At 42.3% G+C, this 288,358-nt stretch overlaps 1 protein-coding gene across 3 annotated transcripts; it reads right to left on the reverse strand.

The window, feature by feature from the left end:
* Positions 1–66,650: 66,650 nt before the first annotated feature.
* Positions 66,651–208,905, reverse strand: UNC5B (unc-5 netrin receptor B). 3 transcript variants are annotated; one of them, XM_069980628.1, is made up of 17 exons: positions 208,392–208,905; positions 96,892–97,113; positions 96,638–96,781; positions 95,667–95,770; positions 93,308–93,488; positions 86,196–86,363; positions 85,860–86,024; positions 84,829–84,843; positions 80,907–81,101; positions 79,996–80,367; positions 78,667–78,754; positions 77,366–77,534; positions 76,393–76,626; positions 72,746–72,895; positions 72,043–72,207; positions 68,974–69,152; positions 66,651–68,046 (listed from the first exon to the last, which is right to left on the reverse strand). In XM_069980628.1, the coding sequence occupies exons 1-17, from the start codon at positions 208,483–208,485 to the stop codon at positions 67,881–67,883; spliced, it is 2,811 nt and encodes a 936-aa protein (XP_069836729.1). In that variant the 5' UTR covers positions 208,486–208,905; the 3' UTR covers positions 66,651–67,880. The 3 variants fall into 3 exon arrangements, with proteins under 3 accessions (XP_069836729.1, XP_069836728.1, XP_069836731.1); XM_069980627.1 differs by having other exon boundaries at positions 84,811–84,843; XM_069980630.1 differs by lacking the exon at positions 84,829–84,843.
* Positions 208,906–288,358: the final 79,453 nt, after the last annotated feature.

The following is a 288,358-nucleotide window of genomic DNA, read 5'->3' on the forward strand; positions in this document are numbered from 1 at the left end:
TGTGTGTGTGTGGGGTCTGTATACAGGGGAGAGGACTGGTGTGTGTGTGGGGGGTCTGTATACAGGGGAGAGGACTGGTGTGTGTGTGGGGGGTCTGTATACAGGGGAGAGGACTGGTGTGTGGGGTCTGTATACAGGGGAGAGGACTGGTGTGTGGGGTCTGTATACAGGGGAGAGGACTGGTGTGTGGGGTCTGTATACAGGGGAGAGGACTGGTGTGTGGGGTCTGTATACAGGGGAGAGGACTGGTGTGTGGGGTCTGTATACAGGGGAGAGGACTGGTGTGTGGGGTCTGTATACTGGGGTAGAGGACAGGTGTGTTGGGTCTGTATACAGGGGGAGAGGACAGGTGTGTGTGGGGTCTGTATATAGGGAAGAGGACTGGTGTGTGTGTGTGGGGTCTGTATATAGGGGAGAAGACTGGTGTGTGTGTGTGGGGTCTGTATATAGGGGAGAGGACAGGTGTGTGTGGGGTCTGTATATAGGGGAGAGGACAGGTGTGTGTGGGGTGTGTATACAGGGGGAGGACTGGTGTGTGTGGGGTCTGTATACAGGGGGAGGACTGGTGTGTGGTGTCTGTATACAGGGGAGAGGACTGGTGTGTGGGGTCTGTATACAGGGGAGAGGATTGGTGCGTGAGGTCTGTATACAGGGAAAAGGACTGGTATGTGGGGTCTATACAGGGGATGGGACTGGTGTGTGTGTGGGGTCTGTATATAGGGGAGAGGACTGGTGTGTGGTGGTGGTGGGGTCTGTATTGTGGGAAAGAGGACTGGTGTCCCCTGAAAACAGGCGCACACATACTTTAGTCCTTTCCCCCTGTATACAGACCCCACACACCAGTCCTCTCCCCCTGTATACAGACCCCACACACCCCAGTCCTCTCCCCCTGTATACAGACCCCACGCGCCAGTCCTTTCCCCCTGTATACAGACCCCACACACCAGTCCTCTCCCCCTGTATACAGACCCCACACACCCCAGTCCTCTCCCCCTGTATACAGACCCCACACGCCAGTCCTCTCCCCCTGTATACAGACCCCACACGCCAGTCCTCTCCCCCTGTATACAGACCCCACACGCCAGTCCTCTCCCCCTGTATACAGCCCCACACGCCAGTCCTCTTCCCCTGTATACAGACCCCACGCGCCAGTCCTCTTCCCCTGTATACAGACCCCACGCGCCAGTCCTCTCCCCCTGTATACAGACCCCACGCGCCAGTCCTCTCCCCCTGTATACAGACCCCACGCGCCAGTCCTCTCCCCCTGTATACAGACCCCACGCGCCAGTCCTCTCCCCCTGTATACAGACCCCACGCGCCAGTCCTCTCCCCCTGTATACAGACCCCACGCGCCAGTCCTCTCCCCCTGTATACAGACCCCACGCGCCAGTCCTCTCCCCCTGTATACAGACCCCACGCGCCAGTCCTCTCCCCCTGTATACAGACCCCACGCGCCAGTCCTCTCCCCCTGTATACAGACCCCACGCGCCAGTCCTCTCCCCCTGTATACAGACCCCACGCGCCAGTCCTCTCCCCCTGTATACAGACCCCACGCGCCAGTCCTCTCCCCCTGTATACAGATCCCACGCGCCAGTCCTCTCCCCCTGTATACAGACCCCACGCGCCAGTCCTCTCCCCCTGTATACAGACTAGTGATGTCACAATACCAGAATTTTGAGTTCAATACCGATACCAGCTTTTTTTTTATTTTGATACTCAATACCAGTTCGATACTTAAAGTTTGGAAAAAAAATGCTCAAAAATACAAATATAATGCCCCCCTAGTTGCTGCTGTAGAACAGCAACTCCCAGCATACCTCCTTGTGCACTACAACTCCTAACATATTTTCTTTTACACTACAACTCCCAGCATACTTCTGTGTGCACTAGATCTCCCAGCATACCTCCTTATGCACTACAAGGAATTGTAGTACACAAGTAGGTATGCCTGAAATTTTAGTGCAAAAGAAGTCATGTTAGGAGTTGTAGTACACAAGGCGGTATGATAGGAGTTGTAGTGCACAAGGAGGTATGCTGGGAGTTGTGTTCGGAGGCTACTGTGGCAGAACTGCAACTCCCAGCATACCTCCTGATGCGCTACAACTCCCAGCATACCTTTTTTGCACTACAACTCCCAGCATACCTCCTTGTGAACAATAATGTATGCTGGGAGTTGTGGTGCACAAGAAGGTATGCTGGGAGTTGATATATTGAAAGGCTGCTGCTGCTGCACATCTGCTACTAATATATTCGAGCCCCCCTACAACCCCCCCACGTCCTGGACCAGGTCCACTGCCACTGTACCGGCGGGCGATGAAGGACTGCTGCACTGGTGGGTCCCGGGAGAGAGGGGTGGGCAGGGGGTTGCAATGGAGGATCACTGCGCCAGCGGGTCTCGGGGGGGAAGGGGCTATTGAGATGCAGGACTGCCGACCACCGGACGGGAGGGGGTGGTCATGAGATGCCCGGAGGGGCAATGGTCAAATGACTGCTGCCCACTGTATTGCAGGCTGCATTTATTAGCAGTGGGGGCCGCTTCATATGCAGCAGTCCCCTACTGCATATAGAGTGGCCCCGGAGGGGTTAAAGGCTGCTGTCAGTCGTGACAGCGGCATCTACACAATAAAATAGCCGACACAAGCGATTGCTAAGTGTTGGCTATTTGTATTTGGTGCCGCTGGCAGTGGAGGGAGCGCAGGCTGACCGGTGGGAGCAGGGGACGTCACACAGAGAACATGCCCAGCGCTCAGCTTGCTGCCGGCCGTGTTCTCTGCACTATACTTTATACTAAACGGCAAAATTCTGCAGCTTAACGTAAAGTATCGACTACCAGAAAATCGTGGTATTGAACAGTTTTTTGGCCCAGTAGTAGTATCGATATTCCAGTGCATCGTGTATCTCTAATACAGACCACGGACACACCAGTCCTCTCCCTTGTATACAGACCACAGACACACCAGTCCTCTCCCCTTTATACAGACTCCACACCAGTCCTCCCCCTGTATACAGACTCCACACACCAGTCCTGTCCCCTGTACAGCTAAGGGTGCTATTACACCAGAGGATTATTGACTGTACTCTGTCGAGTACTGGCCATTCCGGGTAATAATCGTTTGATGTAATAATGCGTGTTAAAGACCACAGTCAGATCACATACACAATGTCAGCTAATTGTAGTCTTTAAACAAGTTGAGAAAGCTCAGGAGAAAGGATACACTCTAGACATGTTTATACTTTGAACATGCTAGAATGTATACCCTCCTGTGGTATGTGCACACTGAGTAAATAGGACGGAAAGTCCGTGGCGTAATCCGACCCTTGAACTTGACCATTCTTTGGGCGAAGAAAGGAATCCGGCCATGCATAGAATGAAGTCTATGGCACGGGCGGAGACGCGCGCGTGGCGCTGTTCGCAAGCGGGTGCGAGCGTCGGGTTACGCGACGGACTTTCCGTCCTATTTACATGACGTGCAGGAAGCGGTGAGAGAAAATGGACCATATATATATATATATATATATATATATATATATATATATATATTATACAGTGGCAGTCGCTGGCACCAAGCACCCCAAGCGATCGCTTGGGGCCCCCAACATCCAAGGGGGCCCCCACGCCCCGCTCTTGTGCTCAAGACGGCTTGACAGGGCCGCTGCCCCGCTCGCTGCTGCCATCTGAACTGTAACTGAGCACTCGTAATGAGCGCTCATAGTTACATGCAGCAGCACTGACAGGGCGGGAGCCATTGGCTCCCTTCCTGTCAGTCACTCTTGTGGCTGCAGAAATTGTTTTCCCTGCGGTCACAAGTGGCCGCTTTGTCCTTGTGGTGTCGGTGCTCCAGTGACATCACTGGAGCATCGGCGCCAGGACAAGGGGAGTGTGGCCTCTTGTGATGGCAGGGAAAACCCTTCCTATGGCCACAAGAGTGAAGAGAAGAGGAGACGCCCGGACCCAGGTGAGTATAAGTGTTTGTTTTATTAGGTTATATACTATATGGGAGGGGGAGCACACAGGGGTCTGTTTAACAGGGGAAGTGCACATAGGGGGTCTATATAAACGGGGGGAAAACACAGGGGGGCTATATAACAGGTGGAGCAGACAGGGGGGGCTATATATAACTGGGGGAGCACACGGGGGCTATAGACTACTGGGGCTTCAAAGAGGGGTCTATATACTACTGGGGGCAGCACACAGGGGTCTATATACTACTTGGGGCAGCAGAATGGGGTCTATATACAACTTAGAGAGCACACAGGAAGTCTAAATCCAAGTGGGGGAGCACACGTGGGGCTATATACTACTGGTGGAGCACACAGTGGGTCTATATACTACTGGTGGAGCACAAAGGGGTCTATATACTACTGGTGGGGCACACAGGGGGTCTATATACTACTGGGGGAACATACAGGGGGTCTATATACTACTGGTGAGGCACACAGGTGGTCTACATACTACTGGTGAGGCACACAGGTGGTCTATATACTGCTGGGGGCAGCACACAGGGGGTCTATATATAACTGGGGGAGCACACAGGGGGTCTATATATAACTTGGGGAGCACACAGGGGTCTGTATACTACTGGTGCAGCACACAAGGGGTCTATATAATACTGGTGGGGCACACAGGGGGTCTATATACTACTGGGGGAACCACACAGAGGGTTTATATACAACTGGAGGAGCACAAAGGGGTCTATATCCAAGTAGGGGAGCACACATGAGGTCTATTTCCAAGTGGGGGAGCACACAGGGGAGCTAAATACCCTTGAGGGAGCACACAATGGGGCTATATACTAGTGGGGGAGCACACAGGGGGTATATACAACTGGGGGCAGCACACAGTGGGTATATATGACTGGGGGCAGCACACAGGGGGTCTATATACAACTGGGGCAGCACACAGGGGGTATATATACTTCTGGGGGAGCACATGGGGGGCTATATATAACTAGGGGAACACACAGGGGTCTATATACTACTGGGGGAAGCACAAGGGGTATATACTACTGGGGGGCAGGACACAAGGGGTATATACTATTGGGGGCAGCACACGAGGAGTATATATTACTGGCGATAGTGCACAAGGTGTATATACTATTGGGGGCAGCACACAGTGGTCTATTGTGGAGCGCGTGTTTCAGGGGGGGGGGCAGACATAACTTCGCTTGGGGCCCCAGAAATGCCAAGACCACCCCTGTATATATATATATATATATATATATATATATATATATATATATATATATAGTGGTGCCTTGGATTATGAGCATATTTCGTTCTGGGACCGTGCTTGTAATCCAAATCCAGTCTTGAACCAAGGCAAATTTTTCCATTAGAAATCATTAAAATGCAGACAATTGGTTCCTCACCCCAAAAATAATTATTTTTTATTCTAAATAACATGTAAGGCTGGGTTCACACTGCGTTTTTGCAATCCGTTTTTTTCTTCCGCTTTTTTTTTTTTAAAATGGATTGCAAAAGCGGATGCATTTGTGTGCATCCGTTTTGATCTGTTTTTCCATTGACCTCCATTATAAAAAATATGGATCAAAACGGAGACAGCTGAATATGTCATATTATAGTAGTATAGCAATAGTATAGCAATCAGCATGTGCAGTATAATGTATACTAAGGGCATAAACCTGAAAAAAACAGCAGCAGTTTCTAGATACAGGGTGGAACTGCAGATCCCCATAATGCACTAGCGTAGTACAACAGGCTGCTGTCTGAGGTCTGTGAGATCACATGACAGCAATGGGGAAGGGGTGTCTGTCAGGGCCGCACTGGGACTTAAAAGCAGCCCTGGCACATAAACCCCTCCAGCCCACATAACATAATGTATAACAGGTGATGTTTTCTCTTGACCGAGTGATTCTCTTTCCTCACTTTTGCAGCACATCCCTTTCTCTCTATATAATAGACACACTGTTTTAGAGGCACATACTGTACCCCATGTATATCATACTGCCACACACTGTGCCCCCAGGACATGATAGCACCACACACTGTATCACCAGGACATAATACCACCACACACTGTATCACCAGGACATAATACCACCACACACTGTATCACCAGGACATAATACCACCACACACTGTATCACCAGGACATAATACCACCACCACACTGTATCACCAGGACATAATACCACCACACACTGTATCACCAGGACATAATACCACCACACACTGTATCACCAGGACATAATACCACAACACTCTGTATCACCAGGACATAATACCACCACACACTGTATCACCAGGACATAATACCACCACACTCTGTATCACCAGGACATAATACCAACACACACTGTATCACCAGGACATAATACCACCACACACTGTATCACCAGGACATAATACCACAACACTCTGTATCACCAGGACATAATACCACCACACACTGTATCACCAGAACATAATACCACAACACTCTGTATCACCAGGACATAATACCACCACACACTGTATCACCAGGACATAATACCACAACACTCTGTATCACCAGGACATAATACCACCACACACTGTATCACCAGGACATAATACCACAACACTCTGTATCACCAGGACATAATACCACCACACACTGTATCACCAGGACATAATACCACCACACAGTGAATAACCAGGACATAATACCACCACACACTGTATCACCAGGACATAATACCACCACACACTGTATCACCAGGACATAATACCACCACACAGTGAATAACCAGGACATAATACCACCACACACTGTATCACCAGGACATAATACCACCACACACTGTATCACCAGGACATAATAGTGCCACACACACTGTTCCCCCGAGCCTGCACTTTTGAGGATAGTGTGAATAAAGGTGCTCAGCATCAGAACAACCTAAAAGGGGGAGGCCATACAGATTCCACAATCACCTCTCTTCATCTTCTCTACACTCTTATGAAGATAACATCCCTCCATTTATCAGTCAGCTGTAAGGAACATCTCTCTCAATATACAGTGCCAGGTATATAACCTCCCTCTGTTCAGCATACAGTCCCATGTAAATGGGTAGAAGCTAAATACTATCACTCACTCCACTCAGACCCAGATATACCCTGATATCTCTCCCTTCAGCATACAGTCCCATGTAAATACCTCCCTCCCTTCTCTTCAGCATACAGTCCCAAAACCCCAGCCACACACACACCCTTCACCTTCCAGTAACCTGCTTGCACTTAGATGGTCACAGCCGAGGAATAACAAAGTTTATGCGGTTGGGAGGAGGAGGATGCAGCCAGGTCGGCACAGGAGAGACAGCAGCACTACAGCAGCTAACAGAACATGTGGGTGCGATGTGCTGCAGTGCTGCCTGCTCTCTGCAGACTGGTCCTGGGAGCTCCCGCTCACACTGTGGTGCTGTTAGTATTACTGTGTAAGCAGGAGGACTGTGTGTGCTGCACTGGACACTGGTAATGTAATACTATGTAGGACAACCCCAGCAGTGCTGTCTTCTGGCCTCTGCTCACTGTCTGTCCGCGGTGGGTGGGCAGCGCTATACAGGGCTCAGAGAGGAAAGGGGTCAAGTTATTGAACCTTTCACTGCTGGGCCAAGTGCAGTGCTGCCCACCTGTTGTGCTGAGCACACTGCACCCAGTCGGGTAAGTCATTGAACCCCTTCCTTGCTGGGCTGGGCACAGTGCACTCAGCACAGCAGGTCTCTCAGGCGCAAAAGGGGTTAATTAGAGATGCACTGCATCCCAACTTAATCCCTTTCTAGTAACTTGCTTAGCTTGAGTAAGGTCTCCCCTCCCCCATACCAGTTGGGCATGAGACGCTCCTCTTGTCTGGGTGGGCGTCCCTCATCCTCTTCTGGTGGGCGGAATAAGGAGCTGTTCCCCTTCCTCATTGGAGGCTGCCTGCTCCTCTAGTGGGAATGGAGACTGTCAGTGTGAAGTCAGTGTAGCCTCTGAAGTGTCAGAGTGCAGGGGACCTCCGCACCTCAGCAGGGAAAGCTGCTCTGTGAGAGTGACGGATCACTGATAATCACACAGTATCTGGCAGCGGAAGGCCCCCTCAGTCCAGTGGCGGCCTTCAGCCTCTGATTATTAGCATGTCAGCGGGTGGCCGTGGTGCTGCCTGTTAGTTATGAGTCTGTGTGACTATCCGGCGGCCCCGTCAGTCAGACAGCGGCCCTCAGCCTACGATTAGCAGTGTTGTGGCAGGCGGCCACTGCGCTGCCTGTTGCTTTTTATCAACACAACATTTAATTTTGCAGCCTGGGTGGCCCCCCACGTCAGTCAGCCAGGGCAGCCCACCGGGCATTTGCCAGGCCTGACAGATTGTCAGTCCAGCCCTGGTGTCTGTTCAGCATGGACCAATGAGGAAATGAGCTGTGCAGGAGAACAGTGACAGAAACTTTATATACAGCGGTATATATAGCTGAGCGTGAGTGTCGCCATTAAGTCCCATTGGGGAAGGCCCCACTTGTCCATATTTTATATTCAACTCCCATTCTCGGGGGTGCAATGTCTGTCGACTTGACAGTTAAAAGTGCCTATGATGTGCACTGCCGACAGTGTCGTTACCACTGGTTCTGCCCACTGCATGATCTTTGCACAAAGTGTACTGCCTTGTTTGTTTATATAGTATTTCGCGGTTACATTGTCTGTCTGAATGAGGACTGACTTGTTCTTCAACATAGGCTGGAAATGCAGCAATGCCAGGTAGATGGCTAACATTTCCCTGTAGTTCGACGACATCCTGGTAATGGTCTTCGGCCAAACCCCTTGCGTCCAGTGTCCCAGAAGATGGGCGCCCCAGCCGCTCTGGGAGCCATCCGTGGTCAGGACAAGCTGTTTTTGCCAGACAAAGCTCCTGCCGGTCAACAGGATTCTGTCCACAGTCCACCATAGAAGGTCCTTGTGAGCAGCAGCTGATATCTGGATCCTGTGATTCAGGGCAGACAGATCCTTGTTCCAGAACTGCAGGATCTCTTTTTGTAGACTCCTCATATAGCTTTTGGCCCAGGGGACTGCCTCTATAGAAGCCGTCAGAAGGCCCAGAACGCTCATAGCTGTTCTCACGGTAACCCAGGGAGACCGGACCAGATGGAGAATGGCCGCCTTGATGCGTTGCATCTTCCCCTGGGGAAGATAAATCTTCATTTCCAGCAAATCCACCATCAAACCCAGAAAATGAATCCTGTTTGCTGGAACAAGCTCTGATTTTTGGAAATTTATTATAAACCCCACTTTCTGCAGAAGAGTGATGGCAAGCTGGAGATGCGCCCGAAGAGACTGAGACGATGCGGCTATCAGAAGCCAGTCGTCCAGATATTGTACCAGCTTGATGCCCTGGAGCCTCAGAGCTGCTACCAAAACGACAGTCTCTTTCGTGAAGATTCTCGGTGATGGGGATAACCCGAATGGTAGGGCTTTGAATTGATAATGCAGAATGCGGTCGCCAACTGCCAACGCCAGCCTGAGAAATCTTCTGGACTTCATCTGAATAGGGATATGGAGGTACGCATCTTTCAGGTCGAGCAATGCCATTAATTCCCCCTCCTGAGCCAGACTGTAGACTGACCTGATAGTGTCCATTCTGAACTTTGTTTTGACCAGGTGCTTGTTCAGATACCTTAGGTCTATAATGAGACGCCAAGTGCCGTCCACCTTCGGGACTGGGAATACCCGAGAGTAGACCCCCTGGAATTCTTCTCCCACTGGAACAGGCTCGATGGCGTCTTTTAGCACAAATTCCTGAAGAAGTAACGAGATTCGGGCTTCCTGAGAGTTGCAGATGAATCTCTCCCTGGGCAGGTGTTGAAATTCTATGGCATAGCCCTGCTTTATGATGTTGAGGACCCAGGGATCGCTGGTAACAGCCTGCCAGGCTGGAAAGTAATCCATAAGCCTTGCCCCAACAGCCACAGGAGGCCTGGTGTCAGAACTCCAGCTTGGTATTATCGGGCTGCTTTCTCCGGGATTTATCCTGGAATCCTCAAAATCTCTGATTCGATCTGTCCTGCCCCTGGCGCCTCTGAAAGGAACCTCGACCTCTTTGATAGCGGTAATTACGATATCTTCTATATCTGAAGGATGTAGGCAGAGACAGAGAATTATCTTTCTTATTTCGCTGCATCACCTTGTTGAGCTTAGACCCAAACAGTTTTCTGGGTTCAAAGGGCAGCGCACAGAAGTTCGACTTGGAGGCCAAATCTCCCGTTCAGGGCTTGATCCAGATCGCCCTTCTTGCCGCATTGGCCAGAGCCATATTCTTGGCAGCAATCTTGACAGCATCTAGGGAGAAATCGCATAAATATTCGGCTGCCATTTTTAATGTAGCTACCTGCTCGGAAAGATCCTCCCGGTGAACTCCATCACTGATATCCGTAGCCAGGTGACTCAGCCATACTCTCACGGCTCTTGCAACAGGGACAGAGGCTAGTGAGGCTTTACTTAGGGAGGCCAGGTTGACATGGGACCTCTTTAGAAACGTGTCCGCCTTTCTGTCCATCGCATCCTTTAACATGGAGGAGTCATCACTGGGAAAATAAGACCTTTTAGACAGGTAGCAATGGCGTCATCAACACTACTATGCCCCTCCCAGGCCTCAGACATGGCTGGATCAAGTTTATACACCGCCTTGAATCTAGAACCAATGTCCAAGCGCTTATCTGGCTTTTGCCATTGTTTCTCCGTAATAGTATTCAGCAGCTGGTGACCTGGCAACACAGAGGAGTGTTTTTTAAGAAAGTAAAACAGTTTATTATTGTCTTGCTCCTGCCCTTCAGACTGCTTGGACTCCATACAACCTTTAACATGGTTAATCAACTTATCTGCATTTTCTTTTCTGAAAAGATAATAATCTTCTGGGATTTTGTCAGAGCCTGAACTGACATCAGACTCATAGCTGTCAGCCGACTCAGCGGCATACTGTCTGGATTGTATTCTGGGTCTCTTAGGGGAAGAGGGCCCTGCTTCCTCCATGTGAGACTTGAACCAGTCGAAAAACTTTCTGGTCTCAGACACAAGATCAGAAGACTCTTTAGGCGGAGCACAGTTCTTACAGACATTGTCAGAATAATTATCAGGTAACGTACGGAGACACAGTATACACTTGTGACTGGCATGATAATGATCTGTATGTCTAGATGAATGTCTGGAGGAGTGCCTGGAATTAGCAGACTCCGCATACTGGGCAGTACATGGCTCACAGATATTGCTTGGTAAATCATCTGGCAGGGGTTGTTTGCATATGGAACAAATCCTGTGCCTGGCCTTAGAGGCTCTCTTCCTACTAGAATGGTTTGACATCTGCATAAAAAACACATACAAGAACAAGCTAACTATGCTGCCCAACAAGATTGGAATGAAGGAAAAAAAGACCATATGGTTACCTTACTGGCAGAAGAACCCGGCTGCCTAGCACATCAGAGACCAGTGAGATACAAACCAGCCATACTAAATACTTTCCTAATGAGAAAAGGATACTCCTCCCAGCGAAAAACGGCGAGCTCCCGACCGGAAGCTGTAACCATGTCGGCCTGACCCTGCCGAGCCGGCATCATTTCCGGTGCTGGTGGACCGGAAGCGACATCCGCAGCCGGACCGGAAGTGTGTCATTACGCGGAGGACGCCGGCCGGAACCGCGTCATCCCGCGGAGAACGTCGGACCGGAAGTGTGTCACCACGCGGAGGACGCCGGCCGGAACCGCGTCACCACGCAGAGAACACCGGACCGGAAGTGCGTCAACACGTGGCGACACGCGCCGATACGCAGTGCCACAGGACCGAACAGAATCACGTGACGAACGGAGAGCAGAGCAGAAGACACGAGGGACACGACTGACACCTAAAGCTAAGTACAGTGGTACCTCGGTTCTCGAACTTAATTGGTTCCGGAAGGCAGTTTGAGAACCAAGCAGTTTGAAAACCGAGCAGTGTCTTCCCATAGGAAATAATGTAAATGTGATTAATTGGTTCCAGCAGCCACCAATAATTACCTACAATACTCATTTATTACACTGATAAGTGCTCAGTATAATCACTACAGTACAGTACAGAACAGCACTATACTGTACAGGACATTAAACATAAGAAATGTTCATCAGAACCAGCAATTATAGTACAGTAGTCACCAACTCCTCACCCATCCTTTACTGTATAGCGTCCCCCCCATCCAAGCACTGTAATGTATGGGAGATGGTGGTGCACTGCCTGTACTACTACTGCACTGTATGTGCACTCCAGCAGTCTTATACAGCACTGTACTGTATGTGAAGCCTCACCACAGCTTAACTTGCCAGGTACAACCCACCATCCACGCTCGCAAAAACGTTTTCGTTCGAATACCAAGCAGTTTGAGTTCCAAAGCGTTCGAAAACCGAGGTATTACTGTATACAATAGGCTTAAACAAGTATAAAACTAATCACAGTGGCAGAATGTAATTGAACACCAGGACCTAGCACCGGTACACAGGCTAGCATCAGTAGCTGTTAGATATATTTTGTCTGGGCATACAACCATAAGTATTTCATCTCCCTGCAGCGGTCCATATAGTAACAGCGGCTGAAAATAGCAAAAAAAAAACAGGACCCCGCACCGGTATCAGCATCGCTTCAGCAATTGGCAATAATGCATGACCGGGACCCCGCACCTGTATTAGTATGGCATCAGTCACTGGAAGGCATAACTGGGACACCGCACTGGTATTTAGCATAGCATCAGTAGCTGGCAACATATGCATAACCGGGACCCCTCACCAATAAACAGCATAGCATTAATGGCAGGCCCAAAATGCAAAACCGGGACCCCACTCCAGTATACCACATAGAATAATTGCTGGAAGATAATGTCTAACCAGGCATCCGCACCGGTACAGAGGGTCAGCCATAGTAAAGTGGAAAACATAATCACTGGTATAAGCAAGCATAATAACATTTGGTGAAGTTATGCCCCGCATAACTTAAAAACACTTGTACCTGAAAGAGACAAATATACCTTACCTAAAGGTGGAGAGGTGGGCCGCCTGGAGGTGCGTAGCACCAAAAAGATCAGAGGACTGAAAAAAACACAATTGTTGTTCCTTAGGTGTGGATACTTAAGGGTAATCATACTGTCTCCAGCCTATAGGAGGTGTTCTAACCTTTTTTTATGCTAATCTAAGGGTGGTCCTGGAGTGGGGTCAGTGGGTACTGAAGACCCATATGTGCTGCCGTAGCTGAAGAGGAAAGAAATATTATAACACTGTGTCTTATTTTTGGAGAAACACATTATAAGGGGTCAGGAACAGAGAGGACCTAACTACTATATATAGGGGCACAATTATGTATGGGGGCTGCACAGGGAGACTGTGATATGGAGGCTACGCAAAATGGTCTAACTACTGTATATGGAGACACAGGGTGCCGTAACTACTGTATAGTAGTTAGGTAACCATTAGGTCTAGGAGACACGTATTGCCTTTATATTTTCATCTTTGCCTCAATAACCTACACAGATGCTTTTATTCTCTAGTGTGAAGCTATTCACGAGTTCCTGAGGTGCAGCAAGTTGGAATGCCTCCTCACTTCATCTCCCATCACTATACCTGCTCCTTGAGGAGGTGTTACAGCCCTATTTGACACTTTGCGCTCGAGAATGAAAGCATCTTTTTTCAGCACAACAAAGAGTAGCCGACACTACAGCTTGGAGCTAAACCTTCAGGCAAACAGGTAGCAATTGGGGATGTGTCTGGCGGTGCTAGTTTGTAAACAGTCTCTGTAGTAAACAATCGGTAATAAGAAGATGAAAAAACTCATCGACAATCGTGACAACTTCTTTTATTTCTAATGTGCGGACATCATGGAGCAAACGCCAGCTGGGTGCGGGCAACAGGCTTGTTTCGCGCGGAGCGCTTCAACGGACCCTCCCCATTCGCTACGTCACCCCGTCTAAATATGCTAAACATAGTGACGTATGTGAACATGTGATTACATATAAAAAAAACAAATAAAAACAATCGGACACACAATTCATATCAAAAAGCTACGGTCTAGTCTATCATTGAGGCCACCCGGACCTTCAGCTTCAGTACGCAGGATCCATTTAGTCTCGGCTCTCATCAGGAGGCGGTGACTATCTTTTCCTGCTTGTGACTTAACCCTTTCTATCCCTGCGAATTTTATAGCTGCCAGGTTACCTCCATGCGCTTCATTCATATGACTAATGAATCTCGGAGCACCAGAGCCAGTTCTCAATGAGTAGAAGTGTTCCCTAATACGGGTATGGAGCGCTCTCTTAGTTTTGCCTATGTAAAATCTTCCGCAATCGCAGAAGATTACATAGACAACTGAAGTGGTTTTACAGCAAATGAAGTCATTGACATATCCGCTGTCCATTGATGTTCAAACTTGTTCTTTTATACATGTGAGTACACCAGTTACAAGAGCCACATCTATGATTACCTTTTAAAGGACAACTCCGGCGAAATTTTTTTTTGGCTTATTTAACACACATTACAAAGTTATATAACTTTGTAATGTGGTTAACCCCTTAGCGACCCATGACGTATCTGATACGTCATGGTGCCGCTCTGAACGGCGCTGATCCCGGCTGACACGTGCAGCCGGGCAGTGCCTCTATTAGCCGGCGCGGGTCCCGTTGCCGCGCCGGCTAATTAAGCCTCTAAGTGCAGCTGTCAAACCTGACAGCTGCACTTAGAGGCACTGCGCCGCACGTCCCTGGTGTCTAGTGGGATGCGATCGCGGGGGGGAGATCCGTTCTTCTGCCCGTGCCGGGCCTCAGCGTCGGAATGACGCTGATCCCAGCTCGGCAATAGATTGCTATGGCCTGCAGCAGGCCATAGTAATCTATGACCGATTTAATCGATCTTTGCTGTGTATATACACAGCATTGATCTCTATGAGAGATCAGTGCCGTCTATATACAAGTCCCCCAGGGGGGCTTCTAGTTACAGTAAAAAAAAAGTAAAAAAGTGTTTTTATTAATAAAAAATCCCCTCCCCTAATAAAAGTCCAAATCACCCCCCTTTTCCCATTTTATAAATATAAATTAATAAATAAATAAATAAACATATTTAGTATCGCCGCGCGCGTAATCGCCCGAACTATTAATTAATCACATTCCTGATCTCGCACGGTAAACGGCGTCAGCACAAAAAAATTCCAAAGTGCAAAATTGCGCATTTTTGGTCGCATCAAATCCAGAAAAAATGTAATAAAAAACGATCAAAAAGTCGTATATGCGCAATCAAGGTACAGATAGAAAGAACACATCATGGCGCAAAAACTGACACCTCACACAGCCTCATAGACCAAAGGATAAAAGCGCTATAAGCCTGGGAATGGAGCGATTTTAAGGAACGTATATTTGTTAACAATGGTTTGAATTTTTTACAGGCCATCCGATACAATATAAGTTATACATGTTATATATCATAGTAATCGTAATGACTTGAGGAACATGCATAACAAGTCAGTTTTACCATAGGACGGACGGCGTAAATGCAAAACTCCCCGAAATCAAAACAAATTCGTTTTTTTTTCAATTTGACAGCGCAAATGATTTTTTTCCGGTTTCGCAGCATATGTTATGGAAAAGTAATGCCTGTCATCGCAAAGTACAATTGGTTTCGCAAAAAATAAGCGCTCATATACGTCTCTAGGTGAAAAAATGCAAGCGCTATGGACTTTTAAACTTAAAATGGAATAAGCAAAAGCGCAAAAACGAAAATAGGCTTTGACCTTAAGGGGTTAAATACCCGGTCTGGCCCCCTTCCCCCACTTTCCGACCCCCGACCCCCCACCCCGGAAGTTAAAGCATGTATACATTACCTATTACGGTCGTCACAGTCCTCTTCTCCCGGGCGGCATCTGGTGACGGGTGACGTCAGAGCTGGGGGGCGGTCCGGGTCTTCTTCCTCTTCGGCGTCTTCATTGAGAGTGAATGTGAGAGAAAAGGCTGCTGGTGCGCACATGCGCACCAGCAGCCTTTTCATTGGCTGGAGCGCATCACATGGCTTCCAGCTTGCTCAGCCCTGATTGGCTGAGCTTGCTGGAAGCCATGTGATGCGCTCCAGCCAATGAAAAGGCTGCCGGTGCGCAAGCGGAAGCAAGAGACATCGCTGGACGGCGGACGCAGGTGATGGTGAGGCGGACGGCGGGCGAATGGAGTGGCGATCGTCACCGGAGGGATGGTGAGTATGGTGTCTGTGTGTGTCTGTGTGTCATGTTCATTCTTCAGCGCGTACAGAGCAGGAGCGCGCGCCTCCCATAGACTCCCATTATGAGCGGGAGGCTAACGGCATTCCGCAGCGGCCAAATCCGTCGCGGAATTCCGCTAGCTTTGCTCAGTGGGAACGGGGCCTAAGTGTACACCTGATCAGACAAGGAGTGACAGAAGCAGCTGCTGCAACTCCACTGATTGTGCAAAAGTCTGCAGTGAAATTAGGGCTATGTTCACACATGCTGGAGTTTCATTGCAGTACTGCAGCATGTGCACAAAAATAATGCAGTAACACAATTAAATGATGCTAAATGGCATAGAGGATCAAAGCCGGCACTGCCAATCCCACCAGGACAAAAAAACAAAGCATAAACAGTATATCCCATGTAAGATAATATCGGATAAAGTCTTTATTGTGGGGCTCAACCTCAAAGATAAAAGATGCTCAATCATAATACATGCGTGGAGATGGGGAAAAAAATCACAGTTACAGGTAGTAACAGTGTGCTGTGTGGGTGAAACTACAATGAAATGATAAAGTACTGCAATTAATTCAGTAACGCAATGAAACTGCAATGTGTGAACACAGATGTTTTGCAACAGGGAATGGGCAGGGTGGGGGACTGTGATAAACAGCTGAGGGAAAGGATTGCACTCTGGAACCTGTAGTACTGTGTACAACTGCTTAACCAGGAAGTACAGCCAATACACAACACAACACAACACAATACACAACACAATACAGAACAAGCCCCCCCCCCAAAAAAAAAAAATAAAAAAAAAATGGATTTTTGGTAGTTTCAAAACTGGGTTAGACAGGTAAGCAAGGCTATATGCTTCTGCAGCAGGGTTTTTTTTTTTTTTTTTTATCTCTACCAGATTTCCCTTTAATATGGTGCAGTCGTTCTCCCCCCTTTTACCCCAAAATATGATGTTTCCACTCCCATGCTTCAGGGTTGGGACTGTGTTCTTGGGGTTGTACTAATACTTCTTCTTCTTCCAAACACAGCAAGTGCAGTTGATACCAAAAAGTTCCTGTCAAAGTTCAAACAGGCCAGGACATGTGCTGGCGCAAGCAGTCCTAGCTTCCTTCTAGTCCTGGACTGATTTATGATCTTCAGAATCATCCTTAGGCCGTACCTTCACACGTACCGTATTCACAGCAGATTTCACGTCAGTCCCCATCACACAGCACAGGCAGCACTGATTGGCTGATGGGGACTGACGGGAGCCGGAAGCCTCACATGCAGCCGTGGTGCCGAGCAGGTAATGTATGCTCCGGGCACAGGCTGCGGGGGGTTAAAGGGGCCAGCTCGCATACTGGCAGCGGAATGAAAATTCTGCTGCAGGTATGTGACCTATTCAACTTCACTGTACCAGGATTCACAGCGGATTTTGCTGCAAACTCGCAGCTCGCAACTTGTGTGAAGCTACCCTTATGGTGTGTACTGCAGAGCAGCCATCTTTGGGGGAGCAGAGCTGACATGTACAGTGAGGTGATGTGTGGTGTTTATATTGTCCCACATTATCATCTTTACACACACCCTTAAAGGGGTTGTCCGGCGATAAAAAATTATTCACAGAATAACACACATTACAAAGTTATACAACTTTGTAATGTATGTTATGTCTGTGAATGGCCCCCTTCCCCGTGTCCCACCACCCCCACCCGTGGACCCGGAAGTGTGGTGCGCTATACATTACCTGTCACGTGCCGACCACGGTCTCCGATCCTCAGCAGTGACGTCTTCTTCGGGAGGCCAGCGGATCTTCCCGAGGGCCGGCCGCCCTCTGCAGCGTCATCCGAAGCTCAGCCGCTATTGGCTGAGCATAACTGTGCTCAGCCAATCGCGGCTGAGCGGCTGATGACGCGGCCACGTCATCAGCTGCTCAGCCGCGATTGGCTGAGCACAGTTATGCTCAGCCAATCGCGGCTGAGCTTCGGATGACGCTGCAGAGGGCGGCCCGCACTCGGGAAGATCCGCCGGACTCACGAAGAAGACGGCACTGCTGACGATCGGAGACCGTGGACGACACGAGATGCGGTGAGTATAATGCACCACACTTCCGGGTCTAGCGTGGGTGGGGGGAAACACGGGGAAGGGGGCCATTCACAGACATAACATACATTACAAAGTTGTATAACTTTGTAATGTGTGTTATTCTGTGAATAATTTTTTATCGCCGGACAACCCCTTTAAGACACCTTACTCTAATGTATGGTGACATATACAATTTCTGGTCTGTAATTAATTCTTCCAATGTCTATTTTTTTTATAACAAGAAGTACACATTTTTGACAAATAAATCTGTAGAGTTGCCCTTACAGCGTGGTTTGGTGGTGGTGGCGGGAAAGCCACTGAGCACTTCCTTAGAGATGGTAGAGATGCATCTTATCAGCTCCTCCGTGCTGGTGAAGCATCTTTGGAGCGGTCTGTAGGAAGCAGATCAGCATCCTGCTGGTGGTGTTGATCCAGGTCACACATGTCAAACTCAGGCCTCCAACTGTTGCAAAACTTCAATTCCCATCATGCATTGGCAGCCTTGGCTGTCCAGGCATGATGAGAATTGTAGTTTTGTAACAGCTGGAGGACCTGAGTTTGAACATGTGATCCAGGTTAATGTCTCACGCACCGTTATTAGGCAGCAGCACCTGTTGCAGAGGCTGGTCACTCAGATGAGTAGCTGAATGGTCCATTTTAGCAGCTCACTGGTGGTAGTGATGATGATCCAGTTGGTTGCAGTTGTCCAGATCTGCAGGAAGCTGCTGAGCATGATGCTCCAGATGATCAGGTCACTGGTGATGCTGATCCAGGTCAGTAAATCACTGGTGGTGGTGATAAAATTCAGCAGCTAAGATCCAGTTTAGCAGGTTGCTATTAGTAAAAATGCCGCTTAGCAGGCCGCTGGTGGTAGACATCTCGCTGAGCACATCACTAATAGTGCTAAGCCAGCTAAGCAGGACAATGAAGGCATTTGCCATGCTCTGCAGATGGCTTATGATGGAGATTATGCAGATCTGGTCACCGGTGGTGACATTCTACTTAAGCAGGTCTCCAATTGTGGTGTTTGGACTCATTTTGAAGGTGCTGGAGTAGCTACACTGCAGGTTGCTGGCGGTGGTATTGGGCCTCTGCATGTTGGTGGTGGTAATGTTCCAGCTGGGCTGGTCTCTGATGGTAGTGTTCAGCTTCTGCAGGCCCCTAGCAATGGCCCAGCTGAGTGGGTTGCCAAAGGTTTCAATTGAGGTGAGTGGGTGTCTGTTGCAGAGACAGCCCACCAGGATTGTAACTGCATAGCACAGGAGGTTGCCAAAAATGGCAAGATCCCTGTCAATCCTGTCCTCTCTGTCCATGTTTTGACAAAAATCAGAAGCGCTAGAAACAAACTGGCAGTATACACAGGCAGTATGCACGGGCAGTACAGTATACACAGGCAGTATGCACGGGCAGTACAGACAGTGTGGTCACTAGTGTGAAGCCCCTCAGCACAGGGAGTCTGGGGCTCTGCACCTTCTTTTCTATGTCACCTACTTCTTGTCACTGCTTGTTGTATTCTGATGTCATGAGCATGCCATAGACACCATTCTATGGCGTGGCCGATTCCGCTTTCCGCAAAAAGAATAGACATGTCAGTACTTTTCGGTGGAAAGCGGAATCTGCCCAGCCATAGAATGGTGTCTATGGCACAGGCGGATAGGCACACTGCCGTGAGCAGGTACTAGCAACCCAATGAAACTTATTTGTGCGGGTTCCGTAGTGTGAACCTACCCTAAGAGAGAAGAGGAGCAAGGGAGGCAATGGCCCAGGCTGGCACTTCTGTGTAATGGGATTAGCCCCTCTCGCATTAGGAGCAGCCAGCACTCAATCAGCAGCCAGACTTGACCAGAGTAGGCCAGAGCAGAAGCCTAGAGAGGTGAGATTACCCCCTAGAACTATTACCCCCAACATGTCCTGCTAACAGTTCATGATGGGAGTTGTAGTTTTGCAGTCTGTGGCCATCCAGTTTGCAGAATTACAACACCCATCATGCCCTGCTGACAGTTCATGATGGGAGTTGTAGTTTTTGTGTGTGGTAATATGCAGGACTACATTTCTTAGCATGGTGTGTGTGGTAATATACAGGACTACATCTCCCTGCATGATGTGTGTGGTAATATACAGGACTCCGCCGCTCTCGGCTGCTATGTGCAGCCAGGGACTGTGGCTATTAGCAGGCGTTGGCTGATTGTCGCACCCTTTAATTTAAGCCCCTATTACACTAGGCGACGGAGAGAAGCAAACATGCGCTGTCAGTGTTCGCTTACTTCTTGTTTCCTATTACACGTGTTGACAGCGAGCGGGTGAGTACAGGGGGGGCCGTGGGTAGCTGCGAGGGGGGGGCTGCTCGGTGATCGCAGATAGCAGTGGTCTGCTGCCAACGCTGCTCCTATTCCACAGGGTGACAACAGCAGATCACTGCTATATGCAACATGTTGAAAGACAAATGACAACAGTGTAATAGGGCCTTAAGACAGTTAAATGCAGCTGTCATAACTGACAGCTGCATTTAAATGTCTTCTATAGCTCATCCCTGGTGTCTAGTGGGGGAAGGATTTTTCCATTGCTGTGCAATCGCGGAGGGGGGATCCCTTCTTCTAATCTCTATTATGTATACTATTATGATCTTATGAGAGATTAGTGCAGTTGTATTAGAAGTCTCCCAGGGGGGACTTTTAATTAATATATGTGAAAAAAATCCCCTCACCTAATAAAATTTTGAATAACCCCCCCTTTTCACATTTTATAAATAAATAAATATATTTGGTATCGCCGCATGCGTAATCGTCCGAACTATTAAATTGCTGATTCTTTATTGCATCAAATCCAGAAAAATTGTAATAAAAAGCAATAAAAAATTTGCATATATGCAAGCAAGGTACTGATAGAAAGCATAGATCATGGCACAAAATATGACAACTCATACAGCCCCATAGACGAAAGGATAAAAACATTATAAGGATGGTTAAAGAGCAATTTAAAGAACATTTAGGGGGAGATGTATCAAACTGGTGTAAAAGCTTTCAAATAACATAAACGTTATACAAGTTACATATCATTGTAATCGTACAGATTTGAGGACCATAGATAACAAGTCAGTTTTATCATAGGGCAAATATTTTTTTTCTGGTTTTGCAGTATATTTCATGGAAAAATTAAGTCTGTTATTGCAAAGTACAATTAGTGGCGCAAAAATATAAGGGCTCATGTGAGAGGGGATTTTTTTATTCATTTTTTTTTTACATACAGTAATTAGAAGTCCCTCTGGGGGACTTCTATATACACAGCACTTATCTCCCATTGAGATAAATGCTGTGTATACTGTATAATAGGGCACTCGGGCCATCAGATCAGTACTCTATTATTCTGATCTGCAGCAGATCAGATACACTAATTGCCGAGCCAGGAGCAGCTTCATTGCGACACTAAGCCTCGGCCGGCTCAGTAGAAGGGATCTACTGATCCCCCACTAGACACCAGGGACAAGGGGACGCAGGTGAATTAAATGTAGCTGTCAGCTTTGACAGTTCTTTGTTTGAGTTATATCCAAGGATTTGTTTAAGTTATATCCAAGGATATCCAAGTATTAACTTACAACTTCTAATTTGGATCTGGATCTCTGTTTATACATAGAATTCTTTATTAATCACAAATAGAAATGATTAAAACATCCTAAAATTCATGGGATAGATGTAACGCCTGGAGTCGTGGAACCACTGTACCGTCACTAGCGATTGATTGATGAGTGATTAGTGCAACTTCCAATTAGGGGCGGACTGGCCCTTCAAATGAGACAGCCGGCGCGTGCGCGCCCTAGGAGGCGGGGACACGCACCAGCACAGACGGAGACAGGAGCGGGGCGAGGTAAGGCGCCCCCCCTGGGGCCGAACAGGTAGCAGCGGCGGGTCCCTGCACATGGACCCCGGTGGCTGCAAGGGGCAGAGAGAGGTTGCGGCGGCGGCCCGGAGCGCGGGACGCCGCCGTGGCCTTGGCAGTACCCCCCCTTTGGCCTCCCCCTCTTTCTTGCCTGCAGGAACCTCTTGATGAGATCTTGGTCCAGGATGTTAGTCTCGGGTTCCCAGGACCTCTCCTCAGGACCAAATCCTCTCCAGTCCACTAGGAAGAACTGTCTTCCTCTGACAGTGTTCATGGCCAGAATGTCTTTAACAATGTAGACGTCGTCCGAGACGGCTTGTGGAGCAGCGAACAAAGACTCATCGGAAAATCGGTTGAGGACCACTGGCTTTAAGAGGGTAACATGGAAGGCGTTCGGAATCCGCATAGTAGGGGGTAGACGGAGTTTGTAGGTGACTGGGTTGATGCGTTTTATCACCAAGAAAGGGCCGAGGAATCGAGGACCCAACTTGTAGCTGGGAATCTTGAGTCGGACATATTTGGTCGAGAGCCAGACTTTGTCACCTGGGAGAAAGTTTGTGGCAGGTCTTCTTCTCTTATCCGCCTGGTCCTTCATGCGGTCAGATGCCTTGAGCAAAGATTGTCGAATGTGTTCCCAGATTGACTGCAGGTCAGACAACAATTCCTCCACGGCTGGGACCTCGGAGGATGGAGAGAGAGGCAGAGGAGGACGAGGGTGACGCCCATAGACCACATAGAAGGGTGACTTGCCTGTGGAACTTGAGTCCAGATGGTTGTAGGAGAACTCTGCCCATGGAAGCAGACTGGACCAGTTGTCCTGGCGAGCAGAGACGAAGTGTCGTAGATAATTGCCAAGGACTTGATTGACCCTTTCCACTTGCCCGTTGGTCTGGGGATGATAGGCTGACGAGAAGTCCAGCTTCACTTGGAGTTGTGAGCAGAGAGCACGCCAGAATCTGGAGACGAATTGTGAGCCTCTGTCTGACACAATATGAAGAGGAAGGCCATGTAGGCGGAAGATATGCTGAAAGAACAACTGGGCCAGGCGTGGAGTGGATGGTAGTCCAGGAAGAGCCACGAAGTGAGACATTTTGGAGAAGCGGTCTGTAACAACCCAAATGACAGTGTTACCCGCAGATGGAGGCAAGTCTGTGACAAAGTCCATGCCTATATGGCAACAGGGACGGTCTGGAACCCGCAAGGGCTGAAGTAGGCCGGCAGGTCTTAGACGGGAGGACTTGTTCCTGGCACAGATGGTACAGGAAGCCACAAAGTCCTTGACATCTTGGAGTAGGCTGGGCCACCAGTAGTGGCGGGAGATCAGTTGCCTGGTCTTTTGAGCTCCCGGCCACCACAGAGGAATGACCCCACTTCAAAATTTGTCTTCGTAGTGCAGGGCGCACATAGGTCTTTCCGGGTGGCGACTGGCACTAGGCGATCGGGAGGTATAATGTGGCGAGGGGATTCCTCTTGCCCCATAACATCAGATGCTCGGGAAAGTGCGGAAAGTGGCGGAAATGAATGACAAAGTTGAATCGCGAGAAGAGCGACCACCTGGCCTGCCGGGGATTGAGGCGTTGGGCCAATTGGAGGTAGAGAAGGTTCTTGTGGTCCGCGTAGATGTTGACCGGATGCCTAGCCCCTCTAGGAGAGGACGTCACTCCTCCAGTGCCAATTTAATCGCCAAGAGTTCTCGGTCACCAATAGTATAGTTCCTCTCAGCAGGGGAGAAAGTCTTTGAGAAGAACCCACAGGTTCTGGTCTTGCCTGATGCGTCCCTTTGCGAGAGGGAAACATGCGTCGACCTTAAGTGAAAACGGCTTGGTGGCATCCGGGCGGACTAGAGCAGGAGCAGAGACAAAGGCAGACTTTAGGCTAGTGAAGGCTTGCTCGGCCTCAGGTGGCCAATGCCTGGGATCCGCCTTCAATGCCTGGGATCCGCCTTCAATGCCTGGGATCCACCTTCTTCTTAGTGAGAGCCACGATGGGTGCGACTAGGGTAGAGAAATGTGGGATGAACTGCCGATAGTAGTTGGCAAATCCTAGGAGGCGTTGGATAGCTCTGAGTCCCACAGGACGTGGCCACTGGAGAACAGATGAGAGTTTGGCTGGATCCATTTGTAGACCCCGATTGGAGACAATATACCCAAGAAACGGAAGGCTGGGCTGATGGAAAACGCACTTCTCCAGCTTGTCGTACAAATGATTGGCCCATAGTCTTCGTAGGACCTGACGTACTTGTGTCACATGAGTCTGCTGGTCAGGGGAGAAGACCAGAATATCGTCAAGATAGACGATGACGCAGACATAGAGGAGGTCAAGGAATATGTTGTTGACGAATTCCTGGAAGACCGCTGGGGCATTGCATAGGCCGAATGGCATGACCCGGTATTCGTAGTGCCCATCTCTGGTGTTAAAAGCGGTCTTCGATTCGTCCCCTTCACGAATACGGATTAAATTGTACACTCCCCTGAGGTCCAGTTTAGAGAAGATCTTGGCTCCACGGAGACGGTCGAATAGTTCGGGGATAAGCGGAAGAGGATATCAGTTCTTGACAGTCACCTTATTTAGGCCCCGGTAGTCTATGCATGAGCAGAGAGAACTGTCCTTCTTCTGCACAAAGATGAATCCTGCGCCAGCAGGGGACGTGGATTTGCGGATGAAACCCTTCTGTAGGTTCTCCCGGATGTAGGAGGACATGGCCTCAGTCATAGAGCACTTGGGCTGAGGAGGCTTCAGACATCGGTTAGGACAGTCCAGACCCCAACTGAGAATCTCCCGGTTCTCCAGTCTAGCTTAGGGGTATGTAATCGCAGCCAAGGGAGGCCCAGCAGGATGTCGGAAGAGGAATGGCGGAAGACGTAGAAGGAGATCTCCTGATGTAAGGCGCCCACCTGGAGGACTAGAGGTGCAGTCTGGTAGTGTACAGCTTCGGTAAGAGTCTCGCCCATGACCGAGGAGATAAACAGGGATCGGGCTAGCTGGGTCACGGGTAGCTGCCATCTTTGGACCAATGTGGCTGCAGTGAAACTGCCTGCAGACCCAGAGTCGATGAAGGCAGTAGTCTGGTGAGTTTGTCCTGAGGGTGTCTGGATGGACACTTGCATAGACAACCTTGGAGAGGTAGCATTCACACCTAGGGAGGCCTCTCCTACCGGACCTAGATGCGAGCGTTTCCCAGACGCTGAGGACGTTGGGGACACCTCTGCCGGAAATGATCAGAGCCACCGCAATAGAGGCAGAGATTCAGCTCCAGTCGACGAGCTCTCTCATCTGACGTCAGGCGAGCTCGTTCTACCTGCATGGGAACTTCAGGAGTTGACTGGGGTACTGGAGCAACGGGATTCTGGAAAACCGGTGCCAGCCGGTTTTCGACTCTGGTAGCCAGTAGAATGAGATCGTTCAAGGAGGTAGGAAGGTCTGGGGCGGAAAGCACGTCTTTCACCTGACTGGACAGGCCCTTCTTGAAGGTGGCTATTAGAGCGGCCTCATTCCAGTCTAATTCTGCTGCCAGGGTGCGGAACTGGATGGCGTAGTCGCCAACGGTGGAACTCCCTTGAGAGAGATTGAGGAGAGCTGTCTCAGCCGAAGACGCACGGGCAGGTTCCTCAAAGACGGAGCGAAACTCGGCCAGGAAGGTTCGGAGATTGGCAGCCACAGGATCATCTCGGTCCCAGAGAGGCATGGCCCAAGCCAAAGCTCTACCCTCCAGTAGGCTGATGATGAAAGCCACTTTAGAGCGCTCAGTGGAAAACTGACTACTTAAAAGTTCAATATGCATGGTGCATTGAGTCAGGAATCCTCTGCACAACTTGGGATTGCCTCCGTATTTACTCGGGAGAGCCAGTCGAAGTCTCGAAGGAGCTGCAGGAGGTGGTGAGCGCTGGGCTGTAGTATGCTGCTGTAAGGCGGCAGTCAGTTGCTGAATCTGCTGCGACTGTTGCTGGATCTGTTGCGCGACCACTCGAGCTAAGTCACGGTTATCAGGCACCTCGCCGGGATCCATGGTTGGAGCCTACTGTAACGCCTGGAGTCGTGGAACCACTGTACCTTTACTAGCGATGGCACTAACCTCACCAGGGAGCCGAGTTTTCACCAGAGCCCACCACAAGGCGGGACGGACTTGCTGCGGCAGGCGACCCCTAGGTCGCTACCCCTTTTGGAGGCTCTCCGTGCGCCAGCTTTGCACTTTGTGTCCACATGTGGGGTACTCCTGTAATCCGGGGGAAGTGCTCTACATGATTAGTCCATTATTTTTTCTTTTAACCCCTTGTGAACATGAAAAATTCTAAGTTACACCAATGTTTTAGTGTAAAAAATTAAATTTTTCATTTTCATAGCACATTGTTATACATTTGTGCCTGTCACCAGTGGGGTCCATATGCCCACTTAACCCCTTGTTAGATTCCTTGAGAGGTGTAGTTTCCATAATGGGGTCACTTATGGGGGTTTCCACTGTTTTGGCAGCACGGGGGCTCTGCAAACCCAACATGGCCTTCGTCCTCCATTCTGGCCAAATCCAGCTTCCAAAAGCCAAATGGTGCTCCTTCATTTTGGAGGCGTGTCCTGCACCCATATGATACATTATTTCCCCATGTGGGGTATTTTTGTACTCGGGGGAAATCTCTCTACAAGTTTCATGTTTTTTTTTTCTTTTAACCCCTTGTCAACCTAAAAAATTGAAGGCTAGACCAAGTTTTAGTGTAAAAAAAAATAATTTTTCAATTTCACGGCACTTTGTCTGTCACCAGTGGAATCCATATGCCCACTGTACCCCTTGTTACATTCCTTGAGGGGTGTAGTTTCCTAAATGGTGTCCCTTTAGGGGTTTTTGGTTTTGGCACCCCTGAGCCTCTGCCATCCAGAAGTGGTACTTTGAAAATTGGCCAATTGTAAGGAGGCTTCAAAATTCACTAGGCACTCCTTTGTATTTGAGGCTTGTGGTTGTGTCAAATAGCGCAATAGGGCCACATATCATATATTTCTATAAACTGCAGAAATGGGGCAATAAATATTGGGGTGCATTTCTCTGGAAATAGGTTTTCTATTATGAGAGGTATTAGATCACAATACAATTTCAGCATTTTCAATTTTCTCACACACTTAGCTTTTATTTCTGTGACTCACCTAAAGGGTTAAAAAACTTTCTGGAATTGATTTTGAACAGTTTGGGGGGTGCAGTTTCTGAAATGGGTGCTTTGTGGGGCTTCATAATATACAGCCCCCTCAAATACAATACAAACGTGAACTGTTCCCTTGAAAAATCAGATTTTGAAATTCTTGTGAAAATTTGGAAAAATGCTGCTAAACTTTGAAGCTTTCTATTGTCTTAAACAATTTAAAGAAAGTTTAATAAATGTTGCCAACATAAAGTAAACATATTGCTAATGCTATTTAACCCCTTAACGACATCGGGCGTACCTATACGCCCCCGCAGGGTGGGCTTTAACGCAAACGGGCGTATAGGTACGCCCGATGTTTCCCCGATCTCTGTGTGTTCACACACAGCGGTCGGGGAAGATGGCCTGCTATAAATCATAGCAGGCCATCTTAGCTTCACGGCACGGGGGGTGGTTAACACCCCCCGTGCTTACAATCGCCATTACTGTAAAAAGTAATGGTGGTCGCGATCAGAGTCCCACAAAATAGTAAATACCTGCCCTGGACCCCTCAGCTAGGTAGCCGAGGGGTCCAGAGCAGGTATTTGTACATTACTCACCTGTCCCGGGCTCCTGATCGGCGTCTTCCGGGTTCGCGGCGTCCTCGTGTTCGTTCGGGTCTTCGGCTTCCTCCGTGACGTCACGTTTGGCTTCTCTCGGCTATTTTCGGCTCCAGCGTCGGCTTTTTCCGTATTTTGCGCTTTGCTGCCCTCTAGCGGCTGATATGTGTAATACACTTATCAGCAGCTACAGGGATGTTGAGAATGTAGAAAAAGTTTTTTTTTTTTTTTCTATTTTTCTTTTCTATTTTCCGCACCCTATCGCCGCTGAGTGTTGATGAGCATCGCACGAAAGTGCGCTGCTAATCAGCAACTCCTCCTTTATGGCGTAGGGTGTTTTTTTTCTATATTCTACTGCCACGGTCTGCTTATAAGTGCCGCACATAAGTGCGGCATTTATCAGCAACTCCTTTGTTGGCGTAGGTTTTTTTTTATATACTTACTGTAAAAAACATGTAAAAAACACTACATTACACCACACTACATTGAATAAAGTTTGACACTACACAACTACATACCCCATATACTAGTCCCCATATAAAGATGGCCCCCAGGGTGTTTTCGGTGTCGGACGCATACGTTATTGCCTCCGACACCGAAACAGCCAGTAAGGATGAATGGGGGGATCCTTCTTTCCTCCATTCATCCTCATCATCCAGTGACGTGTCTGGGGGTAGCGTAGCGTACGCTGCCCCCCAGACACGTCTTTTCCGCCAGTACCGTCCCAATAACAGATGACGGTATGGAGTGAAATTCTACAAACTGTGTGAGTGTACCTCAGGGTACACTTTTAGATTTAGGGTACGTGCACACTGCAGAATGGCGAAGGATAACCCTTTGTGCATTCCGCAGCTGGCACCCGCCGGCGGACTGATGCGGGCGCATGTCTCCACCCGTGTCATAGACTCCATGTTATGCATGGGCGGATTCCATCGTCCGTCCAAAGAATGAAAACGTTGGACGGAGAGCGGAATCCGCCCGTGCATAGAATGGAGTCTATGACACGGACGGAGACGTGCGCCTTCATCAGTCCGCCGGTGGGTGCCAACTGCGGAATGCACGAAGTGTTATCTGTCGCGATTCCGCAGTGTGCACGTACCCTTAGAGTGTATGTAGGAAGGGACACCCGAATCCTGCCCCCAGATGCCCCATCCTCGGAACAAGTGGGAAGATCGTCCGGGAACTGATCTTCCCACTGCTGGATAAAGGTTACCACCTGTACGGTGATAACTTTTATACCAGCACCCCCTCTTCTGGTCCCTCCCTGCCCGAGCTACTGTAGCTTGCGGCACAATCCAAAAATATCAGAAGTAGTAATAGAGCCCTAATATTTAGCAGCCATGGAGTGGACCCAGCGCTTCTGGATATGAAGGACCCCGTATCGCACCAGGGCAACATTTTCCAGGTGACGTCCCCCACACTGGAGAAAGGGAGACCCCAGAAGAAGTGCAGAGTGTGGCGTAACAGGGGGATCAGGAAGGACACCATTTTCCAGTGTGACACTTGTCCTGATCACCCCGGCCTCTGCATACTGGATCGCTTCAAGGCGCACTACACGTCATTGGGGTTCTACATTATCTAAATTCTGTCCCTTATTCCTATTTCAGGGGTCACGTTGATCCAGGGATTATTCTGATCGCCATTATGGAGTCGGGAAGGAATTTTTCCCCTGTGATGAGGCTACTGTCGTCTGCCTCACGAGGGGTTTTTGCCTTCCTCTGGATCAACACAGGTTGAATTTGATGGACACCTGTCATTTTCAACCTTATAAACTAATAATTGGCCTAATACCCCCAAATAAATTAGAATTGTCCCTTTTCCCCAGCTAAGTAGGTATGGCCGCCATTCCCATTAGAGGATGCCATGATGCAATTACAAAGCCTCTGTGCGGCCAGGACAGTAGAAACCCCCCACAAGTGACCCCATTCTGGAAACTACACCCGATAAGGAATCTAACAAGGGGGGCAGCGGGGATATGGCCCCCTGGTGACGGCCACATTTGGAAATTCACACACGTGAAAATGAAAAAAATTGTATTTTTTATTTTCTCGGCACATGTTCTACGTAAGTGCCCGTCACCAGTGGGGTCCATATCCTCACTGCACCCCTTGTTAGATTCCTTATGGGGTGTAGTTCCCAGAATGGAGTCACTTGTCGGGGGTTTCTACTGTCCTGGCAGCACAGGAGCTTTGTAATTGCGACATGGCCTCTATTCTCCATTCCAGCCTCTAAATGGCGCTCTGTCCCTTTGGTGACTTGCCCTGTGCCCATATGGCACATTATGCCCACATGTGGGGTATTTTCGTACTCAGGGGAAACTACCCTACATGTTTTGTGTTCATTTTCTTTTTTAACCCCTTGTGAAAAAAAATCAAGGCTAGACCAACATTTAGTGTAATTTTTGTAAAATTTTTACTCTAAATCATTAATCTTGTCATGATTTTTTCATTTTCACAAGGGGTTAAAAGATAAAAAAAAAACATTTATTGTGTAGCGCAATTTCCCCTGAGTACTGAAATACCCCACATGTGTACATAAAGCGCCATTCGGGTGCAGGGTAAGCCTCCGAAGGGACGGAGCGTCATTTGGTTTTTGAAGGCTGGATTTGGATGGAATGGATTTCGAGGGGCCATTTGCATTCAAAAGGCCCCTGTGTTGCCAAGACAGTTGAAACCCCCCACAAGTGACCCCATTATGGAAACTGCACCCCTCAGGCAATGTAACAAGGGGTGTAGTGGGCATATGTACCCCACTGGTGACGGGCACAAATGTGGAACAATGTGGCATGAAAATGAAATATTACATTTTTTACACTATAATGTTGGTTTAGCCTTGAATTTATCATTTTCACAAGGGGTTAAAAGAGGAAAAAAAAACAAAATGTGTAGAGCAATTTCCCCCGAGTCCGTAAATACCCCATATGTGGACATAAAGCGCCATGTGGGCGCAGGGCAAGCCTCCCAAGGGAAGGAGCGCCATTTGGATTTTGGAGGTTGGATTTGGCTAGAATGGATGATGAACGCCATGTCGCATTTACAGAGCCCTTGTGCTGCCAAAACACTGGAAACCCCCCACAAGTGACCCCATTCTGGAAACTGCAGCCCTCAGGGAATCTAACAAGGGGTGCAGTGAGGATATGGACCCCTTGATGACGGGCACATTTGTGCCATGAAAGTGAAAAAATTAAATTTTTTACTTTTACGTCACATTGTTCCACATTTTTGCCCGTCACCAGTGGGGTCCATATGCTCACTGCCCCCCTTGTTAGATTCCTTGAGGGGTGTAGTTTCCAGAATGGGGTCACTTGTGGGGGGTTTTCAGTGTCTTGGCAGCACAGGGGCTCTGTAAATGCGACATGGCGCTTGAAATCCTTTTCAGTGAAATTCAGCTTCCAAAAGCCAATTGGCGCTCCTTCCCTTTGGAGGCTCGTCCTGCGCCCCCTTGGCACTTTATGTCCACATGTGGGGTATTTACGTACTCGGGAGAAACTGCGCTACACATTTTGTGTCTTTTTTTGCCTCTTATCCCTTTAAGAAAATGAAAAATTGAAGGCTAGAACGTTTTAGTGTAAAAAAAAAATAATTATTTTTTCACGCCATATTGTTCGGAAAATCTGTGAAGCACCTATGAGGTCCAGATGCTCACCGCATTCCTTGAGGGGTGCAGTTTTCTAAATGGTGTCCCTGTAGGGGTGTTTTTTAGGTTTTGGCACCCCAGAGCCTCTGCCAACCTGAAGTGGTACAGTCAAAAATGACCAAATATAACGGAGGCGTTGAAATTCACTAGGCGCTCCCTTATATCTGAGGCTTGTGGTTGCGTCAAATAGCGCAATAGGGTCACATATGGGGTATTTCTATAAACTGCAGAAACGGGACAATAATTATAGGGGGTGCATTTCTCTGGTAATAGGTTTATAATTATGAAAAATATTGGATTACAATAAAATCTCTGCACAGAAAATTAAAATTTTCAAATTCCTTACACACTTAGCTTTTATTTCTGTGACTCCCCTAAAGGGTTAAAACACTTTCTGGATATGCTTTTGCAGAGTTTGGGGGGTGCAGTTTCTGAAATGGGGTGCTTTGTGGGGCTTTCTAACATACAGGCCCCTCAAATACACTTTAAAACCTGAACAGGTCCCTAAAAATATCTGATTTTGAAATTTTACTGAAAATTTGGAAATTTGCTGCTAATGTTTTAAGCTCCCTATTGTCTAAAAAAATGAAAGATCGTTTAATAAATGCCGCCAACATAAAGTAGACATGTTGCTAATGCTATTTAATATATAATTTATGTGGTATAACCACTTTCTGTATACGCAAAAAAGTTTCAAAGTTGGAAAAATGCATTTTTTCACATTATTTGGGGTTTTTTCATAAAGATTTGTTATGAGTATCGACTCCAATTTACCAGAAATGTAAAGTACAATATGTCACGAGAAAACAATCTCAGAATCAGCCGGATAGGTAAAAGCATCCGGAAGTTATTAATGACTAAAGTGACACAGGTCATATTCATAAAATTTGTCTCTGTCATTAAGGCCATTTCAGGCTCTGTCCTTAAGGGGTTAATATCTAATTCATGTGGCATAACCATTTTCCTTACAAGCACAACATTTCAAAGCTAGAAAAATGCAATTTTTCTAAATTTTTCACGTTATTTTTTTTTTTCATAAACATAGGCTGTAAGTATCAAATCAATTTTACCAGAAATATAAAGTACATTCTAAAAATGCCCCCCCCCCCTCTTTTTGGCTCAGATAACAGATTACTTAGCTTCTTTTCCTTTATCCACTCTTCCCCTGAAGAATCGTGATGCTCTAAACCGTCCAATAACCTCTGAGGAGCTCACAGCAGTCTAAAACTGGTTAAGGGTGCGTTCACACCTACAGGATCTGCAGCTGATTTTCTGCAGCAGATCTCAGTTAAATAACTGAACACAGCATCAAATCTGATGCTGTGTTCTGTTATTTAACTGAAATCTGCTGCAGAAAATCAGCTGCAGATCCTGTAGGTGTGAACGCACCATAAAGCTCCCAGACCAGACGGCTTTGCAGCACTTTAAACCTCTTCATTCTTTTTATAATGTTCTTCCTTGTCTCCCCACGGTCCCAAAAGAATATATGGATGGCCTTATAACTGTAATTCTGAACAAGGATCCTTCCCTCTTAGACTTATTTTATGGCCATAGTTTGCTTTTATTTTACTGTGTGTGAACCACGACTTTATCCTAGCTAAATGACAATAGCTCACACATTTCTGAATTCTTTGTATACAGTGCAGCTCCATTGCTCTAACCTTTCCTTATGCAGCAAACTTAGAATCTTAACAAACCTATGAACTTATAAACTGGCTGACCTTTTTTCTTAAATATATTAACTCTGATCATGGGAAATATTTTACAGTAAATGTTATTCTGGATGGGCACACCTGTTCTGGTCTACAGCCCGAAATGAACCTTAATGTTTTGGATCAGGGACCCTTGGAATGAAAGTTTTCCTCCACTAAGCATGATAAATGTTTGGATCATTGAGTCTGATGAGAAGTAAGCGAGTTGCGTAACAGCCTTGGAATGACCCTGGATTTTAAAGGAGAAATGTCAGTAAGTTTGCATTATGTGTAGACAATATTTTATAGTATATTTAAAGAGGTTGTACAGAATTAGAAAAACACAGCTGCTTTCTTTCATGTACTGCACCACTTCTGTCCACAGAATGCTCGTGGATTTCATCCTATTGGCAGTGAATATATTGGAACTAAGGTGCAATACCAGACACAACCCATAGAAGGTTGTGGAGCTGTTTTCTGGAAAAAGCAGCCATGATTTTCTAATCTTATCCAAACTCTTTAAAGGGACTATGTCACACCTGGCACACTCACCAATCAGCTGCTCTGCACAACTGCAGCCCCTGTGTATACACACCGAACAGAGGAAGATGCTACACACATTGGGGTTGATTTAATAAGACCAGTGTAGCAGGCCAGATTGACACCTGTACAGATTATGGCTATGTTCACACTACGTATATTTGAGGCTGTATGGCAACCAAAACAAGGAGTGGATTGAAAACACAGAAAGGCTCTGTTCACATAATGTTGAAATTGAGTGGATGGCCGTCATTTAATGGCAAATATGTGCTGTTATTTTAAAACAACGGCTGTTGTATTGAAATAATGGAAGTTATTTACCGTTATATGGCGGCCATCCACTCAATTACAACATTATGTGAACAGAGCCTTTCTGTGTTTTCAATCCACTCCTGGTTTTGGTTGCTATGAGGACCTGACATGAGGACCAAATACAGCCTCAAATATACATAGTGTGAACCCAGCCTAAACCTAGGTATAGTTTGGCCCAGGCCAGAGTATACCCGGGGTATAAAATAGCCTAGGCCAGAATATACCCCTTGGTATAAAATATCCTAAGCCAAACTATGCCCCTCCAGGCCAGGATATACCCCGGGGTATAAAAGGGCAGCCCAGCCTGGTGAAGGGGAGTCTGATTTTAGCTCTATGACGTACACAGGGAGCTGCTATCAGTATATACATTGAGCACACTTACTAATACATTGTACTATAAAGTGGCCAACCCCTTTACATTTTTTATAATAAAAAATGGGAAAGCCAGCTGGCACTGGGGCCTTACCGGCTGCAATAGAAGAAAGAATGCGAGAGGCTTCCGACTCTGTTATTGGAGATAATAGGTCTTGAGCTTGTTCCTCCGTAAGGGAGGGGAGCTGTAAGGAGGCAAGGAAGTTTTGTACTGCTTGTAAATACTGCTAGGGCGGAGGAGGTTAAATTTGCTTGTATATTATACAATTTATGATAGAAAAGACTGAATTCTTTAGCTATTTCCCCAGTAGAAGAGAGGGTTTGGCCAGAATCAGTAGTGATATAACTTAGCAGCCTTCTTATTCAGTAGAGTGGATAACTGAGAACGTCGGTCCGAGAGGTCCTCCAAGGCCTGTGTTGCTTTAGATTTCTTATAAAGAGTCTCCAGGGCTGATATCTCAGTATATCGTGCATCTATTTTACCAGCTAACTTCTTTTTATGTGCCGACCCAATGGCTATGAACTCCTTTTACTTTATTAGTTTTCTTACCCCTGACACAGGCCACAGTATACCCCAGGGCATATATTTTAGTTTCCAGGGGTGTATTATAGCCTAGGCCATACTATAAACCTGGGTATAGTTTAGCCCAGGCCACAGTATATCCCGAGGGATAAACTCTATATTTGGGGGTGTAAAACAGTCTAGGCTAGACTATATCCCTCAAAGTAATCATGTCACTGGTTTTCTCAGTTCTGGCCGAGGCTTTAGTATACTCCAGCTTAGGCCAGAGTATATCCTTCCAGGTAATAATGTTATCACTTAACTGGTTTTCTCACTTCATATCTAATCATCTGCACAGTTTTTTTGAGCAGGAAGAGTTTTTTATGGGCTGCGTAAAATGTTACAGTTGTTGCGCAAAAATCATCATTAGATGAAAGTGCCTTGATACACAGGGCCAGATCCAGGTTTTTGTGGGCCCATGGTGTCATGTGCAGTAAAGTAAGGAGGTATGTGGATCCCGTATGTAGGATCCGGTGCTGTGCCCCCCCCCCCCATATAGTAATAATGTCCCCATGCTGTGCCCTCCATATAGTATAAATGCACTCTGTCCCCATAGTCATGCCCCCTGCCATGCCCCCATAGTAATGTCCCCTGCTCTGCCCCCATAGTAGATGCCCCCTGCTCAGCCCCCATAGCAGTGTTTCTTGCCCCCATAGTAATGCCCCCTGCTCTGTGCCTATAGTAATGTCCCCTGCTCTGCCCCATAGTAATGTTCCCTGCTCTGTCCCCATAGTAATGTCCCCTGCCCTGCCCCCATATTAATGTCCCCTGCTCTGTCCCCATAAGAATGCCCCCCTGCTCTGCCACATAGTAGATGCCCCCTGCTCTCCCTCAACACAAAAAATAAATAAAATAAAGTCATACTCACCTAATCTGGCCAAGGGACGGGTCCTCTTCTCCCTCCTGTCTTCTCCCTTGTGTGCGCCATGGGGGCGGATCATCCAGCAGGAGCGATGTCATCTCTCTACGCCTGCTGGGGTGATCACATCCATGCAGCGCTGCGGAGGCCCAGCCACATCCATTTTGCAAAAAACAGATGGAAAACAAAACGGACTGCATAAACACAGGGTGAACCCAGCCTAAAACAGCTTGGCTACAAAGCTAAGCTAGGGTAGGAATTTGAGCAAGAAACAAAAATTTACATAAATCTAATAAAACCTGGTTAATAGAACAACAACCCCCCCCCCCCCCCCCCTCTCTCTGCAAACATTGAAAAAGGTGCAGGCACTGGAAACTGATGTAAAATAGTGCAAAACCCTTAATAAATCTTGCACAGATATTTATGAAGTCAGAAAATCTCCCTATTAGCACAAAAAAAAAATGTGCAAACGCAATGATGAATGTCCCCTATGTGTTTAGATTTTTAAGTAAGCTTTTCATTTTTCTCAGCAGACAAAGCTGAATCACAAATAAAATGTTGAAAAATTAAGTAATTTTTGTGTATATCACTCAATGCTACTGATTTCATGGGGGTATAAAATGGCCTGAGGGGGTATGAATTGGCTTAGGCCAAAATATACCCCGGGGTATAATCTAGCTTAGGCCAAAATATACCCCGGGGTATAATCTAGCTTAGGTCAAAATATACCCAGGGTATAATATAGCCTAGTAGGGTATAGGGTATAGTGTAGGGTCCACCCCAAGCATGAGGCTACCTTATCGTTGGTGGGTTGGTTTACACTGTTTGCAAATGGTAACCAAGAGCCTCATTAGTTTTGTGGGAATATTTTTTTTTAGCAGTTGGGGGGGCTGCTTTTAACTATTTTCTTGTCTGTAGTGGATCTCGCCATTGCCGTGAGCTGTTGCATTTTTCTGTGTTTGCAATTTCAGCCATAGCAATGTGCTCCTGCCTAGTGTGAATGGTGTTCTAGGAGCACTTACCAAATTTGTCTTTTTTTCTATAATCTAACGTAGGCCATTTTAACCCTGGGTATAGTCTGGTCTGGGGGTATACTCTGGCCTGTCACACCGGCATACTCTTACGGCAATTTTAAATAAAGCCCCATTCCTATCTACCCAGACAGATTTATAAGGAACCACATGCCTCTTAGTAAATCAGGCGGAACCTGTACCTCCCTTAGGGTGCCTTTACACAGAGAGATTTATCTGACTTTTGAAGCCAAAGCCAGGAACAGACTCTAAACAGAGAACATGTCATTAAGGAAAGATTGAGGTTTCTCCTCTTTGCAAATCCATTGCTGGCTTTGGCTTCAAAAATCTGCCAGATAAATCTCTGTGTAAAGGTACCCTAAGAGTTTGAGGTGGAGGCCTCAGTGGGTATCGGTCCCTTAGGAGCTTCATTATATATGTAACATGTACTGCTTGGCCTGGTTTGGTATTGTTAAGCACATTGCACTTTACTTTTATTCCACCAGAGGGTCAATTTACATGTATTGTGTATGTGAAATTACCTTATAAAATATAATGCACCTTATATATTCGTTTTATGTATCTCATGCCTCTCTGACATTGGGCCTCCATGGTCATTGTTTTAATTTTTTTGTGTTGACTTGCTTTCAATAAAGTGTGCTTAAAGGAGAACTCCAGCCAAAACGTTTCCGAGTAATGACATGTCCTATTTCTTTACGGAACGGATCACGGATCCGTGAAATCACGGAACATCTGAATAGCCCAATAGAAAGCGATGGGCTGTAAAAATGTCCGTGCTCATGGATCCGTGAGCACGGACAACTTCCCGGAACGTGTGAATGCAGCCTAAGTCTATAGAGCATGTCTTGTGCAACGATATGGGGAGTGAAGCATATGAACGTGCACTGCTCCTGGCTCATTATAGAGATCAATAGGGTTCAGACTTTCATACCATTTCTTGCATTTTTGACATGACTTTATGTGTGAATGATCTTTTTTTGTGGTTTAGGTGTTTATTTTTTTACGCTGTCATCATGTGATCACTAAAGGGGGTCCAGCAGCTAGAATTACTGTATTACTAGAATTACTGTACTAAAATAAATCAAGATTAATATTACAAATATGTGTTTCTTCAATAGCACTCTGGATTTTATATTTGGTGGTGTCTGTTCCCGTTCAGGTAACATTTATCAGAGCTAACAATACCAACTTCCTACATCCTAAGGCTCCACAGTGATATAGGAAAAACCATACTAATATTTATGGCACAGAAAATATTCCTACAAGACCATAATTAAATTAACATTTAGTTTATTAGTAGCCTTGAAATATTTGCCTAACACTGAACAAATGACTCCTAAAAAGATAGGAAATAGTAAAGCAGTATATAAATTCATGGAGCAATGCTGCCTTCTAGTGGCATATTGGTAATACAGCATTCTTATCGAAGGTACATAAAATTTTATTATACCTTGCTAAATAAGATTTAACCTCAGACTATGCTGTACTATGTAAAATTAACCTAGAATAGGGCAGACCACTCTCCTACCAAGCATGATAGCAAGCAATAATTCTTTATTTTTATTTTTAAAAAGTAATAACAAAAGTATACACTAGGGTATAGAGAAGTGATCAATAATACACCTCTACCACACTATACAGTATATGGAAAAGGAAAATTGAACAACAGATAACAAGACGCCCTGAAATGGCGCTCCATACAGTGGATAAAAAGAGTTTACACACCCAGGAAAATAATTTTTTGTCATGTTTAAAAAGTTTAAAAAAAAAAAAAAAAACACACAGACCAAGACAATTTCTTATACACTCACCGGCCACTTTATTAGGTACACCTGTCCAACTGCATGTTACCACTTAATTTCTAAACAGCCAATTACATGGCGGCAACTTTATGCATTTAGGCATGTAGACATGGTCAAGACAATCTCCTGCAGTTCAAACCGAGCATCAGTATGGGGAAGAAAGGTGATTTGAGTGCCTTTGAACGTGGCATGGTTGTTGGTGCCAGAAGGGCTGGTCTGAGTATTTCAGAAACTGCTGATCTACTGGGATTTTCACGCACAACCATCTCTAAGGTTTACAGAGAATGGTCCGAAAAAGAAAAAACATCCAGTGAGCGGCAGTTCTGTGGGCAGAAATGCCTTGTTGATGCCAGAGGTCAGAGGAGAATGGGCAGACTGGTTTGAGCTGATAGAAAGGCAACAGTGACTTAAATAGCCAACCATTACAACCATTATTAATGATATTGAGAATGGAATTAACAGCAATGTTTCTATCTTTGCAGATGACACCAAGCTTTGTAGTACAGTACAGTCTATGGAGGATGTGCAGATGTTACAGGATGACTTAGACACACTGAGTGTTTGGGCGTCCACTTGGCAAATGAGGTTCAATGTGGATAAATGTAAAGTTATGCACCTGGGTACTAATAACCCGCATGCATCATATGTCCTGGGGGGAGTTACACTGGGAGAGTCGCTGATGGAGAAGGATCTGGGTGTACTTGTAGATAATAGACTACAGAACAGTACACAATGTCAGTCAGCTGCTTCTAAGGCCAGTAGGATATTGTCATGCATTAAAACAGGCATGGACTCTCGGGACAGGGATATAATATTACCGCTTTATAAAGCTTTGGTGCGGCCTCATCTGGAGTATGCGGTCCAGTTTTGGAACCCGATTCATAAAAAGGATGTTCTAGAGCTGGAGAGGGTACAAAGACGGGCAACTAAACTAATAAGGGGAATGGAGCATCTTAGTTATGAGGAGAGATTAAAAGAATTACATTTGTTTAGTCTGGAGAAGAGACGTTTAAGGGGAGATATGATTAACTTATTTAAATATATAAATGGCCCCTACAAGAGATATGGGGAAAAGATGTTCCAGGTAAAACCCCCTCAAAGGACAAGAGGGCATTGCCTCCGCCTGGAGAAAAAAAGGTTCAATCTCCGGAGGCGACAAGCGTTCTTTACCATGAGAACTGTGAATCTGTGGAACAGTCTACCACAGGATCTGGTCACAGCAAAAACAGTAGAGGGCTTCAAAACAGGGCTAGACAGGTTCTTAGACCAAAATAATATAAATGCATATGTATAGAACCTATCACCCCTCCCCCTTCCCTGTATCCATCCCCTCCTTGGTTGAACTTGATGGACATGTCTTTTTTCAACCGTATTAACTATGTAACTATGTAACTATGTAACTATGTAACCAAGGTAGGCAGAAGAGCATCTCTGAACGCACAGTACGTCCAACTTTGAGGCAGATGGGCTACAGCAGCAGACCACACCGGGTGCCACTCCGCTCAGCTAAGAACAGGAAACTGAGGCTACAATTTGCACAAGCTCATCGAAATTGGACAGTAGAAGATTGGAAAAACGTTGCCTGGTCTGATGAGTCTCGATTTCTGCTGCGACATTCGGATGGTAGGGTCAGAATTTGTCGTCAACAACATGAAAGCATGGATCCATCCTGCCTTGTATGAACGGTTCAGGCTGGTGGTGGTGGTGTCATGGTGTGGGGAATATTTTCTTGGCACTCTTTGGGCCCCTTGGTACCAATTGAGCATCGTTGCAACGCCACAGCCTACCTGAGTATTGTTGCTGACCATGTCCATCCCTTTATGACCACAATGTACCCAACATCTGATGGCTACTTTCAGCAGGATAATGCGCCATGTCATAAAGCTAGAATCATCTCAGACTGGTTTCTTGAACATGACAATGAGTTCACTGTACTCAAATGGCCTCCACAGTCACCAGATCTCAATCCAATAGAGCATCTTTGGGATGTGGTGGAACGGGAGATTCGCATCATGGATGTGCAGCCGACAAATCTGCGGCAACTGTGTGATGCCATCATGTCAATATGGACCAAAATCTCTGAGGAATGCTTCCAGCACCTTGTTGAATCTATGCCACCAAGAATTGAGGCAGTTCTGAAGGCAAAAGGGGGTCCAACCCGTTACTAGCATGGTGTACCTAATAAAGTGGCCGCTGAGTGTATATTTCCACATTTATTGTGACCCATAATCTGTATGGTTTCATTGAAAAACAAACTGAAATCATAAAGAGGGGAAAACAAAAATGACTAAACTAAAATAAAGTTTTGCCTAAGGCCGTGTTCCCACATGCTGATGAATGTATGCTGCTGAAACCACACCCCGATTTCTTGGCAACATCGCACTGCCATTGGAGAACGCAACAGGTGTGATTTCAGACATGTGTTGCATCCATGTGGAAACATGGCCTACGGACTGTATTACAGGTTACGTTGATCTGAGTAATGGTGTGTTCACACATAGCATTTTGCGTGTTGCGTGTTTATGGGCGTTAATTAGTGCTATCTTGTCTCAAATTTACAATTTTGCTGTAAAATAGCATTATTTTTGCATCGACTTTGGTGGGGAACTAAATCATGGTTGGCCAAACCATAGTAACCAAGTAACGGGTGTAATTTTTTCTTTCAATAAACGGATTGAAACATTGTAGGAACATGAACATACAATAGAACACAGTGAAGACTAGTGGATAAAATTGTACAACAGTGATATTACCAAGAATTAAATGTCCCTGAAAAACTGATGAAAAGATAGGGTATGTGCACACTGAGGAATAGGCAAGGAATAAGGGTGGGTTCACATTAAGGAATCCATGTGGAGAAGTTCCGGTGGATTCCGTCATTTATCCCTGCACGCGACCGCTCACATCTCCGCCCGTCCCATAGACTCAATTCTATGGGCGGGCGAATTCCGCCTGTGTATAGAATCGAGTCTATTGCACAGGGAGAAATGCGCGCATCTGTGAGCGGGGACGAGTGCAGGAATCTTCTGGAACTTCTCTGCGCGGATTCCTCAATGTATGTGCACACTGAGCAATTCTTGCTGATTCCGGGGCAAAAGGTATGCAGAATCTGCAGAATTTGCAGCTAACACCCATGAGTAATGACCGACATCTGACATCACTTCGATGGCAGTCATTTAACTGTCACAATTAATAGAAATTGCAGCATCTAAATAGTCTGAACATCATTGGTCATTGGTTCTCAAATGTACCATATATTGCTGTTTGGTTGTCACAGCAATTTAGGCGCTCTGCTAGGCATTAGTGTCTGCTGTGACTGCTTTGTTGATGCAGTCAGCCTAGACTGGCAAAGAAGTGATGTAGAGACAGCATCAAAAATGGTGTAAAAAAACGTGGTAACTTTATTTAACAAGTCATGCAACGTTTCGGCTGTTCATCAGTCTTTCTCAAGCATGAGTGATTAGTGCCAAAAGCAGTCTTTATATACAAGAGTAATTCATACAGTGTAATTCAGTCATCAGCATATCATAATAGTGCAGTGTCGGACTGGGGTACCTGGAGTCCACCAGAGGAAATTATCCTTGGGGCCCGCCAAAGAAAAATCGGTAAAAAGCGACATACTGAATATCCTGGATTCATCTGGATCTGCGACAACTCCCTTGTGAATGACATGTTTTCAGTCGAACTATAACTCTCAGAAAACCCTACAATTATGAAGCTTTAATGAAGGGTATGTTGGGAGTTGTAGTTTCAGTGGGAACAAACTTTTAATAAGTGATTGTTGTGTAGAGGCTTCTGGTGGCCGTAATCTGCTACAACCATCAGCCCTGAAGTTCCAGCACTATATCTTTCTACAGCGGTAGCTCATATGTACTACAACTCCCATCATATCCTAAGGGATGCAAACTATCGGTAAATGCTGGGAGTTGTAGTGCCTAAAGCTGTTGTAGTTGGAGGGTCTTAGGTACATTATACATTGGATGCTTTGTGGGAGATCAGAATACATAGTTATGTGGGGGCTCAGTGTGTGGAAGTGACCCCAGAACAGCACTGACGTGTATATGTATGTGTATATATATATATATATATATATATATATATATATATATACTCACCATACTGTACCTCTCAACATACCATCACACTGTTACTGACCAAATCATCCATCATCATTCTACTACCTCCTTCATCCACCTCCATCATCATACTACTACCTCCTTCATCCTCATGCACCTCCATCATCATACTACTACCTCCTTCATCCTCATGCCCTTCCATCATCATCATACTACTACCTCCTTCATCCTCATGCCCTTCCATCATCATCATACTACTACCTCCTTCATCCTCCTGCACCTCCAACATCATACTACTACCCCTTCATCATCATACTACTATCCATTCATCCTTCTGCCCCTCCATCATAATACTATGCCCTTTATCATCATACTACCCTCCTGCCCCTCCATCATATTACTACCCCTCCATCATCCTCCTACCCCATCATACTACTTCTCCCTTCATTCTCCGGTCCCTCCCTCATATTACTACCCCTCCATCATCCTCCTACCCCATCATACTACTACCTTCATCCTCCTGCCCCTCCATCATATTACTACCCCTCCATCATCCTCCTACCCCATCATACTACTACCTTCATCCTCCTGCCCCTCCATCATATTACTACCCCTCCATCATCCTCCTACCCCATCATACTACTTCTCCCTTCATCCTCCTGCCCCTCCATTATATTACTACCCCTCCATCATTCTCCTACCCCATCATACTACTTCTCCCTTCATCCTTCTGCCCCTCCATCATATTACTACCCCTCCATCATCCTCCTTCCCCCTTCATCCTCCTGCCCTTCCATCATCATACATCATCATAGTAGTACTTCTCTCATTCTTTTGCCCCACGTCACCATACTACAGCCTCCTTCATCATTCTCCAGCCCCTCTATCTGTATTTAAAACAAAAAATTCTATACTTACCTCACCTGTATGGTTCCTCAATTCCCCCAGGGACTCCTTGCCCTGCTCTGCTTCAGTGAGATCGCTAATGCCAGAAGGGGTGGGGCTTCCCGCGGCGGGCGGCGGAGCTTCCCGGGACATACCCGGGACACTGTTTTGCTGGGGCTGTCTGCTCAGAATCGGGCCGTCCCGGCAAAACCAACTATGTATCCTGCTGTAGCATGTCCGATGCTGGGGCCCACTGAGGACAGGCAGCATCACTCTATAGCTGTCTTCTATAGCCTATAGACTTCTATAGCTCTGTTTTATAGAGCAATATAACAATAAATAAAAAAAAAACTGTGGCGTGCACCTGTGATGCCTTACGTACAGAGGTATTCTCATTATAAAAGCAACACTCTGGCCTTTATAGTTTTGTACTAAGAGGTCATCATATAAGGAAAGCCATTGGTAGGATTTGTAAAAATTGCATGCTTGACTCTGATGAGCATATTTAAACCTCTGTTTTATAGTATTCATAGTATTCCTGTGGAAATACAACAATGAAAATCCTTATGGGTGTTCCTGATTTTCATTGTTGTATTTCCACAGGAATACTATGAATACTATAAAACAGAGGTTTAAATATTTTGTTGTATGACAAAGAATAAACTTAGATCTTAGGGAATATTCTTGATATGTTCTTATTTCACTAATGGCAATTGCATTTGAAAGTGGCACCCTGTAACCATGGCTTTAGAATTTTTTTTTTTAGGCTGTGTTCCCACACAGTATTTTTGCAACCAAAACCAGGAGTGGATTAAAAAGACACAAAAAGGCTATTTTCCCAGACTGATAAAATCGAGTGGATGGCCGTTAGTTAATGGCAAATAACAGCTGTTATTTCAAAACAATGGTCGTTGTTTTAAAATAACTGTAATTGTCATTAAATGACAGCCCTTCACTCAATTTCATCAGTGTGAGAACATAGCCTTTCTGTGTCTTTTCAATCCACTCCTTGTTTTGGTTGCAAAATACCGAGCAAAAACAATGTGTGGGAACATAGCCTCAAACTTAATTAAATAAATTTGGTATTTTTTATTTAACACTGTATTAATGTATAAACGAGGACAATGAATATATCTTTATCTGGAAACACTATATGGTTACAAATTGTTTCATGCCTGATGTTCAATGTGTTGTTAAGCACTTTGAGAGGAGAGTATTAAAGCTGCACCTGGGACACACTGGCAAAGAGTTACAAATATGTGTGCAACCCACCCAATCTGCGCCCTGCTTACCTGATGGGCATGACAAAGCATGGAAGGGACATGGCCTTCATGGCATCTCCAAACTGGTGCAGATTTCTGAGGCTGTTACACACTACAGGACACAGGGGGTTGGATTTAGACAAATCTTGTATGTTAAACAACAACAAAAAACATTTTTCCTTTACAAGAAAATTGTACGGCATTCCAACAAAAGGTAACACTAGTAGATAGCAAAGACAATAGCAGCTCAGCCTTGCTGGTGCAGAGGTCACAGAGCATGCTTATCAACCTGCTTCATACAAGGAATAGGGTCTGAATAAGTTTATTGCTCTGATATCCATAGTGCTTGCTGTAAAGCATATCACTAAATGTTGTTAAAAACAGCTCAGAAAAGATGGTTGTCCCATAATAACGCCTTAAAATTAAACAATTATAAGGATATCAGTAGCTCCCCCACTATCACAACGACAGTGTCCACCTCCCTCGATGTGTAATGTCACAGTGTCAATAGGTAACATACAAGAGAAGCTTCAAAGATATTTGCAAAACTACTTATGTCTTTCTAGGTGTTAACCCCTTCATGTCAGCCATACGGCTATATACATTCCTGCTGCACATAGCCTGTGCAGCAGGAACGTTTATAAATGTCCCTGACTGTGAAGGGGTTTTAATGTGTGCAGGGCCGCTTTAATGCAATCAGTCCTGCATACATAGCTGTCCCCAGACATGTGCATAATAACAGACAGCCGTGGTCCCGCAGCTGCCTGTCATTAACCCCCTTAAACGCCGCAATGCACAGGCGTTTAAGTTAGTCGGTAGCAGCACCTGTCACTGACTGATTGGTCCCGATCACTTATACCGGCAGGCAGGGGTAAGCCACTTACCTCCGTCCTGTCAGATCTTTGATCTGTGGATCTGTGCTCTCAGGCAGACTCTATGCACAGATCGCCGATAATACTGATGAATGCTATGGCAAAGCATTTATTAGTATATCTAATCAGCATTTCATTGCATATATATGTTTCCTATGGGACATGCAATACAAAATGTAAAGACAAATAAAGTTTTTAAACATTTTTAAAAAGACCCATAAAAATTAAAACTCTTACACTCTCTTACACCAATATGATACCAATAAAAACTAGAGACCGTGGTGTAAAAAATAAAACCCCAATCAGCCCTGTAGGTGGAAAACTAAAAGCGCTATGGCTTTTAGAAGACAAAGCGGAATGTTCCTTTAATTTGACCTGGACATCCGGGCATCAATGACCTCAGTCATGAAGGGGTTAAGAAACCTGTCCTTCCATTTATACTACTCTCTCTGAAGGCAGCATAAAAATGTGACAGAAATGCTAATTTTAGTAATCTGGTGTGTAAATTAGTGGTGCTATTTGCATACATTTACAATTTTCAGCAGAGGTTCATGAGATGTGAGCTCATTCAGTTCTTCTAAGGGTGCCTTCACACGCAATGTATCCGCAGCGAATATGTCAAACTCAGCGCTGATAATCCCCGCAGCCCCAGGGCATAAATTACCTACTCCATGCTCCAAGCAGGATTGTCAACTGATCTGCTTCACACCACAAATCTAAGAAAAGCCCAAAGAAAAAAAACATTGTGGGAACATAGCCCATAAGTGTCAGTGATCAGTGATTGAAAACACTTGCTCATCAGCAGATCCCATCTTTTATGCAGCCCTATCAACCTTTGTAAACAGGAGATGTGAGGTAGGGATGAGCGAACCAGCCAAGGTTCGGGTTCTTATGAACCTGAAATATCGGCTTCTGATTCCCGCTGTCTGCCCGCTCCATGGAGAGGGTGGATACAACCTTGAGGACCGCCTGGAAAACTGGGATACAGCCATAGCCATAGGCTGTATCCCAGTTTTGTAGGTGGTCCTCAGGCTGTATCCACCCTCTGCACGGAGCGGGGAGTCAGCGGGAATCAGAAGCCGATAGTTCAGGTTCATAAGAACCCGAACCTCGGCCGGTTTGCTCATCCCTAATGTGAGGCCATTTGCAATGTATGTAAATGGTCTCACAAACGGTACAGGAATTGTGCAGTCCGGTCGCTTGATTGTTTGTGCCATGTAAATGTGCCTATAGGTGCGCAGCTGCAGCCACAGATGGCTTAAGATTGTTTAATGTAAAATGATTCTTAGTTGTAAAATAATTAAATAGATTTATTCATGTCATAAAGAAAATGCACAGGATGTTTGAGCCTTTCCTAAACATGTGTATGTACTGATTGAATATTTATTGATGCCTTTTTTTCCTCAGTTCTTGAATATGGTATTTTTGTGGATGCCATTTTAGAAAAAAAAATAATAAAAAACAATTTTCTATTTTAAAAAAGTTCAAATAGGAGGATAGGAAAAAACACTTAAAAAGTTTGAAAATAAACTAAGCATAAAAATGCTAAAATGAACATGTAATTTTTAGAATTAAAAGAACATTTTAACATTTTTTATGGAGTTATTTCCATAAAATTAGTAGGTCATAGACTGTTGCCAATTGTTCTTAGTTGTTCCTGCTGCTAGTAGTTTTTGCCATTATCATACATTGCCCATTAGTTAGACAGCTGCATTATGCTGTGCTGTGATTATTTGACCGCAGTGGAAAACTACTCCCCCCCAAGGGTGAAAAGGTCACTGTGGTGGTTGTCACCATGCAGCAATGCTATTGTGATCTGCTGTCATTGTAGACTACACAGAATATGCATGTGATGAGAAAATATAATTTACTGGGGGGGTAAGTATTTTATCTTAGGACCTTATTTTTTTTTTACTTAAAAGATCCTTGAGGTCTATTACACACATAGTATTTTAATCACTATAATTAACTAACTACATTTACATCATGGTTCAGGTGAGGGAGTATGGCATGGCCTCAGGAGATTATTCCATCGCCAGTCATTTACCTGTTTAGATACAGTGATCAAAAGTGACCAGCGCATCCAAACTATTTTGACAGCTGTCATTAGTGGTCCAAATCATCATCCAAATCAGTTGTCACAACAATCAGGGCCCTTTGCAAGCCTTGGTGACTGCTATGACGGCTCTTACAAAAAAAATAAAATAAAAAATTGCTCTCATACAGCTCTATAGCTCCATAGGCGAAGGAATATCTATCTATCTATCTATCTATCTATCTATCTATCTATCTATCTATGGAGGAGGAAGGAGTGGAGATGTGTGGCACAACTCTTTTTTGACACTTCCTTAAAGTAGGATTGTGCATAATCCACTGCACTGACAAATTACCAAAAGGCCCCATGCTCACTAGAGGACTGCCAGCTATAGCACACTGTCAGCACCTCAGATAGGGCCTGAGAGCTGACAGATTCCCTTTAACCTTGGTTCAGACTGGTCTAACCAAACATGCCTTAATGGTGCGTTCACACCTACAGGATCTGCAGCTGATTTTCTGCAGCAGATTTCATTTAAATAACTGAACACAGCATCAAATCTGCTGCAGATCTGCTGCAGATCCTGTAGGTGTGAACGCACCCTAACAGTAGTAATTTCACTGTAGATGTATTATTACACAGGCCGGTGCTTAGGAGCAAGTGACAGGTTAGCACTCACTCGCCCTTCGTTTCTCACTTGCTGCCAGCGCTATTACGCTCATCGACATTGAGCGGGTAAGAGCAGATGAGTGACATGATTCAGACCAAGCCATTTTATCAAATTAACAAAAAGTCCAGCTTGCAGGAAAAAATGAATTCAATGAAATTTATTCATATCCACTCTACAGTGCACACACCACAATACTACACCCAGAAAAACTCCAACGCATTTCAGAGGCTGTAAGCACCCTAAGCTTACAGCTTCTGAAATGCGTTGGAGTTTTTCTGGGTGTAGTATTGTGGTGTGTGCACTGTAGAATGGATATGAATAAATTTCATTGAATTCATTGTTTCCTGCAAGCTGGACTTTTTGTTAATTTGTTCAAGTTTCCTGCACGTGTTGGAGTGTGAGCCCGTGCTAGCAGTGCAATGTCTCAGGGTAAGCTGGCATTTTTTTCTGTTTTTAAGCCATCTTATCCCATTGCTCCATGGTCCATTTCTGATGCTTGGTTGCCCATTGTATGTGCTTTTGGCAGTGGGAAAGGGTCAGCTTGGGCACTCTAATTCATCTACAGCTATGGGCCCCATACATAGCTACAATGTACTATTTAGTATCAACTTTAATATCTGACTGTTCACTTGCTGCTTGGAATATTCCACCCCTCGACAGATGCCATTGTCACAAAATATATATATATTTTTTACTTTACTTTACCTGCTTGTAATATCTTGGCGGTCCTAAGAAAGTCCATGCATAAATGGGTCATAGCATATTTCATAGCAGAGGGGGAAATACACAATATTAGGTGGCCGGTTTTAATGTTATGTGGATAGTGTTATAGTTTTCATGATTCTTGTAATGCAATTTGGATAGCAAGTTAATCAGAATAGGGCTCATACAAGGAACTCCGCCCTGATCTTCTGGTGTCAGCTTTGGCTGCATGCCGATCTGCACTGGAAAGGTACCCTTTAACACACACAGACTAAATGTGTTACATCTTTTATGTATTGTCTAAAAAGATGATCAACTTTAATCATAAAATGTCAAATCAAGTCAGGAACACCACATTTTTAGTGCATTGCTGTAAAGAAAAGACAAAAGTAGCCAACTGTGTAGTCAAGCAATAGGATAAACTAGTCGAAATTTTGGCTGCATAGCCAGGGGTGCAACCCGAAGCACTTACAGAACTTGATTTTTATATCCTTGAGGAAAGAAGAGAAAGGTGGTAAATGATCAAAACCTCTTTATATATAATAGACTAAACACAAGAAACTGATTTAAAATCAATTGTAAGTGAATGTAAGCCTGCCTGGGGTAAGCAGATATTCATGCAATGTTAAAAATAAAAAAAACAAATATAAGGGCAGACTAGAGGGACCATGTGGTCTTCTGCTTTCCCTGTTTCTATGATAAAGCAAAAAGCTCTTAAAGTGGCACTGTCAGCAGGTTCTGCCCAATGAACCTGCTGATATGCCCCATAAGTTCTTTACCTTATAAAAGCAGAGCTGTTAATGATTCTTCTCCTCCACATTCTGTAGTTATTTGCTAATTGCCCCTATGGTAATCAGGGGTTTAGGAGCATTTGGGGCGTTGACCAACGGCCTGGAGCACCAGTTCAGCCCGCCCCCCTGCCGTGCTGCTCACTATGCATATATGAATAAGCATAGTGGGCAGCCCGGAGCAACCCCCTCAGCCTGCCCCCTCTCGCCCCCTCACTAGCGGCATGGGAGGGGCATGCTGGGCGGGCCTAGGAGGTTGCTCCGGGCCACCCACTATGCATATTCATATATGCATAGTGAGTGGCACGGGAGGGGGCTGACTGGGCGGGACAAGCTCGTGCTCTGGGCCGTCGGGTGACGCCTCAAATACTCCTAAGCCCCTGATTATCATAGGGGCAATTAGCAAATAACTACAGAATGTGGAAGAGAAGAATCATTAATAGCCCTGCTGTTATAAGGTAAAGAGTTTTTGGGGCATATCAACAGGTTCATTGGGCAGAAACTGCTGATAGTGCTGCTTTAACATTCTAACTTGCTTTATTAAATAAAATTGTTAAATTAAAAACACAAAATATAAACCTGAAATGATAAAATTTATCAAAACGGCACAAAGGCCAATCAAATGAACCTGAGAAAAAAAATGACTCAAAAATTTGTATACAGTGGTACCTTGGTTTAAGAGTAACTTGGTTTAAGAGCGTTTTGGTTTAAGAGGTCACAGTTTTTCAAAATTGTGACTTGGTTTAAGAGCATTGCTTTGGTTTAAGAGCTCCCTGTACTGGGTGGGAGCGCGAGTGGAGGAGGGACATGGTCTGCATAGCGGGGTCTACAGCCCTGTACTCTGACCATGGAAGTCTCCCTCACCTTCCAAATCATAGCAAATCCACTTTACGCTGGGGCTTGCATCAGGGGACAGGACTGTGGAGGTAATCTCTCCATAGCTGTAACACCTCTCTGCCTGGACAGAGAGTGCTGCATGTATGTGCCCACATCTGCCTTGCTCATTCCTTCATGCTCCCCGCAGTCTCTGTCAGCCCTTGTGTTTCCTTTGTTTTACATGTTATTCAAAATAATAAATCATTATTTTTTTGGGGGGGAGGGGGGGGTGGAACCAATTGTCTGCATTTCTATGATTTCTTATGGGAACATTTGCTTTGGTTTAAGAGTGGATTTGGATTACAAGCGCGGTCCCGGAACAAATTATGCTCATAATCCAAGGCACCACTGTACTTTGTTTTATGTAAGAAAGATGAATATCCCCTGAAAAATCAGACCAGAAAAATGTTTAATCACTTATTCCAAAAGGCAGCTAGTTTGCTAGTTAAAAATCTTTTATCATGCCTTAGGCCATGTTCACACAACGTAAGTAAAATATTGATCACAGCCGTTGTTGCCAATTTGCAACAAGGCTGTGATTAAAACTTTACTTTCATTGTGCTGCAGCTGAGGAAATCCCGGTCGGAGTGTATACACATAGGGGAAGATTCATGAAAGTGTGTGAATATACACCTGGTGTAAACTGTCTACAGCAACCAATCACAGCTCAGCTTTCAGCTCTGGTAAAATAGAAGAGGAGCTGTGATTGGTTGCTGTGGGCAGTTTACACCAGGTGTATATTTACACCCTTTCATAAATCTTCCCCATAGTATACACTCTGGCCGGGATCACTAGTGGCGCCGCAAAAAACTGACACATCAGTTTTCTGTGGCCACTATTCATTGAATAACGGCTGAGGAGAACCTGTCAGTTCACACAATGTAGCGAGCGCCCGGAGCCACATGCTCCATTGTATGAACTGACAGGTTCTCAGCAGCCACTATTCAATTGGGATGCGGGCACACACGGATGCGCCCGCATACCAATTCATAAGAAATGAAGATCATCTGGCCTGGACTGCAGTACCGGCCAGGATGATCTTCTCTGACACCGGCCATTTTGTGACCTGGCCGGGTCACAGAACGGCCGGTGTCTTACGCCATGTGAACATGGCTTTAAATTGAATGTGAGTTATTAAACTAATGTTTTATTAGGATAATGGTTTTATCCTAAATTCTGTGCTAATTTATTTTTATTGGCTTTTTTGGAAGTACATATTTGTAATTCAGAGCTCTAAATTGACTACATAAATCTAAAGTTAAAGAAAATGAGTAGCTCCGATTTATCAGCCTGTTTGAAACCAAAACGCTCTCATTTTGCCCATAAGACCCAGCCAAAGCTCAGCTTTCATTTTACTAGACCTTGTAAAGATATTAAAGCTGAGCTGTGATTGGCGAAACCAGTTTTGGTGTTAGCCACATTGACACAAGTAGGCTATTGCAAGACGAAATTCAGATGCTTAGCGCATAACACTCTATACAGTAAGCAGAGCCGGCTCCAGGTTTTTGTGGGCCCTTGGGCGACAGAGCCTCGGCGGGCCCCTTGGAGGAGCAAATCATGGAGATACAGGCGAGGAAAGATATGCAGCAGAAGAAACATGCGGCTGCTGCATATTTTTCTCCTCCTGTATATCCTGATCTCTGTGGTAGTCAGGACTCTGAAGGAGTCAGACCCAGTGACAGGATGGGAGGTAACTATCACTGCTGAGTAAGGGTACCTTCACACATACCGACTTGCAGCAGAAAACTTGCTGCGAGTTTCTGCTACGATGCGAGGTCCTGGAAGGCCCCTAGTGTGTTGCCCAGCCGCAGCCACTGATTGGCTGGGCGGCAGAGCAGGACCCGTGCAGCCAGAGCCAGGTAATGTATGGAGACAGCGGTGCGGGACCGGTGTGGAAGCCAAAGGGGTTAAGGGAGCGGCTGCATTACATACACGCATTCGTCTTTCAGACCACTGCGAGTATGTAGTGATAGGGGCCTTCCAGGACCTCGCATCGTAGCAGAAACTCGCAGCAAGTTTTCTGCTGCGAGTCGGTATGTGTGAAGGTACCCTAAGGGTAAATTCACAAGGGTGGATCCACAGCAGATTTAAAGCTGCAAATTTGCAGCTAAAACCGCTGCGGATCCTTCCTCTGTGAATTCCAATGTGATTACATACTCGCAGCAGGATTGTCATCTTGCTGCCAGTATGTAAGTGCCGGCCCCATTAACCCCCGCCGCTGCCGGGTGATACATTACTGGCAGCACGATCCGGCCGCGTCTGACTCTCCCAGCTCCTGGAGGTCCCGCACAGCCAATCAGTGCATGGCCCCGCCACAGTCACTGATTGGCTGCGGGGGACCTCGGGGAGCCTCAGATGCGGCCAGATAGCGGTGCAGGTAATGTAACACCCGGGGCGGTGGGGGTTAAAGGGGTAGTGCGACGCTAAAAAATAATTCACAGAATAACACACATTACAAAGTTATACAACTTTGTAATGTATGTTATGTCTGTGAATGGCCCCCTTCCCCGTGTCCCACCACCCCCACCCGTGTACCCGGAAGTGTGTGGTGCATTATACATTACCTGATCCGTGTCGAGGGCCGTCCGCCATTTTGTGCCAAACGTCATCTTCGGCCGCGTCATCAGCTGCTCAGCCGCGATTGGCTGAGCATAAGTTGTGACGCGGCAGAGGGGGGGCGGCTGCAGGGATTCGGTCGTGCGTCCGAAGATGACGTTTGGCACAAAATGGCGGACGGCCTCGACACGGATCAGGTAATGTATAATGCACCACACTTCCGGGTACACGGGCAGGGGGGGTGGGACACGGGGAAGGGGGCCATTCACAGACATAAAATACATTACAAAGTTGTATAACTTTGTAATGTGTGTTATTCTGTGAATATTTTTTTAGCGCCGCACTACCTCTTTAATGGGGCTGGGACTTATATACTGGCAGCGGGATGACAATCCTGCTGCGAGTATGTAATCACATTGAAATTCACAGGGGAAGGATCCGCAGCGGTTTAAGTGGCGAATTTGCAGCGTTAAGTCCGCTGCGGCTCCTCCCTTCTGAATTTACCCTAAGGTCCAGCTTGCACAATGCTTAAAATGGCCCTGGAACTACAAGCCCCAGCTGTTCATATTATATACATATATAACACATGAACAGCTGAGACCTCTAGTTCTCCTTAATACAGGTCCTGCAGTGATATATATATATACTGTATATCTAGATAGATAAATATCTCACTGCAGGACCTGTATACCCAAAACAACTAGAACACTATTAGGTTATAGAGCCTACCTTTTTGCCCTCTATCAGGTGTCCGATCACATGACCTGTGACATCATCACAGGTCCTTCTCCTTGCCCCATAGAAATCCCAGCAGAGGAAGATAGCCTATCCCAAACAAGAGACTGGTCACATGGGCATGACCTCATCAAAGGTCCTTTACACCTCCAGCCGGCCCTGGAAGGAAGACGTGATGTGCCCAGGGACCCCAGTATGTATCGGCGGGCCCCTAACTGTCATATGCGGCCTCTGGGGGCCCAGTCCCCTCTGTTACTACACTTTTTTTTTGTTTTACTAACAGAAAAAAAATGTAGTAACAGACGGAAGTGGGCCCCCAGAGGAGCTGTGGGCCCCGGCACTTGCCCTAGTCAGACGGGTGCTGACGCCGGCCCTGACAGTAAGCCAGGTTTCCTTTAGTGGCAGCTGCAAATGGCCAAAATGGTCTTGTAACTCTAGGCCTATCTATAGATATTTAAAGCTTTGTATTACCTAAACAGAGCTTTGACAGCTGGGGGTTATGCCGTTTATGGTAAGGCTTCATTGACACTTTCAGTAGTTTTGTCCTTGATTGCAGATTCTCAATTGTGGACAAATTTAAGGCCCATTGATTTCAGTTGGGTTGTTCACACTGTGCATATATTTACAGACCCACAAAAATTGCATCAGCAAAAATTACTGACAAGCTCAAATTTGGACCGTGATTGTAACACAGATTGTCCTATAGAAGTCTATGGGAGAGTCTGTAATTTCTACAGATCAAACTTCCATAAAGACCACAAATCCGTAAAAAACAAAAACAATAAAAAAAGATATATATATATCATAAAAATGAAAGTCTGTCTGTCTGTCTGTCCCGTATAGACTTCCAAACGCCTGAACCGTTTGACCCCAAATTTGGCCCACAGATACATTGGGTGCCCGGGAAGGTTTCAGCGAAGGTCCCGTCCCCGCCAGATGTACAGGAGGGGAGGGGGAGGGGGAAGAGCGGCGTCCCATAGAGATGAATTGGAAAATATCCACACTGCACACACAGGTGATATAATTAGCTGCATCTTTGCCCAGAGAAAACAGCAGTTGAGAGCCTTAGCAACCAATAGGATTACTGCTTTCATTTTCACAGGGAGTTGTGGTTGCTAGGAAAGCTGCCTCACAATGGATCCACAGAAATAAGTGGTAGACCCCCTACTCTAACTATACAGTACATGTATACAGGACCCCCTACTCCATCTATACAGTACATGTTTACAGGACCCCCTACTCCATCTATACAGTACATGTACAGTATACAGGACATTACAGGTATACAGGACCCCCTACTCCTACTATAAAGTACATGTATACAGGGCAGTATTACCAGCTGCTGCTGCCCTAAGCACTGAACCTAAGGATGCCCCATCCTCACTCACCAATTAGCAGCAGGATAGGTAGGTAATAGCTCCAGACATCACATTTAACACCGCCACACCAGACCTGACCAATACCGCCACATTGTGACTGGATAACACTGTCATATCAGACCTGAACAATACCGCCATACTGTGATTGGATAACACTGCTATACCAGACCTTACCAATACCGCCATACTGTGACTGGATGAATCTGCCATACCAGACCTGACCAATACCACCATACTGTGACTGGATAACACTGCCATACCATACCAGACCAATACCACCATAATGTGACTGGATAACACTGCCATACCAGACCTGACTAATACTGCCACACTGTGACTGGATAACACCGCCATACCAGACCTGACCAATACCACCATACCGTGAATGGTTATCAACTAGGGATCCCACCTTACGGGAGGTATTGGTTTAAGTTTCAACTGTTTGCCCGAGGGCGGTATACCTGTAGCTTGCCCGAAGGTAAAACTTAACCTTTATTTGTAATCAATTAATAAAATAGTTATGGGTCCGTGATAATGTGTATTTACAGTGCTATATAAAAGTAGACAGGTGTTGTGTTGGGTACTGCATCCATTCAACTTTTATTATGGGCCAATTTTGATAGGTATATTACAGATAAGGGGTGCATCCACCTCCTAATGTAGTAATCTGCGAGTACCAACCGATATACAGGGGGTGAATCACCACTTCTGTATTGGATAGCGATCGCTATAACACTTATATGTGTTGAGAGACCGTAGCGTCTCACTGCATGATATGCAGAAGAGGCGTCGGCGGTCACTGAATAGTATCTTACACATACACTGCTGCATCCGTACAGGATCGCAACAGGACCTGCAGCAGTCACTGTCGAGGATTTAACTGTGTAAGTACTGTGGCCAATAGTATACAAATATAGGAGTCAATCTGCAGCTAGTTCTAGATCAATATTTTGCGCTCATTACCGCACAATCGGAAACTCTTATAACTAACAGCAACGGCTACAGTCGCCGCTCTGTTACTGCCGCGATAGGGTTTCAATACATTCTGCGAGCTCTCCTAGTTGTTGTAAGACATTGGAAATAGCGTATATTACACAACACACTGACTACATTAAAATTGCCATAGCCTTCTCCTGACTAGTTTCGTCGGCTATCCCGACTTTATCAAAGTTGGCGATGGCGGGCGGGTCTCCTGTGGGTCATTTATAGACCGAGGGAGTATGTCACCCGTGACTCAGGACCATAAGCCAATGATGCAGGACTTGGGCTGGGTTCGGGGCGGTTCGTGCATATTCAGACCTTTAATAGGTTGGAGTGATGCCCTTGAATACGAAATTCGCGGGTAAATTGACAAATATACGCCCCTTTGTCCGTTAGATCTTTGCGCATGCGTGAATACTTAGCGGGCTAGAATAATGTGGTATAGTTACTGCGCATGCGCTGGCACTTAGAAGAATGTCTCGTAAGGGAAAGGCATTGCGCATGTGAGCACACTTAGTCTTAGTTTTAATGTCCATAGTGCGCATGTGCGTGTACTTAGGCACATGAGACTCCTATCCCCTTTGTGCGTACGTGTGTACTTAGTTTTCAAACATCCCTTTCTCACTCCTCTGCGCATGTCCAAGGACTTAAAATCTGTACGTTGGGCTGCTTATGCGCATGTCGAGGGACTTAGTTTTGGACGTCTGTTTATGCTGATTGACTAAATGTATATACATACGTAGACTATCAGAGAGCCTTTTACCGGCTAATCAACCGATTATTTTTCTATAATTGGAAATCCTGAATAGACAAGGTCTAAATTTCTGGATTAATTCTACCACTATTTCATTCCTGTCCGAATTAGGTGGCCAAGGTAAAGTATAATATAGATATAATATGATAGATGACAAAGTCTTATTCTCTCACGCTTCTCAATATTGCGCAGATAGTTTATGGTTTATATTCACCATTGTGCTATGTATATCAAAGTCTGTTGCTGAGAGATTGGTCCTAAGTCTAAAAATAGCAGTGTATTGACAACACGGCCGTATTCTACAGAAATGGAGTAAAAGTAAAACCTTCGTTGAGTCCCTGTGGGGAGAGCGTCTGCAACCGATGGATCCATCTCGCCTCCGCTTAGAGTAATTTTACATCAAGGTTCCCTTTGCGGGGTCCAAGACGTATCTGTTCGATGCCCCAAAACGTTAAACCTGTGGGGTTACCCTTGAGGTATTCATTAATATGTCTCGCTATACTTGTGTCCGTTTTAGTTTTGATGTTACTGAGGTGTGAACCTATGTGGTTCCGAAATTGACACTGCCCATTATAAAATTAGACAAACCATCCAGCAATACTGGCCGGTCTTACAAGCAGACCCCGACGAAGGAGGTCCTCCAAAGTACACCTAGCATCACATATAGACGCGGTAGAAACCTTAGAGACCACCTGGTCCATAGCCATTTTTCTAACCCATCCGTAGAAAACCAACCCACCACATGGCTAAAATCAGATATCAAAGGCTCATATCCATGTGGCACGTGCAGTTACTGCAAATACTTACCCAAAGTTAAAACATTCACAAATCAGAAGGACAATAAAACATATACTATAAGATAATTTATGAATTGTCAGAGTAAGGGGATTGTATACACAGCAAGATGTGTGTGCGGTTTACTATACATCGGTAAAACAATCCAGCAATTTCGGAACCGCATAGGTTCACACCTTAGTAACATCAAAACTAAAACGGACACAAGTATAGCGAGACATATTAATGAATACCTCAAGGGTAACCCCACAGGTTTAACGTTTTGGGGCATCGAACAGATACGTCTTGGACCCCGCAAAGGGAACCTTGATGTAAAATTACTCTAAGCGGAGGCGAGATGGTTCCATCGGTTGCAGACGCTCTCCCCACAGGGACTCAACAAAGGTTTTACTTTTACTCCATTTCTGTAGAATATGGCCGTGTTGTGAATACACTGCTATTTTTAGACTTAGGACCAATCTCTCAACAACAGACTTTGATATACATAGCACAATGGTGAATATAAACCATAAACTATCTGCGCAATATTGAGACGCGTGAGAGAATAAGACTTTGTCATCTATCATATTCTATCTATATTATACTTTACCTTGGCCACCTAATTCGGACAGGAATGAAATAGTGGTAGAATTAATCCAGAAATCTAGAACTTGTCTATTCAGGACTTCCAATTATAGAAAACTAATCGGTTGATTAGCCTGTTAAAGGCTCTCTGATATTCTACGTATGTATATACATACAGTCAATCAGCATGAACAGACGTCCAAAACTAAGTCCCTCAACATGCGCAGAAGCAGCCCAACGTACAGATTTTATGTCCTTGGACATGCACAGAGGAGTGAGAAAGGGATGTTTGAAAACTAAGTACACACGTACGCACAAAGGGGATAGGAGTCTCATGTGCCTAAGTACACGCACATGCGCACTATGGACATTAAAACTAAGACTAAGTGCGCTCACATGCGCAATGCCTTTCCCTTACGAGACATTCTTCTAAGTGCCAGCGCATGCACAGTAACTATACCGCATCATTGTAGCCGGCTAAGTATTCACGCATGCGCAAAGATCTAACGGACAAAGAGGCGTATATTTGTCAATTTACCAGCAAATTTCGTATTTAAGGGCATCACTCCAACCTATTAAAGGTCTGAATATGCACGAACCGCCCCGAACCCAGCCCAAGTCCTGCATCATTTGCTTATGGTCCTGAGTCACGGACGACGTACTCCCTCGGCCTATAAATGATCCACAGGAGCCCCGCCCGCCATCGCCAACTTTGATAAAGTCGGGATAGCCGACGAAACTAGTCAGGAGAAGGCTATGGCAATTTTAATGTAGTCAGTGTGTTGTGTAATATACGCTATTTCCAATGTCTTACAACAACTAGGGGAGCTTGCAGAATGTATTGAAACCCTATCGCGGCAGTAACAGAGCAGCGACTGTAGCCGTTGCCGTTAGTTATAAGAGTTTCCGATTGTGCGGTAATGAGTGCAAAATATTGATCTAGAACTAGCTGCAGATTGACTCCTATATTTGTATACTATTGGCCACAGTACTTTCACAGTTAAATCCTCGACAGTGGCTGCTGCAGGTTCTGCTGCGATCCTGTACGGATGCAGCAGTGTATGTGTAAGGCTAGGTTCACACTGCGTTTTCAGCATCCGTTTAACGGATCCGTTTTTTGCAAAAAACGGATTGCAAAAAACGGATGCATTTGTGTGCATCCGTTTTTGATCCGTTTTTCCATTGACTTCCATTATAAAAAAAATGGATCAAAACGGATGCGTTTTTTTTACGCACAATAAAGTACTGTTGACACTACTTTTTGACCGCTAAAAAAACCGGATCCGTTAAACGGATGCTAAAAACGCAGTGTGAACCTAGCCTAAGATACTATTCAGTGACCGCCGAGACGCCTTTTCTGCATATCCTGCAGTGAGACGCTACGGTCTCTCAACACATATAAGTGTTATAGCGATCGCTATCCAATACAGAAGTGGTGATTCACCCCCTGTATATCGGTTGGTACCCGCAGATTACTACATTAGGAGGTGGACGCACCCCTTATCTGTAATATACCTATCAAAATTGGCCCATAATAAAAGTTGAATGGATGCAGTACCCAACACAACACCTGTCTACTTTTATATAGCACTGTAAATACACATTATCATGGACCTATAACTATTTTATTAATTGATTACAAATAAAAGTTAAGTTTTACCTTCGGGCAAGCTACAGGTATACTGCCCTCGGGCAAACAGTTGATACTGTGAATGGATAACACCGCCATACCAGACTTGACCAATACCGCCATACTGTGAATGGATAACACTGCCACACCAGACCTGACCAATACCGCCATACTGTGACTGGATAACACCACCACACCAGACCTGACCAATGCCACCATACTGTGACTGGATAACACCGCCATACCAGACCTGACCAATACCGACACACTGTGACTGGATAACACCGCCATACCAGACCTGACCAATACCGCCATACTGTGACTGGATAACACCGCCATACCAGACCTGACCAATACCGCCATACTGTGACTGGATAACACTGCCATACCAGACCTGACCAATACCACCATACTGTGACTGGATAACACCACCATACCAGACCTGACCAATACTGCCATACTGTGACTGGATAACACAGCCATACCAGACCTGACCAATACCACCATACTGTGACTGGATAACACTGCCACAGCACCTCCACCAACTCTATACTACAGGTATACAGAACCCCAAACTATACACTACAGGTATACAGGACCCCAAAACTATACACTACAGGTATACAGGAACTCCACCAACTATATACTACAGGTATACAGGACCCTCAAACTATACACTACAGGTATACAGGACCCCCCCGAAATATATACTTGTGGTATACAGCACCTCCACCAACTCTATACTACAGGTATACAGGACCCTCTATACACACTGACACTTTATACCCGGCCAGCGCCGGGTGCATTTTCTAATTATATATATATATATATATATATATATATATATATATATATATACACACACATAGCAATCATTTTGAACCATTTCCACTTATATAGCCATCACCTTCCCCTTTTTTGCACATCCACAAAAAAATAGATTACAGATGCTGTCATGAATGTGCCTGGGATGAACTCCGTGCGCCCCTCAGCTCATGCTGCGCGGCTGAGATGGCGCTGATATTCAGTGTTTTGTATGTCTTGAGCAGTAACCTGAACCTTGTCTGAACACTGCTCTATTTCCTTCTGTGTGTTCAGCCACACCCGCTTTGCCTGAGATACTCCTGGCCACTCCGGAGTTAACTCTGATGCTGGTTAGCTAGTCTGACAGACTGTTCTCCCTGCCAGTCAGGTTGCTCTTGCCCCAGGTGTTCTGAGGAGATTAGGGGTCTGGTCCAATCAGCTCCTGCACTGGACCTCTGGTCTCCTATATAGTGTCTGCCAGCCTGCCTCTCACTGCCGGATATTGAGCTTGTCTCTGCCTGGTTCTGTATTTGCTATTCTTGCTCTGTGTATTCTGACTCTGCTTAGTATTTTTGACCTCCCTTGTTTGCCGCCTGCCCCTGACCTTATTGCCTGTTTTCTGACTACTCTTTTGGATCCTGATTTTGTACCTTTGCTGCCAGACTGTTGTGACTCGGATTGCTGACCATTCTTTGTGTTTTGTCTGTCTGTCTTGTCTTTGTGTCCCACCTAGCCAGTGCAGGGACTGACGCCCAGTTGCTCGCCGCCATCTTAGGGCGGATTGTGGCAAATAGGTAGAGGACAGTGGGCGGGGCTGAGCTTAGGGCTCACTGTGTTGTGTTGTCTTGCAGTCCGGTTCCTGACAGATGCATTATAGAGGAATTTCTTTTGCGTATTGCGGATGATTGTAGACTTCATATATGGTCCCGGAAAAATACTGAAAGTGTGAATGTAGCCTAACTTTAATGTCAGTGGGTTCAGCTATTTTTGGCCAAGGGCTCTCAATCTCAATATGGGTGGGATTCATATCTATCAATACAAATACAATACATAACATTTTTTTTAAAGCCATTTGATAAGAATATACTTTGTGATTTTCATACGTTTGCTGGCATATTTGTATCTGAAAACCTTTTTCTGAGCTCTTTATACATAAGCATGTGGTTGCAATATGCATGTATATTCCAATTGCTTGTACTCTGATTTAGGTCATTAACCCCATTATAACCGAAGTTATTGGTGCCCGGGTCAAATTAATGCGATGTTCCTTCGCGCCTTATAAGAGCCATAGCGCTTTTATTTTCCCACCCACAAGGCTGGTAGTGGTGTCATGTTTTGCCCCATGATCTCTAATTTTTATTAACCCCTTAACGACATTGGGCGTAAATTTACGCCCTGATGGCGGTAAGGGAGTTCAGAGCGGGGCCGCGCGGCGACCCCGCTCTGAACCGCGGCGGTCCCGGGTGCCGCTTGTAGCCCGGGACCGTAGGTATTAGCGGGCACGGTCCGATCGCCGTGCCCGCTAATACAATAATCAGATGCAGCTGTCAAACATGACAGCTGCATCCGATTACCGGATTCAGCCGTTCCCTGGTGTCTAGTGGAGGAGATCGCTCCTCCGGGATGTTATCCCGGAGGAGCGATCTCCGTTTCTGAAGCCGGCCGGGGACCGCTCCAAGATGGCGCCGTCCCCGGCTCGGCACTCGTTTACTTCCGGCTGCAGCAGCCGAAAGCAAACGAGTGCCGATCTCATGGATCTCTGCAGCATATCTATGCTGCAGAGATCTCTATGAGAGATCAAAGCACTTATACTAGAAGTCCCCCAGGGGGGCTTCTAGTATAAGTGTTAAAGTAAAAAAAAAAAGTGTTGTTAATAGTAAAAAGCCCCCTCCCCTAATAAAAGTCTGAATCACCCCCCTTTTCCCAGGTTATAAATAAAAGTAAATAAATAAACAAACATGTTTGCCATCGCCGCGTGCGTAATCGCCCAAACTTTTAATTAATCACATTCCTGATCTCGCACGGTAAACGGCGTCAGCGCAAAAAAATCCCAAAGTGCAAAATTGCGCATTTTTGGTCGCATCAAATCCAGAAAAATTGTAATAAAAAGTGATCAAAAAGTCGTATATGCGCAATCAAGGTACCGATAGAAAGATCACATCATGGCGCAAAAAATGACAACTCACACAGCCCCATAGACCAAAGGATAAAAGCGCTATAACCCTGGGAATGGAGCGATTTTAAGTGACGTATATTTGTTGACAATGGTTTACATTTTTTACAGGCCATCAGATACAATATAAGTTATACATGTTACATATCGTTTTAATCATAACGACTTGAGGAACATATATAAACAAGTCAGTTTTACCCCAGGGCGAATGGCGTAAAAACACATTTCCCCCAAATAAACAAAATGCTTTTTTTTTTTCAATTTCACCACACTGAATTTTTTTCTGGTTTCGCAGTGTACTTTATGCAAAAATTCAGCATGTCATTGCAAAGTACAATTAGTGACGCAAAAAATAAGGGCTCATGTGGGTTTCTAGGTGGAAAAATGCAAGTGCTATGGCCTTTTAAGCACAAGGAGGAAAAAACTAAAACGCAAAAATCGAAATTGGCTCTGTCCTTAAAGGGTTAATATCATATTGGTGTAAAAGAAATTTTGATCACTTTTTATTATTTTTTTTCTAACTTTAAAAAAAAAAAATCAGCAATCCTGGTGTTCCGCTTGCTATGATATGTAATATGTTTATTTATTTTTTTCTACACATTTTTTTTTTTTTTAATGAGCAAGGAGGTATTTTACACTTTTTTTTTTTTTGGGGGGGGGGGGGTATACACTTTTTTTTTTACACTTAATTTGCTGTAAAACATGCGATGATTAGATTACATAAACTGATCAATGTTATGCAATAGCATAGCATAGATCAGTGTTATTGGCGATCTGCGCATAGAGACTGCCTAAGAGCAGACTCTATGCACAGATCACCCATCAGACAGGACGGAGGTAAGTGGCATGGCTTCCAGGGATTCCAATCAGTCAGTGACAGGTGCTTAACCTGTCATTGACTTCCTTAAACGCTGCGATCGCTATAGATTGCAGTGTTTAATGGGTTAATGACAGGCAGCTGTGGGATCGCAGCTGCCTGTCATTATCTCCTGCCCTGGATACACTAATGTGTGTGGGACCACTCACACTGCAGCGGTCCTGCACACATCTCAAGTCTCTAAAGTCAGGAACATTTATATTCATTTCTGCTGCACAGGGCATTGGCAGCAGGAACATATATAAATGTATTGCTGATGTGAAGGGGTTAAATTACAGGCAATAGAATTTATGATAATGTTAATTTAATTCTAACATTGGTTGACACGTACTATGTACTTGTTTGAAATGGCCTTCTACTCAATTTAAAAAATATTATATGTTAAAATAAGCAACACATTTAATGGAAGTTTTTGGAACCAAGAAGTTGAGCAAGATTTCTTCTCCAAAACCTCAACAACTGTCCATAGGGTGTCTGTGTATATTGTAGCTGAACCTCCTATTTATTTCAAAGACCTTAGCTACCAGAAGCAACCCATAGGTGTGTGAAGAAAAATATGCTCTTTTTTTAATACTATAAAACAATTTCAATGCAAGTGCCCCCCAAAGGTTGTTCCTGAACTCTGTGACAACAGCACAAGCAAAATGAACAGGATCGTAAACATCCTCGTAAATGATTCTATATTGCTAGAAGACCCACACATGCATTTCATTTCAGCTACAACAGAGGCCATGTCTGGCCAGATATTTTATTTGAAAGCATTTTGGTGTCATATCGTTGAGTCCCAGGCAACTGAACCATCCGCTTTCCCATCTGTCCCTCTTAACATTTACACTAGACTCTCTTGACTGGAACTACATGTTACATAAATGTTTCTGTTAACAAGCCACTGATTTTAATTAGGTTTTTAAAATTATTGATAAAGGCCGGTTCATTAAGCTTCCTGTTTCTAAAAAAAAAAAAAAAAAAAAAAAGTCTTGTCGCTTATCTGGGCAATAGTCAGTGTTCTTATAATATGGATACCTGTGCTTTGTAGAAAATTTAAATCTTTATGGTTTGGGACCGAAAAAGTTAGCCGACGAAGACTAAGTTCACAATGCATTTTTGTTGTCCATTTAATGTATACGTTAAAGGGGAAAAAACAGATGCTGTTGTTTGCCATACTGCAGGATCTGATTTCAATTGACTTATGGTGTGGAGAGATTTATCTTTTGAAGCCAAAGCCAGGAATAGATTTGAAAAGAGGAGAAAACTCTGTCTTTCCTTTATGGTCTGTCAGATAAATCTCTGTGTAAACACATCATAACACTATAAAATAAAAATAAATACTTCAGAGTGATATGTAATCTGTAATTAATGCCACAAGATAGTAGATAAGGTTATCTGTACACACAAAAGTGTTCAGTCGGGAATTTAAAGAGATTAGGAAAAAATTGTACATTTTTATTTTACACTGGCTCCTCAAAGAGCCCCCCCCCCCCAAGTTACTTTCATTTATTTATACTGGTACCCTGACTTTTGTATGTGATTAGACCATTGCAGGGACTTTATATCATGTGCAATATCATGTGAAATTATTATACATATTGGGGGAGATTTATCAAACATAGTGTAAAGTGAAACTGGCTCAGTTGCCCCTAGCAACCAGATTCCACCTTTCATTTTCCAAAGAGTCTGTGAGGAATGAAAGGTGGAATCTGATTGGTTGCTAGGGGCAACTGAGCCAGTTTCATTTTACACCAGTTTGATAAATCTCCCCCATTGTTTGGACCTTTCTTGGACAAGGATGCATATGACTTTCGTGATGGCCAAATAATAGTTCCTTACCAAAACTCTTCAGAATCCAGACTGTAGTCAAATTACCCCCATTAAGCATAGAAATAGAAAACAAAACTCTAGGAGTCAAGAAAAGCAGTACAAAAAGTATACAAGGTGAACGAGAAATCCAACTTGAAGTATAAAAATAACACTTTTAATCCAATTCTCTTTACATTTTGTAGTGGTACATAAATGAGCATTTGCTACTTGAAAAATAGATTTCAAATGCAATAATGACATTAGGTATGTGTTTTTTTTAAATAAAAAAAATTAAAACCAGTGAGAAATACACAGAAGAAAATAAAATGTGTATTAAAATCCACAATTAAATTAAATAAAAAAGGATAATTGCTGCCCATAGGAGGTTGTTTCCTTAGCAGGTTTATCCACGATTAGAAAAAGGTCTGTTTTTTTTAAGAGACACAGCGCCACTCTTGTACATGGGCTGTAGTTGGTATTGCAACTCCACACCATGCAATTATATGCAATTAAGGAAGAAAACCAGATACAACCCATATCCCAAATGTAGCACTGTTTTTGGAAATAAAGCCAGTCTATTTTTCTAATTCTGGACAACCCTTTAGATATTAGGTTTTCTAGGTGTAGAACAGAATGTCCTCTTATACAGGAAAACAGGTTAACAATATTTTGACGGACATATTTTAAACTACTTGGTATCTTGCCAAGACTGAAGTTTTGCCATTAAACATGCAGCATAGAAAGAGGGGGGGGGGGGGGGGGGGGGGGGGGGGGTAAAGAAAAAGGGAAAAAAAAAAAAAAAAAAAGCTTACATTCACTTCCTGAGCTCGAGGAATGGGAATAGTTACTATTGCTGTCCATATTTTTTTTTCTATTCTTACTGTACCTAGATTTTTGAAATGCCTGTATAGAAACAGATAAGATAGCATATTCCCAGGCCATACTATGCAGAGTTATTGATCCAATTCTGTCAGTGTTGTATTATTTAATAAAGTAAATGATAGATAAGAAGGAACCCAAACAAAGAAACATGGGAATACTTAAATTTCATGATCAGGTGGCTGGGCCCCCCCTAAAAAACTGATCTTTACTACTTAAAATAAACTTTAATACAACTGAAAAAAGCAAGTTTTAAATTGGCAGCCTTGGTCGTAGCATGTCATAGGCCACAACTTCTCTGTATAGTTCCAACATTTCTGTAAAGTGGAACTTCAGGATCCATTTTGTCATCTCCAGTGGCCCCATATTTCCCTGAGCTGTGTAGGGTTTCTATTCAGGTATCTAAAAAATTCATTATGGGACAACAATGACTAGCAAGAAGTGGATGCAGAATAGTTCCCAATGACGTGTCACATATTGAATAATATCATACTGACAGTAGGCCCCATAGGTTTAAATAAGTACTTTTTTTGTCTACAGTGAGAAACTTCTACCAGAGCAAGATGTTGAGCCAGCCTCAATCATACCCGTGGGTGCATACACTCAGATAGTTCACTCATTAACATATAAAACAAAGACTCATCCAAAGATCTGGATAATAAATAAACTTGCGTTTCCTAAGAAACCTTTTGCCTCAGTAGTAAGGCTGTTCCAAGCTTGGACAGGATAGAAGCAGTTTGATCAGATTGTACATGATCTTTCAAGAAATACATATCATGTTAAAAGATGGAGGAAATGAAAGAGCTTAAAACTACAAAGTCTTAAATGCTTAAAAAGGGAACATGAAAGATGTCTGCCAGCAGTTGTTATGGGAACGAAGATGCTTTCCTTGTGTCTGGCATTTTGTGGGTGGCGTGTGAAGGTATTTCATTAGACACTTGGATGGCTTGTAAACAGTATGTAAGGATTTCTAAGGCTGGTTGTGATTAGACCATAAGAGTATTTAATCTCCCCACTACACTGCTGCTGAGTCTTCCAGGATAAACAAGGAAAGAAAATGTCCCTTGTTTCTGGATCAAAGACCTTTCTGTTGTTAACATCTCCTACAAATTCACTGACGCAAGTCAACCACGTCAAGAAGTCATCAGCAGTCTCCCTCTGTTGTCATGACAAGCATCATTTCACTCTTGCCCATTTCTTCCAAGGCACTGGCAAGAGTGTTGAGATCACCATCGTCCTGGTGTAAGGCTTCCCATAAGTCCAAGATAACTCCTGTTGGACTGGCTTTGGTGGCAAAATAGTTCAGATATCTGAGGAGAAAAAAATAAATAACCATGACAGAATAACGTTGGGGAACCTGTTTGTATGTATGTGAAAAGATTAGAAGCTTTAGCCTTCCTTACATTTACAGAGTCTGACATTCTTTATTATTCCATAGGTTTCAAGCCTCTTTCACACAATTTAGATCTCCATTAGTGTTGCTTTTTCTTTTGGACATACTGTGCACTTTAAGGCCATGTTCAGACGCTGTATAACAGCAGCCATTCTGTAACTCAGCCATGTCACAGAACGGCCGCTGACTGTGAAGCTCACCCCGGCCGCTACTGCAGTACCATGTCAGTTTTCTGTGCAGCTCATGGAATCTCAGCCGGAGTGTATACACAATGTGAATTCGCCCTTTCAATAATTAGCGCCTGGTGTTGCAATCTGCAACAACGACCGTTATTTATTGAAACTATAAAGCGTGTGAACAAGGCCTGAAGGAGTTATCCCATGAATATTTTCACATAAAAAGCCCTAAAATGCCATTAATGGTTATTCTAAATACAATCTGCTGTGTTTCTAGCATAAAATATATATATTTTTTTTCTTTTTGCTTCCCATGTCACCTAGGTGCTACAAGCTAAGTTGTGCTGCCCTAAACAGAATCAACCTCCTTCCACCTCTGACAGCTGATCGTAAAGCCTGTTTTTAGCCACAAAAGGAGTCATCTTAATACTTCAATGTGAATTCAGAAGCTCAGATTGCAGAAAGCTTTTTCTCTGAACATTGTAAAGCTCACTATGCAGAGACCTGGCTGTGAGGAGTGTGAATAAGCATGTGTGTCCACTACCACTAAGCTCATTAGATGGACATGCACACTGTTATACAATATGTTTAAAGTGTATGTCAAAGTTAACGTCATAACACTTCAATAGATGATTTAAATCTAAAAGAGTATAAAACAAATCACTTACCGATCCACGCTGAGTTTTTGTGCCAAAAGCCTCCAGTCATTTCCTCTAGAGTTTGGAGCATCCAAACTGTTGCAAATTTTTTGTCTAATTGACATTGGGATTTTAAAGGCATATGGTCCTAGCTGGGTTGTTATATTACTTCCAGGATGTGAAAAAAAGGGATCAAATGATTTGGCATTCTGGTAAAATACAAGCATAAAAATAGAATAATAAGTATACAATTTTGTAAAAGATGTAAAAAGATGCTACTAATCAGTTAATTCCCAAAGTGCTTAAAAGTGTATTCCAACCTCAAGTGATAGCATATTCCTAGGATACCAATTTTGAAAGCAGTGTTGCATCCCTTTTACTGTTTTTTTTTCTTGCACAGTGGGCCCTAGCCATTCAGTTATGTAGAGAACTGCTGCAAGGCTCCAGAACTGCGCTCCTTCAGTCTCAATGATTGGTGGAGGTTTAATACGTCAGATCCTCAACCAATAATACAGTGATTACATATTTTAGTGGTATGCCAGCACTTTATGAGATGGGAATACTCTAATATTCCTTTTACTAACTATTGGCATGTTTGAATAATTAGTAAATTATGGAAATAGCAATGGTTATGTATCTGTCGCTGTTGATGATCTTCTCTTTCTGTGCATGAAGAGGCTAAAACTTCTGCCAGCAATGTAAATCGGTAATACTGTACCTTTGGGAAAGGATATGACTTGCCTAAACGGGTTATCCAGTGCTACAAAAATATGGCCACTTTCTTTCAGAGACATCACCGCTCTTGTCTCCGGGTTGGGTGCAGGTTCTGTTACTCAGCTCCATTGAACTGAGACAAGAGTGCTGCTGTCTCTGGAAGAAAGTGACCATGTTTTTGTAGCACTGTATAACCCTGTTAAAGTCGCCATACACTTTAATCAAAAGTCTGCTGAACCTGTCAACTTTGGTGGTAACAATTGACTGTCTGAAGTGTAGAGTGGAGGCTTCCTGACTCTCCCCTCCCCTGACAAATGATGTTGGGTTGAGAAAACAGTCAGGCATGTTAGATTTGTTAGATTACAACAAAGCAGTCTGTTAGCAGCTTACCCCTCCTCTCTCCAGAAGAATACAAAAATGTTTGGCTATGCCAAACATGAATGTGTATGAGAAAATGGGGGGGGGGGGGGGGTAACTATACTGAATGTGTACTAAAAATATATGGCCACTTTTACACAAAAAATATATTTTAAACTACTTAAGCAGGTCTAAGAATTACAGAAATAAGATAAGTTCACATAAACTAAGCTCTACGTGTGTAGTATATTGACATGTCAAAAAGCAGGCAACAATTTTAAACCCTACAAATTAACAGTAGGAGGCTCATTTATGAAGACTGGCGTACTTAGGGGGTAATTAGGCCCCGCTTCCAATTACCCCGCCAAATTCACTAAGAAGCACACGCCTCTTCGTGAACCGGCCTGACCAGCGCCTGCCATACAGTGGGCACAGAAATCTACACCTGAGCAGGTGTAGATGTCTGACAAGATTTACAATAAATCTGACGCAGGAGGAGGCTACGTCCCCACAGCATAACATTCTATTTACCTTCACAGGTAAAAGATACATTATTCAACATGTGGTAACAACAAGAACAGCTATACTTTGACCCTTCTTCTCAGTATGAGAGGTGCAATGAGGTGTGCCAAAAATTATATTCAGAAATAAAATTAGATGCTTTGCTTTGGCTAAAGTTTTAGCCAACCATTGTCTACAACCATTGTCTTTCCTAAGTAATGTGTCATATAAAGCCCCAATGTTCAATATGTTCGGCATTTTATGTAAAGTTTTATTACAGTATTTATTCCAAAAACACGGGTCCCTTTGTCTGCAGTGTGCTCGGTGTAATGATAGACGCTCTATATTCACAGACAACATAATTGCTAGTCATTCAGAAACTTTACAACGCTAATCTAAACCTGAATAATTAATGCTTTCTACAAATCACCAGATTCAAAAAGACACTAAAAACTTATGGATAAAATTAGCCTAAAGGAACAACAGCTTAAAGCTGAGTGTACAGTCCAAGTAAATAAGCACATGCATAAATGAATAACTCCATAAAGATACCAAAACTAACATTTCTGTACAAAGCTTACTTATGGCTATTGCTGTAGGCCTATATGGTCACAATTTCTGTCATTGACTATATGGTAAACTTTAATTTAAATAAAAATAATTCTAATTCCACTAATTCCATTTATAAAACTTCAGATTTAAAAAGGTGTATTTTTTTGTTATTTTTTTTTCATCATACCTAAGACATGGTTACATTTTATTATCCAGTGCACTTCCCAGCCCAAACATTGCCTACTATTCAGACCCAGAAGCAGCAAGGACAAAAGCTCCAAAGGAAGAGTGAGGAAGATAAGTGTAGTGTTTTTTTTTTATTTACTAATTTCCTGATACTCATACTTCTAGAAAGAAACTATTTCCCAGATACCACTTTAATGGTCCTGATACTTCTTTCCCAGTGTCACCCAGTCTCGACTAGCGCACTCTGTCTTCATGGTGGGGGAGGGATGCAGCCAAACTCTCTATATAAATAGTGTCTGGCAGCTCATTCAGTGGTTTCCACTGCAGACACTGAAAAGTCTCAGTCCGAAATCAAGCCACATCATTTGCTGCCCCTGCCAATGCAGATTTCTTCTCTTATAGTGTACAAGGCAGAAGAATATCCCTCTATCAAACATGTGAACTCCAATGGTACACCTGTTTTATAGGCCAGTGAGTAGCCGCATAGCAGCAAACCATTTTTTCTGTACTATTGAGTCCTAAACTGTACACAGTATACTATCCTTCTGCATAAATATCTTCCACCTTAGAGTACCCCTCTCAGAACCTCTTTGTGTGGTTGGTGTTCAGGTGAAGGAGGGACTCAGCACTTTGTAGATGGTTTGTTATTTTTTGGTTATTGGGGTCTTATAATAAATAAATAAAAAGTTATGTTTTAGAGACATTTCTAGTCTGATTGGTATCTAAAGCATGGCACACACCAAGCTCAATCTATAAAGTTATATACTGACAGAAGTAACATTTCCTCACCTCTTCCAGGTTAGTATGCAACTGGAATATCTGGCCTTCTCCTTCCACTTGCCTCACACAGATTTTGCATGTTAGCTCTGTGGAAGCCAAGCTGTACCTTTCCAACGTGAATGTACAATGCAACGACCGCTGACTTCCACTCCAGATGTGATAAAAAGGTATCTCCTGAAATAAGGAAACCACATTGTAACTTCAGTTTATAGAATAACCAATTATTTTCAAATAGGATCTTTATGGAGGACTTTAGTCGGGATAGTGTTGAAACCAGCACTTTTTAAACAAACAAATACACTTTTCTGGAAATCTATTTTATTCTCAGTCTTATGGGAATCATAATATTCATATAAAGAGGAATAGAAGAAACTGCTGTTCAAGACCTTGATCTCTAAACCACAGTGGAGAGTGGGTATGTAGACTGCCCTGTCTTCTATTACACGCAATCTACTGATTTGAATGGGAAATGTGTAATACTTTATTTTCCCTGTGGTGGCGCTGCATAAAAATTTACCCCTTATTGCCAGGTTTACCCACAGATTATTGGTAATAGTTGGAAGTCCCAACAGGGGGATACTTACTGAATATTTTAGTGTCAAATGATCCTTCACTGAGTATTTCCAGAAAAGAGAATCCCTTTAAGTAAAGCACTACCTTATCAGAATACAGTTACTAGAGCTGTAGCAGTTTGGGACATACATCCACTAACCTGAAATTTTGCTAGTAATTTGCTTCTCCACAGTGAATGAGGAATATCATGAATGGATAAACGCAGGTTGTGGTAACTGTCTTTGAACATCAGTGGCTTTGGTTCTTCTACTAGATATCCTCCTAAGGTCCTCTCCAACTCTAGAACTTCCTGTAAAAAAGGATGAAAATAAATGGCACTGTAAATATAACTAACTGTACGTTACACCAAGAACAATAAAATTGAGGCATGGCAATAGAAAAGACCCTGATGTCTATCCAGTCTGTACTTTTAGTTGGAATTGCACAGCAACAAAATTCATTATTAGTCAGGCATGAATGTTCCCATGTAAACAGAAGATGGTCAAAAATGGAAGCATCCTGCGATTTATCACGCTGCCTTGTGCTGACAATACTTGAGCTGGGTAAAGGCATGGACCTAATACATCAGCACTCTTTATCGGCAGCAGTCTACATATCCAAAAAGTGCCTTGGTTTTTATCCTGATACAGGATAAAGATATTGTTTATATATCAATAAAATCACATACTAAAACGTGTTCTTTTTTCAAATCTGTTTTTATTTTATGATTGTAGAAACATTTTTTATGAGCCTTTTTGCCCAAGTGGCTGTTAACAGCATTCAGAGGTAAACATTACAGCAGCCACATAGACTATAGGAGCCTTTAATGTGTAGCATACTCATTTTCTTCAAAGAAAAAGTATTCTGGACATGGGTAAAATTACAGAATCACTACCTAGGCTGGTCATACATGTGATAGCTGTTAAGCAAACATTTGGTTAGCAGCTATCATTCCTGTTGACTCCATACCCATGAATGTTCAGCTTGGCCGAGCCTTTATATATTCTGAATCGAGAGGAGAGTTAAGCTGCTCCCAGGCTTTTCCAATAGCAGCTAGTTTCTCCAAATACATAAAAAATTGGGCAATTAAAACCCAACATGAATTTTTAGGTGGAGACTAGGGAGGACCCCCATACACAGTAGAAAGACATCTGTTTCCACCAAAAGTCCAGCTGACTTTATCCTAATGTGTCTGGGGGCACTAAAAGAATCTTTACCAAGCATTGTTACTTCATAACAAATATACAAAGGATAAATATGGCACAAAAATCACTGAACATCCTGAAATTTGCAAGATTTCAAGATTTTATTTAACACAGTAACATGGAGAAAAAAAAATAAAAAAAATTTAACGTTTAACATAAAAACTGGATCTAACACAATAGGTGCTTTTCTCATGCCGCCTTCCCTTTAAGGCAACTTTATCATTTGCTGCCCTGTGATTTGGCGACTAGGCAGCAGGGAGTGAAATGTTATTTCTAATTATGTAATCAAGGTAAATCAGAACCCCACTTCACATAAAAATAAATGACATAATATGAATAATTAAATATCATTTTCCTAACAAATATTAATTTAAAAGATAATTTGAAAAACATTTTATTCCCCTAAAACAGGAATTACAGAATATCATTAATCATCATCTTAATTAGAAAGCCTCAGAAGTAGCAGGCTCTACAGAGATGTCCTAGAATATTTAAAGAACAGGAGGCAGAAAACGCGAGTCGGCGCTTACTTATTTATTCAAGTAATCTCTTTGTTAGTTTGTTTGCTTAAATTATCTGGTGAGATAATTAGGTCATTAGGAAGAGATTCGCTCACTTGTATGCAAAACTTGAGAAGTAGTAAAAATAATTACTTTTTTGCCCTTTAAACACTAAGGAAGGTAACTAAGAACATTAATTACCGAGAAGCTACAAGGTTAGACATCTATATGTTGCCTTAATACCAGTCATTTGAATATTGCAAATGGTGAAATAAGAAAGCGTTTGGGAGTTTTTAATTACCGTGCTCTTTTTATTACTGAAAATAGTGTTTTAGCGCAGCATTTCAAAAAGGTCTGTTCATTCATGGCTCAGTATCAGCCCATTTCTGAGACTGATTTATGCACTTACTAACCCATTTTTGAGGCTACCTGAGTTTAATCCAACTGCTATAAAAACATAAATGGTTTACATTATTAACCAGAATTCGCACAGAGCTGGCTTTAGCTAATGTCACCTATTCATTTTCTAACTCATTCCACATTAAACCGTTAGTACCTTGTTCACAATTGAAGAAACTGCTGTAAACATTGATAAAAAAAACCCAAAAAACTTTTAATCAAGTTTATGCTGACTCTGATTAAGTGCAGTGTCTGTCCTAAAACAGCTGGTCCCTCTACCCTCCCACCACTGAATGACAGTTTTGGCTCATAGGTCATAAGGAGAGGAGCTATCCTATAAGGCTCCTCTTTTACATATTTGGTTCAGAACACCATTCAATAAAATGCTAATTTAGAAGACACCTAAAGTGTCTCCTGCTCTGGTATACCCAGCATGTCTGTTTAGTACATAGACTGTCTATTAGTGATGAGCGAATACTGTTCGATCGAATAGATATTCGATCGAATAGTAAGGTATTCGATCTATTGAATATTATCGAATAGTTTGCAGAATATTCGATAAGCGTTCAAATCCCCCAGCTTCCGTTTTTTACCTCCAAGTGGTCGAATAGATGTTTTTAAATAATCGAATACTTGTTCCCATAGCCTTTAATGGGATCGAATATTCGGGAGATATTCGTATGAATATCAAATATTTGAATATTTCACTATTGGCTCATCACTACTGTCTATAGAGCTGCATTTGTCCATCTCTGGCAGCTCTATAAAGAATGAATGGACCAGCAGAGTGCATGTGCAGTCTACACAAGGTACCTCAGAGGTTGGGCCCCCAGGATCTCTTATTTATGCCCTATCCTGTGTATACAGCATTACATGTACAGATGGAAATACTCTTTTACATGCCAGCTGCCAGTTTACAACTACTGAATAAAGGGAACTAAAACTTATACAACTTTTTAAGGGCCCTATTACACGGGACGAATATTGTGCAAAAAATAGTTAAATCGTTTGAATTTAAACGATAATCATTCTGGGTAATTACAGGCAATGATCGAAAAATCGTTCTTATGTCGTTAATTGTTGATTTAGATCTGAACCTAGAATTATCGCTAATTGTTCGCTGTTATTCCACGTTCGTTCGCTCAAGTTCCGGATTTTTTCACTAATCGTTCAGTGTAATTGCACATTGTTCATTGTTTTGGTGGGATCAGAAGGAATAAACGATCTTAGTAACGATCACAATAACGATCATAGTAACGATCGTAACTAACGATTATCGTTCTGTGTAATATGGTGATCGATTTCAGGTTAACGATAAACAATCTCGTTTGCAATTGTTTATTGTTATGGTGCGTTTACACAGACAGATTTATCTGACAGATTTTGGAAGCCAAAGCCAGGAATGGATTTGAAAAGAGGATAGATCCCAGTCTTTCCTTTATGACCTGATCCCTGTTTATAGTCTGTTCCTGGTTTTGGCTTCAAAGATCTGTCACATAAATCTGTCTGTGTAAACGCAGCATTAGTTAATAATTGTTAAAAATCGTTTAGTGTAATAGGACCCTAAAGGCTTCTAGGTCACTATGGGATCAGAATGTAGAATAAGCTAAAGCACTATGTACAGCCAAAGAAAATATTCATATATCTTAAAGAATTCCTTCTGAGTAAAAAACAAACACACACACACACACACACACAAATACCTTTAATGCATCAGGCGTGTCTTCTAAGCAGTAGACCTTGAGGTTGTATTCAAGAGATGTGGAAAGAATTGGTGCAAATATTGCCAGCTGCAGCCTCTTTATTGCTGATCTGGAATAAGATTCTCCCACAAAGGCATAGGTTCCCAACTGGTCAAGTAAAATGTGACAGGTCTGGCTCTCGAGCTGGCAGTAACATGGTGTGTTGAGTGTCTCTTCATTTAACGTCACAACTTCCTGGAAATGGCAATCATACATTACTTATGTGCACGGAAAATTCATTCTAAGAAATCATTAGTTCAGCTGGTACATATAAGCATGTCATACTCCTAAAAATGTACATCTACTGCCGTTTCTTAAAATGTACCACTAGAGGGAGCTGTAGGATACTATAATGAATGCAGAAATACAACCTTGTTCCTTTATTTTGTTATAATGTTATTATTGTATATCACAATCTCTCTGTGTTACTACCAGCTCCACTAGATGTTACAGACTATTTTTTTTTTTCTTTTTATGAAGGCAAGTTGATCTGCTAGTAAGTTTGACTAGAAGTATATAGGATTATTATTCAGAATCTCGCATAAACTTGTACAGAACAGGAACCCTAAATAGAATGACAATGCTATAGAAGCACTTCTTGGAATGCAGCTTTACATACAGGGTTAAAACACAGTTGGTAATAGGTTACAAGCTGGATACACCAATGGCGCTGCATGTTTCTATGTGGACTGAATTCACAGCATTCAAAAGGTCTAAAGGGATTTCTCAGAAATTATTAGATGTAATTCATCCACAAAGTCGGCTGGTCTCCAATTGGGGTCTCCAATCTGTAGCTTCTGCAAATCTGATCAGGACCCATGTGTGAGACCCCTGCCCTTAACACAGCACCACCCAGTGTCTAACAGCATCTCTACACACCACTTGTAACCAGAGGAAACCTATCTTGAGACATTATCTAGAGATCCATTCATACCTCCCAGTTTCCTTGGTGAGACTGAGTCTTCAGTTGTAAAATCCAGTCTGATGTGGCTATATCTGCACAATGAGGGATGGTCAGAATGACAGGTCTACACAGCAGAAGTCCAGTGGGCCCGCAAGTCACTATAGGACTTAAAATTGTTTGTGTCCCTTCTGAAGGTAGACTGCAAATAAGGGAGAGTAACCACAGAGATAAGTAACACAGAATATTATCTTGCTGGAAGAAAACTGTAGCCCAAAATAAAAAGACGAGTACATGCATCATTGACAAAAATCAAATCTTTACAGACCCCTACAAAAAGCCATCAGCCCCCAAGACTACAACAGCACTACTTTGTTGAGGGAACTTTTTTCTTTTCTGGCCGAGCTTGTGCTTGATATCACCCCCACCCCCCTGCCATCATCATCATCAGTTAGAAGAGTCATGAGGCCAACATACATTTGGACGGTAATCTATATATATGGTCAGCTTTAGTATTAAAGGGTCCCTTATTTGCATAGGTCTTTGACATGTCACTGAGACATCTCAACAGTTTAGATTGGTTGAGGTCTGGTTGTTCAGATGCCCACCAATCATTGGAATGAGCCAGGAGAATAACATGGCTGTCCGCTTCACTCCCTGTCAGCGATCTCCATCTCACAGCAGGAGGCAGGCTCCATAGACAAACAGCCCTATTCCACCAACAGATCTGACGACAGATTATCTGCCAAAGATTTGAAGCCAAACCCAGGAGTGGATGTGAAAAGAGGAGAAATCCAGTCTCTCCTTTATGACCTGTTCTCTGATTATAGTCTGTTCCTGGGTTTGGCCTCAAATCTTTGGCAGATAATCTGGCGTCAGATCTGTTGGTGGAATAGGGCCTTTAGAAGGCAGCCATAACCTGCAGCAAGATGCAAAATGCACTGAGCTGACTGAAGAGTTAAACGCTCAGCCCCTAGCTTCTCCCTACTCAATCTAATGATCATTGGTGGTCCAAACACTCAGACCCTGACTGATAAAATATTGTGACATGTCTCTGTCCCTGTCCCACACCATGTTAAATAGCTAGATCCATTACATCCTATTGTTAGGGTGCTGAGCGTAAGGCTAGGGTTAGAGGACATTTGCTAAACAATGAAAGCAATGACTGTCAACTTTTAGAATATACAGGGGTAAATAATATATAAGACAACTAAACTTAATGCGTTAATATGCAGTTGTGAGCAAAGCGAAAAAAAGTTCCCTCAAGGAAATAAGTGGAAATTAGGATATTATGTCCATTTATTTATAAGGAATAAATATAAAACAATACTTACACTGTGTTTTCTCTCTTATTAATCATTAAGTACATTTCATAGTATTTTCCCTGTGGAATAGCTCCATGCGGTATCAGCAAACTGACTCCTGTCAAACAAGACATGTATTTATACAAAAATATCCATGAGGACCAAGTAATGAGATCATAAAGAGGATCCTAAAGGGTCCCCCCCTCATTATAAAGAAATTAACTTCCATCTGTACACTGCATGTCATGTAGACCCGCTAAGGCCACCATATGCCAATAACACTAACATTTTCTTGTACTGATGTAATTCTTTAGGAGAGATACACAGAGATTACTTACACAATGTAGAATTACTTCTAAAAAAGCTTTGATTGACTAATAAGATATTACCAAATAGTAAAGCATAGATAAATAGATAGATAGATAGATAGATAGATAGATAGATAGAGGAAAAGGTCCCTTGCTCTTTTCAAAAGACACAGACTAGAAGCACATCATCTGTCTGTAACATTGTGGCTTATGAACATGCCACTTTAAGGAGCAATAATTGCACAGAGTTCTTCTCAGTGCCAATTACGTTGAAGTACAATTTATATTAATGCCAACATGCTGACATTTCCATAGCTTTTAACAACTTTAATAGCACATACATAAACAAGAAAAAAAAAATAAATCCAGGATTGAGTTGAACTTGACAGGTGCCTATTAGAAAACTAGTTATTTTAAACAGGTGCTCTGCATGAGATGCATAAGAGGTAATGCCACAGACAAATTCCTTCAAACTCCTGGGTTTTCAGCCAAGGAAAGAGCTTAAAAGGAATGTGTTATTAGAAAATGACCCGTTGCTTAAATCTTGTTTTTATGTTAGACATATTTAACAAGACATTTTGAAAATGTTTTTCTAACTTTCCATTAAACTATGTACATTTTAAAATAAGCCTAAAAGCTTGCAGTTTTCACTCTGGCCACTAAGCCTAATAATAAGCCAAGACTTCCTTTTCTGTACAGAGAACTTTTTAGCAGTATTCCACTTTTTAGCAGTCCTCCTGTGACCACAGATAGGATTGAAGGCAAAAAAAAAGAAAAACACGTTACGGGAACATAGCCAAAAGGTGACATCGCTATATAGATAAGAAAAGTAAGACCATTCTATTCTATTCTAAATCAATGAGGTGAGCTGCAGTTAATAGAAAAAAAATTGAAACACATTACAAAAAATGGACATGGCTTTGATCAGTTAAAAAAAAAAAATCCTTGGCAATATTACATTAACATAACAAGCACCATCCCAACAATTATTAGTGGCACATGGGAAGACTGTTACATCTGGCTATAAATATGGCTGAAACCACCAACTTACCTGTGTTTGGGAAAGTCAGTCTACCCCCAAGGCTCCCGAATGTCCCAGTTACACTGTTACTAGAGTCACGGGGCAATGTCAGGAGATGCTGGCTACTTATAGTCTTATTCCTTGCATTTATAATGTTGGTATCAGATGGGTATGTCCCTAGGGGTTTTGGACCAAGTAAGTCATCATGTATCCCAGGAGATGACCCAACTGGAGAGGAATTGAAGACTTTTATCTTTAGGTTCGGTAAAGGATCTAACAATGGAGAGTTGGTCATGGGAATTTTGTCAGCCGAGTCTTGTAAAGCATACATATGACCACGATATATATTGGCATTGGCAGTTAAATCTGGCTGCATTGATGGATGTAATAAATGGGAGTTGTCTGCAATAAGAAATATTAAAAAGGTCAGAATTGTGACAATTTCTCAGCATAAAATATTACACTTTCTGAATACTTTCATTCTCACTGGCTTATTATGAGGAGGAGTTTGGACATAGTATAAGATCATCCTTGCAATTCTTCATTCAGACCCCTCCACCATAGACATACAATGTTTGTTGGCAGTGCGCTCCTTGTTACATAAATGATTACTTTATTGTTCACATGAATATCATCACAGCCTTTAAGAAACTGTGAGGAACTAAGCCTCAGTAGCTCACTGTTTACCATGAAAATTAGTACATGACATGGACAATCACAAACACACACACATATACATATTTAAATGGCATGTCTCAGGGAGGTGCAGACAGTAATTACAAAAACATACAGTCAGTAATTACAATTCCCAGAATAGAATATTGCAGTTTTGGGCTTCATCTGTTTTGTTATTAAGACCATCTGCCAGTACCTCAGAATATGACAGTTAATGAGCATTCACAGTAGTAGATAGGTAATGGGGTCAAATGTATTAGCCATACCGTGCCTAGAAGTCTTGAAGTTCACAGGATGAAATCCGCCTGTAAGGGCAGCTGATGAATCTGTGATATCTGTGTCAAAATCACGGCAGTTACGTCTGTACACTACTATCCCGACAGCCATGAGGATGATAATGAAGATGAAAATGGCAACGACCAGACCAGCATAGAGAGCAACATCTCCAGTGGAATCCAACACTAGCGAAGAAAAAAACATTACTAAGTAACCTCTTGACCACAACTTCTACAACTACAAGATGTAGAAGTGGATTTCTGAAAAAAAAAAAAAAAAAATACAAGTATACATAAGCACAGAGGTCACTTCCTAACACTAAATAGTCTACAAATGTTCTCTTGGAAAGTTTTCGTGCAGGCAAATGCTGGTTGGGTGAGAAAGACTTGGAATGATCAGTATGTGTGTGTAGACACTGAATAGGAATTTTTGAGTTACATAGGTTGCCGGCCAAATGTCAGTATAGGGAATGCTTTTTTTTTTTTCTCTTCAAATTTTTATTGCGCTTTGAAGGTATTGGGGGGGGGGGGGGGGGGGGGGGGGTCATGCTTTTATAGCAGGAATGCGTGCATTTTTACCAAGAAGGATAACAAAGGGATTCATGGTTATTGTAATTTCAATAGGTGTGTACCACACTTGTGAAATATTTCACCTCTTATAACTATACTGTCAATCTCTGCCTCACAAAGTTTTAAAGCTGTAAAAACACAATGGCCCAAATTTTACTAAAACTCTCAAACTTATTACAAATTTACTAAAGTACAAACTAAGGATGCATTCAAACGTCCTGTAGGCACATGATCTGTGCTGCCACCTGCACTGCGGAAAAATAGGACATGTCCTAGTGCAGATCACGGCACATAATCCCCCCTACCCGCGCCTGGCAGCAGAGATGAGAGGAGAGCATGGTGTGCGCTCCTATCATCGCATCTACTAATCACCTACTCCTCTGTGCTTGGGCGGCGAGAGGGGGTTGGGCTCCGGCTAGGTGATCCGTGCCGCGATCCTCCTCCGGATTGCGGCACAGATCATGTGGATAAGGCCTTAAACTAGACAGACAACCTTTAAAAGGTTCCACATTTATCAGGCCGTTCAAAAAATCTGTCGCACTGGAGATTAATAAATCTTGGCCTTTACCTTCCTCTACCTTCAAAATGTAATTAAAAAAAAAACTAAATCTGATCCCAACCTAAAAAAGGTTTAAGATAAAGATCACAATCAAAGCAAACACTATAATAACCTACACCACAATAACCAAAAGAAATTCTTAGTACACAAAAAAATAGAAAAGAAAATTGTTGGCAGAAATAACCACTTGGTCCATCTAGTCTCCCCATGTATTATTTCCTGTCTTACCATCTTAGATATATACAGATAAAGACATATCTGTATCCCAGACAGGTTTAACTTCAGTAACTGTAGATTTACTAATCACATCAACTACTCTTTCAGTAAATAAAGGTTCTGTTCCTTACCACAATACTGACCGAAATATACGTAGTGTGAACCCAGCCTTAGGCTGGGTTCACACTACGTATATTCCAGTCAGTATTGTGGTCCTCATATTGCAACCAAAACCAGGAGTGGATTAAAAACACAGAAAGGATCTGTTCACACAATGTTAAAATTGAGTGGATGGCCGCCATTTAATGGCAAATATTTGCTGTTATTTTAAAACAACGGCTGTTGTATTGAAATAATGGCCGTTATTGACTGTTATATGGCGGCCATCCACTCAATTTCAACATTGTGTGAACAGATCCTTTCTGTGTTTTTAATCCACTCCTGGTTTTGGTTGCAATATGAGGACCACAATACTGACTGAAATATACGTAGTGTGAACCCAGACTGAAGCTGTAAAATAGCCAATAGCAAAAACCCTGACTTTGCCCTGAGAGTAAATGGAAAAAAGCTGTTAAGGCAAAACACCTCCAGTTTATAAATTATGTATGTTGATTTTGTATATCACCCATATTTCACAACAACACACAATGGACATTCTTAATTTCCAAATCATCATCTAGTGTCTTTGAAGTTATCCCCCGCTGTATGTATTGTGGCTGTGGGCCGTTTACTCTGTATGGACAGCCTCAGCGTACTGCATTCCCATTAGAAGTTCACAAGAAACCACTGTGTTTTATAAGACAACCTTCCTTTAAGAATATGTTAAGGACAATCTGTCCTTCAGTGGATTTTACTGACACATCATCTGACTCATGCCTTATGTTCTATGGTGAAACACACGAGTGACTATTTTAAACAGATGACAGCAACCACTTATAATCTTTCGCTTAATGCAGGTGAATTTTTTTTTTTTTTTTAATAAATGTTTATTGTACTATTTCCAAAGCTTCCTTTCCTAAAGCGATGTAGAATTGTTTTAAATAATTTATACAAGTTATTTAAATATTTTATGAAGTACTTTAATTAATTGTTCCTCCACAGACCCTGTTTATACAGCAGTTTCATATAATGTTTGTAATAAACGATCTATCGCCTCAAAGATGAAGGGAATTTTACATCTTCCCTACAATGCAGTAACTAGTTTTATACCCAAAAAAAGTTATTTGCTGATGCTGCCATACTTAACATGGACACTGCACTTCTGATCATTAAACATAATGAAAGAGCAATAGGTTAATGGGATTTAAATTACACTTGGCCCTTTACAGTGGTGGAGATAACCATTGTTGTTAGCTAATACAATATCTTTAAGGGAAAGTTTACAATGATTTTTATTATTCATTAGAGAGTCCTTAAAGTGATATTGACTCCCTCCATCAATATGTGCAGTTCTCAGCAACATTTAGAAGATTCCATGCTGCACATATTTACTTGTACTTACAATTGTACTTTTTATCATTGATGGACAGTGTCATTTGGGCAGGGCTTCACTGTTGATGTGGCCCGTCTCTCCGCCTATGTCAGCGACGTAGGCCTGGCCACTAAGTTACGTCATTGGAATGGGCCGCTCCTACTGCAGTGGGGGGGTGGGATCCATCTTCTGTGTCAAAGGCACAGTCAGGCAGTGACATTACTGTATCCTTATCGGTTCTTACTGCTTCCCGGCCAGAAGAGGCCAATTCTGATAATGTCACAGAGGGGCGGGGACTATGAGGTTAACATAGGCAGGAGGAGGGAACATCGGAAGTGAAGCCCCACCCAGATGACATTGTCCATTAATGATAAAAAGCATTTTTGGCCAGAAAGACAACAAAGACATGTTTTATACATGCAAATATGAACTGTGCAGTATGGAAAATTCTAAACGGTGCTGAGAACTCCACATATCAATAGGGGGTGACAACATCACTTTAAGGTGAACCTGTTATGTTGAAAATGCTGCTCTATGTCCAGGAAGCATGTTACAGAAAAGAAGTGAGCAGACTAAAAGTTTTGTTAAAAAGATTCTTTTTAATTTTTTTTAAAAAGGTCAACTCTGGGCATACAAGTCCTATGGGTGTAGTGTGCATGCAGTTGTAGCAGGTTGGTTTAGGGATGGCAGCTGGTCACTAGTGCAAAATGACTCGAAATAGACTCCATTTGCTGCTTCTCATAATTGTAGCCCAGTGTGTTATGGGTGGTTCTACAAAGGACTGCTAGAAAGCTAATATGGGCTTGCATCACCATGCACCAGCTACAGTATGCAGAATTGGATGGATTATTCTATTATACTACATCTTTATTCCTGGAGTGCACTGCGATGAGTACTGGTTCTTTTCTCTTTTTCCACTGTGCATGTGGTGTTGTGACAGATGCCCCAAACTGAGCAAAGCGTAAAATCATATGACCCCGTGTTACTGATTCAATGAAGCCAAAATGATCAATCATGCAAAATAAGCAAACGGAAACAAATAGGATGAGCAAAAATGAAAGAGATGAAATAAAACTTACAATGGCTTTTTGGCTCACCTAACACTCTCTTGTCTGTTAGAAACAAAAACCAAAATGACATTAATGACATGATAAAAAAGATGGAGGGATTACAATGATGTCAATGACAAATGACAATTAGAATAAAAATGTACATGGTGATGGAATGTGAAAAAAATCTGATTATTGTTAAAATCTGAAATATGATGTAAAACTCAAAGCATATGGAGACAATAGAAATTATATATAACTGGAATGGTAACCAAATACAAATATAATCAATAGTCTGATATCTTCCTGGGTGGAGAATGGTTCTGCAGGTATTTTGCTAACTAAGGGTATGTTCACACGTACAGAATCCGCAGCAGATTTGATACTGTGTTCAATTATTTAGTTACATTGACCACAGTTACAAATCTGCTGTGGATCTGCAATATCAAATCTGCTGCGGATCCAGTACGTGTGAACGCACCTTTATGGTGCATTCACACCTACAGGATCTGCAGCAGATCTGCAGCAGATTTGATGCTGTGTTCAGTTATTTAAATGAAATCTACTGCAGAAAATCAGCTGCAGATTCTGTAGGTGTGAACACACCATTAAGATGGTTTATAGGACTAAATTGTGTCAACTAATAAAGTTTGAGACTAAAGACATGCTAAGAAGCTCTCTGACACCACCTTTTGGAGGTAACTTTTCTTTCGATACAGTGTTTGAGTTTTAAGAAACCTTAGAATATGACATTTAATAAACCAATATACTGGCTATGAAGAGGACAGCTGGTCTGGGACCAAAAAGCTAATGTTTTTCCTAAGGAGAGCAAGAAAGATATGTGGAGACTCACAGGCCATTCATGCTCCACTGGGGATTCTGGAAAGAAGGATATGCACTTAAAGATGGCACCAGAGGGCTGCTTTACATATGTTTTATCCCAGAATTCCCAGTGGAGCATTAATGGCCTATACGTCTTCACATGCCTTTATAGGAGAATAATTGAGACTTATACAGAAGAAGAGGAAAAAAACAACAACAACAACGGCTACCATGAAGATTTTTACTGGAGCACTTACTCTGCATACACAAGCCATCTGTGCAGTTTTTGGAGTCGAGCAGCATTCCACTGCAATCTTTACCACCGTTTTTTGGAGTCGGTGCATTACATTCTCTGCTTCTCCAATGGGTACATTCAGTGCTGCAGGCTGACCATTTGCTCCACTCAGTCCATCCTCCATCAACTGCAAACCATGTTATAAACAGGAATAGAACATAAGTCTACAAGACCATATATATAATATATATATATATACCGTATATACATATATATATATATATATATATATATATATATATACACACACACACAGTGTCATGTTGCTATTACTCTAAATATGTGCATGCACAAATACCTGGGCACATAGTGGTGCAAGCTAGTTTCTGGAATGGTTGACCATCACAAAAAGCACCACCATTTAAAGGTGTTGGATTTGTACACATTCTTGTCCTCTTCTGTATACCTCGCCCACAGGGGTTGTTACATGGAGACCATTCAGACCAGGATGACCATCCTCCATTCACTAAACACAAGAGAAATGCAGATCGGTTTTATCAGCAGACATTCGTACATCCAGTTCATAAGAAACAGAGGGCTACAGAATACACTGAACGCTTGTGAAACATATCAGTGCTGATAATACGCAGAGGAAAAATCAGCAGAGAAAAATAATAGTTATCTTAACTAATGACTTGAAAATATTTATAACCATCTGGTAAGCCAAGGTCCAGTCTGGAAAAATCTATGCCACCCACCGTTGACTGGGTAGAGTTGGCACACAAACCCTAATAACAGGTGCTATGGTTATTTAATTATAAGCAGATGTAATTAATTTACTAGTCTGAGAGATGCAAAGCGCTCTTTAGTTCTGTTTCCGCAGACATCTGCCACTTGAATTGTGAGCTTTTCTGTGCAGAAAAATTAACCATCAGTCAAATTATTATGATTTCCTTGGATTAAAAGTATGCATATTTTCCCTAATGAACACTATTTATTTCTGCATTGTCTCATGTATCCTTCTGATTAATTTAACCATTACGGTTTTTAAGTCTACAGCTCTAATGCTTTCAATAAGCAGTCAGTACATAGCTTCCATTGATGATTGCAGCTGACCAACAGGGGGAGGGGGTTAGACCCGGGATAACCTGGTCACTTTACTATCTGAAGATCTCTTAAAGGCCATTATCACACACATTGTTACAAATGTATATGTAAATGAGAAACTCTTAACACACATGGCCTGAATTAGGAACTATGGCACAAAAAACGCATAAAGCACCATATATTTAATGTATTTATTTTTTTTGCATGTGTTTATAGGTGGCCTAAAGGCCCTATTACACGGAACAATTATCGGCCGTATTAGTCCGATGATCGTCCTGTGTAATAGAAGGCAACGATCAGCCAACATGAACGATGTCGGCTGACCATTGCAGTCATTTGTCTTTCAACGCTGTGATAGCAGTAATCTGCTACTGTCGCTCTGTGGATCCTCTATGGGCTGCATGAACGATCTAGCAACCACCCGGGAAGCCCCCCGATCCTCCCCTGCACTTACTTGCTTGCTGCCGACGCGGGTAAAAGCAGCTGCAGCCAGCAGGGAACGAGTGGCAAACGAGCGCTGACTGCTCGTTTGCTCCTCTGTCGCCCCATGTAATAGGGGCTTAAGACCTTGACATATTTTTGTAGATTTTTTTCCCCCTAATTTTCCATTTTATTGTTTACTAGAAAATGTACCCGGCGCTGCCCGGGTATAACATGTCAGTGTGTTAATTTGATTTGTTCTAAGGTGCCCAGGAGGCCAAGCTAAAGGTATTGTTTCATCTGAGTTAATCAGTGGAATTAGTGTATACCTGTAGTGCATAGTTGGAGGGGTTCTGTATACCCACAATGTATAGTTTTTAGGGGTCTCACATTTATGTGTGCATAGTTGGGGGGGCTGTATACCTATAGTGTATAGTTGAGGGAGGTCCTGTATACCTGCAGTGTACAGTTGGTGAAGGTCCTGTATACCTGTACTGTATAGTTCGGGGGTCCTGTATACCTGTAGTATATAGTTGGTGCTGTATACCTGTAATGTATAGTTGGTGGAGGTCTTGTATACCTGTAGTTTATAGTTTGAGGGTCCTGGATACCTGTAGTGTATAATTGGTGGAGGTCTTGTATACCTGTAGTATATAGTTTGGGGGTCCTGTATACCTGTAGTAAATAGTTTGAGGGTCCTGTATAACTATAGTATAGAGTTGGTGGAGGTCCTGTATACCTGTAGTGTATAGTTTGGGGTCCTATATACCTGTAGTATATAGCTGGTGGAGTTCCTGTATACCTATAGTATATTTGGGGTCCTGTATACTTGTAGTATAGAGTTGGTGAAGGTGCTGTATACCTGTATTATAGAGTTGGTGTAGGTCCTGTATACCTGTAGTGTATGGTTTTGATGTCCTGTATACCTGTAGTGTATAGTTTGGGGTCCTATATACCTGTAGTATATAGTTGGTGGAGTTCCTGTATACCTGTAGTGTATAGTTTTGGGGTCCTGTATACCTGTAGTGTATAGTTTGGGGTCCTGTATACCTGTAGTATATAGTTGGTGGAGGTCCTGTATACCTGAAGTATATAGTTGGTGGAGGTCCTGTATACCTGTAGTATATAGTTTTGGGGTCCTGTATACCTGTAGTGTAAAGTTTGGGGTCTTGTATACCTGTAGTATATAGTTTTGTGGAGGTCCCGTGCACTTGTAGTGTATAGTTTTGGGGTCCTGTATACCTGTAGTGTCCTGTATACCTGCAGGGTTGTATTTACCCGTATGGCAGTGTTATTCAGTCACAGTGTGTCGGTATTGGTCATGTCTGGTATGGGGGTGTTATCCAGTCACAGTATGGCGGTATTGGTCAGGTCTGGTATAGCGGTGTTATCCAGTCACAGTATGGCAGTATTGGTCAGGTCTGATATGATGGTGTTATCCAGTCACAGTATGGTGGTATTGGTCAGGACTGGTGTGGCGGTGTTACCCAGTCACAGTTTGCCGGTATTGGTCAGGTCTGGTATGGCAGTGTTATCCAGTCACAGTATGGCGGTATTGGTCAGGTCTGGTATGACAGTGTTATCCAGCACAGTATGGCGGTATTGGTCAGGTCTGGTATGGCAGTGTTATCCAGTCACAGTATGGCGGTATTGGTCAGGTCTGGTGTGGCGGTGTTATCCAGTCATGGTATGGTGGTATTGGTCAGGTCTGGTATAGCGGTGTTATCCAGTCACAGTATGGCAGTATTGGTCAGGTCTGATATGATGGTGTTATCCAGTCACAGTATGGTGGTATTGGTCAGGACTGGTGTGGCGGTGTTACCCAGTCACAGTTTGCCGGTATTGGTCAGGTCTGGTATGGCAGTGTTATCTAGTCACAGTATGGCGGTATTGGTCAGGTCTGGTATGACAGTGTTATCCAGCACAGTATGGCGGTATTGGTCAGGTCTGGTATGACAGTGTTATCCAGCACAGTATAGCGGTATTGGTCAGGTCTGGTGTGGCAGTGTTATCCAGTCACAGTATGGCGGTATTGGTCACGTCTGGTGTGGCAGTGTTATCCAGTCACAGTATGGCGGTATTGGTCAGGTCTGGCGGTGTTACCCAGTCACAGTATGGCGGTATTGGTCAGGTCTGGTATGGAGGTGTTATCCAGTCACAGTATGGCGGTATTGGTCAGGTCTGGTATGGAGGTGTTATCCAGTCACAGTATGGCGGTATTGGTCAGGTCTGGTGTGGCAGTGTCATCCAGTCACAGTATGGCGGTATTGGTCAGGTCTGGTATGACAGTGTTATCCAGCACAGTATGGCGGTATTGGTCAGGTCTGGTGTGGCAGTGTTATCCAGTCACAGTTTTGTATACCTGTAGTGCCCTGTATATACATGTACTGTATAGATGGAGTAGGGGGTCCTGTGTATATATATATATATATATATATATATATATATATATATATATACCGTATTTTTCGCTTTATAAGACGCACTTTTTTTCCTCCCAAAGTGGGAGGAAAATCTAAGTGCGTCTTATAAAGCGAAGACGGCTCCCAAGCAGTGCAGAGCACCGCATGGAAGCCTTCCCGCCCACCCCCTGTATTGCCGCTCACTATGCATATGCATAGTGAGCGGCTCTGAGCGATCCCCTCCGCCCGCCCAGCCTGCCCCTCCATCGCCACTCAGCTGAGCTGATCATAAGCCCGGGAAAGTGCAATGAGCAGCACTTTCCTGGGCTCCTGATCGGCTGTCAGCTGAGCGAGCGGGCGGAGGTGGTCCCGGAACTCACCTGTCCGGCGGCCCCAGCAGCTCCTGTCTCCCGTCGGCAGCGCGCACTTCCGACATCCTCCGGGCACAGGCAGCGGGGTACAGAGACTGCCTGTGTCCTGGATGTGTTCTGCAGCCTCTATCATTCATGATAGAGGTTGCAGGACACTTCCGGCACAGGCAGCGTCTCTGTACCCCGCTGCCTGTGCCCGGAGGATGTCGGAAGTGCGCGCTGCCGACGGAAGACAGGAGCTGCTGGGGCCGCCGGACAGGTGAGTTACTGGTTTGTTGTTTTAGGGGGGGGAAATGGCTGCTATGGGGGGCACAGGGTACTAAGGGGGTCACTGGCTACTATGGGGGCACTGGCTACTATGGGGGTCACTGTCTACTATGGGGGTCACTGTCTACTATGGGGGTCACTGGCTACTATGGGGGTCACTGGCTACTATGGGGGTCACTGGCTACTATGGGGGCACTGGCTACTATGGGGGGATTGGCTACTATGGGGGGATTGGCTACTATGGGGGGATTGGCTACTATGAGGGGCACTGGCTACTATGAGGGGCACTGGCTACTATGGGGGGCACTGGCTACTATGGGGGGATTGGCTACTATGAGGGGATTGGCTACTATGGGGGGATTGGCTACTATCGGGGGCACTGGCTACTATGGGGGGCACTGGCTACTATGTGGGGCACTTTATGGGGGATTGGCTACTATGTGGGCACTATATGCTATCTCCAAACTGTGACAATGAGCAAAATATTTTTTTTTCTATTTTTCTCCCTTAAAATCAGGGGTGCGTCTTATCAAAAGGTGCGTCCTATAAAGCGAAAAATACGGTATATATATATGTACTGTATAGATGGAGTAGGGGGTCTACCAGTTATTACTGTGGATGTTGTGAGGCAGCTTCCCTAGCAACCATTGCTCCCTGTGAAAATGAAAGCAGTAATCCTATTGGTTGCTAAGGCTCCAACTGCCGTGTCTGCTGCAGCTAATTATATCACCTGTGTTTGCAGTGAGGAGATTTTCCCATTGATCTCTGTGGGGCGCCTCTCTTTCCCCTCCCCCTCCCCTCCTGTACATCTGGCGGGGACGGGACCTTCGCAATAACCTTCCCGGGCACCCAATGTATCTGTGTGCCAAATTTGGGGTCAAACGGTTCAGGCGTTTGGAAGTCTATAGAGGACAGACAGACAGAAGGACAGACAGACAGACAGACTTTGATTTTTATGATATAGATATTTTCAAATGATCCTGAAGCAATTTCCACTTTCACCGCTAGTCTTAAAGCTAAGCAGAGTCTTTCTGAGATAAGGTGGAGGCTGCTGAAATGTGATTTACTATACAGCATTACAGTAAAAGGGGGACACTAGTAGAGTGGTTCAAAACAATAAATGGGTCTTACTGCTAAGCCTCTACTCTTCTGTAGAATGACCTCTGTACAAGTGACAGAACACCTGTACAAAAAATAGGGTCTGAAGATGTTCATTGTGTCAATGCGGCTTGCCGTAACGCATATCATTAAATGCTGTTTAAAACAGCTTGGGAAAAATGGCTGCCCCCATAACTGATTAGTTATGATAACTGATAATTTAAGAAAAATTATCACACACACACACACACACACACACAGTATATATTGTCCACCAATAAGGTCAATTTTTCCCCCTCTGTTAAATTCACCTGAAGCACTGCGGACAATTATCTGCTGAGGAAATAGCCCAGCCATGGCAGGCTGCTGTAGGTAATTGTTATATAGAATGAAACTGACTGCAGTTATCTAGATTGCAGACAAAGTATATTTCTGTGCCAGACATTTACAGATATTCATTAAGACACGCACATAAGTCAAAAGAAAATTTGCTAAAAATGTCCCCTTGACTTAATGCCTTAAAGTGTACCTGCAATTATATATATATATAAAATAATAATAATAATAAATAATAATAATAATAATAACCTCTCTCCTGAAATTACAGATAAAAACAAAAGATAAGAACTGTATTTTACTTCATTATGGAAAAATGCCTCTCTCTCAACTTGTCAGGATCTTCTGCTCACCACTGCATCCTGCAACTACTTAATGATAAAACCATACGTATGAATAAGGCAGATTCAGCTTCACTAAGGGAGTAGGATACAGCAGCTACCCATAGAGCCCTGTGAAAAGGGGAAAGGGAGGCAGAAGCAGCTGCAGAAAGAGAGGCAGACATTGTCACTGCTCACAAACCAGAAGCAGCAGCATGGAGAACATTACAGCGCAATAAGGAGAGTAAAGTCAGCTCTGGGGTGAGAAAGTGGAACACATGTATCTGTGTCTCTCTGCAACTGTTCTCTACTCCCATCACCATACACTTTTATGATCCCTCACTTTTTGGAAGACATGTTTCTTCAGTGAATTAACAGTGAGTGATCCGTGCAGGAGGCACGGGTGAGGAGAAGAGGAGTCTGATAAAAAACGCTTCTTTCTGAAACAAATACTGTATATTGCAGAGTTTCTTTGTTTTATTTATGTAAAGTTGTTTATACTTTGAGGTAACACCTTACGTTAGTTGTCTCACCTTACCAATCCCCTGCTGCTCCTGTGCTGATGTTTTTCTAGTAGCCTGCTGGTATTTACCTACCAGTCTACAACAATGAAATAGCAGGTCTACACATAATAAGGGTTAAGTGTGGGTACTTTAGCAAGTACCACTACTTCCAGTGTTAAGCGGCAATAGTCATGTTGGTATGACTATGCTGGAGCCAGGTGACCATCAGGGGATCGGTAAGGCTAGTTTTTTTTTAATTATTTTTACAATCATCAATTTTGTTTTAAAGAATAATCAAGCAAACAATTGCTTAGTCAACCCCTTTAAACACATGCATAGAGTCAGAAGAGAGGAAGTTTGGTGTCCTGTAGAAAAGAATTGCTGTTGAGGCATCTCACCAGCTAAGATATCTGCTTGTGCATGGTTACCTAACACCTTATATCTTATATTACAGCAGCCAATGGAAATGTTCTTTACATTTCAAGAAATATCAGTGCAAAATATTTACAGTACAAAAGGTAAAGACTATTGAAATCACATGTACATAAAAATAATACCATAACTAATGACATCATGTAACTATGCTGTTACACTCCGTCATGGAGAAGCCACTGATTGAAGCAATGGGATTTTTCCCAATACATACCATAAACTATAACCGTTGCCGTGGTACTTCGGCGCTTGGCAACAATATTCTTAGCAACGCAGGTATAATTGGCAGTATCCGAAAGCCGAGCTTGCTTAATTATGAGGTTGTGGTCAATTGTTATAAGGAAATTAGTGTCTTGTGTAGGGTCAATGATATCTTCATTTCTCAACCACTCCACCTGAGAGGACGGGAGATAAGAGAGGCATCCCAACAACATATCATTAAAAAATGAATAGACGTCTGACCTCAGAATCAACAACAATTAGTCTTCTCTGAACAAGAATAGCTGGAAGATTATTGCAAATGGCTGAAAAGGTTACATGTCACCAAGCAATCCACATTTCATCTGCTTTAGTAGCGCCTCTTATTAAATAAGCTGAAAGCCATGATGATTTGTATAATAACATTTCATATATAAAGCTGACATGGTCATGGATATTCATGGGGATGATGCACAGATTAATCAGATAGTTTGGACTTACTGGTCTGAGGAATGGCTCTGAAGGTATCTGGCAACCTTTACCCTTATAGTCTTTATACAAATTAAAAGGATTGGTCACACAGACGCATGTCATCCAGCAGGTATCTAATGTCTATAGCAGGGCCGAGTAACCTTAGGCCCTCCAGCTGTTGCAAAACTACAATTCCCATCATGCCTGAACAGCCAAAGCTTTGCTGGAGGGCCGAAGGTTCCCCATCCCTGGTCTATAGGGGCTTTCCTACTGCAAGGATTGAATTTACAATCTTCGGGTCAAAAGCCGTTTGAAATTCCCGGCTCACCTCTTCAGCCAATCAATGCACTGAAGAGGGGAGCCGGGGATTTCGAAGACCTGCTACGCGGAGCAGGTAACGTATGCTTGTGGCTGGGGCGATCGGAGCGGCGGCGGCGGGGGGGTGGCGGTCAGAGCGTCAGGGGTGGCGAACGGGGCAGTGCAGGGGGCTGCGGTTGACCGTGGGGCCGGGCTGCGGATGAGCGGGGAGCCGCGCTGTGAGTGGGGGGCCGGGCTGCGGGCGCGTGATCGCAAAACGATCGCAAAACGATTTTTCTATACAATATATCGTACCGTCTAAACGCTGATAGTTATGAAAAAAAAATCGGCACTCCGACATTGTTAATCGTACAATTGGGCCAATTATTGTTTCGTGTAGACCCAGCATGAGGGTCCATTTACACAGAAAGATTATCTGACAGATTATCTGCAAAAGATTTGAAGCCAAAACCAGGAACAGACTATAAACAGAGATTTGGTCATAAAGGAAAGCCTGAGATTTCTCCTCTTTGCAAATCCATTCCTGGCTTTGGCTTTAAATCTTTGGCAGATAATCTTTCTGTGTAAATGGACCCTAACTCTGGTAGTCCTAACTGTAGCTTGGAGAGGCCAGGAGAAATGTGATACTACGTGTTGGCCAGTCAATTGAATAGATAGATGGGGTAGATCAACAAGAGCAGCTTCCCATTCTAGCACATAGAGATCCTGTGCTGTACTTTCCCTTCTATGATGTCCTCACCATAGAAGATATTCAAATTCTCACACTACTATGGGCCTTCAATCTTATCCATTTAGAAGGTAATCAGTATTTTGCCTAGAGCCAACACAGGACTGTGTATGGCCTTGTAAGTCAAGATACCTAAAGATCGGGTATACTAAGAGCTACTTGATCAGTAAATACCAAAGTCATTTCTAACAATACACATGAGACATTTAGTCTAATGCTAGGGTGTGGAAAGCCATCCATTATTTTGTTCACTACTGAATGGTGAAGGTTTGGCATCACAGCCAAAGATTGTCAAATATTAGGAAATGAACAGGTGTGGAGGTTAAGTGCGTTATTAGATGTCACATTAACAAATCCGAGCCCTCATATAAACAAATCTGCTAAAAAATAAAAGCTGGCTTCCTTAATGTGGCCGCATCCATCACAGCACTAATGCATCCGCGAGGACGGGGCTAATTTATCTCCTTCCTTCTCTGCACTGAAATCTACCTGCCAAAGCTTTGTAGGAGTTAGCCCCTGCTGGATATTAAAGCTGTCGCAACTGTTTCTGCGACGGCTGCTTTCGTTTCGACAGCTGAACATATTTTTCCTCTGGGAGATAATCAATTTTAACTGTAAGCAAATTACCCACCACTAGATTTAGCGATAACTGCAGCCTTAGATTTAGTCCGTAGTCAGGTCTGTCCTCCTGTTTGTTACTAGCCCAGACCTGAGGCCATGCTGTATCAAGGGCTTATGTGAATGATATTCTAAAGTGATTTCTTACTCCAGGTTATTTACATGTAGCAGTTATGGCTTGATGTGGTCACCATTATTCATACACAAAACATAATCCAAACCTAGATCTACCCAGACCTACCTCAGCAGGTGGAATACCCTCCGGAGGACGGCACTGAAGTAACAACTCTTGTTCTAAAGGTACTTCTTTACCTAGAGGCTCTTGGTCAAAATTCTTCCTCAAATCTGTAAGCATAAAAATTAAAAATAAATAAATACTGAGTAGCAATAAAATGAACTACATATATTATATATAGTATATAATGTATGTGTATTCCTGTACTGTACACACTAGAAATGAGCACAACTCGAGCATGCTTGATTCCGATCAACTGGTGGGTGAAGTTGTTGGATGACATGGAAGCCTATGACATCTTCAGTAGTTTGTACTATAAATAATCGGATCAGACAGTCTAGCCTTTATTGACCACTTAAAATCCTTCCTTGGCCACTTTTGGTATGTGCTAACCAGTGCAAATCAGGAACACTCCACAAGACTGGCCATTCTGGAAACGCTATGATCCTGTTGTCCTGCTATCACAATTTGACCCTTCACAGAGTTCTTTTTACATGGTCTGACAAGAAGCCAGCAGTAAGCCAATCTCACTGATCAGTGTTTTTTTGCTGATCTTTCACAAGGCTCAGTGAATAATGAAGCTGGGCCACATTAACAATCACTAGATTATTTGTGCAGTCCATTAAATTCATTTCTGTCGGCTGCACGTCCCTTGTTTGCACAGAGTGATATGAGGCCAATAGCGACATATTTTAGTAATTTTTTACCTGATCCCTGGGTATTTAACATGCCCTGATTATCATGAATACTTGTTCCAAAGAATGCCTGATAATCAAACTGTGCAAGGGTCTTCACTCTTGGCCATTTTTTTCTGATCCAACACATCGATTTCAATGACTGATCACTACTGACTGAACTAATGAAATGTACTTTTCACAAAGCAACACTAGATGGGGATGTTGGCGATATAAACCACCTGCTTTACAACAGTAAAAGCACTCAACACTTCTATAAATCAATAAATGGATGACACTTACAGGCTATTCTGACGTAGGCTCTACGACTCTTGGTAGTGCCTGCCGAACTCCATGCCACACACTGGCACCAGTAATCCTCCAAACCGAACAGTTCTTCTACTTGCTGCCTGGAAACCTCAATCTGGACCTCTCGTACTACAAGTCCTGATTATTAGAGAAAAGGAAGAAAACAGGATAATATAGATTTTTGTTTTTTTAAATATACATAGTCATTGTGACTACACATTCTGAAATTCTGTCCCATCCTTCATTACCTGTTAACTCATCGACCCTTTCTTTAGTGATATGGTCATTCTGGTTCACCCACTCTCCGTTGCATTTGAAGTAGATCTGTATGGCTGGGTTAGCTTTGCAGATGAGCTCTACTGGCTTGTTTTTTACAATGTAGGCATCTTCTGGTTCCAAAAGAAAATGTGGTAAAGACTCTGCAGGTGCTGACGGGAATGAGTCTGGAAGTACATCACTATACTCGACCCCTGAGAATAAAGAAAACTTTGATTAAAAAAAATATATACTTTCACAATAAACCACTATTTTGTTTTGTTCTGACAAAGGCAAGATTGTCTTTAGACAATAACCTCCTTATATTAGTTTTGGGAAATCAAGCAAACAAACAACTAATAGTGTTGGATCAGGCAGAAGACATACTGCATACATAGACAACAAAAATAACCTTTTAACGTCTTTCTAATAGCTCTCCCCAACACAAACAATGTTTTCAGGGTCTAAAATGTTATCAAGTCTGTCCACTCCCTGCAGACATAAAGAAGTTCTAACATTTTTTGTAGAAGTCTTAATTAAATGGGGTTGAGCTGAAAATTGCTGATGCTATTCCTGCAACCAAAAAAGCAGATTGTTTTCTAGTCGCTTTTGTTGGTGTACTGTACATATGTACAGTAAAACGATGTGATCTGTGCAGGTTTCATTATGTGCATCTTGGCCAGCTCTATGCACTGGAGACGGGCCCGGAGCCCCCAGTGTACCAATATTCCCTCCCCTGGGGTGACGCAGCCAGACTTGATTCTGATGGAGGTGCATCGACGAAGGGATAACAGTTCACTGGCCACCTTCAGTGCATAGAGTGGGCCGAAGTGCACATAAACCATTGGTGACGACCAGCTGGTATAAACAGACATTTCCTGTTGGGCATTTTACTACCATTTTTACATCCCAAATCATGTGCTAAAATAAGGCTGGACACTTTATTTTACAACCTTATTGATTATGGCCATTAAACTACATTGTTTTCCCATTGGATGCAATAGAGTACAATGGAAAAATATTGCTGCTATTTGGGCCATAAAACAAATGTTTTTTTGGCTGTTTTATGGCGCTAACACAGTGTAAAATCCTGGTCGGAATGTCACAACTAAGAATTTTAGGTGTACAAGTATATCTGTATTGAAGGGACAGTTATTTTTCTGAAAATCTGCACAGACTTACAGTGAAATTGTAATATTCTGTCTGCCACTATTGGAACACACTGTGTTATTATTAAACTCAAACTAAATATAGTAAACTCCCCCCCCCCCCCTCTAGTGGTTCCTGCAAGCGGGCAGAATTGTTTTATTTTTCTGTCTATGAAGTGGTTTTGTAGCTGTAGAAAAGCAAGAAAAAAAGAGCTTCAACCACTATAAAAATATATTAGGAATTAAATCGACAAATAATTTGTAACCTATATAGGTCAAGAAAAAAGTTTTGTTAAAAGGGGTATACCACTGCACTGTCCCATCTCTGGCAATATTTGGCTGAGCAGTCTGTCACTGCCAGATCAGCCTGTCTTAAAAGTGGAAGCTGGATTGTTCGGCTGGAGAGAGAAGAGGACGCAGAATACCCCTTTAAGGGTTGATATTTGCTTCAACCCAATCCGGTACTATGCCCTTTTTTGAGGAATCAGAGACTATTTTCATGTGTTACAGACTTGGCTCTCCTAAAGAACAGGTTGGAAAAGCCTTTTGTAGCATTATGGTTCAGAGCCACATGAACTGCAGTATAGTGTTCTGGCTATGACAGCTCTTAAATATAACATTCTAATATTTATGTTTAACTCTTTATATAATTAGTCATATATTACTTATGTGTTACAATCATTATTATACAAAGCAACTCAAAGATAATGCTCTCCCTTGAATTCTTTGAAGGAAACGTTACAACAGACAATAACTGACTAAAGGAAATCCAAACAACATAAAATGGAAAATAGCAGTGGCACTTGTGTATGATGTTCTGCTTTTATTATTATGTGATTTTTTTTTTTTTTTCAGCAGAATAGCAGAGGGATGAGTGAGGGGAGGCTTGCTGGCTCGTTTAAAATCCATTTAGGGAAAATTGACTTTTCATTTCCAGTTTTAACACAGCACTAAGAAAAAGCGGCAGGACATTTGTCATAATCCATTAACTGCTCTTTTGGAAACGATGAATTAAACTCCAGGCTAATTAATTCATCTATCTGTGTCTTTCCTTCACTTGATGTCACCATATCTTGTACCAATGACTGACACTGAATTTTCTTTCTGACTACATTACAAAGACTATAATTTTCTCAGCAACCTCCCAATTGCACCAGGTCCCAAAGTAATTAGAACACAAATCCCAATCCCACTGCCCTGGCTTAAGGAGTCGAAAATGGAAGATGTCCCGCAGCGAAGCAATACAAGTAAGGTGGGTTCGAGAAAAAGAGGAGGGGAACAGATTATTAGTGGAAAATCAGCTTATACATGTGCCAAGTTGCTCTTGGAAGCTGGCAAGAAATTGCAGCAAATTAATTGCCACATCTTGGGAAATGTATGTGGAAAATAAAGCTTAATTTTTTCCCCCGTACTAAACTGTACGTTACATTGCTGGCAGAGAATAAATCAGAGGCCATTATATATAACATGAATGATACATTATTTATAAAGTACACATCTAACATGCTGAAACGCTAAGATAACTACTATTCTAACATAGTACTATAAAAACTTCCCACACTGGGAATGCATTTGCAATGTCTGAGTCTGATTATACAGCTCCTGTGCAGCCAAGGCAGCCATCTAGTATACATTGTGGCTGCAATACACCCTTCCAAATTATGGTCTGGTGAGCCTATTACATTGGCAGGAAAGACAACCCATCAATTAAAATATAATAAAAAAAAATGTTTTAATAGATCATACACTTACTACATCTATACAGCTTATTACATAGAGTTGGATGGAGCACTTGTTTTTCTGCTTCCTGCACTACTGTAGCCTTGGGGTCCGCAGTGAATAAGCGCTTGTTATCCAATGGACATTTAAGTACATTTTCCTCTCATACAGAGATAATTTGTTTGCCTGATTTGAACACGCAGGGACTGTTAAACAGATGGCAGCAATGCATTTGAAAATCTATTTAAGGCCCTAAGTAGGGTCTGCGTGCCTTTGAGACACACTTGGGCTTATTTAAACATTGGTTTTCTAGTCACAATGCTGTAGACACAAGTTCAAAACTATTATATTGTGATTTTTACTTCTCTAACCATTAATGAAAATGACTTCTAGTTAAGAAAAACAACTTTTCATATTTAGATAATGGTCAGAGCTAGTCCCCAGCACCAATGGAGTCACTGGAAAGATCAGGCCAAATCCAACCAAGAACACCTGTATGCAGTCAGTAGGTTCTATTAGTGTTTGAAGTACTGATACTGAAGGTCAAAGTGTTATATGTGGTCAGGCTGGGGTAAAAAGCAAAAACAATACTCGCTTGCCCTAATCCTCTGCTGCAACTGTAGCCACTTCCTTGTCTCTAGACTAGGACCATGATATGCAGCACAGCAGGACCAAGCAATGTCAGAATGGTGACGGCACTGGATCAGGACATGCACCTTCTTTATTCTTTTTACCCAAGCCTGAGCAAATATAGCGTTAAAATCAATTCCCCAGACAACCACATTAATTTGTTTTCTGTGTGTATATATGTGCATGAGATAAGAAAATTATGATTAAGCTCATATTGTACAGCTCCTCTGTATTAAAGGACAAGTGCCATGAAAAACTTTTTCCCAGTAATTGAAGCACATTACAAAGTTATATAACTCTGTAATATGCTTCAATCACCTATCTGCCTCCCTTCCCTGTCTTTTCCCCCCTCCACCCCCCACCAGGAAGTGTCCTAACTCACACAGACCTAATTACTGTCGTCACAGTCACCAAGCTCTTCTCTCAGCTCCTTCTCCTGTTACAGCAGCCCCCCTCCCCTGCCTTGTCAGGTGACTCAGCTTGCTCAGCTCCCATTGGCTGAACAACTGCAAGCCATCACTTGGACTGGGCAGGGGGGGCTGCTGTAACAGGACCTGGACCAGCCCTCCTGCTGATGACTCATCCTCACAAGAAGGAGCTGCCTGGTAACGGTGACGGCAGTCATTAGGTCTGTGTGAGTTAGGACACTTCCTGGTGGGGGGTGGTGGGGGGAAAAGACAGGGAAGGGAGGCAGATAGGTGATTGAAGCATATCACAGAGTTATATAACTTTGTAATGTGCTTCAATTACTGGGAAAAAGTTTTTCATGGCACTTGTCCTTTAATGGTATATAAGCAAGAATAAATAACATTATTTCTCTATGATCTTCTATTTAACCTACATTTAAAAAAAAAAAAAAAAAAAGTAAAAAAGGTAGAAATTGGTGTAGAACAAGTACCCTACCTTAGTTCCTAGATAATTACTACAGTAATGAGAGAGAAATGGGCTCATCAGAGTACACTATCCCACTATGTAATTTAAAAACATTTCCTCTCAGGCTAAGGGTTGTATAAAGAAACACCTACCCATCTCCTCCTGTTCCCCCATTACTGCTGTACCAACGTTCTCTGTCAACCTCTAGTCTCTGCTTCTTCTAAGTTCTATGTCATCTTAACCCCACAGGTAAAGGGGCATAGCTTTAAGGCCCTATTCCACCAACAGATCTGACGACAGATTATCTGCCAAAGATTTGAAGCCAAACCCAGGAACAGACTATAATCAGAGAACAGGTCATAAGGTAAAGACTGGGATTTCTCCTCTTTTCAAATCCACTCCTGGGTTTGGCTTCAAATCTTTGGCAGATAATCTGTCGTCAGATCTGTTGGTGGAATAGGGCCTTTAAGTGCTAAAACATTCATCACTTTTTGGCGCAAAACTATGTCAGCTAAAAGATGGAGCAGGCTTAGGCCACATGTTCTAAAGAGGCACCAAATGTAAAAACATGAATTTACTGTTAAAAATATTAGATTGTCTAAAGATTAGACATTTTTTTACTATGGTAAATGTTTTTTTTTAAACTTAGGAACATCAAAGACCTTCTACATTTTCAAATATTGACTAGTGGGCAAGGCTTCATTCAATCTCCAGTAAAGGTGTGCATACACCTTATACAGAAGGCAGCAGAACCTGCCATAAGGTATAAGATGGTAGCCTCCTAACTCTTTCCCAACAGCCGATATCACGTTGGTAGAAACTGTGGCTTACTCCTACCCTTCCTATAGAAAAAACATGATTTTCTAGCTGTGTATGGGGAGGAAAGGTGTTATTGAAGGTGTATGGCCTTATTTTATGGAGAAGTCTGTCAAAACAATAAATACAGTGCAGGCAGTGGTATGGAAACATAATAAACAATCAATACTTACCTGTACCCCTGCAGCGTCCCATCACAGGCTCAGCCAGTCAGTGACTGCAGAGGTGTTCCGCAGGAGGCCACCAGGAGGTCCAGGAGAGGTAATGCAGTGCTGCGGGAGCACGGGGACATGGGAGTATTTATTCTTTATTATGTTCCCACAACCCCCTGCCTGCACTGTACTTTATGTTTTGGCCAGACTTCTCCTTTAAGCACAGCAAACAGTTTTGTCACAGACCCATGGACTGATATCTTCCCATTTTACTTCATACAGGGCAACAATACAATATGGTATACTTAATACATGTTAGGATGTCCTTACACCAGCAAGAAAGATATTTAGCCCTATTTTTCAGGTGGCATAACATATCCATGATTTGGCCACCAAAGTGTGCTGCCATGTAGCAGATGTGTGCTGAACAGTAGAATTTAGTTCATCTATCAGAACATAGCTCTATGTAACTGAACTAACCCCTAAACTATGTAGATATATACTGCAGCTATTCATACAAAGCCAGCCGTTAAACAAATAAACCTTGGTAAAGCCCTTGCGGGGTCATGAAGCACTGTGTACTTGTGTTCTATCTGTACTGTGCGTTCTCTATTCGACACTAATTAGTTCCATCCTTTAGCAAAAGGAGGAAGGTACCGGATGGAAAATTTATGAAATCATCTCTATAATAAACAAAAAAATCTGCTTATCTACACTTGAAAAGATCTCAAGCTATAAATCTGCTTACAGGCCGTGGAACATACAAAACAGTGGCTTAACTAGCCTCTGAATTCAGTCCAAACTGGCAATATTTGTGTCCTTCACCACTCAGCTTACAGTCATTTTTGTTTTTCTAAGCTTACCAATGGTATGCCGGCTATGTACAGCCAGACTCTGTGGTTGGCTTCAATGGCTGAGAAAAAAATAAATACTTAAGGTTGGTCATTATCACTTTTGCACATCCAACTTGGCCTTTCAGCTCCTTGGCTGACTTTCCAGAAGACAACCATGTAATGCAGTCATAGAAAAGGCTGGACAATATTAAACAGGGTTGTCGGAGATGCTAAAGTAGAATCAAGAAGCAGCGTGAAGACTGAACAGACTAACATTACTAAAAAGGACTGTAGATCTATCAATGTATTGGCAATATTGGAAAAATATTGATGCATCTATAGTCACCTTTACAATACCGACTCCAGCTTTATGTTCTATTGTTTGATCGGGAGTGATTCCTTAGACAGATTTAGTGTACCACTTCTTATTGACTAAAGTGGTGTAAAGAGCTGACATTTACTAAAGCTCCCTTTTGGCTGGAGACTCCACTTGACTTTGCTTATAGTTTTTGGAGCATTTCAGCAGTTTCTTTCTTCACTATATTGGTTTTTTAGCAATTTCGTCTGTGCTGATGCTTTTAACACACCTTGATATTTCAGGAGTCACTAAATTCATCCATCTATTTATCCAGTGTAACCGGATTTCAATATCATAATGTTTAGACTATGTATCCTCTACCATTCAACACTTTTATCTCCATGAGGATATATGGTATTTATTGCCCCTTCGAGATAAAAGCAATCCAGCCGGGCCCGCACCTGCTGAGCTTACAAGTACTGATCTACTCACAGATGCTGATGTGAATCCAATAAACAGCAATTCTCTATTCTGATAACTGGCTAATACCTACAGTGGACTCCCTTCCACAGCCCAACAGTACTCTCTGCTGCCAGAAACGATATCACTCTTCCAAGTTAACTGTTACAACTTATCAACAGTTACTTGGCAACAAAACTACCTCATTATATTTTGTTTTTCTAAACATATATTATACATTCTGATTTCTACTTTAAAACCATGCACTGGGAAGAAAGCCGATATCGATAGAAGAAAAGCAAAGCAAACGTACAAGGATAAATATGCAAAGCAAACGTGTTTATAATTAAAGAAAAAGTATTATCTACAGACATGACCAACCCCTCAAAACATTCGGTATTAGGCATATCAAACGTGACCATCTTACTGCAATGGTAATTTATACACTCTTAGGCTCCCTGTTCGCATTCAGGTTTTCTTTAATGAGAAACTTTAAGCATCTAACCTGCAAACAAGGCACAGGGAGCTGAGGATGAAGGCAAGTTTCTTACCTTCATTCTTGGCACTATTTTTGGGATGTTAGCAGTTTATCTAATATGCTATTAAGGTGTTTCATTAGGAGGGGCAGCCCAGCCGAAGCAGATCGAGCAGCACAGAGGATGAAGGTAAGAAAGGTACCTTCATCCTCAGCACCCCGTGCCCTATAGGAGCAGGTTAGATGCTTCTAACTGGCGGATAGTTTCCATTTAAGCATTTTTATTTATTTGTTTGATTAAAAAATGAGGGGAGATTATCTTTTGGGTTTTTTTTTTAGGCGTCTCTCCCTTTATGTCTTTATAATCCCTGAATGCCAATCTAAACCTGCACATAGACATGTGTATGGAGGACTCCTAACCCCTCTTCTGGGGGATGTTGTAGTTCACACACTAATCCTTTTAATCTAAGGAGGATAATCTACCCCCACAAGTGTCTGGAAGCAGTTTTTTCACCTTTCTCCATTCAGAATACATATATTCTTTGCCGAGCTGAACGTGCCAATGTGTATGTAGGGATATTAATCAAAAAATAAATTCACTGCAAGTAAAAACTAACACTGCCCACTGAAAAAAACAGTCCCGCCATTATCATTATGCTGAGCTGACACACATTTAATGTATGAGGCCAGATTTATTGACCGACTGGCCTTGCTGAACCATGAACCTAAATGCACCACTTTGTGGATCCATAATAAAGTGACTCTGTACCCACAATCTGACACCCCCCCCCCCAAACCGCTTGTACCTCCAGATAGCCGCTTTTAATCCAAGATCTGTCTAGGGGTCTGTTCGGGAGGAGATGCAGTTATTGTCCAAAAAAAGAAAACGTTTAAACTGGCAGCCCCGTGCCCAATGGGCATGGCCTAGATTGTGTATACATTAGGCTGGCACACCCTCTCTGTCCCTCCTCCCTGCTCTCCTCATCATTAGGAATGCTCCAAGCAGATTGCCTCCTATTCCCCACCTGTGTCAGCATGGCACAAGGGCTGGATCGTTAAGGCATCTGTGCAATGTTCAGACAGGAGAAAATGTTCCAGTGGCTTTCCTAATGATAAGGAGTGTGGGGAGGCGGGACGGAGGGGTGGTGCAGAGTTAGGGCACAGATATTCTAAGCCACGCCCGTTGGGCACGGGGCTGCAAGTCTAAAAGTTGTTTTTTAGGACAATAACTGCATCACCTGCCGAACGGACCCCAGGACAGATCTTGGATTAAAAGCAGCTATCCGAAGGTACAAGTGGTTTGGAGAGGGGGGCAGATTGTGGATACAGAGTCGCTTTAAGGCCTTATTTACACATACAATATTGCGGCGAATTTCACATTGAAATCTGCTGCAAATCTGATTACGATGTCTATAGCACTCCAGTCTTCATTCCAGTTTTTTCATTTCACTGTGAGAATGGTTTACATGTGAACGAGGCCTAAAAGTCCAAACATTTTTTAACAAACAATAGAAATATCTTAAGGTTCTTGCACACAACTGCCTAATACAGAATTGTGCCATGTAGTTCCAGTACATTGTAAATGTTTCTGTAGAGGTACTTAGTCCAACATATGACATCCAATGTGCATGCTGAGAATTTATTTTTACATAAACTCCACAGGAAAATTAGTATTTATATATAGCAGTGTGCATAGACCAATTAAAATGCATTGCCACATAATATGGATCCCAAATATCCCTGAATGCATGAGGCCTTGACGCTACTATATAACTTCTTCTTTGGTTTAAACACAGCGTAGGGGACAGGGTGTTCTAATATTTTGATATAGTACTGTAATTAGTTGGGAGTGGAAAAGAGCCCATTTCTTGATAAACCGTTATGGTGCAGAAAACTATTCGATCAACACAATTGATAAATAAGACCTGCTGCCCACACGAACAAGCCATTTTTCATCTTCTTCGTTCTTTCCATAAATAAATACAGAGAAAAAAAAAATCGACCTCCTTGAATTACACCTAACTTTGCTTGACAAGACAGAACTGTTTAGATAAAATAGTGTGAGCTTTACTATTTTTTCCCCACTATGGATTTTTATTCTTCTTCTACATAAAGTGACAGAATAGCCTAGTTAGAAAAAGGCCCATAATGATTTTCCTTTGGCTCTAGGCCGAGGACGAATGTTCCACCAAATTAGTGTCAAGGTGAAGTAGCTGCAGCAGTTACTCCTCACTGAGGACAACACGGCTACAACTCTAGACAAAATGGCATAAGGAGATTTGAGGCTAGACGACAGTACACAATGATAGGCATCCTGCACACCTTTGTGCACCCCTACAGCAATGAATCGGAGAAAGTGCTGAGCTAGGTAGTAAACACCATATGTTTCTCCTGACTATTTTTAGAGAATGGTGGTGAGACTCTGACCAAACAAAACTTTTGACATGGTTGCATGTCCCAGGATAATTGTTTATTTATTCAGGTAAATCTCACAGATCTGTGTTTATCCACACTTAGGGCCCTATTCCACCGGACGATTATCGTTCAGATTATCGTTAAATCGTTCGAATCTAATCGATAATCGTTCGGTTGAAATGCAGTTAACGATTAACGACCGAACGAGAAATCGTTGATCGCTTTATAAGAACTGGACCTATTTTTATCGTTGCTCGTTCGCAAATCGTTCGCATTGAATAAGACATCGTTCGGTCGTTCGCAATAGATACGAACGCAATAGCGAATACATAGCGAAGACAAACGATCGCAATTACGATCATAAGTAACGATTATCGTTCCATGGAAATGAGTGAACGTTTTCAGGTCTTTCGCAATAGCGGTCGTTTGAGATCGTTAATCGTTAACGATTATGCAAACGATAATCGTCCGGTGGAATAGGGCCCTTAGGGCCCTATTACATGGAAAGATTATTGGGCAAAAAATTGTCATATCGTTCAAATTTAAATGAGAAGGTTTCTGTGTGTATGCAGGCAGGCAACAACATATGTCATTGATCGCATCTTTTGAGCGGACCATAAAATCTTTGTTAAACTTTCACAAATAGAATATACGAACTATCGTAATAATGATTGTAACTAACCACTGTACTTCCGTGTGTTATGGTGAATCATTTCAGGTCGTTCACAAAAGCGCTTGTTTCCAATCGTTTATCTGAGAAAACCAAAAACCACTTTGTCTAATAGGACTCTTACACACAGAGCGCTGTCGATTGCTTGCAGGAGCGTCCACATTACTAATCAGCCAAGAATGATTAAAGATTGACATAAATAAATGACCAGTTATCCTGGATATCAGTCTGCTCAGCTACTCCTGCTCTATAACATGCTGTGATGATACCTAACTTACAGTTATATCCTAATAAATAGACTTTTTTTTCAGCCAGCAGAAATTGACCGCAGGTATTGTCAGTTTATCTATACACATATCTGTACTAACTTATAAGCATAGCTACTAAAGGGGCACCCTTTAATAAAATGTATATGGCAGCGGTTCCCAACCAGGGTGCTGCGGGCCCCGTGGGAATTGTGACACTATCACTTCAAGAATCCCTAGAAGCTGTGCAGCCACAGCTTCTAGGGATGCAACGTTCATTTTGGGGGGCACAATATGGGAAGCAATTTTACTATGGAGTCAACAGCAGGGGGGAATTATTACTATGAAGGGGGCAGTAAGGGTTACACTATTATTATTATGGAGGCCACAGCAAGGGGAGCATTATTACCATGGAGGCCTTAACAGTGGGCATTTTTTATGAGGGGCACAACAGGGGCATTAATACTATATGAAGGACACATCATCACATAATTACAATATGGGGGCACAGCAGGAGGCATAATTGTATAGGGTACACAGTAGGCGGCATTAGTATATGGGGGCACAACAGGGGGTATTATTCCTATATCGAGGGCTCAGCAGAGCGTATTATTATTGTATGCGAGGACTGGCAGGGGGCATTATACATATTATACAATGGGCAACCCACACACCTACTCACTTTACTGCACAAAACACCAAACAGCACATTTTCTACAGTTTGAGAGCCTATAGGAGGGAGAAAGGAAATAAAGTTACTAGAAATGTACAGAGCCTAAGATGTTTGTCTGGCAGGTTCAGAAGAGATGAAATGTAGTTCGAAGGAATCAGCCTGGTGGTCTGGGCCAGAGTGAGAGGAAAAGGAAAGCAAATGCCAAAAAAGACATCACCTGTGATTTACCAAACAAGCGGTTTTGTATTTTGTAGGAAAATATTTGGTAGGGGTCCCCCAAGCTCATTTTTTTTCCGCAAGGGTGCCCTGAGGTGGAAAAAGTTGGGAAGGACTGCTATGCATATTATGCCTAGGTTAACCTAAAAAGACCCCAGATTTCAATTCAAAAGTTGACTGCACATATATTTGTCAGGATCCTTTGCGGCTACCATATCATTAATGAGATTGTGTGCCCTCTAACAAGAAAGTCCATGTAGAGTGCTGCTATTCATTGTTCAGTCACACCTGTCCCTCTCTCTCTTGCTCAGCGCAGCATTTCTCAGACTAATCTTGGTGCTGTTTAGGCTAGAGCTGACAGAAATCTTTTCTGATTACAACCGCTTATACAGGCAGACACAGATATGTCGCTATGTTGAAGCTTGTTGTGACATCTGCCCCAGGAAAAATTATTAAACTCTCTTCTTCCTACGCAATCATATTTTTAACAATAATTATTTTTGTTATCTCTTTCAGCCGGAGGGTGCTACCATTTGTTGCCAGGCAGTGTACTTGAGGCCCTTCATGCAAAGCTATTCATGTTCTTTAGCGGCAACAAAATACTCATGGTAAACCCATAAAGCCTGCAAAACCAGTGTGTATTACCTGACTTGAAACGCCACCATCAATTCTGCAGTCATTTTTAGGGTACGTTCACACTTACCGGATCCGCAGCTTATTTTATGCTGCAGATCTGCAGCAGATTTCATTTAAATAACTGAACACAGCATCAAATCTGCACCATCAAATCTGCTGCGGATCTGCTGCGGATCCTGTAGGTGTGAACGCACCCTTAAGGCAGTTTTCTTTAATTCACCCACCCAGGATACAACCTCCGTCTATCTGATAGCATAGGTGATTTCTAGCATCTTTGTAAATGCTTTATCTGCCGATAACAACTCGATAACACAAAAGAAAGATTTAAAATCTTGGCCACTAGGTGTCTCACTGCAGTCTGGTGTCCACTGGTTGTAGTTAGGGTCACACCATCTCTAGTAAAAAGGGCAAAGTTTGCCCCCAATCAATCTGCACTGAATACCCGATAAACAATGTGAAAACAGCATTTTAAAAATGTTTGCTAATTTATTAAAAAGTAAAAACTAAAATTCTGCAAGGACACAAGTATTCAGACCTTTTCAGACATTTGGGCCTCCCATTTTTATTCATCATCTTTGAGATGTTTCTACATCTTGATTGGGGACACAGCCCTGTCTATACATAATGGAAGCAATTAGGAACAATGAGGACTTTTTATAGACATTACAGGGAGTAGAGAATGGCTGACAATATTATGTATATTTATTACTGAGCAGCACTTTTCTTCATGATCCCCATTTAAAGTGATAGATCAGTAAGGGTAGACACAATTTCTTTTTTCTATCAGTAAGTAATGTAACGTTAATGTACGGACACAGAACATTCTTATTTAAAATGTGTCCAATCCCTTTAAAGTGTCACTTTCGTTATAAACAAGTTTGCAATTTAAAATAATCATCATCATCAATAATTATTGTTATCATGGAAAACACGGCACCTGTTTAAAGAGTCTAAACACAGGAAGTCCAGTGTTTAAAGTGTCACTGTTGTTATAACTTTCAAAATCTAAATCAACAGTAGAAGTGATATAAAGAAAGTTTGCGATATACATACATTTACTTTTTAGTTATCAGGTTCCTGTTTTCTGACTTTTTTGGACACATTGAGCTGTGACTCTCTGTACTGGCCGAAATTCCTGTATTTAGTCTCTTTTTTTTTTTTTCAACCAGCACAAATCAGAAAATCTGCCTTCAGAAAACTGGACCTGGCAAGTACAGCTTTGTTTTACAGCATGATAACCAAAAAAAAAAAAAAATGAATGTATATGGCAAACTTGCTTTATATATTTGGAAAGTTATAACGACAGTGACACTAAGTCTCAGGTCATCTGTTGGTTTTTGCTTGGCTGGGTTGGCGGTCGCTGACCGGCAGTGTGTTGTTTTTAGTGTAGGGACTCATATGGGCTAGAAGACCTGCACGCGGTACATAAGGCAATATGGTTTGATCAAATTATATACCAACATTCTGGCATTGGTTTTTAAATGTAGCCGAGAGGCATTAGTGTCAGCCATGGGTGTGAGGTGCAGCCACTTCTTTTTCTCTAGATATGTCAGAGAAAAGTAAATTGCAAACTTGATTTCTTTCACTGTTGTTACATAGGTTGCACGATAGGTGTTGCTTATTGAACATCCGACCATGTTAGGCCAACAATGAAGTTATAAAAAGCTTTATTAAGCTTCTTTGTTATACCTTCTAGTATCTACAACTGCACAGTTCATCCGGTGGAGTATTATTCCCATACCAAGAAAACAAGAAGGCCTTTATTATTTCTCATTTATGTTTAAAGAAGAGAGACAGAAATATAAGAAATAACTGCTAGCAATCTTTGTTAGCGTCACCCACAGCAAACGCTGGAGCTTTTCATGTCCCTCTGGCTGGTGAAGGAATAAATGACTGCCATTAACCTATGCTCTCCAACTTTCACTGTCGTAAATCTAATCAGCCTCTATCCTGGCCCATGGCAGACACAAGGCTTCTCCATCCCTTATGTCTCATTATAGTATAGATAAATGACAAACCTCTAAGACAAGAGAAGTAAGATTACTTTCTGTTAGTTCAGGATCCTGATTGTTAACAGCATATTAGCACAAAAACATAAACCATGACTGGATGGGTGAACGTCTTAGGCGCCTTTCACCTCACATTTCGGAGGTTTCATCAAGCTGTATGGCGGCAAAATGTCAAAAAGATGTAGCTGCACAGCCAGATGTGTCCTCAGTGATCCCATGGACTGTAATGGGCCAAATGTAGTTTTTTTTTTGCCTATGTTCAGTCTATTTCCTGAAGGTGTAGGTGCTTATGGTGCGGGCCTTGAGAATACAGAGGAATCCTTTCATATAGCATGGTGCCTGCTCTGCAACTAATAAAGTGTAAACAGGCACATAAAACAAATATGTAATATGTTAAAATCAGGGTGTCTAGAATTACCTTAGAGTGAGTGAAAGATCCCATTTACGTGATGTTCCTGTGCATTGTATGTATTGATGTTGTACCCACCATTATTGTGTTTTATAACAAATCAGTATAGGTACCAAATTGGTAATGGTTCTTTATAGATTTTACTACATTTATAGATTTTACATCATTTACCTGATGTTCCTGTGCATTGTATGCATTGATGTACCACCTTGTGTCAAAAGAGTGGGGAGAGAACTGCTAAATCCTGGTATATAGTCGGACATAAAATTGTGTGCCGCATTTTTCTACAACTCTGTAATGATGTTCCCATAATGTATTAATACTTGACAATTGGTTGTTTCCAGTTGTTATTTTCTATACACAGACTGTATAGAGACACACCCCTTTGACAAGGTCAATTAGAATGGTAACATGCAGTTGTCAATTTATTTATAAGTACTAAAGAGAAATAACAGCAACAGCACAATGTATAGTTCTAAGAAAAGAGTTTTTTTTTTTTTTTAAGTGTCACTGTCGTGAAAATTTTCTCTGCAGAAATCAATAGTCCAGGCGATTTTAAGAAACGTTGTAATTGGGTTTATTAGCCGAAAAATGCATTTTTATCATGAAAAAGCAGTTTGAAGCTCTCCTCCCGTCTTCATTGTTCTCCTATGGAGAGAGCTAAATAAAAGACCAAAACAGGACAACAAAGAGTTAATCTACAAATACCTCACCCTCTATCTCCTCTGACAGTCACCACTGACCTCTCTGAGCTCTGATTACAGCTGTCACCCAGCTCTGTGCCTGTAATCCTCTGTTATCTGCTCTCTGCTGCCCGCTAACTCCCTCCTTCCTCCTCCCCCCTCCCCTCTCCCTAGAACAGACAGAGTGTGACTCATGCAACAAGTCACAATTTTCAGATTTTTTGCAGTGGATGGAAAAGAGGAGGGATGGGGGGGGGGGGGGACCTGGGAAAAGGCTTTTTAAATCCAGATAATGGCATATTCGGCTATTAAACCCAATTACAAAAGTTTCTTAAAATAGCCTGGACTATCGATTTCTGCAAGAAAAAAAAATACGACAGTGACTCTTTAACTATGTCATGTGGAATGCAAGAGTTTACTAAGGCAGACCTCTCTGTTGTGGTGGCAGGCTCTCTTTTAGTAGAAGTAAAGGTAGTAATATTTCTAAAAGGGGACATAAAGTTACATATAAAATGGCCTCTTCATGAAGTTGGCCGTATATTCCATTAAAAAAACAGATCATATGTGAAGGGCTTTTGGCTACTAAGCATTTTGAGATGCTGTCTCATACATAAAGAGGATGAATGGGGAGGGAAGGTGGGGTGAACACAGAAAATATAAATACGAACAAGTAAACAGAATAAAAGATTCCTGCGGCTTTTTTTTTACAGTTTCAAGTGACTGGTACAATGTATGTTGTGCCAAGGGATAAGAAGTGGAGGCTTCTGGGTAAGCAAAAGGCAAAGCCTCACAACTAGCAGGGGAAGGCAACCATGCTGGGCACATTTATCATAAGCAATCAAAACATCCTTTCATACCGGTCCCAACACTTTCCAAATCCATGCCAGACAGGCCCACCCACTGCATGGGAACTAACTTGTATTGTCTCCTCTCAGCTGATATTCTCAGTGGGGAGAATGGAAAAAGCCATTTATGGGAAGACCTCTTCTTTTATGCAGAAATTCATTGTGAACAGCAGGATTGATGGCGCTGGTTTATAATAATGCCAGGTTATAGGATTCAGGGAGGAAATGAGACCAGTTACACAGGCTACTTGTTAAGTGACATGCTTTTTGAAGCATCAAGAGATAAAACTGGGGCACAAAGTAGATGTAACTTTTTCTAGTGTCGTTATAATAGACTGCAAATACACAAGTTTCTTTGCTTTTCATATAATATCACCAACGTACGGTTACATTCGCAGAAAATATATAGTAGCTCATATGTATGGAATACTGTATATAAAATATGCATTATTGTCAGGGTGTGCATCGAGGGCTATGGTCACATCTATTAGGTGTTCTAGGTCTCTGGTAAATGACAGAATACAGGCAAAAATATATCTCGACTTATACCGTGGCAAACCCATGGTGAGCTCACTGTTGACTATAGTGGGCCAGTCTACGAGTGGTTCTATTTGGTCTGTTTTATGAGATTCTAGTTAATCACATCACAATCAACTAAGGGCCCTATTACACGGGACAATTATCGTACAAAAAAATCGTCATATCGTTTGAATTTAAAACGATAATCGTTCTGTGTAATTGCTGGCAAAGATCGAAAAATTGTTCGTATGTCATTGATTGTTGATTTAGATCTGAACCTAAAATTATCGTTAACCGTTCGCTAATCGTTCGCTGTAATTCCTCATTCGTTTACTAACCGTTCAGTGTAATTGCACATTGCCCATTGTTTTGCTGGGATCAGGAGGAGTAAAAGATCATAGTAAGGGTCCTATTCCACGGGCCGAACAGGGCCCGATCAACGATGTAAACGAGCGCTGATTTGCTAGATCGGCGCTCGTTTACTGAGCCTATTACACGGCCACACAATCGTTAGCGAGGGCTGCAGGGACATAGTTACCGATGTCCTTGCAGCCCTTGCAGCATACATTACCTAGCAGGGCTTCTTCTCCGCTCCGTCCTCATCCCCGGGTACCGCCGCGAAGCATCAACTTCGGAGCGGCCTGTCTAAGCTGTCAAACCGCTTAGCCAATTACTCTCCGCGGCGGTCCCGGCCTGTGATTGGCTGAGCGGTCTGACAGCTCAGTCAGGCCGCACCGAAGCTGATGCTGCGCCACCGACCTGGGGAGGAAGACGGAGCGGAGGAGAAGCCTGGCTAGGTAATGTATGCTGCTTCTCAAACCGCCGGGCGCTCGCTGTGCACCGCTATTTTACGTTGCGATGATGGGTGACCGATGATTTATGGTTGGGGCGTAAATAAACGATCAGCCAATGACACGATCATCGGCTGATCATTTTCCCTATTCCACTGAGCGATAATTGGCCAATTATTGCTCCGTGAAATAGGTCCCTAACAATCGCAATAATGATCGTAGTAACGATCGTAACTAATGTTTATCGTTCTGTGTAACATGGTGAACGATTTCAGCTTAACGATAAACAATCTCGTTTGCGATAGTTTATCATTAGTCCTTAATCGTTAAAAATCGCTCCGTGTAATAGGACCCTAGTCTCGGTTCACACTCTCATTATAGCTTCTATTTGTAATGCTGTGCCAGGTAACCACTACAATGGATGCAAATGGTGCTTGTTGAACCCCAATAACTTATATTGGGGTCCATCTTAGTACAAATAACGCAGTTCAGCCAAGGTCCTCCATTTTTTACACCAATATCAAACCTACCAATACATTTTATTTGTACTCCTATTTCTAGATATAAAAAATAAATGCAATTCTTTAAAATTTCCCTAGGCTTCTGGGCTTGGAAACCAGGTTGAAAGTCAGTTCAATTACAAGACCATTACTTCTATTACTGAAACTATACTTATAACCAAGCAGTTCATTATTATGCTGCTTCTTTTTTTTTTTTTTTTTTTATAAAGCAGCAACTTGTATTCCCTGCACAGCATATACTTAAATGAGAACATTAATATGAAAACAATCCTCTCTGAGTTGCAGTTTCTTATTGCAGATTTAAACATAATCCATCATTATAAGGAACAATCCCATTAAATGCAGCGTTCTGTGTGTGTGTGTTTTATAACAATCAGATTAGAGCCGCTGGGAAATAAGGTAGTAGAAAGGTAGAGCTGGGGCAGGTCCTGATCATTAACCAGGAAAGTTATGCACAAGCTAAACTAGGAGAAACTCCTTTAAAACCATTTTTGCTGTAGGGGCTACAAAACAATTCTCCTGTCTGAGATCAGACAATGGAGCTGAAGTGAGCCCTTCAAACAAATTGGAGTTCTGAATGCCGGGTGACTTGGGGCTGTAAGAAAACCCATATACATTTACAAATTAAATTTCACTGATAGTAAAAATTCAATGCTTAAGCACTTTTTTTTTTCTTTTTTGTTCTTCATTAAACTTTCTAAACTTTTATTCTCCTATTCAGAGCAGGCCTGTAGCCATTATAAAGACTAGACTAAAATGTACCGATTAAATGGGTTTGTCTAAGAATATTTTTTATTATATAATAATAAACGTAGTGATACTTGCCTACCCCTGTTCCCCTGCTGTTGCTCCCAGTCCCTGCATCTTCCGGGTTCCTGTAAAGCATTGTCTCCATAGGACTGCATTTCCAAGCAATCACCGGTTACAGTGTTGTCCCGCTCCAGTCAGTTATTGTATGAGCAGGCAGATCTTTCAGGGCCAACATGTCACAAGAACAAGGAAGACGCAGTGATGAATGGGAACTGGGAATATCACAATGTGACACTTATTTTATTTTTATCCCTGACCACATAAAAAAAAGTTAATGTTTAAATATTTATAAACAGAATCTTTAACTTTGAGTCTTAAAAAGTTTATCCAGTGCTACAAAAACATGGCCACTTTCTTTCAGAGACAACATGACTCTTGTCTCCAGTTCAGGTGCGGTTTGCAATTAAAGGGAACCAATCACTGGAAAAAAGCATATAGAGCTTTTGAAATGTGCTGTTAGAGCACACAGCACACTTGCCACACGTGTTTCCATAGCCTCTGTGCCTTCCCCGTGTAAGCCGCAAAGTAACTTTATAAAACTGGCGCCCTGTATGCTAATTACCTGAGGTAGTCACCTGGGCGGTGTTTGGCTAGCAGGTAGTCACGGTCCCCTGGGCGTTCTTCCGCTGTAATCACGCCCCTCTGGGCGTGATTCAAATGGCAGAGTGGCTGTTGCGTACTTTTGCCGGACGCCGCCGCACATGCGCAGTGCAGCCGTTTCCATTCCGGTTGGACTGCGCCTGTGCAGAATAGCCTCGAACTCCGGCTAACAGGCTATTCGAGGCTATTCTGCACAGGCGCAGTACCGCCGGAATGGAAGCGGCTGCACTGCGCATGTGCGGCGGCGTCCGGCATCAGAATGTCACAGCTACTCGGCCATTTGAATCACGCCCAGAGGGGCGTGATTGCAGCGGTAGAACGCCCAGGGGACCATGACTACCTGCTAGCCGAACACCGCCCAGGTGACTACCTCAGGTAATTAGCATACAGGGCGCCAGTTTTATAAAGTTACTTTGCGGCTTACACAGGGAAGGCACGGAGGCTATGAAAACACGTGTGGCAAGTGTGCTGTGTGCTCTAACAGCACATTTCAAAAGCTCTATATGCGTTTTTCCAGTGATTGGTTCCCTTTAAGCTCCATTCACTTCAATGAAACAGAGCAGCAAAACCTCGCCCAAGCTGGAGACCAGAGTGGGGCTGTCTCTGGAAGAAAGTGGCCATGTTTTTGTAGCACTGGATAACCCCTTTAAGACATATTGCAATGTACTGATCTCTACTGGAAATGGTCATTATTAGACCATTTTGCTGCCCTTTTGGTTTTCATTCATGACTGCAGCCTTCTCTTGTATTGATGTATATGGTTTCACACTTATCCAAACAGATCCCACTGACTTCCATACACATATTAGGTTTCACTGGTCTAGTCTGTGCAAATGAAAATATTGTAACCCTGCAAAAACTTGTGTGAGCAGAGTCTAATGGACTAATGGTGCGTTTACACAGAAAGATTATCTGACAGATTATCTGCCAAAGATTTGAAGCCAAAACCAGGAACAGACTATAAACAGAGAACAGGTCATAAAGGAAAGACTGAGATTTCTCCTCTTTTCAAATCCACTCCTGGCTTTGGCTTCAAATCTTTGGCAGATAATCTTTCTGTGTAAATGCACCATTAATGAATAGAATCAAGACATGGACCATGATGAAAGACCTTTGTGTCCTGCCTGGGAGAATTCACTGCCCTCATATCCTGAAACACCATCAGCAGCAGGGGAAAAATGAAGAAGCGGGACATCTGAAGAACCCAAGCAGCCTAGATCCCATAGATCCAAATATAGAGAAGGAGCAAAACTAATAACGTATAATGCACAGTGCTTTCATTAATAAGTGACCCCTAAAACTATTTGTGACCTTTCTTTATTTCCAATACTTGTTATCAGTCCTGGTCTTAGGAAAGCAGAACTTTTGTAGAGTTTTGGCTTAACTAAAAGAGTGAGCAGACCATTTTCAATGACATTTGCTGGCGGTCTATACTTTGACATTTTTGAACATAACTTTTGGGCAGCTGTCCCAATAGAAGCCCGAGGCTCCGGCAGAGACCTAGCAATGGACAATAATGACATTTTATGAAACCTTCCAAGCAAAGTTCACTGACTGGTCCGTTTTATGGTTCTGGGTGAGTTGTGACTTATTTCTGTGAATGTGCAAACCACACTTACTCTATATGTATGTAATATTTGAATATCTCTCTCTTTTGAACAACACTTCGGAATGTTTACCTATTAAAAGACTATACAGTTCTTCAGTTGTCATAAAACCTATTTTGTACACAACAATTGTATGTTGTATGGACACAATGAATGCATTAATATCCCAGCATGTATTACCTCTACACGGCTCTTATAAACATACATTTGTAGCTCTTCAAACATAATTATACATCACTCCATAATGCATTAGGGTCACAAAAAGTAGTAATCTGCCTTGATGTTAAAAGGTGCTGGTATTAATACTTAGGTTGTCGCTGAAAATACAGAAACGCTGGCAGCGTATAAAAATTGCACGCTATAATCTGCTCTGTCTGATTCCCGGATTACGGGAAACATCTGCTCTCCAGTGGCCTCTCTGCAGATGTTTACTGCCAGCTAAACACATCAAGGTAGACATCCTCAGAATAATGACTGCTTAATGATTCTTTCCGTGATAATTACGTGTGTAAAGTGCTTGAAAGTGATAGAGAAAAATAGCCCACGAGCGAGATCCCCTATTAGCCCTAACCGTATGTCAGAAACATATAAAGCTGTTACTTGACGTAAAACCATTGTACTTAATAGAAATATATAGGTTCTATTATCTATCATTGATGAACAACAACAAAAAAATACATACAAACATATTTTCTAGGAAATAAACCACTACTGCATATATAGATGAGTAATTTGTACATATTACTTGGAGGTGCATCTCGCCACCATGAGCTCTCAGCCTCATTTGAGTGTATGACTGGCTGATCTATGTCGCCTCATTTCCTTTTCTATGGACAGTAATAATCCCCGGCTCATGTTATACTCACTTTATGAAGTGAAACATTGCAACTATCCGCCTAAAAGCAAAAATGCATAGAAAATACATTCCACTTATCTGGGTTACACAAGGTCTCCGGTGCTTACTGTGCCTTAGCAAACTCCAGAGAATGCATTACTGAAATGAAGCCATAAAAATACATTATACATTTGTAATTAATTTCCTGGAATCATCTTTTACATGTCATTCCTGGGTTCTAAAATAATACATTACATTTCTAACAATTGTTGGAACCACGAGGACACGACCTACAAAATCTGTCACTTTAATCTAAGCTTAGAACTTAAAGACAAGTGGAACAGAAGAGGAGTAAGAGCAAAATGTATGAGACAGCTCCAATATGTTGTCTGTAAAGAAGAACGTGTCAAGGAATGAGGAGAAATAACTGTAGGCAAGTCATGGATAATTCAATGCGGATTATGTGAGACGGGTTATATCCAGTATTAGGAAAACAGCACCGCACCTGTCCTCAGGTTGTGTGGACTTACAACTTGGGTCCATTCAATTCAATGGAACTGAGCTGCAATACTGCCCACAAACTGAGGACAGGTGCGGTGCTGTTTCTGCAAAAAAGTGGATGGGATTTCTTGCCCCAACAGCAGCAAACTGGGGAATGGATAGGCTGCCCCCATATGGATTGAACTGCAGACCTTTTATCAGGCTGCTCCAATATATATCCAATGTGGACGTCAAGCTTTATGGGATAACTGAATAATGTATTGAGTACAAGAAGAAGAACAATCCATATGAAGACTGTGGGAAAACTTCTGTACTCTGACTAGAAAAGCTCATGCACTTGGGCACATGGGCCATGTCTGGCCGCACACAGCATCCCCACAGTCCTATATAATGCATTAGTTGTATAGAGCTTCTGTGGCAATATATTGAACTATAGAATGTGCACTGGTTTACAGCAGAGCATACATGTTATTTCAGCAGGGACAGCAAGTATACTATCAGACACCATCAAAGGATTGTAGGCTAAAATGAAATCTCATCCCAGGTACGTCAGGCAGGTATTATGCAGTACATCCAACTACATGTTCTATGTGCCCTAATAAATGATCAATGATGTGCTGAAGGTTTCTCTGCTGATATCAGAAGCATGGGCCTCCAGGACCAAGTGAGAACAATTCAGATGACTCAGATGTAAGTACATTGTTATGATCAGGATTACTATTACTATTGTAGCTAGAAGTCCTAGGATGGGTGTCTCTAAAGTAAACAGATTGCGATGAAATCATACTTAATGTGCATTATTGTTATACCAAGTGTTTACACACCCTGAACAAGTAAAGACTCTTTACCCAGCATCATCAAACCCAACACCCATTCACCAACACCTAGTAGGAAAACACTGCTCTGGCACAAAATACATGTCCTATACATTTTAGTTCCACCTCCATTCTCCTTTCACCAAAATGAAAACAACCTTGTTCCACCCACATCCCTGAAACAAGGACTGGATAGATATCAGACGCCTTTAGGCCTAGTGTGTACGATCTCCAACGTACATTAGGAATAATACGGGTAAGCATAAGGAGTGTTGTCTAGGAAGCGCAGGTGTTTTAACAGGTGCTAGTCTGAGGGAATATGACAGGGCTGACCAGGCATCTGGAATATACAGCTTCAGAATACTATTGGGGGGGGGGGGGGGGGGGGGGGGGGGAATATTCGCACTTTCGTCTCAGGTCTTATGTAAAAGAATGACCAAGCCACATAATACGTGCACTGTCCTGGTGCCAGAAATGTACACCAACTCAGAAGGCCATGTCCCCTCCTGCTAAGCCCTGTCCATCAGAAAGGAAAAATGTCGCATCCCTTTGCACAAACAATGGGTTGTGCAAAAATTAGTGACTTTTGTAAAGCAGAAAACTGTGTACAGCCTTGATTAAAAGGGGTAGTTCAGCAAAAAAATAAAAATTAAAAAAATCTTTCAGCAGATCAAGTGGTACCAGAAAGTGCCAGAGATTTGTAATTTACTCTCTCTCATATATATATATATATATATATATATATATATATATATATATATATATACAGTGGTACCTTGGATTATGAGCATAATTCGTTCTGGGACCGTGCTTGTAATCCAAATTAACTCTTAAACCAAAGCAAATTTTCCCATAAGAAATCATAGAAATGCAGACAATTGGTTCCACACCCCAAAAATAATGATTTATTATTCTGAATAATATGTAAAAGAAATATAACAAACAATCAGAAACAGCAGAATATGTGATATTATAAGTTACTGTACAGCAATGGAGAGGATGGGAAACATAAGGGCTGACAGAGACTGCAGGGAGCATGGAGGAATGAGCAGTACAGGTGTGCGCACATGCATGCAGCACTCTCTGTCCGGGGAGAGAGGGGTTACAGCTATGGAGAGATTACCTCCACAGTCCTGTCCCCTAATGAATCTGCTATGATTTGAAAGGGGAGGGAGACTTCCTGGGTCAGAGTACAGGGCTGTAGACCCCGCTGTGCAGACTATACCCCCCCTCCCACCCAGTATAGGGAACTCTTAAACCAAAGCAATGCTCTTAAACCAAGTTACATTTTTTAAAAACTGTGAGCTCTTAAACCAAAACGCTCTTAAACCAAGCTACTCTTAAACCAAGGTACCACTGTGTGTGTGTGTATATATATATATATATATATATATATATATATATATATATATATATATATATATATATACATATATACACACACACACACACACACACACACACACACACACACACACACACACATATATACTGTATATAAACCTTCCAGTACTTATCAGCTGCTGTATGTCCTACAGGAAGTGGTATTCTTTCTAGTATGTAGAGCAGAAGTGGTTTTCAAGGGAGATTTGCTACCTCCTTTGGATAGTTCCTATTATGGACAGAGGTGGCAGCAGAGAGCACTGTGTCAGACTGGAAAGAATACACCACTTCCTGCAGGACATACAGCAGCTGAAAAGCACTAAGCACTCCAGCGATCCATTTTCCCTTTTTTCCCCCCTAAGGTAGGATTCGGCTAAGACGCCCTACCAGCTAGAACACAAAAAGAAAAACATATTGGATGATTTTGTTGCCTCCAGCATAATTATATATTTTGGGTGGATTTTATTGTGTTCTTTCCTGCTGCTCAGCTTCATCCATACCTGTGTTTACTGTGTTGGTGGCTCTGGTAGTTAAGCAGTTAAAGGATGCATGAACCAGGAAGCTCAGGATTAACAGCACTTGTGCTGCAGCCGGTTCGAGGGGCCCAGCCATGCTTGAATTGCCTTTTATTTTCAAATATGCTATTTATTGTTTGTGTAATAAAGCCTCCCATAGAAGCTAGAATAGAGGCATTGTTCTTGTCGGAATCCATTATGTAATTATTTATGGCAGGTAAACTTTGTATTGTTTCTGCGGTAGACGAGGCCAAGTTCACAGCTACTGTGTGTGTTATTGTGCGGCGCAGCTTTAAGGACATTATTTGTTTAGCTGATCCTCTGGGGAACTCCTGTAGGATTTAACTCTGGAGCAATAGATGCCTCCTCCTCAGCTCTCTGGATTAGATGATCTCCACCCTCCTGAGTGCATCTCAGGGGACGGCAGGAACAGAGCTCTGAAGATGCTACGCAAGATACATACAGGCGGCAGGATCTCAAAGTGGACATAGAAACACTGCAACATTGTTGCTGAGCAATTACAAACACAGGGAAAAAAATGGGCAATTTGCGCAGCACATCCTGGCATAGGAAAGAGGGTGAAACTATCGTATAGACAGAGACGATGAACATCCTTTGACTCATCCCTTCGGTTTTCACGAACTCAGACATTTTGTTCACAGCTGAAACCTCATTTCACATTATAAACAAAACCATTTTGTCATTAGCAACTTCCTGTTTGTGTCAGAACTGAAATGAAACATGAGGGAAGCAGCATCATGTGACAGCCATTAGATGCTGCCGTCTTGTTTGCCTGTGGCGTTTGCTGGAACACTGCCCTGTACCAGCTCCATGTAGGTGGCTACAACCCACTTGTGATTTTCTAAAGGCTGCGGTGATCAGAAAATGAGAGCAGATGACTCATGGTAGACTGCTACAGCACGAACTAGAAGTCCCAGCATAAATAATTAGCTACTTATACCACGGCAGGAAAGCAATTTACAAATAAGGTGGCTGTATTGTCGTATAAAACCTATAGGAGTGCTATGCAACATGACAATAAAAGAGCCTCATACACCTACTATGAACCAGTACCATGACTGTGCCAATATAGAGGGACACTGCCACCGCTTTGTGTAATGCAGAGGCACTGATAAATGTCAGACATTAGGCCGTGTACGTGTCAGACATTTATTGCCAGCATTAGGTTGCTGTATTTGATCCCTGTCGCCATATTTATATGCACCTTGTTAATTTTTCAAAGTAATAAAATGACAAAAGACGCAATCGGAAATTATTAAATGGGGAAGAAGGGTATGCTATATACACTGATCAGCCATAACATTAAAACCACTCAATGGCAAAGTGAATAATACTGATATCTTGTGAGGGTTTTAGGATGAGATATATTACACAGCTAGAAAACAGGCAGCGCTACAGTGAATTGTTAGAAGCAAAAAAGAAACGGCAAATGGAAGATCTGAGTGGCTTTGACAAGGGCCAAATGATGAAGGCTACACGACTGGGTCAGAGAGGCTACAGAATGACATCTCTTGAGGCATGCAGTAGTTAAAGGGGTTATCCAGCGCTACAGAAACATGGACACTTTTCCCCCTACTCTTGTCTCCAGTTCAGGTGTGGTTTGCAGTTAAGCTCCATTTACTTTAATGGAACTGAGTTTGAAACCCCACCCAATCTGGAGACAAGAGTGGTGCAAAAGTGGCCATGTTTTTGTAGCGCTGGATAACCCTTTTAAGAACTAGCAAAAATGGTCGAAGGAAGAACACCCCATGAACACCTGGGCTAAGAGGGTAATGGGTGGCCATTGATAGATGTGTTGAGTAAAGACTGGCCTACCTGGCCCAGCCCCACAGAAGAACAACTGGAGCACAAACTACTTAGGGTACAGTTACAGTCTGATCATGCCTTCTGAGGCATACATGTGTCAGCACCCTGTCAAAGTAAGCTGCCAATATATCGGTGCATGGAGAGACACAAGCCTCATTTACGTCAATGTCATTTTCAGACCATACTGTATATGTGATTTTGCCCAGACCCTAAAGCACAGCAAACCACACTTTTATGTCCAAAAAAAAAAAAAAAAGCAATAGCAAATCCTCATAGATAGTTACTGTCATGGACAGAGGTAGCAGCAGAGAGCACTGTCAGACTGAAAAAAATACACCACTTTCTGCAGGGCATACAGCAGCTGATTAGTACTTTAGGACAAGATAGATATAATATAGATAACTTACAAATTTAAACAACTTTGACACAAACTGATTTGAAATAGAAAAAAAATGCGGAGTACCCCTTTAAAAGATCTGCTCTTGTCTTGGTGCCAGTGGAGTCCCTGCATCAATGAGTTAGAGCTGCTTCACTGGTATGACGGGGTACAGGGGACCTTCATAATATGAGACAAGTGTTTTTAATATTATGGCTTATCAATAGTTGATTAACCAAGTCATATCAACCACAGACACTGTTGCTCGGAAGCAGCTGTTTAGCTTGGACTGCTATTGGGAATAACTCTTATCTATGAAAAAGAGGACAGCACATTATTGGAAAGCGAGGTTACAGATCATCACATTTATGGCTTTGTTGGCTTGCCAGGATAATTTCATTAAAACTTTGCAACTCATTTGTGAGCTGGTCCTTGGAGGCAGAGAACAGCTCGGGCAGGTTCCAGGACTTATCCGCAGCTCCGCTAAGTTTTCTTTTTTCATCTTTGTAAACATTTTCTGGTAATTAAATAGGCTTCAGCTCTCAGGTTTATTGACTCTTACACAAGTTTTTGCTTACTTGAGGATCAACAGAACCTGGCAAATTTATTCAAAGGTAGATAATTACTTACTATGCCAAGTCTCTTCCCAATATTCTAAGCTTTTTACGTATTTTTTAAAATATTGTCAGTGTTTTTAGTAGTGATAGTAAAGGGCAGATTTATTTATGCATAAGCCACATAAAAGGTGTTTTTACGCAAATTGGTTGATTCTGTGACAAAATTCCTGCTCGTCTGATGGGAGAGCAAGGGGGTAAGGGAAGCCAGAGAGAAGGCATGGGCACACCTGATTTATGCAAACAGGCGTAAATCATGGCCTTTTAAACTAAACAAGTACCTTTTCAGGGAAAGCTCTGCCATCCCCCCCCCCCATGTTCTGGCTCCTATACACACTCACTTTTTTTTTTTTAAAACAAGATCCTGCAATCCTACCTCACTGTAGCAAACCTTTAGAGCATGGGTCTCCAAACTGTGGCCCTCCAGCTGTCCCATCATGCCTGGGCAGCCAAATCCAAAGCTTTAGCTGTCCAGGCATGATGGAAGCAGGGCTGCTTCTGCCATGAGGCGGAATGAGTATTCCGCCTCAGGCGGCAGATTCTGCGGCCATGCAGGGGGCGGCAGATAGCCGCCCTGCAGCCGCTCACTTGTCCTGCGGCAGCCGTCCGGTCCCGCCACCAACGCTCACCGATGTCCCCTGCCGCGCTCCCGCGCTGTCAAGTCAGCAGCTTTCATGGTCCTCCAGCAAGTCGTGAGTGCCCGGGGTCAGCGGGGGCCGCGATGAGCTGGGACAGCGGTTATCATTGGCGGCGGGATGGCAGCGATGACAGCCGCTGACTGACGGCGCGGGAGCGCGGCAGGGGACAGCGGTGAGCGGATGCAGAGCTGGAGCGCGCGGGGGGGGGGTGTTCTTTGTATACGGGGGTGCCGGGTACGCATTGTGGTCTGGGGGGGGGGGGGGGCGGGAGCTAGTGAGGGGGCGGCCGCCTGCGGTTTGCCTCAGGTGGCGGAGACCCCAGAATCGGCCCTGGATGGAAGTTGTAGTTTTGTAACAGCTGGAGGGCCACAGTTTGGAGACCCATGCTTTAGAGGTTCCCAGACCAGCACTGAGCAGTCTAGCATGTGAATTCAGTGTTCTGCACTGGCTGCTGTTCTGCACGTCCTGCTCATTTATCCCCCCCCTCCATAGACTATAATGGGTAGTGCAAACCTGTCTTCATTTTGCTTCTCTGTAATGCAGATGGCTTCTTCTTGATAATAAACAGATAATAAATTAGAGAAAAGATTGGAAAACAGCCTTGTTAGTACAGAAGGAAGCTCTTTTGCCTAATAAAACCTATTACAGACTTTCTTATATTTGCTCGTACTATTGATTTTTGAAAAGTAGTTTGAAATGAGAGTTACACTTTAAGGTGAGGAACAGACTACGAGCTGCTGCTTTATTATGTAATTCAAGACAACGTACAGTTATCAACAATCTCTGTGCAGGATCCATTAGTAGAATATATCTAGATTGCCTTACAACTTGCTAGTGCACTAATGTTTACCTAGCCTACAGGACAACTGCAGGGGTCTTGCATCTTCATTTACAATACTCCTGAAGTAGCTATCATCTGATTATTACATAACACACAGGTCTTGGTTGTAATTTCAATGACTACAAGGATCTTGCAGAAAACACTTGTGCCAATGTCAGCTGCTTTTCAGCGAGGCCGGGATTGCTGTCTCAGCTTTTCATAGATATTGAATGTATTTTTTTAAAGCCTGCAGGGATAAACGCCACATATTAAAAAAATAAAATATATATAAAAGTTATTAATAAGAACATGGTAGCTGCTAACCATACTATAACCCGCAAGACTGTGCTCTTTCCTATTCTGTAGTACGTCTCCTGGCCTAAGCTCATAGCCATTCTGCTACGCTACTGGCAACCAAGTGATGTCCTCTTTACTCCTCCTGAATAAAATATTGGATATAAGGTTACTCTGCTACTGATGCTGATCCCCTATGTCACTGGATAGTACTGAAGGCCTTGATGTGACAACAGATGCTGCCTGTCACCCGTCGACAAAAAGGAGAGATGTAAAGGAAAAATGTTAAGATACAAATACAGACCCTTAGGGTATTTCAGAGAGAGTAGACCTTTCAGCGGCAGAATGCCTTCAGAAAGATCTGTCACAAGCACAAGGCAGCGTGTCATTTTCAGGCACGGGCAACATCTGACATACGAATATGAATCTACAGCAATGAGCAGACAGCACACTTTAAAGGCAGGTTCCCAATAGGTTAACTATCCACACCATACGGTGGAAGACTGCTCAAATGACAAATACCTAATATCAGGATATTGTTGGGAAACCTATCTAACCTTTGTGCAAGGACGGATAAAAATAAGGTATTTTATACTACATTTACAATCCAGCTTCAGTGTATATTTGGCCCAGTGGTTACACTCACTCTATTGACTTAGAAGTAGAAAGTAAACAGCAAAGACGCTAATTCATTTTTGGACAGGAAGTGAGGCCAAAGGTTAGAGCGTTCAGGATTTCCTGTCTAGTCACAAAGGGGAATGCACATGTACATTTATAGATTTGTGTTTGCAATAGAAATAGATCTTTGTATATATAAAGAGACAGGCGGATCACTCAGGCGCTGGGGCTTTGACTTATGGAGACCAGTTACAGCGCTAGTTAAAGTGACAGGCCTTAACATATTAGATAAAGGGCCCAAACATTGGGGGACAGGGTGTATACCTTATATACACACAATCCATACAACATGTGGACACACATGAACAGCAGCTCTTATCCTGATGAAATTGTAGAAGCAGGATTTCTGTACTCAAAAAAGTTACTATTAGGAAAAGGATAGCTTCTGTCCGCTGATGACATGAAGGTGCAAAAGAAAAAAAAAAAAGCTGATGCAAGCTGGAAAGAGCCAGTGAAATACAGCAATAGAGATTATGGGAGCTCGCTCTTCTAGTCATTGACTTCCCTTGAGAGTGATCGCTTCCTTCAGCGGACTGTGTGCAGGCTGCTGATGTAACGTAGAATCCTCATTAAATCAGTGGGTGTATTAACTTTTGTAATGTATACCATGCAAAAGACAGAGCACTTATCAAAGCAAAAGATAAGAATTTCTCCATATAGGTAAAGTGGGAAACTTAGACCATTACTATGCGTGCAGTATAAGAGGTGTCAAAATTCAACGTAAAATAACAACATATACGAGTCCTCAGTCATCCTCCACTGCTTGTCTTGGCCATACTGTTCATCACCCAGACTTTACTGCCTGTTCTTATAGAAGTTGCCATCCAGCCTTCCTACAGTTCTGAATAACATATCACCATAGGTATGCAGCATTACAACCCCGGCTTATCCATGTAAGTTCTATAGTGAAGTAGTAGTAGTAGTAGCAGTAGCAGTGTCTTCATATGCAATACTGGAAGTCCCACTGCTGCAAGTAAAGATGATGCTCGACTACAAGCACATTTCTCACCTTTAAGTACAATCGGATTGATGCATTAAGCGTTTAAAGTCTTCAGGTTAACCAAGCTTCATCCCCATCCAAACCTTTATTTAATGTTTATGCAGCTAGAATATACTTCCATTTATTATACATATTACAAACTTTGTTATTATTATCATGGTTCATCATTGAACATGGCTGTTTTAAAGGGGTATTTTAAAAAGGTATTTCTTTCTGAAACATTTATAGTATACACAAAGAATAAGCTAAAAATGTTTTATTGATATGGGACTTGCATCTTACTTGAGAATAAAGGTCATTGTTCACAGTTCCTAAGCTTCTATCAAACATTTAGGATACATTGCTATAATAATGCATGATCAACTAGGCCAGCTCACCTTCCAGACTTATGTATATGCAAGGTTTGTTTTTACCAGAGCATTGACACCATATACCAATCAACATAGGCATCTCTCTTAAGTGTACGTAGTCATGTAGAAGCAATATGGCTGTTTTCCATGCATCATAGACATCAACAGGATCTGCTGACAGACATCTAATGTCTACTGACAGGCTCAAGGCCAAGAGGCTTTAAGATGTCTATTTACTGTGCAGCATATATATATCAACCAGGAAAGCACTTTTCACACAAGCAACAAAGTAGTATCCATATCTTGGCGGGACACCGCCCCAGTCACTGACTGCCGCCCCAGTCACTGACTGCCTGAGCAGGCAATTGCTCAGCCGGGCTGTGACGTTTTAGTTGATGAAGCCGGGTACATGATGTACCTGGTTTCCAGCTAAAGATAACAGCCGGCTGATGTGAATGGGACCTTGGACCGGCACATTGGAGGCACGGGTCAGTTCAGTTCTTTATTATTTTCCTGCCCCCACCAGCCTGCGTGCAGTTTTCGTCCTTCCATGGGACTTCTCCTTTACAGTCTGGGTGCACACTGCACCATACCAGTATGTTGGTGACATAAGCTAGAAACCTGTAAAAAAAAGGGATGCCAACAAATACTGCTGCATACTGGCAGTGGCCCCAGTCACTTTATTAGTCCCAAGGTAATCAACTGGTCACTAGTTTTTCCTGAATATATATAGTAATTTAGTAGGATTCGAAAGCACAGCAGACCACACTTCTAAGTTTCTCTACATATAGTAAATGGACATGTCCTGAATGTAGCCACCAATTGACTACATTTGGGGCTAGTAATGGTTGCTGCCAGTACTCTGCACTATATATTTGCATGCAAACTTTTTTTTTTTTTAACCAGTTTCCTATGTAAACGAGCAAGGTACTGGTAAAGCATAATGTGGACCCAGTCTAACATGGGCAAATGACCAACACCGGGTCCGGCGTTAGCACAGGGCTTACCCGGGCAAGTGCTGGGGCCCACAGCACCTCCAGGGGCCACGAGAGGTAGAGGGGCCCGGTGTTCTGATGTTCAGCCCCCTCGCTGTAGTGCAGGGTGAGCAGACTGAACATCAGAAGACAGAGTAAAAGCACGACCTGTGAGTGTCCTGCAGAGAGAGAGAGGAATGAAGGACCTGATCACATGACTTGTGTATGTTAGTGGTGTCTCAAGTGATTGTGCATAGTGAATGGATGGATGAGGGGCCTGGTGAGGCTCTGTTGCCCATGGGCCCGCAAAAACCTGGAGCCGGCCCTGACCAACTCTACTATGTACACAACTACCACCATCACTACACAACACTATTTAAATAATAAAACGGATCATATTTGAATGGTAGTCAATTCTGTGGCTGCCATACACACTGCCCAGATCCCTATTTATCTCCCATTTCCTGGTACCGGATCTCAACACATAAGAGATGCCCGCTCAGTCAATCGCTTGCTTTCATAGTGACCTGCCTCAGCATGGCATAAAAGGGTTTTCCGGATTACAAATACATAGTTGCTTCCTTTAAAAAAAATAGTGCCACATATGTCCTTGTGTTGTATGTGGTAATACAACTGGGCTCCAGCAACTTCAAAGGAAATTAGGTACAAAGCTACTCCCAAACTGAGGACTAGAGTGGCGCTGTTTCAGGATGAAAGCTGACCTGTTTTTCTAATCCTGGAAAACACCTTTAATTCTAAATATTTTTGAGATGGCAAAGACGTTCAGATTAAGGGGGAAAAAAAAAAAAAAAAAAACTTTTCTTGGAATAAAAAATTCATAATTAGCAATATATACCCCACAACTCCAATTAAACATGTCTGGGATCAACACTGCAGGCATGTTATAAAGTATGATCAGTTCTGGTTCTGGACCTAAGAAACTCAACCTACATTTATACTACAAAAGTATAACACAAGAGCACTGTGCCTCTTTTTAAATACAAAAATATGTTTTTTTTCCGTATAACTATGCTACCATCACAGATGCAATATGTGTTCTTGGAAAGAATGCAATCTCCTTGGATAGACAACCTGTCAGACGCTTAGCAGAAGGCCAGGGGGATCAGGATGCTTTTTAAAATGTGTGAGTCTAAGTGATACAAGTGTAAAGAAGAACAAAAAAAAAAATATTCACAGACCTTTATAAAAACTTCCTCCTGTAAGCAAAAGTGCCTGTTAAATAAAAGTAGTAGTCACATTCATGACATCATAGCCTCTAGCAGATGTGACAAGTTCCAGCACTATTCATCCAGCCAGCTGGCAAGCTCAGTATGACTACAGAATGTATTAGCAAGTAAAATGAGCTGCTTCTCACTTCCACGATCTTACCACAATATGACTGGACCGGTGCAGTGTGGATACAGGAAGGATCGAGTTTCCCATATGCATTTCACAATCAAATTTTACAACAAAGCACACAATAGAATAATACAGGAGACCGCCGTGTGTTTGTGAACAGCATCCTACTAAAAAGGTTGGATGCTGAATGCATTGTGTCTAAGGTCATGTTATGTATGCAGTAGATCACGCGGCTAAATTCAATGTCAATCTGTCTGCTAGCAGACTTGCACTGTATTTAATCAATGTCTCCATGTTTTGTCTGAAGTCATTTACATTGAGAGCTGAATAGAAGGAAACTTGAAGAACTTCCATTTCCTAGCCTCTGTTTTGCTTCTGTTTTTACAAGCAATGCAAAATTCACATGAAGTCATCGGTCTGAATTACTTTAGAAATAGTCAGAAGTGTCGATTCTCGTTCTCCTTTTTTTTTTCTGGAAGGATAATCACGGTTAACCCAGTTCACCAACCTCATCAAGGAGAGAAGAAGGACAGGAGACCTGGACAACAGGAACTACTGATCCTCATGAACAGCTCTGTTATCCATTATTCACTACTAACCAGTGGTGTAGCTACCATAGAGGCAGGGAAGGCAGTTGCTATGGGGCCTGTGGAGGGAGGGGGCCCAGGGAAGATAAGAGCCTCCTGTGTCCTTTTGCTTAACCCCTTATGTACTGCAGTGTGTAAGTGACCCAGTGTTCTCTTACATGCTGCAACACAAAAAAGGGTTAATATAAGCTAAAGACAATTATCTGATAACCTCTTACCTCTGAGCTCCTGCAGACGTCAGGGGTTATCAGTGCAGGAGTAGCAGGAGAGAGCTAATTGTCTTATGCATTAACCCTTTGTTTGTGTTACAGCATGTAAGAGAACACTGGGTCACTTACACACTGCAGTAAATAAAGGGTTAAGCAAAAGGTAGTCTGCTCCTGCACCTATGTATATAACCGTGAGGCTTCTAATATGCTGTTATAGTTAAATACAGTGGATGGACAGAACAAGCAGACATTGGCTTTCTCCTCTGTCACTGTTGTAGCTGCACGCAGGATTCTGCCTCTGGCCACCAGAGAATTTTTTTTTTGCCACATCACCGTGTATATAATATATATATTTTTTATTTTTATTTTATATATATATATATATATATATATATATATATATATATATATATATATGGGAGAGGGGCCCCATACAGTTTTTTGCTATGGGGCCCCATGAGTCCTAGATACGCCCCTGCTACTAACATAGCTGGTCAGTTCTTTATCTCATTGGACAGCACATACACCATATTCACACATACGCAGTATTCAAACATGCTTAAATATTAGGACTCATCTTGCTGGTATGCATCACTATATTATTGCCATAACTCTAGTAAACCGCACTTTCTAATAGAACTGTATGCAAATCAACATATAGCACATGCTAGATATTAGATTTATATTCCAATGAGACATGTGCATTGTTTTCACTTTCTACATTTTGACATAGAAATATCAAAACATGGCAAAAGTTTTTGGTTAGGGCCTGAGTATTCAGACCCAAACTGAATGCTAGAATGACCAATGAGAGAAGCACGTGGCTCAGCACTTCTCTCCAAACTGTGTGTGTGTGAGACAGAGAGAGTCTTGTGGTCTTAAAAGAGTTATCCAGTGCTACAAAAACATGGCCACTTTCTTCCAGAGACAACATGACTCTTGTTTCCAGTTCAGGTGTAATTTGCAATTAAGCTCCATTCACTTCAATGGAACTAAGTGGCAAACCCCACCCAAACTGGAGACAAAAGTGGTGCTGTCTCTGGAAGAAAGAGGCCATGTTTTTGTAGGGCCAGATAACCCCTTTAACACCCAGACCCTGGCCAATTACTGGAATTTTCTGAGTAATCCCTAACACACAACAAAAACATACACACTCCATGCAAATGCTGTCTTTGTTCAGATTAAAAGTACTGAATCAAATAAAAAACCTTGGAATATACTTCTATTATAAAAACTTAAGTCTGTCAGCTGTTGATCAGTCTGGAGAGGTTTCATATAGGGATTTGCAATGCTCTGGACAGTTCCTGTCATGGACAGAGAGCACTCTGCCAGATTAGAAAGAATAGACCACTTCCTACAGGACATACAGAAGCTGATAAGTGCTGGAAGACTGGAGATTTTTTTTAAATAGAAGTAAATTACAAATCCCTGTGCTGTCCCTGTGATTGGCTGAGCGGCCTGTCACTTTACACAGTGCCAATAGTGGGCCAGAGCTAGCAGGACGTCAGGGAGCATGTAGCAGTTTACCTTTTTCTACAAGAGCTGCATGGACATTGCTAACAATCGCTTACAGAAAGTCATCGGGCTGTGTAATAGGGTCCAAGAGTGCTTTAGGACCAAGAAAACAACTGAACCACCATATATACTTTTGATTTCTTGTAATATTGAAGCCAAACCACATTCATTGCAGGGTATAAATATGCTAATCTATAAATGAGAACTTAACCATACACTCTTTTCACTTCCATTTTATAGGACCCCTTCTTGAACCTCAGACTACAAGGTCTAGGTGCCATACAATAGTGGGTAAATCTGCAAGCAGGTGACCTCAAACCCCTTGCAGAACAAAATCCATTCTTTCCAAGTAGGTTGCAATCTAATGTTCCTGAAATATTATCCAGCCCATTACAGCAGGTCTAACATATAATATTTATAGTGCACTTTTGTAACCAGACATACTTCTCGCCTGAGGGAGAACTGCACTGGCGGTTTAGTAAAGAGCCATGTCACAACACAAATTCGACATGCTCCATCATTTTAAATGTTTCTTTCTGTCGTCACCTATAATGGGATTCATTAGGCTCTGCAGTGTGTAAAGCCAAAGGCCCGGCTGCTGCCGCTACTCCGACAATGTCAATCAGTGTCGAAAAACTGGTTCTTGAACTTAAAATGAGACTTAAGCAGAGACAGGCATGCGTGCAAAAATGACAAATACCTTTACAATAGGCATTTCAGCCAACAATGACATCTAAGGACTCGGAGCTGGTCTACATAAATGGCATGTGAACACCTCATGTAGAATATGCTGTAATTAACCCTTTCCTAGCCAGATTTAAGCATTGTCGCCTAGCTAAAAACAACAAAACTGTTTAATGCCAAGATTCCCCATACAATAACTACTCAGTTATGTGATTTATAGCTGTGGGTTACTCGTCAACCCTCTTTTTCCTATAGTAAAGGATATATGATTGCATGGGAATAGGGAGCCTACAAACCACACTTCTGACTGTTTTAAAGGCTTGCATGTGTTTCTAACACACAGCTATCCTTCCCATCTCACCTCACCGCAGATACCCACCCTCTGTAATTACACTTTTGGAAGACGCAGCATTCTTTCCAGTCACTGGTAATGAGAGGGTGCTGCAAGCCAGAAAGTAATTACAAACTTTAAAACAACTAGGCGCCTTCTCCAAGCAAAATTAAAGGGCTGCTGTACGGCGGCCTCTTCTACTGTACACCTTATTAAAGGGAGCTCCAGACAGAGTATACGTTACTATTAAAGAGCGTGTCAGGAGGGGCTCAGAACGCTAAGGAGCCTGTTATTTTCTCAGGGTTACAGTAAGTCTCAAAATAGACCTCCCACGTATAACCCAGAAAGAATAGACAAACAATGCACTCTGTGCAGAAAGTAGGCACCTTGCCCATAAGCCATATAGGCATTGACAAGATAAGAACACTTTTTGCTTTAAGCCCTTTCCATATGGCTGCCCTAGCCTCGGCAGTAGTCTTTGTGTGCCTTTCCCAGACTCCAGAGGAAAAGTGAACCTACTAGGAAAGAGGAGGTATCATTGCATACACTAAGAAAGTGACAACTCCTATGGGATCTATAAAAGATACAATTAGTGGAGGTCACCTTTTAAAACCCTGCAAGACCATATCAGGTGCTTGTATAGTCATTTTTTTTTTATGTGGCAAATGGTAAGAGCAGACTGTCTGTACTAATGGATATATAACTATCACCTACAAAAGGTGTTTTTCTAAGAATATGAGAATTTTAAGTATGAAAAGTAGAGGCTTTTAGTAAGTCGGTGACAGGCAGTCATTGGATTTGCCATATTGCAAGCTGTGTTCAGGCTTGTTTGTAACAATGTAACTTCCAGCTGTGTTTAAAATGAAGCCCTGAGAAACTAATATTTGTGCGTGTTTGGTCTTAAAACATAAACACAAGCAATACTCGGGCCAAGAAAAGATGCTGGTGTAGGGTTTTTATGGGGGGGGGGGGCATTATTATTATTACTGGTTTTATTTTTATAACTAGGAACTGAGCACAGTAAATAGACTATATATTATAGAGTCTACTAGACAAAGGAGGGGAGCCAAGTCTCGGCATAAAGTCTACAATACCTTTGTTTCCTACAATGTATGATTATATAATAGAAAACCACAAACTTTCATGAGGTATCACAAGGTGATCATAGTTCTCCCGTCTATTAGTTTAGATTTCCTCTTTAGGGTAGCTTCACATGTAATGGAATCACAGTCAATTTACAAATTTGCAGCCATATCCGCTACGATTCCCCTCCTGTCAGTTTCAATAGGATTACATACTCGCAGCAGAACTGTCATCCCGCTGCGAGCATGTGCTTCGGCTTGTTCTGCGGCTCTCGGCATCTGGACATCCTGCTCAGCCAATCGGTGCAGACGCACAACACGCTGGGAGGTACAGATCAAGCCGGAGGGCATACCAGGTAATCTATGCACCAGGCTGCGGGGGGTTAAGGGGGCTGCCGCTTACATATTAGCAGCGGGATGACAATTCCGCTGCGAGTATGCAATCCTATTGAAACTTACAGAAGGGAATCGCTGTGAACCTCGCAGTGTAAAAATCTGCTGTGATAAAGGAATCTGTCACTAAGTTTATGCTGCCTTAAATGAGGGCAGTATAAACTAGTGACAAAAATGCTGAACAGATCAGTGTATTACTTGCATAATTTTTTTTAGCCGTTCTAATATGCAGGAGAATAGGATTCTTGCCACACCCCTCCAGCTGTTGCTGCCTACATACAGCTTGAATAGATAATTGGCAATCAGCAGCTTGTAGGCGGAGTTTTCTGCTTCTCATGAATATCCAGGACTACTGGGCTCATGCACATAACGGAAAGGACTACTTATTGTCCATGTAATTCAGGAGGATATCTCTGTATGAGAGAGAGATAGATGTATCAGTTACAGAAAGCCAATCTGAGATATATAATACAGTACTTGCTGCCCTGTCTACAGCCACAGGTAAGAAGCTACAAACTACAAAGCCCTCATGCTCCGCTAGTTCCCTTATGACACACTTTTATTATGGTGGCACATGCTACATGTTAGTAGCCCACAGGTGTCATTGTATATTCCCACTGTTATATACTGTTTGGCAAGAAAATAAGCCACTATGAACAAAACATAGTAAGTGCAAACTCCAATAACTCTAATATGAAGAAGATCATGAAAGAAATACATATTATAACACTGTATGACTCCTTAGAAGTAATAATCCTTGTAAGTGCCATAAAGTGGTGCACCGGGTGAAGTGGCATCACTGTACAAAACAAGCGTGCGCCAATCTATCAAGATGAGACTTTAACTTTATATTAATTACTTTTTCTAATTAAATACATTGTTAAAGTTAAATGTCAGATTCAGTCTCCCCGCAGAGCCTTAGTGACAGAAACATCATTGGATTGCAGTAACATGCAAATTAGAGCAAAAGGACAGATTTAATGGCAAAGTAACTTCTTAACCTTTTTGTGGCTGTTCTGTTATTACCCAAAACTCAGTGCAATTTCCTCGAACTTTCAGGCCAACGCTAAAACATTTAGATTTTGTATAAATTAATTACCCGGCCTTCGAAAATGGATGGTGTATCCTGAGGATAAGCAATCACTATTAGATTGAAACCCCTGGGGCAAGTGCTGCAGCCTCATCATTGTTTCCATCAGGTTTTATACTGATTAGCACTGCACAGCACCACACAATATGTAGTGGCTGTGCTTGGTATTGCTGTGCCCTATTCATTTGAACATACTTATTTTTCAAATCTAGTCAAATTGCCAAATGTTGTTAAAAATTCCTTTTGGGCTGGGTTCATTCTACGTTTCTGCAATCTGTTTTTTCATCTGCAAAAAAAGAATGAAAAAGGGATGAAAAGAACGCATGCCCTTGTGTGAATCTGTTTTGATCCGTTTTCCCATTGACTTTCATTATTAAAAAGAAAAAGAAAAGAAAAAGGATCAAAACTTTATCTTTTTAAAGGACACAAAAATAAGGGCAACTACGTTTTGTGTACGTTTAAAAAAAACTGTTCCTTTTTTATAATGAAAATGAATGGAAAATTGGATCAAAACTGATGCACACAAAAGACATCAGTTTTTTTTCCATCCGTTTTTCATCTATTTTTTGCAAAAAAAAAAAGAAAAAACTGATAACAAAAACAACTGATTGCAAAAACGTAGTGTGAACCGAGCCTTAGGAGTAAAAAATATAATTAGGTTTACACATAGCCTTTTGCTTACTATTTAGTCATCATCATTTTATTATTACCCAAACCAGGAATAGAACAGGCAGAAAAACTATAATGTGAGGATTTTTACCTTTTTCTGTGTTTTAGACTAATTTCTGGTTCTGGTGAAAAAGCTATTGCAGGAAAAAAAATCTGCCTTAGGTTAACCTAAGACATACCCTAGGTAGACAAAACACTATAAACCACTGCAGATGCCAACCCCACCTCTGAGAGCCCACTCCGAGGGGGACACTTACTGTGCTTTTAACTCGGCTTCTGAGGGAATGAGTCCCGACATACACATGTGCATCACTTTTCATTGCAGGCGATTACAGAAGTAGCCAAACACTGTTTATCCCATTAAGTACAAAACTATTTAAAAAGTCAGCAGTAAATGTTTTTATAGATGAAGCCATAAAATATCCATAGCTTTGATCATGTTGACAATGTTCAGCTTCCCTGCTAAAGTCACTGTCGCCACACGTGACATAGAGAATTACTACTTGCATTGATCACGTCTGTTCAATAGCTGCCCTTTGATTTCCCCTCTTCACTTCAGAATCCCAAGCCATTAACTATTATTGTACTGGGCACAATACAATACTCACGAGGAAGCTAGTCTGTCTCCATCACTGCCTATGCTGGGTCACCATTCATTCTGCGGCTTTCAGTAGCATCTTACAAATGAAGTCTGGAAATGGTTTACTGTTCATTTGTACATGATTTACCCCGGGTTAATGAATCAATACAGAAGGAGCGTTCGATACCAAGAATGACTGAACAGTTTAAACAACTTGCACACTTGTTTGGCCTTTTAACATTTGTCCAATACGGCTGACTATCCGTCTTCTGTCTGAAGAGAGATAGGTGTCTACGAGTTAAGCGTCTGGAGGCTATCAATTTTTTGTAGAGGTTAGTCTTTTTTTTTTTTTTAATTACCACAGACAATGAACTGTTATATTATATAAAAAGTAGTTTAAATTACATGAATTTACATATACTTGTTTATATAGGCACATTATTGAGTGGTTTATCATTTATGGCAATATAGTACAGCCCTACAGATAGATAGAGGTAATAAAAAAAGGAAAGACTAAGATTTCTCCTTTCTTTAAATCCATTCCTGGCTTTGTTTTTTTAAAAAAAATCTGTCAGATAATCTGTTGGTGTAATAGGGCCCTTAGGGTATGTCCACACTATGGAATCCCGGCAGATCACCTGCCACTGATTCCGCAGCTGGCCCCTGCTCCGCCCCTTCCATAGACTCCATTTTATGCACAGGCACATTGCCCCCTTCGTCCAAAGAATGTAACTGTTCGTTCTTTGGACAGACGGCGGAATCCACCTGACCATACAATGGAGTCTATGGCATGGGAAGAGATATACAATGCCATGAGCGGGGGTGAGCTGCAGAATCAGCAGTGGATGACCTGGCCGTATTCTGTAGTGTAAACCTACCCTAATTCTCACAGAAAACCCATCCCTGTGCGCTCCCACTTCCCTCTCTGCCAGCTCCATAGACTCCATTCTATAGTCGGGTGGATTCCGCTGTCCGCCCAAAGAATTGACATGTGACTTCTTTGGGTGGACAAGGGAATCTGCCCGAGCATATAATGGAGCCTATGTGACGGGAGCGACTGGTGGATCCTGCATAGAGTTTTCCACAATAATTTCTCCATTTGCATATACCCTAATAGTTTGTCTGGATTATGGGCCTCTTAGTGCTTTATGTATGGCCCGAACAGAACCAAAAACAAATATAAGTAAAAAGGAAAAAATCAATATGGTTCTGGAAAATTGATCTACACTGTCCAGTGCTCATTTGTGTCAGCTCAGTTTTGCAGATCATCAAGAGAGTTGGGAGACTGTCATTTGGAAAATACATAGGGAGAAAGGACTGGTTTGGCAAGGTGAATATTCTGTAATTTTCACTAATCGGCTGGAAGTATTTTTTAAACTCCCTTTACTTAGTAAAAACAGACACTCAAACATAACTTCATATATATATATATAGAGAGAGAGAGAGAGAGAGAGAGAGAGAGAGAGAGAGAGAGAGAGAGAGAGATAGGGATTAGTGCTTTTTTTCTGTTGACAGTCCATTTAGGGGTCAAACGAGTCATTTTATTGCTTACATTATTCTCTACTTTGCTGAAACAACTCAATGTATATTAAAATCCATCTGAAGGATATTTATTCCTAAAACATAGGACTTTTATCCAATCTTACACAGCTGCCCTGGAAGTGAATCTTACTATGAAATTTTCTGCTTTCAAGGGGCCTTTGTGCCTCATCCGCAGAGTTTTCTTCTATTAGAACTGACAGTGAACTTTGGAGATATGATCTGAAAGTCGGCCTGCCATGTTTACAAGAGTGCTTTCTGTTCAGATCCTGGAATGCTTTAAAGCAGACAGTAAACTCGCTTATCACATATTTAAGAGACAAGTATTACTTAAAAAGACAGCAGGGCTTTAAGAGTTTATCTTTTAATTCTAAAGAAAACATTGAGTAAAATTACTTCCATCCATCCTCCATGTTGCTGGTTTATCAAGCATTGCAGACCACTAGATAGATGTAACATGCTTATTAACTGCTCAGTAGAGACTTTTTGTATTATAGCTTTTGGCATTTAAAGACTGTTTCTCATGACAACTGTGAACTACATTTACCCAGATACCTCCCAGCACATTTGTCACATTTATCTGTAGATATTCACTCATTTATTATATGCCAAATATATCTGTAGACCTCCCCTCACTTGTTGTATGCCAGAAGGGCATCCTTTTAGGTAGTATACTATGCTATTCTTTTTTTGTTTTGTTTTGTAGCTGTATACTATTGTCTATAAATAAAATGGCCTAGGTCATAGCCTTACAAAGGTGTACCTGAATAATGCCACTAATAAGGCTAAGCACAGCATGGACAGAGCCCATTGAGAGACAGCTGCAGTCCCCAGGAGTATTCTCACTTAAGGCCGTATTACACGGCCCGACTCTACACGCTATTACACGCGGCAGCAGCGAGCGAGTGAGTCCGGGGAGGGCCTGGGGAAGCTGCAGGGGGGCTACCCGGGTGATCGCTGATCGTCCGGGCAGCTCATAGGATATAGCGGCAGTCTGCTGCCGCCGCTCCTATTGCATGGGGCGGCCGACATAAACGATAAGCCGACATAAAAGATGTCGGCTGATCGTTGCCTCCTATTCCACAGGACGATTATCGGCCAATAATCATTCTGTGGAATAGGGCCCTCAAAGGCAACTCAAAGTATTCCCATGTACTACACACACACACTCAGTTTATGGATCTGCTTACTATATCAAAAAACGAATGATCATACATATTACATTAAGTAAATGGGACTTAAGCTGCCCAAGATAGCATGTCTTACTTACATGAGAAATGGGTGTGGGACTATAGGTTTTACATATGACCAGGTCAGCAAAGTTTGTACACAATACAACCAGCTTCTACAATGTCCCTCTGTTTTTTTTTTTTAATTATTATTAGCAATAAAACAACAACAACACACAAATACACACACCTTTTCCTGACAAAATATATTTTCTACAATAAAGCAGAAATTGGTGAAATACTAGTTACTAAAGATGATCATATTATCTAAGAATTGCAGTAAAATAAGGAAAACTCGGCAACCAAAATAAAATAAATAAAAAAGATTCTGGACAATTGTGTTATGATAAATGTGTATGTTTACTTCAATGAGATTCAGGAAATAGAACAGAAAATTCAACTGTAAACACAATTTAATTATTTTGTTAGGAAATATGGTCACTTCCCGTCTACAGCCTAATCGCACCGTGTAAATCCTTGGTATCTCCACCTGTTGAAAGCTCTCAGTCCACACGTATTGTTAATCTATGAGAAATCAGTGGACAGATAGGTAACTGGTAAAACGCAGGAAGTCGAACAATCAGACACAGAGAAGAGTTTACAAAAGAAAAAAAAAAAATAGAAGAAAACCTTTCACTGCTTTTCCATTAATTGTATCCAGGCTCCAGGCTCGTATCCTCCATCGTATTTTTATTAGTTATTAACTCACCCTCTATTTTCTCGACAGACTGCGCTATGCAATTGTCTGCTTCCTCAGGGAGTTTCCATGAATTGTTTATGGAAGGAGGGGGGCTGGACGAGTTGTAAATGGGCAGCTTTTGTCTTTGGGGCACTTAGATTATTAATTCTGCAGAAAAATTAGAACCTTGTTGTAATATAAACTATTAGAAGGCTGCATTCCATAGACCAGGCTATACATGCAGGTCAAGTTGACCTCTCTAGTATGTGGAAGTGATCTGGACAATTCTGACCATAACACAAGATGATGGGAAGTTATTTTAAGCACATGGGAAAGGAAGTAAAGAAATAGCGTAACCCACAATAATTCTTGACACTGATATTCACAGTCACCAGTCTGTTCTCACAGTCTGTAAATATTATAGGGAAAGCAATAGTGAGAGACTACGCAGGAACCTTAACTTTTGCCTATGACACAATATTACTTCAAACCTAAAATTATGCTTGGGAAATATTCTCATGAGTTTACTTCCTATTTCAACAAAAATATCTATATATATATATATGACACAATCAAAAAAGTTACAAAAAAGTCAATACTTATCTGTAGGCCAATGGTAGAAAAGGAAACATCTGAATACTATTGCAATATGTATGTGTAACATGAAATGTTATTAAAAAGAGACAAAAATTATGGGTTCACAAGTAGGATTTTGTCCTTTTTGTCAGTATTTACCAAAACTAGCAACAGATCCAAAAACTATAAAGGAAAGAGTTGTGTCTTTTTCTACATTTTGGACCACAGGGACCAAATATGGAACAAAATACTATGGGTGAACCCAGACTTACATGGACTAAATAAAGCATTCTCTTTCTTTATGTGTATGCTTTTTTTTATATGAATTATTGGCAGACATTTTCTTTCAGTATAAAACCCCTGGATAGATTCTGATGTATTCTGGGCCTTTTAAAGGGGTATCAAGGATTAGGGAAACATAGCTGCTTTTTCTAGAAACAGTGCCACTGTTGTCCTCAGTTAACGTATGGCATTGCAGCTCTGTTTACCTGAAGTGAATGGGAAAAAAAGGAATCTCTTTGCTCAAGAGGTATGAGAGCTATTTTGCATATCCTTTCTTCTCAGAATTCCTAGTGGAGCAGCAATGGTCTGTAATGCTGAGTTTACACGGAACGATTATCGCTCGAATTTTCGCAATAACGATCGCATTTGAGCGATAATCGTTCCGTGTAAACACAGCAAACGATCAAGCGATGAGCGAAAAATCGTTCATTTTGATCTTTCAACATGTTCTCAAATCGTCATTCGTCGTTCGCTCAAAATTCGCAGATCGCTTCGTGTAAACATTCTTTCAAAGATTCACCCTATGTAAAAGATGGGCTTAAGTGATCTTAAAATACGATCGCAATAACGATTTTTCTTACAATTCATCTAACGATTTTTCTCCATCTAAACGCTGATCGTATAAAATATAAAAACCAAATCGTTGCTTCAAAATCGTTAATTGTTCGATTGGGCGAATTATCGTTCCGTGTAAACCCAGCATTAGTCTCCATACGTCTTAACGACGAACTCCAATTAAAGAGCATTGGTACCCCTTTGACCTAAAGTGAATGAGGCAGAGTTGTAATACCACATACACCCTGAAGATGGGTAGGGTGCTGTTTTTGAAAAAAGCAGCCAAGTTTTGTCTAATCTTGAATGACCCTTGTAATGACTACGATGTGTCTGATTTTTATCCACATACTGGTCAAACTATTTTTTAAGCAATATTTCCCATTATTTGTATGAAAAAAGGTAAAAAGATAATTGTTTTCAATCGTGTAAATCCCAAGGCCCACCGCTGCCTCCATTGCATACGGAGTACTTGTATGAGTGCTGTGTATGAGGCGATTGTGAGGCCAACTCTGACAGCCAGGTACCTGACCCATAGCTGTACCATTTCCCAACTAAACATTATTCTACAGTGCCCTAAACAAACTATGCTGTAGAATTGTTGGTCATCAAGGGGATAAAGGAACACCAGGCCTCGAATATTAAAAGTAATTAGAAGTTGGCAAGACTGTTTACTTCAGGGACTTACACCATGACTGCAGTAGCTTTTCATCTGGAATATGAAAAAGAGCTAGTGTGTCTGTGTGTTTGTGTGTGTGTGTGTGTGTGTCCCCTACAGTTCAATTTATAAAAAAAAAAAGAAAAAAAAAAGAAGAAATGCTGTGTGTGAAACCACCCTTATCTCATATCCCATTTTTAAAGAAAAATTAAGAAGAAATAGAATTTAACCAAGTCTTGATCAAAATCAGCTCCAGGCACCAAAAAAAACAGTGTTCACACTGTCACATTCAGAATACCACTGCTTCCTGCTATTGATGGTGCCAGACAATACTACAATATCAAGAGCGTTCTCACATGTACTGACGGGGAACACACATTTATATATATTATATATATATATATATATATATATATATATATATATATATATATATTATATACAGGGCCGGATTAAGGTTGGTGGAGGCCCTGGGCAACAATTTTGTTGGCCCCCTCCCCCATTTTCTTCCCCCACAAATAAACCATACAGCAATCTATACAGGTGGCTGATTACTGTAGGGGACTTAGCACCTACCCCTCCTCACTCCTGGCTGTATGGCTCAGCATCCTCCTCTGTTCTGCATGTGATGGTCCCTAGAGACAGGATGGGGGAGGGGTGAGCATTGCGGTGTGTTCCCACTTAATTCAATGCGAGAACAGAGCACTTTAGCACTTTCTGTGCGCTCTTGCCCACTGTGTTAGCCACCACAGCTAGCATATGCAGTTGTGAATCGCAGGCAGAACCTGGACTTGCAAGTCTAGGTCCCATCTTCAGTTCCCAACCATATAAACTACCTGAAGCAGTAAAGAGCAGAAAGTACTTAAAGGCTGTGTATAATCTATAGCGGATATGGTACATGTGAATATACCCTAAGGTTTATGGCATATATATCTGCACACAGGCTACATGTCATATGCTGCACACAGGCTATATATACCTTTTGCTGCACACAGGCTATATATACACACCATATGCGGCACACAGGCTATATATCATAGGCTGCACACAGGCTATATATATCATACACTGCACACAGGCTATATGTCATATGCTGCACACAGGCTATATATCATGTACTGCACACAGGCTATATACCATACACTGCACACAGGCTATATATTATAGTCTGCACACAGGCTATATATTATAGGCTGCACACAGGCTATATACCATACACTGCACACAGGCAATATATCATAGGCTGCATACAGGCTATATACCATACACTGCACACAGGCTATATGTCATTTACTGCACACAAGCTATATATCATAGGCTGCACACAGGCTATATACCATACACTGCACACAGGCAATATATTATAGGCTGCATACAGGCTATATACCATACACTGCACACAGGCTATGTATCCATACACTTCACACAGGCTATATATCATAGGCTGCACACAGGCTATATATCATAGGCTGCACACAGGCTATATATCATACACTGCACACAGGCTACATGTCATATGCCGCACAGGCTATATATATATATATATATATATATATATATATATATATATATATATATATATATATATATATATATATATATATATTATATATATATATATATATATATATATATATACACACACCTCTGCTCTGATATATGCCCCCATAGTATATGCCTTCGGCTCTAATATATGCCCCCTGCTCTGATATCGGCCCCTATAGTATATACCCCTGCTCTGATATAAGCCCCTATAGTATATACCCCTGCTCTGATATATGCCCCTATAGTATATATCCCTGCTCTGATATATGCCTCTATAGTATATACCCCTGCTCTGTTGTGCCAATACAAAACAAAACCTCATACTCACCTGATCTAGGCAGATGACAGGTCTTCTTTCTTCTGGCTCTTCTCTGTTCCTTCAGCCTATCAGCCACTGTGACAGATGCTCCAGCATGCTCCATGATGTCACATCCCTGCTGGAGAGATCAGGTTTCCTTGCTAAGGTCCCATGCAGTCCTCTCCTCAGTGAGGGGGAGGGGCAAGGGGGAGTGAGGACCTCGGCAGGAGACAGGCACCCGGAAGCTTGACAGGAAGAATCCATTCAAAGACCCATCAGGGGGAGTCTGAGCCTGCCGGGAGGGAGATGCTTACACAGGATTAACCCTAAACCTCCCTCCCTTCCTGGACAGCATGCAGTGTGGCCAGTGCTGTGTCCAGGTAGGGTTTCCACATGCTTTTTGCGTGTGGGACTGGCTCCCAGACACCACTTCTGGGTTTGGGCTGGTGGGGGCCCCCTAGTGGTGGAGGCCCCTGGGCACATGCCCCTTGTGCCCTCCCTTTAATCCGGCCCTGATTATATATATATATATATATATATATATATATATATATATATATATATATATATACACATATACACACACACACACACACACAGAAGTGTTGGTGTCTCTTTGCCTCCACATCCAATAGCTGCTACTGCAGCGCACACAAGTGACAATCCCTCATAAGCGAGGAATAATAGTCAAAAATGCATTTAAGTGCTTGGAATTGTTAAGTGGATGAAAAGTGAAAAATATTGTACCTGAAGGGAATTGAGTTTCTTATGAAAACAAGCTTGAGATTTTTAACTTAATACATAGGGGATATTATTTCTCGAGGGCAATAGCAGGTGTTCAGCGCTGACGTGAAGCAAGATATACAAGAAAATGGCTATTTTATTTCAGTTCTGCTTGCACAGTGGATGTAACCTTGGAATAAAAGCAATCCCACTTACAGTATAGCTGAAAATACTGACAGGTCCTAGTATGGACACAAATCATGGCACAATTCACTATTCATTTATGAATGGTCTGTGCAGCGGGGACAGCATTACAGACCTGGGAATGTAGCCTTAAATAGGGGTTCCCAAGTCCCTGAAGTGCTGCAGGCTAGAATGCCTGTGTCACTCCCCCTCCCATCCCTGTTCCTGCTTAACTGACAGGTCTTTGCTTCCAACTGACTGTCAATCACGCAGGAATAGGGATGGGAGGGGGAGCATTAAGCGTTCCAGCCTTCAGTATATCAGGGGCTTGGAGCACTTCTTTGAGACTTGGCTTAAAACACATGCATAAAAGCACTTTTTGACATTATGGAAGCACAGGGAGATCTATTTACCCATTTTGGGGTAAAATAACTTCTTTTCAGTGTTGTTCTGCCTCATCGGCCTGATTACTTCCTGCTTTCCTTTCTGAACCGTGGCCATGTGACATTGTGCCCACTTTCCCACAGTCCCCCTTGCTTGGTCATACAGTAGAGATAAACTAATAAGAGAGATAAGAGAAAAAGAGATGTGTGACCACATAAGTGGATTTTATGAGGTGGTCATAACCAATGGCAATAAGCGGATATCAAAGCAAAGCAAGTCCATGTCGATTACCAAGTTTCTCTCTTTTATACAGTAGATTTAAAAAAACATTGAAATATGTTTAAAATCACATTATGCATCAGTTTAGAACTATTTATAATAGTGGGAAATCCCTTTAACCTCTTAAGGACGCATGATGCACGCGTACGCCATGTGCCCGTAAGAGGTGTTCAGAGCGGTGCCGTGCGGCGACCCTCTCAATGAGAGATCAAAGTGGATATACTAGAAGTCCCACAGGGGGGCTTCTAGTATATGTGTAGAAAAAAAAAAAGGGATTCTTATAAGTAAAAAGCCCCCTCCCCTAATAAAAGTCTGAATCACCCCCCTTTTCCCAGGTTTTAAATAAAAGTAAATAAATAAACATGTTTGCTATCGCCGCGTGCGTAACTATTAATTAATCACATTCCTGATCTTGCACAGTAAATGGCGTAAGCGCCAAAAAATCCCAAAATGCAAAATTGCGCATTTTTGGTCGCATCAAATCCAGAAAAAATTTAATAAAAAGCAATCAAAAAGTCGTATATGCGCAATCAAGGTACCGAAAGAAAGAACACATCATGGCGCAAAAAATTACTCCTCCTACAGCCCCATAGACCAAAGGATAAAAGCGTTATAAGCCTGGGAATGGAGCGATTTTAAGGAACGTATATTTGTGAACATTGGTTTGAATTTTTTACCGGCCATCAAATAAAAGAAAAAATATACATGTTATATATCGTTTTAATTGTAACGACTTGAGGAACATGCATAACCAGTCAGTTTTACCCCAGGGCGAATGGCGTAAAAACACATTCCCCCCAAATAAAAGAAATGTGTTTTTTTTTTTTTTTCAATTTCACCACACTTTTGAATTTGTCATTGCAAAGTACAATTAGTGACTCAAAAAATAAGGGCGCATGTGGATTTCTAGGTGGAAAAATGCAAGTGCTATGGCCTTTTAAACACAAGGAGAAAAAACTGAAAATGCAAAAACGAAAATTGGCCCCGTCCTTAAAGTGTTAAAGAGGTTATCCAGCGCTACAAAAACATGGCCACTTTTGCCCCACTCTCATCTCCAGTTCAGGTGTTGTTTGCAATTAAGGCTCCATTTACTTCAATGGAACAGAGTTTCAAACCCCACCCACCATCTGGAGACAAGGGTGGTGCAATGTGGCCATGTTTTTGTAGCGCTGGATAACCCCTTTAATAGAGGTATATATTTCAAGATGTGATCACTCATAGATATCCATTTATGAACTGTTGAAAATCAAAAAAAAATGAAAGAAACAGGCCAAAGCATTGTGTACAGAGGTAAGGTATTAGGCCCAAGCTGTGCTGGTCGATCCAAGGCTGCTGGATTATAAGACATTGATCTATAATATCCATCTAGATTGCAGATATTGTTTTAAGTTATTATCCTACTGACATTAAGGATAGATTACAGATTTCCATCTTGCCGCAATCTGTACCCTTACATCTGGCTTCAAATTAATTTTTGTCCTCCCTACCAATCAAAGGATCTGAGTTTTACCCCAATGCAGAAAGTTTTTATTGGTGAATTTTTCTACATCTTGAACATAATGAAGAAAAGGTAAAGTAAAGTAATGTCCTATAAATAAATGCAATTAGCAGGATGTCAATAAGCAATTTATTCTCTTATTGTAGGATAATGCTTATGAGCTGTTTTACAGAAAACAGAATAACCACTATTCACGACTTGTCAGTCCAACACCTGCCCTTACACACATGGAACTCAGCTCTTACCACAAGTACACATTACCTGTGCCTTAGAGAGGCTAAAATGGTTAACAAATCACGAGCAGCAGCTCATATAGCTCTTAGGAGGGGCTGTGCCATTAGTCTGTCATGAAGCATTGCAGGGAGTGTTAAAAAGCACAGTCTAGTAGGCCGCAGTATGGATCAAGCAGCACTCGTGTGGAGTTCCTTACTGGAATGGAACGACAAAGCACCAGGGACCATTCTCCTTCCAGGCTGCCTCTTCATCAGCTAGGAAAAACACTTTTGCGCACCATATGTGCCTCTGGGGCATAGGCAGATCTGCGTGTATATTTGTATAAGATCGCACTCCTGAGAGCGAGACAGAATGAGAAATGCACACAGCAGCTCCCGCCTCGATGACTTATAATCAGCATCAGTAATGATAATAATATGGCTGGCCCATAAATCTCATGTAGCTACAGCTTACTGTATTTGATGAAGAGAGTAAAGCAAAGACTGTGAATTACTGGTAGCGGTCCCACAGTGCTAGCTCTATAGAAGCAGCTCCTATTAAAGTGCAAATACCAGCCAATACAAAACAACATATTAGATCATGTAGTATAGAGTATCTAGCCGGATGTCACACACAGATCTAGCAGGGAGGAGTTTATCATTTGCATTTGTGACATCATATGTTTTGCCATGTGGGTTATTGTAAATTATATCTGTGATTGGCAATGGCTTGTATTTTAGTAGAACTACCTAATGCAGTTGGCAATATTAGATTAAGGGTAGCTGAAACCACAAATGGTGGGACTGACCATGAATGTGTATGGGGGACTCATTAATTTCCTCCAGGCCAGTAAAGGATCAGGCAATAAGATTTCAAGATGCTTGATCCTTTAGTTGTGAGAAGGGAGATGCCACAGCAAGAGGCCACTGGTTTCGGCTAACCGCTCTCTGATAGCAAATGTACTGTCTATAATGATACATTGATTGATATGATTTTTTTCTAGCCCACTGCAACTAATGACTGCTACAAACTATGCTGCATATATATTTTTCTTCTGTACCCATAATCTAAAATTCTTCTTGCTAAGTATCATATACAATAAATGAGACATACAGTAACTGTGCTAAAACAAATAACAGAACATAGCCAACCTAACATAAGCTACCTAATAACTACATTGTAAGTTACTGACGGAATCGAATGTGCAAGGAACAGCTAGAGAATACAAACAGAACTGGACCGCTGATCCATGACAAAATCATGATTTCTACCTTTGTGTGCCTTCAGCAGGGTATGTTTCACACATGAAAAGCTCCAATTCTTTCATACTGTCCGATTCTCAATAAATCAGCCATAAGGAATAAACGAGAAAGGTCACTTACCTGCAAGAAAGACAAAAAAATAGAAGGTCAAAATGATATTAAATGATAGTAAATCTATATCAGGCAACACGTGTTACAACTCAATATCGTAAAGTATTGAAAATTACATTTATGTCCACTTACAGGGGCTTTATCCTCCAGCACACAGAATAGCTTTCCTTCAAAGAACATTGAGCGGAGAGAGACTAGAGGTCATTCTGTGCCCTAGCCATGCTCCTGGAGTCAGACAGAGTTAAATAATTCTCTAATCATCAGACACAAAATATTTAAGACTCTGCTGATTACTTCATCAGTCTTATGCAAAACCTTCTGTGTGCGTGCTTTAGAGTGTTTTACATGATAGAAACCATTCATTGGAGGAGACTTTGTACATTTTACTGGGTTCTCCGATAATGAAGTTTTTAAAGTGTATCTATCAGTCATTAAAAAAAAAAAAATAATAACTTTGACATGTCCTACAGACATAGAGGCTTGTCAAAAGTTTTGGTTGGTTGGGGTCTGAAAACCACAGATTGCTAGAGCAAGGAGGAACAAGCACCTAGCTTGCAGTAAATTATGAAATTCTCAGTGTCCTGCGATGAGGACCGAATGGGGAGAAAATGCTCCAAGTGAGCACTGGTTCTAGTGGTTGATGGGGTCTGAACACCCTGTTGGGGTCTGAACACCCTGATCTGTGTCTAGAGCGCGACAAAAGTTTTATCAGTGCCCATTTAAAGGGGTTATGCAATCTTTAAAATTGGTAGGCTTAATATTAACTTAATAGTGGTCCAACACCCAGAAGCCCCACCAATTAGCTATCTTAAGGGGTCATGGCACCAGCCTTTTTAGTGTTTACCTGCACATGTCCTTTGCAAAAACATGCTATTAGTGTTAGTGTTGGTGAAGTCTCTTTAGAAATTTCTAGCACCACCAACAGAAAAAGTGAAAGGACAAGTGTAAACATTGAAGAGGCTGGGACACTCACATGAGCACCGCGGCCACTTTAATCAGCTGACCAGTTGGGGTGCTGGGTGTCGGACCATTGCCAACCTAATGTTGATGGCTTGTAAGCAGGATGGGCCATCAATTTTAAAAGCCCCTTGAAAACTTTTACCATTAGCCTCTAGTAACATAATAACTTCTCATTTTATTCCGTTTAACTACTATATCAGTGTGACACTGCACATAAAGAGGTAAATATATAATGTATTGTTAAGACTGGAATAATGAATGAGTGAACAAATATCTGTATATAAATGAGAATTATAGCAAAGTGGAAAATCTTCCTCACTATCCAGATAAGGTCAAGACAGAGCCCTCCTGTGCATTTACAACCTTACTTAGAAATCTATTAGTATACGGCCACATCCAGGGACAAATCCTCACCACAAATCCAGGTTTTCTATTTAGCGTTTGCTTGCCTTAGCTGATAAAGATTTGAATATTGAGATTACTTCTCTAATCTGCGCATAACATCAGCGGAGACACAAACAAATACGGAAAAATCCAGCAGCTGAGACTCTGAAAACCCCAAGCAAATCACAAAAGCATCTGGAGATCTAGATCAGCAACTGAGTCTAAAAATCCAATTATAGGAGAAATATATTAGAGAAGTCCGTTCACATGTGGGACCTGCAACCTGATGCAGCTCTCATCCTCACAAACGCTGCTACACTTTTTTTCTTATTAGTTTATAACTCATTATATAACAGCTATACATTTTGCTGAAGTTTTCTCTGAATAATTTGCTTATGGTATCTGAACTTTTTAAGAGGCACTGCCCCATGAGGACACCTGTCTATATACCACTGGAGCATATGGATAGATATAGGGAAATCCCCTGCTTGGGACCTCCTACTAACTTGATCCGTTTTTTGATTACATATACAACCATAAACATAATAATGGTTGACCAGTACCTATCAGATCTGCGGAAGACTGGCTTCTACCCAATGAGTCAACCGCTTTAGGTATGTAAAACTCTAAAGTCTCTAAAGGGACTTTCTTTGCAACCATAAAGACTATGGGGGAGATTTATCACCCTGGTGTAAAGTAGAATTGTCTTAGTTGCCCCTAGCAACCAATCAGATTCCACTTTTCATTCCTCACAGATTCTTTGAAAAATTAAAAGTGGAATCTGATTGGTTGCTAGGGGCAACTGGGCCAATTCTACTTTACACCAGTTTTATAAATCTCACCCTATGTGCAGACAACTGTATGGCAGCTTTCGAACAGCAAACCAACTGTGGTACATGGGGTATAAACTACCTATGTATTCACCTTATTTCACATTCAGGCATTCTGTGACAACCTCACAGATTCCTTACATTTGGAGCTAAGCTACTAGCTACACGTGTCCTTCCTTAAATATTCTCTAAAACGGTCATATCTCAAGGTGTAAATATGAAACATTTAATATTACCCAAATATAGTACTTTAATGACTGACGCGTTTCAGACAGAAATCCTTTTTTTTTTTTTTTTTTTTATAAACTTTATTTTAGTTTTATTAAATACAAAAAAAGAATACAATAAAACACCATAAGAAAGGAGACACGAAATGAAACCCCAGCCCCCCCACCCCCCACCCCAGACCCGACTTATATCACCTCCACTTATACAAGGTCACTACAATCAAATTAGCTATCCCCCAATAAACCCCTTACAGTGCTTCAAAATGAAGCCCTTCCAAGAGGGGTTCCCCCAGGATGTCCATCCATCACTTACATCTATATTTCAGTAGCCTCTTACCCTCTATTCCCCTCCCTTAAACCTCTTCACCTGTCACAAAGTTCACAAAATTAGCCTCGTCCTATTCTCCTCTGCCATGGCACAACAAGCGCAATCCTCACCCACCAGAGAGGAAAAAAAATAAATAAAATAAATAAATAAATAACTAAATAAATAATAATACTAATAATACTAATAATAATAATAATCACCCCTCTCTTTATGGTATATCAATGATCTTATATCCTAACATTCCTTTTGCTCTCTTCTCATATCTCCAAAGCCAGAAGGAGCGTCCCATCCGTATTCCTTCCATTCACACTTAATCGGCTACTTTAGCTAAATGCACACCCCCATCCGGAGCGCCACATCTCCCTGAATCGCCGACCATTCCACTCGTACCTCAGAAAAGTTAACCCTCAATATTACCGAGGATCCTTCTCCATTTAGACCCTTCAGTGAGGATAGACCCACCACTATGGCGATCCAACCCCACCAGGTCTACCCAATGTACCACTCACCCAACACGTATGAGACACTCCCCCGCTATTCCAGAGAGGACTTGATATATTCGGTTCTCAACAAAAGAAGAGAGGGGCGAAGAGAGAGAAAAAGGGAAAAGAGAAGGACCTCGGACCATACACACACTCCCACTCACCTGCCAGGCAAAGGAGACCACCCCCTTTAACCTATACCCTAATAGTTACTACCTACTACATCTAACAGGACATCCGAGGTCTCCCCTCTCAGTCACAGCTTGACCCACTGTATTTATACTCAATTTTATCCAATGCCAGGTCTAACCCCTTCCCACCCCTTCCCGGCGAAGCATTAATACATAATTATAACCGTATCATTCTCCATCCATCAATTAGATCTCCAATACGCATTCCATTCATCCACACACTCCTTCAGGGTCACCCACCCTACCTTACCCTTATTATACCAGACCTCATATCGCAGAATTCTGTCAACCACTTCCTTCCAATCCTTTACAGATGGAGCGTTCTCCCCCAACCAGTTCCTAACTATCAACCATCGTGCAGCAAAAAATATTTTGTATATCACTCCTCTTGCCACTTTACCAAGTTTTATATCAGAGATATTTCCTAATATTGCATATGTATATTCCATCCCTATACCCACCCTGTAGATTGCCCCAGTGATTTTAAACACTTCTTTCCAAAATTTACTCATTTTACTACATCCCCACCAGTGGTGATCTATATCCGCCTCTTCAGAGCCACATCTTACACATTTCACTTCCTGGATTCTTTTCCATTTCATTATATCCCTAAGTGAATAATAAAGTCTATGCGTGATAAAGAATTGAATTACCTTATGCCTTCTATCCGTGAGATTCTTTTCTGCCAAACTATAAACTTCAAACCAAAACTGCTCCGTTCTCTGCCCAATCACTCTTTCCCACTTCCTCTGTGAAATTATCTCAGTTTTCCCAACCATCACATCTCCCCACCACCGATAGCTTCTTGTTAACTTCCCTTTCTTCCCTTTAGTGTTCTTCATATGTGCTGTAAACATAACATTATGAACTTCCCATTTAATTGTCCCCACCACCCCTCTGGTTGCACTCTGCACCTGCATATATCTAAGGGGACATATCCCACCCTCTACCGTCTGCGATATCTCCCTAAAACTTTTGAAACTATTACCATCTTTAAACTGCGTTACTTTAACTAACCCTCTACTCTTCCAATAATGCGCATCTGGAATAGCATCCAATCCTAAAAGTCTAACATTTCCTAATAGCGGAGTAAAATCATATACCCCATTCACCCCCTCAACATTCCTCACATGTTCCCAGGCCTTACAAAACATATATTCCAATGAGTACCTGGGGTACTGACCACACCCATTCATCTCCAGCATCTCAAAGACATCATCAGCGATCCCCTCCTGCATTCCCACCCAGTATGTCAAAAAAGGTACCCTATTCCAGATAATCATCCAGGACACCAAGGCAGAAACATAATACCCAAAGAAATCCGGAAGTGCCAATCCCCCCTTATCCTCCGGTAGGGTAAGGACCTTTAGCTTAAGACGGACTCTTTTCCTATTCCAGAGTAATTCATTTATCACCCTCTCAATCCTTTTAAACACCACTTTTCCTAACCAGACGGGAGAGGCCTTTAAAACATACAGTATCTGTGGAACCCATATCATTTTTATCAATCCAATTTTATCCGCTCTTGATAAATTCATTTTATTCCAGATACTGACCTGCTGTCTCATTTTATTTAACCTGGGCTCAATATTAAGTTCAGCAAATCTCCTTGGATCGGCCGACAGCCAGATCCCCAGATACTTGCATGCTCCATTACTCCCCTCCACTCGGAGTCCAGTATCCACCATTACTTCACCCCTAATCGGCAATAACACGGAAATCCTTAGTCACAGCCTCTAAATACCCATCACCCACCTGAAAAGATCTGAGCAATAATCACATGACTCTGTGACATCAATGAAACCGTAAAACCCATAAGTACAAATATGAAGAATACTATAGGATACTAGGATCAGGTTCAGACCTTGTAGTTGTCTAGACCCTAGGAAAAAAATTACAAAAGCTCTCTCTGATGTATTTAACATACACTGCCATACAGCCTTCTGTGTAAATGACGCCTAAAGCTGGGCATACAAAGCAGTCCTCCACACTCTAGGTAATGCCTGTATTCTAGATGGTTTTATTAAGTAATCCACAATCCATTTGTGATGTTTCAGTCTCTTCTGTGAATTGCTTAATAAACTTATCAAGAACAAAAACCTTATCTTGAGCGTTGAGTATTCCATATTACTGGAGGAGGGAGCTCCTTTCTGAGCATCTATCCCAGGAGTGCCGTGTTACCTTTACTACAGTAAAGCGGAGCATAAACACCAGATGAATTGACAATTTAGATGGTTTGCCTTGTTTGTCAATCAAAAATGAGAAAATTTGATTTGCAAAATGAGATAATTCAGCGGATATTCTAATGTTTGAGGTATAAACAGAGGAACTGCTTATGCAAATGTCTCATAAGCAGGATTAATTTTTAGAAAACAGAAGGTTTGGGGTTAACGTCCTCAGGCCACCTTAAAAGGTATTCACATGTAGCGTTTTGCACAAAGCTAGGAATAGATTTGAAAAGAAGAGAAATCTCAGTCTTTCCTTTATGATCATAAAGCCTTCCTTCTGTTTATAGTCTGTTCCGTTCTTATACTGCATATAGTCATTGCAATATAATAGTCCAAAAAGGGTATAATTATATTGCAATTACTATATGTGTACTATGGTATTTAATCATCTCATATTTGTGTTGCTATTACTAGACTTTTATTCATATGTTTATTTTTATTCTTATTCCTTTATGACTCATGCTATATATTAAATTTATCTTGACAACTTTCTCCATCATCATTTCCTATCAGAAGTCTTTTTTGAGGACCTGTTACCCTTTAGTATATTCATTGTTCATTCACAATTCCTAGGGTATAGGAGCCTTACAGGTTCATCTCACTAGACTTTCTGGTCAGTTGATCTCACACATATCTATTTGCATTTCCACATTTACTGTATGACACCACATGCAGCTGAAACCAGACTACATGCATTTCTCTACATGGAGAAACATTGTCTGAATCGCTTTTTTCATATTTGTTTAACTGCTTAAAACACCGCCACAACAGACTTGAACAATACCGCCATACTGTGACTGGATAACACCGCCATACCAGACCTGACCAATACCACCATGCACCCCCACAGCCCTCAAAAGACACCAGATTTGCTGGAAAGTCTGAAAGGGAGGTGGGAAACTAAAATATATATATCTATTTTCTTACACCTGCTCCCTGGTGCTGCCCCATGCAAGGTGCTGCCCGTAGTTTCCTTTATGGAGGTTATTGCTCAAAAAGTTCTTGCATACATCTGTGTCCCTGCCAGCCTAACCCAGTAACACTAGGCCTCGGGTGAAGGCCCAAGCCCACCTACCTCCTCAGCCACAGAACCTGCTGGCCTGCTACCTGCATTGGACAGTGTCACCTGACATGTGCCCTACCCCCATAGACACTATCTAATTATGGCTTTAAATATGAAAATCCATTAAGTCACTTACCTCACTATTCTTCGTGGAGTTTGCAGATTCGGAAAACACTTTTAAATGTACTTATTTATGAGGAAAAAATGATCCAGCGCTTAATGGGAAAGCTATTAAAAAGCTATTAAATCATGAGGAGACATTGTGAAGTGACAGCCCTGACTTTGCAGAGAGGGTAACCTGGCTGATATCCCAGTGTTAGCTCCACATGACAGCAAGTCACTGAAACCACAACCAATACAAAGTCGGGCTGGGTTCCTGTAAATTGCTTTAAAAACAGAAATTAATCTAGATTACGGATATCCTTCATATTCTACAGAAACGGTTCTTCTTGCAGTTAACTAAACGGTGACCCATAATGATGATTCCAGTAATCAGGACATTTTATATCCAGACAGATTGAGGATTATACTGTTATCTGGATATTCTGGATATTGAATGCTATATTACAGTAAGACATGTAAATATATTCTTCTCCATCGTTATTGTGCTTATGTATTCATGTTTGAAAGATCTGCTGCTCCTTTAGTCTGACATGTGCTTAAAGTGACTCTACACTGCCATCACTTCACAGATTTGCTGATTATAACCAATATTCTTCAAATTTGGAGATCTCTTAAAATAATAGTTCAAGCAAATGTAAGAACCTTTATAACGTATCTTATTACAGACAAATGCCTCTTCCTCTTATCAAGAGCCTCTGCTTCTTCCTGCCTCATTTTAAACTGCTGTTCATTGCAGGACTATCACCTCACTGAGGTATCAGGTTACATGTAGTCTACAGATGTCTAGAGAAAATGGAGGGCAGATAAGGCATTTGCAGCAGGATGGGGCAGAAATAAAGGGACAGAGAATGCTGTTAAAGGGAATGTGTCATCAGAAAATGATTTCTTTTTTCTAATTTAATTTTTTTTTTTAAATCTATATTATATTATAAAATAATCCTGAGATCTTGCAGTTTTCATTCTCACACTGGGGCTAAAACTAAGCTGGGACTTCCTGTTGTGTTTGTAGTGAAAATAGATAGCTGCTGCAAAGTGATCTATACAGCATTGCAGCAACACGTGACACAGGGGAGACAATAGCAGCTTCCTGGGAAATAATAAGGTCACAGAGCGTGCTTACTAATGTTTTACATACATCTCAAACAGAGATGAGTGAACCTCGTGCATGCTCGAGTTCATCCAAACCAGGGCGTTCAGCATTTGATTAGCTGGGGCTGCTGACGTTGGATAAAGCCCTAAGGCTATGTAGAAAACATGGATATAGTCATTGGCTGTATCCATGTTTTCCAGACAACCTTAGAGCTTTATCCAACTTCAGCAGCCCCTAATCCACCACTTCCACCACTAATCAAATGCCGAACGCTTGGGTTCAGATGAACTTGAGCATGCTCGAGGTTCGCTCATCTCTAATCTCAAGGGGACAGAGTCTGTCTATTGCAGTCTATGTCCCTGAGACTTGCTGTAAAGCATGTAACTAAATGCTGTTAAGAACAGCCCAGGCAAGATGGCCACCATAACAATGTACAAAAAGTGAAATAAAAGAAAAAACTATGGTCATAAAATAGAAACAGATTAAAATAAAAGAAAAATTTTTTGTATCCGACTCGAAGTAAAAGAAAATTTAGGCAAAAATTCCCTCTAAATTTATTCCCAGTACTCTATTCTGAGCTTAGAGTGCTCAGTACTGCTTTATAATGTCCTCTATGCTCCTGCTAAAGACTGCCCTATAAAGTCCCGCACATTGCTACTGTTTCAGAATGTGTGCTGTGTTTCGGAGACGACATGCAGCTTGTGGATCCAATAGGCCATGCTTTCAATATAGAGGTCAATGTGATATGAGCATATTACAGACAGCAAAAATAATAATATGCAAACAAACTATAAATAAATCAAGAAATTGTAGATTTATGTAAAAGTGGCCTGATTTTGTAACATTCATTCATCATAGTAAAATATTTTCCAAAACAACAGGTAAGCAGCATCATCTGGTAAAACTGTGTAGCTATGTTGCCGTATGGGTGAAAAGCAATTATATAAATTATATATTGGGCGGCCGATGCTTATACAGCCTAGTATGAGGTCAGTTTCCGTAATGATTTGATATAAGACTTGGTTCAAACTACAGCTATTTTTTTTATAGGAACAAATTAAGGGCAGTGCCACATTTGCTCCATGTTGGGACCAACAGCAGCCCATAGACATCATTGAATAATGGGTTTCTGTATTGGTGTCCAGCATGTAAGCAGGCAAAACAGTGCATCATAATGTGCTATACTGTGTAGTATTTTCAATAGTATCTGTGAAGTAGGCTCCTCTATAAATAATTGGCTTAAAATAATAGATTAAATAATTATTTATAGTCACTTTCATTTATAGTGATGGGGTAAACACATTACTAACATCCACCTCCAACTTCTGTATAGACAGTCTGTAAGCTGCAGAGGCAAGAAATACACTTTCGCTTGTGTGAAGACAGAATTTGCCATCTCTCAGCAGACTTCTACCACTATAAATAGATATTTTGACAGATTAAGACAGATCTGTGAATAGAATTCATACAGTTCATTGATACTGTTGATAAATGAATAGATACTGCGCTGAGAATTATAAAAGAGCTTCTGTACTGTTAGACAGAAAACGCAGTAAAGAGACTCTAAAAATCAATTTTGCTGGCTCTATTATCAGCTCTCAACTTCCCACAGGTGAGCTAGAGCTTGTCTTAATGGGCGCACTTGTGCGTGTTCACATTACGGATACTCGATAAAGTGCTGTGCTAATAAAAAGCATGGAAACATTTTTTTGTATCTTTTAAGGTTATTATATGGTAATTAATGACAATTAATGAATAAGGATGCGTAAAGATTTTGCCTTTTAAACAAACATTGCCATGTTACTCCGACTAAATCTTGCTGCATTGCAGCTAATCAACCCGCAAGAAGCCCCAAGTACATCCACAAATTGATCCTGCATGGATATGTGGTGACTGTTTGCCCCAGTAAATTAAGGGTTACAATGCAACCTCATTCACTTTTATTAACTGCAATGCTTCTACACTTCAAAAGGTAACCCCTTAACAAGGTGAGTTTACCAGGAAACAAAGTTTTGACATGTCATAGAGACATGCAAAAAATTTTGAATGCTTGGGGTGAGACGCCAACTAATCGACAAGTGTGTAGGTGTGCGGCTGAGTACTTCTCGCCCTGTTTTCTGTGTAAGCGACCAATGCAGTCTCCTAAATTTACATTTGGAGGCTACCTTGGTCACATGGCATAGCGCTAAGAAAGAACAAGCTTAGCACGCAATTCTCCGGCTTCTATCAATTATCCAGCTTTGGACTGAAAAAAAAACAAAAACTGATAGCTGCATCTGTCCTGGGGTCCGTTTGGCATGTAATGTAGTTATTGTCCTAAAAATCAACTTTTAAGCTTGCAGCCCTGTGTCAAACTTGCATGGCCTACAGTGTCTGTGACCTAGGCTTTCACCGCCTCTCTTTCCCTCCTCCCCACCCTCTTCACAATTCGGAATGCCCCACCCAAGATTTCTCCTATTCATCACTTGTCTGAACACTGCACATTTGGTGGATCATTAAAACCAGATCAGAAAAGTGATGATTAGGAGAAATAATGCCCCAGTGGCATTACTTATGGTGCAGAGGGTGGAGAGGAGGAACGGAGAGGCGTTTTAGGCCTAGGGCACAGACACTATAGGCCACGCCAGTTTGACACAGAGCGTCCAATCTATAAGTTGTTATTCAGGACAATAACTGAGCGGACCCCAGGACAGAGCTTGGATTAAAAGCAGCTATCAGAAGGTACAATCGGTTTGGGGGGGAAATTGTGGATACAGAGTCACTTTAATATGTCAGAGACATGTCACAGGTTTTAATCAAAGTGACAGTGCCTATTCACCATTATGTTAATTTCTGTTGTGGATTTTCACAGTGAATCTGCATCCAAAGTACATTCACTACCTGCATATTTATCCCTACAGTTCTTACAGCCTCAGAGCGTACAGCAAAGCTCTGCTTTGTACATAACACCTTAGGGAAAGTCTACACAGGATAGAAATTCTGCAGACTTAACCTCTGGAATGCTGCAGATAAACTTGACTAGCATGGTAGTGGTTGAGGTCTTATACATGTCATCCACATGTTCACTGGGTTTTTACCAAGCATGAGGCGTATGAACATGAACTTAAGACTGCCAGCTGTAGCGGTCATATGGGTGGACATATAATCGCATATAATGTGTATAATATTTATCAGCAAATTTACTGTGGTAAAATGCAAGCCTCAGGCTTTTTCTTATCATGTAAAAAGTCAGTTTACTTACATAGAGTATACATATGAATACATTTTTTAATATAAATACAAACAACATTTTAACATTTTCTATGGACTCCACCTCCAGGACTCTGGATCCTTAGCTATAGCTCAGAAAGAAATATTTAGATTGGAAAGCATGAAAGAGAGAGAATATTCCAGGAACTTGTCATACTTAGATGTCTCTATTCCAAGGGGGACTGTTACAATAATTGCATGTCCATTTAGCCAGCTGTATAAATTCCTGATGTAAATTAATGAGTATGAGAAGTCCTTTGGTCCAAAATGCTTCAATTATTAAGCAGGCAATTATGAAGACATGGTGACAGGGCAAAAAATGTATATTCCGATCAGCTTTGGTCATTCAATGTTGTAGATGTGTTATGTAAATATGAAGAATTATGTAATAGTGTTACGACTGGTTTTATAGACACAAGGATTGTCAAGTGCCATGATACATGACATCTTTTTTGAGAAGAGGATGAAGCAAGGATGGGGATGTGAAATTTTAATCCTAGACTGCCCTAATAAGGGTGTGCGTCCAATATCTAAAAGTTATTCCCTACTAATAGGACAGGGGGGATAGTAAGCTGATCAGTGGGGAACCAATCACTGGAACTTCCTCTAATCACACAAATGGGGGAAAATTGTATCCCCCAAATCAAAAGAGTGTACCACAAGTAAATGTGTGACCATTCATTCTTTATATGGTATCCAAACACTGCGGAGTTCTGCACCCCATAGAGAATTAATGTAGCACTTGATGACCTGTATTTCTAAGATTACAAAATACATTTAGAGTTTACCATTCTTCACATTTTAATCTATATTGTACTGAATGTGCAGGGAGGAAGTTTTCTTTGAAATTTATTACTAGTCTATTACAGATCCCCTTGGAATAATATAATCTTCCTTTGTTTAGTAGCAAGCGATAAATGAAGTTATTATATTGTATGCACTGTTAAGGATCTGAGTAATCTCACTCCAGTTGCTTAGGAAATTTACTAGTTTAATCACCAAAGTCACCGTCCTCCTCTCCCAAATATCAACATAACGTAGAGTTTAAAAAGTGCTATGATTATGGATTCCAATGCTCCTGTGCTGGGGTGGATGAATTACAGGCTGTAGGCTCCCCAATAAGAAAAAAAGGATTTACAGAAAAAAAAAAAAAAAAAAAAAAAAGAAAAGAAAAAAAAGTCACAGGTTTATTGTTTACTTGCATTTACTATTTACATTTACCAATCCAGTCCTCATTCTGCCCAGTCAATAAAGGGAACTTATCAACCCCTTTAAAAGGGAACCCCATGCAGACTTGGAGGGGAGTCTGGCCATACCTAAGGTTTCAGACTGCAGCTTTTATTACCAAGAATAACACCGTTTAATGCACCATCTGCCCCTTCTTGAAGCGTCCAGGAGGTGGGCTCTTCTTGTCAGCTGGATGAAGTCCTCTGTAGCAAGAGCATTCCAGCCCCACCCCCGAGCTAGAATAGACAGATCTCATGGTCTTCTAAATGGAAACTAGAACTAATATAAAAAAAAAAACCCTGAGGGGTAGGTGGAAGATGCTCAATACAGAGAGCTCTGTGCATTAAAGAGTAGTCTGCCTCCTGGACACTTCCTGAGGTGGCAGCCATGGCCTTAAACAGCAGAAAGCTCAGGTATGGTTGATTTCCCCTTCCTGATGTCTATAGGGGACAGATCCTTTTACGAAGCCAGTGCTGCAAAGCAGAATTCGAATGTATCTATTAGAAGGCAGTTTCACCGGCACCTCAGTTGGGATTCCTGCCACACATCATTGGCATATTGCTGCAATGATTAAAAGTTCTGCATATTAACACGAGTCTACTGCTACTTAGTGCTGCCTTCAGAGATGGCATAAATAGGCTAACAGATTCCCTCGAATAATGACCACCAACACTGCACAACACCCGCATCACCTTATCTAAGTACTGTACCCAAGCCAAACACAAAACTGAATGTCATGCATTTAATATAATAAAAATAACATCACCTATTAAAATTTTACTTCCATAAGAGTTCACCTGCAAGCCATATGAGCTGCAGATCGTCCCAGATAGAATTGGCCTGAAATTGCTTTTGAAATGTTCAGTCAATACCCATCGGTGCCTTACTAATAGCAAAATTATGCACATAGTACCAAAATATTCAGTTTATGACATTATACTTGTGTTACAACACATTCAATCCCACCATTTACAATTTACCTTAAGATCGCAGTCCAGTAAGGCATTTTATGGGAGCCACCTTATTAGCCGAATTATCAGTGAGCACTTTTCATTACAGTATATAATGGTTACAGCCGAGATTGTGATGCTGTTTGCTGTACTGCAGGAATATATTGTGCATGTGTGTTGTTGGCCTCAAAAAGGCAGCAGATGCAACTCTAAATTAGAGATGATAGGCAATTTATGGACTTTTTCCTATAGAAGGTGTTTGCCCATCCACCAGATCACCAGATTATCCTTCCTACAAAGCAGAGTTTTTTTAACTAATTACAACTTTAAATACCTTTCCACCAGCCCCAGATTATATATGTGCTGACACAAGGATTCACTTATCTCCAGAGGAAAACACTTAACATTCATGGGTTCCTTCCACTTAAACGGCACAGGGCTTATTATGTCATAATCTATCGGATGGCTCAGGTCACATTAGAATGCATTGATGTTTGCAGTTGAGAATAAACCAGGGAGCAGGTATCTCAGAGCCTTCCTACTATAGGCAAGCAGCAGGAGATTAGAAATCATATTTACTACGGCAAAAAAATAACACTGTGTATTTACTTTGGCAACGGAACATTTATATTCCCCTTAAATAGTGCATCTAATGGGATGGGAATGTTATCATAACCACACATGCACTTCTAGAGCTAAGTGACTTAATAATGTCATTGGTGTAGGTCTGTATTTCCATATTGACCCAATTCTACAGGTCTGTATTCTCCAAATTGACCATCAACTGATCCCATTGACATCACAAAGCTTTGATGCATCATTCATATGGTTGTAGGTTTAGTCTGGATTCCATTAGTGGAAAAGAATCTTAATATCTTGTCTTGCTCACCCCTCATTGACGTGGGTACTTGCAAGGAAGGGATTAACCTACCTAGCAGGTGCTGTATGAGTAGCAACCGTGTAATCTCTCATGAGCTGTACAATCAATAAACATGTAATCCAGAAAAGACTCCTTATTATATTTAACTAGAGCCCATAAAGACGTCTCTTTAGACAAAAACTCCAAGTGAATAGAAATTCTACTGCTTTTTTCTTATGAATAGGTACAAGTAAACACGTAAGGAAAACTATACACAAAACCTGTAGGGCCATAATGATAGTCAGTTGATAGTGTAAGGGCTTTATTACACTAACAGATTATCTGACAGATTTTTTGGAGCCAAAGCCAGGAACAGACTATACACAGAGGACAGATAAACACTGAGATTTCTCTTTTCAAATCCATTCATGGTTTTGGCTTAAAAAAATCTGTCAGATAATCTGTTGGTGTAATAGGGCCCTTAAAAACTAAAAATATATTTTTTTTATGAAGAAGTTCCAGGATAACTTGTCATTTATTCATGTAAACTTCATCCAGTGGTAAATCGGTGCAAACAAAAGTTCAACCAAGGCATTACGCTGAAATTATGAAGTGGTAATTTAACCTCCAATAATGGTTTTAGGAGATATGCACAGGAACTACTGTGGATAACCAAGTATGTTACATGAACCCAGAAAAAAGACGACGTTCTGGCAAAGAACTCCTTTAAAACCAGAAGTCTTTATTTAGGGTAGCTTTACAGGTGCAGATCCGCAGCAGATTTGATCTAAATAACTGAACACAGCATCAAATCTGCGCCATCAAATCTGCAGCAGATTTGCTACGGATCTACTGCAGATCCTGTACGTGTGCACGCACCCTTAAAGTGACTCTGTACTCATAATCTGACCCCCCCAAAACTGTTTGTACCTCCAGATAGCGGCTTTTAATCCAAGATCTGTTCTGGAGTCCGTTCAGCAGGTGATGCAGTTATTGCCCTAAAAGACAAGTTTTAAACTTGCAGCCCTTTGTCAAATTGGCCTGGCCTAGAGTACCTATGCCCTAGGATTGCAACGTCCCTCTGTCCCACTCCCCACCCTCTTCATCATTAGAAATGCCCCCAGAGCAAATTCTCCTATCTCCTAGTTCTCCACCTGTGTGAACACTGCGCATAAGCTGGATCATTAAGCCACCTGTGCAGTGTTCAGACAGGTGAGGAATAGGAAAAATCCTGCCCAGAGCATTTTTAATGATGAGGAGGGCGGGGAGGAGGGATAGAGAGGCAGTGCAAGCCTAGAGTGCACACCCTCTAGGCCACGACAATTTGACACAGGGCTGCAAGTTTAAAAGTTGTTTTTTAGGACAATAACTGCATCAAGTGCCAAAAGGACCCCAGGAGAGATCTGGGGGTCAGATTGTGGGTGCAGAGTTGCTTTAAGGTTCCATAATAAAAACAATAATAATAATAATAATAATAATAATAATAATAATAATAAAACACATACAGAGGTGTGCATTCTGTGACATTTCAACCTTACCAGTCTTTAGCACAGAAATCCTATTCAGTGATTGACAGCGATCTATGATCAAGTATTTATATAAAGAGAGCTACCAATCCCTGAATAAGACCACCCACATGACTGCGTAGCAATAAATGAGCAGAGGTTTACATGAATAAATGACAAATAATTCTGAACTGTTCGAAGTAAAGCTCCTCCTGCTTTTATAATAAAATTGAACACAGATGAAACTGTATTTTCAATGTGACAGGTTCTCTATAATAAAATGTTTAACAGAAATCAGAGAGGGGTGGCTCAAAGACACATAATTTCTTTAAAATTGCTCTTTAATAAAAATGTAACCATATTTGCACAAAAGCAAAATGTAAAAAAAAATAAAAAGTTATTGAAAATACACTACATTTTCACTTGACACATTCCCTGCAATTTCTTTGCTGCGGTGATAAAGTTGCAACATATATTAAAATTCCTAGCTCAAGATGCTAACATATTTTAACCCAGTGAAGCATAACGCTTCATTTATCCTCATATTCACCGTCTGTTATTTTTTAATTTTCCGAAGACACTGGGGTTTAATGGTAAACATCTGATCGCCATTATTTACGACCACCTAGATTTAAACGCTCCTTCAGCCGTATTAATAAACCTATTCTCAGAGCATCAAACATCTGGATCTGGGCTGGGTAGTCACTAATTCCACACATATGGAGGTAAATGTTAGTGCAGGATATCAGCTCCTGTGCGAGGAGGGAGCACTTAATAGGCAAAACATCTTGCTGCTGAAAGTCGGGTGTATATTACAAGGAAGCCTCTTGAGGAGGAAAAGTGATCCTCTTGAAAGCAGTCTAAGTAAAGACATAAGATTCACCAATGAAGACGGAAGAACTTCAAAAGGCAGCGGTAATAGCCGGGTTCAGTTTTATGTCTTGTTCTCCTTTGACCTGTAGTCTTAATGAGCAGCTATGAAAAACAGAGCTTCATGATGGCTTTAATACCCAATAAAAATCCACAAAAAATTACAACCCTGTCAGAGGAAAAATAAAAGCGACAACCAGTGCTGCCTTTATATGACGACCTTTCATAATCCAGAAAGGTTTGATGGCGAGCTCCGCTGTATTGCCTTCAGGGAGGGCACACTATCTCTCTCCTTCCATGTATGAATAAACATTTATGACTCTGGAAGATTTTAGTGATCTTTGTGAACGCAGCCAACATTCAGCTACACAATTTCCGACTACGCTAATTTCCTTCTATAGTGTTACATTAAGAAATGTATTCATAAAGACGTCATAGACAGGAAACACACAATTTTAAGAGGATATTATTTTGTTTCAATCACCTCGGTTATTACCAAAACCTCTGGTAGAGTACAAAGTCCATTGTTTCATAAACAACCACTCTATAAAAATAACCAGGACAAAGCTGAGAAATGAGGATAACGATGAGCCGTAAAGCCAAGAAAAAAATAAAAGTGCTGATAATATGAATACACCCCTCCAGCACTTTACAGATCCACCATTGGGACCCATCAGTTGTCTTTTATGTTGCCAAGTTGTGGCCTGATTGCATTCGTTTTCTTCATTACCTACAAATACCAATTCCCTAATATAAATGTTCTAATTGTTCCTTTAAAGCCAAAGCGCCAAGCCACTTACAGGCTGTGAATTTTAAAAGGTTGGCATGTAATACTACACTCCCCCTGAAATGGCCACCAATTAGAAACACTTGGCTGCATTTAAAAAAAAAAAATTATAATCCTGCCACCATTCCAGCTCTGCTCCGGTAGCCCATGTTGGGGGACAGTGGCTAAAGTGTCACGTGAGCAATCTACATGAAACCAGCACAGTAGACCAGAAGAGCTGTGGTGGCATTAGCAGTAGGCAAGGATATTTTATTCTATTCAACGTGTGGACAAATTTGAGAAAATATTACATTACCCCTTTAACTGTTGGTCAACACATTTTAAGGCTGCAGAGGGGTATTGGAGATCTAGAGATTTGTATTGGGTCATACTGGTAAGACTTTATTAAGGGGTTGTTATTTGAGCCTTTTTATTACTTTTAATATTCTACAAGCACCAAACCTGCTATTACTGGTAAGAAGCCCCTGACGTTTCTCACATAACACACATTCATTGTATCTAAAATGCGTCCTTGTTACGCCGAGTTATAATGGACATGAAGACCAGTACATCAAGTAGCCCAGAAGGAATGTATGCAATAAAAAATACTGTGAAGTCACAATGTGACACTCAAACAATGAAATATTGTTGAAGAAACATTTGTGGTGCATTGCCCTTGTGGTATTCTGTTGTCCAAGGATATAACGGGCAGGAAAATTATTCTACTATCGTGCTTCAGGTTTTGAAAGAAAAAAAAATCTAACAAACTTTTTTTTCCCCCTTTCTAGTTTTCCTCATCTCTTCACTGTTTTGCTTCTCACATGATATTAGCTCATACTTCAGAGATGAAATTTTACCCTTAGGTGTGCTTAGCGTAATACAGTTTTTGAAGCATAGAGAATATAAACTAATTATAAATGACTCTATAGGGGAACATTGGAGTGCAGACTCCCAGCAATAATGCAGTACAGTCAAATTGCCCAGGTTGTCACTGTGGAGTCCCTGACAGCATGGTTTGCGAGACGATTCATCAGCTTCCCCACGTCCAAGCAGACTTCCTTACCCTACTTCTGAAACCTTAATTCACAGGAGCAGATTTCTGGGTTGACAGGTGATTTGAATTGTCTGTTAATTCTAAAGGAAGTAGATTAATCTCTGAGTGCCCCCATGGGGATATTCAGGCTTCAGAGAATACAGACTTCAACTTCTTGCTAACTGCACAGACAAAGAAAAAAAAAAAAACTAAATTGAACATTCTTTAATAGAACAAAAGAAAGCTGTGGAAGAAGGCAGACTGGGGCATTCATACACTCCGCCATTCCCTCCCTGCCCAGGGGGGCAGCTGCAATATAAAAGAGAGGTGACATTATCTCAGTGGCCTACAAATTCACTGGGTTATTGCAGAATGACTGTTCAATCAAACACCCTAGAAGAAATTACAAGTGGGGCACCCAGACACCCAGAATTATTAAACCAATATACACAATGATCAGTAACTGAGGCATTTCCGTAGGGGACTGGTAGCTAAATAGGATACCACCACAACTAATGACCCATGCTGTATCAAAAATATTTACAGGTCTCTGCTTTTGAAATCAAATATGCTCAGGTTTAGAGGATGAAAGGGGTATTCCCCCCAAAATTATTTTTGCATTAATACGTTGCCCACACGTAGCTTTCCATCTTTCCAATGTAAAGTTATTAAGGATTCTGCACAGTTTTGCTGTTATCTAGGTGCCCCCACCCCCACGGATTGCATAGAATCATCAGCTCTCAGTCCACTCCGACACGCTCCCTGCTCCTGCCCCGACCCTCCGAGACGGCATCACGTGTCCTCCTTCTCTTCAATGGGCCGGGTTAGCGCTTCTATCCCAGCCAATCTGAAGTGAAGGAGGACGGCGGTGGCTGCTGTTAGAGAGGGAGGAGACAGTGATCAATCAGTGCAGCTGTCACTGACTCCTCTAGTATACAAAAAAAGAAAAAGATCCAGAAAAACAAGGTCTGCACCTCCACAATATAGTAAATATTCTTTATTTAAATCAACTCCAAAAAGACACAAGATTAAAAACCTTAAAAACACACAAATGGTCCTAACACTCAGACGAAGTCCACGTGACGGAACGCGTGGGGTTAATCTACCTGATCCACCCGTGAGACAGCAATTGTTATTGTATATATTATTTACTTATTTAATTCTTTATTGGTGTTTTTTCACTTTTTTGCATATTTATTTCTTTTTTCAGGACATCGATTTGTCATATTCCTTCTATATGCACTTGCACTTTGTGGCACTTAATTATAGGGTCAGATAGTTTACATACATATCATTCTCTTTGCACTATATTATAATTATGTTTATTATATTTCATTGCTGTCTCTGTATTATCATGTGTGATGGACCAGTTTCTCACTGTGCCTTATTGAGGCCAGTGTTAGGACCATTTGTGTGTTTTTAAGGTTTTTAATCTTGTGTCTTTTTGGAGTTGATTTAAATAAAGAATATTTACTATATTGTGGAGGTGCAGACCTTGTTTTTCTGGATCTTTTTCTTTTTTTGTATACTATAGCAGTCTTTGGGTCTGGATAGGACTAGCACTCCGGTATTATTGGATGTGGTGCCCGCCTTATATTTGTACTGACTCCTTCTCTAACAGCAGTCACCGGTACCCTTTCCCCCCCCAGCCCCAGAGCTCACCCCCTGACTTTGACCAGTCACCCCTCCCTCTCCCCCTCCGTCAATTGCTCCGAGCCGCTCGCCCGCGGCGCTTCCCGGCAGCCCCCCCCCCCCCCCCCCCCCCCCGTAAGCGCTCACCGGCGGCTCACTGTCCCCCGTCACTCTCCCGTCACTCACTGTCACCCCCTACCCCATCCCCCCCCCGTCCATCAATTGCTCGCGGCGCTTCCCCGCAGACCCCCCCCCCGTCCGTCATTCATTCAATTGCTGAGAGCCGGCGGTCCCGCGGCTCACTGTCCCCCATCACCTGCTGCTGCTGGGCGCTCGCCCGCCCGCACCGCCCCCCCCCCCATCAATTTCTCTGAGCCGCTCGCCCGTGGCGCATACCGGCAGCTGCTCCCGACCTCCCCGTTCTTCAATTACTGAGAGCCGCGGGGCCGCCAGTAAGCGCCCGGGGCTTACCAGCGGCCCCGCGGCACACTGTCCCCCGTCACTTGCGGCTGCTGGGCGCTCGCCCGCAGCGCTTACCGGCGCCCCCCCCTCTCCGTTCATCAATTGTTCCCCCCGGTCGCCCGCGGCTCACTGTCCCCCATCACCTGCGGTCACTGCGGCTGGTGCCATCTCAGCTCTGCTACACTGTCTCGCCATCTCAGCTCTGCTACACTGTCTCGCCATCTCAGCTCTGCTACACTGTCTCGCCATCTCAGCTCTGCTACACTGTCTCGCCATCTCAGCTCTGCTACACTGTCTCGCCATCTCAGCTCTGCTACACTGTCTCGCCATCTCAGCTCTGCTACACTGTCTCGCCATCTCAGCTCTGCTACACTGTCTCGCCATCTCAGCTCTGCTATGCCATCACTATCTCAGCTCTGCTATGTCATCACCACATCACCATCTCAGCTCTGCTACGCCGCCATCATCATCTCAGTTCTGCTAAGCCATCACCATCTCAGCTCTGCTACTTCATCATCAGACATAAGCATTGCATGATAGGAAATGTAGTTTCCTATCTTGATTATAGACCATGTTTTAGAAAAATTGTAACTCAGGAACGGCAGCAGCTAGAAAGATGGGAGATGTCTCAAAATACTCAGGGGGACATGGTGAGTAAGAATAGCTAGGTTTGGGGGCATTACATTTTTTTGCTTTTGGGGGGGGGGGGGGAATACCCCTTTTAATGTCTGATCACTGGGGCCACACCACAGTGACATTCACTGTTCTCCAGAATGGGAGTCCTAAGGGTGCCATTACTCCTCGTGGAGATAAGTGGAGTCTCAATGGTGCATAAAGGCCATAATCATCCATTGTGGGAAAACCCCTTTAAGAAGATACAGAATGTTCTTATACTTTAGATCAAGTATAGCAGACCAAGCCAATAAAGCACCTCGAAAGAGGAACAGCAGAGCAGTAAGGAAGTTTTGATGAGACAGCAGCACCAGCCGGGCACAGCTTATGCTCTAGAGAAGAAAGCTCTGACTCTTCCATCTCCCGCAGTTAAAGCTCTTTCATTTCCATAAAGCCAGAGGACTGAACTACTAACATATAACAGTAGGCTATAAAGCGGCCTCCATAGGACACACTGCACCTGTGACTGTGTTGTGATGAAACCAGCAAATCACCATACACCTTTATTAAATGAACTGCTGATGTTACAATGAAAAATGTCACACTATGAAACCTAATCTAAGCTCACACTTGTATTATGTGCAGTCATACATAGAAAGATCCCTTTCTGTAAATTATGGAGCAGAGGATTTCTCCTGAACTGTACAAATGAATAGGCACCTTGACATGTACCGGCATATTGCTGTACAATAAACATAATGGCCCCGATTTACTAAAACTTAGGGAGGGTCCGATGAGAAAAAAAAATTGTTTGTTTTCCAAAAAGTTTTATTAAGTTTTATGGTGAACAGTTAACATTAAGGCTGAGTTCACACACAGTATATTTCAGGCAGTATTTGGTCCTCATGTCAGGTCCTCATAGCAACCAAAACCAGGAGTGGATTAAAAACACAGAAAGGCTATGTCCACATAATGTTGAAATTGAGTGGATGGCCGTCATATAACAGTAAATAACTGCCATTATTTCAATACAACAGCCGTTGTTTTAAGATAACAGCAAATATTTGCCATTAAATGGCGGCCATCCACTCAAATACAACATTATGTGAACAGAGCCGTTCTGTGTTTTCAATCCACTCCTGGTTTTGGTTGCTATGAGGACCTGACATGAGGACCAAATACTGCCTGAAATATACTGTGTGTGAACCCAGCCTTAAACAGGTGAAGTTGGGCAGACAAAATTAGCCCAAATCTACAGATGAATGCAATATACACTGAATAAAATTTACAAAGCACAAAGCATTTTACATGTCTTTTATTATTCTTTAAAGCTAATAACTTTCTTTACATAATAGCTGCCAATAACCCCTTTTGAGGCAGAGAAACAGCCTCGCATCAGGCATCCGCCCATCCATATTAATAGTAAAAGCTTTGGTTCAAATACAAGTGGAACTGAAAATAAAATAATAAAATAAAGAAATAAAAATAAAAAGAATATGCCACTTTTTGGACAGAAATCTGATACAGACACATTAGTATATGTGGGCCAATTTTCTCTAGCCAAACCCTGCATTGCAGTACTGTTAGGGAAACTGGCACACTTAACTTAAACGGGCAATAACCTTGCAACAAACATAATAAAGAAGGTATATTTACCCAACCCAATTCCAGCAAAGCGCCGTGTCCAACTCCTGGACTCTAGTTGGCTACCTACATCATGAGCCGGCTAACAGATTCCCCGCTCATCAGTCAGTGACTGGGGCAGGATATCGCTGCGGTCACTGATTGGCTGAGCAGGCTAAATCCCACCCCTTTGTCGTGATGTACCCTGATGACACCCAGTGGGGTACAGGAGCCAGGGGATACAGTGCAGCACAGGCACGGGGTCAGTAAGAATACGTTCTTTATTATGTTCCCCCAACCCACCCCCTCAAGCCAAACTTTTCATTTAAGACCATTTAGAGTGTTGCATTATTTTGAGTTCAGGAAACAAATTAATAGAAAAAAAAAATCATCTATCCATCTCTCTTTCTTTCTCTATCGTAAACTATATGCAATGGGTAAACTGAAAACTATTTCAATGCATTGAATAAACGTTACTGATAAATAGTAGTGTTGAGCGAATAGTGAAATATTCGAATAGTCGATATTTGTACGAATATCTCCCAGATATTCGAACGTTCAATCGAATATTCGATCCCATTAAAGTCTATGTGAACAAGTATTCGATTTTTGAAAAACATCTATTCGACCACTTGGAGGTTCAGCAAGTCCACAATGACACCTCAGGAAAAGGGAAGGGGGATTTGAATGCTTATCGAATATTTGTCGTACTATTCAATAATATTCAATACTATCGAATACCTTACTATTCGATCAAACAGTATTCGCTCGTCACTAATAAATAGAAGAAACTCAAATGGCTTGTGATCTGACATAGGGGACTGTTTGGATGTCTCCATATGTGTATAGATATTTAGAGTCCAGAAGAATCAGGCCTATTGGAATACAACATTCTTGATCATTTGTTCTTAGGGAAGATAAGGGATGTCTAACAGCTTACTCCTCTCATTCGGTCATATCATGCCTAATAAAGAGATCTAAAGTGGTTTTAAAATCCTACCATATAAACTCATTTGCTTTTTTTTAAAAAGGTACCATTATCTGCAAGATCACTATTTTGTCTCTTTGAGAGCAATAAACATGCATGGTCACTGAGATATAGTATATATAGACAGTTACAAGACTAACCTGCCATGCTATCACAATTAAAGGCCTTTTATCAATGACCTCTTCAAGCTGTAAGACTTTTAACATCACTTATACTTTAACAGATTTATGTACAGCCTTGGATCTACGACCTGTTACCCACCATAAACCACATTTTCCCTCTTTCATGGAAATGGGCTAGGAACCACACCCGTACCCGATTCAGATTTGCCTTTTCTGCTCTTCTGCCTCTGAGGTTTCAAGGTATAAGACCATTTGCAGTTAACTTAATGAGGTGAATAGGAGCTGGCCACCTCGTCCTTGATGTTTTTCCTTGCTGTTTCACATGGAAAATGACCACTGTGTCTAATTATCTAGAAGGGCTATAAACATCACCCCTATCTAACACCAAAATCAGGATCCCATTAACACAGAGATCCTCCCTGTTTGCTCATAATTCTTTCCGAAGAGCTCATATAACTTTCCAACTTCAATTAGAACATAGCTAATCTAATTTAGGAATTTCCTGCCCATGTCCTACCGCACAAAGGTTATTCTAACAAATGATTATGGGCACTCTACTCAAAAGTTAGAACTTCCTTACCATCAGGATATATTCAGCCAACAAACTGACGTCTATGTAGCATGTGCTGTCATCTTATGCTAAATATAATTACTGTATGTATATTATGTTCTTTAAAGAGGTATTCTTATCAGGATAGGGGATAACTAGTTGATCCCAGAGGGTATGACTGTTAGGGTAGTATTACACGGGCCGATAAGGGCCCGATAATAACTGTAAACAAACGCCTATCTGCTAGATTGGCACTTGTTTACTGGGCCTATTACATGGCCCGATTATCGTTTAACAAGGACTGCATGGACATAGTTACCGATGTCCTTGCAGCCCTTGCTTAACTTTATACATTACCTGTCCAGGCTGCAGGGCTCCTCTTGCGGTCTTCTTCTCACCGGGTCCCGGCCAGTGATTGGCTGAGCTGCCTGTCAGCTGAGCCAGGCCCCTCTGAAGCTGAAGTGCGCGGGACCCGGGGAGAAGCAGAGCGCAAGAGGAGCCTAGATAGGTAATGTATATCGTCAGCTGTCGGCCATGCACCGCTATTACATGTAGCGATGGGTGGTCAGCACCTGACAATTATAAGTTCAAACCTATATCAACGATCAGCCGATGATTGTTGTCATCGGCTTATCGTTGTATTTATTACGAGGAGCGATAAATGTCCGCATCGGGCCGATTATTGTTCCATGTAATAGTACCCTTAGGGCTACCTATCTTCTCAAGAATAGGAACCCCAGCCTTCCATTAAAATAGAGCAATGGGTAGTACATGCACACCACTGATCCATTTTTCGCTAGAGAAGCCGTATAAACAGTTGAGTACAGGTTTTGACTGTTCCCAGCAGCTTCTATAGAGAATACATGGAGTATGGGACCCACTGATCCATTCTAGCAGAGACTGGGGTCCCCATTTGTAAGATTAAAGGGGGGTCCAATGGTTGGACAACCAGTGATCAGTTAGTTATCCCCTATGATAACTTTGTCACATTGGACTACCCCTTTAAAAAAGTATTGCTGATGTTGTATAGATATGATCAACAGCGTGCAACTGTCTATACATAAGCTATCCTCATAGAGTAAGGAATTTTCTGATGCAATTCAGTCAATTTTGTTACAGACACAGCAAAACCATGGTCCAATGGACTAATTTTCATTGGCCGTTCTCAGAATCTCAAAACTTGGAGACTGACTTTTATATTTTCTTGCTAACAGTAAGGGCTCCCTTGTGTCTAACCAAAGCCATTTGAATTCATTCACCTTCACTGAATGTCGGAACAATTACTTTACATTAAAGGAATAGTCTCTCCTTTATTCCCAGAGTCGACTCACGCCAGATTCAGCAAATGATCATGTTCTCCATAAAGTAATTCACTTCATACTTTACGTTTACATGCACTTTACTGTTATAGCTCTGCACATATATGGCCAAGTATAAAAAAAAATACTAAAAACTGTCTGAATTTTACATATTTGATAGATATCCTTTATTGTGCCCCCTATTCTAGGGCTGTATGTTTGCCGTTAAAATTGCTTTTAGGGTATTTGGAGCAAAGGGTAACTTTGATGGCGAGTCTAAACTAGTAGCTAATTGTATTTACTTCTGTCAGCTTTGTTTGCTTTGGTGTCATCTGTTTCTGAAGGTTAAGATGCAATTGTAGAGAATAGAATAGGATATAACTGTAGTAAAGAAAAGTTCAGATGTTTGTGGAACAAGTTAGAAGGATTGCATTGTCATTTTTCCAATAAAGCTTTGAATAAAACCCCACCGACCTGGAATCTCATGATCTATAAAAAGAAATCTAAAATTTGTACAACAAATACAAATATAACAAAGCAAGCATTAGGGCAGGTACATCAACTCTTATGTTATTATATGTTGAAGGTATACGTATGAAGAAACAGAGATATGGGGTTCTACGGTTGACTTTTTTTTTAACCTGAGCTCTATGGATGCATCTTGTTTTATCCTTTCTTGTAACAGCCATAAGCTTCTGCGGATAGAATGAATTGCAGTGCTCGGTTAATGTGCCTTTTGCTTCAATTACAAGAATCATAGTATCCGAAACCCTGCACCCGGTGGTTAGTCAGAGAGTTGAAATGTCCGCTAATAGACATTGTTTTTTTACGACCTATCCTGGAAGCATTCCGACGGATTTATGTCCTTTGCATTTTGAAGCTAATGGCTTTATATTTACGATCTGAAAGGGAAGAGATGGAGGCAGACAGCCATGGAGCTGGGCCCATGTTTTCTTGCACCTTCCACTTCAGCATGGATACAAGAGCACCAGGAAGACATAAAAAGCAATCCGATTCAGTTTTTATTTTAATGCATATCCAAGGAATACATGAAATATTTATCACATTTTCATCCCCAATGAAAAAACCTTAAGAAGGGTAGTATAAAAAAAAGCTTATTGCTTCATGGCTACTTGGCCTTATGGAGGCATCCAAAGAGCTGCGGCACTTACTCATCACAATTAAAAGCTGAGCTGGATTCACAATTTTTTGCTTTGAGTTACAAAATGGGCCATATAAAATGTCACTTTAGTTTATTTTAGGATCATCGTCATTCACAGTTGTTGTATATTTTACAATGTTACAGGTGAACACAGCACAGATGTAGCCAGAAGCTCCAGAGCCGCAATACAAAACCTGCAAGAGGGATCCTGATGATAATGCACCATTTTTAGCATGGTTTTCCCTGCTGGGTACCTTGTGGCTAGTTTGGTCTGTTAGTTTGGTACGCATTTAAGTTGTGCTTGACAATATAGTGGTAGACTATTATATTGTGTACTGCACACAAAGGGAGAGATTTATCATTATTGCCCCCCCCGGGCGTATGCCAGGGAGGAGGAGCAGATTCACCCCTCTGAATCTGGCTGGGAAACCGGGGACAGGGCCTAATTTAAGACCGGCCTAAGACCAGTCTTAATAAATGTCCCCCAAAATGTGTAATGGAGTAAAACGAATAAGCAGAGTCACAGGTAGATGCAGGCACATGACTGCACCCAAAGTTTTAATCATGTAATGATAATGAAGGCAAAACCAATGAGAATTAGTATCCCTTTGGTCCCGGGCAAAATCAGACATCTCATTTTTGGCTGGGATTTCCAAAGGTCAGTTCTGCCCTTCACCGCCAAACACTCAATCCATGCAGTTATGGCACAAGGGAGTTTGCACAGTAGAGCATGGCTGCCTATGCTGGGTACAGTAGTATGCAGTACAGCAAGCTCCCATGAGAACCACTAACATAGCTGTTAGTGCTCAGCCTGCCAATGCAAAAAGGTTAAGGAGTATGACTTCGAAAATATTTGAGGCTTATTGTTAACCCAGAATTTATGCTGCCAGGTTCATGCAGATCCTTAATTTCAGTGCTAGAATACAATACCAGTTGATTCTTTGAGAACTTACAATCTAGTCACATCAGTCTGGAACCCGAGGATATGATTTGCTGTTCTGCAGTAGCTGAATGTTCCTCACAATGTACTCGGCTATACACACAGGGAGACTTTATGTGGAAAAATACTACTGAAATTATCTAGGAAGGGCTTTTCAGCCATAGTCAATGATTACTAATTAGGAACAATGGTAAATTATATTATTATTACCGTGAAATACAGCAGTGCCAATTCTTAGGGCTGGACTTGATTCTAATTTAAATGATTGTGGTTAATTTCTATGTGATTAGTGTGAGAGTCAATCCTACACACACACACACACTGTTTTATGGGTATGGCGAATAGAGCTATTTTTTATATTGTTAATATAAAAGTTGCTTTACAGCTTCATTTTTAAATGAAAAACTATATCTCAGGTAACTTTCTACAAAAAGAAATGAACAGATATGATATATAATAAATAATATAATCTCCAGAGAGAAAAAAAAAATCTGTGTGGAATCCCTTCTACTAAAAGTATCAAGTATAGTAATTCTAATCAACCAGTTATTTGGAAAATAGACTGGAAATATGAGTCTTGATAGAAGTTACGAAGCAATTTCCTGGGTATATAGTAAGATATACGTTTTTGATGTGGAGTAGAGCCAAGCTGGTCAGATCAGGGAGATCTAAGTCTAGGAGCTGGCCATCAGTCTACAGAGTACCTTCCTCCTTCTCGAGTAGCCTCAGGCGCTCATACCAGGGCGTCTGCTGATAATCAGGTAGCAGCTCCAAGTCTCAGGCGCCAGACATGGATTCTTATCTGCTTGTCAGGAGGAATGTTGAATCAAAGCAAGAAGCACAACATTTTGAGAGAAAGCGCTCACAATAAACAAAGAGAAATGAAACTGCACAACGGGGGAGGAGACACAGGAGACACAAGTACAAGCTTTCTCCTGGAACACAAGGTTAAAATCATTCTGAACTGAGAAAAGAAAGGTTCCTCAAACATTAGAAATCTGGATGATTATATGAAACTCATGTTCACACTGCCATTTCAGTGAGATGCTTATTTAGCTATGCCATCATTATAATGTACATCATGGTTACCAGGACTAAACACTTCCACAAGGTCGCCAAACACCACAGCAGAAGACATTTATACTATCGGTCAGTTAGGAAGAATAGTGGAATTTATGCTTTAGGTCAACAACAGGGATTTATATTATAACAAGAATATATATATATCTACTATACAGACCTAAAAAAAGCCATGTGCAATACTCACTGGATAGACCTTGAGGGGAATTCCAACTAAAAACATGTATTTCCTACCCACAGTTTTAAGATAACAGGGATCTACCCGCTGGGACCCCCATGATAATGAGAACAGAGGCCTGTATCACACCTCTGAATGGGAGGATGTTGGTGCTCATTGTCTATAAAGCTGCCAAAGATAGCCTGTTGTACTTCATTTTCAACATAAACACTGAAGCTACTGATGTCCGATCTGCTGGTGAAACCACTGTATACCCTAGATTAATATTAGCCTGAAAGTTTTGCAGTTTGAGGCTGGGTTCACACTACGTATATTTTAGTCAGTATTGTGGTCCTCATATTGCAACCAAAACCAGGAGTGGATTAAAAACACAGAAAGGCTCTGTTCACACAATGTTGAAATTGGGTGGATGGCCGCCATATAACAGTAAATAACTGCCATTATTTCAATATAACAGCCGTTGTTTTAAAATAACAGCAAATATTTGCCATTAAATGGCGGCCATCCACTCTATTTCAACATTGTGTGAACAGATCCTTTCTGTGTTTTCAATCCACTCCTGGTTTTGGTTGCAATATGAGGACCACAATACTGACTGAAATATACGTAGTGTGAACATAGCCTAAGGATGCATTCACACTGAGGAATAGGCAAGGAGTTAGATAGGAAAGTTTTCTGCTTGAAATTCCTTGCCTATTTAACTCAGAATACGAGCAGAATTCAAGCAGAATTTAAGCCCCCTTTGACTTCTATAGGATCCCTCTAGCAGAATCCGTCCAAAGACTCGACCTGTCAATTCTTTGGGTGGAAAGCGGATCTGCGGCAGAAAATTTTGCTTGGAAATTCTGCAGTGTGAACAAAAGAGCGGAAATTCCATTGAACACAATAAGACATTGCTCTGTTCATATTTTTCAGGAGGAATTTCAAGCGGAAATTAAGAGCGGATTCCTCTTCAATTCCTTGCCTACTCATTAAGGGTGAACGCACCCTTAGGCTAGGTTCAGACGCTGTAACTGTGCGGCTGTATTTGCGGCTGTAATTGTGCGCCGGTATTTTTGGTGGTTCGTGTGTATGCTTGGAAGTATAGGATATGCGGCTGCACGGTGCACACTATGTCTGAATCTACGGCCCTATCGTAAACGGACCCGTAAAAAATGAACTAGACCATTGTTTGCGGCTGGACATGCGGCCGAGGATTGACAGGCGGTCCGTACGGAGTACTTCAAAAATAGCCGGCAATGATGCCGAATGCCGATGCCTCTAATAGTTAATATATTAAATTACTAAAACACATTTTCTTTGTAATAAAGACACTTTCGTTGTTCAATAATTTATTTCTAACGAATCCATCATTTTGCAATTAAATATACTGTTAAAATAAATAGATATATAAATGTATATTTATCTATATATTTATTTTTTGACAGTATATTTAATTGCAAAATGATGGATTCGTTAGAATTAAATTATTGAACACCGAAACTGAATTTATTTCCACGAAAATGTGTTTTATTAATTAAATATTAATTAGTACAGGAAGCTCCATAAGCCATTAATTCATATTCCCGGCAATAGAGCATTCTGTACTAATCATCACTTTACTTTAATTAAAACATCAAATGTTTCTTCTAATTATGTTATGACAATAATATTATTAGAAGAAACATTTAGAATTATATGTGCGCTCAGCTGATTGGCTGTTCGGCTGAGCGCACATATAATTAGCGGGTCCGCAGCACAGTGACTTCATTGTGCTGCGGACCAGCGAAGAGGACACATCGGGGTGAGTATAGAGCTCTCCCCACCCCCTCCCCAGCACTGCACCCCTCTCAGCAAGGAAGGGGGGTCACTTAACCCCTTCCTTGCTGGGATGGGTGCAGTCTGACATCAGTCTGGCCCCCAGGGGGTTAAGGGGGATGCAATACATCCTCCCTTAACCCCTTGGGGGTCAGACTGTAAGCAGCGATCTGTAAAGATGCTGCATACTGTAAGGTGCACAACACCGCTCACAATGATGGGTGTTGTGCTCCTGTTTGTGTTTTTTTTGTGTGTTTCTCCCTTTTTGTTTTTCAGATATCGGTATCCTGGGGATTACGTCGGATTCCATGGACTACGTCGATGACCAGCGGTTGTTGTTTTAATTTTTTTAATAAAATGGTCAATGAGGGGTGTGTGGGCGTTTTTATTTGAATAAAAAATTTTTTTAACTTGTGTCTTGTCTTTATTTCTTTACTTTATAGACTTAGTAGTGGAAGCTGTCTGATAGACGGAATCCATTACTAAGTCAGGGCCTAGTGTTAGCCGGTATAAAATGGCTAACACTAACCCCCTATTATTACCCCAGTACCCAATGCCACCAGGGGTACTGGGAAGAGCCGGGTGCCAGTGGTCCCGGAGCGTCAAAATTGGCGCTCCTGGACCGGGCGGCAGCAGGCTGGTAAGATTTAGGCTGGGGAGGGCCTAAACCAATGGCTCTTCCCACCCTGGTGTTACCAGGCTGCTGTCGTTTGGTTTTTAACCCGGCTGGTTATAAAAATAGGGGGGACCCTATGCGTTTTTTTTTTAATAAATAAATAATTAAAAAAAAAACGCATAGGGTCCCCCCTATTTTTATATATTGGTTTTTAACCCGGCTGGTTATAAAAATAGGGGGGACCCTATGCGTTTTTTTTTTAATAAATAAATAATTAAAAAAAAAAACGCATAGGGTCCCCCCTATTTTTATAACCAGCCGGGTTAAAAACCAAACGACAGCAGCCTGGTAACACCAGGGTGGGAAGAGCCATTGGTTTAGGCCCTCCCCAGCCTAAATCTTACCAGCCTGCTGCCGCCCAGTCCAGGAGCGCCAATTTTGACGCTCAGGGACCACTGGCACCCGGCTCTTCCCAGTACCCCTGGTGGCATTGGGTACTGGGGTAATAATAGGGGGTTAGTGTTAGCCATTTTATACCGGCTAACACTAGGCCCCAACTTAGTAATGGATTCAGTATATTAGACGGCTTCCACTACTAAGTCTATAAAGTAAAGAAATAAAGACAAGACACAAGTTAAAAAAATTTTTTTATTCAAATAAAAACACCCCCACACCCCTCATTGACCATTTTATTTAAAAAATTAAAACAACAACCGCTGGTCATCGACGTAGTCCATGGAATCCGACGTAATCCCCAGGATACCGATATCTGAAAAACAAAAAGGGAGAAACACACAAAAAAAACACAAACAGGAGCACAACACCCATCATTGTGAGCGGTGTTGTGCTCCTTACAGTATGCAGCATCTTTACAGATTGCTGCTTACAGTCTGACCCCCAAGGGGTTAAGGGAGGATGTATTGCATCCCCCTTAACCCCTTGGGGGCCAGACTGATGTCAGACTGCACCCATCCCAGCAAGGAAGGGGTTAAGTGACCCCCCTTCCTTGTTGGGAGGGGTGCAGTGCTGGGGAGGGGGTGGGGAGAGCTCTATACTCACCCCGATGTGTCCTCTTCGCTGGTCCGCAGCACAATGAAGTGACTGTACTGCGGACCGGCTCATTATATGTGCGCTCAGCCGAACAGCCAATCAGCTGAGCGCACATATAATTCTTAATGTTTCTTCTAATAATGCTATTGTCATAACATAATTAGAAGAAACATTTGATGTTTTAATTAAAGTAAAGTGATGATTAGTACAGAAAGCTCTATTGCCGGGAATATGAATTAACGGCTTATGGAGCTTCCTGTACTAATTAATATTTAATTAATAAAACACATTTTCGTTGAAATAAATACAGTTTCTTTGTTCAATAATTTAATTCTAACGAATCCATCATTGTGCAATTAAATATACTGTCAAAAAATAAATATATATATAAATATAAATTTATTTATATATATATATTTATTTTAACAGTATATTTAATTGCAAAATGATGGAATCGTTTACATTTAATTATTGAACAATGAAAGGGACTTTATTACAAAGAAAATGTGTTTTATTAATTTAATATATTAACCATGAGAGACATCGGCATTAGTGCAGAGGATCGCAAACCCCGGTAATAGCAATTCATGTAAACTGTTTCCCTGCTTTCCCAGATGCATCCAGAGGTGTTTGCATCACTTTCTTAAGATTTTATTTGTTATTTTTAGTTGAACCAGATTTCCAAGTAAATGACCATATGTTTTGAGCCGCATGTCTATTTTTTCCCACGGCCGCAGTTTCACCCGCACATTTACAGCCGCATAAAAAATACAGCCGCACAGTTACAGCGTCTGAACCTAGCCTTAGGGCCTATTAAGCAGGACGATTATCAAGAAAAAAACCATATTGTATTGTGTGAATAAAGGCAACAATCGAAAAATTGTTTCTGTGGTGTTGATCGCATCTTTTGAGCTGAACCTAAAATCAGTTAAAGGGAACCTGTCCCCCCCGTGCCGGGGTGACAGGCTCCCCACCCCCCGCTACAGCCCCCTATACTCACCTGATCCCGCCGGGTCCCGCTTCTGGATCCGGTCGGGTCACGGAGGTCTCAGCCGCTGCAGACAGGCGGCGCGCTGAGAGATGAGTCCAACGCTCATAGAGAATGACGGAGCGCTGGACTCTCCGTCATTCTCTATGAGCGTTGGACTCATCTCTCAGCACGCGCGCCGGGCTGCAGCGGCTGTTAGCTAATCATTCATTGTAATCCCACACTCGTCCACTAATTGTTTACCAATCGTTCAGTGTAATTCCACACTGTTCGTTCATTTGCTGGCATCAGATGGAGTAAATGGTCGTAACTAACAACTATTGTTCTGTGTAATCTGGTGAACGATTTCACGTAGCTCTCGTTTCTGATCATTGATCGTTAACCAAGAAATAATTTTCTCTAATAGGATCCTAAGTAGGCATGAAGTATGTCTTCTTTGGGCCCATTTCCCTGTGTTTCCTATCATCCTGACTAATGTTTATCGTCCATGAGAGTTTAGGAATGGCTGAATGACATTGAGCAGCCCCCTTATCGACCCCCAATCCCATTACACAAAGGCCACTCTCATTCTGTAACACTCAGCATATTTTTTGTGTTTATTTTCTGTCCTCTGGTAAAGGGCTCCTGACTATCTCACAGTAAGCAACTGTTTGACTGCGGCTCCATTAGAGAAGTATAATATGACATCCACAAGTAATCAGCAAAATAAACACAAAAACCACTCAAACATTTGCTAATGTGCTGCAAGTCTTTTGACCTGTAGAAATACATAAACTAAGGCTAAGATCAGGACAGGTATTAAATACCACAGTGCTCTCTCCGTTCTGTATGGCCAAGACTAGCAGCAGTCCTCTGAAAACAGCTGCATTTTGAGATTCTGCAGACAGAAAAAAACACAGTAAAACTTTTCAAGTGGAAGAAGCTGATTAAATGAGGTTTGCATGGCTGAGCTCATTGACTAAGAGTACATAAATAAAAGTTGGAAAAAAAAATGTGTGTAGGATGTGTCTATCATTCTGCTTGTAATGCACAGTCATGTGGTTATTCAATTTCTCCACAATATCCCTGAGGAAGCGTTATCAGGCTCTGCAGTCCGTACGCCATCAGCTTAATCACATTCAGGTCTGTCGTGCCCTAACCAAGGCCTTGACAAAAAAGAAACATTCTTCCACTTTCACAATTTCTAAAAAAAACACACATTTCCCAAATATGCATGCTTCTATATATTATTTGTTAAGACAGGTAAAAGGTTAAGGAAGGAGGGCTCATAAATTGTATTTTTCTGATTAAAGACAGATACTTTTATTCTAATCGGCTTCTATTTTATGACTGTGATTTTTGTTCATTAACTTTATATTGTTTATATTGTTATGGGGGCTGCCACATTGCCTGAGCTGTTCTTAACAGCATTTAATAACATGCTTTACAGCAAGACTCATGGGCATAGACTACAACATATAATTCCACAGGGAGCTTCTATTGTCTATTTATCTATTGGTGTCACGTCACTGTTATTCTATACAGATCACTTTATAGCAGCCTCCTTTTATCACCAACAGGAAATCTCAGCTTAGTTTGAGCCCCAGTAGTGAGAATGAAAACTGCAGGATTTGAGAATTATTTTATATCGATAGAAGAATGGAAAATTAGAAAAAAAAATATCACCAAAAGTCTGTCACCAAAAAATGTTTAACATAAAAACATAATTTAAATAAGTTATTTTCTGATTAGACATTCCCTTTAAGAGCCCTATTACACAGGCGAAAAATCGTGCGAAAAATCGTTATATTGTTTGACTTTAGACAATAATCGTTCTGTGTAATGGCAGGCAACGATCGAAAAATCGTTTGTATGTCGTTGAAACGATGATAGTAACGATTGCAGTAACGATCGTTACCAACGACAATCGTTCTATGTAATATGGTGAATGATTTCAGGTTAACAATAAAGAATCACGTTTGCGATCGTTTATCGTTAAAAATTGCTCCGTGTAATAGGACCCTAAGTGACACGTAGCCTTGGGCTCCACAAGTTCTGTTCTCAGGAGCGAGCATCAGGCAAGGCTTTCATTGTATCAGTAATTAACACTTAGCTCAAGTTACCAAGGAGAAATCTTACTTAAGCTCTGAGCTTGGTGAAGCAGAAGCGTTCCTTTTGGCTAAAGCTTCAGCACAGGTCTAAGTAGACAACTATTGCATATTACTCAATGGCAGGGTATTCACATAGCAGGCAGAGGTGGAATTGTGATGTGGCCAGATACATTGATATGCGGGTCAGCCCGGCATCAAACTGCTTCTTGTCAGCAAACATATGTGTCAAACTGCTTGCTGACATCACTATTGTTTCATCTGAACAACAACTGCTATGTGACAACGCTATCAAAGACTGAATTTGTACATGAGGTAAACTTTTACTAAAGATAAACCCACTGCAAAATCCATGTTGTACATGTCAAATCAAGTCATAATTGCTGTGGGCTTGCACATTTAATGTTAAACTTAAAGGCATTTGATCAGTGGAGTGTCAACACCCGTCTCCCCTGCCGACGCTTTCAATATAGTAAGAATGGAGCTGGAAGCAGTTGCCTCCGTTTCCTGTGTAGTGGTAGTGCCGGTGTACTGCAGCCTCCGCTCTTATTTCCTTCAATAGGAGCCCAAGGCTGCAATAATGCAGTGCTGCTGCTACACAGGGAACACAGCCAACTGCTTGCATCTCTCTTCTCACTGTAATGAGTGCCAAACAGCTGATCCATTTTTGGTTCAGGTCATCAATTGTTTTATCCTGGACAACACCTTGAAGGGTAAACACAGACACCGTTTTTTCTGCTGCTAATCTGATTTTGTTGTGGATTCCTCCACTTTATATCAAAAGGGATAAAATCTAGCAGCAAAAATTGATGCTACAAAAACAATAAAACCAAGAGCACTACATGAAAATTTACATGTGAAAATAATACTGCATCACATAAAGATTTGCGGGTGGTACTACAATCAGCTTCAGATTTCCATGCATGCATTTCCGCTACATATGCATTTACCCTAATGGACAATCTCCCACCTCACCACTAGTGTTAGAATAAAAGATACATAATTTAGTTGCCTGTTAATATAAAAACCTAAATAAAACTATAAATATCTGGAAAAATAAAAATAGTGCATCCAGTTAGTATTAAAATCTTCATAAAGTAAAATATTTAGTTGGTACAATATTAAAATATACAATATGCAATATACATAGATGATACTAAGAAACATACGCAATGGCAGGAGACAACTATGGTAACACAAACCAGTGCAGTCAATATGTGATGGTTGTTATCTAGGCTGGAGACGGAACCGACAAACATTATATTCTCCAGGCACCTTGTCTGGAAAAACTACAAAGACTGTACACAACCTATATAGATTCCCACAGCTTTCACATGTTGGTCTACTCATATTAGAGGGGTGGTAAACAAAAGTTTTAGGTTTTTGTACCGTTCAATAATATTGGGCACCCAGGTAGCTATGGATTTTTTGTTAGCTGTAGAGAGAAGTTACATAAACAGCTACTTTGCCTATTATTATTATTATTATTATTATTATTATTATATTATTATTATTACTTATTATTATATGTGTATATATGTCTATAAATCTCACAACCAGCATTATAACTTTAATAGAAGAAATTCACATATTTGTCCTTACAGTTAAAACTTTAATTTTAGGTCTTGTTAAATGTATACATCAAATAGGATGAATACTCACCTGCAGTTATCAACTTCAGCCATGGAAGTAGATAGGTGAGTAGAACATGCCTAGGTCCCCAGAGCTGCAAAGTGCCAACCACTGCCCATATTAGCATCAGAGGACCCTACCATACACGGCGTGCTGCCGCCAGGGAAATTAAGTACCATTTATGTTGTTTTACCTAAATGAACAACTATATTTTATTACATGTGTTGTCACCGCCCTCTAGAATATTCAGCACAAGCGACAAGCTTCTGCAGCTTGCTCTTTTGAGTGGTGCGCTCCTGCTGACCCTCAGCTAAGCTGGAATTATAGTAAGCACCTTACGTAGTAGCTAAACATTATCAGCGCTCTATGAAATGGCTCACTGTCATGGACGGAAAACATGAAGTTCTGACTCCTGCATTGCTAATGTGAAGACTGGATGCCACTCCGAGAACGGCACTACAGGGTTCTTCTCATTTCCTCCCTGCTAGGCTCAGACTTGGAGATTACACAGCAGAGTTTGGCGGCATAAATTATTCATATCCAGATGTGGAGCGATGAAGTCTTCTCCTGTACCACAGCACTACTCACGTGGGTTTACTCCTGAGCCATAACATTATTAGAACATTGTTTTGTTTGCGCTCTGAATGGGATTATATAACTTCTAGTGAGAACAACAGATGGCTGCTTTGTTCTAAAGCCATTAGCCTCATAGCCGCCTTGTAAAGGGTTCTGGCAGAAGAGAGCGGGAGTCACAGTAGTCTATGAGCTACACTAACAGGCTAAATGTGCTGTTCCACTCATGTAACCTCAGAATTTTCATTTATACCATTAAGCAGGGAACATCATGCCGACTTCTAGACATGGAAGTGCAGCGAAACCATGAGGAGGTGCGGAAATGTGACATAGGTCAGTTAGATGTAAAGGACTCCATTAGAGATGGTATAGAAAAGAGACATGGATGAAAGCAATAACTCTGTGACCTTATTCAGTGATCATTTAGTTATAAAAGTTATAAAACATTTAGGTGTGCAGAAAAGAAACAAAGATAGGGGTTTGTTTGTGTCATCTCCTCATCAGCCCATTAGGTGTGCAGGAATCCAAGCTTTATCAGAAAGATAAGGACTTATCTCAAGAGATTAAGCCATTTGCTTTTATATAGGGGGTAGCTGCCATCCTAAACACCAAGAAGATAAGCACATTGCATCTTCCTTTCCACCACTCCTCCAAGAATCTGCATTCTCAGCGTCCATTAGGAATATATGTCAGAAAGATTTCTCAGTGTCTACCTCTGATAGATGCCACTGTATAGATGCATTCACACTCTTTTTCCGTAATTGCAGGTCAACGATTACTGATAAAGTACAGTTCCATAGGTTTTATTGCACGTCCGTAATTTCATGTGATCCGTCATTTGGCTGTATTTGCCTATGTTACGGAGGTAAAATCTGTAACATCCGCAATATATGAATCCATAATTCTAGCTAGTGAAGCAACTGTGACAATTCCCCCCTTTTTCACAAGTACTTTTATGGCTCTAGAATAAATTAAATACAGATGATACGGACGATTACGTACTAAAAATTGTGGACCACACAAAAAAGCCCCAAACAACTGAGCAGTAAACAACTTTTCTGAATGCCTTTCTACATAATAAAGAAGCAGACTGAACTAACCCATACAGAAAAACTAGATATACTATGTATACCTGCTTGATGCCAAAACAACAGGAGGCTTACTTCAGGTAAGTAATGACTTATAGACACATTTGACATATGGGCTGGGATCTCACCCAACACATATGAAATGCTGTGTTAAAGCGGAACTAAAGTGTCACTGTCGTTATAAATTTCAAAATCTAAATCAACAGTAGATGTGATATAAAACAGGTTTGCAATTTACTTTTTTTTTTTTTTCTATAATGGAAAACACAGCACTTCCTGTGTTCGGGCTGTCTTTTTTTTTTTTTAATAGTCTAAAGACAGGAAGTTCCATGTTTCCCAGATTATCTGCACACTCACAGAGAAGGCAGTCATATGCTTGATGGACACATTGAGCCGTGACATTCTGTACTGGCTGGGACTTCATTGGGTGAAGCCCTGCCCCGTTTTCCCAGCTGAATTTAATAAGAGGTGTACACCTCTTAGTACAGATAGCCAGCCCTGTGCCAGGCTTTGTCCAATAAATCAATTTGTATCATGAATTATGCAGGTATAAATCATGATAAATCAGGCACCAGAGGAGTCCACGGCTCCTGCCCACCTTGCGGGACCCCCCTCCCCATCAGACGAGCAGGATATGCAACTGGTGTACACTACAGGGAAGGAGCGAATCAGCCCCTTTTCCGTGGCGTACGCCAGGGGCGCATCTTATTAAATGACCCCCCTATGTGTTCTCTTTTTTTTCAACCAGCACAAGACTAAAAAACTGCCTTCTGGAGACTGAAGCTGGATACAGATAAGTATAGCTTTGTTTTAAAGCATGATAACTAATAATAATAATACTAATACTAATACTAATAATAATAATAATACTAATAATAATAATAATAATAAATGTATATTGAAAACTTGATTTAGATTTTAAGTTATAACGACAGTGATACTTTAAGGTGGCCATACAAATTAGATAAAATGTCGCCTAAAACTGTATAACAGAAGACAGGGCAAAGAAGGATCAGACATGCAGGATTTGTACATGCCCAATCCTTTGTTCTCACAGAATATACACACATACTCAGCCAAACCAGACGTGCATGTGTGAGAAACAACTCATGGTTCAACAATTGCTTGGCCGACAGCTATCTAGACATCTTACTATTGATATTGTCAACAGGAAAGCCAACCAAGAGCATTGTGCTGACAGCAGCCCAACTATCACATTGGGTAGAACAATAAATAAATTGGTCGTTTGGCTCATCCAGCTCAAGTCCATTAATTACACATTTCTGGATGCATTTCCAGTCTGTGCTTTACAATGTACATAATTCATTTCTTACCCTCTGTCTTTGAAACTTACACTGTTTACATGGCCGCAGCCTTGAAAACGTCTCATTTGGTGGCCTTTACAAGCGGCGCGGCCATTATCCCTGGAGGCAGATGGGTCTAAAACCCATTAAACTTCCAAAAATGTGATTCTTCATGGTTCTCTCGGTCTAACAATTCATCTGTCCTCTTCTCAACTTACCAGCTTACTAGCTCTGCATGAGTACTTGAAGTGACAAAGAGAGTCTGGGTGGGGGCTAGAAGAGCTTCTTTAAAAACCACCCTGGTCACCATCTCACAGCATGCGATGGCACTAAAACCCGCTGATCATCTCCTGCACGCTACCGGGGTGTTCATCATATGCTTAGCAGGGAAGAGACCAGAGAAATGCCTTTGATGTTAATAGCTTTATGTCACATAGAAAAATCACAGCTTGAGGCAAAATATTTCCCTAAGTTTACTAACATGACAGGACTGATTGATGGGTTCAGAGACATCAAAATATAGCTATTAGGTTTGATGTACTAATATTACAGATCCTTTCTGAAAAAAATGACTAAATGTACAAGTAAACCACTTTTTCATTGAATTTCTGGAGGGAGTACAGTAGGAAATTTTGGATCAAAGGATATAGCAATGTGATGTATAAAGCAATAGCATCTCAAGGGGATGGCCAGGAATGAACAAGTTCTGTCCGATATGTCATTTGGTTTTAGCAAAGGCAAATGGTCAAATGTTGCGGGTTGGATCTAAAACAAAAGGTTCCAAGTGTAAAAAGAATATATAGAATGTAGTATACCATTCTATGGAACAGCACACTATTCCAAGCTCTTTTCTTTGAGGTACTATACACTACTGTACATCGATAGACCAACAAAACACAACAATCACTGAACTCAGGGAGAACAGTGAAAAATTCCAATGGAGTACTCATTTAAGAGTCTCCATTGATTGTCCCATACAAAATTTGAATATGCAAAAAAGGGGTCCGTGAAGCCTCAGTTACGAGTCTCAAAACACGGGAATAGCCAGATATCCCTCTCTCCAGAGAAAGAAGCCAATTGCCAAGGGGTGCCTCCTAGTGGGGAGAGCACCAAACCACCCTGATACGTAGTCCCTCAGGTCCTCACTCTGTTACGAGCTTTGGGACCTAAATAGGGAAACACCAGGGTGGCCCCTGCAAGTCGAAGTCTAACTCTGTGGCGAGTATAACAACATAAGACAAGGGTTACCAAGGCTAGGCATCCATCCACAGACTGCAGTTTCAGGTTATTTGCCCCTCGTCAGTGTGGAGCAGGATTCTGGCTACTGGGGCAATGATAAATAGACTACTGTACATCGGCCTGATAGAAGCCAGGCGGATCCTCTTTTTGGTTTTCAAGTGTGTGAATGGATACCTATGGATTTAATCAGGGCTTCTGCTATGTTGTTATTATGGTCTATTTCAGTATCATGATAAGTTGAAAAGACCAAGTAAATATTAAGATATTGATGACGGTGCTGGCATTTCCTTTAGCCAACCTCTTAGGATACAGCCTTCAATGAGCTCTCCCTACTGGGCTTTTGTAGTCTACTACTGTATTCACTTACAAAGTCACTCCCCAAATAGAATTACAAGCAGGAGTAGGAGTTCATTCACTGAATGATATGCTCTTTTTTCTCTCACTAGTGCCAGGGTCAGACACAGCAGGGCAGGAGGTCTTTGCTCGGACTAGTCTCTGGTAACAGGCTTTTGTTTGATTTGACACATCAGGGGGCAGTTCACAATGGCTTTTGCAAACTGTTCCACCTTAAACATGTCTGCAGATACTGAAGGAATGAAAGATAAGGCGTACAAAGACAACAGATGAATAGTTACTTCAACCACGGTGTCATATAGGGGGGAGTTCAGCTTGCTGGGTAGATCACACAGTGGGAGGCACCACATGTGCGCCTTTATTTCGGGCACATTTACGTACAGCTACTGTATGAAATCCATCGCTTAATCTAGACAATATAAAGGTTAAAAAAAAATTCCACTTACACCATAAGATTTGTACTGTAAAATGAACCATTCCAAAACTAAAACTACATTAAAGATTGTAAGTTCCTTTTTGGGTCATTCATTTATTGCTTATTAATGGAAAAGAAGTTTATACACTGAAAAATAAAAAAGCATAGCAACAAGCAAAACAAAGCGCTAAAGAATAAGGGCAGCCTGCTGTGCCCAAGACAAAGGCTATGAACACAACCAACTTTCATGTGAATGGCAGAAGTGCATTACATCCACAGAGCTAAAGAGATGGTAATAGGGTCCCCCTTGTTAAGCAGCATTGCATATGAGCTTCTACAGGCCTTAGGGCTGGTAAAATGAAGTGTGAGGAATGGAAGACAAAGAACGTGTCTAGTAAGAGGAGGGAAGGGGCCCTGGATGACATAAGCTAGTGGAGTGGGAGTCCAGTGTGATTTACACCAGCACTTAAGAAATGTTTTCACTCACTTTACCATCGCAGTCAGAGGGAGGATGTGCAGGATGAAGAACAGCAGTCCTATGACTTTATAGCTTTAACATATGCTGTAATGAACTCATCATGGTCGTATTCTGCATTGTAACAAGCACTAGAAGCTTCTGCTTCACACAAATAACAGATCTTCTCTATAAACCGGCTACCATAAAGAGATACTTTAGTTCAAAGTGGTCTTCAAGGCATTTGTAGCTACTCTCTTGAGAGTTGTACAAGTTTTACGTCTGGCAGTTTATGCTTTATAAAAGGACAGTCCAAATCTTTTGTGAATTAAGACTAAAAGAATAAAACTCTCAGGAGGCAGAAAAAACAGGAACAGTTGAGCAGAGCCCATCACCCACTAAAAATCATTGAGGAGACCACCTGAGTTCACATATTAGTGGATAGATAGTAGATCTTTTAAAGAACTCTTAAAAATGAGAGATGCCAGAGATTTCTAAACGACGGCAGTCTGCAGGAGAAGGGGGGAAATTGATTACAAGTAGGAACTTACCTCTCCCCATGCCTGCAGTGAGCAGGGGGACTGGCCTCGGGACCCCCACCGGAAATTAACCCCCCCACCCCAAGTTGGGATGATGTCATGACACGGGGGGGGGGGGGGGGAATGTAGATGGACTGGGCATTCAGCCAATCAGTGACTGGAGCAGCACCCCGCCCCAGTCACTGACTGGCTCAGAGGTCAGACCATCTGCCGGGTTGTGACGTGGGGTCCGCCAGGGGTCTCATGGAGGCTCCCGCCGCTTTCCAGGGGCCACGGGAAGAGGAAAGTTGTTACTTGTAATCAATTTCCCCCCTCCCCCTGCGGGATTTTAGAAATTGCTGGACTTCTCTGTTAAGTTTTTTTGGAGTGTTACTAATGCATTCCATTACTGCTTATTCCATCCAGGTAAAATCAAGAGGATTGTCATACTTAGGCTGTGTTCACACATGCAGTAATTTAATTGCAGTAGTTGATCATATGATTGCATTACTACATCACTTCATTGCAATAATTAATCATTTAATTGCTGTCCTTCATTGCATTAACACAATGAAACACCACAGTTTGTGAACATACCCTTAGGCCGATACTGTATGTATTGTTAGCAGTCATCATCTGACCATGTATACCAACTCTGCTTCAGGGAATTTACTGTATGACACATGAATTATTTCAGTCTATATAATACTATCTGTAGCTAGTATAACACAGTGGCACATCTGACTTATCTGAAATACTAACTATCATTTCTCCTGAGAAGGTGTAGATTTCTGCCTTGTCTGACACCTGCAAGCATGTGTAAATGTCCCCCTAAATACCAATGGTCCGACAAAGACTCAGTATGCATTAGGTACAGATATACCAGTCTTGTGTACGCCATGAAGTGTCAGTCTGCAACTTAAGTATGGTTAGATTTTTGTGTCGGGTCTCTTGATTCCTCCCCCCCCCCCCCAAGATACTGCAATTGACTGCAGCAAAAACAGCCCATCTGATAAATCCATACACTCAAGGTGAATAGTCTCAAAGTTATGTCAGACCGTACAAAGTCAGGGAGGAGGAAATAAAAAACTATGGCAAAAGGTGCAGTTATGAACACAAAATCTGCTAGAAGACATCTATCATCACATCAACTTGAGTCTTATGACGTGGAAAATAAAGGACAACCTTGTGTCCCTGCAGAACTGTGATCGGATTAAGCCGCTCTGAGTAACATATATACCACGGCTCGCACTCCATCTACAATATTTAATGACAGATGTGTGAAACCTGTTGTGTTTCTAAGGATGCAGTTGTGGGCCTCTCTGGCAACGGGAAGAATAAAATGGGATTACATAAGGTTAGGTCATTGGGTCTTACGATAGATCTACTCACGGTGCAGTGTTCTGCCACCTCATAAAACACTTCATCATTCTGTACCCTGCCACCCGTCGCTTAGCAATGCTGTGCACAACCTGAGAGGTGGTTTTCCAATCCAGTTTGCAGCAGTATAAAGAGATTGTCCATTTACTTCTGAGACTGCAGACGTTTGTAGAGGACAATGAGAATGTGGCTGCAGTATAGGGAAGCAATCCTCCTTCACATAGATCACTGGTTAAGATGACAAAATAATGGCTTACAGTTACTGGTATACAATAACACTTCGCTATAAAAGACTACCCGAAACACATAAAAAGAAGTTCACAGCAAATAGAAGTTTAAAAGAACAGTAATAGACTTGGTTCAAAGGACAAGTCCCACAGGCAGACAGAAGGTTCAGGAACATAATAAAGAAAGCTGGGATTGGGACAGCGTTTCAGTCACTGACTGGCTGAGCAGGCAATCCCTCAGCCAGGCCATAATGTGGCAGCTGCAGGCTGGTAGGAGAGAAAGACATCAGGTGGCTGACATCGGCAGGTGAAAGATGTGTGATGGGCATGCAGGAACAGGTAAGTATGCTTTCTTTATTATGTTCCCACACCTCCCTGCTTGCCTGAGATTTTTAACTTTGGTGAGACTTTTTCTTTAATTTCCTGATAGATTCTTGCTTACAAATGGTTTTCAGTGACTGCCTCTACACACAGGGCGTTAACTGTGAGATGTAACCTGGAGATGTCTCCAAGATGTAACTAGCTTTTAATCAGTTTTAAAATAAAAGGATTACTGGAGCATTATTATAAGGGTATGTGCACACTACAGAATATGCGCAGAACGCCTCCCCTGCTCCAGCACTGGTGTCGGTCTCCTGCAGATCCGATCCCTCGGTCGAAGCCACTTCTATGTCTGAGTGAGGACCTTGGACGTTACTTGTTAGGCCGCCTCAGTCAATCAGTGGCCCAGTCAGGGCCCCGCTATGGCTACTAACTGGCTGAGCAGGCCGGGCATGTTATGTCCTATATAGTCAGACATAAAAGCGGCCTGGACCGGAGCTGCAGGAGACCGGCACCAACGCTGGAGCGAAGGAGACAAGAGCATGTTAATTCTTTCATCCTCCCCAGCACTCTGCCAAAAATCACCCAAGCCCGGAGTTTTTCTTTAAGCCAAAAAATCCACCAACCCTACTTACTGTTGATATATCCTTGTTGGTCAGCAAGATCAGTGCTCGCTTGAAGTACCTTTGACATGTCGCGACTAATCATGCAGGAGGGCCACATGAACAATCACTGGATTGTTCATGTGCCCATTATAAAATTGCCCATAAAGGCTCTGCAAAGTCATAGGTTATTTTTCTACCGTTCTGTAACACAGAGGAAAAGCTTTGGTCACTGGTAGTAGCAAGTAAAAGGTGTTGTGGGAAACCCAACTTCAATGTACTTTAAATAGCCACCTTTTTTATTATCTTTATAATAAACCTGTTTAAGATCCGATTAGATTCATAGTAAATGCAGAAGAATGGAACTCTACTGCAATGATAAATGTTGGAAACAATGGAAAAAGCTTTACAGCAATAATACATGAGTGTTTTTAATGCTACGTGTTTTGTCTCTAGACACACGCAGTGATTTTAAGTGCCAGCAAAGTCACGGTTTTGGAAATGTGCAGAGTCAAACATGATATGTGTTAATGTACCTAATGACATCCTTAATAATATGTATTCATACTTCACTTCAGCTTAGTAGGAGCTGAGAATATAAAGAGAAGTAAACTCTGGATCATGCCCAGCAGTGTTAGCCCCCCAGGTAAGCCCTCAGAACTGCTGGCAGCACAGTCCCTATATTTACTACATTACCATATCATTATGCTATATAGAGCACAGAGAGAACCTTGTGTCTCACAGGAGCCTAGTTAGATGACATAGTGTGTTGCAACCTTTTTCTGGTTATGTGCAAAATTCCTGATGTACTGAGTCAGGGAATGTGAGAAGAGTGACGCACACACAGCCTTGGTTTTCTTTGCTAGCACCCCCCCCCCCCTCCCCCATAAGATATTTAGGAACAGTGAAGGGGATGCAGAGGGTGGAATCATAATAACAGCTTCCCTGGTAAGGAATCGGGTGCCTGCAGTCTGGCAAAAGATGTACATTTTATAGTTCTTGCTGAGCTGCACAGAACATAGCATGCCAACTTCAGTTGTGGAAATGTGATGATGTAGTAAAGGAGACTTACTGGCTTTCTGACACACCACTAAATTCATGTCTTTGATGGATTATAAATCTGTACTTAGAGTAGTACAAGAACGAGCTTTGCAGTCTGGAAAAGATTATGTCCCGCCTGCAGAACATAAAGAAGAACACCCAATGCATATTGTATATGTAGAAGACAGAATAACTTGCTCAGGCCAGAAAACTCTACAAGAAAAAGGACCCTGTTCATAATACAATCAGGAAATGTGTCAGATCAACAGGAACTGTGCAGTAATGGCTAGCATAAATATTCAATTATTATTGGCTAAATCCAACGATATCAGTGGGACCTTCAACCATGTGTATTTGGAGCCTCCCGATTCTCCCCAATGGCAGGTGTTGGGGGAGAGAGGGATCAGACAGAGAGATGCCAAAAAAGCAGTCTTTAGGACCCATGCAAGTTTGGCCAAGTTAACACATTACTGTCATTTCAGGTAACTTTTTAAATGTCCCCAGTCATATCAAAAGTTACCGATTACACTAAATCTCACTGCTAACACCTGCTGCTTTCCTGACATACAGTAGTGGGTAGAGTATTGCAACATGTTTCACTCCCTGGCTGTCAATCAAATCAGGCTTGTTTACTCCATTTGAGTCTATCAAGTTGTCAAGTCAAAAAATTTTTTTTCCAAAAGATAGTAACGTTTTAAGTGTGCATATGTATGGGATGGGGTTGGTGAAATTACTGTTGGCAAGATGGATGTTGAGCCAAGAGTTGTCTAACATGTATGGCAGTATACCTGGATAGCTCCTGACTCTCTATACACTTGCATGCTTGACATAGCAGTGAGTACATGTGTTCTCTATGAGGAGAGCATATTAAGCTGCTGCCAAGCATGTCTGGTAGTGGCTTATCTCCTATAAGAACCAAAGAAAAAAAAGGATAGGCATGTTGAAATTTCAATACATGTAACTCTTACTTCCACCTGACACCTGCTGCTGGGGGGCACACTTCCAAATACATAAGACAGTCCGTCCTGGCCAGCAGTTACACGTTTACTGTATACAGCCAGTTTAGCCCACAATAAGAGAACTATTGGTAAAATTAATTCTGAAACTAAGGACGTGCCTATCATGTGTTATTATACAGATCAATACATGACAATTACAGGAAATCCCATTATTGCAGTTTCTGTCAGCCCATGTATTCACTTTCACAAAGTCCTCTGTAAAGTCAGATGAATTTACAATATTTCTGACACTGCTGACCATGGGCTTCATGGACGGAAAACTTCTCTTTCTTGTCTTTCCTATGACAATGTAGACCACTGGTATAGTTTGAGCCTTCTGAATGTTAACCTGAACCTCATTCAGATTGTTGCTCTTTGAGATTCTTTGCCAGATATCTTAGAGCCACATAACATAGGAAATCATATTAAGATCATATCAATTTTCCTTCCTGACCTCCTTTTAATATTTGTATTCGGGGTCAGGAGGTGACAGCTCTAAGAGATTAGGACATCCTGTAAGTGTACTGTACACAGCTTAGTAGTCTTCCTGCAGTTTTAAGAACTTTATTCTCTCTCGATTCTCCAGACCCACCTAACTATACAGAACACAGAGCTGCTGATCTCACCCATCAGGGACCCTTATGTCGGATTTTTGGTTGAACATAGCAGTGGGTTTTATTACATTAGTATAGATTAGGCTTCTTATGTAGAATATAGTGTGCTCAACTAGCCAAAAAAACTGGTCCTGTAACGGTATACGTATGTCTGGTTAGGTTTTGAGGATCCAAACATAACCCTGAGGAAGAATTCCCATAGCAAGAAAGGTCACTTTTATACTTGGGATAACAAACCAGCTTTGGCCTTCTTATAGGTTCTCAGCATAAGGGTAGGCAAAGCAGCCAATAAATGTTGGTGAGAACATAAAATGTCTTACTAAATCCTAAAATAAGCTTCTCTGAGGTAGGATTGGGAGTAGAGGTTCCTCAGGTGCTGAGACTAATGCAATCATTAGCGACGGCTTATGCAATGCTGCAGCTAAATGTATCTGCAAGGTTAATTTCTGACCTTTATTTAAACTATAGAATCTATAAATTAAAAAAGTAGGTTAGATCAACATGACGCACACTTCATACCCCACAATGAGGTTACATAAAAGGTACTAGAAAGCAGGACTGTCACCTGTGGCTGCAAAGCACAGCACTGCTGAGATGAGTTATGCATAATCCTGCATTCATTCTCCCTAATGTAACATTATTGAATCTTCAATTTAACCTGCGCCTGATGCTCCAGGAACACTGCATAGCTATTATTCCTTGGTGTTGTATATAGGAAATTATTTGCTTTACATCTGGTACGAGAATAATAAAGTCATCCAAGCTCTAGTATATAGTTAGATATTACTGTAATCTCACATGTTGGGAGAATATAGAGTCATATATGGATAATTACCTGATGACTACACCGGGCCACAGACTCAGCAAATTAACTAGTGGCGGATCCAGGTCATAGGCCTGATGGGAATCCATTAAGGGGCTGGTGACATGCTGCTATTTTCCAGGCATACACCCAGAGAATTACAGACGTACACCTCTGACAGCTCAGCCAACACTTTTTGACAGTTTTTGACCACTTAAATGAATTGACAGCCAATTCATTACAATCAGGTTTAGTTTTCCTCAACCCTAGTCTTTATATATTTATTTCTTACATTCATTTCTGCTATAGGTTACATCTTATCTGAGAGGACGACTATTTTTAGCAGTTGGGCTGTACCCGTTTCAGGTGTCACTTTAACTCGTCAAAAAGTGTAGCGCATATATTATCACTTCATTAGCAGCAATAGGTTCTATGACATGATAAAATATGAAGATGGCAGTGTTTACTGCATGCAATCTCCCCATATCTGCCTGTTTACAGGTATTGGCTTCCAATATATTGGATGTAATCATCATTTGTGTAGATTATTAGGAGCAATTAAACATATAGATATTAGCACCCTGATGCTATCCTAATGACAGTTCTTTACAGTGCCAGTAATGGTGCGTACAGGGAAGGTAGACGGTAGCCATGCTGATTTATCACATTCTATAATCTCTTATTACATTACGACAATCCGTTACAGAAATTAGTCTTCCATAAGCTCCCAAATGCTGCTGTCACCAAAGGCCATCAAAAACAATCCTTTAACAGCTTGAGTCACCAGAGGTGTGAAATCAATGTACTATTACTAAAAATGAAATTTCCCGGAGAATTACATTTAAATTATGCAAAAGACTCGGCATTAACAAATGTGTTGGTGCATTATCTATCTGTCACTAAGTGCAGTAAACTTATTTCACTCATTAAATGATGTGCTGAACAATCAGAATTAATGGAGCAATGGAAACCGGTAAGATAGATTGAACACTACATTTATTAAATTATAATACAGACCTGCCTGAGTGTTTCATCCAAGCTGAGTGTATCCAATATACACCATTTGTATGCTAAGGGTACTTTCACACGTACAGACTTCACAGAAGATTTCACACTGCAAATTCTGTGGCAAAATCCGCTGCGATACTCCATACTGTCATTGCCTATGGCTCTACATTCCCGCAGCGTGAAATCTGTTACAAACTTGGTTCGTGTGAACATACCCTTAGAGTTAGGGCTGAATGGTTACAATAGATTTGCAAGATACACTTTGCAGTTGCTAGAAACACTTCTGTGGACGATAATGAGACGTGTAAAAGTGACAGCGACAAGCCAAGGAGCGGGAAATGGCCTGTGTCTTTAGAGCAAGCTTCAAAATTTATTGTCATCTGGCAGTTTATACTTACCATCAGTGCTGTCTGTGATCCAACATGCTGTTCTTCTATCCTTCAGGCTGCTGCCTCCTCCTGCAGATATGTGCTGTCAGTTTCCAGGGCTGCACAAACGATACAAGAATAGTTTGTGCGGCCCGGCCGCCTGAATTATTCTGCCGTTTAAAGCCAATGCATTTTTGGTGTAGGTTTTCATTCATTTCCTATGAATTGAATAGAGCTTAATTGCAATACCAATCACAACCTGATGCTGTTGAACTGGTGCTGTTTTTGAAAGAAGGTAGCTGTGCTTTTTCTAATCCTGGATAACTCTTTATGACAAAAGTCCTGTATTGTAATAACCAGATAGAACCACATGTAAGAAAACTAATTTGTGTAAAGATTGTGGCAACCAATACCCCTATATCACAGAGCACAGGGGCACAGGAGCACTTATTGATATCATCCAAAATAATCTGAGTTTTAAAATGTGGAAAATCTATTCTGTCTGCTTTAGCCATAGAGAAAACGACACATTTGTTGTTTTAGTTTACAACCTATACCCAAGAATAAGGAAATGAAGACATTTAAAAGATACAATGAAAATCTATTCTCCCAGGCAAAAAAACCAAACAGGTTCCAATAAAAGAAAATATATAGCTTCCAAATTACAATGTAGAAGGCTTCACCCCATACAACAGTTCCACGGGCCAGCCTATACTGCTGCTATATATTTTTTATTGGGCTCCAACCTTATTATTTTCTCATGAATGTATCTTTGTTCCCAGTATGAGTAATCTTCATCTCTTGCAGCCAGATTTCTCCATTAAACTTGATTTGATGTTCAGTGTAACCAAAGCATCTCACAGGGGTGCAGCCACATAAGGGAGATTTAGACACGCTGTTATAAAGGACAAGAATTGTCTATTTTCCTCAGAAAAAGAAGACGAAACAGTTGGGGGTCATTTAAGATGACTCCAGTTTGATATAGGGCAGAGACTGAATGTGAATCATAATAAGAGCTTGTAGCTAAAGCTGTTCCTTGAAAATGATGGGAAAAAAGTGATGTATAATTAAAATACATACTAATAAAAGTGACAATTAAAGGTTACAGTCACATGACAGCAAAATGCAGAGAATAAAAGTCTGTGCATGTAAATTTGTGGATTTAAAGGGGTTATCCAGCGCTCGAAATGTGTTAACATGTTGCTGCCATATTAGTAAACATAAGAAACATGTTATGCTTACCTCTCTGCGTTCCCCCATTGTCCCGATGCTGTAGGCGGTATCCCCTGCTGTCTGAAGCCGCGGTTACTTCTGAGACGAGCTTGCTCAGCCAATGATTGACTGAAGTGGGACAGCGACTGCATCAGGACAGACGGGGAACGCGGAGAGGTAAGCATAACATGTTTCTTATGTTTACTAATATGGCAGCAACATGTTTAAAATTTTGGAGCCCTGGATAACCCCTTTAATGGTGGACTTGTCTATTAGCATACAATGATGTCACATGGGAATCAAACCTTGTGAATCTCCTATGTATGTATGTGTATATATATATATATATATATATATATATATATATATATATATATATATATATAAATAAATAAATAAAGATGTCAGATTATAAATAAGGAGCTGTGTAAGGATGTAAGCAGGCACCCATCAGCGAGATGGGTGCACTTTGCAGTACCTGTATTGTACCAGTTTTGTAGTGCCGTTTCAATGTATTTACACAGAGAGATGTGCGGCCGATAATGATAAATATTGAAGACGTATAAAAGATGCGATCAGACGACGGGCAGGAGTCTTGCCACTTCTCAACTGATCATTGGCACTTTTACATGGGCCAATTATCACCCAAAGTAGAGTCTCTAGCAATGCTCAGCCTGAGTAAAAAAGCCTTTACAAGCAAAGCAGTTTTTTTATCATGACAAATTAGTTCTTCATCAGTGGCTTAGGGTCCCTATACACTTTAGTTAATGGTCGGCCAAACCAGCAGACTGTCAAAAGCTCATGAAAGCTCACGTATGGGGAAATCTGAAGACATCATTGTCAGCCGTACAAACATTCTTCATACAGCTATTGAAGGCGAGTGGCCATCTTTACTATTTTTTGTATTGTTTTGAAATCTCTCAGGATAGAATTCTATCTTTAGCTTTAAAAAAGAGCCACAACAGGCTCATGTGAAACTGGCCTTATACAATTTGTACAGTGGCGCATGGAAGCAACGTGGTTCCTTAGTACAGTGCCATATGGTACTTTGGACTGCCCATTACAGCTCCATACAGCACAATGCAGTCATGAGAACATGGCGTCAGAATGACAGTCAAAGCTACCAAGGCCAATGGTAGGCCTCAGGTTTATAACTGTGCAGCTGATAATTACTGTAAGGGTTGAGTTTTTTTTTTTTTTTTAATAGAATTTAGTAACTAAGTAACTTTCTAGCACAAGCTGTCCTTTTTCTTTTTCACTGGAGTACCCCTTTAAATAGAGATTACTGAACAGACATAGTATTTGGGCAATTTAATTAAAATAGTGGAAATCTCAAGAGAAAACAGAAATTCACATGTAATAAAAAGAAAATCCACATTGGATGACACATTCACATGGAAAAGACATGGATACTGCCATGGGGTCCTATAGAAAAAACACAGTATGGGCCACATGAATCCTAGTGTCCAGAGGGTAATGTGTATGTGATAGCACCCCCACCCAGACGGTGGTCAGAGCGTCCTGAGGCAGGGGCGGAGGGTGGTCTGTCACAGCCATCCCGGGGTATGGGATAGTCTCTGAGCACCAGGAGCAGGGGGCAAAGTTGTACTGTTGTACTGTAAGGGCAACAGATTATCTGACAGATTTTTTGAGCCAAAGCCAGGAATGCACTGTGTATAGAGAACAGGTGGTAAAGACTGAGATTTCTCCTCTTTTCAAATCCATTCTTGGCTTTGGTTTAAAAAAAATCTGTCAGATAATCTGGTTGTGTAATAGGGCCCCAAGAGCCTGAAAGACACTTGGAGCACGGCCAGGGGGTTACCCATATGTGCCAGACAAACTTGCAGCAAGTACCATGGAGGCATGCCACACTCTTCCGCTGGGTCCCCCTGGATCACAGGCCCCATAGCAGCTGTGTGGCCTGCCTCCACGGTAGCTAAGCCACTGGATACTGCCAACATGTGGCAGAACAGTATGCTGGTGACAGCCATATGCCCACTTCTCCATGACCTGGAGCACCTAAATGGTCACCCAAAGCAATGTATGGAAATCTTAATGGCTTCTATCTATATAACCATATGAGATTCCAAAACAGCCCAGCACAGCCTTCACAAAGAACCAGAATAATTGTGTTGCTTCTATTACTCAACCTGAAGAGGCGATGGAAACAAACGCATTACCCTACTTGTCATGTTCAGGGTGTGACAACCCACTCTGCCTGAACAGATTACCAACTAAAGTAAACAGCCCCTTCATTTGGGAGATCTCAATCACTGGAACATCCATTCGTCACTGCTAATCTCCAAGACACAAAACACAGCAGCGCCGTCCCTCGACAATCCTGATCAAACTTCAGGACATAGCCTCAGTATGTTACCAGGTGGTTACGGCAACTGAGCTTATTAATATGATAACATGCAATTCTGGTAAATGGCCACTGACATTTGTCACCAGTGTGTATTCCTCGCCCCTTCCAGTTTCTCAGGAGGATGCAGCTCAGAAGATTATTATTATTAAACACCACAGCTGACCGAAGGAAAAGGCCAGGCCAATCATTGCCGGGTCATACCTCTGAATAATTCCTTCTATTCATCCACCTCAAATATGAAGGGGAAAAAAAGTTTTAGCAGTATTTTAGCTAAATCTGTTTCTGGGAAAAGTGGATGAAAATTGCCAACAGGAGACTGCACACAACTTTCCAGGAGTCCTGAATGACTTACCCCCACTGTTTGTTTTTTTACTTTTTTAGGTAGATACACATTGAGAGGCACAGGAGTACACAAACAAAGAAAAGGGCAGTGTGAACAGCAGATTTTCTATTGAAGAGTAAAGGCTGGCCTTAGGGTCATTTTATACACACACACAGATTATCTGATAGATTATCAGACAGATTCTTGAAGCCAAAGCCAGGAATGGATTTTAAAAGAGGAGAAATCTCTGTCTTTTATGAACTGTTCTCTGATTATAGTCTGTTCCTGGCTTTGGCTTCAAAAATCTGTAAGATAATTGAATGAGTAAAAGAACCCTTAGAAGTGTGAGACCTGTGTGGTCTCACAGAAGGGGGGGGGGGGGGGGGAATGACCTGGCCACTTAAGACTGCACCCAAACTTATGGAAAGACAGCCTCATTTTCTTAGATTTATGGGTTGCACAATGTTAGCAGGGCACCATAAGGAGAAGAAGGTAGTTCACAGACCATCTATCTTAAAGTCAGGGCCTCATTTTGGTTACCATCCAGCCTTCCAAAACTGGCACAAGAAGCATTGAATCTACTGGATTTTGTTGGTTAGTGAGTAGGTGCCGTAAACTCAAACTAAAGGCATGATCAAATATCACGCCACATGAAATAAAGCAACTGCAACTAACTAATAGTGAAGAAGAAGAGGAATAACAGCACTGAAGTCCTCAGAGATGTGAAGAGCAAACAGCCCGCTTCAGTATAAGCACCCAGTTTTTCACAGAAAACCTTAATACAAGACACTAGAACTGATGGCAAGGCAGTACTACATGACCTTTCCATTACATTAGTCTTTATCATTAAAACCTTAGTATAATCATTTTTCTATTAGGAATCTCTACGCCATGTTGCTGTTCAAAGGGCAAAGTAAGAAAACAATACAAAAGCACTTAGTACTTAGAACCATTATCTATTATTATTGAGGGAAGCATGGCAGGGCCTGAACTCCCTAGACTGCCATAAAACTTAGAAACAAGTAGGTTTGCTAGGCTTTTCAGAGATTTGCATTGTTGGGACTTGCAAACATTTCCATCAGCTTATGAAAATGCGGCAGGATTACCCGAGCCGAAGCCCAACGCGTTCCTCGGCCCCACGGTAAACACTAACTGTATGCATACAATAACTTCATGTGGGACCCTTCTCTTATTTGCATTTTATGCAAACAGCTAATTTTGCATGCACAATGTAGGCTTTGTTCTGCTTTTTTCAGCAGCCGAGTTTCTATAAACTGGGCTTCAAGTACATTGGCATGCAAAACACTTGGTAAAGAGAGAGGCAAATTATATTCTCTTTCTTAGTACTTTACACGGACAGTGGACGGGCAGTCTATAGAGTGACTAGCGTTAACCATAATGTGCTCCTGTTCTATAGAAAGTGACAAGATGATCACAGATCCCATCCCTACAGTCACTTATACTGCTCCTTATGTGTTTGCACAGGACACATACGTCTTAAGAGCAGAAAGGCCCTGGTAATGAGTTTAATAGATACCTAGGCTTCTATGAGATGTTTGGTCACAATATCTGTAGTCTCCCTCACTTTGCATTACTTTAAACCGGACAGATCGGGTAGACCTCAACACAGCAAAAAAAACAAACAAACTTCCTGTCCTAAATTGTTATGGGTTCATAAGTAATGCTGGACAACATCAAACTGTGCCTGTTTTTTTTTTTTTGTTTGTTTGTTTTTTAGTGGATGCAGTACAAAAAGGACGGGTTTAATAATATATCTACTTTTGACTGGATCCAGAAAATAGGAATACTGATATTGTGGATGTGTAAAAACGTGGCATGAAAGGAGTCAGTATAAAAATGAGGTGGGTGCCAATCTGCCTTAATAAATAACCATTGAGTTAATTTACAGCCCTACATGAAACAGGATTGCTAAACATATTAGGCATAGCAGAGCGGAAATTGTTTGCTCTGCAATATCCCAATATGTGGGAGACCTATGGCTCCTGAGGGTCCCTTTAGTGTCATTCCACTGCACAACACAAGGCGGCCCAAAAGTAGTAACAACAGCCTCAGCTCTGCTGCATCTGTCCGCTAGGTGATTTTAAATGGGATATTAGACTCTGTAATCTGTTTAAACAATCCAATTTGAGACAAAGCTAGAAACTGACAAACTCAGCAGCAGAGCAAGCACTTCTAACGTGTAGCCAAGTGTCATGCAGAGTCCAAGTGTAGCTATGTCATGACAATACACTAGGGGCAAAAGGAACACATGTGGAGCCTGAGGGATAGCCAGGTCCGCCGTCCCCCATCATCACCACTGTGGGATCTCGATCATCTCTTTCCACATGACCAGGCAGTACACAGCACTGCAGGAACCAGCAATGTGAAGGGCAAACGGTATAATTAGTTCAATTACTGTTTTCCCACCACACTGCAACTTTATTCATCCAGACATACAAGACCAAGTCTCATTAAAATCTCTGCGGAGAAGAGTTGGTAAATCACGAAAACTGGGATCGCACCTAGAAACAGGCATATGGGCTGGAAATTAGCACTCTTCACTGCGATTTATGAAGGGCTGCCAAATGTTTCTCATAGTAGGAGATGCCAAATCCAAGAGATTATAGACACAAATCCCGTCCTGTACAGTGCTGCGGAATATGTCAGCACTATATAAAGTAATTATTAAAAACAGCAATGTACTAATTAACCCTTTCAAAGCACATAGTGTTAACAGTTAAAGAAGCCTATCAGGCAGCTGAATCTCCCACTGGCATTATCACTCTGCTACTGACTGCTTCCTTCTAATCCCTAAGCAAATAAACAATGGAGATCAGCAGACTCCAGAACTTTTTCCCTTTGGCCCATTATGGCAGCGATCTCCAAGCCGTGGCTCTCTACCTGCTGCAAAACAACAACTCCCAGCATGCGCACACAGCCAGAGGGAGTGAGGGCATGCTGGGAGATGTAGTTTTGCAATAGCTGGAGAGCCACAGGTTGTAAATTACTACATAAAGCAATGGTTTAACATTTGTTGTTGTTAGGTATATACGGAACTATTATGGTAGAAGACGCACTAGTAAACAGTCTCCCTAGAGGTTGGATGGCAAGCACTCACTTATTGTGCGCCATTTGTCTTTTACATAGATGTGACTGAGAAGCCTCTGCCCAGTGAAGCATCCATGACTGGCAGGTCAGGTGAGCGGAGTTAACTCTCTTGACAAAAGACACATCCATCTAAAGAATATAGATCTGAGCACAAACACAGCGGAGTTCATGTAAATGTTTAGGGCGGCTTTGTTGATGCATCATGCTAATTTGTTACATTATATCATATTTATACTGTAAAACCACAGCTAGCACATGAAGGTTGCAAAGGACAAAGTTAGCTCTGCTACATTTATATACAGAAGCTACTGCATAGTCCCTAGAGTAGCTGGGCACACAATAATACACCAAAGTTTAGCCTCAAACGTGAGGATTTGCTATAGAATCAATAGTAAAATGCCCTAAGGTATAAAGACAATGTGGTGGATTACAATTAACCCTTCAAATTCCTGGAATAAAGTATAATATAGGTTTTATTTTATTGATGGGCTAGGCTGCCATGTGATGGTGTGTTTTTAACAAGCGGTTTCTGTTTATATTAGTGAATTCCCTTGTCTCTCAAGTTCACCAATCCATTTAAAAAAAATTAAAATTAAAAACGCGCATTGTGAACATAAGCATCCAGTCGTTAAGGTTAAGTCCTGATCAGAGCACATTAAAACTCATCTTCCCAAACAATCACTCCCATCAGGATGTAAGCACCATCATTATTACTGGATGTAGCAATTACCCCTCCTGTGCCAGGGTGAAGCCCCCTCTGCTGCCCATCCTTAGAAACTACTTAATTGGGTGACTGGCCCCCGGGAATCATACCTGCCAACGACGAGCCAAAGCCGCAGCTGAGAAGCAGTGCCAGTCCCAGCAGAAGAGCGGCGGATGGAGCGCTGGAGCCCCGGACTGAAGTCATCGCTCCTCGGCCACACTCCAGGCTTTCTCCTTGCTGGATCTTCTCGCATACAGAACAAGTGCTCAGAGCCCCGGCCCCCTCCTCCCTGGCAGCTGGGGGCAGCACACAGTCCGCTACTCTGGATGCAAATCCACTTCCAAGTAGTTTCCAAGTGGCCGGGAAAGTGCAGGGAGAGACCGTGCCTGGTGCCTGTCAGTCTGCGTCCTGGAGCACGGCAGCTGTATAAGCTGGTGTCGGCGATAGTCCGTGTCTCTGTATGCAGAGACGTGCGACAAGCGGGAGATTTTAAATCTGGGGACAGAGTAGATCAGGTTCCCAGTGCCCCTAGCAGGAGCAGACTCACACATAGTGCAGCGGCTGCTGCTTTAAGTGATGATCTCTCTGTCAGTTCGCAGTGTACAGCTGCCGGCTCTGTAGCTCCCTCGCCTCCTCCTCCCCCTACTACTCACCCTCCTCCTCCTCCCCCTCCTATTCCCCCTCCTACTGTGAGTAATCAGCCTCTTGGCCGGCCAGGTAGTTTGGAAGGAGGCTTGCTGTATCTGATAATCCACACCCCTCCTCCTCCTCCTCTGCCCAGCACCTCGGACACCCAGCACCTGATGTTAATACTGTGAGTCCTTGTCAGAGGATAGTTCAGGTGGGGTTTTTTTCCATGCAGATTTTGTCCCTAGCTCTCAACCTGTTCCTCCCTCCCTGCAGTTCTGGTTAGATCCAGCAGGGTCAGTTCTCGTAGATCCAGAACTCCCAAGGGAACTTCTAGGCAACGTTCTAGGTCAAGTTCTACAGTTAACTCTGTTTTCACCGCCGGCAGTAGGAGTGCAGACAGAATTCTTATCATTCTAGATCCAGATCTAGCAGATGGTCCCACAGAGAAATGAGTGGACACAGGCGCAGAAACAAGTGTACCCGTAGGTCCTCTACCTCTGATTCTTCATCTGGAGAATGCAGGGGTCGCAGGTCTCATCGCTGAGATAGGAACTGTGGACGATCCAGGCGGAGTGACACAATGACACATGTTAGGCTTGAGCCCCCCACTGCAGGAGGGTTGGTGCTCTTCAGCGTCAATGTATCAGCTCCACAGCCTTTAACAGTCCTCCGTTATCTTGCCTTAGGGCTTGGAATAATACTGCTTTAACTAGTCATGATAGGGAAGTTATGATGGTTTTGAAGAATGTGTTGAAAATATTGAATCCTGAACAGGTTACACCTGTAGAAGATGTAGAACAAACCCCAGCGGTACATCCTCTACTGGCTGCGACGGCCATGCCTTCGCTTCACTTCGTTTAGAAATTGGCTACAAGCCTTTTCCACACTGGTGTGTGTCATATTCAAAGTATCTTGCAAAAGCTTCAGAGTTATTTATTTGGAGACAAGCTGCATTGCAGGATAGCTTGGTGGCGATATGATGAGAAATTTCAAAGGCGTCTTGCCAAGCAGCCGGAAATAGGTTGGGCATCAAAGGCAACGGATGTGTGGATACAGTTAGTGGTGACTTATCAGAGGACGTTCTTTCAATCCATGGCTGCTTCAAGTGGGTCCCCACTTGGGGCAGCCAACAGAAGACCTGGGGCCTGTTAGCTACTTAACAAAGGTAATTGCAAGTTTGTTGCATCATTCCACTTTAAGCATGAATGCTTTATATGTGGGGGAGCTCACTCCACATTACGATGTTTCCAGAGGTATAATGTTGCTAGGGCAAAACCTCAAGTAGGTCTGAGGAGACCAGTGAGCGTAAGAAGATGCACCCTTGGCTAGACCTGTATCCCAAGAGGCAGGAGGCAGAGCTCCTCAATGAAGGTTTCTCAGTTGTTGTTTTTTTTTCATTCCCCATGTTGAGGGTTCCAGTTTGGCATATGTTATTTATATGCTATTTATGATATGTTATTTATTTGTTTTTTTCTATTGTATTGTCAAAGCTAGCGGAAGGGAGGACCTTGCACAGATGGAAGGAAGGAAAGCTTTGTTGAGGTACCTGGGTGGAACAACAATGACATGCCCACCACATAAGTGGTGGCTTTGGCATTCAGGTGGCCTCTTACTCAAGATCACAAAGGGCAAGGTCCCCCCTACCCCCGTTTGGTTACAATTTTTTTTTAAAATAAAAGCGGTGACCTACCCCCATACATAAAGGTTTACATTGTCTTATAATTATTAGTCAGAATCAAGTTCATTGACCTGTGGTCAGGAAAGGGGGCAGTCCGATGTGGTCCAGCTAGCCAGATGTGAGCATTTCTCCTGCATACTCAGTTAAGATTCCTGGCAGCACTTTCATATGGTGAACCCCACCCCAAGCACTGGTAAGTAATCCAGAAAAGACGCAGCACCCCTAATGCCTGGCTGTGATCACAAGCTCTTTATTGATCCATCGCTGTATAATAACTGCTGGTTGGAGGATCCAGGCAACGTTTTCGAGTCCACGATCCTTTATCAGACTAATAACAGAGCCGCGCGGCTGCTTCATTACAGCGCGGCGCATATCTGTACAGTTTCCCCGCTCTCAGCATCTAATTACAGATGCTGCCTGGGCGCGGAAAGTCCGTTACAGACATTCCATGTCCGTGTTCTGTGAGAATGCAGCCTTACAGGCCAGAATATACCCCCAGCCCAGACTATACCCGGGGCTACAATGGCCTAGGCTAGATTATACCCCGGGTATATTTTGGCCTAAGCTAGATTATACCCTGGGGCCAATTCATACCCCCTCAAGCCATTTTATACCCCTTAAGAAATCAGTAGCATTGAGTGATATACACAAGAATTACTTAATTTTTCAACATTTTATTGGGGATTTGGCTTTGGTGAGTTAAGTGAGAAGCTGATGGAAATCTTAAAAATAAAAACACATACAGGGGATTTATCAAACATGGTGTAAAGTGAAACTGGCTCAGTTGCCCCTAGCAACCAATCAGATTCCACCTTTCATTTTCCAAAGAGTCTGTAAGGAATGAAAAGGGGAATCTGATTGGTTGCTAGGGGCAACTGAGCCAGTTTCACTTTACACCATGCTTGATAAATCTCCCCCATAAGGGAAATTTATCATTGTGTCTGCACAATTTTATTTTTGGCTAATAAGGAGATTTTGTACACTTCATAAATATCTGTGCAAGACTTATTAAGGGTTTTGTGCTATTTTACATCGGGGGTGGGGTGGGGGGTTCTATTAACTAGTTTTCATTAAATTTGGTAATTGACATGGTTGATGTGATGTGATTTTTGTGTACGCTAAAAAAAGATGCGTTTGGATCCGTTTTTCAATCCGTTTTTTTGTTAACAAAATGAGATGGAAAAAGTGGACTGCAAAAAACGCAGTGTGAACCCAACCTTAGGAATAAAATGTTCAATAAATTATGCAAGATGTATCCAGGCACTTGGGTCTAATGCTGATTTTTGCACAACAATTTGTGTAGCCCATAAAAATCCCCTCCTGCTCAAAAAAATAGTGCAGATGATGCACTGATGGGACAGCGCCATCTTGTGTCAGTTCCATGTAAGCACTGTACTGTATTTCCCAACAAGACGAAGCAGCTGTGTGTCCGAGTATGATAAAAAATAATAATTAAAAAAAAAGATCTGCACACTTTTTAACAAATTAGAGATAAAGTGAGAAAACCAGTGATAACATTATGACCTGGAGCAATAAAATCTGGCCTAGGCTACTTTACACCCCCTGGTATAGAATATATCCCCTTGGGTATTCTGTAGCCTGGGCTAGAACTGAGTGAGAGAAAATTAGTGACATGATAACTGAGGGATATAGTCTGGCCTTGACTGTTTTACACCCTCAAATATACCCAGGTCTATAGTATACAGGTTCTGCGCTGCAGAATCTGTTGGTGCTTTACAAAGAAATATTATTATTATTATTATTATTATTATTATTATTATTATTATTATTATTATATGGTCTGGACCAGGGGTGCAAAAAAACCTGTGAAGTAAAAACATTAATGCCTGGAGAGATATAGCATGGCCTAGGCTGTTTTACACCCCAAGGTATAGAGCCTGGTTTGACATTAGATGGATAAATTCTGGCCTGGATGGGTATACTCTGGCCTGGGCTATGTTACACTCCGGGGTATAGTTTGGTCTAGGCTATTTTACACACCAGTTATAGTTTGGCTTAGGCCATTTTATACCCCAGGGTATATTTTGGCCTGGAAGGGTATACTCTGGCCTAGCCTATTTTACACCCCAGGGTATACTCTGGCCTAGGCCAAACTATACCCAGGTATAATCTGGACGGGGGTTAATCTGGCCTGCTACACCTGTATACAGGATCAAGTGACAGGGAAAAGGCATGTCTGTGAAATGAAAGTATGGAGTAACTAGTAATGGAGCCAAACGCTTCTTCCCTGATGTGTCAGGGGTGAGTGCACTTAGAATACAAGATGGGATGTACATGGGGGAGTTCGGACCTTAGCTGGCAGGTGTGGTGGTAGAAGCTCCGCTTACCTGGAAAGCCAGTCTGCTCCTATAACACTGCTGGAGGCCATGCGCTCCCTAAATAAACATGCAGGGTGGATTGGCCGTCCACAGCCAGGAGGTGGAGCATTTGAGGGAGAACACAGACTGGGGTGGGTACGGGTGGGTATCTAGGCGTGTCCTACCACAGTAGGAAGAAAAACAAGTCGGGATGGGGCATGGTCATGGGGTGCAGTTTATAATCATGGAGAGGGGCGGGGCAAGAAGTACAATAATATCAGTAGGAAATGGGCACTGTGGGCTGCTAGCAGGCTAAAACTAAGAAGAGACCTGTGACTATCACATGGCTATAGCCATATCTGTAAAATTTTGTATTCAGAATTAACAGGCAGAGATCTTGATCATTAAAAATAGCTGATACACAAAGTATATTAGAAAATAACATTACTTTACTTTACTTAAAGTGTTACTGTCATTACAACTTTTAAAATCTAAATCAACAGTAGATGTGAAATAAATTAAGTTTGCAGGTCTAATCTCCTGAAGCAAATGACCTGGCAAACACGGCACTTCCTGTTTTTAGACTATGAAAAAAAAAAAAAAAAAAAGAGAACACAGGAAGTGCCGTGTTTCCCATGAAAAAAAAGTAAACTGCAAAAACACTTTATATCACATCCCCTGCTGGTTTAGATTTTGAAAGTTATAACTCAGTGACATTTTAAGCAAAACTAACAATATTTCCTGTCTGCCAGTAAGCAGGTCATAGACACAAAACTATTTTTCAGCCAACAACTATCTTCTCAACTCCCCACTGAGCATGAACATTTGGATTAGCCTATGCCAAGCATTAGTCAAGGACTACATGACAGATTGTGTTGCTCATTTCAGTTTAACTGTATTTATTTGTCGTCGTGATTTACAAGATTACTGTCTCACTAATGTATTGACATGTGGTCCAGAGGAGTGGTTAGCATTGAGAATCCTTGGCTCTTTATGCAGATTTCTTGCTCCAGATCCCTGATATGCCACTTATAAATTTATCCATATTGCTAGGAAACAGATAAAGTTGAAAATGGCGCTGTAATTTGGGAGTCATTGGCTCTTTTTCACACTATTCATTAATAGACAATGGACGAAGATGTCTTGACAGCAAAACGAGTTGTGTCCTTCCGGGTACAGTCATCATGACAGTCTAAGGCTGCGTTTACACGTTCCGTGAAGTTGTCCGGGCACACGGATCACAGGGACAAATTTATAGCCCATTGCTTTGTATTGAGCTATTCAATGTTCAGTTTTACTGATCTCCAATCTGTTCCGCTTAAAAATAGGACATGTCATAACTCGGAACGGAAGCACGGATCGATTCTACATAGAAACCAATGAGATTAGTGTTTTTCACGGATATACATGGATGTGACATCTGTGTTCTTCCGTGAAAAGCACGGATGTGATGTAATCAATGCAATTTAAAAGGCTTTAAAACAGATCCGTGAAAAAAACAGACAGGGATGCAAAACGGATGACAAAACGGACTGTTTTGCACGGATCACAGAGGTAGCATTATATTTAAAGCATGGCATATACAGCATTAGCATCGATACAGAGACACAACTGACATACATACATTTAGGCTATGTTCACACAGCGTAAAAATATGTCCGTTGTTGCAATTGGCAACAACGGTCGTACTTTGTACGTATAGCTACACTGCATGTTCTTCTATACGATCCCGACCGGAGCATATACACATAGTATATGCTCCGGCCGGGATCCCAAGGGGTGCCGCAAAGAACTGACATGTCAGTTCATTGACTAGCTGCCGTAGGACACCATGTCAGTGTACACTGTGGAGCGAGCGGCTCTGGCCGCTTGGTTCACTGTGTGCAATGGGAAGTTCTGATCCTGGTGCGTGCCGATGCGCCCGCATCAGAACTCTAAGGCCATAAAGATCATCCGGCCGATACTGCAGTACCGGCCGGGATGATCTTTGCAGAGACCGGATGTTCCAGGACCCGGCTGGGTCACGAAACAGCGGGTACAATACGCTATGTGAACATGGCCTTACACTGGAATGTGATTACACTAGTGCAGTATACACCATGAATAGATTGTACACAGGGAAATCTTCTCCCAAGTGTAATAAGAACTATTGAAATAATATGTGCAGCATTTTCTTTTAGTGGTGGATTTTTTTTTAGAGCCCAGCATTAATAGAATCTGCTGCAGAACATCTTTGGGAGCAAACCTGTCAATCACTTGAGACACTGCTGACATACACACACATACACATATACACCAGTGTTACAGACACTGGTGACATATACACACATATACACCACTGTCACAGACATAGACACACACAAAGATACATAGATACAGTAGATACACACACAGACATATACATATATACCTACAGATACATACAGACACTGACAGATACATATATACCCACAGATACATACACTCACACACACACATAGACACAGCACTTTCAGCTCCCAGGCTTCCCCTTCATCCTCCTGTAGTCGGGCTGATCATTACACAGAAGTATTGAGGACCTTTGGGTCATGTGATAAAGTCCTTTATCCCTCTCCTTCTGTGTGTGCAGGACCTGTAATGTAGTGCTGTGGGGGCACAGGGATGAGTAAGCATAGATTCTTTATCATGTTCTTGCACTCCCCTAACTGCACTGTAGTTTTTTTTTTTTTTACTTCGCCAGACTTTTCCTTTAAGACATAGGACATCTACTTTCTGAAAAAATGTCACCTTTGAATCGCTGTAGAATTACTGGACCTTATCTCCAGTGCCTAAAGGCAAGTTTGGCCCTAACTGTGGCTGTGTCTGATCAGTGCTGTATACTCCTCTATGTTCTGTAGTTATATCCATCCTGTGGCTGTGTCTGATCAGTGCTGTATACTCCTCTATGTTCTGTAGTAATATTCATCCTGTGGTTGTTTCTTATCAGTGCTGTATACTCCTCTATGTTCTGTAGTTATATCCATCCTGTGGCTGTATTTGATCAGTGCTGGATACTGCTGTATGTTCTGTAATAATATCCATCCTGTGGCTGTGTCTGATCAGTGCTGTATACTCCTGTATGTTCTGTAATTATATTCATCCTGTGGTTGTATCTGATCAGTGCTGTATACTCCTGTATGTTCTGTCGTTATATCCATCCTGTGGCTGTGTCTGATCAGTGCTGTATACTCCTGTATGTTCTGTAGTTATATTCATCCTGTGGTTGTATCTGATCAGTGCTGTATACTCCTCTATGTTCTGTAGTAATATCCATCCTGTGGTTGTATCTGATCAGTGCTGGATACTGCTGTATGTTCTGTAATAATATCCATCCTGTGGCTGTGTCTGATCAGTGCTGTATACTCCTCTATGTTCTGTAATTATATTCATCCTGTGGTTGTATCTGATCAGTGCTGTATACTCCTGTATGTTCTGAAATAATATCCATCCTGTGGCTGTGTCTGATCAGTGCTGTATACTCCTGTATGTTATGTAATACTATCCATCCTGTGGCTGTGTCTGATCAGTGCTGTATACTCCTGCATGTTCTGTAATTATATTCATTCTGTGGTTGTATCTGATCATAGCTGGATACTCCTGTATGTTATGTTGTAATATTCATCCTGTGACTATTTGTCTGATCAGTGCTGTATACTCCTGTATGTTATATAACAATATCCATCCTGCATCTGATCAGTGCTGTATTCTTCTCAATGTTCTGTGGCACTTCATTTTATTTAAAAAGTTTCTGTCCAGGGGCAGTGCAGCTGAGCCAATGTATCTAGGCCGGGCATATAAAGTCTTTTGCATGTGTAAGTGAATCCTTCCATACTATTTTTTTGACCCCTTCACACTAATTTATAAAAAAAAAAAAAACAACTGAAAGTAAAGTAAACTGAAGTAAAAATGGTGTGTAATACTAAGCATATAAGCATGTCTTGAATGTTTTAATGCGGATACAGTGCAGGTTGGCTGCTGATCACATGCTGCTTCCCTCAGTAAAGCTCTCAAGGGATACATTAGTCTATAGGGAGAGTTTGCAGCAGCTACTATGCAAGTGCCAGTCACAGCCGTACTGCTAGTACACTGTGTATTCCCTGTCTTGGTGTATTAAAGACACCTACCAAGGGACTTCCACAGTTTATCTATTCATGCAAATTTACTTTACTCAAGTGCTAGGGAGACAGTTTATTACTCGGCCAATGTCTTGTGGAAACATCGGGTAGCAAGATATGTTTTACCTGTACACACACACATTCTGCACATACACAAAAAATGAGGTGGTCTGCATTTATTAGTCAGATTATTGATGTAGACTATGCACTGTAGTCAGACATATCTATATCGTTTGCTGGAAAAAAAAAAGATGAGTGAAGCTAAAGGCCCTATTACACAGAACTATTATCGTCCATATTCGGCCAATAATCTTTCGTGTAATAGAAGGCAATGATCAGCTGACATGAACAATGTCGGCTGATCGTTGCAGTCGTTTGTCTTTAAACATGTTGAAAAAAAAAAGACTCATACAGCAACGTTCTGCTGCCGTCTCTCCGAGGAATAGGAGCGGCGGCAGCAGACCGCTGTTATATGCTATGGGCTGCCAGGATGATCTAGTGATCACTTGGGCAGCCCCTACACCCCCCTGTACTCACCTGCTCGCTGCCGCCGCTATTACAAGCGGGGAACGAGGAGCAAACGAGAGCTGACATCGCTCATTTGATCCTCATAGTCGCCCCGTGGAATAGGGGGCTTTAGATTTGCCTTAAAGCTCCTATTACATGGGTTGATCTGGAGAAGCAAGCGAGCAGAAGTGCTCACTTGCTCCTAGTCACCCATCCACTGCCGTCGCTATTACATGCCCCGAAAACAAGCAGGTAAGAGTATGTGTGTGTGTGTGTGGGGGGGGGTGTTTGCCAGCAAGACGCGGGAGGGGCTGCCAGGACAGTCTTTAGGAGGTAGCGGCGGTCTGCTACTGCTGCTCCACTTACTTGGAGCGACAGCGACAGCCAGCAGACCGTTGTTAACTATTGTTGAAGGACAGGGATCAGCCGACATGGTGCATATCGGCAGATCGTTGCATTTTAACACTAGCTATTACACCAAGCATATATTGGCTGTAACGGCCAATAATCGGCCAATAATCGCTTGGTGTAATAGGGCCTTAAGAGTCGCTTAAGAGTGCCTTAAGAGTGTTCCGTTTATGGATCCTTATTCCACCTATATCCATCTCCCCATCCCCTATTAGACAACGCTTTTTGTTATGGATCCTTATTTTAGCATTCTTTGTTTTAATATGATGTATGGTTAAGTAATCCCTGTTATTTCTCAACAGGCGTATACATACACAATTACATGGCTAAATAAATGCATCATACCCAACTTTCATCACATGTTACCATATGTACAATAAAATAAAATGTGTTAAAATGGTAGTATGGAAGTGGTGGAAATATTGTACAGTAGCTTGCGGTGCTATGCTGTTTATGCAACTCCTATTTAAGGGGTACTCCGATATCAGATAAAAAAATAAACATGTTGCAGAAGCATATAGCGTTGCTCACCTGTTTTCTGTAGTTCTGAAACTACCAAAAAAAAAAATAGTTTTGAGGCCTTAGTTCTGAACTTGCTGGCTGTACTTCCTGGCTGAGCAGTTGTTCGGTACTACAATTCCCAGAATGCATTGCTTTCCCTCAGCTGTCCACCACAGTGCTCCCACCCTGCCTCCTCCAAAGCTTAGGGCCCTATTACACGGGACTATTATTGTGCGAAAAATCGTTATATCATACAAATTTAAACAATAATCGGTTTGTGTAATTGCAGGCAACGACTGAAAAATCGCATTTTTTCACTAATCGTTCAGTGTAATTGCACATTGTTTTGGTGAGATCAGAAGGAGTAAACGATCATAGTAACGATCGCAGTAACGATCGTAACTAACGACCATCGTTCTGTGTAATATGGTGAACGATTTCAGGTTAACGATAATCTAGTTTGCGATCGTTTGTCATTAGTCGTTAAACGTTAAAAATTGCTCCGTGTAATAGGACCCTTATATCAAAATAAAATAACACTGAGGGGGCATACATACTTTCTGGACCATACGTAAAATACGGACGATGTGCTACGGAACAAAATTCTCTGTGTCGGTACAGTAGCACAAAGATTTAAACAGTTTTAGATGATTATGAATGATGATGACGGGAAGTACATACTCCATTTGGTAGGCCTAAAAGACCATGTCCTGGATCTCATTAAATGAAATAGTCCAGTTACACATCTTCATTGATTACATAGTGAAATGCATTGAAAACAATAAAACATAAAAATGATCATTATAAATTAAAGTTAATATTCCATGGAGGTCTGGATTTGGAAAGACACTTAAAATCAAAGTGGAAAATTTAATTATCGGCTGATCCAACTTCAGTGGAAATCCCTCAAGGCAAGGAAATGAGGTATGTGTGGCCTCCTCCACAACTCCTGGTGTACTGGCCTGTCTCCTGGTATCCGCTCTAGGCTCTGGACACTACCTCTAGGGGTGAGAGCAATGAAAAAATGCAAGTGTCCAAAACAAGTGCCAAAAAGGATGAGACCATAGAGAAATGGTCTATGGTCACCACCTATAGAAGCACATCTTTCTAGGGGATGTCTTGCTTATTGCCCCTTATTTCTACCTGTTGTCTGTTCCATTTGTGTTTAGAGTTGATAAAGGGAAGTAAGTTACTCTTACACCCCACTGAAACTGGCTTTTTTCCAAGGTCAACAAAGTATTGTGCATGTTAAAAGAAATCCATCATAACAAGTACTTCTTTCCCCTAATATCCTGCTCCTGGGGGAGAGTTGATGCACCTCTACATACATATCATACACAGTGGGCTTAGCCAGCTTTGGTGTAATGTGTAAGAGCACCTTAAGGGGTCAGTTACATGTTTGTAGAATTCCGTCTGTAGACGAATGGTGTTCTGCGGACTGGCCCTGGGAGCTCCCAGCATCATGATTAATTATTTTGGAAGCTCCTAAACAGTTTAAAAGTTTGTGCTAGTGATCTGCAGGGCTGTGTCAGTAAACTAGCGCAAACTTTTAGGCTATGTTCACACCACGTTAAGAGACCGGCCTTTCCGAGATCATCTGCCCAGATCATCCCGGCCCGTACTTAAGTACCGGCTGGATGATCTTTCCTCTCGCTTTATTGTGTGAACTGACAGGTCTTTCTGCGGCCACAATTAACTGAATTGCGGCCGCAAAAAACTGACATGTCAGTTATTTGCGGGTTCGCACGTGTAAACGCTCCGGCTGGGATCCCATAGCAGATAAGGCAATGTTCCACTCCGAATAAAGTATGGCCGTTGTTGCCGACAGCCGTACTTTTACGGCCGTACTTAAACTGTTTATGAGCTTCCGACATCATAATTAATCATGATGCTGGAGGTCCCAGGTCCAGTCTGAAGAATACTGTCCATGTACAGACGGAATTCTACAGACATGTCAAAGTCTCATAGAAGATGATCCGATCCCTTAAGTAAGTACATGTATTCTAACTCTTTTAACATTTATCTCATGCTTAAAGAGGTAGTTCAGCAAAAAAAAAAATATATATAAATCAACTGGTTCCAGAAAGTGCCAGAGATTTGCAATTTACTTTGACGGAAAAAATCTCAAGTCTTCCAGTACTTATCAGCTGGTGTATGCTCTGCAGGACATGGTGCATATTTTTTCCAGTCTGACACAGTGCTTTCTTCTAACACCTCTACGTAGGAAAAAACATGGCACTCTTATAGCAGGTTAAATGCAGGTTACAAGGTCAATATTTCCAACCAGAATATGTACAGTAGAGACAAAAACTATAACAGGCAACATTTCGGTCCTCCCAGGCTTTCTCAAGCCAACAAGTCTCTGTGAGGCACATCTGGATAAGCAAGGTCTGGTGGAATATGTTGCCACCTCTGTCCATGTAAGGAACTGTGCAGAGCAATAGCAAATCCTCATAGAAAACATCTCCTGTTCTCCAGGTTGGAGAGAATACACCACTTCCTGCAGGACATACAGTAGCTGATAAGTACTGGAAGGCTAGAGATTTTTTTTATAGAAGTAAATTACAAATCTTTGCATGCACTTTGTGGCACCAGGTGATTTTAAAGATTTTTTATTTTTTTTTGCTGAACCACCTCTTTAAAGCATACCTGTCACAGTTTAGTCTTCTAAACTTCCAAGTGCAGATGCAGCAAGACGATTGGGTTATCGTGGAAATGTCCTAATCGTGGAAAGTTCCATGCACAAGCCCTATTCTTCCTAACACTGATGCTCAGAAGAATGAATGGGGACGCTTTAAACATTCACCCAATAGGAGCTGATTACTCTCTACCGATGGAGTACACATAGGTGGAAATGTATCATTACCTACACCAGTGCAATGTAGAAAAATAGCACAAGCTCCAGTTATCAGTTATGTGCAAATATATATATATATACTAGAAAATGTACCCGGCGCTGCCCGGGTATAAAGTGTCAGTGTGTTAATTAGATTTGTTCTAAGGTGCCCAGGAGGCCAAGCTAAAGGTATTGTTTCATCTGAGTTAATCAGTGGAATTAGTGTATACCTGTAGTGCATAGTTGGAGGAGTTCTGTATACCCACAATGTATAGTTTTTAGGGGTCTCGCATATCTGTAGTGCATAGTTGGGGGGGCTGTATACCTATAGTGTATAGTTGAGGGAGGTCCTGTATACCTGCAGTGTACAGTTGGAGAAGGTCCTGTATACCTGTACTGTATAGTTTGGGGGTCCTGTATACCTGTAGTATATAGTTGGTGCTGTATACCTGTAATGTATAGTTGGTGGAGGTCTTGTATACCTGTAGTTTATAGTTTGAGGGTCCTGGATACCTGTAGTGTATAATTGGTGGAGGTCTTGTATACCTGTAGTATATAGTTCGGGGGTCCTGTATACCCGTAGTAAATAGTTTGAGGGTCCTGTATAACTATAGTATAGAGTTGGTGGAGGTCCTGTATATCTGTAGTGTATAGTTTGGGGTCCTATATACCTGTAGTATATAGCTGGTGGAGTTCCTGTATACCTGTAGTATATTTGGGGTCCTGTATACTTATAGTATAGAGTTGGTGAAGGTGCTGTATACCTGTATTATAGAGTTGGTGTAGGTCCTGTATACCTGTAGTGTATGGTTTTGAGGTCCTGTATACCTGTAGTGTATAGTTTGGGGTCCTATATACCTGTAGTATATAGTTGGTGGAGTTCCTGTATACCTGTAGTGTATAGTTTTGGGGTCCTGTATACCTGTAGTGTATAGTTTGGGGTCCTGTATACCTGTAGTATATAGTTGGTGGAGGTCCTGTATACCTGAAGTATATAGTTGGTGGAGGTCCTGTATACCTGTAGTATATAGTTTTGGGGTCCTGTGTACCTGTAGTGTAAAGTTTGGGGTCCTGTATACCTGTAGTTTATAGTTTTGTGGAAGTCCCGTGCACTTGTAGTGTATAGTTTTGGGGTCCTGTATACCTGTAGTGTCCTGTATACCTGCAGGGTTGTATTTACCCGTATGGCAGTGTTATTCAGTCACAGTGGTATGGGGGTGTTATCCAATCACAGTATGGCGGTATTGGTCAGGTCTGGTGTGGCGGTGTTATCCAGTCATGGTATGGTGGTATTGGTCAGGTCTGGTATAGCGGTGTTATCCAGTCACAGTATGGCAGTATTGGTCAGGTCTGATATGATGGTGTTATCCAGTCACAGTATGGTGGTATTGGTCAGGACTGGTGTGGCGGTGTTACCCAGTCACAGTTTGCCGGTATTGGTCAGGTCTGGTATGGCAGTGTTATCCAGTCAAAGTATGGCGGTATTGATCAGGTCTGGTATGACAGTGTTATCCAGCACAGTATGGCGGTATTGGTCAGGTCTGGTATGGCAGTGTTATCCAGTCACAGTATGGCGGTATTGGTCAGGTCTGGTATGACAGTGTTATCCAGCACAGTATAGCGGTATTGGTCAGGTCTGGTGTGGCGGTGTTATCCATTCACAGTATGGCGGTGTTGGTCAGGTCTTATATGACAGTGTTATCCAGTCACAGTATGGCGGTATTGGTAAGGTCTGGTATGACAGTGTTATCCAGTCACAGTATGGCGGTATTGGTCAGGTCTGGTATGGTAGTGTTATCCAGTCACAGTATGGCGGTATTGGTCAGGTCTGGCGTGGCAGTGTTATCCAGTCACAGTATGGCGGTATTGGTCAGGTCTGGTGTGGCGGTGTTACCCAGTCACAGTATGGCGGTATTGGTCAGGTCTGGTATGGAGGTGTTATCTAGTCACAGTATGGCGTTATTGGTCAGGTCTGGCAGTGTTATCCAGTCACAGTATGGCGGTATTGGTCAGGTCTGGTATGACAGTGTTATCCAGCACAGTATGGCGGTATTGGTCAGGTCTGGTGTAGCAGTGTTACCCAGTCACAGTTTGGTATACCTGTTGTATATACATGTACTGTATAGATGGAGTAGGGGGTCCTGTATATACATGTACTGTATAGATGGAGTAGGGGGTCCTGTATATACATGTACTGTATAGATGGAGTAGGGGGTCCTGTATATACATGTACTGTATAGATGGAGTAGGGGGTCCTGTATATACATGTACTGTATAGATGGAGTAGGGGGTCCTGTATATACATGTACTGTATAGATGGAGTAGGAGGTCCTGTATATACATGTACTGTATAGATGGAGTAGGGGGTCCTGTATATACATGTACTGTATAGATGGTGTAGGGGGCCCTGTATATACATGTACTGTATAGATGGAGTAGGGGGTCCTGTATATATATATATATATATATATATATATATATATGTACTGTATAGATGGAGTAGGGGGTCTACCAGTTATTACTGTGGATGTTGTGAGGCAGCTTCCCTAGCAACCATTGCTCCCTGTGAAAATGAAAGCAGTAATCCTATTGGTTGCTAAGGCTCCAACTGCCGTGTCTGCTGCAGCTAATTATATCACCTGTGTTTGCAGTGAGGAGATTTTCCAATTCATCTCTATGGGGCGCCTCTCTTTCCCCTCCCCCTCCCCTCCTGTACATCTGGCGGGGACGGGACCTTTGCAATAACCTTCCCGGGCACCCAATGTATCTGTTTGCCAAATTTGGGGTCAAACGGTTCAGGCGTTTGGAAGTCTATAGAGGACAGAAAGACAGACAGACAGAAGGACAGACAGACAGACAGACTTTGATTTTTATGATATATATATATACTCACCTGCCACTTTATTAGCTACACCATGCTAGTAACGGTGGTCTTCTGCTGCTGTAGCCCATCTGCCTCAAAGTTGGACATACTGTGCGTTCAGAGATGCTCTTCTGCCTACCTTGGTTGTAACGGTTGGCTATTTGAGTCACTGTTGCCTTTCTATCAGCTCGAACCAGTCTGCCCATTCTCCTCTGACCTCTGGCATCAACAAGGCATTTCCGCCCACAGAACTGCCGCTCACTGGATGTTTTTTCTTTTTCGGACCATTCTCTGTAAACCCTAGAGATGGTTGTGCGTGAAAATCCCAGTAGATCAGCAGTTTCTGAAATACTCAGACCAGCCCTTCTGGCACCAACAACCATGCCACGTTCAAAGGCACTCAAATCACCTTTCTTCCCCATACTGATGCTCGGTTTGAACTGCAGGAGATTGTCTTGACCATGTCTACATGCCTAAATGCACTGAGTTGCCGCCATGTGATTGGCTGATTAGAAATTAAGTGGTAACGTGCAGTTGGACAGGTGTACCTAATAAAGTGGCCGGTGAGTGGCCGGTGAGTGGCCGGTTCTCTAACTTAATTGGTTCCGGAGGGCAGTTTGAGAAGTGCTGAACAGTCTGAGAACCAAGCAGTGTCCTCCCATAGTAAATAATGAAAATGTGTTTAATTGGTTCCAGTACCCACCAATAATTACCTACATTACTGATTACAGTACAGTACATTACAGAGCAGCTCTATATACTGTACAGTACATTACAGAGCAGCTCTATACTGTACAGTCCATTATATGCATTCACCAAAACCAGCAATTATAGTACAATAGTCACTAACTCCTCACTCATCACTGTACAGAGCCCCTCCCTCCCTCCCCCCCCCCCCCCCCCCCCCGTACTGTACAGGATGGGAGATGGTGGTGCACTTTCTGTACTACTACTGTACTGTATATGCACTCCAGCAGTCTTATACAGTACTGTACAGGATGGGAGATGGTGGTGCACTGACTGATGTACTACTACTGTACTGTATATACACTCCAGCAGTCTTATACAGTACTGTACAGGATGGGAGATGGTGGTGCACTGACTGCTGTACTACTACTGTACTGTATATGCACTCCAGCAGTCTTATACAGTACTGTACAGGATGGGAGATGGTGGTGCACTGACTGCTGTACTACTACTGTACTGTATATGCACTCCAGCAGTCTTATACAGTACTGTACAGGATGGGAGATGGTGGTGCACTGACTGCTGTACTACTACTGTACTGTATATGCACACCAGCAGTCTCATACACTACTGTACAGGGTGGGAGATGGTGGTGCACTGACTGCTGTACTACTACTGTACTGTATATGCACTCCAGCAGTCTTATACAGTACTGTACAGGATGGGAGATGGTGGTGCACTGACTGCTGTACTACTACTGTACTGTATATGCACTCCAGCAGTCTTATACAGTACTGTACAGGATGGGAGATGGTGGTGCACTGACTGCTGTACTACTACTGTACTGTATATGCACTCCAGCAGTCTTATACAGTACTGTACAGGATGGGAGATGGTGGTGCACTGACTGCTGTACTACTACTGTACTGTATATGCACTCCAGCAGTCTTATACAGTACTGTACAGGATGGGAGATGGTGGTGCACTTTCTGTACTACTACTGTACTGTATATGCACTCCAGCAGTCTTATACAGTACTGTACAGGATGGGAGATGGTGGTGCACTGACTGTACTACTACTGTACTGTATATGCACACCAGCAGTCTTATACAGTACCGTACAGGATGGGAGATGGCGATGCACTGACTGCTGTACTACTACTGTACTGTATATGCACACCAGCAGTCTTATACACTACTGTACAGGGTGGGAGATGGTGGTGCACTGACTGTACTTCTACTGTACTGTATATGCACACCAGCAGTCTTATACAGTACTGTACAGGATGGGAGATGGTGGTGCACTGACTGCTGTTATACTACTGTACTGTATGTGCACTCCAGGAGTCTTATACAGTACTGTACAGGATGGGAGATGGTGGTGCACTGACTGCTGTACTACTACTGTACTGTATATACACTCCAGCAGTCTTATACAGTACTGTACAGGATGGGAGATGTTGGTGCACTGACTGCTGTTATACTACTGTACTGTATATGCACTCCAGCAGTCTTATACAGTACTGTACAGGATGGGAGATGGTGGTGCACTGATTGTACTACTACTGTACTGTATATGCACTCCAGCAGTCTTATACAGTACTGTACAGGATAGGAGATGGTGGTGCACTGACTGCTGTACTACTACTGTACTGTATATGCACTCCAGCAATCTTATACAGTACTGTACAGGATGGGAGATGGTGGTGCACTGACTGTACTTCTACTGTACTGTATATGCACTCCAGCAGTCTTATACAGTACTGTACAGGATGGGAGATGGTGGTGCACTGATTGTACTACTACTGTACTGTATGTGCACTCCAGGAGTCTTATACACTACTGTATTGTATGTGAATCTTCACCAGTGCTAAACTCACCAGGTACAACCCACCATCCACGCTCGCAAAAACGTTCAGATACCGAGCAAAGTTTGAATTTTGAATGTTACTTCTGCGGTATTACTGTACTGGACCGGGTGCCCAAAAAGTGTTTGAGAACCAAAGCAAACTTTCCTTGAAAATACAGTTTGAGAACTGAGGTACCACTGTATATGTATTTTATTTATTTATTTTTTCAAAGTAGGCATTTGTCTCAAAGACGGGACTTGTGCCTATATTTTGAACAATTCGGCCTATCTATCCTGATGCCTGAAATGATATATCACCCCTTACACACTTAGCCCAGAAGAGTGTACATGTCTATGGGTATGAATGGGACATACCTGTTCGGTGAATGAGCTTGTACATTGGACAGCCACCTAATATAGATGGCCAGCCTAAGATGAAATTATTTTCCTGAGATGGACTTTCTGATGGGGTGACCAGGCGTCAGAAGACACATGCTGCTTTACGTCTTTAATCTGAACTCTCATTTGTCATTAAACAGTCAATATTGTCTTTGAAAACTTTCTAAGCTCGGAGAAAAACCATCATCCACTAAAATCTCCAGAGTTATTGTGATCTCAGTTCCATGTGTCACTGACAACAAGGCGCACACACTGCTAAACACATGACCACTATTGATCTGTAAATTATCCCCATAACTGGCTGCGCCATACAGCCTTTATGCCGGGAATCAATACATGCTTTATGTTGGTGTTCAACTTAATGCCTCTCCAGCCTTTCTACTTAGTTGTTTTTTATGTCGCCATGTCCCTAACAGCGTCTAATTGACTGAGCCGTATCTATATACATTACAGCTGCTGGGACTCAACTATAAGTGACTGATCCATCCAGTTCCAAACAATACTAGTGGCGTTTAGCCTGAAAGGGACAGATTTCCTTGAGGCAATGGAGTGCTTTCTTCTTTGCAATCGCCTCTTTACAAGCTGTGTATTTTAAGGAAAGTAAATGGATGTCTAGAGGAGTAGCAGGGGGGCTGCGTGCTTGTGGCCTGGGAAGTGACTGCTGGCTCTGCTTGCCTGGATGTGCGTGTCTGACACAAATTTACTTGAGATCTACAGATCGCTGTCTTGATAACGCAGCGTCTGAAGTAGATTAACCAAGTCCCATCCAAATTCTTCTACTACCCTAGCTAAGAAATGTAACTTGTGTGAGCAGAAGGGATAAATGTAGCTTACTGGAATGTCTGTCTGTCTGTCTATCTATCTATCTAGTATAAGCCTAGACACTAGGGTGGGGGGGGCACAGTTTCCTAGTGAGCCCTTATGGATGGTAACGCTAGCAATAACCTGTGAGTGATACTGAATACATTGTGTCGACATTCTCTCTTTTTTGCACATATCAATAAAACACCATTAACTAAGAGGCCAGAATGTCATATTGGTCTCTGTTTGGGTGCAATAAGTGGGGATCTGATCTGTGGAAAAGTCATACACCTTGACTTCGTCCACCATACAGGCCGCTCATAGTGGGTTTACTGGTATAAGGTGCATGGGGTTCTCCCACTGACAGGTGATGTGGGTGGTGATGGGAGTTGGGTGTGATGGTAAATCACCACCTGACCCCTTTGTTCTGGGAGGGATAAACCACAGTCAGAGCTCTCTAGCTGTAGCTTACCCCTTCCCATAGAGGGGCTGAACATTCCCGTGTATGGGGATATGGGGAGGGTAAGTGGAAAAGATAACTGACAGCTGAACGTTCAGAAACTGATGTATGGGAATTTTTACACAAGACTCTAGGCATGATGGATGCCACTAAGTAGTATGTGTCATAGGTATATGGCAGAGGTATACATTAGGGAGTTCCCCTGATGTATACATCAGATGGATGCCGCTATAAAATCCTCCTATACAGCTACCGTGCAGACACTACTGGTCTTCCTCTGGTCATCGGTTTCCCCTGGTTTCCATGATGTGCCAACTTCCCAGGAACTAGCCTGCTCAATCTGACAGGTGACATCAGAGAACATACCAAAAGAAAAAGAGTTAACTATTTATTGTATTACAGTTCTCCACTGTTCCCCAACACTGGTGTCTTTGGTTTACTTCACCTGTAGTATAATAACCTTTACGTAGTGACGCATCATCATAGTCATATGACCATGACTGTCTGTTGCTGCAAACCACCATAAAGCTCTGTCCATAAGAAAATTAGGTTCCAGGATGTGTGACATCCTCATAGATGACAAGTCATTATATCTGCATTATACAAGCAAATATATGTACATTTTAAAGATAAGTAAAATCAAAGGAAGGAGACGTATAATTCAGGAATGGAAGAACAGAAATTTGGGAAACCTTTCCGATCCATATTGGCAGTGTTTGGGGTCTCTTTCTATGGCACTTTCCAGCACCTTGAGAACACCTTTGTCACATGCCGTTTTGCACATAGCCAGCAATTCAGTGCTGACAATGAAGCGGAGAAATGCAGTGATCTGGGTAACAGGAGCCAGCAGGCAGATGAGTGAGATTGCTCTCAGGGAAAAAAAAAGTCTACTTTTCCCTTTTTGTCTGCCAGTGGGAACATGAAAGGTAAAGAGAGAAGGATGGGAAGAAAGAGACAGTGCCAGACATCAGGGTCTCCATTGTCATCTCCAGTCTGGCCAGTCAGCAGCATTTCTCTGCTAGGCTGTGGCTATGGTTGTAAACACTAGGTGCAGCTTATCAGACATCACAGTCCTGTCCCTTTTATTGTTTTACTACAAGACACAGTGATAGGACTGGCGCCTGGGAGGGAGCAAGAGGGGTGACTGGCACAACCAACCACTCAGCCTGAACTCTGCCAGTCCCAGCAAGAGCCACAGGGGACAGGACTCTCAATAGCAGCACTTTACACCAACTACTGGCTAGAGGAGACCAGCCTGTGATCATCCCGTCATCTGATCTACGCTGCTATAATATTACAGCCTAGAAAGCCATCCAACTACAATGCATTTATCAGCTTCACTATTTCACACCGTGGTTAGCAGTTCAGCTTCATTCAGCGCACAGTACACCCTTGTCTACCAGCTGACGTGCCTTCCCCTAGCTGTGCACTAGAGGGCGCTCCTTAGCAGTTTTCCCGAGAACAGTGTCAGAAGAAGCGCTGGGAGATCGCTGATGCGACTACACGTGTTCTAGGCTCCCAGAGCCGGCTTAACCCCTAAATGTCCAGGCTAGAGCTCCTTCACAGGCTGTAAGAAGCTATATGCCTCTGTTTAGTGTGCTGTATTCTGTATTATTCTCCTTTTATTGCATGCAGTGTATGTATTTTTAGTTTTTTTTTTATAGGAAAAGGACAGATGTATCAGCCTTGGCATAGGACAGTCAGTAGCGGAGCTGACAATAATGTCTATTGCATACTATAATGCTGCGTTTACACGGAACGATTATCGTTCTAATTTTTGCAATAACGATTGCATTTGAGCGATAATCGTTCGGTGTAAACACAGCAAACGATCAAGCGATGAGTGAAAAATCGTTCATTTTGATCTTTCAACATGTTCTCAAATCGTCGTTCATCATTCGCCAAAAATTCGCAGATCAGTCTTTCAAAGATTCTCCCTATGTAAAAGATGGGCTTAAGCGATCTTAAAAACGATCGCATTCACGATTTTTCTTACAAATTTTCTTACGATTTTTCTAACGATTTATTAGTCTAAATGCTGATTGTTATAAAAACCAAATAGTTGCTTCAAAATCGTTAAACGATCGATTGGGCGGATTATTGCTCCGTGTAAACCTAGCATAATGCTTGGCAGTTTGCGCTATCTTTGTTCAGACAGGTATAAATTCTTTTCTTGTTCCGGACCTTATATATAAATGTTGGGGGACACTGTTTTTTTTTTAAATTAAATAAAAACAATGTATTTTTTTTTTTTTTATTGCTAAAGGAAACTTGGCCTTTCAGTTCTACTTAGTGATCAATCAGGGTTTGTAAGGTACAACTTGGTAATTAGGATTAAGGGTCCCTTTACACAGAGAGATTTAGCTGACAGATTTTTGAAGACAAAGGGTAGGTTCACACTACGGAATCCGTGCGGAAAAGTTCCCGCAGATTCTGCGGCAGCGTGCATATCCGTTGGCTCCATAGACACCATTCTATGGCTGGGCCGTTTCTGCGTTCTGCCAAAAGAACTGACATGGCACCATAAATTGGTGTCTATGGAGCCAGCGGATATGCACGCCGCCGTGAACGGGAACGAGCCATGGAATCCGCCGGAACTTATCCATGCGGATTTCGTAGTGTGAACCTACCCAAAGCCAGGAACAGACTATAAACAAAGAATAGGTCATTAAAAAAGACTGAAATTTCTATTACACCACCAGATGTGTGACAGATTATCAGATTTGTTTAGCCAAAGCCAGGAATGGATTTGAATAGAGGAGAAACCTCAGTCTTTCCTTTATGACCTGATCTCTGTTTATAGTCTGTTCCTGGATTTGTCTGAAAAAATCTGTCAGATAATCTGTTGGTGTAATAAGGCCCTTAGGGCCCTATTCCACCGGACGATTATCGTTAGCATAATCGCTAACGATTAACGATCTCAAACGACCGCTATTGCGAAAGACCTGAAAACGTTCACTCATTTCCATGGAACGATAATCGTTACTTATGATCGTAATTGCGATCGTTTCTTCTTCCGTATTTCTTCGCTATTGCGTTCGTATCTATTGCGAACGACCGAACGATGTCTTATTCAATGCGAACGATTTGCGAACGTTTTGCGAACGAGCAACGATAAAAATAGGTCCAGGTCTTATAAAGCGATTTCTCGTTCGGTCGTTAATCGTTACTGCATTTCAACCGAACGATTATCGTTTAGATTCGAACGATTTAACGATAATCTGAACGATAATCGTCCGGTGGAATAGGGCCCTAAGACTAGAGATGAGCAAATCTTGAACAGGCTGAGTACCCAAACACTCTGCAACTAATAACCGGTGACAGAAGAAGTTGGATGCAGCCCTTGGATACAGGCTATATTTTCCAGGACTTCCTAGGACTGCATCCAACTTCAGCCACTAGTAGATAACAATTCTGATAAAGTCTTCTCTCTTCAGACAGTATACCTTCAGAAGAATAAAGATCTTTGCTGTATGGCTCCACCTATTGGAGGTAGTTTCCATTACAGTCAGTTCTTGACCTTTAAAACCTGCTTCCAATATGTGGCACCAATAAGTAAGCTCTTCTTATTAAGCTTGGCATTCTCCTCAATGTGCCCCCCCCAAAAAAAAGAAAAAAGAAAAAAAAAGCTGTAAAGCCAAGCTGTACCTGTCATTTAACTCTTAGCACTGTTCCATGTGTAAATTGTTTAAAGGGAAAGTGTAACCTTTGTTGCACACATAAAATCACATAACTCACTGCTCATCCTTTAGCATGTTACCATTGTTCCGGTTGCCTGTTCACTTATCTTTGATAGAAGTGCATTGTTCTGTCCATTCACAATGTCAATGAGGCATGGGCGTGACACTGAATATGCCCATGGTGCTGTGCCAGCCCCCTCTCTTTCACAGTAGCCCCTTCATCCCCTTCAACAGTGAGTGACAAGCATGACTTTCACAGTCCTCCCCAAAGCCTGCTTAGTGCAGGCATGCTATCTCCCCTATCTCCAGCCGTGGCCCCAGTGGTGGCACATGCACTAACCCTAACAGGAGAGATAGCATGCCTGCAACTTTCAAATCAGCTGTTGCCAGAGATTTTGAATTTACTTCTATTTAAAAAATCTCAAGTCTTCCAGTACTTATTAGCTGCTGTATGTCCTGCATATCTATGTCTATGACATACAGCAGCTCATAAGTTCTGGAAGACTTTACATTTTTTCAACAGAAGTAAAATACAAATCTCTGGCACATTCTGACAATTTGCTGGAGTTGCCCTTTAAGCAGGATTTCAGCAGACAGACTGTGAGAGCTCTGCTTGTCACTCCCAGCAGGGGGGCACAGAAAGGGTGTTGTGAGGGACAAGCCACACCTCTGTGACACTGTGAACAGACAGAAAAATGCTCCTTATATAACATAACAGGCAGCCCGAACAAAGGTGACATGCTAAGGGATCAACGGTGAGCTATGGGAGAATGCCTGTGCTTCTATATGTGCATCGAAAGAGACAGTTTCCCTTCAAACACACAGAGAAGCCCTAAGAGTTAAATGACAAGTACAGCTCGGCTTTACAGAATTACATTTGTTTAAACATTTTTGTTACTGACCTTTGCTGCTGTTTTTTTTTTTTTTTTTTTTTTTTTTTAGCAAATGCAGAATACATCTTGAATGATCTATATCACATATAGGTACTTGTAAAGGATAACCTATCCTACATATAAAGGTTACGCCTTTGGTAAGATACATTCTAACATATTATATCAATAGCCGTTTAGTTACATAATACAAAGTGACAGTCTCTCCAGACCAATTAGATCCGGTAGTAACCTCCGGGTGTTTGATAAAAACATTGCATTTGTGAAGCAATATGGGCCTATACAGGGCAAAGACAGCATGGAGAAGGACAGACAGAGGAATCAAGGTTCAGCCAAGATGCTTATTAGATTTTCTCTTTTTAAGTATTTTGTCTCATTGCAGTACTTGGTAAGCTCGCTTTCATGTGTCTGTATAGTTGTAGAAATGGCTTTAATTTTATGTCTGGTGACTGTAGAAATGCGTAACAGTAAAAATATAAATTTTCTGCACTGACAAGAAGAGTGTTAGGAATGTGCAGTGAGCCTGGTGTGAACTGGATCTGTTTTGACTTTTTGTCTGACACACACGCTTGCCTTTCAGCTCCTGGCAATGCAGGAGTTAGGGCCCTATTACACCAACAGATTATCTGACAGATTTTTTTTTTCCAAACCAGGAATGGACTGTAAACAGAGAACAGGCAACAAAGGAAAGACTGATATTTCTCCTCTTCTCAAATCCACTCCTGCCTTTGGCTAAAAAATATCTGTCAGATAATCTGTTGGTGTAATAGGGCCCTTGCACTGCTCACTGCTAACCTTGAGCAGTGTTGTTTGATTGGCACATGCCTCTGCCTGTCCGGAACCTTCAGGCTCAGAGCACCGGTCCAATGGGGATTGGGACCGGGCTCTTGATCCTCATAAATGAAAGCAGTGGCCAGTCTCTTACTGCTGGCTATTAAGGTTCATACCCTGATCCCGGCTCCCCCTGTCTGAGAGAATAGCCAGCAGTGAGAGACTGGCCACTGCTTTCATTTATGAGAATCAATAGCCCGGTCTGGATCCCCATTGGACTGGCGCTCAGCTGCAGCGATCAAGGCTAGCAGTGAGCAGTGTAACTCCTGCCAAGAACTGAAAGGCAAGCGGGGGTGTCAGACAAAAAGTAAAAACAGACCCAGTTCACACCAGGCTCACTGCACATTCCTGACAAAGAGCTGTGAAAATCTATTTCTTTTACAAAGCACAGTTCACTAGAACATTTCCTTAGTTCTTATTGTTTACTGTAGTTTAAGATTATTTTCTTTAACTTGAGCAGTACAGTTCAAATATGTCCATAAGGGACTCCTTCAATTAGTAATGTCAAGTAGTAGAGATGAGCAAGACTCAAACACGCTCGAGTTTGTCTAAACCTGAGCGTGCAGCATTTGATTACTGGTGGCTAAATAAGTTGGATGCAGCCCTAGGGTAACTTGGTAAACAAATGTTAACAATGTCTGCGAAGCCCTTGCTTTAAAGGGGTATTCTAGGGTGTAAAGAAAAGAATAAACATGTATGTTTAACTCTCATTGCTCCCTCTGTGTCCTCCTGCTTTGTTTCTGTGTCCCACATCCCGTTGTTTCTGCAGCTGCCGCTGACACTTTCTAAACCGGCCGAGCCACGACAGTGCTGCGCCCAATGATTGGCTGAGCAGGCAGTCACTGCAGAGATGGGTTCGGAATTGTTATCGGCAGCTGCAGTCAGGCCAAAAGGACACCGGGGAAGCAATGAGAGGTAAACCTACATGGCAGCATACGGGAAGAGATGTATGCTGCCATGTGAGCTCCCTGGTTGTATCTTTGGATCACAGCGAGTCCCAGGAATAAGACCTGATGTGATCAGCAACGTTTGACATGTCTTGTGTTGTATGCAGGGTTACTCCAAATGGCATTAAAACTTTTTTTTAGGCAAAATGTACTGATGAGCTATCTACAGGATATTGTTGCCCTCAATACACATCAACTGTTAAAAAAATAATAATTTAAAGATTTAAAAACATCAAATAAATAAAAAAATAAAAGAATAATTAGAGAAAAGTAAAAGAATAAAAAGGTTTTAAATTAAAATAAAAATATTTAATAAAAACACAGAAAAAATTACATTAAAATAAAATAAAAAAAACAGAATAAAACCTTAAAAAAGGTATTGGGGCACAAATATCATAAGCTCACAACCAATGTTAAGAGTCCTCTCTTGCGAGTCCCTACACTGCACTACAACAAAAAATGAAGGGCCCTGTTACATGGTGCAATAATCTGCCATTAGTCCGATTTGGCAGATTATCGCTCCGTGTAATATAGACAGCGATCAGACCTGTTAAAACATCACTAACCTTGCGGTGTATGTGCTTGGTAGGCGAGCACTGATCTAGCGTAACAGCGCTCGTTTAATTTCAGGTGTAGGGCTGTGTAATACTAATCAAGTTGGTAACTAATCTAGCATCCATATGCCAAGGAACTGCACCTACTGGTGACAGAAATTGGTCTGCATAGACGTCCTGGACAGCCAGTTTCATGCAGATTCTGCTATAAAGGGAAAGGGGATGAAGGCATGAACAGGTCGAGTTCAGAACTCATTGAGGCATCATGGACAGTGGTGGATTAAATGTACCTTGGGCTCTGGGCTGTACAACTAAGCTGCCCTACTCTGTGCACAGGCACATCAACACATGATACAGCATCGAGCTCGCTAGCATCAGTTTGCCCATTGTACATTCTCTATATAGAAAATGGCCTCCCGTTTGCATTTCGAATATAGTATATGGCCCCCTGTTTAGGTCCCTCTATAGTAGATGACCTCCTGTACAGGTTCCCCTTTGTAGTCCATGTTCCCCTGTGTAGTCCCCCCTTAGTAGATGGCCCCCTGTGTAGTCCTTTCTTTAGTAAATGGCCCCATATGTATTTCATGGTCCACTCTGTAGACCTCTTGTGTAGTCCCCCTCTAGTAGATAGCCCCTTCTGTAGTCCGTGGTGCCATGTGTTGTCCCCCTTTGAGTCAATAATCCCCTTTGCAGCTACCCTAATTGTTGCCAAAAGTGAGAAGAGCGCCCAAGTAATTCATCCACTCTAATGATAGTAGGAACTGGAGGTTCTGAAGATCCCAGAAGAGTCTTTAGTTCTGTAGGAGAGAGCTGTTTGTAAAGAAGCAGCTCATTCTTTCTGGAAGCCCTGAAGACACCATCATTAAAAGCACTCCCATAGGCCCCTATATTGACAATTACAAACAGTCACTGTCAACCAAGGCCAACAGGACCACAGAGAAATACTGCTTGTCATTAAAGTATAGAATAATCTTTGTGCTTCACATGGATGCATTTACCATCCAGTAACACTTCGTTGTAGAAGCCAACTGATCCAATCTTCTGCCATGGGCTCTAGTATTACTACTAATCTCTGACACTACCAAATGAGACTGCAGGTCATTTGGACAATCCAAAAAAATCATTTAACAACCCAACAGGAGACAAAGGCAATACAAAATGGCATGAGAGGGGACAAGTTTGTTTCACTTGTTTAGGTGTAGCAGTGAACAATGGGGGCAAAAGGAAAAAGGGAACAATATTTGTCCAGAACCTGGTCTGAGAGGCGAGCCAACAAAGGGCTGAAAGGCGAGCCAACACAGGTTAGTATCATCAACGGCTTTAACCATCTTCTGATTGAAAAAAAGTCACTAGAAACCATACTAGATGTAAAAAAAAAAAAAAAAGTCAAACACAACTCTTTCACACCAAAGGGATGCAAACATGCCATAGGAAAAAGTCCCTTATGCAACAATGTTACCTTTCCAGGGAGATGGGACAGACTAATGACAAGATTTTTCAGCCTTGCCCATATTTTCAAGGTAACGTTCCAATTTTTGGATGGATTGTGGAAGGCTTTTGTGGAACACATATATAAAATTGTGAACAACAGGCCTGGACAATAAACAATAGTGATGCGTGAATAGGGCTAACAGAAGGCATAGGGGGTGGTAAGAGACCTAGGTCATCCTCTAATGGTAACAGCAATATTCAGGCAACTCCTAAAATTTAAAGGAAAATCATAATAAATTTCCTTTGAGAACCTTCTAGTGATGTCCACCCTTTGATTATAAGGTATCAATATCGTTGTAAAATCTAATACCTAAAGTTATTGACATAATTACTTTGGGGAGCTAAGGCACAGAATCAACTTAGGGAAATCTTCATAGTAAATGTGTCTTAAAAATAATGGTCTGTTAATTAGTCTAATAAATTCACCTGGTTCGGAGCAGACGTAGCGATGCGCCAATATATGCAAGCATATATTGAGCAGTTAATAAATTTAGCTAAAAAAAAATTATTTCGATCTAATTAACAACAAAAATTCAAAAAGTCTCATCTAATTTGGATAGTCTTGTCTAAAAAAGCTTCATAACTTCATATTAGATTTATTTTGAGCTCAAACTAGATATATTAGACTAAAAACAGGCGCAATTAGTTTGATAAATGTCCCCCTTAGTTTTTATTTTATATCTGAGTGTATTAACTGATGGAATGTCATGATGAGTAGCCAGCCTTCAGATGTGACTGCTCAGCTTGACAATACCAAGTAAGCTATTGTTATACAGAGAACTCATGACTACTTAGCATAACAATATACATACTATATAGCACACACAGCACAGTCTGACCTGCACAGCATGGCAATATACATCAAAGACACAAGACTATTGTGCAGTAGTTGCTTAAGCTGCTACAAGCTTTCTCTATTCCTGCCCCTCCTCCTTCTATGCTGGATGTGTGGTGTCCCACCACGGGTTTTTCTAGTATGGGCACCTGTCGTCAAAGCCCTGTACCGTAAAGTGGTAATGAAGGTGCATTCTATATTTTCACCACAAGAGGTATTCTTTTGTACATTGTCATTTAAGGATTACTGTTATGTTTTTTTTTTATTCTGTGCACCAATGAGAGAGACTCTTTCTTCCCTACCTATCTCTATTCTCTTTTCTTCTTTACACGTCCGATTATTTGCTGCAGCCGATCCCTGGTGTCTAGTGGTGGAGATCGCCCCCCTAGGACGTTGTCCCGGAGGAGCGATCTCCGTGTCTGTTACCTGCCGGGGTCTCTGCCAAAATGGCACTGATCCCAGCTCGACACTGGGATGCTTTCGGCTGCAGCAGCTGAAAGCAAACGAGTGCCGATCTCATTGATTTATGCTGCATATCTACACAGCATAGATCTCAATGAGAGATCAGAGTGCTTATACTAGAAGTCTCCCAGGGGGGCTTACAGTATAAGTGTAAAAGTAAAAAAAAAACTGATGTTGTCAATAAAAAGCCCCCTCCCCTAATAAAAGTCTGAATCACCCCCCTTTTCCCATGTCATAAATAAAAGTAAAGAAACAAATAAATAAACATGTTTGCTATCGCCACGTGCGTAATCGCCCATACTATTAATTTATCACATTCCTGATCTCGTACGGTAAACGGCGTCAGCGCGAAAAAATCCCAAAGTGCAAAATTGCGCATTTTTGGTTGCATCAAATGCAGAAAAATTGTAATAAAAAGCGATCAAAAAGTCGCATATGCGCAATCAAGATATCGATAGAAAGTAAACATCATGGCGCAAAAAATGACACCTCACACAGCCCCATAGACCAAAGGATAAAAGCGCTATAAGCCTGGGAATGGAGCGATTTTAAGGAACATATATTTGTTAACAATGGTTTGAATTTTTACAGGCCATCACATAATATAAAAGGTATACATGTTACATATTGTTTTAATCGTAACGACTTGAGGAACATATATAACAAGTCAGTTTTACCCCAGGGCGAATGACGTAAAAACAAATACCTCTTAAATAAACAAAATGTGTTTCTTTTTTTTTTTCAATTTCACCATTAGTTTTTTTTTTTCAGTTTTCCAGTGTACTTTATGAAAAAATTCAGCAGTCATTGCAAAGTACAATTAGTGGCACAAAAATAAGGGCTCATGTTGGTTTCTATGTGGAAAATTGCAAGTGCTATGGCCTTTTAAGCACAAGGAGGAAAAAACGAAAACGCAAAAATCGAAATTGGCCCGGTTAAAAGGATTAAGGGAGTGGGTTAAAAAAATAAAAAAATTACCTTTCTTGCTCCTGGTACCTTGCCAGGATTAAGGAGGTCTGGTCCCTGCTGTGAGGAGCTTATGGGTTCGAGGATATGATGTCAAAGGCCCACAGGCCCACATAGCCATTTACAAAGAGCTTTGTAATACTAGTGGTGTTAAAGAGGATGTACCTGATATCAGGTACATCCTCTTTAATCTGACCCACGGATAGAACAGCGCCGTTACGGGGAAGCCAGTCTGTTTTTGAACTGTGGCTGGCTTCCGTGTATGGCGCTGTTCTATGCACGGATACCAGACTGGGGCTAAAGCACAGGAGACAGGCCGTCCCGTCCCCAGTGGGCAGAATCCCCCGCCATTCTGTGACGCGGCTCCATTGATTCTAATGAAGCTGCGTCATAGAGGGGAGGAAATTCCCTCCCACTGGGGTCGGGCCGGCCCGCGTCCTGTGCTTCAGCCCCGGCACCGTACCAGTGCATAGAACGGCGCCATACACGGGAATCGGGCCGTGGTTAAAAAAAACGGACTACGCACTGGCTTCCCCGTGACTGCGCCGTTCTATCCGTGGGTCAGATTAAAGAGGATGTACCTGATGGTACATCCTCTTTACGGAATCAGTGTTGCATTGCTTTTTTTTTTTAACTACTCACTCCCTGGGCATTTTTTTAAGTCTGCCCACACAGCCTGTTTCACACAGTAAATAAAGAGTAGGACCCAATACTGACCCCCATGATCACAATTTTCCAACTCTTTGCATTTGGCGCAGAAACCATATAAGAAATAAGTAGCATGAGATAACAGGAGTTAGGTGAAAGTTACCACATTACACAATACACTATATGATAACAGATCAATATTCATTTATAAAGGATAATGTTCTAAATTTGACAATTTTTCAGGTTATTGGGTGTCTTGCTGATCAATCATAATCACAATCAATGTCCCTTTAATAGTTCCACAATTTATATGAGAGTTCATTGATTGAAAATGTGCCTGACTGTTCCTTCTGAGAAAAAGAAGCCTAATAAGAATACCTTTAGCATGAAGAATTGTTTACATACATCTTTATCACTGGCTTGGGGAAGTTGTCACGTAGTCGTTTGTAACTAAGGACTCCAATGTTGCATCATGATAGGATGATAATCTGCTTCTCTGACAACGCTCATCTTCTACAATATATTCAGTAATAATTCATCTGTGTAAGATATTTTCTACTCCTCTTTTTCCTTTCTCAACAACTTACATGAAAATATTTTTTAAAAATTTTCCTCAGGGTCACTATTGTGGAGAGGAAGCATATCCTTAATGCAATATTTGTATAGACAGTGCTCACATTTTATTTTTTGGTCAGACAGATGTCAGTAGGCTCATCTACAGCACAAGTTGATGAGAAAAGGGTCCAATGGTAAGTGCCCAAACCTCTATTGTATTGGTAGTGCATACAGAAAGCTTAGCCAATATGTGGGTGTGGCTTAATGTATAAATATATATATATATATATATATATATATATATATATATATATATATCCCAAGCAGACCTCTGTTTTTGGAGCACAGCAATGGCTGGAAACCTAGACAACGAGCTTTCAACAATGGAATGGAAAGATCAGCATATCAGTAGGAGACAAGTTTGCTAAATCTATGTATTTGCAAAAATATATCACTTGACAAGCCTATGTGCACACTAAGGAATAGGCGAGGAATTGAAGCAGAAACCGCTCTAAATTTCCGTTTGAAATTCTTCCCGTAAAATATAAACAGAGCAATGTCCTATTGTGTTTAATGGAATTTCCACTCTGTTGTTCACACTGCAGAATTTCCAAGCAGAATTTTTTGCTTCAGATCCGCTTTCCATCCAAAGAATTGACATGTCAATTCTTTGGGCAGATTCTGCTAGAGGAATCCTATAGAAGTCAATGGGGGCTTAAATTGTGCTTGAATTCTGCTTGTATTTCGCTCAAATTCTGCTAGAGCTGAATAGGCAAGAAATTTCAAGCAGAAAACTTTCCTCTTCAATTACTCGCTGAATACTCGCCTATTCCTCAGTGTGAACATAGCCTTACAAGTATAACTATATAAACTGAGATGGGAATACCCCTTTAAGATTCCTATGCCTTAGTAGCTTAATAAATGTGTATTTTTATCAATCACAGACATTGCAGTGATTTCTTATTGTTTCTTTGCATTGGCCCTTAAGGGTAGCAGCTGATACATTGTAATGTAGTCTGTAATAGGGGAAAAATCTGTGTCTCCATATAGGAATGGAACATGAAATCGTATCATCTCCAGCCCTTCACTTGATATGTCCCCTCAATAATTTATGATCCACAGAGTACAATAAGAATTAATAATTCATGGACAATAATATGTTGTATGTGTCGACACTTTTAACTGACAGTTTGTTTTAATGCAGGAAATATTTTCATAGATGATATCTGATTTTGTGGAATGAAACCTAAACTGTTTCTATACTATACAAATATACTTTATGATAAAGGTCTTCAGGCCTATACATTAAGCACACAGCCAGTCCCAAATCACCGGACCAGTATATACAAATCAAGCCAATGTTTTGTGAAATTAGTATTGGTTTTGGGTTGACCTTCTGTCTATCCATTAAACTAAATAAGAACCTTGTTAGAACCTAAGACACAAGCAAATATACAGCCAGTGTAATAGTTTTCTGTTAGAACAATACACTGTTTATATCTCAGTCTGTTTCATCTCGGACTGCTGCCGGGAGATGATGATAGAGGAGAGCATAGGCAGTTTCATTCATTTAGTTTCATAATGCTAGGAATGGCAAGGTGGAGCCACTTCAAAGGCTTTAAATGTTAACTACAAAATGGGACTTGACAAATGCTGTTGCAGCTTGTGCGTGCTTCTTTGAACCTCACATTTTATTACAGGGGTATTGTTTAAGATTTCTGATACAAAGATGTATGTAGGAGTCAAAATTATTCAGAATTAAAGGAAAATTGCTTTTAGGTTTGAACAAAAAGTAAGCCTAGGACATGATTGTTCTTACTAAAACTGAGGGTTGTGCAATCACCATTTCCATGACTTATTTTCTTGAGTAGTTTAAAGAACATATCCAGTGGCCTAGACGAAAAAAACATTCTGCGTCCTTGTTAAAGGGTTTCCAGTCATAGCATGGTATTACACGGGATGATTATCGTTCTAAAAATCATTAAAACGTTCAGATTTTAATGATAATCATTTAGTGTAATTGCAGACAACGGTTAAACGACCAACGAGAAATCATTGGTGGTTTGATAGAATTTTGACCTATTTTTATTGCTTGCAAATTGTTCGCATGTAATAAGACGTTGTTCGGTTGTTGGCAGTAGCGGCGAATGCAGTAGCGACGACAGGACGTGCGCAAGAACGATCATAAGTAACAATCATTGTTCCATGTAATTTGGTGAATGATTCCAGGTTGTTTGCCATAGTGGTCATTTAAGTTTGTTTATTGTTAATCGTTGATCGTTGAAAAAGCGCTTTGTGGAACAGTACCCACTATCATATAGTAACTTGTAATAGCCTATCTGATTATATCATCACTGAACTACATCACTCAGCATGTCTTGTTGCTAGGTGATTCAGTGCGGGAATAGCCATTCCTGTTGTGTTTCAGCACAAGCACTGACACCAGCTGCCTGAAAAGGAGTACCCACAGCTCTCTCTACTGCGGCCAATAATCGTTTTGTGTAATAGGAACCTAACTAGGAACAAACCTAAGCTAGGGCTGTGAAAATACACAAAGCATATACTCATCTGATTTATATTGCAGGATTCTTAAAGTGTCACTGTCGGTAAAATTTTTATTGCAGAAATCAATAGTACAGGCAATTTTAAGAAACTTTGTAATCCTTTGTTCTCGGCTCATAGCTGCCCGCTAATCTCGCTCCTTTTTTCTCCCCCCTCCCCTCTTCATAGAACAGACTGATCCGACTGATGAAAAAACAGTCGAGATTTCCTCATTCTGAGCAGTGGATGACAGAAAGGAGAGGAGGGGGTACCTGGGAAATGGCTTTTTAAATGCAGATAATGGCATATTTGTCTAATAAACCCAATTACAAAGTTTCTTAAAATCGCCTGGACTATTGATTTCTGCAAAAAAAAAAATTAACAGTGACTCTTTAACCCCTTAACGACAGCGGGCGTATATTTACGCCCTGCGGTCGGTAAGGACGTTCAGAGCGGGGCTGCGCTCTGAACCGCGGCGGTCCCAGGTGCCGCTTGTAGCCCGGGACCGCAGGTATTAGCGGGCACGGTCCGATCGCCGTGCCCGCTAATACAGTAATCGGATGCAGCTGTCAAAGTTGACAGCTGCATCCGATTACCGTTTGCAGCATCATCCCTGGTGTCTAGTGGGGAGATCGCTCCTCCGGGACCTTGTCCCGGAGGAGCGATCTCCGTTTCTGAAGCCGGCCGGGGACTGCTCCAAGATGGCGCCGTGCCCGACTAGGCACTCGTTTACTTCCGGCTGCAGCAGCCGGAAGTAAACGAGTGCCTATCTCATGGATCTCTGCAGCATATCTATGCTGCAGAGATCTCTATGAGAGATCAGTGCACTTATACTAGAAGTCCCCCAGGGGGGCTTCTAGTATAAGTGTAAAAGTAAAAAAAAAAATTGTTGTTAATAGTAAAAATCCCCCTCCCCTAAGTCTGAATCACCCCCCTTTTCCCAGGTTATTAATAAAAGTAAATAAATAAATAAACAAACATGTTTGCTATTGCCGCGTGCGTAATCGCCCAAACTATTAATTAATCACATTCCTGATCTCGCACGGTAAACTGCGTAAGCGCAAAAAAATCCCAAAGTGCAAAATTGCGCATTTTTGGTCGCATCAAATCCACAAAAATGTTAATAAAAAGCGATCAAAAAGTCGTATATGCGCAATCAAGATACCGATAGAAAGAACATATCATGGCGCAAAAAATGACACCTCACACAGCCCCATAGACCAAAGGATAAAAGTGCTATAAGCCTGGGAATGGAGCGATTTTAAGGAACATATATTTGTAAACAATGGTTTGAATTTTTTACAGGCCATCAGATACAATATAAGTTATACATGTTAGATATCGTTTTAATCGTAACAACTTGTGGAACATATATAACAAGTCAGTTTTACCCCAGGGCGAACGGCGTAAAAACACATATCCACTAAAAACACAAAGTGTGTTTTTTTTTTCAAATTCACCACACATTGAATTTATTCCTGCTTTTGCAGTGTACTTTATGCAAAAATTCAGCCTGTCATTGCAAAGTACAATTAGTGACGCAAAAAATAAGGGCTCATGTGGGTTTCTAGGTGAAAAAATGCAACTGCTATGGCCTTTTATGCACAAGGAGGAAAAAACGAAAACGCAAAAATCAAAATGGCCCCGGTCCTTAAGGAGTTAAGGACAGAGCCTGAAATGGCCTTAAGGACCGGAGCAAATTTTATGAATATGACCTGTGTCACTTTATTCATTAATAACTTCGGGATGCTTTTACCTATCCGGCTGATTCTGAGATTGTTTTCTCGTGACATAATGTACTTTACATTTCTGGTAAATTGGAGTCGATACTTATAACGAATCTTTATGAAAAAATCCAAAATGCATTTTTCCAACTTTGAAACTTTTCTGCTTATACAGAAAATGGTTATGCCACATAAATTATATATTAAATAGCATTAGCAACATGTCTACTTTATGTTGGCGGCATTTATTAAACTATCTTTAATTTTTTTTAAACAATAGAAAGCTTAAAACATTAGACGCAAATTTCCAAATTTTCTGTAAAATTTCAAAATCAGATATTTTTAGAGACCTGTTCAGGTTTAGGCTTCCTTACCCGGCAGGGAGGGTGGTTGGATGGCAGCAGGGTGGTGGAGGGAGGGTGGTTGAATGGCAGCAGGGTGGTGGAAGGGAGGGTGGTTGGATGGCAGCAGGGTGGTGGGAGGGTGGGTGGCATGGCAGCAGGGTGGTGCGAGGGAGGGTAGTTGGCATGGCAGCAGGGTGGAGGGAGGGTGGGTGGCTTGGTAGCAGGGTGGTAAAAGGGAGGGAGGGTGGTTGGCTTTGGCAGCAGGGTAGTGGGAGGCAGGGTGGGTGGGTGGCTTTGACAGCAGGGTGTTGGGAGGCAGGGTGGGTGGGTGGCTTTGGCAGCAGGGTGGTGTGTGTGTGGCTTTGGCAGGGAGGGTGATGGCAGGGAGGGTGATGGCAGGGAGGGTGGGTGGGGGTTGCGGCAGGGAGGGTGATGGCAGGGAGGGTGGGTGTTGGTGGCAGCAGGGAGGGTGATGGCAGGGTGGGAGGCTGATGGCAGGGTGGGTGGGAGGGAGGCTGATGGCAGTGTGGGTGGTCGGGAGGCTGATGGCAGAGTGGGAGGGAGGCTGATGGCAGAGTGGGAGGGAGGCTGATAGCAGGGTGGGGGGGACCTGATGGCAGGGTGGGTGGGTGGCTGGCTGATGGCAGGGTGGGAGGGAGGCTGATGGCAGTGTGGGAGGGGGACCTGATGGCAGGGTGGGGGGGACCTGATGGCAGGGTGGGGGGGGACCTAATGGCAGGGTGGGTGGCTGGCTGATGGCAAGGTGGCTGATGGCAGGGTGGCTGATGGGGAGGGTGGCTGATGGCAGGGGGGCTGATGGGAGGGTAGGGGGGAGGGTGGCTACAGGGAGACAGCTAGGAGCTGATCTCCCTGTGCACTCTCCTCCTCCGCCTCCCCGGTACTTCCTCCTCCCCCATGTGTACCTGCTCCCCGTTCCGCCGCCGCTGCTGACACCCTTCCTGGTGCCCCTGCTGGCAGCCGAACACCCACCCTCCCAACACCCTGCTGCCAGCAGTGGCACCAGGAAGGGTGTCGTCGGCGGCGGCGGAACGGGGAGCAGGTACACATGGGGGAGGAGGAAGTACCGGGAAGGCGGAGGAGGAGAGAGCACAGGGAGATCAGCTCCTAGCAGTCTCCCTGTGCGTCCGGGAGGTAGAGGACGCACAGGGGGAGGAGGCACCCGGCGCCCGACACACTGCAGGACCGCACCGGGTGCCGGGCACACCACTCACCACCCCCATCATCACCTTCTCTGCTGCTGATTCTCGGCAAGCAGAGAAGGTGATGATGGGGGGAGTAGTATGGATCGCCCGTGATTGGCCGGCTGGCTGGCACCTACGGGCAGATGATGCCCAGGGACAGCTGTGATTGGTGCTGTCTCGTACAGCATCAATCACAGCTCTGTGCCGGGGTCCGCTCCCGGAAACTAAGCAGATCGCTGTGATTGGCTGATGACAAGTCATCGGCCAATCACAGCGATCGTTATCAAGGGGGGCAGGGAAACTGCCCCCTACATGACAAAGGAAGATGGCTGCTGATAGTATCAGCAGCCATCTTCACAGGAGCACCGCACGATTTCGCACGGCGCCCGTTTAAAGGGCCCGCGTACCGGTACGTCATGGGTCCTTAAGTGACAGTGATCCATGACGTACCGGTACGTCATGGGTCCTTAAGAGGTTAAAGTGGGGCTAACCAGTCAGAACCTCCAGCTGTGAGCAATCCCTGAGGGGACCAGTCATGATCAGCTAATCTAGACAATTTATCATTCATTCAGCAACTGCCCCAAACAGACAGATATGGTAGATAGTAGACGATAAAATAGTAGGGTGATTACAGGAGGTGCACAGCCTTCTTATGTATAATTATTAGAAACAAAATATAAGACAGCGCTCCATAGCGTAACTCAGACAGGGCTGAAGTGGTGAAAGTAAGCACATAGAACCTTAGTGTTAGGACTCGAGTCAGGCGCTAGGCTCGGCTTTTTCAGCCATAATGCTTCACATGTTTTTCACATACTCAGCTCTGCTGTTCTTTGTTATAGCAGAGGCCAGGGTTTCACTCCCCTGGTTGTTCAGCATAGGTGTTGGGTGTGTGCACTGATTATTGATTGACAGCTGACTTACCAGTTAGCTTTCTGTATCTGGCAGGACCTGGAGCCTCAGCCCCAATCAAGTCTGGGGCTGGGACTCCAGGCTCCATAAGTATCAGCCCTGTGCTCTCATTTCTTGCCTGCGATAGAACCTGGTTCCTCCTGTGTATCTTGACCTAGCATTACTCTGACTTTGTACTTCCGATACTTGACCTTTTGGCTTGGACCTCGACTATTCTTTGGATCACGATTTTGTACCTATACTGACTGGCTGTTACCGACTCGGACCTCTGACTTTCCCTTGCTTGTTTGTTAGTCTTGTCTCTGTTTTTCGTGTATGCACTTTGCCAGGTTAGGGAACGCCGCCCAGTTGTCCGCAGCTGTTTAGAGCTGTCGCGGCAAGCAGGTAGGGCCAGCTGGGGTGGGTGCCAGTTCTAGGGCTGCACTCGTCTTGTTTTCCCAGACCCCCTACCTGACACTTAGACACTTGATAAAGAGACTGGACCAGTCTCGAAACGCGTTGTTTTGCTGGCATAATTCTTTTAATAAATTTTATGATATCTTATATCACTATTACCTCTTGGGCCTGTGCCTGTTTTACCCGCCTTGGAGTGGAGGAGGATACTGTATGTATAATTATAGTATTCTTGTACCGAAATTACTCTTACTCCGTCCCCCCCTGCACTTACCTGCGTGTAAAATCGGCGGCAGCGAGTAGAGAAAAAGGAGCAAACGAGCTTTAAGGCCCTATTCCACCTACAGATCTGACGACAGATTATCTGCCAAAGATTTGAAGCCAAACCCAGGAACAGACTATAATCAGAGAACAGGTCATAAAGGAAAGACTGGATTTCTCTTCTTTTCAAATTTACTCCTAGGTTTGGCTTCAAATCTTTGGCAGATAATCTGTCATCATATCTGTTGGTGGAATAGGGCCTTTAGTCTCTGACTAGAGATGAATGAACCAGATTCATTTTGCTTCGTACATAGCAAAACTGATCTGTGCTGGTATCCCTCAAGCTGGCCTCTCCGTGCAGAAGGAGGATACCACCCAGGGACTGCCTGGAAAATGCCTGGAAAACATGGATACAGCCATAGCCGTATGGCCAGCCTGAGGGATATGACCGCGGATCAGTTTTGTGTCATACGAAGCAAAACAAATCTGGTTTGCTCCTCTTTGTCTCTAACACAGAATCTGTCCAGATGAGGTTGATCGGGACATTATGGGCGCTCAGTTGTGTACATGTGAATATGCCTATTATTATTATTATTATTCTCCTTTTATATTCACAATGCCTTTAATGTTTTTTGTCTTATGCCTACCTATAACTTTTAAACCCTTGTTTTATATAGCAATAAAAGCTATTGAAAATATTGTAATGATTCAGTTTAATCGGTGTTTCATCTGTATTGTGAATGCTGACTTATGTTCACAATTAGGATGTTTTGATGTAAATATCCTCCAAACTGCCTCATGCTCTGATTTATCTTCAGCCCATAGAAAACATATATATCAAAATAAAGCTCTAATTGCTTGTCGGCATCCTTTGTCTCTGATGTCAATGAATGAGCAAAATCCCATTTAACAAAATACTGCGCTGACTAGAGCAACTGTAGCGCGTAATTTTCTGAGCTATAGATAATCAGAATGTATTTTGTGTAAGGTTCTACATGGCAAAAAGTAGTAGCCGTCAGGTTGTCTAATTATAAAGAAAAAGTGCCTTGGAAATGATCAGTTTATTCATAGAGTCATATGTTCCTATGTTCCTTCAAAGGCCTAAAGTGTCACTGTCATTTGACATGTCAAAAGTTTTGATTGGTCCGGCCCTGAGTGTTCACACCCGTACTGATCGTCAAAACTCTATAGACTTACATTAGGAGCCCGACTGATCACATGACACAGAACCAGGAGAGGACTGCACTCTTCTCCTTGCTCATTCTCCCAATTGGTACAGGTCTGAAAACTCATAACTGGACTAATTAAAACTTTTGCCATGTCTCTATGACTTGTCAAAAGTTTTCTATGATGACAGTGACACTTTAAAATACAGACTGAATGCTTTCAGTAGTGGATTAGCAGTGGACTGGATTTTAATAATTGGTGGAGAGAGTGTATAGAGAGTGTATATAGCAGTCATCCAAAGCAGTTGTTGTATATGGAGTTTGTGAACTGCTTTAGCCAGAATATAATATGCTTTAGACGCCTTCATGAGTGATGTAAGTTAACATATTTATACATTGTGTTCACAGTTCTGCTTTCTTCAGTATATAGCATCACTCTTGTCAAAGGTGTCTGGAAGTGTCGCTCTACATTGTGTTTCTAATCTAATGCAAGCTCCATAAAACATGTTGGCTTATAAGCATACCCTCTTGTTACACTTTGGATTAGTTGACAGCTGCATTTAAATGCCTTGTTTTGGCCATTCCTGGTGGTCTAGTGGGAGGATGCCCCCTCACCCGGCGACGCGAACACAGAGGAGCAATCCCCACATCCACTCCGGCCAGGGGTCTGCGCCATAATGGTGCTGATCCCAGCTTCGCAATCTATTGCTCTTGGCTTCAGCAGTCGAGAGCAATAGAACACCTATCTCAGTGATCTATGCAGTATTTCTATACTGCATAAATCTTAATCAGATATCAGAGTAGTGATACTGGAAGTCCCCCAGGAAAAAAAAAAGGTTTTTTTTTGTTAACAAAAAATCCCCTTCCCTAATAAAAGTCTGAATCACCCCCCTTTCCCATTTTATAAATACAAATAAATAAATAAATAAATAAAAAAACAAAAGCAAGAAAATGGAAATTGGCCTTGTCCTTAAGTGGTTAAATAAATGTTTTCTTATTAAAGTGGGTTGATATTGTATTATAAAAGTAATACATCAAAAACAAATTATGCTTACTGGGGTGTTTACTGGGGTAATTAAAATTATATCTTGTTTCAAAATGGTGAAAATTGTGCAGTTAAAGTGACATGAGGCACATTTTTTCTTTTTACACACACACACACACACACACACACACACACACACACACACACACACACACACACACACACACACAGACAGAGTATATTGACTGGCATGTCAAGGGTCTGACTATCAGAGACAGCATGTAATGAATGTTTTGTTACTTCTGGTGTTTTTCCCTGGAAAGCAAGGCGCACGTGTTATTGCATATTGTAGTAAACTTATTTTATAGGGAATAGGAGCTTTCAGGTGTATGAAAATTCTAGGGGTCATATACTGGACACAGCTGATATTTCTTAAGGTTTTGAATCCATCCAAAAAGGCAACTCAGCACTGGTTCCAGAATAAATGAGGGTACAGAAATTTTCATGTGACCTCTCCTGAAATATTCATAATGCACATAAATGTTTCATTCATTTCCGATCACATATCACCCTGAGAATGGCTGCAGTTTTTTTGGCTATGATCATAAAAAATAAATGTTCTTGTAATGTCTTACCAGGCTTGTAATGTAATACAAATCACTCGCTTAATCTGCTTTGTTCACCACTGACTATTGGCACATTTGTTGCTGTGATTCTTTTTTTTTTTTTTTAACCAATACATGTTTTATTACTATAACATTGGAGTCTTCATTTACAAAGAATCCATCAACAAAGAAAGGAATAACAGGGATGACTAAGATGGAAATTTCAGGTAATAGTAGAATGAATGTGCAATATGAATATGATGAAATTACACTGTGTGCCTTTAAAATTAGACCCATGAGCAGGGCTTAAAGGGGAACTAACAGCAGGTTAGACTAATCTAACCTGCTGATATGTCCCTACTGCACAGGAGACACCGAGGAGAAAGGTTTGTCTCTTACCCTCCTCCTCTGCGCTGTTTTGATACAGTTAGTCTTTTGCTCCACGGTCCAGTGAGACTGTTAGGAGCACTGCCCACCCTAAGTTCCAGCAGTTCCAGCTGACCCACTTCATTCATTATCATTAAAAAGGGGTGGCCAGCCCTGCTGACTGACATGTGTGATAGATGAGTTATACATGTATTGTGTGTGTGTCCAGCTGACTTATATGTGTAGTGTGAGTGATAAATGGATTAACAGTTTATGTACATTGCCTCTAGTATACACTTTCTAGTACATGTGGTATGTACAGGGTATGTTAGTGGCACATGTGGTTTGTACAGGGTATGTTAGTGGCACATGTGGTATGAAATGGGTATGTTAGTGGTACATATGGTATGTAGTGAGTATGTTAGTGGTACATGCGGTATATAGTGGGTATGTTAGTGGCACGTGTAGTATGTAGTGGGTATTCTAGTGGCACATGCGGTGTGTAGCAGGTATGTTAGTGGCACATGTGGTATGTAGTCAGTATGTTAGTGGCACGTGTAGTATGTAGTGGGTATGTTAGTGGCACATGCAGTATGTAGTGGGTATTCTAGTTGCACATGCAATGTGTAGCAGGTATGTTAGTGGCACATGTGGTATGTAGTAGGTATGTTGGTGGCACATGTAGTATGTATTAGTTATGTTAGTGGTACATGTGATATGTAGTCGGTATGTTAGTGGTACATGTGGTATGTAGTCGGTATGTTAGTGGTACATGTAGTATGTAGTCGGTATGTTAGTGGTACATGCGGTATGTAGCGGGTATGTTAGTGGCACATGCATGCAGTAGGTATGTTAGTGGTACATGTGGTATGTAGTAGGTATGTTAGTGGTACATGTGATATGTAGTAGGTATGTTAGTGGTACATGTGGTATGTAGTAGGTATGTTAGTGATACATGTGGTATGTAGTCGGTATGTTAGTGGTACATGTGGTATGTAGTCGGTATGTTAGTGGTACATGCAGTATGTAGTGGTTATATTAGTGACACATGTGGTATGTTGTATGTATGTTAGTGGCACATGCGGTATGTAATGAATATGTTAGTGGAACATATGGGTAGTGGGTATGTTAATGGCACATGCGGTATGTAGTAGGTATGTTAGTGGCATGTATGGTATTGTACAATCCCTCTGCTAGTGAAATTCTTTAGCAAATAGTTAATGCTGTTCATTATTTTATCATGTGGTGCACGTTTGATCCTAAAAATTGTTATATATTTGGATGATTCATGTGACTGTATGGCCCCTGTCACACACTATTTCACGCATGCAGTTCTTATGGCCCCCATGCCAAAAAATACTGACCAAATACTGTGTCTGAACCCATTTTAGTAACTGGTGTTTGCGATATGCTGCGAGGTAAAAAACAGAATTATAGGATTGGGCTATGGTGAACATAATATTATGGCAGAGAAAATGTGTCAATATAATCTATCTATCTATCTATCTATCTATCTATCTATCTATCTATCTATCTATCCATCATCTATCGAGTTATAACGATAGAAAGATAGATAGATAGATAGATAGATAGATAGATAGATAGATAGATAGATAGATAGATAGATAGATAGAGGCGAAGGGTAGCAATTGCATGCATGTCCTTATGTCTGAGCATAATATTATAAATGCGACAGTGTAGGGTTTGGGTCCTGATACAGATTTTGTATTTAGGTCAAAGAACTTCAAGTTTTGCATTTGTATACTCGCATATATACACACAAGCCTTTTGTTTAATTAGTTTGACAATTACTTATATTTTCACCTAGATTTTGAAATTCCCAATATTTAGACCAATTGGGAAACATTAATCCTGATTTCAACAACCTAACTGTAAATATTGATGTTGGTTCCATTCACCTTTAGTAAGCCTGGGAAATAATTATTGAGATGAGCTGAAAAATTTGTTTTGCAAAGATACTGGAATTAGTGAACAGCATTCATACTATGAAAGCCGCTTACTAAATGATAGCTGCCAACAATCCCATATTTTAGGGGACTGTCCAGATTTTCAGGGTCAGACATTTGTATGAAAGCTGCATGTAGGAATTAGTTGGGCAGACACATTGTTCATATCAGTCATTGTTGCATTACATGACAGCGGAAGAGATGTGTCCTTCATGCATGTTAGGACGACTATGGCTGAACTCCTAATTCATCCTCTTTGTATTGAGCTGGTCGCAAGTTTATTTTCCGGTTGACGTAGTTGTATGAGGTCTTATTTTTGTCAGGAGAAGATATACTTTTGTTGAGTTTTCATTCTGGGTGTTGGTCATGGATCAACATGAGCATTATTCCAATCTTCATCAGTTTGGGTCTCCATTAATATTGAGACACAATTAGACGGTAATGCATTGGACTCCCATCGGCTCCAATGAAGGTTTTGCACATTAAGGTCACCTTGCATATTTGTATCCATGAAGATCCAAACTTCCAGTGTAACTTAGCAGTGGATCTTGCCACTAATCCAGAAGGGGCCCATCATGATTAGAGATGATCAAACACCGAAAAAGTTAGGTTCTATCGAACTCAAACCTTGGTAACCTAGGTAATAGACTGTATCCTGGAATTCTAGGCGGTACTCGGGCTGTCTGCTCCTTCCCCACAGAATGGGAAGACATCGGAAATCAAATGCGGAATGTTCAACAAGGTTTGAGTTCGATAGAACCTGACTTTTTCCGGTGTTCGATCATCTCTAATCATGATAAGTACACTTTTATCTGAAATAATAGTACTGCATGTAACATTTGTCACAGGCGATGGAATCTGCAACACAGACTCTACATAGAGCCACAAAGATGCAAACAGCCTTATTCACACATTTACTCACACACTTTGGAATTTATTATGCAGAAAGCCTCAGCAAAAACAGGTTTTGTGAAAGTCACAGTGAAAAAAATAGCATATGTGATAGTCTTTTGTTGAATATATATATATAGACTGGAGACAGACTGAATATGTTGAAAACTAGGGAATTACAGGGGATCTTTGAATGATAAACATTGAGACTGAAAGGCCTTAATGTGGAATTTAAAGTATCCAATAAGATGTTTAGGTAATATTCTGTATACAGGTCCCCCATTATGGTGTCATACTGATAAGTTAGAAGTGTTGGTTTCTATATACTATATACTAATAATGTTCTTTCATTTCTCTCTCTTTAGATTTTGAAGGAGGGGAAAGATCCACACAGCGTAACCACTGGCAGAAGGATTTACATTCATTTATACTTTTTAACTCTACTGTGTTCACAATATGCAGTTTCCATGTGTTTTGTCCGAATGATGCTGGGACCTTTGTCCTTAGGAATAGAAGATTACCCGCTCCCATATGCTCTAGTCGCCATGCCCCCTTTTGGTCTGCCGTATACTTCTGAACATTGTTTACTAGTGCCATATTGCGCTCACATCCCGCTGAGTTTACTATTAACATTTGCATTGGTCGGTGGTTACTATGAGAGGCGTGCATCAGTACAGACATGCGCTCTGCATGCACACCAATGCTGACAGCTGGACACTGTTCACCATTGTCTGAAATGTGCCTAGTCTTTTACATCCATAAGCTGCCATAGTGAGTGGATTCTTCCCCCTCCTCCTCATTTGTATAATTTTCATTGCTATTGCAATTTTGTGTATGATCGCTCTCTTGTAACTAATTGTTAAAATACTCACATTGTATGACTATATATTAATACACGCCACATGATTTTGTTATATTTCATATATATTCACTGTATGGAGCGCCGCAGGAGCGTGGAGCTGCCGCGGCCATCCATCCAATGAATGAGGGGCTGGATGACGTCACTCAGCGTCCTCAGCGTGCTGTACGTGCTGGGATCCGGCCTCAGGGGAGAGAGGGCAGCGCTAACACAGTGAGTGCTGGAGCGGGGGGGGGGATGTTCTGGGGGCGATCGCTGTCTCGCCTCGGGCCACATATAATGCGGCACACTCGGTGAGGTGGGGGCCGCAAACTAGTGTCCCGCGGGCCGCAGTTGGGCCGCGAGTTTGCGACCCCTGCTCTAAACAGTCTTTCACCGATTCACCCTATGTGTGAGATGGGCTTAAGCAATCACAATGACGATTTTTCCAAATGATATATCATTCCGTCTAAACACCGAACATTATAAAAAACACATTGTTACTTTGAAATCGTTAATCGTTTGATTGGGCGAATTATCGCTCCGTGTAAATGGACCATTAGCTTTGCTCATAAGACTTTCTCATTTTTGTAAAATGGTCTTCAATGAATTTGTTAGGAAAGTCATTTTTCTGTGCAAGCAAATTAATGAAATCGTAGCCTACAATTGTGGAGGTATCGTTAAGAATGGTGACCCATTACTAAAAGGAAACTCAAGGTTTTCTCACAAATCTTTTGGGGTGCACTCATTTAGTGAGCAATGTAATATTTAATAATTTGACACAGCAGGAAATATTCTTTCTTCTATATTCCTACAATACAGTATCTCTAAGTGAGTGTCTAAACTTTTAGCTCTGCTGATACTGACATATACTGACAGTGCCACAGCTCACCTTATGTGACTCCAAGCATGAAATCTAAAAATGATTTACAAGGTTATAAATCTTCAACATTCACTTTATTGCCTATATTTTACAGGCTATAGATGGACGTGTAAATTTATTATCTATTATTAGAGTGTGACAGTGAAATTGATATAAAAATAACAAGACAAAACCAATTTAGTATATGTTGAATACATTCATTTGTCATGGATAAGCAATAATACATAGTAACCATGAATGGTTCAGTCTTGTAGTGATGATCTCAAACCCTGAAGGAATTTTACCGAAAGCAAGGAAATTGCAGCTTTAAGATAGGTTCACAGGGTATCTAGTAGTCCAACAATTCATGGATTAAAAAGTCATGCTCTTTCATAATTACATAGCAAGTATGGTTCACAGAAGACATGTCCTTCATGCTTTACTAAATTCTTTTACAACCAATTTTATGAAGCTGCTCACAATGCTGTAGTTGCTGCAGGAAGATTTTTCTATATTGGATGACTGGTCCCTACTGCAACCTGGGGACAAGAGATAGAGGGTGTACATGCAAGAAGATTTTGTCTTGCCTCTGATAATGGGTGTCAAAGACTGGACAGGAGAATAGTTGATGGCAGCTTTACCGAAATGAAACTTCCGACAGAGGTGGTTGGTAAATCTACAATAACAGAATTTAAACATGCCTGGGATAAACATATATCTATCCTAAGATAATAAGAAAGGAAATACTAAAAGGGCAGACTAGATGGACCCAGTGGTCTTTTTCTGCCGACAATCTTCTATGTTTCTATGAAAAAAACTGAGGAAGTGGCACAAAAAATGTACCACATGTTCAACAGTGCTGCTTCTTAGTGAAAGCCTTGGATCTAGAAGAGATATGTAGAGCTTTGCTTACCTATTTATTATCTATGGGCATTGAATAAGGAACCCTTTACAGCTCACATCACAACACAACTTGCAGATTACATTGTTTAAATGGATAAAGTAGTGTTGAATATAACAGAAAGTGGCAGAATTACCACTACCAGTAGCCACTGATGAATCCAGCACTGCATTTTTGGATTCTGTCAACAACCACTACAGAGTTGTGAGCAGAAGCTTATTTGTTACTATTACAAGTAAGAACACCCACTACTGTCTTCTAACGACTTTAGGGTGAGAATGATTAATATTTATTGGGAATTTTTGTTCTTTTTCAAGAACAGAGTAACCATTAGTCCAAAAACCTTAGACACATACAGTAGCAAATAGCATTAACCCCTACCTGCACGAGGGCATAACTGTACGTCCTCATGGGGGTGGGGGAGTTCAGAGGGGGGCTGCACGTCGACCCTGCTCTGAACTGCCATGGTCCCAGGTGCGGCATGTAGACCGCGGCTATTAGCGGGCACGGTCTGATCACTATGCCCGCTAATTAAGTCTTCAGATGCAGCTGTCAAAGTTGAAAGCTGCATCTGAAGACTTACTGCAGCCCACACCTGTTGGTCTAATGGGGAGATCGCCCCCCCCCCGTGGCTTTGTCATGGAGGGGCGATCCCTGCTTCTGGTGCCGGCTGGGGTCTGCGCCGTAAAGGTGCTGATCCCGGCTCGGCATTCTATTGCTTTTGGCTGCAGCAGCCAAAAGCAATAGAACACTGATCTCATTGATCTATGCTGTATAACTATACAGCATAGATCTCAATGACAGATCAGTGTGCATATACTAGAAGTCCCCCAGGGGCACTAGTATATGTGTATAAAAAAAAGTTGTATTATTAACCCTTTCACGACCTGGGATCATTGATGCCTCAATGCCCAGGTCGTGATTTTACATCAGCTAATGGGATCATTAAGATCCTATAAGCTGATGTCCCCTAGCTCTGCCGCCTCTCCGATGTCCCCTACCGCTGTTACTATTTTATAACAGAGGCAGGGGATAGAGGGGAGGCGGCAGAGCTGACAGGCGGGCGCCCGGCGAGCGTTCCGTCCTCCCTCCTGTCCCCCACCAGCCTCTGTAGATAGAAACCGGACGCCTGAGGCTTCCGGTTTCTATAACTACCATCGGGGCTCTACGATCAGTTCGCAGAGCCCCGATGTACACCGGAGAGACAGTTCTTCCTCAGTAGAGGGAGAATTGTCTCTCCGGAGCCCTATAGATAATGCGGTCGCGCTGACCGCAGTATCTATAGGGTTAACTCTCAGCACCGGAGCGCGGCTCTGGTGCTGAGAGTTCCGGCAGGTCCCCGGCTATCACTGATAGCCAGGACCCGCCGCGGATTACACAGGCGCAGCTCCTACGCCTGTGTCATCCTCAGCAGTAAATTCCCGTCACTGCAGCACCCGGCATAGGCTGCAGCGACGTGAATTTACTGTGAAGCGACGGGAGGGGGTTAATAAATAATCCCCTCCCCTAATAAGTTTGAATCACCCCCCTTTTCCCATTGTATAAATAAAAATAAATAAATAAACATGTTTGTTATCGCTGCGTGCGTAATTGCCCAAACTATTAATTTATCATATTCCTGATCTCGCACGGTAAACGGCGTAAGCACAAAAAAAATTCAAAAGTACAAAATTGCGCATTTTTGGTCGCATCAAATCCAGAAAAATTTTAATAAAAAGCAATCAAAATGTGCAATCAAGGTACCGATAGAAAGAACATATCATGGCCCAAAAAAATTACACCTCACACAGCCCCATAGACCAAAGGATAAAAGTGCTATAAGCATGGGAATTGAGCGATTTTAAGGAACATATATTTGTTAACAATGTTTAAATTTTTTACAAGCCATCAAATAAAATAGAAGTTATGCAAGTTGCATATCGTTTTAATTGTACTGACTTGAGGAAGATGATATAACATGTCAGTTTTTCCATAGGACACAGGGTGTAAAAATGAAGCCCCCCAAAGAAAAACAATTGCATTTTTTTTTTTTTTCAATTTCACAGCGCATATAATTTTTTTCTGGTTTTACAGGATATTTTGTGCGAAAATTCAGGCTGTCATTGCTAATTACAATTAGCGACACAAAAGATTAGAGCTCATGTGGGTCTGTAGGTGCAAAAATGCAACTGCCTTTTAAGCACAAGGAGGAAAAAATGAAAATACAAAAACGAAAATTAGCCCGGTCTAGAAGGGGTTAAAAAGAAAATAGTGATAATGCAGTGAAAAAAAAAAGAGTTCATTTGGAAAGCTGAACCTAATTCTCCTGTTCCCACATAAAAAGATAGCATTTTAAGGCATATCAAAACTGCTGTTTTTTTGTAGACTATTTAGAATGAGTACTATTTTATAGATTGGCATTGTATGTTTATAAAGCGTACCTGTCAAATAAAAATAAAAATAATAAGAGTAAAAATAACTCTTGACGTGTCATCAGTAGAGATGAGTGAATCACTTGAAAATTCGTTTGGCAAAGTTCGCGAATATTCATACGGACTATTAAAATAATGGGACTATTAAAGAAGGGCAACTTTTTCACCCCATGTTGCTGTGACAGTGTCAAAAGTTGAAAAATGTTGATTTTTAAAAAATGTCAATCAGCCTGTCAATCATTCAATTTCCGCCATGGACAGCAGTGGACATCAGTGGATCAGCGGCGTAAACTCATTTTTGTCCCAGGACAGCAGTGGACATTGCTAAATTAGCGGCGTTAAATGACGTCTGAAGAACATTAGTAAATGGGGGGCGTCAAATAAATGGTCTTCATGGGCATCATGTCGTCAGTGGATCAGTGGCATAAAATGAGTCTTTTACAGGACAGCATTAGACATTGTAAAGCAGATTCTATGTGTAATGACTTTATCTGCACCCAAACACTGTTACGCCAATGAGTTCGCTTCACCGAATTACCTTGACAGTAGACACCTTTTTTTTTTATAAAATCACACACTGGATTCACTTTAAACACTGTTTCCTGAGATACACAGTGAATAGTAGCTTCCAAAAACACCCCTAGACAGGTACTGTCCCCAACTTAACTACCTAAACTTTCCTTTCCTATCCTTTCCCTGTCCCTTCTCTGAGCTCACTCTCCCTGCTTCTCTCTCCTTACTATCTATAACCAGAAAGCTGTCTGCTTCAACAGGCGCACACTGTATAGAGGGGAAGGTGCAGGGACTATGCAGAGCGAAAGAATAGGGATTTTTACCTTATTCTATGGGAGAAAGGGATTATTAAAGGGAACCTGTCACCCCCCGTGTCGGGGTGACAGGCTCCCGACCCCCCGTTAGAGCCCCATATACTTACCTAATCCCGCCGGGTCCCGCTTCTGGAGGTGGTCGGGTGACGGAGATCTCAGCCGCTTCAGCCCGGCGCGCGCGCTGAGAGATGAGTCCAACGCTCATAGAGAATGACGGAGCGCTGGACTCTCCTGTCATTCTCTATGGGTGTTGGACTCATCTCTCAGCGCGCGCGCGCCGGGCTGCAGCGGCTGATATCTCCGTCACCCGACCACCTCCAGAAGCGGGACCCGGCAGGATTAGGTAAGTATATGGGGCTCTAACGGGGGGTCGGGAGCCTGTCACCCCGGCACGGGGGGTGACAGGTTCCCTTTAATAATTTCTTTCTTCCATAGAGAAACCATATACCTGTATGCCAAAACGGACAGCAGCTATTGCGGCCGCCATGTTTGGCGAATTTTTTAAGCGAATTGGGTGAAATTCGCTTTGCAATGCAAAGCAAATTTATCCCCAGATTCACTTCGCTCATTTCTAGTCATCAGTCACATCCAAAAGTTATTGATCACAGCTGGGCTTACTGCTGAGACCCTCTTTAATCGGTAGATATGGTTGTGGAGAACAAGGCAGTGCAACCCACTCCCCGGCCGCCTGCTCATTCCGTCTATATTTTTTAATGTAAGTCTATGAGAAAATATTGCCAGAATGAGCAGCCGCGTTGTCGCGATCTCTTCCCAACTATATGCCCTTATCAGAGCTAGTCTTATCAGGGGGACTGCAATCAATAACTTAGTCGTTAGATACGACAAAAGTTATATGTACTGACAATGATTTTTTTTCAAATCAACTGGTACAAGAAATATATATATAGTATTGTAAATTGCTTCTATTTCATGTCAATTCTTTGGGCGACGGCGGATTGAGCTTCAGAATAAGATTTAATCTATGGGACAGAAAGAACTTCAAGTAGAGACAGCCTCACGGACTTTGCTTAAAATTTTTTTGCCCAAATTCCATAGAGTGAACATACCCTAACACTACATGGAAATAATATACTTCTACTCAACCATAGAAATCAAGTAGAGTAGTTCATGAAAAAGAGGTTTTGATTCTAGAACTTGGTAGAACAGAGTACAAAGACATTTAGCAGAATTGTGCTTGGTTGACCTCTTTTTGGTGGAATACAGATAACCATTTTTATGCCACTTATAGAAAACGTATAAGCCATATCATATATAAGCTTGATCAGTAAAAAAAAAAAAAGATTTGCTACTATGGCTGAAATGAGCAGGGGGTTGAGCAAGGTTGACTTCCTCTAAGGCTATTTCATTCCTAGGAGACAGAGGAAACAGATTATTTGGTTAATAGTTTCCCTGGATTTCATACACAAGTTCAAACTGAATTCTTGTTTAGGTCAAAAGTCAAAAAGAGTTTTTTTGTTTTTTTTTACCAAGTTCATAAACCTAAGTTACTGGGAAAATATGGATCAATGTTTTTTTTTCCAGTGTGGAGGTCAATTTACAGCTTGAGATTCCTTATTGCCCAAACTCCATTTAGATTTCATAGATATTTGGTATCACCACATGCGGAATCGCCAGAACTATTAAATTATCACATTCCTGATCTTGCATGGTAAACGGTGTAAGCAAAAAAGACCCCCAAATGGAGAAAAATGCTGATTTTTAGTCACATCAAATCCCCAAAAATATTGAAAAAAAGTGATAAAAAAGTCTCATATATTTAATTATGGTACCAATGAAAAGTACAGATCATGGCACAAAAAATTAGCCCTCGAATAACCCCATAGGTCAAAAAATAAAAGAGTTATAAGGGTTAGAATAGATTTTACTATTTTTTATTAAAAGAAGTAAAATAAAATAAAAGTTGTAATTGTATCAACATATTGATGTAATCGCACTGACTTGAGGAATATAGTTACATTTCAGTTCTATCACACGGCAGGCACTGTAAACACAAAACTCAACTCATTTGAACAAAACTCATTTGAAAAATATATATTTTTTTTTTCAATTTCACCTCACAGATTCTTTTTTTCTAGTTTCAAAGCATATTTATACTTTTAAAAAATAAAGAGTGACATTACACAGTACAATTTATGTTACAATAAAGACCCAATATGGTCTTTAATTAAAAAAAATTAAGGTTTTGGGTTTTAGACACAACAAGCAAAAAAACTAAAGTACAAAAATAGAAATGTGCTCAGTCATTAAGGGGTTAAGTCATTAAGTCCAGCACTCACCAGTCAGATTAATATAGTGTGCAGTTTATTCAGGACACCTGGGCTTAGGCATGCAGGGAGAAGATGTCCAGTGGGAGTATATAGGAGGGTTAGAGACTGGACATCTTCCCCCTGCACGCCTGAGCCCATGTGTCCTGAATAAACTTGACACTATATTCATCTGACTGGGGAGTGCTTGACTTTTTGCTGTTTCTTCATTATCGATTTACTATATCTGGACTTTAAGGTCTGTGCTCCACCTGGTCATCAGCCAGTGATAGACACATTGCTTTCCCCCACAACTTACCTGCATTACCATATACGTGTAGTGTGAACAGTGTCGGCTGTATTTTTTGCTATATATAATATATGTTATACCTTGTTGCCTATAATGCATTAGTGATGATCATAAAGCCCAATCCACAGTATATCTTACCTTTGGTAATGTTTTGAGGGTGATGGAGGGTGAACATAGCCTAAGGACTGTATTATACGGGGTACTTATCGACCCAACTACTGTATATCACCCTGTGTAATAAGGGCAGCTATCAGCTACCTAATGTGCAAATGCTCATTCTGTAGCTAACTGCGTTATTTAGACTTTTTTTTCCAATTACTTCCTCTTGGTGGAACATCTCTCGTGTAATAGCGCATATACGGCCAATGGTTGATTACAGCAAAAAACAATGATTTATACAGTCCTGGCAGCACGAATACCGAGCTAGTTAATAAGCTGAGTAAATGAGTGCTATCTCTCCCGTCCAGCTCTTGTCCTCCCTCCCACACATTTATGGGGAGGGGGGAGCAGTAAAGGGCCTTTTACATGGCCGATTATTGGCCCATGTAAAAGTGACACCGATCAGCTGGGGATGGGGAAAATGCCCGATCCTTGGTGATCAGGTCTTTAGAGGACGCTTGCCAATTAATTGTTGTCGGGTACATATCTTCTTTAACCTCTTAAGGACGGAGCCTATTTTCGTTTTTGCGTTTTTTCCTCCTTGTGCTTAAAAGGCCATAGCACTTGCACTTTTCCACCTAGAAACCCACATGAGCCCTTATTTTTTGCGTCACTAATTGTACTTTGCAATGACAGGCTGAATTTTTACATAAAGTACACTGCGAAACCAGGAAAAATGTAATGTGTGGTGAAATTGACCAAAAAACACATTTCTTTTATTTAAGGGGCATTTGTTTTTACGCCCCTCGCCCTGGGGTAAAACTGACTTGTTATGCATGTTCCTCAAGTCGTTCCAATTACAACGATATGTAACATGTATAACTTCTTTTATGTGATGGCTTGTAAAAAATTCAAACCATTGTTAACAAATATATGTTCCTTAAAATCGCTCCATTCCCAGGCTTATAACGCTTTTATCCTTTGATCTATGGGGCTGTGTGAGGTATCATTTTTTGCGCCATGATATGTTCTTTCTATTGGTACCTTAATTGCGCATATACGACTTTTTGATCACTTTTCATTACAATTTTTCTTGATTTGATGCGACCAAAAATGCACAATTTTGCACTTTGGGATTTTTTTGCACTTACGCCATTTACTGTGCGAGATCAGGAATGTGATTAATTAAAAGTTTGTGCGATTACGCACGCGGCGATACCAAACATGTTTATTTATTTATTTACTTTTATTTAAAACATGGGAAAAGGGGGGTGATTCAGACTTTTATTAGGGTAGGGGGCTAATAAGAACACTTTTTTTTTTTTTTTTAACACTTATACTAGAAGCCCCCCTCATAGAAGGACCCCCTAATAGCCGCGGTCCCGGGCTACACGCGGCCCCCGGGATCACGGCGGTTCAGAGCGGGGTTGCTGCGCGGCTCCGCTCTGAACACCTCTTGCGGACGCATGACGTACGGGTACGTCATGTGTCCTTAAGAGGTTAAAAAACAAAACAAAACTGACAGCATGGATATCTATATATCTGAGCCATCAAATTAAAGATCACAAGCAGCAGTGTATACTTACAGCCGCGCTGTTTGTGATTTGGCATGTCTCCTTTAGCGCGGCTACTAACTGAATCTTCAGGCTTCTCCCCCTCCATCTGTAACTCATTCTGATGGAAGTGGGGCCTGAAGATACAGCCAGCAGCTGTACTGGAGGAGACGTACTGGATCACAAGCAGCTTAGATGGTGGGTATACACTGTTGCTTGCGATCTTTAATCTGACAGCACAGATATATACATATCTGTGCTGTCAGTTTCCCGGGCTGCACAAATAGTACAAGAATTGTTTGTGCAGCCTGGGCCCTTGGTTTTTTTGTGCCGTGTAAGGGCACTGCAAATGATCGGTGATCTTGTTAATCAGCACTACTTTGTGGCCCCCAAGGCCGACAAATCGCCACATCTAAAAGGATCTAAGTCACGGCCAGAAAGCTCTGGCTGCAGCTTATCTCTACCAGCACAAAGTGGCTGGTTGGCGATTTTCTATCAGAACCCCTATCTCTACTAATATCATCTGTCAATGGTCGATATGGGAAGCCCCATACACCTTATACTGAATGTCGAACACGCCATGAGTGATGGGTGCGGTTGACAAAAGTATAAGTTGTATGAGTAGTAATATGGGCCCTATACTGTGACTATCTATCACTTTGACTCTTGGTTACTTAGTTTCTTCTTATCAAAGACTTAATTATTGCAGCTAATAGACAGGTTTAACCCTTACAGTATCTACACTAGTAATGGTTTCATGAGCTGCAGAATAAAACTAGAAATAAATAATTAATTAACAGGTCATAAGGATAAGGAGAAACTAGGGAACCTCCTCCCTTCCCCCATACACCCCCATCCAAATTCTGCAGCTAACGGTAATCACGTCACAAATTTGGGTTTTAGACAAACCCGAATGTGCTCAAAAGTTGCTCATTTCTTCTAGCGTGCTTCTCTGGTATACCAGTCTTTATACATAGCGGTTGTCTGATGACAAGCAACAAAGAGCTAGTTTCTGAGATTGAGAAACAGCTGATTTTACCAAGGGAAGTTGCCATTGGCTATTTATTATAAATATAGTATCAAGTAGCAACTATTCAGTTGAATGGCTGTCCATGTAATATAAGGATAATTCAAGTTTGTCAGAATCGTTACCATTAATTGTTGGCCTTTTTCCTCAGGATCCCCCATGTGTTACAACAAGGAATATGGGCAGGACTTAACCTGATAGGACAATCTCATATCCTTATATGAGATATCTATCTTTCTATAGTGCCTACTTACACTCAAAGTGGGGACACATACTGTATGAGCTGTTCAAATTCAACATTTTCTATCGTTTAGTGTATTTTTCTATTCTTAAGCATTACATGTGAAATTGAAAGATGAAAATTTTAATGTAAACATCATTTCTTATTCTTAGGTCAGATTTCCAAGTGTAAGTACATGTATCTTGCGTTATTGTTACGTTTACTAGCAAATAAAGAGTTAAGATGAGTCTATTACTGCATTTTGTCACTTTGTCAGCGATCTAATGACCATCAATAATAGTTGAATAAGAATTGATGGTGAGAGAGATTTAATTAACCCTTGTGTCAGCAGCTCGGCATTGCCGCCTGTTTGTGTGCTAATGGAGCGACTCTGCAAAATGTCTCCTGAGCATAAGCTGTCTCAGCCAGCGGCAAGACAAAAAAACTGTTTTATTCATCAGAAAGCCCTTCTGGTGCCATTCAAATAACTTCATGTGAAAGCAACCAAATCTCTGGTCCAAAGCTATCACACACCAAATCAAGCAGTTACAAGATTTATATATTGTGTCACTCCGTAATTTAAGGTAGTACGCCAGGGCCTATTTGTGAATTATCCACAGTTTATCCATAAAACGTTCTCTCAAATAAAGTCAGCACAATGGCTGCTTTTAATGTCGAAATTTTTGGAACAGAAAGTCAGAAACTAAAAGATTGCCCCATATTGTGTGTTCTTAGCAACAGCAAAAGAAATTGGAAAATAACGGGAATTAATTAATCACTCGGTATGACAACAACAAGCCCTCCAGATATAACATGAGACATTTCACAGCTAATGTGCCCTGCTAGGCATATTGCTTACAACTAGTTCATAAAAGTGTGCTTTCACATTTCCCTGGAAGCCTATAAACAACTAGAAACTTGACTGTGGAGTGTTTCACTGGTGCTCAAACTTCACCAACAGTAACGCTATGGATAATCTCCTCATATTACGTCCTATAAAGTAACCTGCAAAGCATTTCTTATTAGGAAGGTTTAGTAAGTTTTGAATGTTTACTATATATTTTTGTAAGATAGTTACATAAGTTGATGTCTCTCTTTATATCATCCATCTTTGTTGCCCACTACAACTTTTCAAAATTGAAATAGTTGTGCCTGTAATTTAATCCAGGTGTCACAACAGGGAGATACAGATATGACAAGACAGTGGGCCCTAGGTCTGAACCCACCCACTGACCCTGCCTACTTGCCTCAGTCGGCCCTAGGCGGCCATGGACAACCACGTAGACGTTCCCTATGCTAAATACGTGCACACGGAACAAGACGGACAAACAAACACAAAAGAATAGTCAAACAGGCCGGGTCAAATCCAAACAGGCAGTGCAGTACAGAATCAGTAAACAATCGGATAGTCAAAAAGTCAGGCAGGAGGTCTGATAACGAGTAGAGCAAACAAAGGGATTAGAAACGGGGATCGCAGGAGAAGACAGGGAAGCTGGGACCAGGGAGTTAACCTAATAGCCAGCGCTGGGACTCTGCATCAGCTTTGTTTTATGCTGACCAAGAGCCCGATCCGGATCCTCATTGGACCGGTACTCTGATCTACCAGGTTACAGACAGGCAGAGAAACCCTTCAATCACAGAGACAAAACAAATGCATAATCAAGTCCAAAAGCTTCTCAGCTTAACTCCTGCATTGCCGGAAGCTGAGAAGCACAACAAGATTTTGTCTACTGTGTTTAGCAAGGTATGCTTAAAGTGTCACTGTCGTGAAATTTTTTTTTTCAGAAATCAATAGTCCAGGCGATTTTAAGAAACTTTGTAATTGGGTTTATTAGCCGAAAAATGCATTTTTATCATGAAAAAGCAGTTTGAAGCTCTCGCCCCGTCTTCATTGTTCTCCTATGGAGAGAGCTAAATAAAAGACGACCAAAACAGGACAACAAAGAGTTAATCTACAAATACCTCACCCTTTATCTCCTCTGACAGCCACCACTGACCTCTCTGAGCTCTGATTACAGCGTTCACCCAGCTTCGTGCCTCTAATTCTCTGTTATCTGCTTTCTGCTGTCGGCTAACTCCCTCCTTCCTCCTCCCCCCTCCCCTCTCCCTAGAACAGACTGGGTATGTCTGATGCAACAAGTCACAATTTCCAGATTTTTTGCAGTGGATGGAAAAAAGGAGGGAGGGGGGGGGACCTGGGAAAAGGCTTTTTAAATGCAGATAATGGCATACTTGGCTAATAAACCCAATTACAAAGTTTCTTAAAATTGCCTGGACTATTGATTTCTGCCAAAAAATAAAATAAAATAAAAAATATGACAGTGACTCTTTAAGGTCCTAATACACAGAACAATTATCGGCTGTATTCGGACGATATCGGTCATTACGGATGATTATCGTTTCGTGTAATAGAAGGCAATGATCAGCCGACATGAACGATGTCGGCTGATCCTTGCAGTCATTTGTCTTTCAACATTGTTCTGCTGCCGTCACTCCATGGAACAGAAGCGGCGGCAGCAGACCACTACTATATGCTCCGGGCTGCCGGGGCAATCAATCGATCATCCGGGCAGCCCCCCCCCCACCTCTCCGCCCCCCCCCCACAGCTCTCAACCGCAAATGACAGCGCTTGTTTGCTCCTCATAGTCGCCCCGTTTCACCTTTGAGAATGTAAGAGTAAAAAAGAACAAAGACAGTGCTCCATGTGCAGGATCAGGTGCAATAGGATGGATAGAATTCCAGTAACAGAGTGAAACCATGTCCCCTCTCACCTGGCTGAGTTGTGCAAGATCGAGGCACAACTCTCCATGCGTATACTCAAGAAGGGAACCAATGTGCAGCCTTCCTGCAAACCCACTCCAGGGCCGTAGCAAGATGCCGTCCTCCTCTCCCAATTCCAGCAGGATTAACAGGCGCAGCTACTCCCAACAAATAAAGTATAAAAAACTACTTTATTAAAATAATAAAAACATATATAAAAGGCTCAGCATTACTCGTTTCTGGACCGGACCACACCTGATGAAGAGACCGGTCCGGTCTAGAAACGCGTAATGCTGAGCCTTAAATATACACTTTTATTTTAATGAAGTAGTTTTTTATACTTCATCTGTTGGGAGTAGCTGCGCCTGTTAATCCTGCTGGAATTGGGAGAGGAGGACGGCATCTTCCTAGAATGTAGGCATCCCCATGTAAATGAACCCTCTCGCCATGCAGGCAGTTACAAACCACCACTCCTCTCCTGCCATGTAGGCATCTCTCTGTTAGCTAGCATACCCCCACCTCCAATCCCAATGCAGGCATCCCCATAAGAAAAAAGAAAAACAAAAAACAATGCTCATCTAGCTGCAGTGTCTGGCATTTCCTTCCTTTCCTGCTCAAACGCATAAATGATGTCACACGTGCACCAAGAGTGCTGTGGGAGGGAACAGGCTCTTCTGTTTGAAGGCCAGAATGCCCTGCTAATCACAGCCCTGCCATTGGCTCCTGACCTGTCAATGACAGCCCTGCATTAGCTTCTAGTGCTTATCAGGAGCGCTTGCAGTAAAAGTGCCAGATTTGGCAGGGCATTTGCACAACTTGGGAGGTCCACTCGGTAAACAGGTGCTGCAATTGTCACCTTAGGGGCCCCATCCATTACAGGATTGGGCAACCGGGTTCTCCAATAGGGCAGTCCCCATAGCAACAGCTACTCCTGCTACGGCAGTTGTTCCGCTGCTGGATACCATGCTGGAATTGATTGAGCATCAATTCCATCCATGAAACCATCCATTCTTTCACAAACTTTTATAATGGCAGACTGCAGTTTTTTTTTTTTATACCTGTGGCATTGAAATTGAATAAAACACCCATATACAATCATTAAAAGGTGGGCCCCAATATTTTTGTGCGTATATATAAATATACACTCACACACCCACATTGTTAACCCATTTCATAACCCATTACATTAGAACTGAGCTGTTCCATCTGTCTGCATGTCTGTATATGTATTTTAAAATTAATGTTGGTCTTTGGAAGCAGATGACTTTTCATTTCCTTCCACTTTCTTGCATGATCAATTTTCTTCACCTTGCTTGGCATTTGTAAAGGTTTAGAAGTGTCAGTGGAACTAAGATGAGCTTGTGATGTAGTCTGATTAAACATAGGCTTTTTCAGTTGTTCAAGGACACTGGATAGGACAATATTGGTTTGTTACTTAAACCTGAATATAGGCCAGACTCTTCAGTCTCTCTCATGTTATAAGAATATGTATTACAGTACTGGCTGTTTAATAATAAATAAGTAAAAAATGGAATAAGACAGGCTAAGAAATCCTTCAAGTATTGTACATTCTATTCACCCAAAGATTTACACTTGTGGTTTTCATTGCAGTTGTTATCCTTTATACTTTTCCTAGTTATTCAATTCACTGTTGGCTTTGACACAAAAACTACATTAAAGGAAATGTCTCAACAGAAAAAGAGCTATTGCTTAAAGAGTCACTGTCGTATTTTTTTTTTTTGCAGAAATCAATAGTCCAGGCGATTTTAAGAAACTTTGTAATTGGGTTTATTAGCCAAATCTGCCATTATCTGCATGTAAAAAGCCTTTTCCCAGGTCCCCCCCTCCTTCCTCTTTTTCATCCACTCTGAAAAATCTGAAAATTGTGACTTGTTGCAGGAGACGTACCCTGTCTGTTCTAGGGAGAGGGGAGGGGGGAGGAGGAAGGAGGGAGTTAGCCGGCAGCAGAAAGCTGATAACAGAGGATTACAGGCACGGAGCTGGGTGACAGCTGTAATCCGAGCTCAGACAGGTCACTGGTGACTGTCACAGGAGATATCCCGTGAGGGATTTGTAGATTAACTCTTTGTTGTCCTGTTTTGGTCTTTTCTTTAGCTCTCTCCATAGGAGAACAATGAAGACAGGGGGGAGAGCTTCAAACTGCTTTTTCATGATAAAAATGCATTTTTCGGATAATAAACCCAATTACAAAGTTTCTTAAAATCGCCTGGACTATTGACTTCTGCAAAAAAAAAAGTTCGGGTTCGTATGGACTCGGACCCGAACCCGGTTCACTCATCTCTACTAGAAATCACTCCCATACAAGTAAGGAGGGTCAGATCCATAAAATTGTTCCTATGTCTATGAGGCTTGCTGTAAAGCAAATCTCTATATTTTATTAAAAACACTTTATTCAAGATTAATGTATGTGAGTGAAGTATAAAAATTAAGAAAATAGAAACATGTCGGCTGATAATGCCGGACAATCGTTGCAGTCGTTTGTTTTTCAACACGTTGAAAAACAAACGACTGATATCTCTATAGATACCAGTTTCATTGTCAGGAGGACCAGTTGGCCAACCAGTGCTCTGGGAATTCAAGCCTATCAGGATTCTGATCTGTTATCCAGTGCATGGTGGGCCTTTAAATCAGGTTTTTGCATCTCCAGATGTCTGTGTTTGTGTCTACTGTGAAGCTCGCTAGCATTTGGATTGCTGTTTTGACCTCCTGTTTGTTTCACCCTCTTTCTGGCTTTTGAATATTCTTTCGTCTGCTGGTATTGCATAGTCATGGCCTTTTGGCTTGGACTATGGACCCTCTGACAGATTCTGCCCATTTGTGATTAGGGCTTCATGTATCCCCCCCTCCAGCATTAATTACACTCCTCCTCAGATTATTATGGCTTCAGGTTAAAATGGACACCTCTCTGCTCAAAGAATTACCACATCAATTCTTGCTGTTGAACCTACCGAAAGATTTTTCCTTTTCTTGTGTTTTGTCTTACATATACTGATGCAAACATGCAAAATATTTTTTTCATAGGACACCATTTTGGTATGATATTTGTCACATGGTATTAGATAGCTATTCCTGCCAGGGAAATTCTTCACCTTTGCCTGAGATACAACTTTGATTATCAAAAATCACAAAAGTTAATTGCTTTAAAGTAATTGGTAACTGCCTGTATGGCTAAGAATAGACAGCTTTCTTGTCTAACAATTGAGCCAGCTGTACTGAAGTCTTGAAAATGTAAAACACAGCAGTAATGCATATATTTTCATGCTATATAATACCCTCCAAGCCCATTCAGCACAATAGCTTCCATTCCATAAAATTGTGTTAGTTTGGTTCATGCTGAGTGTCTGGAATGTATGCTGCCCTCGGAGAAATGAATGACAGGTAAGTGTTAGAACATGAAAACCAATCACATCCGAAAATGAAAGAAAGCCGAAGTGTGAAGAGGAAGGGGACGGTGTCAGACCAGGCAAATTATTTCAGATCATAACAAGTTGCTGAGGAGATATTTACTCCCTCCCTATTGCCGGTGTGTGCGCTCCCTGTCAATTAAGCAAGACGGGCTGAGCAATCTTTCCCTGTAGTCCAACCACAATGGAAAGGTTGAGATGATGATGTTTTAAAGTTTGCTGTATCATGCTGCTCTATGATCCTTTTTATTTAAAGTGACCTTTTTGCTTCAGCTGTGGCTTGTTATTCTGCAGAAATGTGTGCCAATGGCTTATGCTGCCATTGTATCTAAGGTCGGTGTAGAAATGCTTAGTAAAGATTGGTCTGACAGACGGAAGAGGAGAGAAAGCTTGATTGGATTCAAGTGCAATGAGAAATTGTACGTAGAGTATTTGGATAATTTGATGCCATATGGGAGAATATATCAAAGGATACAAAAGATGTTACATATAGGAGGAAACTTATCTAACTAGAAAGCAACCAGCTTATCTGGCTTTAAAGAGAACATATCATGTAAATTTAACTGTCCCTGTTATAAAAGTTTATCTTTCCCTTAGTCTATTTCTGAAGATACAGACTGCCTTTGCAGTCTGTATCTTACACTTTACCTAATCCTTGGTAGTGGTGTAGTAAGGCCGGGCACCGCCATCCTGGCGACGTCACTTGTGTTCCACGTAGGAACGCAAGTGACGTCATCAAGATTGTGCCCGGCCACACTGCACTGCTACAGAGGAATAGGTAAAGTATAAGATACAGACTGCAACAGCAGTCTGTATCTTCATGAAGACTAGTTATGAAGATACAGACTGCCTTTGCAGTCTGTATCTTATACTTTACTTAATCCTTCGTAGCGGTGCAGCAAGGCCGGGCGCCATCTTGAGTAGGTCACTTGTGTTATGGCTGTGGAACGCAAGTGACTTCATCAAGATGGCGGCGTCCGTCCTTACTACACCGCTACGAAGGATTAGGTAAAGTATAAGATACAGACTGCAAAGACAGTCTGTATCTTCTTTACAAACTATTAGGGTCTGTTCACACGTACAGACTCGTTGCGTATTTATCGCTGTGAGTTTCTCGCACATAAATCCACAGTGATACTGATTGCTAGGCCTATGTATGTGTATTCTCGCTGCGTGTTTGGTGCGATTTTTACATGCGAGTTTTGATTTGATTTTCACAGGCAAGTTTAAAACCCCAAAAAACGCAGCTACATTCATGCGAGTTTGATGCGAGTTCTGTGCGAGTGTTACACAGCGAGTCTGTACGTGTGAACAGACCCTTAGGGTCAGTTAGGACACTTATACATAGCGATTTTGCGCTTTATAGCGCAAGATCACTTTGTATTGACAGAGCGGCGGGCAAAGGCTCATGGCCGTTCTGCATGCAGGGAGCTTCCTGTCGCACGCCAGCTTTTTTGAAAAAAAGCCGGCGTGCGACAGTGAAGGAAAATTTTAATAAATAAAAAATGCGGCCAAAAATTAATTAACAATATTTACAAATATCGTTTAAAAATGAAATAAAATTAAATGGAGGAATAAAAAAAAAAATTGTCTGTGATTGGTTCTCTTTAAGCTTTTCATGTAGATCTAAAGGACTCTGTACCCACAATCTGACCCCCCCAAACCACTTGTACCTTCGGATTGCTGCTTTTAATCCAAGATTTGTCCTGCGATCCATTTGGCAGGTGATGCAGTTATTGTCATAAAAGCAAGTTTTAAACTTGCCAAACGACCGTGGACTAGAGTAATCATGCCCTAACCTTCCACCACTCCTCCCTCCCTCCTCCCCACCCTCTTCATCATTAGGAATACCACTGGCAGGATATTTCCTATTCCTCTGCAGTAAACACTGCACAGGTGCCTTAACGATCCAGCCCATGTGCTGTGCCGGGGAGGAGGGACAGAGAGGTTGTGCCAGCCTAATGCATAGTCACTCTAAGCCACGGCCATTTGGCACAGGGCTGCAAGTTTAAAAGTTGTTTTTTTTTGTACAATAACTGCATCACCGGCCGAACGGAACCCAGGACAGATCTTTAATTAAAAGCAGCTTTCTGAAAGTACAAGCGGTTTGGGGGGGGGGGGGGGTGTCAGATGGTGGGTACAGAGTCACTTTAAAGAGATCTCAGCTAAGTTGCTTTTATAGTTTTTGCAGCTAAGTAAGCAATATGGAACAAATCTCCTTTTAAACATTTAATGGACATATTAAAGAGACTAATGATGTTAGAATCAAAAGATATGCCACCAGCTTCTTCTACCCTAGATGTGAAGAAGGGGAGGGAGGAAATGAGGGAGGGATTGTGACTATGCATACAGAGATAGGTTTGCTTTGGAATGTGGCTTATACAGTGGTGCCTTGGATTACAAGTATAATTCGTTCTGGGACCGTGATTGTAATCCAGATTTACTCTTAAACCAAATTTTCCCATACGAAATCATAGAAATGCAGACAATTGGTTGCACACCCCAAAATTAATGATTTATTATTCTGAATTCTGAACATGTAAAACAGATGAAACAAACATTCAGAAACAGCAGAATCTGTGATATTATAAGTTACTGTACAGTAATGGAGAGGATGGGAAACACAAGGGAGGACAGAGACTGCAGGGAGTATGAAGGAATGAGCAGGGCAGATGTGGGTACATACATGCAGCACTCTCTGTCCGAGAAGAGAGGGGTTACAGCTATGAAGAGATTACCTCCACAGTCCTGTCCCCTGATGTAAGCCCCAGCCTGAAGTGGATCTGCTATGATTTGGAAGGTGAGGGAGACTTCCATGGTCGGAATACAGTGCTGTAGACCCCGCTATGCAGACCACCCAGTACAGGGAGCTCTTAAACTAATACACTCTTAAACCAAAGAGAGAGACAGGGGGCGCTTCATCGTGCGATAAAAGTTGACCAGGTAAATGGTAGCAGGCTCTTACAGGGATTCACTCACCTGGATAGGTTGTGCAAAATTTAGGCACAACTCTATATGCAGCATAAAGGGGTGTACTCCGCAGCTGTACTGGGGGACGTCACCACCGACGGTGGAAGAAGCAAATGCAGATATGTAATCAGCCGATTACAGGACCAAGAGTCGAATCCACACCAGGTATAATAAGCGCAGGAGTATTCAGATTTGCACACAGCGGTGCAACCAGGGATCATAGAGAGGTAGATGGCATAGTCAACATATACTCTTTATTGCAACGTGTTTCGGCCCTATATTGTCTAACATGGGCCTTTATCAAGCATCATCATGGTCGAAACCTTATAGGAGGTAGAGGTAAACAAGCAGCAGGGCAGAAAGTGATGGTGGGTAACTCCTCCCTTTCCTTTTCATTGCATCAGCCCTGATTGTCGGCTTCCCTCTGCAGACCACACACTGACTTTACTTTGTAAGTAACAAGGAGATTAGGTGACTGCTGGTAAGGGAAGAGACGATGAAGGAAGAATCTATACAGTGCATGCACTGTGTATTTCCTGCATACTCTACCTGCTTATCTATTACACACAAAGATCAGCCCCTGCTGCCTCCACATTGTTTCCTGATGTTCCCACATCACCTCTGCAGTCACTACATATCGTCACTAGGTCCAGAGAGTAGTCAGAGGTAATCCGTGCTGCAGCTTCACTGTACACACACACACACACACACACACACACACACACACACACACACACACACACACAGCATCCTCAGAACTGCTTCAACACTGGTAAGTTAGACACTCTAGTTTCAGAATTAGACACTCTAATTCTAGTGAATATCAAACAGCCACAATTCACAAATCCCACATTATATTGCTACAAAAGTAACTGGCTGCCTTCCACCAACTAACACCCGAAAAAGAAAAAGAGTCTTTATTATAAACAATATCTTTTATTATTTGACTTAAAGGGATATTCCCCCCAAAATTATTTTTGCATTAATACGTTGCCCACCCGTAGCTTTCCATGTTTCCAATATAAAGTTATTATGGATTCTGCACAGTTTTGCTGTTATCCAGCTGCATTCACCCCCATGGATTGCAGAGAATCATCAGACCTCAGTCCAACCCGACACGCTCCCTGCTCTCGGCCCCGACCCTCCGGGACGGCATCAAGTGTCCTCAGTCCCAGTACAGTGGAGTGACTGAGAACACTGATGGGGTGGCTGCTGTTAGAGTGGGAGACAGTGATCAGCGCAGCTAACTAACAGCAGCCACCCGGTCACCCCCAGCCCAGAGCTCATCCCCTGTGTCCAGAGCCTCCCGGCGCACCGTCCAGCACTCACCCGCAGCACACAACCCCCCGCCCCACAACCAACCGCCCCCCCCATCACCCGTGGCATCCCTCACTCACCCGAGGCATAGCCGCTGCACTTTCCCGCGGCACCCCCCACGCGGCAAGCTCCCCCCCCAATCGCCCATGGCAAGCTCCGTCCCCTATCACCAGCGGAACTCGACCCCGCGATCACCGCCCAACCCCTCCACCGCTCGATCACCAAGTGGCACCCCCCCTTCGTAATCAGCCATGGAGCACCACCTTCACCCGCAGCACTCACCATCTCAGCTCTGCTACTCGGTAAGTGCCATCTCAGCTCTGCTACACCTTCCCCCAACTCAGCTCTGCTACACCGTTCCCCGGACTCAGCTCTGCTACACCGTCCCCCCGACTCAGCTCTGATAGACCGTCACCCCCGACTCAGCTCTGCTAGACCGTCACCCCCGACTCAGCTCTGCTACACCGTCACCCCCGACTCAGCTCTGCTACACCGTCACCGCCAACTCAGCTCTGCTACACCGTCACCCCCAACTCAGCTTTGCTACACCGTCACCCCCAACTCAGCTCTGCTACACTGTCCCCCCCAACTCAGGTCTGCTACACCGTCCCCCCAACTCAGCTCTGCTACACCGTCACCCCCAACTCAGCTCTGCTACACCGTCACCGCCAACTCAGCTCTGCTACACCTTCCCAACAAGTCAGCTCTGCTACACCTTTCCCCCAACTCAGCTCTGCTACACCTTTCCCCCAACTCAGCTTTCTACACCGTCACCCCCAACTCAGCTCTGCTACACAATCACCGGCATATCAGCTCTGCTACACCGTCACCGCCAACTCAGCTCTGCTATACCTTTCCCCCCAACTCAGCACTGCTACACCGTCACCCCAACTCAGCTCTGCTACACTGTCACCGCCAACTCAGCTCTGCTACATTGTCATTCTCAGCTCTGCTACACCGTCACTTCCAACTCAGCTTTGCTACACCCCTATCTCAGCTTTGCTACACCGTCATCTCCAACTCAGCTCTGCTACGCCTTCACCGCCAACTGAGCTCTGCTACGCCGTCACCGCCAACTCAGCTCTGCTACACCGTCACCCCCAACTCAGCTCTGCTACACCGTCACCCCCAACTCAGCTCTGCTACACTGTCACCCCCAACTCAGCTCTGCTATGCTGTCATCCCCAACTCAGCTCTGCTACACTGTCATCCCCAACTCAGCACTGCTACACTGTCATCCCCAACTCAGCTCTGCTACATTGTCATCCCCAACTCAGCTCTGCTACATTGTCATCCCCAACTTAACTCTGCTACCTCTGCTACACTGTCTTCCCCAACTCAGCTCTGCTACACTGTCATCCCCAACTCAGCTCTGCTACACTGTCATCCCCAACTCAGCTCTGCTACAACGTCACTTCCAACTCAGCTCTGCTACAACGTCTCTTCCAACTCAGCTTTGCTACACCGACACCGTCATCTCAGCTCTGCTACACTGTCTTCCTCTCCTTCATTGTCTCAGCTCTACTACTTCACCATCATCAGACATAAGCATTGCATGATGGGAAATGTAGTTTCCTATCTTGGATATAGATCGGCTTTTAGAAAAACTTGTAACTCAGGAACGGCAGCAGCTAGAAAGATGGGAGACGTCTCAAAATACTCAGAGGGACTTGGTGAGTAAGGCCAGCTAGGTTGGGAGCATTTCATTTCTTTTTAGCTCTTGGGGAGAATACCCTTTTAACCCCTTGCCTCTAAAGCCTGTTTTGGCCTTAATGACCAGGCTCATTTTTAAAAATCTGACCTGTCTCACTTTATGCGCTTATAGCTCAGTGATGCTTTAACGTATGCTAGCGATTCTGAGATAGTTTTTTCGTCACATATGACACTTTATATTAGTAGCAAAATTTGGTCACTACTTTGTGTATTTTTTGTGAAAAACATCAAAATATCATGAAAAATTTGAAAATTTAGCATTTTATTAATTTCTGAAATTCTCTGCTTCTAAAAAAGGAAGTCATAGCACATAAATTAGTTACTAAATCACATTACCAATATGTCCTCTTTATTCTGGCATAATTTGGGAAAAATATTTTACTTTTTTAGGGTGTTACAGGGCTTAGAAATTTATTAGCAAATTATCGCATTTTGTGAAAATTTCCAAAACAGATTTTTTTTTAGGGACCAGTTCTTTTTTTAAATGGATTTAGAAGGCTTGTATACTGGAAATCCCCATAAGTGACCCCATTTTGGAAACTAGACACCTTAAAGAATTAATCTAGGGGTATAATGAGCATTTTAACCCTACAGGTGCTGGAGGAAAGTATTCACAATTAGGCCGTTAAAAAATCGAAAATTTAAATTTTCAAATAATATATACGTTTAGATTAAAGTTTTTCATTTTCAAAAGGAACATGAGAAAAAAAGCATGCCAAAATTTGTAACGCAGGTTCTCCTGAATACAACGGTACCCCAGATGTGGGCGTAAACCACTGTATGGGCACACAGCCGGGCTCAGAAGGAAAGGAGCGCCAATTAGCTTTTTTAATGCAGATTTTGCTGAAGAAGTTTCTGAGCACCAGGTGCATTTGCCGAGCCCCTGTAGTGTCCGCAGAATAGAATCCCCCCAAAAGTCACCCCATTTTCGAAAGTAAACCCCTCAAAGAATTCATCTTTGGGTAGGATAAGCATTTTGACCCAACATGCATTAGAGGAAAGTATTCAAAATTAGACAGTAAAAATGAAAAACACAAATTTTTCCAAATTTATGTTTGTTTAGTTTGAAATTTCTCAATTTCACGAGGAACAAGAGAAAAAAAAGTACCCCAAAATTTGTAAAGAAGGGTCTCCTGAATACAACGGTACCCCATATGTGGGCATAAACCACTGTATGGGCACACAGCTGGGCTCAGAAGAAAAGGAGCGCCAATTAGCTTTTTCAATGCAGATTTTACTGAAGAAGTTTCTGAGCGCCAGGTGCGTTTGCAGCGCCCCTGTAGTGTCCGCAGAAGAGAAACCCCCCAAAAGTCACCCCATTTTGGAAAGTACACCCCTCAAAGAATTCATCTTGGGGTGTGGTGACCATTTTGACCCTACAGGTATTAGAGGAAAGTATTCAAAATTAGACAGTAAAAATGAAAAACTAGAATTTTTCCAATAATATGTTTGTTTAGTTAAAAATTTCTCAATTTCACAAGGAATGGGAGAAAAAACATACCCCAAAATCTGTAACGCAGCTTCTTCTGAGTAAAACGGTACCCCAAATGTGGGCATAAACCACAGTATGGGCACACAGCCGGGCTCAGAAGGAAGGGAGCGCCAATTTGCTGGAGCAAAACCGCAGCTAGAAATAGTTATTAGACTAGCGCAGTTACTAAAATACAATAAAAAATGAGATTACAGGTAATGTGGGGTTGTCACGGGCAACCTGGGGTGGTCACGGGCAACCTGGGGTGGTCAGGGGCAAGCTGGGGTGGTCACGGGCAACCTGGTGTGGGTATGGGCAACCTGCGGTGGTTATGGGCAACCTGCGGTGGTTACAGACAATCTGGGGTGGTTACGGGCAACGTGGGGTGGTTACGGGCAACGTGGGGTGGTAACGGGCAACATGGGGTGGTAACGGGCAACGTGGGGTGGTTACGGATAAACTGAAGTGCTTATAGGTAATCTGGGATGGGTACCTGTAATTTGGGGTCGTTACAGGCAATCTGGCGTGGTTATAGGCAACGTGTGGTGGTTATAGGCAACGTGCGGTGGTCAGAGGCAACGTGCGGTGGTCAGAGGCAACATGCGGTGGTCAGAGGCAACGTGCGGTGGTCAGAAGCAACGTGCGGTGGTTACGTGCAATCTGGGGGGTTATGGGCAATCGGGGCTGATTACGCACCATCTGGAGGGGGTCACTGGCAATTCGGGGTGGTTATGGTCAACATGTGGTGGTTACAGGCAACGTTATATTTTCTATCACAGTAATCATAGTTCAGTGACAGAGACCAAATTCGTCTCTGTCACTTTAAATTTTCAGAGCTGGCTGGTTGTGAAGCGCATGCGCACTTCAGAACCAGCCAGGACACCGAAGAGGAAGGAGCTCCAGGATCAGGTAACGTATATGGGGAAGGGGGGGGTGACTGGGGGACGGAAGTGACAGGGGGGGTGGGGGGCGACTTGGGGGGCGACACACTGACACTTTTTATCCCCTGTCACCAATGATTTATGGTGACAGGGGATAAAAAGTGCTTTTTTGCACTGGGAACAGGCGATCAGCGGTATATAGTATATACCGCCGATCGCCTGCTCCGGGACCACACGGGGGGGTCCCCGATCACTGCCCCATGCTCTCTGCTACCTCCGGTGGCAGAGAGCATGGGGCTTTGATCATTTATTCATTTCCATCCCTGCGAACAAACATCGGGGAGGGGAGGGTTAGTAATCGGCCACTAGGGGGGCTGATCTGGGGTCTGATTTATACATTTTCATCTCCCCCCACCGTGGATTTACGGTGGGGGGAGATGAAAGCGATCGGCGGTAACGGGTATTACCGACAGATCGATGCTATAACGGTAATAGCGGCGATCCTCCGGTTTTGGGGGACGAGAGGGGGGGGCCGGGGGACACATCAGATGTGGTGGCGGGAGGAGGCAACGTTCTGCAGCCTCCCCCCGCCGCCCGCGGTGTTCATGGGGTTAACTGCCCGCGGGGAGCACGGCTCCCCTTCCGGGCAGATGCAGCGGGAGGATGCTATGTGACATAGCCCCCTCCCGCTGCCCGATCACCGTCAGGGACAGCTGGGGGAGGCAGGGAAAGCATGACGTTTGGGGAACGTCATGTTGCGGGAACTACTTGTTTTACATGACGTTCCCCAAACGTCATTTTGCGGCAAGGGGTTAAGGCCCTATTACACAAAACAATTATCGGCTGCATTCGGCCCTATAATCATCTTGTGTAATAGAAGACAACGATCAGTCGACATGAATGGTGTCAACCAATCGTTGTCTGTCATTGTCTTTCAACACATTGAAAGACAAACGTCTAAGATAGCAACGATCTGCTGCCATCGCCCTGTGGAACAGGAGCAGCGGCAGCAGACCTCTGCTATCTTCTGTGGGCTGCCCAGACAATCTAGCGATCACCCGAGCAGCCCCTCCGCAGCTCCCTTTGGCCCCCTACTCTTACCTGCTCACTGCCGATACATGTAATAGCGTTGTCGGCGAGCGAGGTATGGTGGTATTTTTTGTATGTCTGTAATTTTCAACAAAAGTATGTAGGTATAATTCAGTCACTGTATGGTTGCATGTAGGTGGTGGTGGGGAGTTTTGCACAGGGTGCCATTTACCTTAAAGCTGGCCCTGTAGATGTGCCTCTGATGCTACAAACCAGGGCCATATGTAGGATTCATGGGGCACATAACAAGAAATTGTATTCTCATAACCCGGTAGAGTCCCGTGACGTTCTCCCAGATCCCCGGTGCACAAGTGATATCACTGGCATGCCGGGGAGCTGAGGGAATGGAATGCTGAGAGACTGCGCTGGGTCATGTGAGTATGAGCATTGAGGGGAGGGCCCTTTTGTGGCTGGAGGTGCTATGCTGCCTCCAACCACAAGAGAGACTGGCAGAGCAGAAAGCCCTACCAGCAGGTGCTGTGAGATGTAGCTACCATGGAAGTAGACCATGTTTGGCCAGGGAGTGCCCAGGCCCCCCTGCTGCACACGCCCTGCAGCAGTTGCTGGTCTGCCTCCACGGTAGCTACACCACTGCTAAAAACATGTAAACAAGCCTTAGGGCATGTTCACACTGAGTAAAACAGACGGAATTGAGTGTCGGAAAGGGGGCATGTAAGGCATCTCATTGACAAACATGAGGCAGGCGGGACTTCTAGTGGAGTCCGCAGCAGGGGCTCTGCTGCAGAATTCCGCCTGGTTTTCTCAGTGTGAACGGGCCCTGATTTTGAAAAACAGAGCGACTCATGAAACCTTAATCTGTTGTGGTTAAAAATTCATCAATAGCATGATAGTGGAAAAGGTAAACTACTTAACATAGTAAATTATGTCTTGAATGGGTAAGCTAGAGGCTGTCCTTTTCTTAGTTATTCACTTCTTTTTTTCTTCCTTTATTTTTTACTACCCCCCTCCCCCTAATAAATAAATAAATAAATAAATAACTAAGCCCTTTCTTAGTTAATAGAAATATAAGTATTTCTCAGTTCTCTTTGTCTTTTGCCTGTTACAATGGATAAAGGAAAGCTGAGTGCTTATACTCGGCACTTGAAACGTATAAATCATTGCAAATTTATAAAGATAAAACTGATTCTTAATTTTGTCATATTGGTTATTATATAGAGGTCTAAATAATCTTTTCTCAAGCTGTTTATATTGCTGTTCGCTTGGAGTGCAGCTGGTTACACAGTTTCACCCGACATGACATGTATTCAAGTTTCCCTTTTCCAGTGTAAACATATCAAGCCCTTGGACAGCCAGTCATGTCATAAATCAGATCATCCATACTATAGAGTGGCTTCCTATTGTTCAGCGGCCTCTGATGCTTATTGTGTATAGTTCAGCATTGTCTGTGTCGGTGCACTCGACTGATTTTTTAGTACAAACCATTGAAATGTGACTTATAGATGGAACCTGCATCATTTCATACCCAGCATGTGCTCCTAGGGTTTTCAGCTTTATAATAATTGCATGGCTTTTGAAGATTTATGGCATTTTAACAAGAACTTGCAAACTGAATATAAGTTACCAAAACATGTCTGGCTCATTTCTAATTGTAATAATGATAAAGCAATCTTAACACAGAACACAAAACTCTTAAGAAATGGGCAAAGTGTTTTCTTGATGAAGAATGAGAAAAACAAAATATTTGTTGATAAGTGTGTTCTTCCAGGAACACTTATGTGTATACAAGGAGAGTTCAGACAAGGTATGTGCTGCATACAACTTTTCTATGTTTATGTATGTCATGTGCAAGTTTTAGGCAAATCATAAGTGATGATGTCAAGGTATAATGTTTGTAGCCCACCTATAACACTTATGCATAAAGCAGAAGACACAAGGGGAAGAATAGAGCAGGCTGAAGGGCTGATCCACCTATAATACACATGTGATACTTTGCTGCCATACAATGTTATATGTCACACATTGTTCAACAATGTAAATAAAGAGTACAGCACATGGTATGCATCTCCACTGTATAGGAAAACCCAGCATGTGGCACTTTCCTATATAGTGGGAAAAAGGTTTGCTGTTGTCAGCTAGCCAGGTGTGGGCCATTAAGTTATTCTTTTGGCTTCTGTAGAGTAAATGGTAGCCTAAGGATTTGTTTAGAATACACATATATTGGTGCATACACCAAGTGCAATTAAAAAATGAGATGAGCAATGAGAACAAAATTGTATTGATTATTTAAAAGTCTTGAAGTTTTTTGTAGACTACAGGAGACAAGTGCTTCCTACCTAAAAATAATACCAGGTACTCCCAATACTATGATTATACACTCTGCTGCACATTAAAAACACTGCAAGTAGACAAAGTAAGGTACACCATGGAAATGTGGCATTTACAATGCTTCCGTTAGCACCAGGTATGGCAAGGGCACTTAGACAGATTTAGACAGACAGTGAGCCCTGGCTGTTCCCACCCTCTATCCCTGCCTACTTGCCTCGGCCAGCCCTAGGAGGCTGCAGACAACCACAAAGGCGATCCCTGCACTAGTGTAAGTGGAACACAGACAGACAAACAAACACAATAAAGCGGAGTGAACAGTCTGGGTCAGCAACCCGGTCAACAACGGTACAAAAAACGGAGGCAGTCAGATAGTCATGGGTCAGGCAATATGGTCAAGGCAGGCGGCGTAACTGTGAAGTTAGGAAACAAGTCACAGCAAGCTAGCCTAGCAAAGAACACTTTGCACTGTCTGCTGGGCTTACACACTGTTTATGGAGGATCAGGGACTCAGTCCAGCAGCTGATTGGAACAGCTCCTGATCCTCCACACAGCTCACCTGCACAGCAGCAGGTTAACCCTGGAGCTGCCAAGGCATTCCAAGCATGACGGGTGGGGTTGAACAAATCTACAATAGACCTGTGTTCAGGCAGGGTTTTGGAACTGCACAGAAAAACCCACTCAGCGTTTTCTCGGCCGCACAGCCCGAACCGAGGAGCGTCAGCGCACAGTCCTAACAGCTTCACAGATTGAGGATGAGAATGAAAGCTCAACTTTAATTTTAAGGGGCACTCTGTCATGGTAGTACTTCTTGGTTAAGCAGTTACTTAGTACTACAAGTCCCAAAATGCGTTGTCCTACCTTAGCTGTTCATCACAGTGCACTTTCCCTGCTTGTTTGCCACCACCTGTCCCAAAGCTGTTGCAGAACATCTGCAGTGAATCAGTGAAGTTGTAGCACCTATTGCTTTATTCAGCAGATGGCAGCATGTTGTAATCACACTTACTCCCCCTAAATGTCCCAATAAAGATATATATATATATATATATATATTTCCCGACAGGAAATAGAATGGCCGGTGTTTCACGCTGTGTGAACCCGGCCTTATACTGTAAGTTGCCCAGTAGTTATGCCTCCACAATGTATACCTCCTTCTCCCCTATGTAGTTCTTTCCCCATACTGTGTACAACCCCCTCTGCAGCAAGGCCTCCTGCACTGTATACCTACCTCCCCCCTGTGTAGTTGCACTCCTATATTGTATACTTTATACTCCCATTCTCTGAAGCTATTCCCTATACTTTGTACCTCTGTCTCCCCAATATTCAATGTCTCAGACTGTGCATCTTTTTACCACTCCTGGCTCCCAAGAGCAGATTGGGGTGGGGCATTACAAGCCTGGCACTGATTGACTGATCCTCAACATTTATTATGGATTTTTTTTTTACAAGGGTCTAGGGTTTAAGCCTACTCCAAAAAGCCTGCAAAATAAAACTATCTATCTAATCTGCCCTTTTAGTAATTCTCTTTTTCTTATTTCTTCTTATTTCTTCTTATTTTAGGGCAGATATACACTACCGTTCAAAAGTTTGGGGTCACCCAAACAATTTTGTGTTTTCTATGAAAAGTCCCACTTATTCACCACCATACGTTGTGAAATGAATAGAAAATAGAGTCAAGACATTGATAAGGTTAGAAATAATGATTTGTATTTGAAATAACATTGTTTTTACATCAAACTTTGCTTTCATCAAAGAATCCTCCTTTTGCAGCAATTCCAGCATTGCACACCTTTGGCATTCTAGCTATTAATCTGTTGAGGTAAGCTGGAGGAATTGCCCCCCACGCTTCTAGAAGCAGCTCCCACAAGTTGGATTGGTTGGATGGGCACCTCTGGTATACCATAAGGTCAAGCTGCTCCCACAACAGCTCAATGGGGTTCAGATCTGGTGACTGTGCTGGCCACTCCATTACCGATAGAATACCAGCTGCCTGCTTCTGCTGTAAATAGTTCTTGCACAATTTGGAGGTGTATTTAGGGTCATTGTCCTGTTGGAGGATGAAATTGGCTCCAATCAAGCGCTGTCCACTAGGTATGGCATGGCGTTGCAAAATTGAGTGATAGCCTTCCTTATTCAGAATCCCTTTTACCCTGTACAAATCTCCCACCTTACCAGCACCAAAGCAACCCCAGACCATCACATTACCTCCACCATGCTTAACAGATGGCGTCAGGCATTCTTCCAGCATCTTTTCATTTGTTCTGCGTCTCACAAACGTTCTTCTTTGTGATCCAAACACCTCAAACTTGGATTCATCCGTCCACAACACTTTTTTCCAGTCTTCCTCTGTCCAATGTCTGTGTTCTTTTGCCCATCTTAATCTTTTTCTTTTATTGGCCAGTCTCAGATATGGCTTTTTCTATGCCACTCTGCCCTGAAGCCCAAAATCCCTCTTCACTGTACATGTTGACACTGGTGTTTTGCGGGTACTATTTAATGAAGATGCCAGTTGGGGACCTGTGAGGCGTCTGTTTCTCAAACTATGTATGTTATTTCAGCAGCACTGCCAGTAGTGTGAACGGGTGCCTGTTGTAGTCCCAACCACGGACTTCCTAATATATCTGAAGTAGATTCAATGGCACTCCCAAATAGATGCAAAAATCAGTGTTTATTCCAGTGTCCAAAAATAAGTTGTCACAGCACAGCAATAGGCAACGTTTCTGTGGCCTCACGCCACCATTTTCAAGCCAGTATAAGTGAGCACATCACACATTTAAATACAGGTGGGGAGCACCCTATTGGTGCAATCCACTGTCAATCAAAGTGATTAAAAAATGCATTCAGGTGTCCAGAGTGGAGGAATAGTGTTACATACAAAAAAAGGCAAAATACAAAGGTGACTCTATATGCTTCTATAAACATTATTTGATCCCAAAAATAACCGCATAGTGCATTTGTTATTGCATTAGAGTGTACTATATACATATATTGAAATGCAGGTGAAAAACAAATACATTTAACTCTATCATTAAAAACTTCTTGTATTATCCAGATTTTCAAAAGAAAAAGTCCATTTCCAATATGGCACATAGTCCATAAAAATCGCCTGAAAAGAAAAATAGTATGTTGCGTCATTGTAAAGGAGCCACTTCGGAACTGCACTGGCCGCTAGTTTCTCAAACTAGAGACTCTAATGTGCTTATCTTCTTGCTTAGTTGTGCAACGCGGCCTCCCACTTCTTTTTCTACTCTGGTTAGAGCCTGTTTGTGCTGTCTCTGAAGGAAGTAGTACACACCGTTGTAGGAAATCTTCAATTTCTTAGCAATTTCTCGCATGGAATAGCCTTTATTTCTAAGAACATGAATAGACTGTCGAGTTTCAGATGAAAGTTCTCTTTTTCTGGCCATTTTGAGCGTTTAATTGACCCCACAAATGTGATGCTCCAGAAACACAATCTGCTCAAAGGAAGGTCAGTTTTGTAGCTTCTGTAACGATCTAGACTGTTTTCAGGTGTGTGAACATGATTGCACAAGGGTTTTCTAATCACCAATTAGCCCTCTGAGCCAATGAGCAAACACATTGTACCATTAGAACACTGGAGTGATAGTTGCTGGAAATGGGCCTCTATACACCTATGTAGATATTGCACCAAAAACCAGACATTTGCAGCTAGAATAGTCATTTACCACATTAGCAATGTATAGAGTGTATTTGTTTAAAGTTAGGACTAGTTTAAAGTTATCTTCATTGAAAAGTACAGTGCTTTTCCTTCAAAAATAAGGACATTTCAATGTGACTCCAAACTTTTGAAATGTAGTGTATGTTTATACCAGGCATGTTTAAAGGGGTTATCTAGCGCTACAAAAACATGGCCACTTTCCCCCCTCTCTTGTCTCCAGTTTAGGTGTGGTTTGCAATTAAGCTCCATTTCCTTCAATGGAACTGAGTTTTAAACCCCAACCAATCTGGAGACAAGAGAGGGGGAAAAGTGGCCATGTTTTTGTAGCACTGGATAACCCTTTGAAAGTGTTACTGTCGTTTAGGAAAACTTTTGACATGTCATAGAGACATGTCAAAAGTTTTGATTGGTCGAGGTCTGACCTGTTTTGATTGGTCGAGGTCAGACCTGTACCAATTGGTAGAGAACAGTCGAGAACAGACTATGCTAAGTGCGGTCCTCTACTGGCTCCGTGTCACATGATGATTTTGGCTCATAGACTTACACTATGGAGCATGACTCTTTTTCTCACACAGAGCGGGGAGCAGGCACGCTGCAGCACGGCCTCACTCATTCACCTGATTGGTATTGGTCGGTAAAGGTCTGACACTTTAAATTTAGTTATTGTAGATTTATCTACCACATCTGCTTGAAATTTGTTCCAAACATCTAAAGTAATATTTTCTCATGTTGCTGTTGAAAATAAATAGTTCTGATCTTTTTATAACTACAGAATTCTGAAGTACACACACAATGAATGATGTAGGCATTCAACTTATTATCAAAGCTTTAGTGTTGAACTCTGGGGGCCCGGTGAATTATTCACAGCTGAACCTTTTGGTCCAAGGGAGCTCTTAAGTTATGGAAAGCTAGTGAGCTTTATATGATATGCACATATTAGGAGGAGAGAGCTTGGTTATTGTTACCAAAAGGTTTAGTAAAGATATAGTCAAAGCTGAATAGAAAATTGAAACATAACAGCAAATTGAAAAGCATTGAACTAATTCCTTCCTTAAGGAATTACATCTCTGTTTCGGATTATTATAGCAGAAATATGTAAACCTAACATCTCCTTGCCTTCATTAGGGACGTGGTAACATTTGCATTTAGCTTTACTTGCATTTTTGCTAACTTTATATTTGACGAGGATAATGAAGAACAATAAATGGTTGGCTAGAACCTTGTTTCACATTCAAGACATCATCTTTACTAAGATACTGAAGCTGATTATTTTCTTAGGAAATGCTCTTTTACGCTTATTGCCCATAATAATACACCGTAGTCCAAACTGTAATAACAGGCATCAGTCATTTTCATGGCACCCAGATTGATGTATGATGCAAATAAATGTAGGCAATACAAGCTTAATAAGATGTTATATTCAGATTTAAGTACCATATTCTTTGAATAACATTTGCAGACAACTATATTAAAAGTTATCTCTGTTGAATTAGAATTCAGTAGAAATAAGGAGGGTATACAATGTTACAACTTTATCTTTTGTGAGGGTCTAATATGAGTACACTCACACAGAGAGGCTTCAACTTTAATTTAAAGAACCATCCTTAGGCTAAGTTCACACTATGTATGAGACCAGCCGTTCCGTGACCCAGCCGAGTAACAGAACGGCCGGTCTCAGGAAAGATCATCCCGGCTGGTACTGCAGTACCGGCCAGATGATCTTCAGGGCATCCGTGCGTGTCTACATCAGAACACCCCACTGCACACTATGGAGCGAGTGCACTGACAGGGTTTTCAACGGCGTCATTTTTCTACAGTGTTGCGAGAGATCCCGGCCGGAGCGTATTCTATGTGCATACACTCCAGACGGGATTCTATAGAGGCCAGGTAGCAT

This window comes from Dendropsophus ebraccatus, chromosome 8 (genome assembly GCF_027789765.1).
Source record: "Dendropsophus ebraccatus isolate aDenEbr1 chromosome 8, aDenEbr1.pat, whole genome shotgun sequence".
Classification (NCBI taxonomy): domain Eukaryota; kingdom Metazoa; phylum Chordata; class Amphibia; order Anura; family Hylidae; genus Dendropsophus; species Dendropsophus ebraccatus.

Coding starts and splice junctions, on each gene's coding strand:
- UNC5B (XM_069980627.1), bottom strand. CDS start 208,485: ATGACTTCAGTCCGGGGCTCCAGCGCTCCATCCGCCGCTCTTCTGCTG. Junction 84,844..85,859: donor AGATGGCTTGTGTATGCAGA/GTAAGTGCTCCA, acceptor TGTTTCTAACAG/ACAAGAGAGTGTTAGGTGAG. Junction 72,208..72,745: donor AATTACTAGCAAAATTTCAG/GTTAGTGGATGT, acceptor TCCTTATTTCAG/GAGATACCTTTTTATCACAT.